This window comes from Diadema antillarum, unplaced genomic scaffold (assembly GCF_040938485.1).
Source record: "Diadema antillarum isolate AM-2024a unplaced genomic scaffold, OU_Dant_1.0 seq00000871_RagTag, whole genome shotgun sequence".
NCBI classification, from domain to species: domain Eukaryota; kingdom Metazoa; phylum Echinodermata; class Echinoidea; order Diadematoida; family Diadematidae; genus Diadema; species Diadema antillarum.
In genome coordinates this window covers 765,672-1,022,056 of record NW_027271737.1, presented here as the reverse complement: position 1 = coordinate 1,022,056, position 256,385 = coordinate 765,672, and the positions used below count along the sequence as shown (strand labels likewise).

Here is a 256,385-nt window from a genome sequence, read left to right as displayed (position 1 = left end):
AGTCATTGAGAGAGATATTAACATATGCATTTTAGTCATTCGTTTAGTTAAGCAAACTGGGTTGCTGGATACCATAAAGCAGAATGTAGATGAAGGAAGCGGTTATGCTAACATGAAAGAGTTGAGTGACCGCCTTCTAGTTTTACATGACATAATTCAGGTTTTAAGTCTTCGAACACGAGTTCTGCAAAAATGGAAGTGATAAGTTACCTGGCGTTGTAGATTCCTGTCCTACTGTTGTGGTCGATGTAACAGTTGTCTGAGTTGTAGTTGTTGCTTCAGGAGTTGCAGTAGTTTCCTCTACCACAGCTGTTGTTTGCTCGGTTCCTGGAGCAGTAGTAGTTGTCGCTCGCGTTCGCGACCTTGTTGTGACTTCTGTAAAAAAAAAAAAAAAAAAAAAACACGATACGCATGTATCTATCACTAAGTGATTATGAGAGTTGAGAGAAAGTTGTTTTTTTTTATTTAAGAGAAGAGTTAGAGCGAAGAAGAGTCGAAACCAGTTTGATACTAAAGCAATAATTTTTTCGTGATAACTCATTTTTGTGTGTGTAATTGTTAATTCAAAAATTGCAATTATAATAATGGAGACTTAGACCTACCTGACTGACCCAGAGTTGTCGTTTCTGTAAATGTTGAGATAAAAAAACAATAACATGAGAACATTGTCGTTATGGATCAATTATATTCGTATTAGACAGAGCTGAAATATCAAATAATCTATGGTCTTGAAAGACAAATTACGTATATAGCGCTTTCCATGACTTAGATGATGATTTATTGTTTTACATATCTTGATGTTCGGAAATTCCAGATGTAATTGAAAAACAGTCTCTTTTGATGATGATAAAAAAAATAAGGTTTTCTCATTAATACACTGGCATGACTAGGAATGGGATAGGGTGGTTAGGGTGACTTTACACGATGAATTTCTAAAGAAAGCCCATTGAACCAAAGAGAAAAAATAAACAACAAGGCTTTACCCATTGTTGTGGTCTTAGCAGGGGTAGCAGTAGTAACACTTGTGGTCTCCTCCGTTTTAGTAGTACCCATTGGAGTTGTTGTGGTAACAGCTGTGGTTGTAGCTTCAGTGACTGTTGTGGGTTTCGACGTGGTGGTAGGTACAGTTGTAGTTACAACGGTTGTAACTACTGTTGTTTCCATGCCCGTTGCTGATTAATGAAACAAAAATGAATCGTAGTGTAGTGTAGTGTGAAATTGTTGCTGATAAGTTGGGTGCACTGTTATAAAGTACCAGAATAATCAGCAAGAAATATATGGACATAAACCTACCAAAGCAATAACATGCCAATTATCTTTTTTTTTCTTTGTGATTACTTAAAATTCTGAAGTTGATGTGTTGTTGGAATATCAGCAGTTACCGGTTATATATGAATGGATCATTACACGATCAAAAGAGATGGATGAGGACTGATTAATTAGAAAAAAGAATTACAGTGCAGGAGTAATGGGTGAAAAATGTATAGACATAAATTTACCAAATCAATAACCTGCCAATCATCTTTTTGTGATCACACAAAATTCCAAAGTTGATATGCTGTTGCAATATCAGCAGGTAGTGGTTAAATTTAGTGGGAGAAATGTATAGATCATATACAAGAACAAAAGAGATGAATGAGGACTTCTTCAGCGCATAAAGAAATGAAATTACCTGTTTCAATACATCCTTTGAATGTCACCGTCAATTCCGAATCTGCCACGTTGTAGTCGTCAGGAAGAGTGATTTCGAAATAAACTTCATTCAAACCAGTCAAGTTTCGAAGCTCGTACATTCCTGGAGTCTGATCGTCTCCGGGTTGAGCTGTAAATTCGCCTTCAACAGGTCCATCGCTGGACGAGAGGACACCAATTGTAACGCTATCGGGAGGTGAACCATTGGTTGTGCTTATGCTGACAGCTGATATCTTAATCGTCAGGTCTGAGGTGTCATCGACTGATTTGACAGTGACCTTCACTGTCCTCTCTGAAGTAGGTTCGCTCCAAAGGTTGGTTTTATTGTTGTCAAGTAAAACTTCCAATTTAGTATCAAGATCCACGCCATCCAGTGGTTTTCTGCAAGCAGCTGGTAAATAAAAGAAATGTCTTGGATGTAGATGGGCGTGACGACGAATTTGTAGGGTACAATATTGTTAAGTGAACAGTAACACGTTAAAGTCATTGAGAGAGATATTAACATATGCATTTTAGTCATTCGTTTAGTTAAGCAAACTGGGTTGCTGGATACCATAAAGCAGAATGTAGATGAAGGAAGAGGTTATGCTAACATGAAAGAGTTGAGTGACCGCCTTCTAGTTTTACATGACATAATTCAGGTTTTAAGTCTTCGAACACGAGTTCTGCAAAAATGGAAGTGATAAGTTACCTGGCGTTGTAGATTCCTGTCCTACTGTTGTGGTCGATGTAACAGTTGTCTGAGTTGTAGTTGTTGCTTCAGGAGTTGCAGTAGTTTCCTCTACCACAGCTGTTGTTTGCTCGGTTCCTGGAGCAGTAGTAGTTGTCGCTCGCGTTCGCGACCTTGTTGTGACTTCTGTAAAAAAAAAAAAAAAAAAAAAAACACGATACGCATGTATCTATCACTAAGTGATTATGAGAGTTGAGAGAAAGTTGTTTTTTTTTATTTAAGAGAAGAGTTAGAGCGAAGAAGAGTCGAAACCAGTTTGATACTAAAGCAATAATTTTTTCGTGATAACTCATTTTTGTGTGTGTAATTGTTAATTCAAAAATTGCAATTATAATAATGGAGACTTAGACCTACCTGACTGACCCAGAGTTGTCGTTTCTGTAAATGTTGAGATAAAAAAACAATAACATGAGAACATTGTCGTTATGGATCAATTATATTCGTATTAGACAGAGCTGAAATATCAAATAATCTATGGTCTTGAAAGACAAATTACGTATATAGCGCTTTCCATGACTTAGATGATGATTTATTGTTTTACATATCTTGATGTTCGGAAATTCCAGATGTAATTGAAAAACAGTCTCTTTTGATGATGATAAAAAAAATAAGGTTTTCTCATTAATACACTGGCATGACTAGGAATGGGATAGGGTGGTTAGGGTGACTTTACACGATGAATTTCTAAAGAAAGCCCATTGAACCAAAGAGAAAAAATAAACAACAAGGCTTTACCCATTGTTGTGGTCTTAGCAGGGGTAGCAGTAGTAACACTTGTGGTCTCCTCCGTTTTAGTAGTACCCATTGGAGTTGTTGTGGTAACAGCTGTGGTTGTAGCTTCAGTGACTGTTGTGGGTTTCGACGTGGTGGTAGGTACAGTTGTAGTTACAACGGTTGTAACTACTGTTGTTTCCATGCCCGTTGCTGATTAATGAAACAAAAATGAATCGTAGTGTAGTGTAGTGTGAAATTGTTGCTGATAAGTTGAGTGCACTGTTATAAAGTACCAGAATAATCAGCAAGAAATATATGGACATAAACCTACCAAAGCAATAACATGCCAATTATCTTTTTTTTTTCTTTGTGATTACTTAAAATTCTGAAGTTGATGTGTTGTTGGAATATCAGCAGTTACCGGTTATATATGAATGGATCATTACACGATCAAAAGAGATGGATGAGGACTGATTAATTAGAAAAAAGAATTAAAGTGCAGGAGTAATGGGTGAAAAATGTATAGACATAAATTTACCAAATCAATAACCTGCCAATCATCTTTTTGTGATCACACAAAATTCCAAAGTTGATATGCTGTTGCAATATCAGCAGGTAGTGGTTAAATTTAGTGGGAGAAATGTATAGATCATATACAAGAACAAAAGAGATGAATGAGGACTTCTTCAGCGCATAAAGAAATGAAATTACCTGTTTCAATACATCCTCTGAATGTCACCGTCAATTCCGAATCTGCCACGTTGTAGTCGTCAGGAAGAGTGATTTCGAAATAAACTTCATTCAAACCAGTCAAGTTTCGAAGCTCGTACATTCCTTGAGTCTGATCGTCTCCGGGTTGAGCTGTAAATTCGCGTTCAACAGGTCCATCGCTGGACGAGAGGACACCAATTGTAACGCTATCGGGAGGTGAACCATTGGTTGTGCTTATGCTGACAGCTGATATCTTAATCGTCAGGTCTGAGGTGTCATCGACTGATTTGACAGTGACCTTCACTGTCCTCTCTGAAGTAGGTTCGCTCCAAAGGTTGGTTTTATTGTTGTCAAGTAAAACTTCCAATTTAGTATCAAGATCCACGCCATCCAGTGGTTTTCTGCAAGCAGCTGGTAAATAAAAGAAATGTCTTGGATGTAGATGGGCGTGACGACGAATTTGTAGGGTACAATATTGTTAAGTGAACAGTAACACGTTAAAGTCATTGAGAGAGATATTAACATATGCATTTTAGTCATTCGTTTAGTTAAGCAAACTGGGTTGCTGGATACCATAAAGCAGAATGTAGATGAAGGAAGAGGTTATGCTAACATGAAAGAGTTGAGTGACCGCCTTCTAGTTTTACATGACATAATTCAGGTTTTAAGTCTTCGAACACGAGTTCTGCAAAAATGGAAGTGATAAGTTACCTGGCGTTGTAGATTCCTGTCCTACTGTTGTGGTCGATGTAACAGTTGTCTGAGTTGTAGTTGTTGCTTCAGGAGTTGCAGTAGTTTCCTCTACCACAGCTGTTGTTTGCTCGGTTCCTGGAGCAGTAGTAGTTGTCGCTCGCGTTCGCGACCTTGTTGTGACTTCTGTAAAAAAAAAAAAAAAAAAAAAAACACGATACGCATGTATCTATCACTAAGTGATTATGAGAGTTGAGAGAAAGTTGTTTTTTTTTATTTAAGAGAAGAGTTAGAGCGAAGAAGAGTCGAAACCAGTTTGATACTAAAGCAATAATTTTTTCGTGATAACTCATTTTTGTGTGTGTAATTGTTAATTCAAAAATTGCAATTATAATAATGGAGACTTAGACCTACCTGACTGACCCAGAGTTGTCGTTTCTGTAAATGTTGAGATAAAAAAACAATAACATGAGAACATTGTCGTTATGGATCAATTATATTCGTATTAGACAGAGCTGAAATATCAAATAATCTATGGTCTTGAAAGACAAATTACGTATATAGCGCTTTCCATGACTTAGATGATGATTTATTGTTTTACATATCTTGATGTTCGGAAATTCCAGATGTAATTGAAAAACAGTCTCTTTTGATGATGATAAAAAAAATAAGGTTTTCTCATTAATACACTGGCATGACTAGGAATGGGATAGGGTGGTTAGGGTGACTTTACACGATGAATTTCTAAAGAAAGCCCATTGAACCAAAGAGAAAAAATAAACAACAAGGCTTTACCCATTGTTGTGGTCTTAGCAGGGGTAGCAGTAGTAACACTTGTGGTCTCCTCCGTTTTAGTAGTACCCATTGGAGTTGTTGTGGTAACAGCTGTGGTTGTAGCTTCAGTGACTGTTGTGGGTTTCGACGTGGTGGTAGGTACAGTTGTAGTTACAACGGTTGTAACTACTGTTGTTTCCATGCCCGTTGCTGATTAATGAAACAAAAATGAATCGTAGTGTAGTGTAGTGTGAAATTGTTGCTGATAAGTTGAGTGCACTGTTATAAAGTACCAGAATAATCAGCAAGAAATATATGGACATAAACCTACCAAAGCAATAACATGCCAATTATCTTTTTTTTTCTTTGTGATTACTTAAAATTCTGAAGTTGATGTGTTGTTGGAATATCAGCAGTTACCGGTTATATATGAATGGATCATTACACGATCAAAAGAGATGGATGAGGACTGATTAATTAGAAAAAAGAATTAAAGTGCAGGAGTAATGGGTGAAAAATGTATAAACATAAATTTACCAAATCAATAACCTGCCAATCATCTTTTTGTGATCACACAAAATTCCAAAGTTGATATGCTGTTGCAATATCAGCAGGTAGTGGTTAAATTTAGTGGGAGAAATGTATAGATCATATACAAGAACAAAAGAGATGAATGAGGACTTCTTCAGCGCATAAAGAAATGAAATTACCTGTTTCAATACATCCTCTGAATGTCACCGTCAATTCCGAATCTGCCACGTTGTAGTCGTCAGGAAGAGTGATTTCGAAATAAACTTCATTCAAACCAGTCAAGTTTCGAAGCTCGTACATTCCTTGAGTCTGATCGTCTCCGGGTTGAGCTGTAAATTCGCGTTCAACAGGTCCATCGCTGGACGAGAGGACACCAATTGTAACGCTATCGGGAGGTGAACCATTGGTTGTGCTTATGCTGACAGCTGATATCTTAATCGTCAGGTCTGAGGTGTCATCGACTGATTTGACAGTGACCTTCACTGTCCTCTCTGAAGTAGGTTCGCTCCAAAGGTTGGTTTTATTGTTGTCAAGTAAAACTTCCAATTTAGTATCAAGATCCACGCCATCCAGTGGTTTTCTGCAAGCAGCTGGTAAATAAAAGAAATGTCTTGGATGTAGATGGGCGTGACGACGAATTTGTAGGGTACAATATTGTTAAGTGAACAGTAACACGTTAAAGTCATTGAGAGAGATATTAACATATGCATTTTAGTCATTCGTTTAGTTAAGCAAACTGGGTTGCTGGATACCATAAAGCAGAATGTAGATGAAGGAAGAGGTTATGCTAACATGAAAGAGTTGAGTGACCGCCTTCTAGTTTTACATGACATAATTCAGGTTTTAAGTCTTCGAACACGAGTTCTGCAAAAATGGAAGTGATAAGTTACCTGGCGTTGTAGATTCCTGTCCTACTGTTGTGGTCGATGTAACAGTTGTCTGAGTTGTAGTTGTTGCTTCAGGAGTTGCAGTAGTTTCCTCTACCACAGCTGTTGTTTGCTCGGTTCCTGGAGCAGTAGTAGTTGTCGCTCGCGTTCGCGACCTTGTTGTGACTTCTGTAAAAAAAAAAAAAAAAAAAAAAAAAAACACGATACGCATGTATCTATCACTAAGTGATTATGAGAGTTGAGAGAAAGTTGTTTTTTTTTTATTTAAGAGAAGAGTTAGAGCGAAGAAGAGTCGAAACCAGTTTGATACCAAAGCAATAATTTTTTCGTGATAACTCATTTTTGTGTGTGTAATTGTTAATTCAAAAATTGCAATTATAATAATGGAGACTTAGACCTACCTGACTGACCCAGAGTTGTCGTTTCTGTAAATGTTGAGATAAAAAAACAATAACATGAGAACATTGTCGTTATGGATCAATTATATTCGTATTAGACAGAGCTGAAATATCAAATAATCTATGGTCTTGAAAGACAAATTACGTATATAGCGCTTTCCATGACTTAGATGATGATTTATTGTTTTACATATCTTGATGTTCGGAAATTCCAGATGTAATTGAAAAACAGTCTCTTTTGATGATGATAAAAAAAATAAGGTTTTCTCATTAATACACTGGCATGACTAGGAATGGGATAGGGTGGTTAGGGTGACTTTACACGATGAATTTCTAAAGAAAGCCCATTGAACCAAAGAGAAAAAATAAACAACAAGGCTTTACCCATTGTTGTGGTCTTAGCAGGGGTAGCAGTAGTAACACTTGTGGTCTCCTCCGTTTTAGTAGTACCCATTGGAGTTGTTGTGGTAACAGCTGTGGTTGTAGCTTCAGTGACTGTTGTGGGTTTCGACGTGGTGGTAGGTACAGTTGTAGTTACAACGGTTGTAACTACTGTTGTTTCCATGCCCGTTGCTGATTAATGAAACAAAAATGAATCGTAGTGTAGTGTAGTGTGAAATTGTTGCTGATAAGTTGAGTGCACTGTTATAAAGTACCAGAATAATCAGCAAGAAATATATGGACATAAACCTACCAAAGCAATAACATGCCAATTATCTTTTTTTTTCTTTGTGATTACTTAAAATTCTGAAGTTGATGTGTTGTTGGAATATCAGCAGTTACCGGTTATATATGAATGGATCATTACACGATCAAAAGAGATGGATGAGGACTGATTAATTAGAAAAAAGAATTAAAGTGCAGGAGTAATGGGTGAAAAATGTATAGACATAAATTTACCAAATCAATAACCTGCCAATCATCTTTTTGTGATCACACAAAATTCCAAAGTTGATATGCTGTTGCAATATCAGCAGGTAGTGGTTAAATTTAGTGGGAGAAATGTATAGATCATATACAAGAACAAAAGAGATGAATGAGGACTTCTTCAGCGCATAAAGAAATGAAATTACCTGTTTCAATACATCCTCTGAATGTCACCGTCAATTCCGAATCTGCCACGTTGTAGTCGTCAGGAAGAGTGATTTCGAAATAAACTTCATTCAAACCAGTCAAGTTTCGAAGCTCGTACATTCCTTGAGTCTGATCGTCTCCGGGTTGAGCTGTAAATTCGCGTTCAACAGGTCCATCGCTGGACGAGAGGACACCAATTGTAACGCTATCGGGAGGTGAACCATTGGTTGTGCTTATGCTGACAGCTGATATCTTAATCGTCAGGTCTGAGGTGTCATCGACTGATTTGACAGTGACCTTCACTGTCCTCTCTGAAGTAGGTTCGCTCCAAAGGTTGGTTTTATTGTTGTCAAGTAAAACTTCCAATTTAGTATCAAGATCCACGCCATCCAGTGGTTTTCTGCAAGCAGCTGGTAAATAAAAGAAATGTCTTGGATGTAGACGGGCGTGACGACGAATTTGTAGGGTACAATATTGTTAAGTGAACAGTAACACGTTAAAGTCATTGAAAGAGATATTAACATATGCATTTTAGTCATTCGTTTAGTTAAGCAAACTTGGTTGCTGGATACCATCAAGCAGAATGAAGATGAAGGAAGAGGTTACGCTAACACGAAAGAGTTGAGTGACCGCCTTCTAGTTTTACATGACATAATTCAGGTTTTACGTCTTCGGACACGAGTCTTGGAAAAATGGAAGTGAGAAGTTACCTGGCGTTGTAGATTCCTGTCGTGCTGTTGTGGTCGATGTAACAGTTGTCTGAGTTGTAGTTGTTGCTTCAGGAGTGGCAGTAGTTTCCTCTACTACTGCTGTTGTTTGCTCGGTTCCTGGAGCAGTAGTCGTTGTCGCTCGCGTTCGCGTCCTTGTTGTCACTTCTGTGAAAAAGGAGAAAACGACACACATGTATCTTTCACTCAGTGTTTTTGACAGTTGAGATACATTTGTTTTTAAAGAGAAGACTTATGGCGAAGAATAGTCGAAACCAGTTTGATCTTAAAGCAATTATCATTTAGTGATATCTGATTTTCTTTTTTTGGTACATGTTAATTCAAAAAGGTTAGAAATACAATGAAGACGTAGACCTACCTGACTGACCCAGAGTTGTCGTTTCTGTAAATGTTGAGAGAAAGAAACAAATGAGAACATTCTCCTTCTGGATCGAATACAGTCGTATTAGACGGAGGTGAAATATGAAATAATTATATCTTCAAAGACAATTTTCCTTCTTTCCTTGACTTAGATGATGATTTCAAGTGTATTTTGAAAAAAAAAAAACAGTGTCATCGCTTTAGATGTTGAGGAAAAAAAATGAGATTGCAGCGTTTGGCGCTTCGCTGTGGTATTGAGCTTTAAAAGAAATATTATTATTTTTTTTACTTATTCAATGTTTCATGGTATTTGACCAAACCGAGAAAACCTAATATTTTTATAAAAATGTAATGTATTACCTGGGGGAGAGGTACCTCTCGTGGTTGGAGCCAGAGTCGGTCCTGCGGTAATATACAAACAAAGGGGAAAATAAATCCATAGGAACCTTTTTAATGAAATTGATCTGGCCATAGCTAACAACTGAAAATGCTCTCAGTTTTAAGGGAATTGATATTGGAATAGCTAACAACTTTAATATATGCTGTAAGTTCACTGATTATACAGTTCATAGCGCACGGAGGGAATACAATGTGTCTTATAATCTATAAATGGAGAAAGAATCAAATGATTAGAAATAAATCTTAGCATATACCTTTTCTGCGTAATAAGAACATCTAAGGGGATCACGACAGACACGTTAGATAGAACTGCTTGAATTCTATTCGTGAACGAGATTTTTCGGTTTGAACTGAAAAGAACTTTTCCACACAAGAGTGCTGTTTGTGAATAAGTCGGTTTAAGTGCACCTACCCTGACAGCCGTAGACCTCGATTTCATTTCCCAGATTAAGTGCATCTCCAAAGCTTGCTTCGATAGCTCGCACAGGCCCCAATTCGGATGGAAGCCAGAGGTTAGTTGGAGCAGAGTCACTCAAAGAAAACGTCACTTCTCCCTATGAAGAATACAACGAAATTAATCAGTGCATTAGTACAACTTTTCTATTTGATATCTGGACCAAACAACGTTCAGAAAATGCAAATGCCAATCTGGAAAATCAAATATGTTTGAAATACGACTACAATAAAGGGGTCACATAATTATGCTTTTCTAAGAAAGATAAAAAGTATTAGTATGAGGAATCAGAGTAGATGAACTGTAGAAATTTTACATGTAGGACTGGTACACTGAAGATTGAAGATAGATGATATTGTTAAGCCTTTCTCTATCATCATCCACTGTTGTTGGATATCGTAAACAATGCTTTAGGGTTGTACGTGCAAATCAACACTCAAAGCACATAAAGGGTTAATAGAAGATACAGGCGAAATACCGCCCATTTTCCTTTTATAACGTATTAATACAAGAAGTGGTAATGTATGTTCTGTGTAGAACAAGGGAATACTTGTCTATTTAGGATTTACCTGACTCTCTGACTCTCCCGATCCTGAATCGGAGAAGTCACCAGATCCTGAGTCTGTGCTCTGTGCAGGAACAATAATCCATTCATCTCCTTCGGCGCGCCTGATCCTGAATACTACTGTAGTCATTGTAGGGAAGCTGTTAGCAGGTAGTTTGATTCCAGTGATAGTAGTAGGCTGACTGAAGCTGGCTTCGTATGTCAAGGCAGTGACTTCTTGCAATGGCTCTTGTGGCTCGTAGCATTCTGAAAAGAATGGTCAATCGTTCGTCTCAGTTATTGGGTAAAACATTTTGGCCATACCATAGCGTTCCACTACCGTTGATGTTTATACTAATGGGACATGAATCGTATTAGAATGGAATGGAAATTACCTGGTGCTGTTGTTGGTTGCTCAGTTGCTCAAGTGGTATATGTGATGGTCGACTGAGTAGCAGTTGTCTCCACTACTACCACTTTAGTTGTTGGTGCAAATGTTGTTTTGGAATACATAACAATGTATTGTATTGTAGCGATGACAATCTCCTAAGTCTTAAAATGCCACCAGTAGTCAATTTAGAACATTATTCTCAACTAAATTCCATGCCTTAAATTGGGATAGAAGGGAAGTGTTAACTTACGATATTAATTTATAAAGAAAGTTCATTTGCCAGAGAGAGAGAGAGAGAGAGAGAGAGAAAAAGAACAAGGCTTTACCCAATGCTGTAGTCTGAGCAGGAGTAGTAGTAGTAGAAAGAGTTGTGGTCTCCTCCATCCTAGTAGTACCCATCGGAGTTGTTGTGGTAACAGCTGTGGTGGTAGCTTCAGTGACTGTTGTGGGTTTCGACGTGGTGGTAGGTACAGTTGTAGTTACAACGGTTGTAACTACTGTTGTTTCCATGCCCGTTGCTGATTAATGAAACAATAATGAATCGTAGTGTAGTGTAGTGTGAAATTGTTGCTGATAAGTTGAGTGCACTGTTATAAAGTACCAGAATAATCAGCAAGAAATATATGGACATAAACCTACCAAAGCAATAACATGCCAATTATCTTTTTTTTTTCTTTGTGATTACTTAAAATTCTGAAGTTGATGTGTTGTTGGAATATCAGCAGTTACCGGTTATATATGAATGGATCATTACACGATCAAAAGAGATGGATGAGGACTGATTAATTAGAAAAAAGAATTAAAGTGCAGGAGTAATGGGTGAAAAATGTATAGACATAAATTTACCAAATCAATAACCTGCCAATCATCTTTTTGTGATCACACAAAATTCCAAAGTTGATATGCTGTTGCAATATCAGCAGGTAGTGGTTAAATTTAGTGGGAGAAATGTATAGATCATATACAAGAACAAAAGAGATGAATGAGGACTTCTTCAGCGCATAAAGAAATGAAATTACCTGTTTCAATACATCCTCTGAATGTCACCGTCAATTCCGAATCTGCCACGTTGTAGTCGTCAGGAAGAGTGATTTCGAAATAAACTTCATTCAAACCAGTCAAGTTTCGAAGCTCGTACATTCCTTGAGTCTGATCGTCTCCGGGTTGAGCTGTAAATTCGCGTTCAACAGGTCCATCGCTGGACGAGAGGACACCAATTGTAACGCTATCGGGAGGTGAACCATTGGTTGTGCTTATGCTGACAGCTGATATCTTAATCGTCAGGTCTGAGGTGTCATCGACTGATTTGACAGTGACCTTCACTGTCCTCTCTGAAGTAGGTTCGCTCCAAAGGTTGGTTTTATTGTTGTCAAGTAAAACTTCCAATTTAGTATCAAGATCCACGCCATCCAGTGGTTTTCTGCAAGCAGCTGGTAAATAAAAGAAATGTCTTGGATGTAGATGGGCGTGACGACGAATTTGTAGGGTACAATATTGTTAAGTGAACAGTAACACGTTAAAGTCATTGAGAGAGATATTAACATATGCATTTTAGTCATTCGTTTAGTTAAGCAAACTGGGTTGCTGGATACCATAAAGCAGAATGTAGATGAAGGAAGAGGTTATGCTAACATGAAAGAGTTGAGTGACCGCCTTCTAGTTTTACATGACATAATTCAGGTTTTAAGTCTTCGAACACGAGTTCTGCAAAAATGGAAGTGATAAGTTACCTGGCGTTGTAGATTCCTGTCCTACTGTTGTGGTCGATGTAACAGTTGTCTGAGTTGTAGTTGTTGCTTCAGGAGTTGCAGTAGTTTCCTCTACCACAGCTGTTGTTTGCTCGGTTCCTGGAGCAGTAGTAGTTGTCGCTCGCGTTCGCGACCTTGTTGTGACTTCTGTAAAAAAAAAAAAAAAAAAAAAAACACGATACGCATGTATCTATCACTAAGTGATTATGAGAGTTGAGAGAAAGTTGTTTTTTTTTATTTAAGAGAAGAGTTAGAGCGAAGAAGAGTCGAAACCAGTTTGATACTAAAGCAATAATTTTTTCGTGATAACTCATTTTTGTGTGTGTAATTGTTAATTCAAAAATTGCAATTATAATAATGGAGACTTAGACCTACCTGACTGACCCAGAGTTGTCGTTTCTGTAAATGTTGAGATAAAAAAACAATAACATGAGAACATTGTCGTTATGGATCAATTATATTCGTATTAGACAGAGCTGAAATATCAAATAATCTATGGTCTTGAAAGACAAATTACGTATATAGCGCTTTCCATGACTTAGATGATGATTTATTGTTTTACATATCTTGATGTTCGGAAATTCCAGATGTAATTGAAAAACAGTCTCTTTTGATGATGATAAAAAAAATAAGGTTTTCTCATTAATACACTGGCATGACTAGGAATGGGATAGGGTGGTTAGGGTGACTTTACACGATGAATTTCTAAAGAAAGCCCATTGAACCAAAGAGAAAAAATAAACAACAAGGCTTTACCCATTGTTGTGGTCTTAGCAGGGGTAGCAGTAGTAACACTTGTGGTCTCCTCCGTTTTAGTAGTACCCATTGGAGTTGTTGTGGTAACAGCTGTGGTTGTAGCTTCAGTGACTGTTGTGGGTTTCGACGTGGTGGTAGGTACAGTTGTAGTTACAACGGTTGTAACTACTGTTGTTTCCATGCCCGTTGCTGATTAATGAAACAAAAATGAATCGTAGTGTAGTGTAGTGTGAAATTGTTGCTGATAAGTTGAGTGCACTGTTATAAAGTACCAGAATAATCAGCAAGAAATATATGGACATAAACCTACCAAAGCAATAACATGCCAATTATCTTTTTTTTTCTTTGTGATTACTTAAAATTCTGAAGTTGATGTGTTGTTGGAATATCAGCAGTTACCGGTTATATATGAATGGATCATTACACGATCAAAAGAGATGGATGAGGACTGATTAATTAGAAAAAAGAATTAAAGTGCAGGAGTAATGGGTGAAAAATGTATAGACATAAATTTACCAAATCAATAACCTGCCAATCATCTTTTTGTGATCACACAAAATTCCAAAGTTGATATGCTGTTGCAATATCAGCAGGTAGTGGTTAAATTTAGTGGGAGAAATGTATAGATCATATACAAGAACAAAAGAGATGAATGAGGACTTCTTCAGCGCATAAAGAAATGAAATTACCTGTTTCAATACATCCTCTGAATGTCACCGTCAATTCCGAATCTGCCACGTTGTAGTCGTCAGGAAGAGTGATTTCGAAATAAACTTCATTCAAACCAGTCAAGTTTCGAAGCTCGTACATTCCTTGAGTCTGATCGTCTCCGGGTTGAGCTGTAAATTCGCGTTCAACAGGTCCATCGCTGGACGAGAGGACACCAATTGTAACGCTATCGGGAGGTGAACCATTGGTTGTGCTTATGCTGACAGCTGATATCTTAATCGTCAGGTCTGAGGTGTCATCGACTGATTTGACAGTGACCTTCACTGTCCTCTCTGAAGTAGGTTCGCTCCAAAGGTTGGTTTTATTGTTGTCAAGTAAAACTTCCAATTTAGTATCAAGATCCACGCCATCCAGTGGTTTTCTGCAAGCAGCTGGTAAATAAAAGAAATGTCTTGGATGTAGATGGGCGTGACGACGAATTTGTAGGGTACAATATTGTTAAGTGAACAGTAACACGTTAAAGTCATTGAGAGAGATATTAACATATGCATTTTAGTCATTCGTTTAGTTAAGCAAACTGGGTTGCTGGATACCATAAAGCAGAATGTAGATGAAGGAAGAGGTTATGCTAACATGAAAGAGTTGAGTGACCGCCTTCTAGTTTTACATGACATAATTCAGGTTTTAAGTCTTCGAACACGAGTTCTGCAAAAATGGAAGTGATAAGTTACCTGGCGTTGTAGATTCCTGTCCTACTGTTGTGGTCGATGTAACAGTTGTCTGAGTTGTAGTTGTTGCTTCAGGAGTTGCAGTAGTTTCCTCTACCACAGCTGTTGTTTGCTCGGTTCCTGGAGCAGTAGTAGTTGTCGCTCGCGTTCGCGACCTTGTTGTGACTTCTGTAAAAAAAAAAAAAAAAAAAAAAAAACACGATACGCATGTATCTATCACTAAGTGATTATGAGAGTTGAGAGAAAGTTGTTTTTTTTTATTTAAGAGAAGAGTTAGAGCGAAGAAGAGTCGAAACCAGTTTGATACTAAAGCAATAATTTTTTCGTGATAACTCATTTTTGTGTGTGTAATTGTTAATTCAAAAATTGCAATTATAATAATGGAGACTTAGACCTACCTGACTGACCCAGAGTTGTCGTTTCTGTAAATGTTGAGATAAAAAAACAATAACATGAGAACATTGTCGTTATGGATCAATTATATTCGTATTAGACAGAGCTGAAATATCAAATAATCTATGGTCTTGAAAGACAAATTACGTATATAGCGCTTTCCATGACTTAGATGATGATTTATTGTTTTACATATCTTGATGTTCGGAAATTCCAGATGTAATTGAAAAACAGTCTCTTTTGATGATGATAAAAAAAATAAGGTTTTCTCATTAATACACTGGCATGACTAGGAATGGGATAGGGTGGTTAGGGTGACTTTACACGATGAATTTCTAAAGAAAGCCCATTGAACCAAAGAGAAAAAATAAACAACAAGGCTTTACCCATTGTTGTGGTCTTAGCAGGGGTAGCAGTAGTAACACTTGTGGTCTCCTCCGTTTTAGTAGTACCCATTGGAGTTGTTGTGGTAACAGCTGTGGTTGTAGCTTCAGTGACTGTTGTGGGTTTCGACGTGGTGGTAGGTACAGTTGTAGTTACAACGGTTGTAACTACTGTTGTTTCCATGCCCGTTGCTGATTAATGAAACAAAAATGAATCGTAGTGTAGTGTAGTGTGAAATTGTTGCTGATAAGTTGAGTGCACTGTTATAAAGTACCAGAATAATCAGCAAGAAATATATGGACATAAACCTACCAAAGCAATAACATGCCAATTATCTTTTTTTTTTCTTTGTGATTACTTAAAATTCTGAAGTTGATGTGTTGTTGGAATATCAGCAGTTACCGGTTATATATGAATGGATCATTACACGATCAAAAGAGATGGATGAGGACTGATTAATTAGAAAAAAGAATTAAAGTGCAGGAGTAATGGGTGAAAAATGTATAGACATAAATTTACCAAATCAATAACCTGCCAATCATCTTTTTGTGATCACACAAAATTCCAAAGTTGATATGCTGTTGCAATATCAGCAGGTAGTGGTTAAATTTAGTGGGAGAAATGTATAGATCATATACAAGAACAAAAGAGATGAATGAGGACTTCTTCAGCGCATAAAGAAATGAAATTACCTGTTTCAATACATCCTCTGAATGTCACCGTCAATTCCGAATCTGCCACGTTGTAGTCGTCAGGAAGAGTGATTTCGAAATAAACTTCATTCAAACCAGTCAAGTTTCGAAGCTCGTACATTCCTTGAGTCTGATCGTCTCCGGGTTGAGCTGTAAATTCGCGTTCAACAGGTCCATCGCTGGACGAGAGGACACCAATTGTAACGCTATCGGGAGGTGAACCATTGGTTGTGCTTATGCTGACAGCTGATATCTTAATCGTCAGGTCTGAGGTGTCATCGACTGATTTGACAGTGACCTTCACTGTCCTCTCTGAAGTAGGTTCGCTCCAAAGGTTGGTTTTATTGTTGTCAAGTAAAACTTCCAATTTAGTATCAAGATCCACGCCATCCAGTGGTTTTCTGCAAGCAGCTGGTAAATAAAAGAAATGTCTTGGATGTAGATGGGCGTGACGACGAATTTGTAGGGTACAATATTGTTAAGTGAACAGTAACACGTTAAAGTCATTGAGAGAGATATTAACATATGCATTTTAGTCATTCGTTTAGTTAAGCAAACTGGGTTGCTGGATACCATAAAGCAGAATGTAGATGAAGGAAGAGGTTATGCTAACATGAAAGAGTTGAGTGACCGCCTTCTAGTTTTACATGACATAATTCAGGTTTTAAGTCTTCGAACACGAGTTCTGCAAAAATGGAAGTGATAAGTTACCTGGCGTTGTAGATTCCTGTCCTACTGTTGTGGTCGATGTAACAGTTGTCTGAGTTGTAGTTGTTGCTTCAGGAGTTGCAGTAGTTTCCTCTACCACAGCTGTTGTTTGCTCGGTTCCTGGAGCAGTAGTAGTTGTCGCTCGCGTTCGCGACCTTGTTGTGACTTCTGTAAAAAAAAAAAAAAAAAAAAAACACGATACGCATGTATCTATCACTAAGTGATTATGAGAGTTGAGAGAAAGTTGTTTTTTTTTATTTAAGAGAAGAGTTAGAGCGAAGAAGAGTCGAAACCAGTTTGATACTAAAGCAATAATTTTTTCGTGATAACTCATTTTTGTGTGTGTAATTGTTAATTCAAAAATTGCAATTATAATAATGGAGACTTAGACCTACCTGACTGACCCAGAGTTGTCGTTTCTGTAAATGTTGAGATAAAAAAACAATAACATGAGAACATTGTCGTTATGGATCAATTATATTCGTATTAGACAGAGCTGAAATATCAAATAATCTATGGTCTTGAAAGACAAATTACGTATATAGCGCTTTCCATGACTTAGATGATGATTTATTGTTTTACATATCTTGATGTTCGGAAATTCCAGATGTAATTGAAAAACAGTCTCTTTTGATGATGATAAAAAAAATAAGGTTTTCTCATTAATACACTGGCATGACTAGGAATGGGATAGGGTGGTTAGGGTGACTTTACACGATGAATTTCTAAAGAAAGCCCATTGAACCAAAGAGAAAAAATAAACAACAAGGCTTTACCCATTGTTGTGGTCTTAGCAGGGGTAGCAGTAGTAACACTTGTGGTCTCCTCCGTTTTAGTAGTACCCATTGGAGTTGTTGTGGTAACAGCTGTGGTTGTAGCTTCAGTGACTGTTGTGGGTTTCGACGTGGTGGTAGGTACAGTTGTAGTTACAACGGTTGTAACTACTGTTGTTTCCATGCCCGTTGCTGATTAATGAAACAAAAATGAATCGTAGTGTAGTGTAGTGTGAAATTGTTGCTGATAAGTTGAGTGCACTGTTATAAAGTACCAGAATAATCAGCAAGAAATATATGGACATAAACCTACCAAAGCAATAACATGCCAATTATCTTTTTTTTTCTTTGTGATTACTTAAAATTCTGAAGTTGATGTGTTGTTGGAATATCAGCAGTTACCGGTTATATATGAATGGATCATTACACGATCAAAAGAGATGGATGAGGACTGATTAATTAGAAAAAAGAATTAAAGTGCAGGAGTAATGGGTGAAAAATGTATAGACATAAATTTACCAAATCAATAACCTGCCAATCATCTTTTTGTGATCACACAAAATTCCAAAGTTGATATGCTGTTGCAATATCAGCAGGTAGTGGTTAAATTTAGTGGGAGAAATGTATAGATCATATACAAGAACAAAAGAGATGAATGAGGACTTCTTCAGCGCATAAAGAAATGAAATTACCTGTTTCAATACATCCTCTGAATGTCACCGTCAATTCCGAATCTGCCACGTTGTAGTCGTCAGGAAGAGTGATTTCGAAATAAACTTCATTCAAACCAGTCAAGTTTCGAAGCTCGTACATTCCTTGAGTCTGATCGTCTCCGGGTTGAGCTGTAAATTCGCGTTCAACAGGTCCATCGCTGGACGAGAGGACACCAATTGTAACGCTATCGGGAGGTGAACCATTGGTTGTGCTTATGCTGACAGCTGATATCTTAATCGTCAGGTCTGAGGTGTCATCGACTGATTTGACAGTGACCTTCACTGTCCTCTCTGAAGTAGGTTCGCTCCAAAGGTTGGTTTTATTGTTGTCAAGTAAAACTTCCAATTTAGTATCGAGATCCACGCCATCCAGTGGTTTTCTGCAAGCAGCTGGTAAATAAAAGAAATGTCTTGGATGTAGACGGGCGTGACGACGAATTTGTAGGGTACAATATTGTTAAGTGAACAGTAACACGTTAAAGTCATTGAAAGAGATATTAACGTATGCATTTTAGTCATTCGTTTAGTTAAGCAAACTTGGTTGCTGGATACCATCAAGCAGAATGAAGATGAAGGAAGAGGTTACGCTAACACGAAAGAGTTGAGTGACCGCCTTCTAGTTTTACATGACATAATTCAGGTTTTACGTCTTCGGACACGAGTCTTGGAAAAATGGAAGTGAGAAGTTACCTGGCGTTGTAGATTCCTGTCGTGCTGTTGTGGTCGATGTAACAGTTGTCTGAGTTGTAGTTGTTGCTTCAGGAGTGGCAGTAGTTTCCTCTACTACTGCTGTTGTTTGCTCGGTTCCTGGAGCAGTAGTCGTTGTCGCTCGCGTTCGCGTCCTTGTTGTCACTTCTGTGAAAAAGGAGAAAACGACACACATGTATCTTTCACTCAGTGTTTTTGACAGTTGAGATACATTTGTTTTTAAAGAGAAGACTTATGGCGAAGAATAGTCGAAACCAGTTTGATCTTAAAGCAATTATCATTTAGTGATATCTGATTTTCTTTTTTTGGTACATGTTAATTCAAAAAGGTTAGAAATACAATGAAGACGTAGACCTACCTGACTGACCCAGAGTTGTCGTTTCTGTAAATGTTGAGAGAAAGAAACAAATGAGAACATTCTCCTTCTGGATCGAATACAGTCGTATTAGACGGAGGTGAAATATGAAATAATTATATCTTCAAAGACAATTTTCCTTCTTTCCTTGACTTAGATGATGATTTCAAGTGTATTTTGAAAAAAAAAAACAGTGTCATCGCTTTAGATGTTGAGGAAAAAAAATGAGATTGCAGCGTTTGGCGCTTCGCTGTGGTATTGAGCTTTAAAAGAAATATTATTATTTTTTTTACTTATTCAATGTTTCATGGTATTTGACCAAACCGAGAAAACCTAATATTTTTATAAAAATGTAATGTATTACCTGGGGGAGAGGTACCTCTCGTGGTTGGAGCCAGAGTCGGTCCTGCGGTAATATACAAACAAAGGGGAAAATAAATCCATAGGAACCTTTTTAATGAAATTGATCTGGCCATAGCTAACAACTGAAAATGCTCTCAGTTTTAAGGGAATTGATATTGGAATAGCTAACAACTTTAATATAATGCTGTAAGTTCACTGATTATACAGTTCATAGAGCACGGAGGGAATACAATGTGTCTTATAATCTATAAATGGAGAAAGAATCAAATGATTAGAAATAAATCTTAGCACATACCTTTTCTGCGTAATAAGAACATCTAAGGGGATCACGACAGACACGTTAGATAGAACTGCTTGAATTCTATTCGTGAACGAGATTTTTCGGTTTGAACTGAAAAGAACTTTTCCACACAAGAGTGCTGTTTGTGAATAAGTCGGTTTAAGTGCACCTACCCTGACAGCCGTAGACCTCGATTTCATTTCCCAGATTAAGTGCATCTCCAAAGCTTGCTTCGATAGCTCGCACAGGCCCCAATTCGGATGGAAGCCAGAGGTTAGTTGGAGCAGAGTCACTCAAAGAAAACGTCACTTCTCCCTATGAAGAATACAACGAAATTAATCAGTGCATTAGTACAACTTTTCTATTTGATATCTGGACCAAACAACGTTCAGAAATGCAAATGCCAATCTGGAAAATCAAATATGTTTGAAATACGACTACAATAAAGGGGTCACATAATTATGCTTTTCTAAGAAAGATAAAAAGTATTAGTATGAGGAATCAGAGTAGATGAACTGTAGAAATTTTACATGTAGGACTGGTACACTGAAGATTGAAGATAGATGATATTGTTAAGCCTTTCTCTATCATCATCCACTGTTGTTGGATATCGTAAACAATGCTTTAGGGTTGTACGTGCAAATCAACACTCAAAGCACATAAAGGGTTAATAGAAGATACAGGCGAAATACCGCCCATTTTCCTTTTATAACGTATTAATACAAGAAGTGGTAATGTATGTTCTGTGTAGAACAAGGGAATACTTGTCTATTTAGGATTTACCTGATTCTCTGACTCTCCCGATCCTGAATCGGAGAAGTCACCAGATCCTGAGTCTGTGCTCTGTGCAGGAACAATAATCCATTCATCTCCTTCGGCGCGCCTGATCCGGAATACTACTGTAGTCATTGTAGGGAAGCTGTTAGCAGGTAGTTTGATTCCAGTGATAGTAGTAGGCTGACTGAAGCTGGCTTCGTATGTCAAGGCAGTGACTTCTTGCAATGGCTCTTGTGGCTCGTAGCATTCTGAAAAGAATGGTCAATCGTTCGTCTCAGTTATTGGGTAAAACATTTTGGCCATACCATAGCGTTCCACTACCGTTGATGTTTATACTAATGGGACATGAATCGTATTAGAATGGAATGGAAATTACCTGGTGCTGTTGTTGGTTGCTCAGTTGCTCAAGTGGTATATGTGATGGTCGACTGAGTAGCAGTTGTCTCCACTACTACCACTTTAGTTGTTGGTGCAAATGTTGTTTTGGAATACATAACAATGTATTGTATTGTAGCGATGACAATCTCCTAAGTCTTAAAATGCCACCAGTAGTCAATTTAGAACATTATTCTCAACTAAATTCCATGCCTTAAATTGGGATAGAAGGGAAGTGTTAACTTACGATATTAATTTATAAAGAAAGTTCATTTGCCAGAGAGAGAGAGAGAGAGAGAGAGAGAAAAGAACAAGGCTTTACCCAATGCTGTAGTCTGAGCAGGAGTAGTAGTAGTAGAAAGAGTTGTGGTCTCCTCCATCCTAGTAGTACCCATCGGAGTTGTTGTGGTAACAGCTGTGGTGGTAGCTTCAGTGACTGTTGTGGGTTTCGACGTGGTGGTAGGTACAGTTGTAGTTACAACGGTTGTAACTACTGTTGTTTCCATGCCCGTTGCTGATTAATGAAACAATAATGAATCGTAGTGTAGTGTAGTGTGAAATTGTTGCTGATAAGTTGAGTGCACTGTTATAAAGTACCAGAATAATCAGCAAGAAATATATGGACATAAACCTACCAAAGCAATAACATGCCAATTATCTTTTTTTTTTCTTTGTGATTACTTAAAATTCTGAAGTTGATGTGTTGTTGGAATATCAGCAGTTACCGGTTATATATGAATGGATCATTACACGATCAAAAGAGATGGATGAGGACTGATTAATTAGAAAAAAGAATTAAAGTGCAGGAGTAATGGGTGAAAAATGTATAGACATAAATTTACCAAATCAATAACCTGCCAATCATCTTTTTGTGATCACACAAAATTCCAAAGTTGATATGCTGTTGCAATATTAGCAGGTAGTGGTTAAATTTAGTGGGAGAAATGTATAGATCATATACAAGAACAAAAGAGATGAATGAGGACTTCTTCAGCGCATAAAGAAATGAAATTACCTGTTTCAATACATCCTCTGAATGTCACCGTCAATTCCGAATCTGCCACGTTGTAGTCGTCAGGAAGAGTGATTTCGAAATAAACTTCATTCAAACCAGTCAAGTTTCGAAGCTCGTACATTCCTGGAGTCTGATCGTCTCCGGGTTGAGCTGTAAATTCGCGTTCAACAGGTCCATCGCTGGACGAGAGGACACCAATTGTAACGCTATCGGGAGGTGAACCATTGGTTGTGCTTATGCTGACAGCTGATATCTTAATCGTCAGGTCTGAGGTGTCATCGACTGATTTGACAGTGACCTTCACTGTCCTCTCTGAAGTAGGTTCGCTCCAAAGGTTGGTTTTATTGTTGTCAAGTAAAACTTCCAATTTAGTATCAAGATCCACGCCATCCAGTGGTTTTCTGCAAGCAGCTGGTAAATAAAAGAAATGTCTTGGATGTAGATGGGCGTGACGACGAATTTGTAGGGTACAATATTGTTAAGTGAACAGTAACACGTTAAAGTCATTGAGAGAGATATTAACATATGCATTTTAGTCATTCGTTTAGTTAAGCAAACTGGGTTGCTGGATACCATAAAGCAGAATGTAGATGAAGGAAGAGGTTATGCTAACATGAAAGAGTTGAGTGACCGCCTTCTAGTTTTACATGACATAATTCAGGTTTTAAGTCTTCGAACACGAGTTCTGCAAAAATGGAAGTGATAAGTTACCTGGCGTTGTAGATTCCTGTCCTACTGTTGTGGTCGATGTAACAGTTGTCTGAGTTGTAGTTGTTGCTTCAGGAGTTGCAGTAGTTTCCTCTACCACAGCTGTTGTTTGCTCGGTTCCTGGAGCAGTAGTAGTTGTCGCTCGCGTTCGCGACCTTGTTGTGACTTCTGTAAAAAAAAAAAAAAAAAAAAAAACACGATACGCATGTATCTATCACTAAGTGATTATGAGAGTTGAGAGAAAGTTGTTTTTTTTTTATTTAAGAGAAGAGTTAGAGCGAAGAAGAGTCGAAACCAGTTTGATACTAAAGCAATAATTTTTTCGTGATAACTCATTTTTGTGTGTGTAATTGTTAATTAAAAATTGCAATTATAATAATGGAGACTTAGACCTACCTGACTGACCCAGAGTTGTCGTTTCTGTAAATGTTGAGATAAAAAAACAATAACATGAGAACATTGTCGTTATGGATCAATTATATTCGTATTAGACAGAGCTGAAATATCAAATAATCTATGGTCTTGAAAGACAAATTACGTATATAGCGCTTTCCATGACTTAGATGATGATTTATTGTTTTACATATCTTGATGTTCGGAAATTCCAGATGTAATTGAAAAACAGTCTCTTTTGATGATGATAAAAAAAATAAGGTTTTCTCATTAATACACTGGCATGACTAGGAATGGGATAGGGTGGTTAGGGTGACTTTACACGATGAATTTCTAAAGAAAGCCCATTGAACCAAAGAGAAAAAATAAACAACAAGGCTTTACCCATTGTTGTGGTCTTAGCAGGGGTAGCAGTAGTAACACTTGTGGTCTCCTCCGTTTTAGTAGTACCCATTGGAGTTGTTGTGGTAACAGCTGTGGTTGTAGCTTCAGTGACTGTTGTGGGTTTCGACGTGGTGGTAGGTACAGTTGTAGTTACAACGGTTGTAACTACTGTTGTTTCCATGCCCGTTGCTGATTAATGAAACAAAAATGAATCGTAGTGTAGTGTAGTGTGAAATTGTTGCTGATAAGTTGAGTGCACTGTTATAAAGTACCAGAATAATCAGCAAGAAATATATGGACATAAACCTACCAAAGCAATAACATGCCAATTATCTTTTTTTTTCTTTGTGATTACTTAAAATTCTGAAGTTGATGTGTTGTTGGAATATCAGCAGTTACCGGTTATATATGAATGGATCATTACACGATCAAAAGAGATGGATGAGGACTGATTAATTAGAAAAAAGAATTAAAGTGCAGGAGTAATGGGTGAAAAATGTATAGACATAAATTTACCAAATCAATAACCTGCCAATCATCTTTTTGTGATCACACAAAATTCCAAAGTTGATATGCTGTTGCAATATCAGCAGGTAGTGGTTAAATTTAGTGGGAGAAATGTATAGATCATATACAAGAACAAAAGAGATGAATGAGGACTTCTTCAGCGCATAAAGAAATGAAATTACCTGTTTCAATACATCCTCTGAATGTCACCGTCAATTCCGAATCTGCCACGTTGTAGTCGTCAGGAAGAGTGATTTCGAAATAAACTTCATTCAAACCAGTCAAGTTTCGAAGCTCGTACATTCCTTGAGTCTGATCGTCTCCGGGTTGAGCTGTAAATTCGCGTTCAACAGGTCCATCGCTGGACGAGAGGACACCAATTGTAACGCTATCGGGAGGTGAACCATTGGTTGTGCTTATGCTGACAGCTGATATCTTAATCGTCAGGTCTGAGGTGTCATCGACTGATTTGACAGTGACCTTCACTGTCCTCTCTGAAGTAGGTTCGCTCCAAAGGTTGGTTTTATTGTTGTCAAGTAAAACTTCCAATTTAGTATCAAGATCCACGCCATCCAGTGGTTTTCTGCAAGCAGCTGGTAAATAAAAGAAATGTCTTGGATGTAGACGGGCGTGACGACGAATTTGTAGGGTACAATATTGTTAAGTGAACAGTAACACGTTAAAGTCATTGAAAGAGATATTAACATATGCATTTTAGTCATTCGTTTAGTTAAGCAAACTTGGTTGCTGGATACCATCAAGCAGAATGAAGATGAAGGAAGAGGTTACGCTAACACGAAAGAGTTGAGTGACCGCCTTCTAGTTTTACATGACATAATTCAGGTTTTACGTCTTCGGACACGAGTCTTGGAAAAATGGAAGTGAGAAGTTACCTGGCGTTGTAGATTCCTGTCGTGCTGTTGTGGTCGATGTAACAGTTGTCTGAGTTGTAGTTGTTGCTTCAGGAGTGGCAGTAGTTTCCTCTACTACTGCTGTTGTTTGCTCGGTTCCTGGAGCAGTAGTCGTTGTCGCTCGCGTTCGCGTCCTTGTTGTCACTTCTGTGAAAAAGGAGAAAACGACACACATGTATCTTTCACTCAGTGTTTTTGACAGTTGAGATACATTTGTTTTTAAAGAGAAGACTTATGGCGAAGAATAGTCGAAACCAGTTTGATCTTAAAGCAATTATCATTTAGTGATATCTGATTTTCTTTTTTTGGTACATGTTAATTCAAAAAGGTTAGAAATACAATGAAGACGTAGACCTACCTGACTGACCCAGAGTTGTCGTTTCTGTAAATGTTGAGAGAAAGAAACAAATGAGAACATTCTCCTTCTGGATCGAATACAGTCGTATTAGACGGAGGTGAAATATGAAATAATTATATCTTCAAAGACAATTTTCCTTCTTTCCTTGACTTAGATGATGATTTCAAGTGTATTTTGAAAAAAAAAAACAGTGTCATCGCTTTAGATGTTGAGGAAAAAAAATGAGATTGCAGCGTTTGGCGCTTCGCTGTGGTATTGAGCTTTAAAAGAAATATTATTATTTTTTTTACTTATTCAATGTTTCATGGTATTTGACCAAACCGAGAAAACCTAATATTTTTATAAAAATGTAATGTATTACCTGGGGGAGAGGTACCTCTCGTGGTTGGAGCCAGAGTCGGTCCTGCGGTAATATACAAACAAAGGGGAAAATAAATCCATAGGAACCTTTTTAATGAAATTGATCTGGCCATAGCTAACAACTGAAAATGCTCTCAGTTTTAAGGGAATTGATATTGGAATAGCTAACAACTTTAATATAATGCTGTAAGTTCACTGATTATACAGTTCATAGAGCACGGAGGGAATACAATGTGTCTTATAATCTATAAATGGAGAAAGAATCAAATGATTAGAAATAAATCTTAGCACATACCTTTTCTGCGTAATAAGAACATCTAAGGGGATCACGACAGACACGTTAGATAGAACTGCTTGAATTCTATTCGTGAACGAGATTTTTCGGTTTGAACTGAAAAGAACTTTTCCACACAAGAGTGCTGTTTGTGAATAAGTCGGTTTAAGTGCACCTACCCTGACAGCCGTAGACCTCGATTTCATTTCCCAGATTAAGTGCATCTCCAAAGCTTGCTTCGATAGCTCGCACAGGCCCCAATTCGGATGGAAGCCAGAGGTTAGTTGGAGCAGAGTCACTCAAAGAAAACGTCACTTCTCCCTATGAAGAATACAACGAAATTAATCAGTGCATTAGTACAACTTTTCTATTTGATATCTGGACCAAACAACGTTCAGAAAATGCAAATGCCAATCTGGAAAATCAAATATGTTTGAAATACGACTACAATAAAGGGGTCACATAATTATGCTTTTCTAAGAAAGATAAAAAGTATTAGTATGAGGAATCAGAGTAGATGAACTGTAGAAATTTTACATGTAGGACTGGTACACTGAAGATTGAAGATAGATGATATTGTTAAGCCTTTCTCTATCATCATCCACTGTTGTTGGATATCGTAAACAATGCTTTAGGGTTGTACGTGCAAATCAACACTCAAAGCACATAAAGGGTTAATAGAAGATACAGGCGAAATACCGCCCATTTTCCTTTTATAACGTATTAATACAAGAAGTGGTAATGTATGTTCTGTGTAGAACAAGGGAATACTTGTCTATTTAGGATTTACCTGATTCTCTGACTCTCCCGATCCTGAATCGGAGAAGTCACCAGATCCTGAGTCTGTGCTCTGTGCAGGAACAATAATCCATTCATCTCCTTCGGCGCGCCTGATCCGGAATACTACTGTAGTCATTGTAGGGAAGCTGTTAGCAGGTAGTTTGATTCCAGTGATAGTAGTAGGCTGACTGAAGCTGGCTTCGTATGTCAAGGCAGTGACTTCTTGCAATGGCTCTTGTGGCTCGTAGCATTCTGAAAAGAATGGTCAATCGTTCGTCTCAGTTATTGGGTAAAACATTTTGGCCATACCATAGCGTTCCACTACCGTTGATGTTTATACTAATGGGACATGAATCGTATTAGAATGGAATGGAAATTACCTGGTGCTGTTGTTGGTTGCTCAGTTGCTCAAGTGGTATATGTGATGGTCGACTGAGTAGCAGTTGTCTCCACTACTACCACTTTAGTTGTTGGTGCAAATGTTGTTTTGGAATACATAACAATGTATTGTATTGTAGCGATGACAATCTCCTAAGTCTTAAAATGCCACCAGTAGTCAATTTAGAACATTATTCTCAACTAAATTCCATGCCTTAAATTGGGATAGAAGGGAAGTGTTAACTTACGATATTAATTTATAAAGAAAGTTCATTTGCCAGAGAGAGAGAGAGAGAGAGAGAGAGAAAAGAACAAGGCTTTACCCATTGCTGTAGTCTGAGCAGGAGTAGTAGTAGTAGAAAGAGTTGTGGTCTCCTCCATCCTAGTAGTACCCATCGGAGTTGTTGTGGTAACAGCTGTGGTGGTAGCTTCAGTGACTGTTGTGGGTTTCGACGTGGTGGTAGGTACAGTTGTAGTTACAACGGTTGTAACTACTGTTGTTTCCATGCCCGTTGCTGATTAATGAAACAAAAATGAATCGTAGTGTAGTGTAGTGTGAAATTGTTGCTGATAAGTTGAGTGCACTGTTATAAAGTACCAGAATAATCAGCAAGAAATATATGGACATAAACCTACCAAAGCAATAACATGCCAATTATCTTTTTTTTTTTCTTTGTGATTACTTAAAATTCTGAAGTTGATGTGTTGTTGGAATATCAGCAGTTACCGGTTATATATGAATGGATCATTACACGATCAAAAGAGATGGATGAGGACTGATTAATTAGAAAAAAGAATTAAAGTGCAGGAGTAATGGGTGAAAAATGTATAAACATAAATTTACCAAATCAATAACCTGCCAATCATCTTTTTGTGATCACACAAAATTCCAAAGTTGATATGCTGTTGCAATATCAGCAGGTAGTGGTTAAATTTAGTGGGAGAAATGTATAGATCATAATACAAGAACAAAAGAGATGAATGAGGACTTCTTCAGCGCATAAAGAAATGAAATTACCTGTTTCAATACATCCTCTGAATGTCACCGTCAATTCCGAATCTGCCACGTTGTAGTCGTCAGGAAGAGTGATTTCGAAATAAACTTCATTCAAACCAGTCAAGTTTCGAAGCTCGTACATTCCTTGAGTCTGATCGTCTCCGGGTTGAGCTGTAAATTCGCGTTCAACAGGTCCATCGCTGGACGAGAGGACACCAATTGTAACGCTATCGGGAGGTGAACCATTGGTTGTGCTTATGCTGACAGCTGATATCTTAATCGTCAGGTCTGAGGTGTCATCGACTGATTTGACAGTGACCTTCACTGTCCTCTCTGAAGTAGGTTCGCTCCAAAGGTTGGTTTTATTGTTGTCAAGTAAAACTTCCAATTTAGTATCAAGATCCACGCCATCCAGTGGTTTTCTGCAAGCAGCTGGTAAATAAAAGAAATGTCTTGGATGTAGACGGGCGTGACGACGAATTTGTAGGGTACAATATTGTTAAGTGAACAGTAACACGTTAAAGTCATTGAAAGAGATATTAACATATGCATTTTAGTCATTCGTTTAGTTAGGCAAACTTGGTTGCTGGATACCATCAAGCAGAATGAAGATGAAGGAAGAGGTTACGCTAACACGAAAGAGTTGAGTGACCGCCTTCTAGTTTTACATGACATAATTCAGGTTTTACGTCTTCGGACACGAGTCTTGGAAAAATGGAAGTGAGAAGTTACCTGGCGTTGTAGATTCCTGTCGTGCTGTTGTGGTCGATGTAACAGATGTCTGAGTTGTAGTTGTTGCTTCAGGAGTGGCAGTAGTTTCCTCTACTACTGCTGTTGTTTGCTCGGTTCCTGGAGCAGTAGTCGTTGTCGCTCGCGTTCGCGTCCTTGTTGTCACTTCTGTGAAAAAGGAGAAAACGACACACATGTATCTTTCACTCAGTGTTTTTGACAGTTGAGAGACATTTGTTTTTAAAGAGAAGACTTATGGCGAAGAATAGTTGAAACCAGTTTGATCTTAAAGCAATTATCATTTAGTGATATCTGATTTTCTTTTTTTGGTACATGTTAATTGAAAAAGGTTAGAAATACAATGGAGAGGTAGACCTACCTGACTGACCCAGAGTTGTCGTTTCTGTAAATGTTGAGAGAAAGAAACAAATGAGAACATTCTCCTTCTGGATCGAATACAGTCGTATTAGACAGAGGTGAAATATGAAATAATTATATCTTCAAAGACAATTTTCCTTCTTTCCTTGACTTAGATGATGATTTCAAGTGTATTTTGAAAAAAAAAAAACAGTGTCATCGCTTTAGATGTTGAGGAAAAAAATGAGATTGCAGCGTTTGGCGCTTCGCTGTGGTATTGAGCTTTAAAAGAAATATTATTATTTTTTTTACTTATTCAATGTTTCATGGTATTTGACCAAACCGAGAAAACCTAATATTTCTATAAAAATACAATGTATTACCTGGGGGAGAGGTACCTCTCGTGGTTGGAGCCGGAGTGGGTCCTGCGGTAATATACAAACAAAGGGGAAAATAAATCCATAGGAACCTTTTTAATGAAATTGATCTGGCCATAACTAACAACTTAAAATGCTGTAAGTTCACTTATTATACCGCTCATAGCGCACGGAGTGAATGCAATGTGTCTTATAATCTATACATGGATAAAGAATCAAATGATTAGAAATAAATCATAGTATATTCCTTTTCTGCGTAACTAGAACTTTTAAGGATTACGAGAGACACGTTAGATAGAACTGTTTGAATTTTAATCGTGAACGAGAATTTTCCGTTTGAACTCACAAGAACTTGTCCACATAAGAGTGTTGTTTTTGAATAAGTCGCTTAAAGTGCACCTACCCTGACAGCCGTAGACCTCGATTTCATTTCCTAGATTAAGTGCTTCTCCAAAGATTGCTTCGATAGCTCGCACAGGCCCCAATTCGGATGGAAGCCAGAGGTTCGTTGGAGCAGAGTCACTCAAAGAAAACGTCACTTCGCCCTATGAAGAATACAAAGAAATTAATCAATGCATTAGTACAACTTTCCAATTTGATGTCTGGACCAAACAATGTTCAGAAAATGCAAATGCAAATCCGGAAAATCAAATATGTTTGAAATACGACTGCAATAAAGGGGTGACATAATAATGTTTTTCCAAGAAAGATAACAAGTTTTAGTACTATGAATCAGAGAAGATGATAAGTAGAGATTTGACAGCTAGGACTGGTACACTGAAGATAAAGGATATTGTTAAGCATTTCTCTATCATTTATGGTCGTTGGATATCGATACAGTGCTTTAGGGTTGTACGTGCAAATCAACACTCAAAGCACATAAAGGGTTAATAGAAGATACAGGCGAAATACCGCCCATTTTCCTTTTATAACGTATTAATACAAGAAGTGGTAATGTATGTTCTGTGTAGAACAAGGGAATACTTGTCTATTTAGGATTTACCTGACTCTCTGACTCTCCCGATCCTGAACCGGAGAAGTCACCAGATCCTGATTCTGTGCTCTGTGCAGGAACAATAATCCATTCATCTCCTTCGGCGCGTTTGATCCTGAATACTACTGTAGTCATTGTAGGGAAGCTGCTGGCAGGTAGTTTGATTCCTCTGATAGTAGTAGGCTGACTGAAGCTGGCTTCGTATGTCAAGGCAGTGACTTCTTGCAATGGCTCTTGTGGCTCGTAGCATTCTGAAAAGAATGGTCAATCGTTCGTCTCAGTTATTTGGTAAAATATTTTGGCCATACCATAGCGTTCCACTACCGTTGATGTTTATACTAATGGGACATGAATCGTATTAGAATGGAATGGAAATTACCTGGTGCTGTTGTTGGTTGCTCAGTTGCTCAAGTGGTATATGTGATGGTCGACTGAGTAGCAGTTGTCTCCACTACTACCACTTTAGTTGTTGGTGCAAATGTTGTTTTGGAATACATAACAATGTATTGTATTGTAGCGATGACAATCTCCTAAGTCTTAAAATGCCACCAGTAGTCAATTTAGAACATTATTCTCAACTAAATTCCATGCCTTAAATTGGGATAGAAGGGAAGTGTTAACTTACGATATTAATTTATAAAGAAAGTTCATTTGCCAGAGAGAGAGAGAGAGAGAGAGAGAGAAAAGAACAAGGCTTTACCCATTGTTGTAGTCTGAGCAGGAGTAGTAGTAGTAGAAAGAGTTGTGGTCTCCTCCATCCTAGTAGTACCCATCGGAGTTGTTGTGGTAACAGCTGTGGTGGTAGCTTCAGTGACTGTTGTGGGTTTCGACGTGGTGGTAGGTACAGTTGTAGTTACAACGGTTGTAACTACTGTTGTTTCCATGCCCGTTGCTGATTAATGAAACAATAATGAATCGTAGTGTAGTGTAGTGTGAAATTGTTGCTGATAAGTTGAGTGCACTGTTATAAAGTACCAGAATAATCAGCAAGAAATATATGGACATAAACCTACCAAAGCAATAACATGCCAATTATCTTTTTTTTTCTTTGTGATTACTTAAAATTCTGAAGTTGATGTGTTGTTGGAATATCAGCAGTTACCGGTTATATATGAATGGATCATTACACGATCAAAAGAGATGGATGAGGACTGATTAATTAGAAAAAAGAATTAAAGTGCAGGAGTAATGGGTGAAAAATGTATAGACATAAATTTACCAAATCAATAACCTGCCAATCATCTTTTTGTGATCACACAAAATTCCAAAGTTGATATGCTGTTGCAATATCAGCAGGTAGTGGTTAAATTTAGTGGGAGAAATGTATAGATCATATACAAGAACAAAAGAGATGAATGAGGACTTCTTCAGCGCATAAAGAAATGAAATTACCTGTTTCAATACATCCTCTGAATGTCACCGTCAATTCCGAATCTGCCACGTTGTAGTCGTCAGGAAGAGTGATTTCGAAATAAACTTCATTCAAACCAGTCAAGTTTCGAAGCTCGTACATTCCTTGAGTCTGATCGTCTCCGGGTTGAGCTGTAAATTCGCGTTCAACAGGTCCATCGCTGGACGAGAGGACACCAATTGTAACGCTATCGGGAGGTGAACCATTGGTTGTGCTTATGCTGACAGCTGATATCTTAATCGTCAGGTCTGAGGTGTCATCGACTGATTTGACAGTGACCTTCACTGTCCTCTCTGAAGTAGGTTCGCTCCAAAGGTTGGTTTTATTGTTGTCAAGTAAAACTTCCAATTTAGTATCGAGATCCACGCCATCCAGTGGTTTTCTGCAAGCAGCTGGTAAATAAAAGAAATGTCTTGGATGTAGACGGGCGTGACGACGAATTTGTAGGGTACAATATTGTTAAGTGAACAGTAACACGTTAAAGTCATTGAAAGAGATATTAACGTATGCATTTTAGTCATTCGTTTAGTTAAGCAAACTTGGTTGCTGGATACCATCAAGCAGAATGAAGATGAAGGAAGAGGTTACGCTAACACGAAAGAGTTGAGTGACCGCCTTCTAGTTTTACATGACATAATTCAGGTTTTACGTCTTCGGACACGAGTCTTGGAAAAATGGAAGTGAGAAGTTACCTGGCGTTGTAGATTCCTGTCGTGCTGTTGTGGTCGATGTAACAGTTGTCTGAGTTGTAGTTGTTGCTTCAGGAGTGGCAGTAGTTTCCTCTACTACTGCTGTTGTTTGCTCGGTTCCTGGAGCAGTAGTCGTTGTCGCTCGCGTTCGCGTCCTTGTTGTCACTTCTGTGAAAAAGGAGAAAACGACACACATGTATCTTTCACTCAGTGTTTTTGACAGTTGAGATACATTTGTTTTTAAAGAGAAGACTTATGGCGAAGAATAGTCGAAACCAGTTTGATCTTAAAGCAATTATCATTTAGTGATATCTGATTTTCTTTTTTTGGTACATGTTAATTCAAAAAGGTTAGAAATACAATGAAGACGTAGACCTACCTGACTGACCCAGAGTTGTCGTTTCTGTAAATGTTGAGAGAAAGAAACAAATGAGAACATTCTCCTTCTGGATCGAATACAGTCGTATTAGACGGAGGTGAAATATGAAATAATTATATCTTCAAAGACAATTTTCCTTCTTTCCTTGACTTAGATGATGATTTCAAGTGTATTTTGAAAAAAAAAACAGTGACATCGCTTTAGATGTTGAGGAAAAAAATGAGATTGCAGCGTTGGCGCTTCGCTGTGGTATTGAGCTTTAAAAGAAATATTATTATTTTTTATACTTATTCAATGTTTCATGGTATTTGACCAAACCGAGAAAACCTAATATTTCTATAAAAATGTAATGTATTACCTGGGGGAGAGGTACCTCTCGTGGTTGGAGCCGGAGTGGGTCCTGCGGTAATATACAAACAAAGGGGAAAATAAATCCATAGGAACCTTTTTAATGAAATTGATCTGGCCATAACTAACAACTTAAAATGCTGTAAGTTCACTGATTATACCGCTCATAGCGCACGGAGTGAATGCAATGTGTCTTATAATCTATACATGGATAAAGAATCAAATGATTAGAAATAAATCATAGTATATTCCTTTTCTGCGTAACTAGAACTTTTAAGGATTACGAGAGACACGTTAGATAGAACTGTTTGAATTTTAATCGTGAACGAGAATTTTCCGTTTGAACTCACAAGAACTTGTCCACATAAGAGTGTTGTTTTTGAATAAGTCGCTTAAAGTGCACCTACCCTGACAGCCGTAGACCTCGATTTCATTTCCTAGATTAAGTGCTTCTCCAAAGGTTGCTTCGATAGCTCGCACAGGCCCCAATTCGGATGGAAGCCAGAGGTTCGTTGGAGCAGAGTCACTCAAAGAAAACGTCACTTCGCCCTATGAAGAATACAAAGAAATTAATCAATGCATTAGTACAACTTTCCTATTTGATGTCTGGACCAAACAATGTTCAAAAATGCAAATGCAAATCCGGAAAATCAAATATGTTTGAAATACGACTGCAATAAAGGGGTGACATAATAATGTTTTTCCAAGAAAGATAACAAGTTTTAGTACGAGGAATCAGAGAAGATGATAAGTAGAGATTTGACAGCTAGGACTGGTACACTGAAGATAAAGGATATTGTTAAGCATTTCTCTATCATTTATGGTCGTTGGATATCGATACAGTGCTTTAGGGTTGTACGTGCAAATCAACACTCAAAGCACATAAAGGGTTAATAGAAGATACAGGCGAAATACCGCCCATTTTCCTTTTATAACGTATTAATACAAGAAGTGGTAATGTATGTTCTGTGTAGAACAAGGGAATACTTGTCTATTTAGGATTTACCTGACTCTCTGACTCTCCCGATCCTGAACCGGAGAAGTCACCAGATCCTGATTCTGTGCTCTGTGCAGGAACGATAATCCATTCATCTCCTTCGGCGCGCCTGATCCTGAATACTACTGTAGTCATTGTAGGGAAGCTGCTGGCAGGTAGTTTGATTCCTCTGATAGTAGTAGGCTGACTGAAGCTGGCTTCGTATGTCAAGGCAGTGACTTCTTGCAATGGCTCTTGTGGCTCGTAGCATTCTGAAAAGAATGGTCAATCGTTCGTCTCAGTTATTTGGTAAAATATTTTGGCCATACCATAGCGTTCCACTACCGTTGATGTTTATACTAATGGGACATGAATCGTATTAGAATGGAATGGAAATTACCTGGTGCTGTTGTTGGTTGCTCAGTTGCTCAAGTGGTATATGTGATGGTCGACTGAGTAGCAGTTGTCTCCACTACTACCACTTTAGTTGTTGGTGCAAATGTTGTTTTGGAATACATAACAATGTATTGTATTGTAGCGATGACAATCTCCTAAGTCTTAAAATGCCACCAGTAGTCAATTTAGAACATTATTCTCAACTAAATTCCATGCCTTAAATTGGGATAGAAGGGAAGTGTTAACTTACGATATTAATTTATAAAGAAAGTTCATTTGCCAGAGAGAGAGAGAGAGAGAGAGAGAGAAAAGAACAAGGCTTTACCCGTTGCTGTAGTCTGAGCAGGAGTAGTAGTAGTAGAAAGAGTTGTGGTCTCCTCCATCCTAGTAGTACCCATCGGAGTTGTTGTGGTAACAGCTGTGGTGGTAGCTTCAGTGACTGTTGTGGGTTTCGACGTGGTGGTAGGTACAGTTGTAGTTACAACGGTTGTAACTACTGTTGTTTCCATGCCCGTTGCTGATTAATGAAACAATAATGAATCGTAGTGTAGTGTAGTGTGAAATTGTTGCTGATAAGTTGAGTGCACTGTTATAAAGTACCAGAATAATCAGCAAGAAATATATGGACATAAACCTACCAAAGCAATAACATGCCAATTATCTTTTTTTTTCTTTGTGATTACTTAAAATTCTGAAGTTGATGTGTTGTTGGAATATCAGCAGTTACCGGTTATATATGAATGGATCATTACACGATCAAAAGAGATGGATGAGGACTGATTAATTAGAAAAAAGAATTAAAGTGCAGGAGTAATGGGTGAAAAATGTATAGACATAAATTTACCAAATCAATAACCTGCCAATCATCTTTTTGTGATCACACAAAATTCCAAAGTTGATATGCTGTTGCAATATCAGCAGGTAGTGGTTAAATTTAGTGGGAGAAATGTATAGATCATATACAAGAACAAAAGAGATGAATGAGGACTTCTTCAGCGCATAAAGAAATGAAATTACCTGTTTCAATACATCCTCTGAATGTCACCGTCAATTCCGAATCTGCCACGTTGTAGTCGTCAGGAAGAGTGATTTCGAAATAAACTTCATTCAAACCAGTCAAGTTTCGAAGCTCGTACATTCCTTGAGTCTGATCGTCTCCGGGTTGAGCTGTAAATTCGCGTTCAACAGGTCCATCGCTGGACGAGAGGACACCAATTGTAACGCTATCGGGAGGTGAACCATTGGTTGTGCTTATGCTGACAGCTGATATCTTAATCGTCAGGTCTGAGGTGTCATCGACTGATTTGACAGTGACCTTCACTGTCCTCTCTGAAGTAGGTTCGCTCCAAAGGTTGGTTTTATTGTTGTCAAGTAAAACTTCCAATTTAGTATCAAGATCCACGCCATCCAGTGGTTTTCTGCAAGCAGCTGGTAAATAAAAGAAATGTCTTGGATGTAGATGGGCGTGACGACGAATTTGTAGGGTACAATATTGTTAAGTGAACAGTAACACGTTAAAGTCATTGAGAGAGATATTAACATATGCATTTTAGTCATTCGTTTAGTTAAGCAAACTGGGTTGCTGGATACCATAAAGCAGAATGTAGATGAAGGAAGAGGTTATGCTAACATGAAAGAGTTGAGTGACCGCCTTCTAGTTTTACATGACATAATTCAGGTTTTAAGTCTTCGAACACGAGTTCTGCAAAAATGAAAGTGATAAGTTACCTGGCGTTGTAGATTCCTGTCCTACTGTTGTGGTCGATGTAACAGTTGTCTGAGTTGTAGTTGTTGCTTCAGGAGTTGCAGTAGTTTCCTCTACCACAGCTGTTGTTTGCTCGGTTCCTGGAGCAGTAGTAGTTGTCGCTCGCGTTCGCGACCTTGTTGTGACTTCTGTAAAAAAAAAAAAAAAAAAAAAAACACGATACGCATGTATCTATCACTAAGTGATTATGAGAGTTGAGAGAAAGTTGTTTTTTTTTATTTAAGAGAAGAGTTAGAGCGAAGAAGAGTCGAAACCAGTTTGATACTAAAGCAATAATTTTTTCGTGATAACTCATTTGTGTGTGTGTAATTGTTAATTCAAAAATTGCAATTATAATAATGGAGACTTAGACCTACCTGACTGACCCAGAGTTGTCGTTTCTGTAAATGTTGAGATAAAAAAACAATAACATGAGAACATTGTCGTTATGGATCAATTATATTCGTATTAGACAGAGCTGAAATATCAAATAATCTATGGTCTTGAAAGACAAATTACGTATATAGCGCTTTCCATGACTTAGATGATGATTTATTGTTTTACATATCTTGATGTTCGGAAATTCCAGATGTAATTGAAAAACAGTCTCTTTTGATGATGATAAAAAAAATAAGGTTTTCTCATTAATACACTGGCATGACTAGGAATGGGATAGGGTGGTTAGGGTGACTTTACACGATGAATTTCTAAAGAAAGCCCATTGAACCAAAGAGAAAAAATAAACAACAAGGCTTTACCCATTGTTGTGGTCTTAGCAGGGGTAGCAGTAGTAACACTTGTGGTCTCCTCCGTTTTAGTAGTACCCATTGGAGTTGTTGTGGTAACAGCTGTGGTTGTAGCTTCAGTGACTGTTGTGGGTTTCGACGTGGTGGTAGGTACAGTTGTAGTTACAACGGTTGTAACTACTGTTGTTTCCATGCCCGTTGCTGATTAATGAAACAAAAATGAATCGTAGTGTAGTGTAGTGTGAAATTGTTGCTGATAAGTTGAGTGCACTGTTATAAAGTACCAGAATAATCAGCAAGAAATATATGGACATAAACCTACCAAAGCAATAACATGCCAATTATCTTTTTTTTTCTTTGTGATTACTTAAAATTCTGAAGTTGATGTGTTGTTGGAATATCAGCAGTTACCGGTTATATATGAATGGATCATTACACGATCAAAAGAGATGGATGAGGACTGATTAATTAGAAAAAAGAATTAAAGTGCAGGAGTAATGGGTGAAAAATGTATAAACATAAATTTACCAAATCAATAACCTGCCAATCATCTTTTTGTGATCACACAAAATTCCAAAGTTGATATGCTGTTGCAATATCAGCAGGTAGTGGTTAAATTTAGTGGGAGAAATGTATAGATCATATACAAGAACAAAAGAGATGAATGAGGACTTCTTCAGCGCATAAAGAAATGAAATTACCTGTTTCAATACATCCTCTGAATGTCACCGTCAATTCCGAATCTGCCACGTTGTAGTCGTCAGGAAGAGTGATTTCGAAATAAACTTCATTCAAACCAGTCAAGTTTCGAAGCTCGTACATTCCTTGAGTCTGATCGTCTCCGGGTTGAGCTGTAAATTCGCGTTCAACAGGTCCATCGCTGGACGAGAGGACACCAATTGTAACGCTATCGGGAGGTGAACCATTGGTTGTGCTTATGCTGACAGCTGATATCTTAATCGTCAGGTCTGAGGTGTCATCGACTGATTTGACAGTGACCTTCACTGTCCTCTCTGAAGTAGGTTCGCTCCAAAGGTTGGTTTTATTGTTGTCAAGTAAAACTTCCAATTTAGTATCAAGATCCACGCCATCCAGTGGTTTTCTGCAAGCAGCTGGTAAATAAAAGAAATGTCTTGGATGTAGATGGGCGTGACGACGAATTTGTAGGGTACAATATTGTTAAGTGAACAGTAACACGTTAAAGTCATTGAGAGAGATATTAACATATGCATTTTAGTCATTCGTTTAGTTAAGCAAACTGGGTTGCTGGATACCATAAAGCAGAATGTAGATGAAGGAAGAGGTTATGCTAACATGAAAGAGTTGAGTGACCGCCTTCTAGTTTTACATGACATAATTCAGGTTTTAAGTCTTCGAACACGAGTTCTGCAAAAATGAAAGTGATAAGTTACCTGGCGTTGTAGATTCCTGTCCTACTGTTGTGGTCGATGTAACAGTTGTCTGAGTTGTAGTTGTTGCTTCAGGAGTTGCAGTAGTTTCCTCTACCACAGCTGTTGTTTGCTCGGTTCCTGGAGCAGTAGTAGTTGTCGCTCGCGTTCGCGACCTTGTTGTGACTTCTGTAAAAAAAAAAAAAAAAAAAAAAACACGATACGCATGTATCTATCACTAAGTGATTATGAGAGTTGAGAGAAAGTTGTTTTTTTTTATTTAAGAGAAGAGTTAGAGCGAAGAAGAGTCGAAACCAGTTTGATACTAAAGCAATAATTTTTTCGTGATAACTCATTTGTGTGTGTGTAATTGTTAATTCAAAAATTGCAATTATAATAATGGAGACTTAGACCTACCTGACTGACCCAGAGTTGTCGTTTCTGTAAATGTTGAGATAAAAAAACAATAACATGAGAACATTGTCGTTATGGATCAATTATATTCGTATTAGACAGAGCTGAAATATCAAATAATCTATGGTCTTGAAAGACAAATTACGTATATAGCGCTTTCCATGACTTAGATGATGATTTATTGTTTTACATATCTTGATGTTCGGAAATTCCAGATGTAATTGAAAAACAGTCTCTTTTGATGATGATAAAAAAAAATAAGGTTTTCTCATTAATACACTGGCATGACTAGGAATGGGATAGGGTGGTTAGGGTGACTTTACACGATGAATTTCTAAAGAAAGCCCATTGAACCAAAGAGAAAAAATAAACAACAAGGCTTTACCCATTGTTGTGGTCTTAGCAGGGGTAGCAGTAGTAACACTTGTGGTCTCCTCCGTTTTAGTAGTACCCATTGGAGTTGTTGTGGTAACAGCTGTGGTTGTAGCTTCAGTGACTGTTGTGGGTTTCGACGTGGTGGTAGGTACAGTTGTAGTTACAACGGTTGTAACTACTGTTGTTTCCATGCCCGTTGCTGATTAATGAAACAAAAATGAATCGTAGTGTAGTGTAGTGTGAAATTGTTGCTGATAAGTTGAGTGCACTGTTATAAAGTACCAGAATAATCAGCAAGAAATATATGGACATAAACCTACCAAAGCAATAACATGCCAATTATCTTTTTTTTTCTTTGTGATTACTTAAAATTCTGAAGTTGATGTGTTGTTGGAATATCAGCAGTTACCGGTTATATATGAATGGATCATTACACGATCAAAAGAGATGGATGAGGACTGATTAATTAGAAAAAAGAATTAAAGTGCAGGAGTAATGGGTGAAAAATGTATAGACATAAATTTACCAAATCAATAACCTGCCAATCATCTTTTTGTGATCACACAAAATTCCAAAGTTGATATGCTGTTGCAATATCAGCAGGTAGTGGTTAAATTTAGTGGGAGAAATGTATAGATCATATACAAGAACAAAAGAGATGAATGAGGACTTCTTCAGCGCATAAAGAAATGAAATTACCTGTTTCAATACATCCTCTGAATGTCACCGTCAATTCCGAATCTGCCACGTTGTAGTCGTCAGGAAGAGTGATTTCGAAATAAACTTCATTCAAACCAGTCAAGTTTCGAAGCTCGTACATTCCTTGAGTCTGATCGTCTCCGGGTTGAGCTGTAAATTCGCGTTCAACAGGTCCATCGCTGGACGAGAGGACACCAATTGTAACGCTATCGGGAGGTGAACCATTGGTTGTGCTTATGCTGACAGCTGATATCTTAATCGTCAGGTCTGAGGTGTCATCGACTGATTTGACAGTGACCTTCACTGTCCTCTCTGAAGTAGGTTCGCTCCAAAGGTTGGTTTTATTGTTGTCAAGTAAAACTTCCAATTTAGTATCAAGATCCACGCCATCCAGTGGTTTTCTGCAAGCAGCTGGTAAATAAAAGAAATGTCTTGGATGTAGATGGGCGTGACGACGAATTTGTAGGGTACAATATTGTTAAGTGAACAGTAACACGTTAAAGTCATTGAGAGAGATATTAACATATGCATTTTAGTCATTCGTTTAGTTAAGCAAACTGGGTTGCTGGATACCATAAAGCAGAATGTAGATGAAGGAAGAGGTTATGCTAACATGAAAGAGTTGAGTGACCGCCTTCTAGTTTTACATGACATAATTCAGGTTTTAAGTCTTCGAACACGAGTTCTGCAAAAATGAAAGTGATAAGTTACCTGGCGTTGTAGATTCCTGTCCTACTGTTGTGGTCGATGTAACAGTTGTCTGAGTTGTAGTTGTTGCTTCAGGAGTTGCAGTAGTTTCCTCTACCACAGCTGTTGTTTGCTCGGTTCCTGGAGCAGTAGTAGTTGTCGCTCGCGTTCGCGACCTTGTTGTGACTTCTGTAAAAAAAAAAAAAAAAAAAAAAACACGATACGCATGTATCTATCACTAAGTGATTATGAGAGTTGAGAGAAAGTTGTTTTTTTTTATTTAAGAGAAGAGTTAGAGCGAAGAAGAGTCGAAACCAGTTTGATACTAAAGCAATAATTTTTTCGTGATAACTCATTTGTGTGTGTGTAATTGTTAATTCAAAAATTGCAATTATAATAATGGAGACTTAGACCTACCTGACTGACCCAGAGTTGTCGTTTCTGTAAATGTTGAGATAAAAAAACAATAACATGAGAACATTGTCGTTATGGATCAATTATATTCGTATTAGACAGAGCTGAAATATCAAATAATCTATGGTCTTGAAAGACAAATTACGTATATAGCGCTTTCCATGACTTAGATGATGATTTATTGTTTTACATATCTTGATGTTCGGAAATTCCAGATGTAATTGAAAAACAGTCTCTTTTGATGATGATAAAAAAAATAAGGTTTTCTCATTAATACACTGGCATGACTAGGAATGGGATAGGGTGGTTAGGGTGACTTTACACGATGAATTTCTAAAGAAAGCCCATTGAACCAAAGAGAAAAAATAAACAACAAGGCTTTACCCATTGTTGTGGTCTTAGCAGGGGTAGCAGTAGTAACACTTGTGGTCTCCTCCGTTTTAGTAGTACCCATTGGAGTTGTTGTGGTAACAGCTGTGGTTGTAGCTTCAGTGACTGTTGTGGGTTTCGACGTGGTGGTAGGTACAGTTGTAGTTACAACGGTTGTAACTACTGTTGTTTCCATGCCCGTTGCTGATTAATGAAACAAAAATGAATCGTAGTGTAGTGTAGTGTGAAATTGTTGCTGATAAGTTGAGTGCACTGTTATAAAGTACCAGAATAATCAGCAAGAAATATATGGACATAAACCTACCAAAGCAATAACATGCCAATTATCTTTTTTTTTCTTTGTGATTACTTAAAATTCTGAAGTTGATGTGTTGTTGGAATATCAGCAGTTACCGGTTATATATGAATGGATCATTACACGATCAAAAGAGATGGATGAGGACTGATTAATTAGAAAAAAGAATTAAAGTGCAGGAGTAATGGGTGAAAAATGTATAAACATAAATTTACCAAATCAATAACCTGCCAATCATCTTTTTGTGATCACACAAAATTCCAAAGTTGATATGCTGTTGCAATATCAGCAGGTAGTGGTTAAATTTAGTGGGAGAAATGTATAGATCATATACAAGAACAAAAGAGATGAATGAGGACTTCTTCAGCGCATAAAGAAATGAAATTACCTGTTTCAATACATCCTCTGAATGTCACCGTCAATTCCGAATCTGCCACGTTGTAGTCGTCAGGAAGAGTGATTTCGAAATAAACTTCATTCAAACCAGTCAAGTTTCGAAGCTCGTACATTCCTTGAGTCTGATCGTCTCCGGGTTGAGCTGTAAATTCGCGTTCAACAGGTCCATCGCTGGACGAGAGGACACCAATTGTAACGCTATCGGGAGGTGAACCATTGGTTGTGCTTATGCTGACAGCTGATATCTTAATCGTCAGGTCTGAGGTGTCATCGACTGATTTGACAGTGACCTTCACTGTCCTCTCTGAAGTAGGTTCGCTCCAAAGGTTGGTTTTATTGTTGTCAAGTAAAACTTCCAATTTAGTATCAAGATCCACGCCATCCAGTGGTTTTCTGCAAGCAGCTGGTAAATAAAAGAAATGTCTTGGATGTAGATGGGCGTGACGACGAATTTGTAGGGTACAATATTGTTAAGTGAACAGTAACACGTTAAAGTCATTGAGAGAGATATTAACATATGCATTTTAGTCATTCGTTTAGTTAAGCAAACTGGGTTGCTGGATACCATAAAGCAGAATGTAGATGAAGGAAGAGGTTATGCTAACATGAAAGAGTTGAGTGACCGCCTTCTAGTTTTACATGACATAATTCAGGTTTTAAGTCTTCGAACACGAGTTCTGCAAAAATGAAAGTGATAAGTTACCTGGCGTTGTAGATTCCTGTCCTACTGTTGTGGTCGATGTAACAGTTGTCTGAGTTGTAGTTGTTGCTTCAGGAGTTGCAGTAGTTTCCTCTACCACAGCTGTTGTTTGCTCGGTTCCTGGAGCAGTAGTAGTTGTCGCTCGCGTTCGCGACCTTGTTGTGACTTCTGTAAAAAAAAAAAAAAAAAAAAACACGATACGCATGTATCTATCACTAAGTGATTATGAGAGTTGAGAGAAAGTTGTTTTTTTTTATTTAAGAGAAGAGTTAGAGCGAAGAAGAGTCGAAACCAGTTTGATACTAAAGCAATAATTTTTTCGTGATAACTCATTTGTGTGTGTGTAATTGTTAATTCAAAAATTGCAATTATAATAATGGAGACTTAGACCTACCTGACTGACCCAGAGTTGTCGTTTCTGTAAATGTTGAGATAAAAAAACAATAACATGAGAACATTGTCGTTATGGATCAATTATATTCGTATTAGACAGAGCTGAAATATCAAATAATCTATGGTCTTGAAAGACAAATTACGTATATAGCGCTTTCCATGACTTAGATGATGATTTATTGTTTTACATATCTTGATGTTCGGAAATTCCAGATGTAATTGAAAAACAGTCTCTTTTGATGATGATAAAAAAAATAAGGTTTTCTCATTAATACACTGGCATGACTAGGAATGGGATAGGGTGGTTAGGGTGACTTTACACGATGAATTTCTAAAGAAAGCCCATTGAACCAAAGAGAAAAAATAAACAACAAGGCTTTACCCATTGTTGTGGTCTTAGCAGGGGTAGCAGTAGTAACACTTGTGGTCTCCTCCGTTTTAGTAGTACCCATTGGAGTTGTTGTGGTAACAGCTGTGGTTGTAGCTTCAGTGACTGTTGTGGGTTTCGACGTGGTGGTAGGGACAGTTGTAGTTACAACGGTTGTAACTACTGTTGTTTCCATGCCCGTTGCTGATTAATGAAACAAAAATGAATCGTAGTGTAGTGTAGTGTGAAATTGTTGCTGATAAGTTGAGTGCACTGTTATAAAGTACCAGAATAATCAGCAAGAAATATATGGACATAAACCTACCAAAGCAATAACATGCCAATTATCTTTTTTTTTCTTTGTGATTACTTAAAATTCTGAAGTTGATGTGTTGTTGGAATATCAGCAGTTACCGGTTATATATGAATGGATCATTACACGATCAAAAGAGATGGATGAGGACTGATTAATTAGAAAAAAGAATTAAAGTGCAGGAGTAATGGGTGAAAAATGTATAGACATAAATTTACCAAATCAATAACCTGCCAATCATCTTTTTGTGATCACACAAAATTCCAAAGTTGATATGCTGTTGCAATATCAGCAGGTAGTGGTTAAATTTAGTGGGAGAAATGTATAGATCATATACAAGAACAAAAGAGATGAATGAGGACTTCTTCAGCGCATAAAGAAATGAAATTACCTGTTTCAATACATCCTCTGAATGTCACCGTCAATTCCGAATCTGCCACGTTGTAGTCGTCAGGAAGAGTGATTTCGAAATAAACTTCATTCAAACCAGTCAAGTTTCGAAGCTCGTACATTCCTTGAGTCTGATCGTCTCCGGGTTGAGCTGTAAATTCGCGTTCAACAGGTCCATCGCTGGACGAGAGGACACCAATTGTAACGCTATCGGGAGGTGAACCATTGGTTGTGCTTATGCTGACAGCTGATATCTTAATCGTCAGGTCTGAGGTGTCATCGACTGATTTGACAGTGACCTTCACTGTCCTCTCTGAAGTAGGTTCGCTCCAAAGGTTGGTTTTATTGTTGTCAAGTAAAACTTCCAATTTAGTATCAAGATCCACGCCATCCAGTGGTTTTCTGCAAGCAGCTGGTAAATAAAAGAAATGTCTTGGATGTAGACGGGCGTGACGACGAATTTGTAGGGTACAATATTGTTAAGTGAACAGTAACACGTTAAAGTCATTGAAAGAGATATTAACATATGCATTTTAGTCATTCGTTTAGTTAAGCAAACTTGGTTGCTGGATACCATCAAGCAGAATGAAGATGAAGGAAGAGGTTACGCTAACACGAAAGAGTTGAGTGACCGCCTTCTAGTTTTACATGACATAATTCAGGTTTTACGTCTTCGGACACGAGTCTTGGAAAAATGGAAGTGAGAAGTTACCTGGCGTTGTAGATTCCTGTCGTGCTGTTGTGGTCGATGTAACAGTTGTCTGAGTTGTAGTTGTTGCTTCAGGAGTGGCAGTAGTTTCCTCTACTACTGCTGTTGTTTGCTCGGTTCCTGGAGCAGTAGTCGTTGTCGCTCGCGTTCGCGTCCTTGTTGTCACTTCTGTGAAAAAGGAGAAAACGACACACATGTATCTTTCACTCAGTGTTTTTGACAGTTGAGAGACTTTTGTTTTTAAAGAGAAGACTTATGGCGAAGAATAGTCGAAACCAGTTTGATCTTAAAGCAATTATCATTTAGTGATATCTGATTTTCTTTTTTTGGTACATGTTAATTCAAAAAGGTTAGAAATACAATGGAGACGTAGACCTACCTGACTGACCCAGAGTTGTCGTTTCTGTAAATGTTGAGATAAAAAAACAATAACATGAGAACATTGTCGTTATGGATCAATTATAGTCGTATTAGACAGAGCTGAAATATCAAATAATCTATGGTCTTGAAAGACAAATTACGTATATAGCGCTTTCCATGACTTAGATGATGATTTATTGTATTTTGAAAAAAAAAAAACAGTGTCATCGCTTTAGATGTTGAGGAAAAAAAATGAGATTGCAGCGTTTGGCGCTTCATTGTGGTATTGAGCTTTAAAAGAAATATTATTATTTTTTTTACTTATTCAATGTTTCATGGTATTTGACCAAACCGAGAAAACCTAATATTTTTATAAAAATGTAATGTATTACCTGGGGGAGAGGTACCTCTCGTGGTTGGAGCCGGAGTGGGTCCTGCGGTAATATACAAACAAAGGGGAAAATAAATCCATAGGAACCTTTTTAATGAAATTGATCTGGCCATAACTAACAACTTAAAATGCTGTAAGTTCACTTATTATACCGCTCATAGCGCACGGAGTGAATGCAATGTGTCTTATAATCTATACATGGATAAAGAATCAAATGATTAGAAATAAATCATAGTATATTCCTTTTCTGCGTAACTAGAACTTTTAAGGATTACGAGAGACACGTTAGATAGAACTGTTTGAATTTTAATCGTGAACGAGAATTTTCCGTTTGAACTCACAAGAACTTGTCCACATAAGAGTGTTGTTTTTTAATAAGTCGCTTAAAGTGCACCTACCCTGACAGCCGTAGACCTCGATTTCATTTCCTAGATTAAGTGCTTCTCCAAAGGTTGCTTCGATAGCTCGCACAGGCCCCAATTCGGATGGAAGCCAGAGGTTCGTTGGAGCAGAGTCACTCAAAGAAAACGTCACTTCGCCCTATGAAGAATACAAAGAAATTAATCAATGCATTAGTACAACTTTCCAATTTGATGTCTTGACCAAACAATGTTCAGAAATTCCAGATGTAAATCCGGAAAATCAAATCTGTTTGATGATGATAAAAAAAATAAGGTTTTTCAAGAAAGATAACAAGTTTTAGTACGATGAATCAGAGAAGATGATAAGTAGAGATTTGACAGCTAGGACTGGTACACTGAAGATAAAGGATATTGTTAAGCATTTCTCTATCATTCATGGTCGTTGGATATCGATACAGTGCTTTAGGGTTGTACGTGCAAATCAACACTCAAAGCACATAAAGGGTTAATAGAAGATACAGGCGAAATACCGCCCATTTTCCTTTTATAACGTATTAATACAAGAAGTGGTAATGTATGTTCTGTGTAGAACAAGGGAATACTTGTCTATTTAGGATTTACCTGACTCTCTGACTCTCCCGATCCTGAACCGGAGAAGTCACCAGATCCTGATTCTGTGCTCTGTGCAGGAACAATAATCCATTCATCTCCTTCGGCGCGTTTGATCCTGAATACTACTGTAGTCATTGTAGGGAAGCTGCTGGCAGGTAGTTTGATTCCTCTGATAGTAGTAGGCTGACTGAAGCTGGCTTCGTATGTCAAGGCAGTGACTTCTTGCAATGGCTCTTGTGGCTCGTAGCATTCTGAAAAGAATGGTCAATCGTTCGTCTCAGTTATTGGGTAAAATATTTTGGCCATACCATAGCGTTCCACTACCGTTGATGTTAATACTAATGGCATGAATCGTATTAGAATGGGATACCTGGTGCTGTTGTTGGTTGCTCAGTTGCTCAAGTGGTATATGTGATGGTCGACTGAGTAGCAGTTGTCTCCACTACTACCACTTTAGTTGTTGGTGCAAATGTTGTTTTGGAATACATAACAATGTATTGTATTGTAGCGATGACAATCTCCTAAGTCTTAAAATGCCACCAGTAGTCAATTTAGAACATTATTCTCAACTAAATTCCATGCCTTAAATTGGGATAGAAGGGTGACTGTTACACGATGAATTTATAAAGAAAGTTCATTGCCAACCAAAGAGAAAAAATAAACAACAAGGCTTTACCCATTGCTGTGGTCTTAGCAGGAGTAGCAGTAGTAACACTTGTGGTCTCCTCCGTCCTAGTAGTACCCATTGGAGTTGTTGTGGTAACAGCTGTGGTTGTAGCTTCAGTGACTGTTGTGGGTTTCGACGTGGTGGTAGGTACAGTTGTAGTTACAACGGTTGTAACTACTGTTGTTTCCATGCCCGTTGCTGATTAATGAAACAAAAATGAATCGTAGTGTAGTGTAGTGTGAAATTGTTGCTGATAAGTTGAGTGCACTGTTATAAAGTACCAGAATAATCAGCAAGAAATATATGGACATAAACCTACCAAAGCAATAACATGCCAATTATCTTTTTTTTTTTCTTTGTGATTACTTAAAATTCTGAAGTTGATGTGTTGTTGGAATATCAGCAGTTACCGGTTATATATGAATGGATCATTACACGATCAAAAGAGATGGATGAGGACTGATTAATTAGAAAAAAGAATTAAAGTGCAGGAGTAATGGGTGAAAAATGTATAGACATAAATTTACCAAATCAATAACCTGCCAATCATCTTTTTGTGATCACACAAAATTCCAAAGTTGATATGCTGTTGCAATATCAGCAGGTAGTGGTTAAATTTAGTGGGAGAAATGTATAGATCATATACAAGAACAAAAGAGATGAATGAGGACTTCTTCAGCGCATAAAGAAATGAAATTACCTGTTTCAATACATCCTCTGAATGTCACCGTCAATTCCGAATCTGCCACGTTGTAGTCGTCAGGAAGAGTGATTTCGAAATAAACTTCATTCAAACCAGTCAAGTTTCGAAGCTCGTACATTCCTTGAGTCTGATCGTCTCCGGGTTGAGCTGTAAATTCGCGTTCAACAGGTCCATCGCTGGACGAGAGGACACCAATTGTAACGCTATCGGGAGGTGAACCATTGGTTGTGCTTATGCTGACAGCTGATATCTTAATCGTCAGGTCTGAGGTGTCATCGACTGATTTGACAGTGACCTTCACTGTCCTCTCTGAAGTAGGTTCGCTCCAAAGGTTGGTTTTATTGTTGTCAAGTAAAACTTCCAATTTAGTATCAAGATCCACGCCATCCAGTGGTTTTCTGCAAGCAGCTGGTAAATAAAAGAAATGTCTTGGATGTAGACGGGCGTGACGACGAATTTGTAGGGTACAATATTGTTAAGTGAACAGTAACACGTTAAAGTCATTGAAAGAGATATTAACATATGCATTTTAGTCATTCGTTTAGTTAAGCAAACTTGGTTGCTGGATACCATCAAGCAGAATGAAGATGAAGGAAGAGGTTACGCTAACACGAAAGAGTTGAGTGACCGCCTTCTAGTTTTACATGACATAATTCAGGTTTTACGTCTTCGGACACGAGTCTTGGAAAAATGGAAGTGAGAAGTTACCTGGCGTTGTAGATTCCTGTCGTGCTGTTGTGGTCGATGTAACAGTTGTCTGAGTTGTAGTTGTTGCTTCAGGAGTGGCAGTAGTTTCCTCTACTACTGCTGTTGTTTGCTCGGTTCCTGGAGCAGTAGTCGTTGTCGCTCGCGTTCGCGTCCTTGTTGTCACTTCTGTGAAAAAGGAGAAAACGACACACATGTATCTTTCACTCAGTGTTTTTGACAGTTGAGAGACTTTTGTTTTTAAAGAGAAGACTTATGGCGAAGAATAGTCGAAACCAGTTTGATCTTAAAGCAATTATCATTTAGTGATATCTGATTTTCTTTTTTTGGTACATGTTAATTCAAAAAGGTTAGAAATACAATGGAGACGTAGACCTACCTGACTGACCCAGAGTTGTCGTTTCTGTAAATGTTGAGAGAAAGAAACAAATGAGAACATTCTCCTTCTGGATCGAATACAGTCGTATTAGACAGTGGTGAAATATGAAATAATTATATCTTCAAAGACAATTTTCCTTCTTTCCTTGACTTAGATGATGATTTCAAGTGTATTTTGAAAAAAAAAAAACAGTGTCATCGCTTTAGATGTTGAGGAAAAAAAATGAGATTGCAGCGTTTGGCGCTTCATTGTGGTATTGAGCTTTAAAAGAAATATTATTATTTTTTTTACTTATTCAATGTTTCATGGTATTTGACCAAACCGAGAAAACCTAATATTTTTATAAAAATGTAATGTATTACCTGGGGGAGAGGTACCTCTCGTGGTTGGAGCCGGAGTGGGTCCTGCGGTAATATACAAACAAAGGGGAAAATAAATCCATAGGAACCTTTTTAATGAAATTGATCTGGCCATAACTAACAACTTAAAATGCTGTAAGTTCACTTATTATACCGCTCATAGCGCACGGAGTGAATGCAATGTGTCTTATAATCTATACATGGATAAAGAATCAAATGATTAGAAATAAATCATAGTATATTCCTTTTCTGCGTAACTAGAACTTTTAAGGATTACGAGAGACACGTTAGATAGAACTGTTTGAATTTTAATCGTGAACGAGAATTTTCCGTTTGAACTCACAAGAACTTGTCCACATAAGAGTGTTGTTTTTTAATAAGTCGCTTAAAGTGCACCTACCCTGACAGCCGTAGACCTCGATTTCATTTCCTAGATTAAGTGCTTCTCCAAAGGTTGCTTCGATAGCTCGCACAGGCCCCAATTCGGATGGAAGCCAGAGGTTCGTTGGAGCAGAGTCACTCAAAGAAAACGTCACTTCGCCCTATGAAGAATACAAAGAAATTAATCAATGCATTAGTACAACTTTCCAATTTGATGTCTGGACCAAACAATGTTCAGAAAATGCAAATGCAAATCCGGAAAATCAAATATGTTTGAAATACGACTGCAATAAAGGGGTGACATAATAATGTTTTTCCAAGAAAGATAACAAGTTTTAGTACGATGAATCAGAGAAGATGATAAGTAGAGATTTGACAGCTAGGACTGGTACACTGAAGATAAAGGATGTTTTTAAGCATTTCTCTATCATTTATGGTCGTTGGATATCGATACAGTGCTTTAGGGTTGTACGTGCAAATCAACACTCAAAGCACATAAAGGGTTAATAGAAGATACAGGCGAAATACCGCCCATTTTCCTTTTATAACGTATTAATACAAGAAGTGGTAATGTATGTTCTGTGTAGAACAAGGGAATACTTGTCTATTTAGGATTTACCTGACTCTCTGACTCTCCCGATGGTAGTTTGATTCCTCTGATAGTAGTAGGCTGACTGAAGCTGGCTTCGTATGTCAAGGCAGTGACTTCTTGCAATGGCTCTTGTGGCTCGTAGCATTCTGAAAAGAATGGTCAATCGTTCGTCTCAGTTATTGGGTAAAATATTTTGGCCATACCGTAGCGTTCCACTACCGTTGATGTTTATACTAATGGGACATGAATCGTATTAGAATGGAATGGAAATTACCTGGTGCTGTTGTTGGTTGCTCAGTTGCTCAAGTGGTATATGTGATGGTCGACTGAGTAGCAGTTGTCTCCACTACTACCACTTTAGTTGTTGGTGCAAATGTTGTTTTGGAATACATAACAATGTATTGTATTGTAGCGATGACAATCTCCTAAGTCTTAAAATGCCACCAGTAGTCAATTTAGAACATTATTCTCAACTAAATTCCATGCCTTAAATTGGGATAGAAGGGAAGTGTTAACTTACGATATTAATTTATAAAGAAAGTTCATTTGCCAGAGAGAGAGAGAGAGAGAGAGAGAGAGAAAAGAACAAGGCTTTACCCATTGCTGTAGTCTGACCAGGAGTAGTAGTAGTAGAAAGAGTTGTGGTCTCCTCCATCCTAGTAGTACCCATCGGAGTTGTTGTGGTAACAGCTGTGGTGGTAGCTTCAGTGACTGTTGTGGGTTTCGACGTGGTGGTAGGTACAGTTGTAGTTACAACGGTTGTAACTACTGTTGTTTCCATGCCCGTTGCTGATTAATGAAACAATAATGAATCGTAGTGTAGTGTAGTGTGAAATTGTTGCTGATAAGTTGAGTGCACTGTTATAAAGTATCAGAATAATCAGCAAGAAATATATGGACATAAACCTACCAAAGCAATAACATGCCAATTATCTTTTTTTTTCTTTGTGATTACTTAAAATTCTGAAGTTGATGTGTTGTTGGAATATCAGCAGTTACCGGTTATATATGAATGGATCATTACACGATCAAAAGAGATGGATGAGGACTGATTAATTAGAAAAAAGAATTAAAGTGCAGGAGTAATGGGTGAAAAATGTATAGACATAAATTTACCAAATCAATAACCTGCCAATCATCTTTTTGTGATCACACAAAATTCCAAAGTTGATATGCTGTTGCAATATCAGCAGGTAGTGGTTAAATTTAGTGGGAGAAATGTATAGATCATATACAAGAACAAAAGAGATGAATGAGGACTTCTTCAGCGCATAAAGAAATGAAATTACCTGTTTCAATACATCCTCTGAATGTCACCGTCAATTCCGAATCTGCCACGTTGTAGTCGTCAGGAAGAGTGATTTCGAAATAAACTTCATTCAAACCTGTCAAGTTTCGAAGCTCGTACATTCCTTGAGTCTGATCGTCTCCGGGTTGAGCTGTAAATTCGCGTTCAACAGGTCCATCGCTGGACGAGAGGACACCAATTGTAACGCTATCGGGAGGTGAACCATTGGTTGTGCTTATGCTGACAGCTGATATCTTAATCGTCAGGTCTGAGGTGTCATCGACTGATTTGACAGTGACCTTCACTGTCCTCTCTGAAGTAGGTTCGCTCCAAAGGTTGGTTTTATTGTTGTCAAGTAAAACTTCCAATTTAGTATCAAGATCCACGCCATCCAGTGGTTTTCTGCAAGCAGCTGGTAAATAAAAGAAATGTCTTGGATGTAGACGGGCGTGACGACGAATTTGTAGGGTACAATATTAAGTGAACAGTAACACGTTAAAGTCATTGAAAGAGATATTAACATATGCATTTTAGTCATTCGTTTAGTTAAGCAAACTTGGTTGCTGGATACCATCAAGCAGAATGAAGATGAAGGAAGAGGTTACGCTAACACGAAAGAGTTGAGTGACCGCCTTCTAGTTTTACATGACATAATTCAGGTTTTACGTCTTCGGACACGAGTCTTGGAAAAATGGAAGTGAGAAGTTACCTGGCGTTGTAGATTCCTGTCGTGCTGTTGTGGTCGATGTAACAGTTGTCTGAGTTGTAGTTGTTGCTTCAGGAGTGGCAGTAGTTTCCTCTACTACTGCTGTTGTTTGCTCGGTTCCTGGAGCAGTAGTCGTTGTCGCTCGCGTTCGCGTCCTTGTTGTCACTTCTGTGAAAAAGGAGAAAACGACACACATGTATCTTTCACTCAGTGTTTTTGACAGTTGAGAGACTTTTGTTTTTAAAGAGAAGACTTATGGCGAAGAATAGTCGAAACCAGTTTGATCTTAAAGCAATTATCATTTAGTGATATCTGATTTTCTTTTTTTGGTACATGTTAATTCAAAAAGGTTAGAAATACAATGGAGACGTAGACCTACCTGACTGACCCAGAGTTGTCGTTTCTGTAAATGTTGAGAGAAAGAAACAAATGAGAACATTCTCCTTCTGGATCGAATACAGTCGTATTAGACAGTGGTGAAATATGAAATAATTATATCTTCAAAGACAATTTTCCTTCTTTCCTTGACTTAGATGATGATTTCAAGTGTATTTTGAAAAAAAAAAAACAGTGTCATCGCTTTAGATGTTGAGGAAAAAAAATGAGATTGCAGCGTTTGGCGCTTCGCTGTGGTATTGAGCTTTAAAAGAAATATTATTATTTTTTTTACTTATTCAATGTTTCATGGTATTTGACCAAACCGAGAAAACCTAATATTTTTATAAAAATGTAATGTATTACCTGGGGGAGAGGTACCTCTCGTGGTTGGAGCCGGAGTGGGTCCTGCGGTAATATACAAACAAAGGGGAAAATAAATCCATAGGAACCTTTTTAATGAAATTGATCTGGCCATAACTAACAACTTAAAATGCTGTAAGTTCACTTATTATACCGCTCATAGCGCACGGAGTGAATGCAATGTGTCTTATAATCTATACATGGATAAAGAATCAAATGATTAGAAATAAATCATAGTATATTCCTTTTCTGCGTAACTAGAACTTTTAAGGATTACGAGAGACACGTTAGATAGAACTGTTTGAATTTTAATCGTGAACGAGAATTTTCCGTTTGAACTCACAAGAACTTGTCCACATAAGAGTGTTGTTTTTGAATAAGTCGCTTAAAGTGCACCTACCCTGACAGCCGTAGACCTCGATTTCATTTCCTAGATTAAGTGCTTCTCCAAAGGTTGCTTCGATAGCTCGCACAGGCCCCAATTCGGATGGAAGCCAGAGGTTCGTTGGAGCAGAGTCACTCAAAGAAAACGTCACTTCGCCCTATGAAGAATACAAAGAAATTAATCAATGCATTAGTACAACTTTCCAATTTGATGTCTGGACCAAACAATGTTCAGAAAATGCAAATGCAAATTCGGAAAATCAAATATGTTTGAAATACGACTGCAATAAAGGGGTGACATAATAATGTTTTTCCAAGAAAGATAACAAGTTTTAGTACGATGAATCAGAGAAGATGATAAGTAGAGATTTGACAGCTAGGACTGGTACACTGAAGATAAAGGATATTGTTAAGCATTTCTCTATCATTCATGGTCGTTGGATATCGATACAGTGCTTGAGGGTTGTACGTGCAAATCAACACTCAAAGCACATAAAGGGTTAATAGAAGATACAGGCGAAATACCGCCCATTTTCCTTTTATAACGTATTAATACAAGAAGTGGTAATGTATGTTCTGTGTAGAACAAGGGAATACTTGTCTATTTAGGATTTACCTGACTCTCTGACTCTCCCGATCCTGAACCGGAGAAGTCACCAGATCCTGATTCTGTGCTCTGTGCAGGAACAATAATCCATTCATCTCCTTCGGCGCGTTTGATCCTGAATACTACTGTAGTCATTGTAGGGAAGCTGCTGGCAGGTAGTTTGATTCCTCTGATAGTAGTAGGCTGACTGAAGCTGGCTTCGTATGTCAAGGCAGTGACTTCTTGCAATGGCTCTTGTGGCTCGTAGCATTCTGAAAAGAATGGTCAATCGTTCGTCTCAGTTATTTGGTAAAATATTTTGGCCATACCATAGCGTTCCACTACCGTTGATGTTTATACTAATGGGACATGAATCGTATTAGAATGGAATGGAAATTACCTGGTGCTGTTGTTGGTTGCTCAGTTGCTCAAGTGGTATATGTGATGGTCGTCTGAGTAGCAGTTGTCTCCACTACTACCACTTTAGTTGTTGGTGCAAATGTTGTTTTGGAATACATAACAATGTATTGTATTGTAGCGATGACAATCTCCTAAGTCTTAAAATGCCACCAGTAGTCAATTTAGAACATTATTCTCAACTAAATTCCATGCCTTAAATTGGGATAGAAGGGAAGTGTTAACTTACGATATTAATTTATAAAGAAAGTTCATTTGCCAGAGAGAGAGAGAGAGAGAGAGAGAGAGAAAAGAACAAGGCTTTACCCATTGCTGTAGTCTGAGCAGGAGTAGTAGTAGTAGAAAGAGTTGTGGTCTCCTCCATCCTAGTAGTACCCATCGGAGTTGTTGTGGTAACAGCTGTGGTGGTAGCTTCAGTGACTGTTGTGGGTTTCGACGTGGTGGTAGGTACAGTTGTAGTTACAACGGTTGTAACTACTGTTGTTTCCATGCCCGTTGCTGATTAATGAAACAATAATGAATCGTAGTGTAGTGTAGTGTGAAATTGTTGCTGATAAGTTGAGTGCACTGTTATAAAGTACCAGAATAATCAGCAAGAAATATATGGACATAAACCTACCAAAGCAATAACATGCCAATTATCTTTTTTTTTCTTTGTGATGACTTAAAATTCTGAAGTTGATGTGTTGTTGGAATATCAGCAGTTACCGGTTATATATGAATGGATCATTACACGATCAAAAGAGATGGATGAGGACTGATTAATTAGAAAAAAGAATTAAAGTGCAGGAGTAATGGGTGAAAAATGTATAGACATAAATTTACCAAATCAATAACCTGCCAATCATCTTTTTGTGATCACACAAAATTCCAAAGTTGATATGCTGTTGCAATATCAGCAGGTAGTGGTTAAATTTAGTGGGAGAAATGTATAGATCATATACAAGAACAAAAGAGATGAATGAGGACTTCTTCAGCGCATAAAGAAATGAAATTACCTGTTTCAATACATCCTCTGAATGTCACCGTCAATTCCGAATCTGCCACGTTGTAGTCGTCAGGAAGAGTGATTTCGAAATAAACTTCATTCAAACCAGTCAAGTTTCGAAGCTCGTACATTCCTTGAGTCTGATCGTCTCCGGGTTGAGCTGTAAATTCGCGTTCAACAGGTCCATCGCTGGACGAGAGGACACCAATTGTAACGCTATCGGGAGGTGAACCATTGGTTGTGCTTATGCTGACAGCTGATATCTTAATCGTCAGGTCTGAGGTGTCATCGACTGATTTGACAGTGACCTTCACTGTCCTCTCTGAAGTAGGTTCGCTCCAAAGGTTGGTTTTATTGTTGTCAAGTAAAACTTCCAATTTAGTATCAAGATCCACGCCATCCAGTGGTTTTCTGCAAGCAGCTGGTAAATAAAAGAAATGTCTTGGATGTAGACGGGCGTGACGACGAATTTGTAGGGTACAATATTGTTAAGTGAACAGTAACACGTTAAAGTCATTGAAAGAGATATTAACATATGCATTTTAGTCATTCGTTTAGTTAAGCAAACTTGGTTGCTGGATACCATCAAGCAGAATGAAGATGAAGGAAGAGGTTACGCTAACACGAAAGAGTTGAGTGACCGCCTTCTAGTTTTACATGACATAATTCAGGTTTTACGTCTTCGGACACGAGTCTTGGAAAAATGGAAGTGAGAAGTTACCTGGCGTTGTAGATTCCTGTCGTGCTGTTGTGGTCGATGTAACAGTTGTCTGAGTTGTAGTTGTTGCTTCAGGAGTGGCAGTAGTTTCCTCTACTACTGCTGTTGTTTGCTCGGTTCCTGGAGCAGTAGTCGTTGTCGCTCGCGTTCGCGTCCTTGTTGTCACTTCTGTGAAAAAGGAGAAAACGACACACATGTATCTTTCACTCAGTGTTTTTGACAGTTGGGAGACTTTTGTTTTTAAAGAGAAGACTTATGGCGAAGAATAGTCGAAACCAGTTTGATCTTAAAGCAATTATCATTTAGTGATATCTGATTTTCTTTTTTTGGTACATGTTAATTCAAAAAGGTTAGAAATACAATGGAGACGTAGACCTACCTGACTGACCCAGAGTTGTCGTTTCTGTAAATGTTGAGAGAAAGAAACAAATGAGAACATTCTCCTTCTGGATCGAATACAGTCGTATTAGACAGTGGTGAAATATGAAATAATTATATCTTCAAAGACAATTTTCCTTCTTTCCTTGACTTAGATGATGATTTCAAGTGTATTTTGAAAAAAAAAAACAGTGTCATCGCTTTAGATGTTGAGGAAAAAAAATGAGATTGCAGCGTTTGGCGCTTCGCTGTGGTATTGAGCTTTAAAAGAAATATTATTATTTTTTTTACTTATTCAATGTTTCATGGTATTTGACCAAACCGAGAAAACCTAATATTTCTATAAAAATACAATGTATTACCTGGGGGAGAGGTACCTCTCGTGGTTGGAGCCGGAGTGGGTCCTGCGGTAATATACAAACAAAGGGGAAAATAAATCCATAGGAACCTTTTTAATGAAATTGATCTGGCCATAACTAACAACTTAAAATGCTGTAAGTTCACTTATTATACCGCTCATAGCGCACGGAGTGAATGCAATGTGTCTTATAATCTATACATGGATAAAGAATCAAATGATTAGAAATAAATCATAGTATATTCCTTTTCTGCGTAACTAGAACTTTTAAGGATTACGAGAGACACGTTAGATAGAACTGTTTGAATTTTAATCGTGAACGAGAATTTTCCGTTTGAACTCACAAGAACTTGTCCACATAAGAGTGTTGTTTTTGAATAAGTCGCTTAAAGTGCACCTACCCTGACAGCCGTAGACCTCGATTTCATTTCCTAGATTAAGTGCTTCTCCAAAGGTTGCTTCGATAGCTCGCACAGGCCCCAATTCGGATGGAAGCCAGAGGTTCGTTGGAGCAGAGTCACTCAAAGAAAACGTCACTTCGCCCTATGAAGAATACAAAGAAATTAATCAATGCATTAGTACAACTTTCCAATTTGATGTCTGGACCAAACAATGTTCAGAAAATGCAAATGCAAATTCGGAAAATCAAATATGTTTGAAATACGACTGCAATAAAGGGGTGACATAATAATGTTTTTCCAAGAAAGATAACAAGTTTTAGTACGATGAATCAGAGAAGATGATAAGTAGAGATTTGACAGCTAGGACTGGTACACTGAAGATAAAGGATATTGTTAAGCATTTCTCTATCATTCATGGTCGTTGGATATCGATACAGTGCTTGAGGGTTGTACGTGCAAATCAACACTCAAAGCACATAAAGGGTTAATAGAAGATACAGGCGAAATACCGCCCATTTTCCTTTTATAACGTATTAATACAAGAAGTGGTAATGTATGTTCTGTGTAGAACAAGGGAATACTTGTCTATTTAGGATTTACCTGACTCTCTGACTCTCCCGATCCTGAACCGGAGAAGTCACCAGATCCTGATTCTGTGCTCTGTGCAGGAACAATAATCCATTCATCTCCTTCGGCGCGTTTGATCCTGAATACTACTGTAGTCATTGTAGGGAAGCTGCTGGCAGGTAGTTTGATTCCTCTGATAGTAGTAGGCTGACTGAAGCTGGCTTCGTATGTCAAGGCAGTGACTTCTTGCAATGGCTCTTGTGGCTCGTAGCATTCTGAAAAGAATGGTCAATCGTTCGTCTCAGTTATTTGGTAAAATATTTTGGCCATACCATAGCGTTCCACTACCGTTGATGTTTATACTAATGGGACATGAATCGTATTAGAATGGAATGGAAATTACCTGGTGCTGTTGTTGGTTGCTCAGTTGCTCAAGTGGTATATGTGATGGTCGTCTGAGTAGCAGTTGTCTCCACTACTACCACTTTAGTTGTTGGTGCAAATGTTGTTTTGGAATACATAACAATGTATTGTATTGTAGCGATGACAATCTCCTAAGTCTTAAAATGCCACCAGTAGTCAATTTAGAACATTATTCTCAACTAAATTCCATGCCTTAAATTGGGATAGAAGGGAAGTGTTAACTTACGATATTAATTTATAAAGAAAGTTCATTTGCCAGAGAGAGAGAGAGAGAGAGAGAGAGAGAAAAGAACAAGGCTTTACCCATTGCTGTAGTCTGAGCAGGAGTAGTAGTAGTAGAAAGAGTTGTGGTCTCCTCCATCCTAGTAGTACCCATCGGAGTTGTTGTGGTAACAGCTGTGGTGGTAGCTTCAGTGACTGTTGTGGGTTTCGACGTGGTGGTAGGTACAGTTGTAGTTACAACGGTTGTAACTACTGTTGTTTCCATGCCCGTTGCTGATTAATGAAACAATAATGAATCGTAGTGTAGTGTAGTGTGAAATTGTTGCTGATAAGTTGAGTGCACTGTTATAAAGTACCAGAATAATCAGCAAGAAATATATGGACATAAACCTACCAAAGCAATAACATGCCAATTATCTTTTTTTTTCTTTGTGATGACTTAAAATTCTGAAGTTGATGTGTTGTTGGAATATCAGCAGTTACCGGTTATATATGAATGGATCATTACACGATCAAAAGAGATGGATGAGGACTGATTAATTAGAAAAAAGAATTAAAGTGCAGGAGTAATGGGTGAAAAATGTATAGACATAAATTTACCAAATCAATAACCTGCCAATCATCTTTTTGTGATCACACAAAATTCCAAAGTTGATATGCTGTTGCAATATCAGCAGGTAGTGGTTAAATTTAGTGGGAGAAATGTATAGATCATATACAAGAACAAAAGAGATGAATGAGGACTTCTTCAGCGCATAAAGAAATGAAATTACCTGTTTCAATACATCCTCTGAATGTCACCGTCAATTCCGAATCTGCCACGTTGTAGTCGTCAGGAAGAGTGATTTCGAAATAAACTTCATTCAAACCAGTCAAGTTTCGAAGCTCGTACATTCCTTGAGTCTGATCGTCTCCGGGTTGAGCTGTAAATTCGCGTTCAACAGGTCCATCGCTGGACGAGAGGACACCAATTGTAACGCTATCGGGAGGTGAACCATTGGTTGTGCTTATGCTGACAGCTGATATCTTAATCGTCAGGTCTGAGGTGTCATCGACTGATTTGACAGTGACCTTCACTGTCCTCTCTGAAGTAGGTTCGCTCCAAAGGTTGGTTTTATTGTTGTCAAGTAAAACTTCCAATTTAGTATCAAGATCCACGCCATCCAGTGGTTTTCTGCAAGCAGCTGGTAAATAAAAGAAATGTCTTGGATGTAGACGGGCGTGACGACGAATTTGTAGGGTACAATATTGTTAAGTGAACAGTAACACGTTAAAGTCATTGAAAGAGATATTAACATATGCATTTTAGTCATTCGTTTAGTTAAGCAAACTTGGTTGCTGGATACCATCAAGCAGAATGAAGATGAAGGAAGAGGTTACGCTAACACGAAAGAGTTGAGTGACCGCCTTCTAGTTTTACATGACATAATTCAGGTTTTACGTCTTCGGACACGAGTCTTGGAAAAATGGAAGTGAGAAGTTACCTGGCGTTGTAGATTCCTGTCGTGCTGTTGTGGTCGATGTAACAGTTGTCTGAGTTGTAGTTGTTGCTTCAGGAGTGGCAGTAGTTTCCTCTACTACTGCTGTTGTTTGCTCGGTTCCTGGAGCAGTAGTCGTTGTCGCTCGCGTTCGCGTCCTTGTTGTCACTTCTGTGAAAAAGGAGAAAACGACACACATGTATCTTTCACTCAGTGTTTTTGACAGTTGGGAGACTTTTGTTTTTAAAGAGAAGACTTATGGCGAAGAATAGTCGAAACCAGTTTGATCTTAAAGCAATTATCATTTAGTGATATCTGATTTTCTTTTTTTGGTACATGTTAATTCAAAAAGGTTAGAAATACAATGGAGACGTAGACCTACCTGACTGACCCAGAGTTGTCGTTTCTGTAAATGTTGAGAGAAAGAAACAAATGAGAACATTCTCCTTCTGGATCGAATACAGTCGTATTAGACAGTGGTGAAATATGAAATAATTATATCTTCAAAGACAATTTTCCTTCTTTCCTTGACTTAGATGATGATTTCAAGTGTATTTTGAAAAAAAAAAAACAGTGTCATCGCTTTAGATGTTGAGGAAAAAAAATGAGATTGCAGCGTTTGGCGCTTCGCTGTGGTATTGAGCTTTAAAAGAAATATTATTATTTTTTTTACTTATTCAATGTTTCATGGTATTTGACCAAACCGAGAAAACCTAATATTTCTATAAAAATACAATGTATTACCTGGGGGAGAGGTACCTCTCGTGGTTGGAGCCGGAGTGGGTTCTGCGGTAATATACAAACAAAGGGGAAAATAAATCCATAGGAAACTTTTTAATGAAATTGATCTGGCCATAACTAACAACTTAAAATGCTGTAAGTTCACTTATTATACCGCTCATAGCGCACGGAGTGAATGCAATGTGTCTTATAATCTATACATGGATAAAGAATCAAATGATTAGAAATAAATCATAGTATATTCCTTTTCTGCGTAACTAGAACTTTTAAGGATTACGAGAGACACGTTAGATAGAACTGTTTGAATTTTAATCGTGAACGAGAATTTTCCGTTTGAACTCACAAGAACTTGTCCACATAAGAGTGTTGTTTTTGAATAAGTCGCTTAAAGTGCACCTACCCTGACAGCCGTAGACCTCGATTTCATTTCCCAGATTAAGTGCTTCTCCAAAGGTTGCTTCGATAGCTCGCACAGGCCCCAATTCGGATGGAAGCCAGAGGTTCGTTGGAGCAGAGTCACTCAAAGAAAACGTCACTTCGCCCTATGAAGAATACAAAGAAATTAATCAATGCATTAGTACAACTTTCCAATTTGATGTCTGGACCAAACAATGTTCAGAAAATGCAAATGCAAATCCGGAAAATCAAATATGTTTGAAATACGACTGCAATAAAGGGGTGACATAATAATGTTTTTCCAAGAAAGATAACAAGTTTTAGTACGATGAATCAGAGAAGATGATAAGTAGAGATTTGACAGCTAGGACTGGTACACTGAAGATAAAGGATAGTGTTAAGCATTTCTCTATCATTCGTGGTCGTTGGATATCGATACAGTGCTTTAGGGTTGTACGTGCAAATCAACACTCAAAGCACATAAAGGGTTAATAGAAGATACAGGCGAAATACCGCCCATTTTCCTTTTATAACGTATTAATACAAGAAGTGGTAATGTATGTTCTGTGTAGAACAAGGGAATACTTGTCTATTTAGGATTTACCTGACTCTCTGACTCTCCCGATCCTGAACCGGAGAAGTCACCAGATCCTGATTCTGTGCTCTGTGCAGGAACAATAATCCATTCATCTCCTTCGGCGCGTTTGATCCTGAATACTACTGTAGTCATTGTAGGGAAGCTGCTGGCAGGTAGTTTGATTCCTCTGATAGTAGTAGGCTGACTGAAGCTGGCTTCGTATGTCAAGGCAGTGACTTCTTGCAATGGCTCTTGTGGCTCGTAGCATTCTGAAAAGAATGGTCAATCGTTCGTCTCAGTTATTGGGTAAAATATTTTGGCCATACCATAGCGTTCCACTACCGTTGATGATTATACTAATGGGACATGAATGGTATTAGAATGGAATGGAAATTACCTGGTGCTGTTGTTGGTTGCTCAGTTGCTCAAGTGGTATATGTGATGGTCGACTGAGTAGCAGTTGTCTCCACTACTACCACTTTAGTTGTTGGTGCAAATGTTGTTTTGGAATACATAACAATGTATTGTATTGTAGCGATGACAATCTCCCAAGTCTTAAAATGCCACCAGTAGTCAATTTAGAACATTATTCTCAACTAAATTCCATGCCTTAAATTGGGATAGAAGGGAAGTGTTAACTTACGATATTAATTTATAAAGAAAGTTCATTTGCCAGAGAGAGAGAGAGAGGGAGAGAGAGAAAAGAACAAGGCTTTACCCATTGCTGTAGTCTGAGCAGGAGTAGTAGTAGTAGAAAGAGTTGTGGTCTCCTCCATCCTAGTAGTACCCATCGGAGTTGTTGTGGTAACAGCTGTGGTGGTAGCTTCAGTGACTGTTGTGGGTTTCGACGTGGTGGTAGGTACAGTTGTAGTTACAACGGTTGTAACTACTGTTGTTTCCATGCCCGTTGCTGATTAATGAAACAATAATGAATCGTAGTGTAGTGTAGTGTGAAATTGTTGCTGATAAGTTGAGTGCACTGTCATAAAGTACCAGAATAATCAGCAAGAAATATATGGACATAAACCTACCAAAGCAATAACATGCCAATTATCTTTTTTTTTTCTTTGTGATTACTTAAAATTCTGAAGTTGATGTGTTGTTGGAATATCAGCAGTTACCGGTTATATATGAATGGATCATTACACGATCAAAAGAGATGGATGAGGACTGATTAATTAGAAAAAAGAATTAAAGTGCAGGAGTAATGGGTGAAAAATGTATAGACATAAATTTACCAAATCAATAACCTGCCAATCATCTTTTTGTGATCACACAAAATTCCAAAGTTGATATGCTGTTGCAATATCAGCAGGTAGTGGTTAAATTTAGTGGGAGAAATGTATAGATCATATACAAGAACAAAAGAGATGAATGAGGACTTCTTCAGCGCATAAAGAAATGAAATTACCTGTTTCAATACATCCTCTGAATGTCACCGTCAATTCCGAATCTGCCACGTTGTAGTCGTCAGGAAGAGTGATTTCGAAATAAACTTCATTCAAACCAGTCAAGTTTCGAAGCTCGTACATTCCTTGAGTCTGATCGTCTCCGGGTTGAGCTGTAAATTCGCGTTCAACAGGTCCATCGCTGGACGAGAGGACACCAATTGTAACGCTATCGGGAGGTGAACCATTGGTTGTGCTTATGCTGACAGCTGATATCTTAATCGTCAGGTCTGAGGTGTCATCGACTGATTTGACAGTGACCTTCACTGTCCTCTCTGAAGTAGGTTCGCTCCAAAGGTTGGTTTTATTGTTGTCAAGTAAAACTTCCAATTTAGTATCAAGATCCACGCCATCCAGTGGTTTTCTGCAAGCAGCTGGTAAGTAAAAGAAATGTCTTGGATGTAGACGGGCGTGACGACGAATTTGTAGGGTACAATATTGTTAAGTGAACAGTAACACGTTAAAGTCATTGAAAGAGATATTAACATATGCATTTTAGTCATTCGTTTAGTTAAGCAAACTTGGTTGCTGGATACCATCAAGCAGAATGAAGATGAAGGAAGAGGTTACGCTAACACGAAAGAGTTGAGTGACCGCCTTCTAGTTTTACATGACATAATTCAGGTTTTACGTCTTCGGACACGAGTCTTGGAAAAATGGAAGTGAGAAGTTACCTGGCGTTGTAGATTCCTGTCGTGCTGTTGTGGTCGATGTAACAGTTGTCTGAGTTGTAGTTGTTGCTTCAGGAGTGGCAGTAGTTTCCTCTACTACTGCTGTTGTTTGCTCGGTTCCTGGAGCAGTAGTCGTCGCTCGCGTTCGCGTCCTTGTTGTTGTAACTTCTGTAAAAAAGGAGAAAACGACACACATGTATCTTTCACTCAGTGTTTTTGACAGTTGAGAGACTTTTGTTTTTAAAGAGAAGACTTATAGCGAAGAATAGTCGAAACCAGTTTGATCTTAAAGCAATTATCATTTAGTGATATCTGATTTTCTTTTTTTACTACATGTTAATTCAAAAAGGTTAGAAATACAATGGAGACTTAGACCTACCTGACTGACCCAGAGTTGTCGTTTCTGTAAATGTTGAGAGAAAGAAACAAATGAGAACATTCTACTTTTGGATCGAATACAGTCGTATTAGACAGAGTTGAAGTATGAAATATATCTTAAAAGACAATTTTCCTTCTTTTCTTGACTAAAATGATGATTTCAAGTGTATTTAAAAAAAAAAAAACAGTGTCATCGCTTTAGATGTTGAGGGAGGAAAAAATGAGATTGCAGCGTTTGGCGCTTCGCTGTGGTCTTGAGCTTTAAAAGAGATATTTTTTTTTTTTTACTTATTTAATGTTTCAAGGTATTTGACCAAACCGAGGAAACCTAATATTTTTATAAAAATGGAATGTATTACCTGGGGGAGAGGTACCTCTCGTGGTTGGAGCCAGAGTGGGTCCTGCGGTAATATACAAACAAAGGGGAAAATAAATCCATAGGAACCTTTTTAATGAAATTGATCTGGCCATAGCTAACAACTGAAAATGCTCTCAGTTTTAAGGGAATTGATATTGGAATAGCTAACAACTTATAATGCTGTAAGTTCACTGATTATACAGTTCATAGAGCACGGAGGGAATACAATGTGTCTTATAATCTATAAATGGAGAAAGAATCAAATGATTAGAAATAAATCTTAGCATATACCTTTTCTGCGTAATAAGAACATCTAAGGGGATCACGACAGACACGTTAGATAGAACTGATTGAATTCTATTCGTGAACGAGATTTTTCGGTTTGAACTGAAAAGAACTTTTCCACACAAGAGTGCTGTTTGTGAATAAGTCGGTTTAAGTGCACCTACCCTGACAGCCGTAGACATCGATTTCATTTCCCAGATTAAGTGCATCTCCAAAGCTTGCTTCGATAGCTCGCACAGGCCCCAATTCGGATGGAAGCCAGAGGTTAGTTGGAGCAGAGTCACTCAAAGAAAACGTCACTTCTCCCTATGAAGAATACAACGAAATTAATCAGTGCATTAGTACAACTTTTCTATTTGATATCTGGACCAAACAACTTTCAGAAAATGCAAATGTCAATCTGGAAAATCAAATATGTTTGAAATACGACTACAATAAAGGGGTCACATAATTATGCTTTTCTAAGAAAGATAAAAAGTATTAGTATGAGGAATCAGAGTAGATGAACTGTAGAAATTTTACATGTAGGACTGGTACACTGAAGATTGAAGATAGATGATATTGTGAAGCCTTTCTCTATCATCATCCACTGTTGTTGGATATCGTAAACAATGCTTTAGTGTTGTACGTGGAAATCAACACTCAAAGCACATAAAGGGTTAATAGAAGATACAGGCGAAATACCGCCCATTTCATTTATAACGTATTAATACAAGAAGTGGTAATGTATGTTTTGTGTAGAACAAGGGAATACTTGTCTATTTAGGATTTACCTGATTCTCTGACTCTCCCGATCCTGAACCGGAGAAGTCACCAGATCCTGATTCTGTGCTCTGTGCAGGAACAATAATCCATTCATCTCCTTCGGCGCGTTTGATCCTGAATACTACTGTAGTCATTGTAGGGAAGCTGCTGGCAGGTAGTTTTATTCCTCTGATAGTAGTAGGCTGACTGAAACTGGCTTCGTATGTCAAGGTAGTGACTTCTTGCAATGGCTCTTGTGGCTCGTAGCATTCTGAAAAGAATGGTCAATCGTTCGTCTCAGTTATTGGGTAAAATATTTTGGCCATACCATAGCGTTCCACTACCGTTGATGTTTAATGGGACATGAATCATATTAGAATGGAATGGAAATTACCTGGTGCTGTTGTTGGTTGCTCAGTTGCTCAAGTGGTATATGTGATGGTCGACTGAGTAGCAGTTGTCTCCACTACTACCACTTTAGAATTGTTGGTGCAAATGTTGTTTTGGGGATACATAACAATGTATTGTATTGTAGCGATGACAATCTCCTAAGTCTTAAAGTGCCACCAGTAGTCAATTTAGAACATTATTCTCAACTAAATTCCATGCCTTAAATTGGGATAGAAGGGAAGTGTTAACTTACGATATTAATTTATAAAGAAAGTTCATTTGCCAGAGAGAGAGAGAAAAAAAAAAGAACAAGGCTTTACCCATTGCTGTAGTCTGAGCAGGAGTAGTAGTAGTAGAAAGAGTTGTGGTCTCCTCCATCCTAGTAGTACCCATCGGAGTTGTTGTGGTAACAGCTGTGGTGGTAGCTTCAGTGACTGTTGTGGGTTTCGACGTGGTGGTAGGTACTGTTGTAGTTACAACGGTTGTAACTACTGTTGTTTCCATGCCCGTTGCTGATTAATGAAACAAAAATGAATCGGAAATCCAAGGTGAGAAACGCACGTTGCAGAATGTGTACGCTATAGGTGATACGGTATCAGCGTATCACCTATTGTGATTGTCAAAATCTGTCTTTTTAGGTGATTCGCTATTAGCGTGAACAGTAACACGTTCGTTATCCAGTAAAACTTGCAAATTAGTATAAAGATCCACACCATCCAGTGGTTCCCTACAAGCACCTGGTAAAGTTGGAAAGTTGAATGTAGATAGGTATAACCTCGATGACGACGAGTATGAAGCGTACATTTGTTCAGCAAACATGACACGTGCAACTTATTCAGAGATAGTACCATTTGTATTCAGTCATTTGTTCAGTGTAGGAAACTGACTTGCTTCCTGAATACATTTAGGCAGAATGTAGAGGAAGATCAGGTTACGTTAACGCGAAAAATTGTCCAACTGTCCTCTAGTAATAAATGAAATCCTTCCGGTTTCGAATCTGGGGACAGGAGTCCTAGAAAAACGCAAGTAAAAAAGTACCTGGCGTTGTAGATTCCTGCCTTGCACTAGTGGTTGATGTAACAGTTGTCTGAGTTGTAGTTGTTGATTCAGGAGTTGCAGTAGTTTGTTCAATGACAGTTGTTGCTCTTTCGGTTCCCGGTCTGGTTGTTGCTTCTGTTCGTGTCTTGGTCGTGGTGAATTCTGTTTAATTATCAATGAGATAATGTGCAGTAAGTAACACGCCTCTCCAGCATATTAACCTAGGCCCCGTTTACAGTGAGTGAAAAGATCGGGCTCAGCCTGGCCTTCCTTTCGCTGGAAACCCTTAAAAATGGCCAAATGCGGTTCAACATATGGCCGCGCATTTGGCCAAGGTCTGGAAGCAGTCTGGCCTTTTCTCTCTGTAAAAGGAAACTGGGCATAATGCGGTACCAAATAATCGTTTGTGTACAAGCAGAGCGCCACTATGACAAATATTAAAAGTTTTATTAAAAGCCCGGGCTGAGCCCTCCACTGTAAATCAAACAGAATTGCGCGGCCGAGTACCGTGATAATTGAGGCCGTGCTCGCCCGGCCCGACTCGGTCCAGCCCCGCACTGTAAACGGGGTATAAGCAACCACAATGCACAGGTGGGGGGGGGGGGGGGGGGGGGGGGGGGGGGAGAGAGAAAAAAAAGTTCTGGCGAACGATCCTTATTAGTGGTAAAGCAGCGATTCTTTTCATATTACGACACATTAAGAAGGATATGAAGTCTTAGGGCAAGAACAAGAAAATGAAAGCTATGAAATTTACCTGGCAGTCCCGATGTTGTTTTTTCTGTAATATGTGGATAATATGAAGAGATATACACACATTTATAAATCGGTTAGAAAGTCATCTCCACATGGCAGAGGTAGAAAAGTGTCCTTATTCATTGACTCCATCTTTTCTTGAATGATAATAAACTATTTCTTCCTATTCTATTTTCTAGAAAGCATAGCCTCTATTGTATGTGATAAAAAGAAAGACACACAAAACGGTACATGAAAGAAATGTACCGAAAGCATAAGCTTGTTGTGCGTTTCGCTCTCAGTTCTTATAAAAACATGAACATGAACAATCGCTGTCGAATTCAATGTAGTGCATCCGAAGACTTGACAAATTTGGTATCCTCTCGGTCTGAGATTAAAATGACTCGTTATCTTGTCGGTTAGAACAATTAGTTAAGTAGAAAAGTCTCAATGGCAAAGGGAAATTCATACTCGAATTACGGCTACACACTTGAAAAAAAAACCCAACACCATTTGTAGCGAGGAAACGACTTACACAGAGAGTGATATTGAACAAAATGTATTTGTCAGCGAAACTGACATAGCTTTCTTACTTTTTTATCCGAATTTAATCAAATATTAATTGTCCTACTAAGAAACTTGTAAAGTATTCAAAACTAACTTTTAACTGCATGGGAATTCCCCTTTACAATTCTTTTGACAACAGCTGTCTAAGGCATCTCATGGTCTAATAGGCGCGTCGTAGCAGTAGCATCACAGATCTGAAGTTGCACAATATGAAAGCGACACGCTTATGGCTACATTTTCATATTCTGTACTTTTGCTTGACTTTTGAATCTTGCGGATACTGTTCACAACTTATCTTTACCTTTCATTTACTTAGCTATCATGACGGTATGTGTCGTCTAAAAGGTGCTAATCAAATATAATCGTGATAATATAGTCTTACCTTCGCTACTCTGTGTTGTTGCTACACCAGTGGTCGTGCTTACGGTTGTAGTTTCCTGGGTTTCTGTCGGATTAAAAAAAAAAAAATCATAACAACAACAACAAAAAAAAAGAACCCGATGTCGATGTCGCCTTCATTCACAGTTTCGAAACAAGCAGATCTGACAGATATGCACAAAGCTTTAACGAAACAAAGAGTTGATGCACCGACGTACTGGGCATTCTCTATGTCCTTGAAATAATCTTGCCCGTGATATACAGTGTAATTTCTCCTAATAGCAACCACAATTGGGTGACGGAGCCCTTGTCTGAAATATACAACACTTCCTTACTTAGATATACGTTACGCTTCAGCATTATCAATTGCTGTTGTTACTGTTCCTTGAATATTTAGCCAAAGTTTGATTAGCCCGGGGTAAAGGCTAAAACATGACACAATCAACTTCAGCTTTATTTGATGTCACATCTCTCTCATCGTGTGTACAATATATTTACTTGATGTACTCTGCTTTCTGATTACAATTGACAATTACTGCTTTTGCACACTCCACAGGAAGAGGGGAAGGAGGAGGATGGGGTTTGAACGGTACTCACTGCATTCGTCACAGCAGCCACTCGGGTAAGAAACGTCGTCCTACACATTGAACATAAGAAAGCATGAAGTGTATCATAGCTTAATGCTACTTTTGATATTTGAAACACTATCCCCATGTGATTGATGCAAGTGACTTCATCATGCTCCATTCAGGAACCATCTAATATAACGCTTATGACGCATAATTTTTTTTTTTCATTTTGTGGTTTGGAGTACTTATCAATGGTCCCATCATCTTGAATTTTGCTTTCATATCCATTATCTTCATTAATTCTTTATGGCCAAAAGTCGTAGGTAAAAAAAAAAAAACAGTTATCATATTTTTTTTTTTATTGGCATCATTATCCTCATGATCTTTATAATGAATATCATTATTATTGTTTAACACGTACAATAATATCCCGGTGATTGCATTGTTTGCAATAAGAATCAATGACTACACGTTGCTTGGTTTACAATACGAGTAGATGATGGTATCACAGAAAGAGGGGAATCGTTGGAAAGCATAGAACTTCTCTAAATTTCAGAAGAGACGCATTGAATTCAAAACGTGAAGCCAGCAAAAGAGGACATCAGAGAAAATAGCAAACAATTCGCGATGACTTGCTTCTGGTATCCCCTACGTAATAGGCAGTATCGTTTGTAGATTATTCAAATATTAGCACCACAAGCGAGTAGTTAAGGTTAACTCGTTAAGGTAACGAGAATAACAGGCAAGGACATGTGCGGGAAAGTAGGTAGAAGTCATTAAACCGTCACAGCCGGATGGGCGATAATAGTCTGCCTATAGACAACTAAATGCCTGTTGTAGTCTGAATATAAATATGTTTCTATCTGTTAACCTCCTCTCTCTATCTTTTATTTTGATAGGAATACAGTCAAACCTGCCTTCGCGACCACCTTTCTACAGCGGTCAACTGCAGGTATACGGCCACTAAAGAAATTCCCTCCGAGAGACAAGCCACGTGAAAGAACCTGTCATAGAGGGCACACTTTTCGTCTCACTCGGGTGGCCGCTATGAACAGGTTTCATTGTACATTGTGATTACAACGTACTTACTGTAACACATCATTATGAACGAATGATGTGTTACAGAGAGAGAGAGAGAGAGAGAGAGAGAATCCTGTACCCGGGGATGTTTTTACATTGGTACTCACATCACATTGCTCTGAGCAGTTGTAAACTTCGGGCACCCATTCTGGCCTTCCTGATTTTCCGCAGATCACGACGTAACAGGGAACTTGCTTTCGGATGTTATAGATCGTTGAGCCAACCTGACGCAGCACATACACACACGTACACATTATAATTGATATCCTAACCATGCATCACAAAACTAATAAAAAAAACCCCCGCATACCCAGTTTTTACATGAGGACTCAAAAAAGGTGATATTTGGTCAATCTAGTCAATCTTTGGTCTTTATATTATTTTCCTAAAAGAGCAAATTCTTCTCCTAGATAATTCCTAAGTTTGGGCTCAAACAGTGACTTGGAAATTGTGATTTCTGCAATTTGTCTCATTATCTTATAATGATTTACTGATAAAACGTGATAAATGTCAGTTTACTTTCATAGGCACAAGGGGATGCTAACGCAACTTTAAAAACGTAAATTTATCAATTCAAAACAGTAAATCAAACAAACGATGTCCACATCATCAGTGAGGCTTACCTGATATGTCACGCCTCCGTAAGTGCACCCTGAAAGAAGAAAGAGCCAGAAAATATAATTCTTATATTTGATTATAAAGAATACAACGTAGTTTAGGAATATCAATGTCCTGAAGTGTAAATGAAGCCACATCATTACAATTCCATGTAAAGTTCACATTTAACGATATCGAAGCAATTGCTTTAATTGGTTTATAAAGTATTGCGTTTTGATAAACCTGTGCAAATCGTTATACAGCAATGTCTTAGAATCACCAGACAAACACATTAATGAACTAAAGTCGACTTACACACTGTATAGTTAGCACGCGCAACACTATAAACTATAAAGCCAGGCAACGCGTATCTCACGCTCGAAAGTACATGCACAGTGTAGGTTGATACGACCACAGCAACAGATGCATTGTACAGATTTGATCCTGTCATTTGATCAACAAAAGCGAATTACAAAAGTAAATTCACTTGAAAATTTGCCTGATCATAAGCCCTGCAGGAAGAAACGTTGTAATAATGCTGGGAAAACGGATTATACAGCATAATACAATGGCGGATTGTGGATAGTATGAACGAAATTGTTATAGCGCAGATTAAAAAAAAAAAGTTGATCACAGTGTTTGTAGTAAAACACATTCCAAGTGCGTTTAGCCCAACAATTCACTCTGTATTTGTTGCGCGTTAAAGAAATACACTCACCATCTATTGATGGACCTTTGACTGTCGTAGCTGATAAAAAAAACAAACAAAAACAGAGAGAGACGTGAAGACTTATTCTCATGCTGTCCAAAAAGTCGGAAACAGAATGTTATTATATATATTTTTTTCTTTGACAATCTTTTATTTTTCTTCCTTTCTTTCTTACAAATTAGTTAATTACAAAATGATACAAATATCATTATGACAACATAAATTCTACATTATCAATGTTACGAATGGAACACAAAGAATTTTGTATGCAAAAAATGGATAAAGAAAAACTAAAGGGAAAGGAACAAACACATCATACAGAAGGGAAAAAGGCACCCATCCTCAACCAACCCCATGTACAGTGAACGCGCTCACATTCTCACTCAGTGAGTCATTCAAATATATAAATCCCAAAATGACAGTTCTGATACTACCAGGGAAGCATTAGTTATGGGTGTGTAGGAAGGTAGAAAAAAAGTAAACAACAACAAAAACCCAAACAATATTACATCTTACAAACTGCCTAACACAATGATAAAAAAGGTTCAATGAAATTAAAATACTACACTTACATTCCCTAAATATATAACTCTTTCCCATTCAATAAATGTAACCTTATTTTAGAAATTTTAATAACCAATTCCTTTTCCTGATCTTTATAATTTATAATCATTAGAATTTCATTCGCTCAAGGAAGCACTCCTTTTGATGCGGAAAAATATATGATTTATTTTATAATTAAAATAATGGTATCGCACATTTTGATTTTAGAGAGTTTCCTTGAATTCCCATACAAATCAAATTCTAGTCAATAATTTCTATCTCCCTCAAATCAAATCTATCATTTCTTGCCAAGTTCTTTGAACTTGTTTACAAAACAGAAATATATGTGGATACGTCTCCTCCTCTTTTTTTTTAACAAAAAGAACATGACTTTAGCTGCAAATCCAAATATATAAGGGAGTACGTAAGGTAACCTTGTAGTGACTTATATTGAAATTCCCTATACTTACCACAAATTACTCTACGTCTTATTCTTAAAAATATTTCTTTAATTTCTTCCCCACCAGAATTATATTGATTATGCCCATCTTGTATTTGTAAATAAGGAAGTTATTGTAATCTTCCTGAAATTTTCTAGAATAATCATATATTGTTTATGAATTAATCTATGAAAACACACACACACACACACACACACACACACACACACAAAGCTAACGTCTCACTCCCTACTCATTGAACAGCGGGGTCAAGGTTCGCATCATTTTCAACTGGACACTGCAGCTTCATAACTCTGGTTACTTTCACTAGATACAGGAGGAAATTTACCTGTGTCTCTTCTTTTCACCATCTACTTAAAGGATAAGTCACATTCATATACATGTGGATTTAGTGAATGCAACAATATTAGTGGAACACATCAGTGAAAGTTTGGGAAAAATCCGACAATCTGTTAAAAAGTTTTGAATTTTTAAAGTATCTGCGCAATCACTGCTGGATGAGAAGACTACTACAGTGTATGATGTCACATGCGTACAACGATATAAGGAAAATAAAAAGAGAATTTCACACAACTTTACTTTTTGAATAAAGTGCATATTATGTCTCCGTAATGTAATGTCATTCCCTCTGCCTTCTGAAAGAGAGAAGCTGAGTGTTCTTTTGTTATGAGAGAAAAATGAGAATATGTTGAATTTTCTTTATACTTTCTTTATATCGATGTACGCATGTGACATCACGCGCCATAGTAGTCTTCTCATCCTGTCGTGACTGAGCAGAAACTCCAAAAATTCATAGCTTCTGAACGGATTGTCGGATTTTCCCCAAACTTTCACTGATGTGTTCTACTAATATTGCTGCATTCACTCAACCCACTTGTCTCTGAAGGTTGACTTGTCCTTTCACTTTAAGAATTTCCTATGAGTTGCCAGAAATTGCAGTGTTCCTTCCGTTTTTTTTTTTTTAATTCTTCATGACCATTCTAAATCCACCCTGTTCACTTGTCCTGATATGTTAAACAGTAAATATGGGAGTTATAATGGACATGTATAATGGGGTGATGGGAGGAATCACGTAATTAAGAATAACTCGTAAAGCAATACAAAAAAGTACTTACTACTTGCTGTAAAAGCCGATGCATGACACAAGAAAAAGAGAAAAAACGGCATTTTGAAAATCAAAAAACAACATGTTATAAAGTGTATACACATGTACATGTACATATATATATATATATATATATATACATATTAATATATAAATATATATGTATTCGTTCAAATTTTTCTACATCCTGGGTGATTTTTTTTAATATCAATTACATACAGAGGTTCATTCACCTTTGTCTCTTCGTACAGGATACGTTATATGCAGCATATATTATATATATATGTATAGCTTGAAGATGTCAAATATAATTATGATTATACGATCATTACTGTTATTATCATCATATCCAGTTTCTGTTCCCTGGTAATACGTTGTTACCATCAGTATAAAGAGTATGAGCGAAAATACGATTCTGGGTGGAGGCTTTTGGATTACCCTAACACAAGCTTATATACACATATCATTCGCGTATGATAGGAATTTCCGAAGTCATTGGCATAGAAATGACTGTGTGCGAGAATGTGTTACATTGAACGCCAGACGTGCATGGGTCAACCAGTTTACAAATTATGGCCTATTTAAGTTTATGTGTAAGATTAATAATCACGTAATAATGAGATATAAAGAAATATGGATTGTGGCGCGCTTACAACATCCGTCACAGCATCCCGGAGGGTAGGTCGTCTGATGAGAGAAGAGAGAAAAGCTAAAGTTAAAGCTAAAGCTAAACTATCACACGCATCCTTGTTCAGTGACTCACAAACATGTAAGCTTTAAACACATCTAAAAACAGCAAGACCTCCAGTTAGGCTACAGTGCCATGACCTCATGATTTGATCGTATGCTGTCATGGCATTTTCAGACTGGTCAGTACATTAAAGATGCAACTATCAACCGTAGGTTGACACATGCTACCATCATCATTGTCAAATGTCCAATGTTTGCATTGTGTTCTGATACTTCAACCTTGATTGTTGTTTCAATTATGTCATGTTCAACATTGTTTAATTTTTATATGATTTACTTTTTTAAATGAACAAACAAACAAACAAACTTACCTTACACGGCATCTCACATACATAGTCTGTCCTGCTGAATAACCCATTGTCCAAGCATCGGAAAACTGTGCAGTTGTCATTAGGATCCTGCAGCGACTCGTTCGTCTGCATGAGTAGCCGATGAGAAACGTTTCAGACACGATCGAACGAGATACGAAAGAGGGGACGGTGCATTCACAGTATGGCGGCAATACAATGATTACGCATACTTGATTTTTGTCACGTTTTGCTGTATGAAGATCACGGGGAAAATAATGCATATCCGTGATTTTATGAGCTGATGTCTCCATTTCCAGAAAGTGATATATTTATGACCATACCTCGGAGTATTTCCTCCCGCTCCGTCCCTGTGCATGTCTTTATTGATACATACAGATTCTTATGATTTATTTTAAGATTTTAAGTGTAGCCTCATGTGATATAATTACGCGTAACACGTGTTTCTGACTCGCATTGTGGGCATGCGATATATTTGGATCGACGGGATCTTACGTACCTGAAGAACAGTGCCATCGATTTCACATTCTAGGAAGAAATGGACAAAAAAACTGGTTTAGATTGGTTCATCGTTAATGAAGAAAGCTATGAAGTCCAGACATTATGAAGCATTCGAGAAGTGTATGTGTCATGTATACACAAACAAATATACTCATAAATTCAACTAATGTTGACAAGCGTGATACATGTTATTGTAACATGTTATGAAATAATGCGTTCTGTTTCACTCAAGCAAAGCACGTCAAAGTGGAGAGAGTTTCCTTCTTAAATGCTTCGGCAAGTTAATTGATAAATGATTGAGCAACCAAGTAAGTAGTTAACTATGAAGAAGTCAGCTTTTCATAATAGGATTCATTTCATAAAACGGAATCATGACGCCAACACGCAGTTGGTCGTCACGAAACTAAGATGAAATTTACCCGTGATTGGCGTTGTCACTATGGTGGTCCTCTCGGTGTAAATTTCACTCGATGGCGCTGCAGTAGTAGTAGCTAACATCACAAATGAATATTAGAATGAAAGGAGAAAAGATTAATATTTTGTCCGAAGCGTCGTTCAGTGCCATATTGACTAGATGCACTGACTTTGTATGCATCTATGCGAAGCAGAGAAAATGGAAACACTAGAGAGACGTTATGAAAGCAGGAATGAAATTAGTTATTGCGAAAGCGAGTGAAGCCACAACTTCATTCGTCATGCGACTTTGACATCACGGGTATAGTACTTATCCTGTCGACATAGCCTAATGTAGCCTATAATAGCCTAACACAGACCTCCCAACGTTTCTGACTGAAAAACAGGGTTGCTTTTATGGTAGGAAAGAGAGAACCCAGTTACCATAAGAGTGTGTAGTGAAATGACCAAGAAGAAAAAGGAAAATGGTATGAAACAAGACCTAGAAATGGTCAAAATTTTGACTCTTTTCTCCAAATTTAGAATGGCTGGGATGTCTGCTAAAAACATTCAGGAAAAAAAGATGTGGATATTGAAAGATGGTAAGGCTGTATCAACCTGGAACAGTAGGTACTGTTGTTGTCTCCACGGTGCGGGTAGTGCCCGATGTGGTGATGGTCTTCGTAGTGGTCAACAACTCTGTCTTAGTTGTCTCAGGTGCTTGCGTTGTGGTAGGAACAGGGGTCCTCACTGCAGTCGTGGTTTCGACGACAGTTACTGATGTTCGGAAAATGTGAAGAATAAAACCAAAATAAAAGCTTACGGCGGACACAATTATTTCTGACTATATCCGAAACTCCAACGGGAGAGAGTTGGTTCCTGTTTCCACGTATGTTAATCAAGCTAAAGTTGTTAATTTAGTTGGATTGGCAATTAGTCAGTTGCAATAGACTGTGAGTGGTTCCACGCTATGATATCAGTTTGCAAATCAGATCAACTTTCATTATAGGAGTACGCTCCTACACTTTGGTCATTCCGATTTTCGAATAGGATGATTCTCGTAGGATGAGGTTCAAAGCCTTCAAACTGCAAAACTGAGACTTTTTTTTTTACTTTTCATCATTTGTAGTACCTTAAGCGTGTAAAAATTTTAACAACATGACTTACATAGCAGTTGTATAATTTGACCTTTTCTGTGATATCTAATTAATGCTTGAAAGACTAGTTTTGCAAGCAGATCATCATGTGGGATGATTTTGGAAAAATCGCACTTTCTTCCTGACGAACACACACACACACACACACACACACAACTGCATCGTATGAATTGTGCGATGTCTTTTGAAGCATTTCTGCATATAAGAGTAGCATAATACTCATTTTCCCTTGCATTGTTTCAACAGAGAACATTGTCAGTTTCTTTTAGAGAAAGTATGAACCGAAAGAATTGATTTCTCTGTATAATAAGACAATTTTACCTTCTTCTATACATCCGAAGAATTCCGCATTCAAGGACAATGCGGACTCGTCAGCCTGAGCAACAATCAACACGAGGTCTCTTAGCGCTGGTAAACTGGATGGAAGTTCCAGTCGATCACCCTCAAGGGATATCGGCTCTACAGCAACTTGGTTATTGTCGGCATCAACGAATGGATTGAAAGTCGTATCCCTCACAAGGAAACGGACGGCCGACAACGACTGTTGTGGCTCCGATGCGGATGTTATGACCACTCGTCGTACGATGACAAATTCAGAAAACTCGACGACCACGACGTTTGGACTCGCGAAAGAAAACGACGCTGTCGAGTCATATGTCTCAGGTACCTCGCTGACATCGAAGCTCGACCTTCTTGTACCTATATTTACTTCGACTCCGAGACTGGTCATTGGATCCTCACATTGACCTGAAATAGAATAGTAATGATAATGATATTAGTGACAACAATGGTAATGATTATAATAATGATAATGATTATAATAATTCAATTCAATTCAAAGTTTATTTCATTTTTCGACAAAACATCTAAATTACACTTCTTTTGACAACAGAGAATAAGGTAAACAGAACCTTATGTATCGAAAAGAATGTAAAACAATAATAATAATCATATCATAATCATAACAATAACAATCCTGATAAAGAATAACATAAGGACAATGCAAGTCCAAAATAACAGTAACGACAAGAAGATGGAACAAAATTATAATACAGAGATACAGAGATACAATAATTGATAACTGACATAAATATTATCATTTTCTAGAGTCAAAATACTTTCGTTAAGCCAGTATGAAATATATATGTGTGTGTGTGTGTGTGTGTGTGTGTGCATGTGTGTGTGTGTGTGTGTGAGTGTGAGTGTGTGTAAGCGTGTGAGAGAGAGAGAGAGAGAGCAAACTGAATAAATATGTGCAAACATGTCTTAGTGGTCGAATGTATCACGTCTGTCAAGAATTACTTCCATCCTGGTTTCTTGAAAATATGGAAGAATTTTGACTCTAAAAAGTGTATTATTGACCGATTCGGTCATAGTCATATTTGCGGCATCACAATCGGCAACATCAGCAAACACCTTTTTCATTTCTCGTTTTGTATCTCTAGATAACTGTCACCGTTTTCCCTATACTTTATCTTCCCCTACCAATTTTTTGGAACAGGCAATGGTAGGATTGGACTTCAAATTACAAATCCTTTAAACGTGAATATTGATGGAACCACAATAACTCATACGTTATTCCATTCGAGGGAAATCAATAATTCTTTAATCAAAATGACAAAACTTATGGAAAAAAAAATATGTTCGCGTGACAATTGGCCACGGTTCATGTGATCTTCGTCACAATTTCTTTCCCTTACCTTTTGTTGTAATTTCTGCAATTGTCGTTGTAGTAGGTTCTGCTGGCCTTGTAGTTACTGAAGGGGCGGATGTCGTTCTCGTCAAAATTGAAGACAACAGAGTTGTGGCGAGTTGAGAAGTCACAGCCGGCGTTCGTTCACTTGTCACCGGCTTAAATGTCGGAGTGGTGGTTGGTGCGGTTGGAAGAACAGTTTTTGTTGAGAAAAGGCTGGTCGTTTCCACAGGACTTGTTGTCTCGAGGATAGCGGTTGTAGACTTTAGGAGACTCGTGGTTTTGGGTAGAGCGGTGGTGGATTCCGGCAGAGATGTAGTTTTAAGGAGTTCAGTTGTGGATACTGGGAGAGTCGTTTTCTCGAGAATGTGAGATGTAGATACCCGGGGAATCGTTGCCGTACTGAGCGGGAGAGTGACGGTTGAATGGGGTATCTGTGTTGTTGTTTCGGGGACCGATGTCGTCACCTCAGGAAGTTTCGTGGTCGTGACCTCTGGATGTATGGAGGTCGTGATCTCAGGAAGTTTGGAGGTCGTGACCTCTGGAAGTTTGGAGGTCTGGTGCAGAGTCGTGATGACTGTTGATTTCGGCAAAGTTGTGGAAAGTGGTACGGTTGTGGTTGCCGAGACTGTTGTAGGTTGAGCCGCTGTTGTCGTTCTGGCAAAAGCAGTTGTCTCTTGTACAGGCACTGTTGTGGGGAGAGTAGTGGCAACTCTTGACGTTGGCAATTCTGTTGTGCGCACGGTTGAAATTTCTGGTATTTTCGTGGTGACGATTGGTAACGTTGGCGTCGAAGAAGGAATGTGGGTGGTAGGTGGAAGGCTGGTGGTTGTCTGCCGAGGTTCGGTTGGAAGAGTCGTGTGCTCTGTTATGTGGACGAATTAAAGCAACAGACCCATGGACTATACTGATGAGCAGAAGTGAACATAATATTTTAGTACGATCTGCTTTGATACATTGCCAGTATATTCGTATTATATATCGTAAATCTAAAGCCAGTGCAAATAAGCACCTTAATCCTTGTAGAAAATGATAACTGATAAAAACAAAAACAAAAACACTCTCTCTGCTGTTCTTTAAACCACGCCCCCCCCCCCCCACAAAATCAACTTAGATTTTCTCATGGTATTCACGAATGGGTGCAGGAAATAGTACAAACAATAAATGAACATGCGTAAAGTTAAAGTAATCACTAACGAATCAATTTCCAGTATCGTACGGCTCAGTCGGATGCATATGTTACAGAGATGGGCTATCGTAAAATGGGTGTGAACGGCGATAATATTACCTGGTATACAGCCAAGGAAACCGGCATTGACGTTAAACGTTGGCTGGTCTGACGCAACGACGATGACGAGGAGCCCCGTCACAGGTGGCAGCGTGTCAGGCAGGTTGAGCTCGCCGTTCACCAACGGAATCTGTTGCGAAGCCAGAGGCGTTCCGTTGACGTCAGTGAATGGCGTTCCGTCTTCCTCCCGCACGATGACGTCGAACTGTGGCACGCTTCCCGAGTCAGCTGCGACTGGCAGCACGTTGACGATTACCGGCCTGTTGAATATGACGGTGAAGGAGTTGGCGATGGACGGCACAAGTGGCTGAGTGTTGTCGTAGGATTCAGGAATACCACTAAATGTCAGGGTATCCACCTCCTCTCGTGGTACGTTATTGATCGAGCTCACGACATTCAAATCATCCATGTCGTCTCTGCATTCCCCTGCAAATAAGTCACACATAGCCATTCTTGAAGGGAAACTCAGACTTGAACATTGGAACAACTATAAATTGGTTATACTTGGTACAGAGTTTCAGATTTTATAGTGATTTGGTACGAAATAGGAAAGCTTTCGAAGTTATAACAAATCATTATGATGACATAGCAGCTTCACAATAAGAATGCTTGAAAGGGGGCTCATGGTAGCAGAACAAAATAAAATAAGAAAGCATGCATAAATTGTGCACAGGTGACCTCGTTAAAGCAAGCGGTATTGTAATGGAATTGCAGTGCTGCATTTCTGAAATATATGAGCCTCTATTCGTGCATTCCTATGTGAAACTGCTACCTTGTTCATTGCAATTTGTTTTGGGTTTCCGGAGTATTGTTTTCTCTGCTCAAGGACCACAACTGATATCACATTAATCATCAGTCTAACTTACACACTTCATCACGATTTTGTCCGACATGCACTCGGAGAAATTCATTGTTATTAAGCAGTGATATTGCTCAATGGCAGATACAAGGTATTATCAATCACAGCGACTTGAACATGTACACAAAGCACTACAATGTCAATCTAGAATTGGTACGTTTCACGCGGTACGCTAGGAGCAACTTCTTGCATACTCACCTTCAATGCTTGTGGTCGATGACGTCGTCACTTTTGTAACAGTGCCGGGACCGGTAGTTGTCTTGGTCGTTGTGACCACGATCCCTGTCCTCGTCGTTGGTTCTGTCTCGGACGTCGTCGCAGATGTCCTTGTCACAGTAGTCGTTTCGACGGTCGTTACTATACACAATAAAGAGGAAATCACCAAAGTGAGTGTTTTCAATTGTAATTGCTACCTCTCTCTCTCTCTCTCTGAAATACAGAAATCAACGCAATAACTTCTCGTACATCATCAAGTTTAACTCTTTTATATACAACTATCGTGAAAACTCCCTGTGCGTCATTATCTTTCTGAGACAGCATTGTCAGAGTCATGTTTTGGGGAAACATGTCTTTGAAATCTAGTATGTAACTTGACTGAAACTAAGAATTTACCTCTGAATTAAGTTGGGAACAACACCGCTTGATGGTCGGTCACCACATTAAAAAATTCAAGGTGTATGTAACAGGAATACAATCGCGAGAAACTCTTTCATTGTACTGTGGATTTTGTCGATTTATCAATCGGCTTGGGCAGGATTGTGCGTTTGAGTAGAATATACTTGGCACGCCGTCGACTGATTCGGGCGTGCGAACGTGGCAAAAAAAAAGAGTTAAAGGAGATGGTCAAGGTTATCTATCAGCATCAATTTTGACCATAAACAACGCCACCCCCTCTCTTTTAAGATCTATAAGAAGTCAGTGATTCCGATCCCCAAAACAAGAACCCAACTATTAAAATAGAAACAATAGAGGAGGCAGGTTGTCCTCTTCATTCTGCTCTGCGACTTCATCACTTGTATAAGTGAAGAGTGAAATTGCGTTTCAATAAAGTCACTTGGTGTTTAAAACCAGAACCAGAGGCGTGACAAGTGTACTCGTATGGAGAGATTTAAAACAAGATCCCGAGAGCCACACATTAATAAACATGATAGAGAGCTAACCTTCCTTTTCGCATCCAAGGAAGTCGGCTGTCAAGCTGAGTGGTGTCCGGCTTGCCTGGACGACTGCCAACGTCAGCGAACTGACAGGAAACAGAGTTTCGGGAAGTTCGATTGATCCTCCAACCACTGCTATGGGCTCTGCCGCGATGGGCGAGTTATTGGCATCGACGAAGAAAGAGTTCGTGGCGGGATTGAGCAATCGGATCAGGAGAGACTCCGGCGCGTCGCCCCCGTCCGCCTGACCAATAAGCACTCGCCGCACTGTGACGGGTTTGGTGAACTGAAAGTAGGCGGTGTTCAGGGAGCTGACAGCGGGTGGATTCGCGGGATCGTATGCTGCTGGTACGCCGGATACTTGGAAGATATTGCTCTCTTGATCGCCATTAGTCGACACAAGTACACCAAGCTCGAACATTGGCTCCTCGCATACACCTGTCATGGAGCGAGATTTGGCAGATACATAGCCTTTTAAAGGGAAGGTATATTTCTGAGATAGAAGATTCAGATTGCAACTTGTTTTGCGAGATAATGACCAACCTCTCAAGACATATGAAAAATATGCTTTTCTAAGAGGAATTCAAAATGTATCAATTTTTGGAGAAAATATTCAAGTACGAAGTAAAACAAAGTCCCAGTAAAATGTGGGATCCACCTTTCATTAGGACCTCTGTGGATATCTAAGACATTCAAAACCAATTTTCATCATATTGCGATAAACTTTAAATGTCTCGTAGAATTGTACGCTCTTTACTGTTTCATATCAGTAATCTATTATCTCGCAAGACATTTCCTTTTTGATTAGTCCATATTATTTTCGTTTGTGTGTGTGTCTGTGTGCGTTATCGAATCGTGTGTTTTTCGAGCAATTTGTTTAGCAAGGATTGAATCAGAAACAATTTAAACTTTATAACGCAATGATATCTAAGCTCTCTTACCTCGTGTTGTGGTAGATGAAATAGTTGTGGTTGTCCTAGCAGGTTCGGTAGTTTCTGGAAAGGCGATAACGCAAATCGGCATGAACGTGCACAAAACTGCATAATCTCTATTCACCTTTACTGGTATAGTTTTAGAAAGGAAATACTATGAGAATCTCATATCCCATTCTTATATTAATGGCGCTTCACTATGGCTTTATCCAACGAGAATAAATCCGGGGAGACTGGAAACATCCTCATCTTATCACACTGGACTACAAGATTTTCTCTTTCACGGTGCCGAGATAAAAAGGAAGTTATACACCACAAAGAACTTCTACTGCTAGCAAATCTTATCCACTGCACGAAGTATTCAAAATCCTTATCTTTGACTCCTTATCATCTCATATTCGATATCAAATATTAAGGAATGCGCACATCTACTAACACTGGAAAATCTTCGGAAGATAATTCGTGACTATTCGGCGGTACAACGTTAGAATATCTTGTCGATTGGCTCTAACACTAAAGGGCCGGCCAACGAGTAGGGTCTTTACCTTGGAAAGTTGTTGCTTCTGTTGCTGGAGGCGTGGTGGCAGGACGGGTGGTAACTTGTGGAGTGGAGGGAGGTCCTTTTTCACAATGGGAGGACAAGATTGATTCACTAGTTAATGCCCAATTGGCGTTGTATAACTATTCGAGACATATGAGTTTTGTTTGTTTGTTGTTTGTTTGTATGCTGTTGTTGTTTTGCAGCTCATGACTAGGGGAAACATCGGTCTCAAAAGGGGGTCATTCAAATATGACCATCACAATCGTTGTACATATCTTCATTTCTCCACCTCCTGATAGTTTTATTTTCCTATCTCTCAGAGGTGGATAAATGTAACTGGCATGGTACAAGATAAAGATGAAGTAATTAACTATTTCCCTAACTAATTCTTGTATCATTGACGTTCAATGTTACTTCAGTGATCTATATCGAAATGGGTCACACTTAGAAGAACAGAAAAACAGAAGATATCGCCATACAGCTTTCTTGCAATCATTGTGTGTGAGTTTGTGTGTGAGTTTGTGTTCTTGTGCGAGCGTTGCACGCGCTAATTTGTGTGGAAACACTTTGTGTGTCTTAATCTGTGGGTGTGTTCTGCCATAAAATATGCAAATAATGTCTCACCAGTGGTAGTAGGCACTGAGATGATTTCTGCAGGTGAAATGAAAAAAACAAAACAAAAAAAGAATACAAAAGCAGAGCTTGTGGTGACCTGCCTAACAAAATACATTACATCACAAACACAAGAAACAACAAACAGATAATAGTTCCCATGGCAATATTGAAATGAGATGTTCCTTAAAGAGAAGTATTGCAGTCTGACAGAGGGGCTACAGTCATGACAGTAAGTATGAAAAAAGTTGCATTATCAAAGGTAAACGTTACATATTTATAAATGCTAGTAATGTGAAACCTCTGCACAGATGTAAACAAGACAATGAATGAAATGTTTCCCCTCTTTTTCATATTTAGTTTACAATGGATTGAGATGTGATTGAGATGTGAGATGTGATTTCCAGCGAAAGAAAATATGCCCTCATTATCCAAATGTTTGCATCTACTCATATAAAAAATTTCACTTGGGCCTGCATTTGACGGTGATTATCTTAATCCTGATTCTTGACATTCTTGGCAGGACTGCATTGAGGAGGTCGTACATTCCGTGGAAAGCAAAGTGAATACAAAGAACCCCGTTTTCACTCCACCACTTACAAAAAGAATGGGTCTGAAAGTCCTAACCTTAGGTTGCGACCTCTAGTCTATTTAGCGTATACTTGCAAAAGAGCCATTGGAACAATATGAATAGAATCCTAGCCAAATTACAAGAAAGAACAGTCACGATCATTTTTTCTTCGGTGTGGACCTATACCATCCAACTCACTGATTCAAATCGCGTTCATTGTAAGATACCGTTATAAAGACCAGGGCCCCGTTGCTAGAAACTTTGCGTTTAAACGCAACTTGCAACTGATTGTCACTGGCCAATCAAAATCATTGTTGCATGCATGTCTTCTTAATAGGGCAGACCCTGAGCCAATCAGAATGGTTGTTTCAAAATTAGCAATTATTTGCAATTGATTGCAACTTTCTTGCAACGGGGCCCAGATCGAAGAACTGGAGCAGCTCCTACTGAGCAGCATGTTAGAAACACAGAAAGAATCCTAACATAAATAGTCACCTTGACATCCACGCAGTTCTATCCTCAGGGCTATCCAGTTTGTTTGCGCGTCGACGACGGGCAAGATTCTTATGGCGTCGACGTAAGGCATGTCTGGAATGACGTTGCTGACAATACTGTCCCCATCACTGTTGGCCTTGAAGAGCTGAAGACAGAAATTCGAGACGTTATCATTATGTATCACCAATGTCCATATTTATTGAAATCGTTATTCCTCTGAAATTAACATGAACACCTCAAAAATATTTCTACAGAAAAAAAAAAAAACATGAGACCGAATGGAATTCATCATTTGTATATATTATATACCGGAATGTTTACATATTGTTGTAATACATTGTTTTTGTTTTCCTTGAATTTGCATCAACAACAAAAATGTGATTTTGGAAATAGAATGTAATTGGAATTGAAATGAAAGAGAAATTTAAAAGCTGTCTCTTCTCTGATTTGTACTTACACCCATACGAAGAAGCAGTTACTGCTTATATACAACTATAAATAACTATTTTGAATATTAACACTTTTGTTTAATTATGTTTAAATTATGTTTAATAGTTTCTTCTTTAATCAAAGAATATCCCCTTCTGAACAAAGGCAATATCATTCTACAAAGTAAAAATTTCCATTGGTATGCCTATTGTATCCTTACATTTCGCACACATAGAACAAATGAAAGGGGGAATTATTATATTGAGGACATTATTTTGTTTTTTAATCTTCAACACAATCTTTTTCTTTGCTGTTGCATTTATTGCTTCATGTAATTGGATGGAGGAAAGCTGGCTTAAGTCTGTTGCTGCGCATGATTATGAACGGTTTTTCTTGGCAGTATTCTCAGAAAAAAAATGAAGAAAATACCAACGTACCATCGGCCTCCCGTGTGCGTTCAGGACGGCAGTACCGACGTCCCCATCCTCGTCCCTGAAGTATTCGAGGTGGAACCGGCTCACCCACTCGGTGTGGAAACCCTGGGTGTCTATCCCGGTCACTCGAGTGGGCACGGAGAAATCGACTTGCAACCAGACATTGGTGTCGTCTGAAGTGGGCACCCAGGCAGCGAAGGCGTTGTTGAGGCGAGCCATGGACGCCGGTCGCAGAGTCTGACTAGTCGATGCACTCAGGGTGATACCATGCACGTGATTTTCCAGGCCAAGAACCGAATAGCAGTCTTCTGCATTGTGTGTGGGGTTTTTTCCCGAATGATATCAAATAATACGCGTGAGTTCATATTCTAGCACTTGTCACTATCGGTCGACATTGCAATCTCCGATAATTTCGATACCAGTGAGTTTGTACTCACATAACACAAGTAAGTGTACAGTATACGGATATGGTATCGGTACTCAAAGTACTCTTTGTTGTCTCGGAAAGGAGGGTGGGGGCAGATAAAGACAAATATCGATGTGATATTCACATTTTTTTTTTTGGCACAATTTTGGTCTTAATGAGCGCGAACCTTTTTTTCTTTATTTCTTTTACGTATTTCTTTTATGGGACAGGGTACCCCATCACAAAATCGATGGATTTTTTAACCTTCTCCAGATATCACTTTGTGATAGAAATGAAACATACCTGGAGGCAGAAGTGGTGTTGTAGTCGGTGCGGCCGTGGTAATGACTGTGAGAAAGAAAACAAAAACAACATAACCATCATTATGCAGATGAAACAAAAACCCAGCCTTATTGCTTCAAAATAGTTCTAAAATTTGAGCTAGGGATAGATACAACTAATGTAAATATTTGAGTAAGTATAATCAATGTTAAGTATTGTTATATATGATAAATGTGAACGATAGTTATAATAAAAACGCCTGTAGACTAAACCGTCTACAGTTATGGTTTATTGATAGAAAAAGTGATATCTCCTTATATTCTAGGCTTTATTGCAAAATTTCAATGTGGTTGGATGTTTCGTGATACAACTGACCTACACATATGCATCAACTGTGATATCTCGAGCATCTTTTTTAAAACCACTGCTCCCGATGGTAAACAGTACCTTTGAAACAGTATTGTACAGTGTATATAAAGGCAATTAAAGACAAAAAAAAATGCTACCAGTTACGCCGAGGCAAATTTTCATTGGAAAATAAAGATCATGAAGATTATCATCAGCATAATCTAGTTTTACGATGTCAAAGTGATAAGTATAGGTAAGAAAAAGAGAAAAAAAAAAAAGGGGGGGGGGGGGAAGGGAGGGAAGAAAACAATACCCGGAGTGGTTGTTGACGTCGTACAGTTTGCTGTGGGATAACAGACGATGCTGTTCGATGAGCACCGACATGTTTCGCACTCTTTGAGTGGATTTGACCAGCGCTCGTGGGCCTGTGAATGAAATAATACCAATTCATAAAGAAGCTACAATTCCGAAGAACGTTCCACACAAGCGTTAAGACATTGGGAAAAATCACTTTGCCGTTCTACGTATCAATGAATTCAGCGCTATTCACAATTATCATCATTGCTGTAATAGCAAAATAAAAGTAAAAATAGTAATGATATTTTCCTTTTTTATGATACCATTCAAATTTTTCTGAGGATTGATAGAAGTATGTCTCCAGAAATTTGTACATGATATTGTGCTAATTTTAACACATTTGCTGAAATCTCATAGGAACAAGATGTTCAGTTACAAGTGTCAAAGATATGTTTGGTACAGACGTCATGTAGAAATATAAAACACAGAAACAATTAAATGATTATTTGTCATAATCCACTCTCTGGTCAACTACGACAGAAGCAGGCTAAAAATCTCCGACGCGAACGCTTCGACGACGGTTGAACAATGAAAACGGCTGTCTTGCGCGTGTGCAGAACACCTTTTATAGCCTAATAGTGTCGTCTCTAGCTTATCTTGCGCGTCGCAGATCCGAAGCTCGCTGGTATCTGTGCGCGTGGAAAGGTATTCCGCGGTTTACAAACATTCATAATTCTGTGCTTACCTCACGTCTTTCGCCACTGGCATCGAGGCAAGGACATTCCATTATGGGTACGCAGCGGGTGCCGTTATGCAGGGTTTCACCCTTTTTGCACTCGCAGCACGGAGAATCCTCGGAGAGGCTTTTAGGAATACACAAGCTCTGTTGCTTGATGTAATGACAGACGTGAGTTCTGCATCCTGATGTTGTCTCGCAGCTGGTGGCTTCCTCTGTAATATCACACGCTGGGGGGGGGGGGGGGGGGGGACAAAAATGCGAAAGGTCCAGTTGAAGTTGCTGACCAAATAAAAGAAAGTTTGTGATGCAAGAGGAGAATGTACCGTGAAGACTATGAACGAATGCTTGATCGTTAATGGCTAATGCAGATTTCATGTCAACCAAATGTGTGATCCGCTGAAAGCAAAAAGGTTGAACAGTATCTGTACATGCTTTCGTAATGCATAGGACTACATATTCTGACAAGTCCTGGGGCCCGTTGCATAAAAGTTACAATTATGGTAACTTTGCCATCCAATGGTAACTACCATGGCAACAGTACTCACCAACCAATCAAAATCAAGAATTCCATGGAAGTTACTATTGGATGGCAAAGTTACCATAATTGTAACTTTTTTTTTTTTTTTGCAACGGGCCCCTGGTGATGTGTATCGTCTAATTATTGGTAAAAATATGACGTTAAAGTATAGGTGATTTCGAAACTAGTGTTTAAAGTGAAGTCTTCATTCGTTGTCATCTGGCATATTGACATAATGATTATAAATAATGCCTTCGTGAAGTCTTCTTATTAAACGTTGGTACCTTACTTACTTTCCACTTACTAGGAGGTGGTGGAGGAGGCGTTGGGAGAGCCGTTGTTGGAGCTGTAAAAGGACACAAATAAAAAAAAAAATTGCACATTGTGCGAAATTGGCAAACAGTTCCAGCGTATCAACTAATTCGATGCGTTGAATCAAATGAGGACTACCAGCGACATTCGTTTTACAACGCGTTTATACGCAACAAGAAAAATGTACTTCATTCCAGTTAGGTCGATTTTTTTTTTTGGTTGGTTTTAAACTCTTTTCAGTAATAAATTACTAATTAAGAATATCTTAATCCTACCTAAACAATCACGGCGGTGTCTTAGAATGCAAAAATGGAAAGAACTCCTGTTTGATGTTTTTGTTAGTCATAGCATACACAATACCTTTTGAGATGAAGTAGCAAGCAAACAAACAAAAAACAAACAAACAAGACATCATCTAACCCATCGTATCCACCCTTCTGCTCTGCACGGGCACGTAATATCAATAACATTACATGCACATGTACATAATACATTGTTTGTACAAATGTGTATGAACGATGAATAGGAAAAACATGATAAGAAGTATCAATGACACTGCATTGTCCCCTTTCAATATTAGAAGCTTAGATGCATACCCCCAGATAAATTTGCGCAGATACGCGTATACTTACATGGAGCACAATAACAGCATTCGTTGGTGTCGGGGTATATCAGCTCTTCGCCCTGTGGTAAATGAGGGAAAGTTACTTGTGACACCTTCAAAACTTAGGCTAAATAACCCCCCCCCCCCCTCGAAAATAGAGATGATCAGCTCCCCGTTGCAAAAAAAAAAATCACAAAATGATCAGAGTAAGAATGCTAGGTTGGGCAAATACCTGAAATTGCATAGTAAATATGGTATAATACAAATTTTTTTTCGGTGGAGGGAAAGGGCTTGGAAATAATTTCTGTGAGACAGGCTTAATAGTTTTGAAATGTCCCGCATGCTGAAGCGTTATGTGACTCATGTATTTCTGCCTTCATAAAGAGAAAAATCACTAAAACATGAACAAAATCGAGACTCGTTTGTTGTTTTATTACTGTTGGAAGAACTTAAGATCGCTGAAAATGTGGCAAAAAAAGATGGTAATGACTGCACATCATGATCACATCAAACATAATTCTGTATTGGCAGTTTAAAGGTGTCCCAGTGATTTTTTATCAATTTATCAAGCTGCTACACCGAGCAATCGGTAATCTGCAATAGGGTAAGACGGCGTGCTATCATGCTGGTCTTCTGCACACATTTTCATGCGCCCATGCATATTTCTCAAAAGAGAAAGAGAGAAAGAATGAAAGAAAATAAAAAGCTTGGACGGAACTCATTTCGGCGCGTGTGTTTGACTGCATTCTTGAACATACTTTCTAACCAATCCTTGTATAGTAAAGAGGTAGTCGTACTTACACTGCCACATGTTAAGTCACACACGGGTGTGCACTGCACCTCTCTATCTGGCTCGCATATGCAGTCATAACAAGAATCCTTCCACGTCTCACCGAGCTAGAAGCGACAATAAAGAGAGGAAATAATGTGTTTAGGTTTCTTGTTGATCATCTTCATCTGTATATATTTTGGAAAATTGGTTATGTGACATTGTCAACAGCAATAAGGTTTCGTAACAATTTCAATGCTGCAAGCCTCCCTGAGGAGCCTTTAAGGAGTTTTCGTCATAGAGACACGTTTATCCAGACATTTTGCATTTCTTAGTGACAGATACATGAAGTACGATCTATAGTCACTTTGCATCAACAAACTCAAGAGAATTGATCAAAGATGCTAAACGTACATTCTATCACCTCCCTGCTTCGATCGACCTGAAATAAGTTAACGCAGTCACAACTCAGCTAAATTATAATGTATAATTATAAAAAAAAATATCAAAAACAGCTACTGCTGTACGTTCATGAATGTGCAAACATCTCGCCAGGGATCAATTTACTTTTGTAGATATTGTAAAATACATGTCCATACTCACTGTAAGAAGTATGTAGGACAAGCACAGAAAAAAAAAACCGAGTTACATTCATAATCATTGTCCTTTATACCTACACAATTGTGGATATTACAAAAGTACCAGACGATGATCTCCTTCATATCAAAAAGTGTTGTATTGCAATTAAATGGAAAAAGACTCGGACAGTGTCATACTGCCTTGAATCTATAGCCTTGTCTATTTGTATTAACCAGAATAATAATAATAATAAAAATGTGTGAAGAATATTTTTTAATGAATGAAATTGATTATCAATAGAGAACCATCTTGTTAGTTATGATGGTCTTTCAAGATTGTCTCCAACACTGGCAGCAAACAGAGGTAAAGTAAAGCAAAGGATACCTCGTAAACATTGCCATTGTACTCGCAGTCCGTCACGCAGCTCTCCTTTGTGACACAGTCGGTAGAATTGGCGTCAGCCAGAACCATGCCTTCCTGACAGAAACAACCCCTCTCGCATACTTGGACGCTAGAGGGCGACGCGCATGGTGTTTCGATATCATCGCACGTGCGATGGCAGTCGCAGTTTTCACGGTATACCATGGGGTAAAGACACGCTATATAGAAAAACATAAACAACAAGCAAAACACATAAGAAAGAGCTTTTGTAATTACGACAGGCTGGTCAGTTTCATTATAACTGCTAGTCAGTTTAATCCTCGAGCCAAACGAGATCTAACGAACACTATTTAGACATTCTCAGATATCACTATTTTCTCCCTCTAAACCTATTTGCAGGGTGACACGACTTTGCTCTTGCGACAATTGCTCCGGTCTTACTTTCTCCAGGGACTTAGGGTTAGGGCTGGGGTTGTGCTCGGATTTTCAGTTTGTTGTGAGGATTGAGATTTAAAGGATTAGGGCTATATTTGTGGGTGGGATTTATGTTTGGCTTAGCGTGCAGACATCTCATGGGAGCAATTGTCGCTGGAGCAAATGTCACGGAACCATTTGCAGGACTGTTGTTAATGAGTGTACGGAAACTCCACATAATGTTTCTGATGTATCTTTCCACTGATTCAGGTGAGTTTGTGCTCATAAGCATTACAACCATGCACTTTTGTATACGAAAACCCATTTATTCATGGGAGTCGTTCACTTGTAATGTATGCACCAACTCCCCCAGAGTCACGTCTCAACTTGACATCATCAGCCAGGTGTGCGTCCATTATGTCGCGCACAACGCCGTCACGTAATTGGCTGTCGCGTTCGGAAACACCTGTTTTTTAGTTCAGTATCGATTAATAGATTGGAAAGCGTGAGTTCCGTTAGCCAATAACATGCTCTAAACCTAAAACAAACCTAAAACCTAAAACAAACACTGTTAGTCGAGTTCGGAAACACACGTTTTATAGTTTCCCATCGACCAATCAACTGCCAAACGTCTTCTGTTAGCCAATCAGCTAACACCTAAATCCTCCCTATCATCTTGGGAAGAGAAGACACTTTTGTCCCTAGAGTTCTATACCCAAGGTACTCTGCATACGACAAGTTGCCTGACGTTGCACTATTACGCGATGTTGTGAAGTCCTGGCGGCGAGAGGTCCCAATTTCCGTTCTCTGGTTTTGGGTACTTTTTAAATACACTGGCAGTCCGATTCACCGAGTAAGTTGATTATCACTCGTCCGCTTTGTTCATTTCATCTTGTCCTGCTTTCCTAGAATTTCCACAGTGTGTCTATTTATTCGTTAGGCCCAGGCCACGGGATTATGATCCTTAGTTACTGCGATTTACTTCGCCAGTTCTTGGATCTTTTACTTTGTCCTTCCTTTCATGGCTATCGTGATCTCGCTTCCACGACATGCGCACAGACCCGGACCTCGCAGAATTTACATCTACCTTTCGATTTACTTGCAGTCACCTCTTCGGTTCCAGCCCTGCTGGCTTTCCTTCCAGTTCATCCTCCACAGTAAGTGGATATTTAGGAGCTTTTAGTTCCATTCGCTTTCATTTATATTTATTTCTTGCCCTTTATAATATCTAGTTAGGTACTCATATGTCTTAACATTTATAATACAATTATACATGTATTAGTGAAAACAAAATACTCGTCTTTTAGAAAGGATGACTTTTTTTCCAGTAACCAGTAAACGTGTTCACATTCCCATCAAGTTTCATTACTTCACGTTGTACTTTGATGCACTATAGTATAGTTGATTCTTAGGCATTGAGGAGATTTATAACTTTCCCTTTTCATTTCAGCGATGCGTATACGTGTTCACGTTGTTAGAGGTGTATTTGTAACTGCTAGTAATCGTAGCATTGTTTTAAAATAAAAAGCAAGACATAAATTCAGGACATTGAGATAAACTCGCAGCCCTAAGAAGAGCCTTTCAAATACAAAAGAGACTAAAAGTCATTTGCAACCATGATGTCTACTCGTCTTCCGTATAAACCAGCATCTGTTCGACTGCATTTGCTTTCCTTTCTCAGAGAAAATGGCTCTGTCTTCTTAAAGGTTGAGCAACGTTTGTTGTTCACTTACGCTGTGTAGTTGCAGATTGTGTCGTCGGGACAGTTGTGGGTATTGCGCGGCACTGGCAGCAACCGTCCGCCGTATGTACCACAGTCTCTCCCTGTAAAGGAACATGATGAATATTGTACATTTAATCCTTTGTGTGCTTTAAGGGCTTATCGGTATGGAAAACTATATGCGTTGTACACACTTTCCTATGTCCCCGCATGATACAGAAAAGGTTCAACACGATGTACTCTCTTTTGGTGTTGTATATCTCAAAGTGAATCTAAAAACAAAGCAATATTTGAATTGACTGGAATGGAAGCAAAAGAACAAAATTCTGACTAACAGCTCGACAGATTAAGTGATTAAATGTCATGAATAAATGTTTTATGGAGCCGAGTTACGGTGATGAAGTCATTCTTCTCCCAAAACAGTACACAGTAGAACATACTGTGCCTCATTGCAATATTTACAACGGGATGCGGGAGTGATGCTAACAACTATGTTCTCAGGTGATTGTGGAGCACCAGTCAAAATAACAACGGTATATTAAAACGCTTACATCTTTAATCCTGTAAGCTGTGTATTTTGTGATTAATATTTCGCATACTTACCGTGCTACAATCTTCTGGATCAAGATTGCACGAGTCTGGGAAGCATTCTATGCCTTGTCCTACCATGCAAATGCATGTCTCACAATTGCCATAGGGGAAGGATTCACCACCCTGATAAGGAAAATATTAACAACATTATTTAGAAATGACATGTCTCGAATTTTCTAACACCAATACACGATTCTAGAGAACAGAACTGCTTATAGATTTCAATTTATGTACTATTGTCATTTCTATGATTATCAAATTTCGTTCTTCCCTTAATTAGTAAATCTTTTTTAGCACACATTCCTAATGTACCATCATTATGCAAAGTGAAAGAACCCAACTGGAACGTAATTGCTTACATTGCTTACTGTTTTGTGTCACATATACAACATCTCAAAATAAAGTGGAAATCCACATCTATGTTTTTCCCTTTGAGGTGTCTAATGAAATCATATATGGATAGAGGCTTTGCGATAAAGGCGCCGGGAAGTAATTTTACTTCATTATACTAAAAATATATTTCTGAGAAGATGACAAACAAGTTTCAAAATACATGTACATGAAAACGAAGACACATGCTTTAATTCACGAAACACGGAAGTAATTAATACTTGACGATTCGAGTGTATACTAATAATGTTGATAAAATAAATGTCATACAAAAACGTAAAAATCACCACGTTGATATATAAAAAAAAAAAAAACAATTTTCCTTACTTGGTAACTTTCTCCCGTGGGGGCAAAGTAACATATTGCTTGTGTCGTTGATTCTGAATAAGTAATGTGTAATGAAAAGAGTCACAACTTCAATAGCCAACCAAGTTCTTAAGAATTCTCGCTGCAGACATTCTCATTTTGTATGCATTAGAATGACGACTGAATTTTGCTACATATTTCAGATCTGAAAAAGATTACACGAGAGTAGTTAAATATGTTCAAGATATCCTGAAAAATGCCAATCTGATAAAGAGAGAGATATTTTGTTGTTGCTATTCTTCAAAAAGGTGTTGTCAATTTAATGAATTTCTCACAAATGTAAATGCCAGGCGTTGTACATTGCAACGCCTACTGTTTACAGTTGTGAGTGATTCTTTAATTGACGATACCTTTAACAACATCAAATAAAGTTTCTGTTTCTTTTTCATATATATATATATATATATATATATATTTTAACCAATTTTGCAAACGGAATCAACAATCATATAAGAACAAAAAAAGCTTAATACATATATGTATATATTTTTACCGGTGTCTTGTGGTGATACTGTCAATAAATAATACAAATAGCTATAGTAATAATGCAGCATCAAACGACAGATTTTTTTTGACTTGATATGTTAAATTTCTACATAGCAACTTTCAAAGGTAATAATGCAAGAAGGGATTTAGATGTTTAAGAAAAGAAATAGCCACTTTGCTTTCTTTCATCTTGCTTTTCAATGGACAATCACGAAAGACCTAACAGACAATGTTTAGATTTCTGCAAAGGGATCAAACCTTAACAGTGGACAAGAAAATACCACAAAAATCAAATACCAGTACAGTGTATAACGTGGTATGTGTTGGGAGCGAGAAGAGGACACTACCTTGAATTCTTTGAACGTTACGGCCGTTTCCTTTCAGATTAATTTCAAATTCAGTATGTACAGAGAAGAACGGATGATTCTGAATATTTGTCAGACTGATCATCTTACACTTCAATTCTCTTTAATAATTAACTTGGGAGAAAGGGACATTTTTCCGTCGATTGCACCTTCACTGAATTGCATACGAAAAGGTTGTACAGGAGCATTTTACATATTATGATATGATAAAGAATGGAATAAGTTATTTTCCATTACTATCATTTTTTTTCTCAGTTCATGATAGCATGTAAGTGATTTTTTATCTTTTAGTAGTTTGTATTTTGAGAGAGAATAAATGGGTATATGGGAGTGATCATTACGAAAACTGTAAATCTTTCGCTTCCCGTCAAAATTTGTCCAATTGTGAAAATAGGATGAAAGAAATAAAAGTTTATGGTCATTACCAGGAGCTGTTGTAGATGGAGCAGTGGTTGTTACCGCTGTAATGTGTAGATACAAGGAACAATAAAGTATGAGTTTACTGGTCTACATTTTAACAACACAAATTAATGAATAAATAAATTTATAAGTGTATTAATCAATTTAAACAAAAATGCTATCTTTTTCATTTTACTCTCGTTTATTATGATAGTCATATTTTTTTTAAAGAGTCATTGAGGTTTCTATTAAACATATAGCACTGGTCCCGAACTTGTGGTTATTTTTGGTTTTTTTCTTTCTTTCTTTCTTTTTTGATTGGTGGATGTACATGGACGTAGTTGCTACATATGTTATACGTATGCATACTTCTATTTGTTTTAGCTAACGTATTATCTCAATACAGATTTACCTTACGATGAAGACTTAAAAGATTTGATTTAGAATACATGCAGTTTACACAATGTGTCATTCGAATTGCACTTACCCTCGCAGCCGTAGACCTTGATCTCATTTCCCAGATTAAGGGGAGCTCCAAATGTTGCTTGGATAGCTCGCACAGGCCCCAATGTGGATGGTAGCCAGATGTTTGTTGAAGCACTGTCACTCAAAGCGACTGTTACTTCGCCCTATGCATTGAATACCAAGGAAAATGAAATATCTAATGCCAAGAAAATGATATCAATATTTGTTTGTTTCATTTCCATGTGAGAAGATAGCTGGATAGCCCACAGTCAGCTGCAATAGCTGGTCTTGCATGGGGTTCAGTTGATGTACATGTAAGGTGAGACCACTTCACCTGATTAAATACCCTGCTCTTTGCGATGAATGAGTGAAGCGGGATCTTTTACGTGCATGAGTTGTGACTCTCTCACCCACGGGACCTCCATTTTATGTCCTATCTGAGAGACAGAGTGTTTTGCCTGTCACTAGAGGGGACTGCATGATTAAACACATGCTAAGTGGGACTCGGGAATGGAACCGGGGTCCTTAGGATCTGAGGCAGACGCGCTACCGGTTTAGCTAACTCACCGCCACGACATAACAAGCAAACATACACAACTAAGAATTCAATAGCTTCCAAATGCAACTTCATTTCAGGAATGGATAAAGAGAGAATCGAATACACTACAATAATGTGAGTAAAACTAGCAGACTTCTGATAATGCTTTGTCGGCGATGACATGACCAGATATTATTGAATGCTGTCAAACATAATGAAGGGTACGGACTGAACAGCATAGATCACTCTTCGTCATACATGTACACTAGAGGAGAGGAAGTCTGTTATTTATTTTTGGTCGTTAAAGCTTTGAAATACTTGTTTGTTGAAGATTCACCTGAGTCTCTGAATCTCCTGATCCTGAACCGGAGAAGTCCCCAGATCCCGATCCCGAGTCTGAGTTTTGGGCAAGAACTGTAATCCATTCATCGCCTTCGGCGCGCTTGATGCTGAATACCACTGTAGTCGTTGTACTAGCGCTGATGGCAGGTAGCTTGATTCCAGTGATAGTAGTAGGCTGACTGAAGCTGCCTTCGTATGTCAAGAGACCCACTGCTTGCAATGGCTCCTGTGGCTCGTAGCATTCTGAAAGCAAAGGTTAAATAATGTGCATATTCAAACCTACCCGTGAAATCTATTTCTACACATTAGAACTCGTTCTACCGCACAGAAATGGAGATATCTTTCTGCATGAAAATGATAAACCTCAGATACATATTCAAATTTAAACTTTTGTACTACCTGTAGGTTACTCTTTTTGTCATACAAATATGTCTCCTATGTGTCTGGAAGCATTTTGAAAGAGCAAGTCAACTTGAAGTCTCAGACATTAGTTGTTGTTTTTCCCCAGATTAAAGTGTTCCACTGAGGTATAGACTCATCTAATGGGTCGGAATCGGAATGTTGTTTTTTTTTAATTACCTGGCGCTGTTGTTGGTTGTTCAGTTGCTGACGTGGTATATGTGACGGTGGTCTGAGTTGTAGTTGTTGCTCTACGTGGAGCAGTTGTTTCTTCTATTACCACCGTGGTTTGTTCAGTTCCAGGGATAGAAGTGGTTGTTCCTCGTGTACTAACCTTGGGACTAGTAATTTCTGTAAGATCAGAGACAGCATGTCTATTAAGTCCCAAGGTTCTTCACTAAAAGTATTGGAACAGGATTTATACAGACAAATAGTGCGTAAAGGGATAAACGAAAGGTCTATATAGTTTTGGACCAATAACTCTACCTTTTTCTTGAACCTAAACACCTAAAGACTGAGTGACTGTCGTTATTTTTGTATAAAGTGCAATAAGGAAAGGAAATATTAAAACCAGTAACTGTTGAGTTGTCTTATATCTAAATACTTTGAAGACCATCAAATCAATGTTGTGATTGACATATTTGTCTAAATTGTGTTTTTTTTTCTATTTTGTATAAAATTGATAACTGCCTTTCATTTCAGTTTTTGAGCTGGATCTGTAAAGAAGCTGTCACATTGCATTCGGTATTTTACCGGAAATACGACATACTGTAGCCTATACCTTTTCATGAAGACAGCTTTTGGATTGAGAAACAAAATTCAATCGCAATGTGCATGGAACAAATTTGATTCTGAAATCGTATGTCTCGAAGTTTATTTTGGTTTATGTAGAGAAAGAACCATAGGAAGATGCGTGATACGTGTACTGTGCTCATGAGAGGAATTGATTTGAAATTGGCCTGTCCGACAGGAAAGCAAACATTATCATATTCTAAAAGGAGGATATAGTCTTGCGATGGACTCGAACACAACGATGATCATAGAATGGTTCAATGATGTTGGAGAAAAATCGTCTTCCATATTCAGATTGATGTATAGAAAAGTACAAAAGTAGAAAGTAGATGATACTGATTATTCTGGTTGTATTCGCCATCCTGCTATTTTTCAATCGTATCACCACAACCAAACAGTTAACTGGGAAGTCGGTCAATTCCATTTTCCAAGGAACAGCTTTTGTGTATAAGACACTAAATTCTGTAAGAAAATTATTTTGAACGCTTGCGTATGAATTGCATGGATAATTCTTTTATTAAATCTTTTGATATCACTTTCAAATCGTCACTTCAAGTGAGCAAAATGTTCATGAGGTTGGGAGGGAATCTACAATGCTGAATTTCGAAATTCTGGTTGTTTACACTAATCAACAGAAGAGCTTTGACCAAATTTGGAAAATGAGAAGAGTTCTTCTTTATTACCTGCAGTTGTTGCTTCCGTAGAGGATGCCATTGTGGTAGGTGGCGCAGTAGAGGATGCCCCTAGTGTGAGCAATCACATTTAATGGAAAAGTATAATTTTGCAGGTCAATTATGTTGACACCATTACCGTGCTAGATATCAAAGGAGTATGAAAAAGGCTTTCCTGTGATTCTTATAAAAGGTGATGATAGATATACATTTTTTTTGTATTTTCATAAATAAAGAGGTGCTGCATTATAGGGATTTTAGCGAATTGGTATTGCTGTAGTTTCAAATAGTATCACTTGTTGGCTTTTGGACGTACAGGCTTGTCTTTGGAGTCTTACTAGGTTCACGGTCTACGGAGAAATGGAATTCACAATGGAAAATGGAAAATGAAAACATTTTTACGTCTGTAAAGATACGTATCAATTTTTTGTAGCTTTGCAAACAGAATTTTTCCAACAAAATTATATTTTCTCGAATAGCAGGAAAAAGTAAGGAAGCAGTTATGAGAGTGTGGTTAACCAAATTATCTCTCATATTGCACCTACCCTGGCAACCGTAGACTTCGATTATATTCACGGAGCTAAGTGGAGCTCCAAATGTTGCTTGGATGGCCCGCACAGTTCCCAATTCGGATGGAAGCCAGAGGTTCGTTGAAGCAGTGTCACTCAAAATAAATGACACTTCACCCTATGTAGAGAATAAGACATAAGAGTGAACTTATGTGCCAGAAACGCAAGGTTAACAACAATATCAGCTTCCCAAAATGCGAAGTGTAATCATTATCAATATGTATAAGTTCTAATCATAGCAATAAAAAAAAAATGCTGAAATATATTTTCATGGTATTTGGGAGTCAAATCTTTATTTTTCTTTACATCTTAACCTACTCACCATCACTACAAAAATGCAAGGATAAAAAAATATGATAATGTGTGCATATAATCATATACACACATGAATATGTATTGTAGAGTATATAATATACATATATATTGTATATGTATATTATATTGTATATACATATACATATATATACATATACATATACATATAAATGTTTGAAGTAGACAAAAAAAAAAACCACACACACACACACACACACCAAAAAACCTGGTGGTAACACCCACGAAAAACAGTGTACTCTGAAACACTGGCACTGTATTTTATATGTAAGGTAAGTCTAATGGAAATAGACTTTATGATACACACATATGTATTATATATACATATATAATGTGTTATTACATATATATATATATATATATATATATATATATATGTATATATATGTGTGTGTGTGTGTGTGTATCAAGTGGTGTGAAAGAACATAAGAGTCATACTGCAAGAAATTATTCTCATTCGTATCTGTGCAAGTAGATGTACATCTCATCTCATTTATGAAACTGAAGGCACAGTTTGTCTGTTGAAAAATTCACCTGATTATCTGAATCTCCGGATCCTGATCCTGAGAGGTCACCGGATCCCGATCCCGAGTCTGCGTTTTCGGTAGGAACAATAATCCACGCATCTCCTTCGGCGCGCTTGATCCTAAATGTTACCGTTGTAATTCTACTCGCGCTGATGGCAGGTAGTTTGATTCCAGTGATAGTAGTAGGCTGACTGAAGCTGGCTTCGTATGTCAGAAGACTCACTGACTGCAATGGCTCCTGTGGCTCGTAGCATTCTGCAAGAACAAATTGAATCGAACACACAAGGATTGAACATACAGACTTTGTATCAATATAACAACTCGCTGTCAAACGAAGTACATAGGTTGTGCAGAACGAAACGGAACGTGTCGTCATTAATGGCCTATTAGGAAACACCCCCAGATTTTTATTTTTATTTTTTTATTTTTTGCGTTCAGAGGTGTAACAATCATTCAGCGCGAAAGGAAAACACTTTCTCGAGAGGATAATACGACTACCAAGTGACTGTCAAGTGTTACATGACAACGATAGACGAGGCAATATTGGCATAGAGCATGGTCTACGTAAATTGCTTCATGTGAAACAAGCCCCGTCAGCTATCAGTCAAATTGAGGAATATCAGAGAATAATGTAACCTGAAATGATGTCACTACTACCAAACTAGCATGATTTTGATTCTCGCTGCCTCAGTCAGGTGTTTTCATTTTGAACCATAACGGAATATTATAAACAGCATTTAATACCTAAAATCGAATATTCCTTCCACCGTATACATGGTATATGGCATAACCACATTTAGCGTACAGTAGTAAGACGTAGTAATGTTCATTACCCGGAATAACAGTCGGTTCTGTCGGAGCCGAAGTTGTGGTCACTCGAATAGTAGAGGTTGTCACCTCTGAAAGAGAGCAAGTTCAGAAGACAAGTGCGTTCGGGCAGGATATGATTATTTGGAATCTCTACGCAAGTGCATCTCGGAGAGATATGAATAACATGGAATTATGTTTTAAGTGACAACACTTATCAAAAACACCTCTCTCGTACGCATTGCAAGCTCATATTATCTTGATCTATCAGTCAAATCAAGGAAAACTAATTTGGAAGGGATCCTTTCTGACGAAATAAATGTGGTAGTAGAGGTGCGCGTTTTAACTGGCGTCTTGCTTGCATTGCGTGGTGTTTGATTAAGAACAAAAATGCTGCTAGTTTTGAGTTTGCGATGGGAAACTGAGATGATGTGCTTGCAGGGATGCAAACCTCGGAAACAACCGCTCAGAAGGCATATTTTCGGTGGAAAAATATTACTGTCACCTTTTCAGCAATGGACTTATGACCCCGTAGTAGTACAAACGTGGGAAAAACAGTATTTTGCCTGAAACCCGCAGTATGTTTTTCTTTAATGTAAAAATACAACAACTGCAAAACACATCCAAAAAAAGTAGAGGTGACATCTGTGTGTGTGTGTGTTTGTGTGAGTTCGTTGGTTTGTATCGTCTACTAGTAACCCTTGTTGAGAGTACTTCCTTTAAAGTTAGGGAATAGAACACGTAAACGTATGCTCTTGTTCGAAATACGATATCCCTGTGTGGATACATTCTTTAATGACGTCAAGACGTTATAGAAATGGTCTGCCCTTCACAGAATTAAACCATGAAAGACAAATCACATTCATTTGCTTGGGAATTACCTGGTGTTGTTGGTTGTTCTGTTGCTGCAGGGGTAGATTTGACTGTGACAGTTGTTGCTTCAGGAGTTACAGTTGTCTCCAAGATCTCCACCGTAGTTTGCTTCGTTGTCGGAGCAGCTGCGGTTGTTGTTGGTCGCGGCATTCGAGTCCTGGGAGTTGTGGTTTCTGCAAAATAAATGAACGCGAAACATGTGTAACTGGTTGACATTCTGGGAAGAATACGCTGCGTGATGACATTGAGGAAAAATCCACCTATTCGAATTCCATTATTTACTCAGGAAACTTAAAGGACATGCCACTGCGCCAGTAAATAAATGACAAGGTAGTTGAGACTTACCCGACAGACCAAGAGTGGTTGTTTCTGTATAAGGATGGAAAGATGAAAGAAATCGATGGGACAAAAAGTCAAGTTAATGAAGCCCAAATGACGGCCAAGTAGCTACTTTCTCTATCTTAGAAAAGAATATTGTTCATGTTGTTATTTTGGCGGTATATGTTCACAACAATGTAGGAAATTGTCAGCCTCACTATAAGTCAGTTTTGTACATGTATCATTTTAGAAGGCCTACCAGAGACATAGCAAGGGAAAAAATCATGCAGTGTTCACAGAAGGGAGTGTCAGGCGAAAAAAAATCACTGTTTCACAGGTAGATGAATATATTTACGGACACGATCGACGATTTAGACTTCCATGGGAGTAGATCACTACAATACTTGGTTCACCCAGGAAGAACAATTCGAGCATAGATGATGGGCTGCAAGATAACGATTGATGCAGACATTTTATAGAGTAAGGTTCTAGATATTCAAAAATGTTCACTATCCCACATTTCGTTTGAATGCTCTGCCTGAAAGCCAAATAAATGAAAGAGGAGAGAAAGAGAGAAGAGAAGAGAAGAGAGAGAGAGATAGAGAGAGAGAGAGACAGAGAGAGGGAGATTAATAAAAAATATGGGAGTAAGCCTGTCACGCTTCCATATGAGTTGAAGATTAAAAGGGTTAAAGACGAAGAATTTTGAAGATGTTGGTTATCTTTTCGCCTAATATTTGAACGAAATGTGGGGGACAAGAAACAAAAAGATCAACGTCATCCTTATTACCTGCAGTAGTTGTGCCTTCAGTTGAAGCAGCCGTTGTTGTTGATGGAGCAGTAGGGGATGTCCCTATTGTAAGCAAACACGTTTGAATGGAACGCTTTTACTTTACAGGTCAATGTTCCTGATACTCTGTCAGCTTGGATACAAAATACGGGGCGGGCGGGGGGTCCTTAGTGTAATTTCGATAATTATATAAGTTATTGTAACAAGAATCATGCTAACTTACTGAACAAAAAACAAATCGAACACAGGTTGGCGCCCTGCTGTGGTCTTAAGGCTGTAAGGAGTATTACTTTGTGAATGTTTCATGATTTTTAAACAAACCGAACAAACCCAAGATTCTATTTTTCCCCCTATTCGTAAAAAATATATTACATATTACCTGGCGGGGAGGTACCTCCCGTTGTTGGAGCCGGAGTGGGTCCTACATTTAATGACAAACAGAGGGGAAATGAATACGTAGGGACTTACATAAGGAAATCGATCTTGCCGCATCTAAGAGCTGGAAATGCTGCAAGTTCACTGATTACGGTGTACATAGCAGGCGGAGTAATGAATGTAATGTGCACTGTTTATTAGAACACGGATACACAATCAAATGTTCAAAAATAAATCTTAGTACATTCATTTTTTAGAAAAATTCATGATCACGACAGACAATTTCGACAGAACTGCTTGAATTCTAATCGTGAGCGAGAAGTCTGCATTCAAACTCGAAAGAACTCTTCCACAGTAGGCCTATTTAATATAAGAGTGCTGTTTGTGAATGCGTTTAAATTGCACCTACCCTGACAGCCGTACACCTGGATCTCATTTCCGAGATTAAGGGGAGCTCCAAACGTTGCTTCGATAGCTCGTACAGGCCCCAATGCGGAAGGTAGCCAGAGATTCGTTGAAGCCGAGTCACTCAAAGAAAACGTTACTTCGCCCTGCGTAAAGAATACAAGAAATTAATCAATGCATGAGTACCACTCTCCTGTTTGATAGCTGAAACAATCTTCATAAAATGCGAATACAAACATGTGAAATCAAACACACAAAGGGTTATAAAGTGGAAGGTACAAGTGGAAAAACCGTCCTCTTTCGTCCTATAACGTCTTGATACAAGTAGTAGTAAAGCATGTTCTGTGTAGAATAAAGAGATACTTGTCTGTTGAGGACTCACCTGATTCTCTGACTCTCCCGATCCAGAACCGGAGAGGTCACCAGATCCTGAGTCTGCGCTTTGGGCAGGAACTATAATCCATTCATCTCCATCGGTGCGCTTGATTCTGAACACCACTGTAGTCGTTGTACCAGCGCTGATAGCAGGTAGTTTGATTCCAGATATAGTAGTAGGCTGACTGAAGCTGGCTTCGTACGTCAAGGGACTCACTGCTTGCAAAGGCTCCTGTGGCTCGTAGCATTCTGAAAGCAAAGGTCAATTTTAAGTCTCAGTTTTGGGTAAAATATCTTTGCTACATGATAGTGTTCCACTGTTAATGTTTATACATGAATTATGTTGCAATGACATGGAAATTACCTGGTGTTGTTGTTGGTTGTTCAGTTGCTGAAGTGGTATATGTGACTGTCGTCTGAGTTGTTACTTTTGGTGTAGCCGTCGTAGCTGTTGTTTCTGTATAAGGTGTGAAAGATGAGAGAAACCCATGAGACAGAAAGTCAATGTTGGGAAGCTCAAATAACAATTAGATCCTGTAGACCAAGTAGGTACTTAGTAAAACGAAAAGGACAATGATATATTGGCAATGCATAACAATGTATTATACTGTGACGATGACCATCTTATCAAAGGATTGAACTGTTAATATTAGTCAGTACTGGACATTATTCTCAAATAGATTCCCTGTTTAATCCCATGTTAGAAAAATAACATGGGAAAGGTTCCATACTGCAATGTGTACACAGATGGGTAGAGAGTCATTCGAAAACGAAGAAAAGGAAAACTGTTTCACAGGCTGGTGAATATTGCTATGGACACGATGGAAGATTTAGTTTGGCATGGAATTAGATCACTACAATACATGGTGTAACCAGGAAGATAAATTCGAGCATAAAAAATGGGCGGCAAGATCCTGATTGATGCAAAGATTTGGGGTAAGAGGATTCTTGAACTGCAACAAATGTTGACTATCCCACATTTTATTTGAATGCTATGCCCGAATGTCAAATAATTGAAAGGAGAGAGAGAGAGAGGGAGAGAGGGACAGGGGGTGGGGGAGAAAAAAATAATCGTCATAGTAATAATCCTTTGCGCTTACGTTCATACAAATTCCTACCGGCAGACAGGAAAATTTAGTCAATGAGTTCTTTGATATGAATAAGATAGGGAACGTCATTAAGGATTACTATTTCAAGATATTTGCGGGACAGGGGGCATGGGTGGAGACAAACAATTTTTAAACTATGAGTAATTCTTAAATATATCTCGCCTCACTATCGAACGAAATGTGGAAAAAAAATAAGAAAAAGAAATTAGACGAGAACAATGCCTTTTTTATTACCTGCAGCAGTTGTTCCTTCGGTTGGAGCAGTTGTTGTGGACGGAGCAGTAGGGGATGTCCCTATTGTAAGCAGGTACATTTGCATAAAACACGTTTACTTTAAATGTCTATGTTCCTGATAATATTTCAGTTAGTATATAAAGTAAGGTGCGAGGGAGGAAGAAGGGTCCTTTAATGTAATTCAAATGATGTTAAAATAAACATGATTATCCATTGATAAGGTAAATGAGATTTCAGCGTTTGGCGCCTTACGGTGATCTTAAGATTGTAAAAAAAAGTATTACTTTGTGAATGTTTCATTGTATTTGAACAAACCGAACGAACCAAAGATTTTTGTGAAAAAATATGATATTTTACCTGGCGGGGAAGTACCCCTCGTGGTTGGAGCGGGAGTGGTTCCTACGTTTTAAGGAAAAACACAGAGGAAAAATAAATACTTAGAAACACACTTAAGAAAATCGATCTTGTCATAGCTAACAACTTCAAATGCTGCAAGTTCACTGATTATACAGTTCATAGCGTGAGGAGTGAATGTTATGTTTATTATAATCTATACATGGATAAAGAATCAAATGATAAAAAATAAATTTTAGTATATTCCTTTTCTGCGTATCCAGAAGATTTAATGATCACGACAGACACGTTCGACAGAACTGCTTAAATTCTAATCATGAACGAGAATTTTGTTTTCGTACTCGAAAGAACTCGTCGGCAGATTGTTTGTGAATGTGTTGCTTAAATTGCACGTACCCTGGCAGCCATAGACGTCGATTTCATTGCCAAGATTAAGTGGAGCTCCAAATGTTACTTCGATAGCTCTCACAGGCCCCAATTCGGATGGAAGCCAGAGGTTCGTTGGAGCAGAGTCACTCAAAGAAAACGTTACTTCGCCCTATGAAAAAAAAATAGATGAGTAATAATTCATATTTGATGGATGGACAAAGCAACAGTATTATTCACAAAATGCGAATGCAAATATGAAAATTCTATTATCTACCACTCGCAATTCCATGAACAGGGTTATGTATGTTTCCAAAACGAAAAAAAAAGTATCAATATGATGAATCAGAGTAGATGATCTCTAGAAAAGATATAATTAGGAGAAATACACCGAAAATCAGAATCAGAATCAAAATCAGAATATCTTATATTGTTAACCTTTTCTCTGTTGTGCATGGACATTGGATAGCGTATGAAACGCTTTAGGGTTGGCTGTGCAAATCAGCATATAAAACACACAAATGGTTAAGTATTAAGTACAGGTGGACTGCCTTTTTTTCCTTGCATAACGTGTTGATACAAATTAGAAGCAAAACATGTTCTATGTAGAAAAAGGAGATACTTGTGTGTCGAAGATCTACCTGATTCTCTGATTCTCCTGACCCTGAACCGGAGAGGTCACCAGATCCTGAGTCTGCGCTTTGGGCATTAAGAGTAATCCATTCATCTCCTTCGGCGCGCTTGATTCTGAATACTACTGTAGTCGTTGTAATAGCGCTAGTGGCAGGTAGTTTGATTCCGGTGATAGTAGTAGGCTGACTGAAGCTGGCTTCGTATGTCAAAGGACTCACTGACTGCAATGGCTCCTGTGGCTCGTAGCATTCTGAAAGATCAAGTAAATTTGAAATACCAATTATTGCTAGAGATGTTGTTTCAATGATAAACTCCCTACCGCAAAAAACCCCCAACATACAATGTACGTAATTACGGATGATACGAAACCTTTCATTCAGTTCAGTTCAGTTCAGTTTTTTCTATTTTAGCACGGAACCTGCTTTAGCCAATGATTCTTCATCATTATTTACATGGCTCAGATTATGATAAAGAGATTTGCCTTTTTACAGTTGTAATTCATCAGGCATTTAGTGAAAAATGAAAAGCATTGTCTATTGAAGGAATATTACAAATCCCGATCAACTTTGAAGTGCTATATTGTAACGACAGACAAGGCAATATGTTAAAGGGTATGATCGACATATAAAATGCACATCATTTCATTCAAGCCCCGTCAGCGGCCAGTCAAACTGTGGAATATCAGTGAGTGATATAACACGAAATGCCACTACTATAGCAAAATAATGATTATGTTCCTCGCCGCCTTAGTCAAGTAAAAGCATTATGCACCATCACCGACCAGCGGGCCTTTTTCATGAAGACCAATGACATATCTTTAAGCAAATATTTCTGCCGCCGTATATATCGATGAACACAATAATGCACATGACTATGGTAATAATGTTCATTACCCGGAACAATAGTCGGTTCAGTTGGAGCAGCAGTTGTGGTCACTCGAATCGTAGAGGTTGTCACCTCTGAAAGAGAGCAAGTTCAGTAGACAAGTGCGTTCGTGGAGGACATGATAGTAGGAATCTCTACACAAGTGCATCTACAATAATATTGTAGGAAAGATCTGGATTACATGGGGTTATGTTAAAGTCAGCCGCAACGCCCAAAACGCCCTCCCCATGTACTGCAAGCTCTATCTTAATCTTTCAATCAAAACATTGAAAATAATTTGGAAGAATAGCTAAAAATGATACTAGTTTTGAATTTGGCGACGGGTACCTGACTGAGATGACATCAGCGCAGGGATGCCAACCTTGCGAACAATTATAACCGTTCAGACGGCATATTTTGGTGGAAAGAATTTTTGGCTATTAACCTTCCTGCAATGGGCATGTATTGTAATATTTAGGTGAAACAGTATTTTATACGAATCCTGCATTGCATAAAAAAATACTACAAAATGTTGCTTAAAGTAATAGTTGGCACCTCTGTGTGTGTGTGCGCGCGCTTTCGTCGAATCTTTGCTGAGACTGCCTATAGAGTCAGGAATAAAACGTGTATATGTATATGCACCTCAAAACAAACAAAAAGTCGCCAGACATGAATTTTTAGTTAAGACCATATTCTGAAAGAGCAGACTTTAAGCTTTAAAATGATGTATAACTCAAATCAAATGGACTCTTCTAACCTATCTAAATATTGGAAAGAAAGCACAAACTCAGGAAAAGTGTGAACTGAGAAAAGAGGCTCTGAAGTACAGTGTCTATTCAAGCGCTTAATCTTTACCAAACCGTGCTGGCTGTGCGATGAATGGGACAAAAAACAGGAAAAAAAAAACCACCAGAGTAACAACAATGCAGGGATTATCAGATTAAACTAAAATTAAGCATGCCTCATTAACACATTCTGTCCATAGTTAATGCCAACTTTCCAAGCAGTAGCACTATCCTGTCAAAAGTTATTAGAGTTGAAAGTGAAGAGTGTGGACAATGTTTTTCAGAAATGGAAAAGGGATTCTAAAGACACACCTAATCACACTATTCTACCAAAAATGTTCGAGATAAACTGCTAAAAAACACACTTTCCTGCCCGTTTTATGATACAAAATTTTTGGATAATGTAAAAGAAGACCCGTTCTTTCAGAAAATATGAAAAAGTCGAGTTCGGCTAGGTTGACCCATTTCACTTATTTTCAGTCCTCACGCAAAATTAGTGTGTGCGACTTTATGTTCGTTTTGAGGTGCACGGTCACATGTAGTATAGAGTGTGGACATGGATCGGAGTACATGCGTGTGATCTTGGTACTATTGGGATAACCCTATGTGTGTACCTTCTTATGCAGATTCTTCTGACGTCAAGACGTTAGAATTTGCCCTTAACAGAATTAAACTACACGAATAACATCATATTGCTTTGGGAATTACAGTGTACCTGGTGTTGTTGGTTGCTCTGTTGCTTCTGTGGTATATTTGACTGTGGCAGTTGTTGCTTCAGGAGTTGCAGTTGTCTCCAAGATCTCCACCGTAGTTTGCTTCGTTGTCGGGGCAGCTGTGGTTGTTGTTGGTCGCGGTGGTCGAGTTCTGGGGCTTGTGATTTCTGCAAAATAAATGAAAGCGAAACTTGTATAGCTGGCTGACATTCTACGGAGAATACGCTGAGTGATGACATTGAGGAAATATTCAACTTTCCGAATTCCATCATTCATTCAGGAAACCTAACCCTATAAAGCCCAAGAGGGGGGGGCACATTGTGCCCCTACCAGATTTTCATTCGCCACTCCTTGCAATTTTAACCAAATTTGGTGACTTTTCCTAAAATCTTATTCCAAACATTTTGATATGTAATTTAGCTATATTGATATTGCTGGTTGCCACGGCAACCATAAACGGACAACCACGTCAGTCAGATTTTGTGTATTTTTCTGTTCCAATTCCAATTAACAATATTATTATGTATGAAATGGGCGTTTCTTGGCTGAAATTTGCTGAAGAAGCAAAATGTGAAGTAATTCTGGCCCTGAAATGTTTTTCCCTATTATTTCCTTTGTTTTTCTCTGACAACGGCATAAAACAATAGATATAATAGAGATACCTGAAAATACCAGTATTTTCCAAATATTGCCGTTCTATTTTGTGTCATTTTGATTCCTTCACCCAAGGTATACCTCTAATATTATTTGGCTATCACATTATCAATCTGCAAACTTAAAATTCCAATATTATGGAAATATGAAATGTGATAAATATGCATGTATCTATCCCAAACAATACACCGGAGGTCTCACAATGTATTTCTTTATTATGTTATGAATAGCGCCAAATGTGGTGACCTTGAGAAATTTCAACCATAACAAATAATGAGCTTTGACTTACACATCATTTGTGGCAAATATGAAAAATATTAATAAATGATCAGACATATATACTGGGGATACATAAATTGTACAGAAAAAAATCATGTTTTTAGCTTATTTCCTATGTATTTTGGTAAATAGCGTCCTCTATTGGTGGCCATGAAAAAAATTCAAGTACATGTATGTGGTTATGTAGAGTATGAGTTGCTCTACCCATGTGCCAAATATGACGATGAAACATCAAACAATAACAAAGTTATAAAGGACATGCCATTACCTCAGTATTAAAATAAAAGACAACGTAGTTGAGACTTACCCGACTGACCAAGAGTGGTTGTTTCTGTATAAGGTGGTAAAAATGAAAGAAATTGGTGAGACAAAAGGTCAAGTTTAGGAAGCTCAAATGGCAATTAGATCTATCCGGCCAAGTAGCTACTCTCTCTGTCTTAAAAAAAGAGTCTGGATATCCACCAAATATTGACTATCCCACATTTCGTTTGAATGCCATGCCCGAAAGTCAAATAACTGCAATGGGAGAGAAAATCTTGATGGTAAAAATCCACACTAACTCTTATGAAATTGGTCGAATGAATTATTGGATATCAGTGTACTAAGAAAAAACTGTAAGGATTACTGTGCAAAAGTATTTAGGGGAGGGGGGGAGGTTTTTTTTAAACAGTTGGTAATCTTAATAAATCATTTGAATGGAATTTGGGATACAAATAAGAACAAATAGAAGAAAACCGAGAAGAGTTTTATTACCTGCAGCTGTTGTTTTTTCGGTTGGAGCAGTTGTTGTGGATGGAGCAGTAGGGGATGTCCCTATTGTAAGCAGGCACATTTGAATGGAACACTATTACTTAACAGGTCAATGTTCCTGTTACTATTTCAGCTTACATATAAATTAAGGTGAGGTAGGTCCTTGATGTTATTTCAATATCTTACAAAAAACATGGTTATGATATAACTAAAACTCTGCAGTCTCATTTCCTTCTATTTCACTATATTATAGTGAAATAGAAGGAAATGAGGCTGCGGAGTTTTGCGCCTAGCTGTCGTCTTAAGATTGTTAATTATAACACTGTTAATTATAACACTCTTTGAATGTTTCATGGTATTTGAATAAACCGAACAGACATGATATTTCAAAGAAACCAAAGTATTTTGTAAAAACACAATACATTACCTGGCGGGGAAGTACCTCTTGTGGTTGGAGCCGGAGTTGGTCCTATGTTTTAGAGAAAAACAGTGGGGAAATCAAATACGTAGCTACCTACTTACAGCTAACAAACGGGAAATGCTGCAAGTTTACTGATTAAACAATACATAGCAGGCGGAGTAATGTAATGTGAACTGTATATTAGAATACGGATAAACAACCAAATGATCACAAATAAATCGTAGCACATTCGTTTTCTGCGTATCTACAAGATTTCAGGATCACGAAAGCACGTTGAAAGACAGAACTCATTGAATGCTAATCGTGTACAAGATTTCTGTTTTGTAGTAGAAAAAACCTCAATCAAAATATTTTACATAAGAGTCTTGTTTGTGAAAGTGTCGCTTAAATTGCACCTACCTTGACAGCCATAGACATCGATCTCATTTCCCAGATTAAGTGGAGCTCCAAATGTTACTTCGATAGCTCGGACAGGCCCCAATGTTGAAGGTAGCCAGAGATTTGTTGAAGCTGAGTCACTCAAAGCAAACGTTACTTCTCCCTATGTAAAGAATACAGTGAAATTAATCAGTGCACGACTACAAATTTTCTGTTTTATAGCTGGACCACACCATGTTCACAAAATGCAAATACACTCATGGAAAAAACAATTATCTACAAAATGCGATTGTATTAATGGAATCATGTTTGCCCAAGAAAAAGACAGGGTATCAATATGATTGATCAGTATAGATGATCTAAAGAAGATTGACAAGTAGAAATGGTACACTGAGCATCGGGGATATTGTTAACCCTTCTCTGTCATGCATGGACGGTGGACAGCGTGTACCTATTTGGGTTGCCTGTTCAAATCAGTAGTCAGAACACAAAAAGGGCGAAGTGGAAGGTACAGGTGGAATCACGTCCCCTTTTCTCTCATAACGCCTTGATACAAGGAGAAGCAAAACGTCCTCTGTGTAGAATAAGGGAGTACTTGTCTGTTCAGGATTTACCTGACTCTCTGACTCTCCCGATCCTGAACCGGAGAGGTCACCAGATCCTGATCCCGAGTCCGTACTTTCGGCAGGAACAATGATCCATTCATCTCCTTCGGTGCGCTTGATCCTAAATACCACTGTAGTCACTAAAGCAAAGCTGCTAGCAGGTAGTTTGATGCCAGTGATAGTAGTAGGCTGACTGAAGCTGGCTTCGTATGTCAAGGGACTCACTGACTGCAATGGCTCCTGTGGCTCGTAGCATTCTGAAAGCAAAGGTGAATTGTAGGTCTCAGTTTTGGGCAAAATATTTTTGCTATACGTTAGTGTTCTACTGTTGTTAATGTAGTAGGGCATGAATTATGTAGAAATGACATGAAAATTACCTGGTGTTGTTGTTGGTTGTTCAGTTGCTGAAGTGGTATATGTGACGGTCGTCTGAGTTGTTACTTTGGGTGTACCTGTTGTAGTTGTTGGCTCTGTATAAGGTGTGAAACATGAAAGAAGTCGATGTTACAGAAAGTCAATGTTAGGAAGCTCAATTAGCAATTATGTCTTGTAGGACAAATAGGTACTTTGTAAAACGAAGAGGATTATATATATATATATATATATATATATATATATATATGGGAAAAATAAGAAAAAGAAATTTGAAGAGAACAACGTCTTCTTTATTACCTGTAGCTGTTGTTCCTTCGGTTGGAGCAGCCGTTGTTGTTAAGGGAGCAGTAGGGGATGTCCCTATTGTAAACAGGCACATTTAAATGGAACACTATTACTTTACAGGTCAATGTTCCTGATACACTTTCAGCTCGTATATAAAGTAAGGTGCAGACCTTCTTAAATGAAAGTTCAATATGTCACAATAAACATATTATCTATCGAAGCAATTTAATGAAACTGCAACGTTTGGCGCCTTGCTGTAGTCTTGACATTTAAATTAAAAAAAAAAGACTTTTGTGAATATTGCATGGCATATGAACAAACTGAACAAACCGAAGACTTGTGTAAAAACACGATGTATTACCTGGGCGAGAGGTACCTCTTGTTGTTGGGGCCGGAGTGGGTCCTACGTTTCAAATGCACACAGAGGGGAAAACATGAGTACATAGGAACCTAGGAACCTAGTTATGGGAATCGACTTTGCCATAGCTAACAACTGGGAATGATGCAAGTTCACTGATTATAGATTTCACAATGCACGGGGTTAATTTCACTTGTCTTATAATGTATACAGGGGTAATCAATGATCAACAATAAATCTTAGTATATTCCTATCCTTGGTATCTAGAGGTTTACATGAACACGACAGACACGATCGATAGCGTGACCCTTCGACAGAACTGCTTGACTTCTGAAATCGTGAACGAGAATTGGGTGTTCGAACTCACAGGAACTCGTCACATGAGAGTGTTGTTTGTGAATGTGTCGCTTAAAGTGCACCTACCCTGACAGCCGTAGACATCGATCTCATTTCCAAGATTAAGTGGAGCTCCAAATGTTGCTTCGATAGCTCGCACAGGTCCAAGTGCTGAAGGTAGCCAGATAGTCGTTGAAGCAGAGTCGCTCAAAGAAAATGTTACTTCGCCCTATGTAATGAATAGAAAGAAATTAATCAGTGCATTAGTACAACCTTTCTATTTAATAGCTGGACCAAACAATGCTTATAAAATGCAAGTGCAAATCTGGAAAATCAAATATGTTTCAAATACGACTGCATTAAAGGGATCACACAATCATGTTCCAAGAAAGATAGAAAATATTAGTATGATGAATCAGAGTATATGATCTGTAGGAATTTGACAGGTAGGGTTGATACACTGAGCATCGAGAATAATTGTTAACCCTTTTTCTATCATACATTCACGTTGGACATCTTATATAATGCTTTAGGGTTCGTGTCTGTGCAAATCAACAATCAAATGACACAAAGGATTAAGTAGGGAGTATGAGTGAAATAACGCCCCTTTCCTCCTATAACGTCCTAATACATGTAGTAGTAATGCATGTTCTGTGTAAAGTAAGAGAATACTTGTCTGTTGATGATTTACCTGATTCTCTGACTCTCCCGATCCTGAACCAGAGAGGTCACCAGATCCCGAGTCTGCGTTTTCGGCAAGAACAGTGATCCATTCATCACCTTCGGCGCGCTTGATCCTGAATATCACTGTAGTCGTTGTACTAGCGCTGATGGCAGGTAATTTGATTCCAGTGATAGTAGTAGGCTGACTAAAGCTGGCTTCGTATGTCAAGGGACTGACTGACTGCAATGGCTCCTGTGGCTCGTAGCATTCTGAAAGCAAAGGTAAATCGTAAGTCTCAGTTATCAGTTAAGATATTTTTTTCATATTGTTCCACAGCTGTTGATGTTTATACTAATGGGAAATGAATCAAATTACAGTGACATTAAAATTACCTGGTGTTGTTGTTGGTTGTTCAGTTGCTTGAGTGGTATATATGACGGTCGTCTGAGTAGCAGTTGTTACTGTTGGCGTGGCACTTGTCTCCCCTACTACCACTGTAGTTCCCGGGGCAGGTGTTGTTGTTGGTCGTGGCGGTCGAGTCCTGGGAGTTTTGATTTCTGCAAAAGGTTTTGAATGAAAACATCACATGTATAGAGGAAAATATGGACAGAAAATATGGCTAGAGAGTTTTCATTCTTAACAAAAACAAGGGAACCTGAACAGCATGTCACTACGTCATTGTTGAAACTTACCCCCGTGACCAACAGTTGTTATTTCTGTATAAGGTGGGGGAAAATGAAAGAAATCGACGTGACAGGAAGTAAATGTTAGCAAGCTAAAATGGTAGTTAGGTCTCTTTGGTCATTAGGTAATTTCTTTACGAAGAGGGTATTATAATTTCATTTATGTTTTCCGGGATACATAGCAATGTATTATATTGTGGCAATGACAATCGTTTCAAAGTACTGAATTCTCAGTAGTAGTCAATGTTGGACATTGTTCTCAATTAAATTCCATGCTTAGTTGCATGCCAGTTCAGTTCTGTTCATTTTATTTATGCATTCCTTTTTCATTACAATGTATAACAAAATTTGAAGATATGTTATAAATCAAATTAATTGTTCTAACGCATTAATACCGATTGTAAGGACGATTGTATAAGAAGATGTATAGGGAAAAACATGCACCAACGTAAAATTGAATGTAAATTGTAAGGAACAGCACAAACCGGGTGTAAAGAATATATATATATATATATATATATATATATATATATATATACATATTACTCTCAAGGAAATGTATAATGTTAGAAAAAACATGATGACATACTGAAACAAAAGCAAATGAGACTGGAGCGTTTGACGACTAACTGTGGTCTTAAGAATCAAAAGTACACCTACATTACTTTTCAAATGTTTCATGGTATTTGAACAAACCGAACAAACATAAGATTTTTAAAATGATAGGATAATTACCTGGCGGAGATGTACCTCTCGTTGTTGGAGCAGGAGTTGGTCCTAGATTTTAAAGATCAACGAGGGGGGGGGGGGATATGAATATGTTGAAATCTTCATAAGGAAATCGATCTTGCTATTGCTAATAATTAAAATGCTGCAAGTTAACTGATTATACATGTACAACACAAAACGAACAGAGTGAATGCAATGGATCTTTTAATGTACTGGGGGAAAACGAAATGATCCAAAATATATGATTGCATACTAGTATTCCATGTTTGAATACCTCGAAGATTACATGATCAACACAGACATGTTCGACAGAACTGCATGAATTATGATACTGAACGAGAACTGTTCTTCTAGACTCAAACAACTCATCCAAATTATTTAACATGAAAGCACTGTTTGTGATGTGTGGCTTAAATTGCACGTACCCTGACAGCCGTAGACGTCGATCTCATTTCCCAGATTAAGTGGAGCTCCAAATGTTGCTTCGATAGCTCGCACAGGCCCCAATTCGGATGGAAGCCAGAGGTTCGTTGAAGCAATGTCACTCAAAGTAAATGTCACTTCACCCTAAGTAAAGAGTAAGGAAACAATGGTAAGCAATAATATTGTACATTTTTGTACAATTTTGCGATGTTGTACAGGAACAGGGCAATGTTCGTAAAAATGCAAACAAATACATGGGAGCACGAAAAAGCACACGAAGGGTTGAGGATTGTACACCAACCTATACTCTTTCCACTTAAAACATACTAGAAGCAAAACATGTTGAGGCTTTTATTACCTGATCCTCTGATTCTCCCGATCCTGAACCGGAGAGATCCCCGGATCCTGATCCCGAGTCTGTGCTTACGGCAGGAACAGTAATCCATTCATCTCCATCGGTGCGCTTGATCCTGAATACCACTGTAGTTGTTGTACTGGCGCTGATGGCAGGTAGTTTGATTCCAGTGATAGTGGTCGGTTGACTGAAGCTGGCTTCGTATGTCAAAAGACTCACTGACTGCAATGGCTCCTGTGGCTCGTAGCATTCTGAAAGCAAAGATCAATTGTAAGTCTCAACTTTTTATATGTTTTTGCTATACGATATTGAGTGTTCCACTGTCTTTAATGTTTATACCAATGGGACGTAAATCGCGTTGCAAGGACAAGGACATTACCTGGTGTTGTTGTTGGTTGCTCAGTTGTTGAAGTGGTATATGTGACGGTTGTCTGAGTTGCATATGTTGCTCTAGGTGTAGCAGTTGTTTCCTCTATTACTGCTGTAGTTTGCTCGGTTCCCGGAGCAGAAGTGGGTTGAACTTGTGTAGTAGTCCTGGCAGTGACTTCTGCAGTATGAAGGAACGCATGCATAATTATTGGGATGGAGAGAGTAGTTCGGTAAGAAGCGGCTGCAGAGTTCATTTAGATGTAGAGAAATATAAGTTAAATGGAAAGTTCTCGACTCTCCAACCTATCAGTTCCACGTTTGGCCCTCTCCTGGCTTTGCAAAAAGAAACGAAATTCTTTGTGTTTGATTAACTCCAATTTTCCACATCAATGTCGACATAACACAATGGGGTCTCTATACATATCCAACCACATTTAACTCAACAGTACAAAGTATATAAATGAGTGATTTGGTAACAGTTTCATATGATAGCTTGTTTTAAAGTAAAAACATGGAATTAGATATCTTCTGTTGGAGAGCAGGTGAAGGATCATTTTGAAGTTGTGTTTCATTTCACTTATTCGACTACCTAGAAAAGTGAAGTAAAATATGAAGTCCATTCAAATGAAAAGATAACAAAAATCATATTTTTATACCCGGAGATGTTGTTGCTTCCGTCGGCAAGGTCGGGGCAGCCGTGGTTGTCGATGGAACAGCAGGTGATGTCCCTGATGTAAACAGGCAAATGGAATGGATAGGAGTGCGATTCAATTACAATACATTAACTTTATACAGTACTGTGCACTTTCGTTTATCAAACGCGGTTAGAACGGAATTCTCGTTAAAACAAAGTGAATATTCAGGTCCCAGAATTATATATCATATCCTTATCTATGTTTATGCACTTTATACTATCCAGCTATAATTATATATATATATATATATATATATATATATATATATATATATAAAACACGCCGTTCCTGTGGACCACTTTAAAAGGGAGATCACTTTATGAATTTGGGGAAGAAAACCGGAAATATAGTAGTCATTTTCGTCTTATGCTTCTTACTTTTTGATAAGAATCTGTTTTGACAATGATAAGCAGGTTTAGAAAATGAGGATGATGCTTAAAGGGTCCATACGATCATTTCCATCTGAATGAAATATACACATTTTGGGGTAGAAGGTGGGACAGGTCGGAGAATGTTTCATTTTACTGGCATGATTGTAATCATATTTGAAGGGAAAATAGGAATAAAATGTTCGTGATAAAGAAAAAAAAATCATGTTCTTTACCTGCACTCGTGGCTTCCGTTGAAGCAGCCGTTGTTGAAGTTTGAGAAGTGGACGTTGTTTCTTCTATGAAAAGGTGCATTTAATGGAATAGAATTAATTTTGAAGTTAAAAGTTCTTGAAACCAATGAAGCACATGATAACGAGAAGGAAAGGACAACAATATGATTTTGCCAATTTGCTCTGTTTTCTTTAAAAAAAAAGACACCTTATTTGAGAGATTTGTAGAGGCTTTCGTAATTCAGGACGTAGATTGGCCCTCTAACAAAGTTATAACGTTCAAAATAATATCACTTTGTAGCTTTTAAAGCGCTGTAAATAATGTGATATGGGTGTTTGAAAAATTTCGTTTTGAATGAAGTAAACAGAGCAGCGATTTCCGGAAGGAGATCGAGGGATGTGGTGATATTCTAAACTATAAGATAAAACCTGTAGGAGAAGTACCATCTGTACCTTCTGTACCTTGTGTGGTAGAATCTGGAGTAGGTTCTACGAGTTCAGGCAATCAGAACTATTACTTGTAATAATTGCACACGGAATCATCCATCTCGGGAAAGCAAACGAATGAAGACAAGAGTATGATAAGTAAAATTCACAAAATAATCATATGTAGATATGAAAATGAATGAGGCCTTTTCCAGGATCGCATTGCTGAATGAAAATCATTCAAAAGTAAGGTGGTGCCAGCTATCTGATACGATGTTTGTTTGTTTGTTCAAATGTTTTTATCAATGCATTTGATATGGGTGGGAAGTTGAGAAAACACGCAGCTCTTAGTACACTCACCCTGACAACCGTAGACTTGGATGTTATTTCCCATATTAAGCGGAACCCCGAATGTTGCTTGGATAGCAAAGACAGGTCCCAATTCGGAAGGTAGCCAGAGGTTCGTAGACAGTGTCTCACTCAGAGTAAATGTTATCTCGCCCTATATTTGAAAGATGTACATATGAAACTTAATGGTACTCTAGTGCTGATTTCTCTTTTGCGATGAATGAGCAATACCTTCAATACGCGAGAATATTACATCGCAAACTTAGAGATATACAAAATGAAGATAGTTGAGGAAATGTAAATCAATCACAGTATTGACCACTTTTGAGAGTAATAGAAGGATGATCGTTGAATTGAATAATGATAACATTGAATAGATTAAGACAGTACAGGATAAATTGCACATCTGTACAGATAGGAGTATAAAATATTCTCTCAATCATTGGACTGAGTACACTAGCTTGTCTGTTGAGAATGCACCTGATTATCTGAATCTCCCGATCCTGATCCGGAGAGGTCACCTGATCCCGAGTCTGCGTTTTCGGCAGGAACAATGATCCATTCATCTCCGTCGGCGCGCTTGATCCGGAATACTACAGTGGTAGCTGAAGCAAAGCTGTTGGCAGGTAGTTTGATTCCAGTAATAGTAGTAGGCCGACTGAAGCTGGCTTCGTATGTCAAGAGACCCACTGATTGTAATGGCCCTTGAGGCTCGTAGCATTCTGAAAGCCAAAGTAAATTTGTAATTACAACCACTGAACTATACATACGACGGTACATTGTTTCAATATGTGAAAATGACTTCTTGCAAAATAGTGCCAAATGAAATAGGGCCCACATATCTCGTGAAGAACGAAACGGAATGTGTCGTTATCCAAATCTCATGGCGGAATTTGTAATCTATTAATCAAATCTTTCAACAGAAGTATATATCAATGAACAACGTTGCAAAATGTAGGACTTGTTTATTACCCGTACTAATTGTCGCTTCTGTTGGGGCAGTAGTTGTGGTCACTCTAATCGTAGGGATTGTCCCCTCTGAAAGAGAGAAAGTTTGGTAGACATGTGTTCATGCAAGACATGATATCAGCAGCCCAGCAGTTTCTAAACAAGTGCATCTAGGAGAGATCTGAGGGACATCTCATGAGGCGTTATGTTGTTGATTTTTTTTTCCTGACAAATTTCAGCAAATCAGATGCGGTGATTTTGGTAGCTGATAACAGTTTGTCGAAAAACATATCTGACATAGTGCTCCATGGGATGCCCCTCAGGAGAACACAATGCCCATAAAACGTTTGGTGTGTGTATTAAAAGCTATTTCGTTATTTATATTAATCGAATCAAATGAAATCAATGGAGTGGTCTGTAGTTCAGTATAGTTCATAGTAGTTCAGTAAGGTATAACATTAGATAGTCTAAAAAGAAAGAAAGAATATCTGACAATGAAATGTTCCCCTACCCAAAACACAACGCCCATAAATCCCTCCGTATTGCAAGCTCTTTCTTTATCTATCAACTCAAGTCAATGAAATAGTTTGGGAAGTATGTATTTTCAATTACTTCTGAAAATTTTCCATAAAGGATACAGTGAACAAATGAAAAAAGAAACAAAATGAAAATGATATTTTTTCGAAGTTTATTCTCTCCCCCTAAAAAAAAAAAGGGTTCAAAAACTTCAGTAATAGCTGAATCGAAAATTATGCAGTTTCCATTTTGCGATGTGAATTTCACGGCGGTAACATTTGAAAGCTTTTCGTCAAATCCTTCTGAGACTTGTAAGTGATTACTCTTACGCTAAGATGTCAAAATATTATCTGTTCCTTGAAACTACTCAGAGACGAATCACACGATTTCGCTTTGAGGCTACCTGGTGTTGTTTGTTTTTCTGTTGCCGCAGTGGTAAATTTGACTGTTGCAGTTGTTGCTTCAGGAGTTGCAGTTGTCTCCAAAATCTCCACTGTAGTTTGCTCGGTTCCCGGGGCAGAAGTGGTTGCTGGTCGCGTTCGAATCTTCCCGGTTGTGGTTTCTGCAAAATTAATGAACGCATAACAACAGTATACAATTGATTGACATTGGTTGAGTGATGGGATTAAGGGTATATCCATATACCTTTAAAGATTGCATTGCGTTATATGTGTATGAAAAATTGAAGGGCATGCCATTGAAGTACTGAATAATACAATTTAGTTGGAACTTACCGGACAGACCAAGAGTTGTTGTTTCTGTAGAAAAGATGAAAAAGAAAAGAATCGATTGGTCAGACTGTCGAGTAAAGGCAGTTTAAATGGTAATTGGATCTTGTAGGCCAAGTAGGGACTTTCTCTATTATACAAAATGATATCTTTAAATGTGTTGACATACATAAAAGCATAAAAACGACGGATACTCAAGAAAATTGTGTCGACGACAATTTCATCAAAGTTATCTATTCTCAGAAGTGTTATTGTTGGCTTAACATGTTATCATTAATTTTATTCTTTTGGGTATTTTTGTCAGAAAAATTGCGGAGGAAAAGATCTAAAATTTTGTTCAGCGTGGTATGACAAAAAAAAAAAAAAATGTTTCACGGTGTGTTAGTCCCGGATAGATTCTCTGAGGTCAAGGGGCGTCTGCTAAGTTAAAATCCCTTCATCCTACAACTGCCAGAACATTTCTACGAGGAACCACCGGAATGTAGTTAGAGTAGTAATACAACAACGACAAAATAGAGTACACGATTAGATTTGAAGTTGAAACAGTCGACATATACTGGAGAAGGTACATGATATGTTTCTATTATACGCTCATGCCAATCTAGACCAGACGTATGCTATCAAGCAAGAATCTCACCCGCACAATACTTCATATGAACATTTCTGCAGTACACCAATTGGCTTATTTTCCATCGCTTTTTTTTAAACGACATCTCTGACAATAATTCAAAATGTCCAAAGGAAAGAGAAGTGAGAATTTACGTGATGTGGTCGGTGCACTCGTCGTTGGAGCTGAAGTTGGAGCTGTTCAAAACAAAACAGATGAAGAAAACAAAATAAGAATCAAACAAGAAATACTGAAAGCCGGTGGAGGGGGGGGGGGGTGGTTGACAGGGAGCAGTTTGGCAGAGCACATTCCCAAAGCTGAGGTCCACTTCACATAATTATGAGGAGATTGTGCTTTCACATAAGAATGACACAAACAATGCTATCAGCGCATAAAGGTCTTTCATAAAGATGTGAGGAGTTCTATCCCTATTAAATCCGGATGCGATAAATACCTACGGATCGCAGCTAAATGTACGGCTTTTTAATTAAGACGGGCAAATCTTTACTGTTATTTTTTTCCTTTAATAATTCCAAGCCCTATAATGATGACTTGCTGAATGGGTTTCCACTTACCTTGGCAGCCGTAGGTTTCGATAGTTTCGATATTGATTGGTTCGCTGAAGATCGTACGAACACCCATGACCGGACCGATATCACTGGAAAGCCTGATTGCCTGCTCATGAACGGCACTCAGAGTAAAGGAAAATTCTCCCTACGTGGCAAGTGGGAAGGTGGAATAAATGAAATGATCAGATCTCATATTTATAAAGAAAGCAGCGATGACGAAAACAAACAGTCAACAGTAAAAATTACAAATGCACACAGTATATCGCACGAAAAACAAACAAACGAAATGAAACCGACAAAACACATTGTCATAAGCTTTTGTGGTTCATGTCTATGTATGTGTTCATGCAATGAACAAAGTCGCATTAGTGACCATGGCTTCTCTTCAAGTCCCCATATCTTTCCTGATAATTAAATGTGTGTGTGTGTGTGTGTGTGTGTGTGTGTGCACGCGCGTGCGTGTATGTCGTTATAGTCACCTGGTCTTGGGAGTCCCCGGATCCTGATCCTGATCCAGATATTTCTCCCGATCCATCGGCAGAAATGACGTCACGCCATACATCCTCGCCGACGCGTTTCACCTGGAATCTGAGAGTTCCACTCCTCCCGTCCAGATCATCTCGGGCGGGCAGCTTGACGGCAGTCAGAGTGGTGGGCTGGCTGAAGGTTGCTTCGTATGTCAGGTAGCTCTGCTTCACCAATGGATTCTGTGGCTCGTAGCATTCTAATGATGATAATCATAATGATAGTGATAATGATAATAGCTATAATAAGTATTAATGAAAGTGCTAGTAATGACGCTATATAACAGTAGTGAAGTAGTGATGATGATGTCGAAAATATTGATAATCGAATATGAATATATATATTCATAGTGATGATGACGAAAATAATATTGATAATCGAATATGAATATATAATCATAACTATTATTTGATACTTATGATACCACTATTCCAACCACTACAATTAAATTCCAGTAGAAATACCACTATGTAGCATTGCATTTGAATGTTCAAATGTAATGTGTAGCAATGAATGAATTCGATAAAAAAGCAACATTTGAAAGTGAAAAAAAAAACAATCTTGAAACAACGAGCTTGCCTCAGTAGTACGATTGAGAAGTGTAGTTTAAATGAAAACGAAGTGCAAATGAAGTTACAAAGGTCACCATAATTACCTGGAGCTGTTGTTGCTTCCGTGGGAGCAGCCGTTGTTGTAGTTGGAGCAGGAGAGGATGTTCCTTCTGCAAATAGACACATTGATTTATGTGACTGTCCGTTCATAAGTTAACGTTCTCGAAAATGTCTAAACACAAAATCATTACAGGGGAGAACGAAACGGACCTTTTTTTCTGTTCAAAGAAACATGGTTATTAAGTAAAGGTCAAGCACAACTGTTGGATAAATAGAGAATTTGATCAATGTGTTCATTGAGTTAATTATCTTACATGATCGACTGAAAAAAAAAACTTTCAAAGGAGAGAGAAAAAGTTGGTAGGGGCTGACTGGGACAACTTAGAGCCTTGGATTAATGTCGAGAGTTGACTTGCAATGAGCACTGAATATTTGAGGAAAACCAAAAGATTATTTTCTTCCTTACCCGCCGCTGTTGTTGCTTCCGTTGGTGCAGCCGTTGTTGTAGATGGAGGAGTAGAAGATGTCCTTTCTGTAAGTAGACGTATCGATAGAGAGAGAGAGTGTATTCGAGTTTGCTTGTTAATGGTTGGATACCGTTCAAACCAAAAATTATGTGAGGAAAAGAACAAACATAAGATACAAGAGCCTTTGTTCTTGTATATTTCTTACGGACACTTTTTTTTGTTTATTTATTTTGTATATATATATATATATATATATATATATATATATATATATATACTTTTTTTTTTTTGGGGGGGGGGGTGGTTACAAGCACATCTTACTAGGTTAATAAGGAACTTGCCCAACTGGTTCATACCTTTATCTCATTTAAAGAGATCCACAGTAAGAACAACTGGGGGGGGGGGGGGCAATCACGGCAGTTAGGGGTTGACTCAGTCAATTTCCAGCTGCGAATTAATATCAAGCGCTGACTAACTTTTGGGAAATATGGGGGAAAATAATAGGGGAAAAAATCAGTTCATTACCCGCTGATGTTGTTCCTTCAGTTGGAGCAGCTGTTGTTGTAGATCGAGGAGTGGGGGATGTTCCTAATGTGAACAAACAACCGACAAATGCATCAAATACACAAAAAGTGACTACAGTTCAATGTACTCTTTGTCATCTTAATCTATAGTCATTATAGAATATGTTTGGTTTGTTTATTTGTTATTTAAGACTGATTATATTATATATGGTTATCATTTAAGACTGATTATATTATATATGGTTATCATTTAAGACTGATTATATTATATATGGTTAGAGTTATATATTAACATGGTAAGACAGTTCTGTTTTCTGCTACATGAACGTAGATCTATGGTGTCAATCATTGTCAACTAACTGCTGTGTAATGTGGTAAGTTATACACGTATCTGGTCATTCTTTTGTTCTGAAGTGGAGTAGTGGCTGATGGACGAAGACAATGAAATAAAAGAGTTGAAAATTAAACGCATATATACCTGGAGGCGAGGTTCCTCTTGTCGTTGGAGCTGGAGTGGTTCCTAGGTTAAAAGACATTTAAAAGAACATTCAGATAAGTCCATTGCCAGTCTAAAGATCGGAAATGTGATTCATTGTTTATTATATTTGGTATGGGTGTAAAGCATTGTTATAAACTAGTTTAGACGATAGCAAAATGTCTCTTTGACACAACGAATGAGAAAGATATTTTTTCTCCGCTTAATTTCAACAGTATCACAAAGGCGATCACGTCTTAAGAAAAAAAAAATTGAACAGAAATGTGTCATTTAAATCAAAACGTACCCTGGCAGCCGTAGATATTGATGTCATCTCCCAAACTGAGTTCAGTTCCAAAAGTTGCTTGGATAGCCCGGACAGTACCCAATTCGGTTGGAAGCCAGAGGTTCGTTGAAGCAGTGTCACTTAAAGCAAATGTTACTTCGCCCTGTGAAAAAATAATAAGAAAGAAACGATAATAGGGTTGGAGTTAATATTATATTCTGTTTTCATGCTCACAAAGAATGACGTTTTGTTTGCGGACTCATAAGTTGCTGAAGGAAAGTAAAATAGGTCCGATATTCAGACCAGAACGATCGATTGTGGGTTTCTTTTTTTTCTGTCTGACAAAAGATTTTATCTTTGATAACTGTTTAAAAGAGCGTATTCAAAGAGTAGAACTGTACTCCATTTCTAGTTTATTCATCTACATGGATAAGACGGGCATCTCACCTGAGTGTCTGAATCTCCCGATCCCGAACCGGAGAAGTCACCAGATCCCGAGTCTGCACTTTGGGCAGGAACAGTGGTCCACTCATCTCCTTCGGCGCGCTTGATCCTGAATACTACCGTGGTCGTTGTAGGGAAGCTGTTGGCAGGTAGTTTGAGTCCAGTGATAGTCGTAGGCTGACTGAAGCTGGCTTCGTATGTCAAGGGACTTACAGCTTCCAATGGCCCTTGTGGCTCGTAGCATTCTGAGAGTACAGACAAAAGCGAGTTAGTTATTTCGTGTAACGCTATGTTCAATTGCGCATGAAACATTCTCTTTGTCCTATATAGGTATCTATACAATGTATACATTTCCCCTTTGGCCACACTTTTACTTACATGCAGAGCATACGACACAGCATCTCAAAAAGATGATAAATGATAAGATATTCCCACATGAGAAAAAAAGAAAATAAAGGAACGACTTATTACCGGTCCTAATTGTCGTTTCTATGGCAGCAGTAGTTGTCACACCGGCTGTAGATGTCAACTCTGTAAAATAGATAGATATGTAGACAGATATGATTGTGGGAGACAAGATTCTTGGTATTTACAAAATAAACAAACGAGGGACTCACAGTCTGTCAAGAAGGAAAGTTTTCATTTTATGTATACTTTGTTGAATCTATTTTGTAATCAATTGACTATACAGTGTTACCGATATACGTTGAGACAACGGGAATTATGCTAATGTAGTATTTGTTTTGGAAGTCAATATCATTCTCAACATATTGTTTGGATAACTGTAAAACTCAAATTATATTTTTTATCATGTGCTCACGTACAGAAACTCCTGACAATTTTTTTTGAGTGTGTGTGTGAATCAAGAGATATATACACACTGTACTTTAGATTTATGTGACATACACGTATTGTGTAAATTGCGTGTCAGCCCCATACAAGCCTAAAGTGCCCTTTTCTCATGTGCGAAATGCTATGTTATCGGCTAAAATAAGCACTCTTTAAAAACATTTTGAACACCAAGTATTTGTACATTCTGTTCCTCTTGGTCTAAAAATATTATATCAGCTATGTAAAGAAATGAAGAAAAAAATGCGATGTCATAGTCATCCAGTACCCATTTGGCGTACTTTGGCCCCTGACCCACTCTTCCCTGTTACAACATTCTCATTGAGGCTGAACCTCTAGGTCCAAGTAGTAGAAAGGCGAAGAGGTACCTACTCAATGTGCAAGTAATATTGACCGACCAATATTTCGGTTTCACCTCATGTCTTCAAATCAAAACAGACGCTAAAGGACAAACGATTAACAATTGTGATCAATTCTTAATGAGATGAATGTACAATATGCTTCTTATGTGTGTGTGCGTGTGTTTTTTGTTTCTGTTTGTTTGTTTGTTTGTTTGTTGTTTTTTTTTTGGGGGGGGGGGGAGTGGGTGACCCTGAAGGAACGTCTAAAATCCTGTGATTTGGATCACTGTAAAAGTTCGAACATTTAAGAAGTAAATGAAGTCATAAAGTGTATCATTATTACCAGGAGCTGTTGTTGCTTCCGTTGGAGCAGCTGTTGTTTTATGTGGAACCGTGGTGGTAGTCCCTACTGAAAGCAAGCACATTGATATTGAAAGTGTTAGTTTACGTATCAATGTTTCTTATACCGTACAAACCCACAATTTATCAAAAGGGAAAAAAAAATCCTTTCTTCCGCTTTTAGTTTAGAAACATCACCTTTTCAGGGTATGCAACTTGGTTAGAAAATGAACATCTTGATCAACATGGTTATGTAGTTAAAGGTATTGCTTACTTTTGGGAGCAGTCACATTTGGTGCATATTTGTCACAAAACATCCCACCATGTAAGAATTTTGCAATAAAATATAGAATATAAGGAGATATTAATATTTTTCTTACTGAACCATAACTGTAGACAGCTTAGTCTTGAAACAATCTTAACATAACTATTGTTCACATTTTGTATATTTAAGAACACTTAACATTGCTTATGATGATTAAATATGTTTTACTGGTTGTTCTTATCACTAACTCAAATTTCAGAACTATTTTGAAATTCTAAAGCTGGTTTTTGTTTCAGTTGCAAATGGTAAATAATGCCTTTCGTTTACAAGGAAATCGACAAGAACACCTAAATGGGGTAAATGGGGCTGACGTGGAGAAGGAGAAGCCTCCGACAACTTCGAAGCTACGACAAATATCGAGAGTCGACCAACTTTTTAGCACGCGCGGATACACACTCACACACACACACAAACACACACACACACACACACACACACACACACACAAGCAAACAAAGAAAATAAATGATAGGGAAAGAAACGATCTGATTATTACCCGCCGTTGTTTCTTCTGTGGGAGCAACCGTTGTTGTGGATGGAGCGGTAGAGGATGTTCCTAATGAAAAAGCACACATATTGAATACACAAAAGTGTGATTATAAAGGTCAACATTCTACTATGATATCGAAAAAGTACCCCGTGTCATACTTATATACAGTTCATCTATTTCCTTAAGGGTAATTTACTTTTAGGAAAATCGATCATCTGATTACAGCGGGTAACATGTATATCATTGGCATTTAAGTTTCATCTGTCATCACCTTGCCATCGTTTGATATGGAACACGCATCTGGGCCCCGTTTTATCAAAAGATATAATCGATTATAAATTTCCTTGATACCACACAGGCTGCCATAGACCTCTGACAGACATCATAAAACAGGGCCCTGTTCACTCATTTGTTTCATGTGGTCATCGGAGTAGCAGTTTTGATATGGACGAAGAAAGTGAATCAATAAGAGATTGGACAATTTTGACATAATTATTACCTGACGGAGATGTACCTCTTGTCGTTGGAGCTGGAGTAGGTCCTGCATTTGAAGACAACAATAAGGGCATATGAGCATAAACCCCCTTCATCTTTGAACAGCCGATGATTCGAACAAATGTGATGTACTGATCGTTATTTATGTATATAGGTAATACACGCTTATCATTCACTATTTTCAGTGACCATGCAAACATGAAATATTACATTGGTTTTTTCTTAAAGTGGAAATTGCATGAGATTTCATTTTCTTTGTTTTTGTGAGAAAATGAGGAAACTCTAATGAAATGTGAAGGAGAGTGTAACTCCATTCCAATTTTTATCAAATAAACTTTGTTTTCCTCTTCGAATGGCGATGCTCTGTACTATTTCATAATTGTTTTCTTGGTATCTCACAAAAATTTAAAAGCCCAGTCCTCATTTCCACCAATACTATACAATCCCTTTAAGTGTGGTAGGTAATGTTTAAGTTACACCTACCTTGGCAGCCGTAGATTTGGATAGCGTCTCCCAGACTTAGTTCAGTTCCAAATGTTGCTTGGATGGCCCGAACAGGACCCATTTCGGATGAAAGCCAGAGGTTAGTTGAAGTGGTGTCACTCAAAGTAAATGTTACTTCGCCCTATAAATAAAACGACAGAAAAATAAACATCGTACACTTTGTTGTAAATATAATAATTTTGCTCTATTAATTTTTTACAAGCAAACAAAGTCAGCCTTACAAAAAGAGGAATACATAAATCGTAAACACGAACATTTCAATAGTCTTTGCACAAAGCGTTAATACTCTGAGATCGTGTCTCGTGGAGGGAAGTAAAAGCAAGGCATATAAAATCTTGTGTTGCAATTGTAAGGATCGACAGGAACTCTAAACAATGAACTTTGTTGACTAAAGGGGTCTGAGGGAATAGACCACTCTAAATTTTTTTCTTACTTTAGACATCCAGATGGGTAGTAGCAATGCATCTCTGCTTAACCTGAAATCTCAGAATACTTGTTTGTTTAATATTCACCTGAGTCTCTGAATCTCCCGACCCTGAACCGGAGAGGTCACCAGATCCCGAGTCTGTGCTTTCAGCAAGAACAGTGATCCATTCGTCTTCTTCGGCACGCTTGATCCTAAATGTTACTGTGGTCGTTGTAGGGAAGCTGTTGGCAGGTAGTTTGATTCCAGTGATAGTAGTAGGCTGACTGAAACTGGCTTCGTATGTCAAGGGACTCACTGCTTCCAATGGCCCTTGCGGCTCGTAGCATTCTGAAATCAAATGTCAGTTATAGTCTCAACATTAGAGTAAATTGTCTTTATGTATCTTAACGATTATTTACGTATAAGCCTTTATGGACATTATACTTTTCACATCTGGATACCCAATACCGTTATACATCCATTTAGGCAAGTATAATAGGACATAACATCGAACTCATAAAAAGATGAATATAATAATTGAGAATATATCTTCCTCATTCATCCCTCTCAACAAAATAACATGAAAAGTGTATGAAAAGATAACCTGGTGTTGTTGTTATCTCTATTGCTGATGTGGTAGCAGATGTGGTTGTTGGTCGCGTCCGAATCCTGGGTGTCGTGGTTTCTGTAAAAGCAAGAAACGCATGTTTCACTACGCAGTCAAACAGTTGCAACTAAACATTAGAGTAAAAAAAAATGAAGAAGAATGCGTTGAGCTGGGATATAAGGGACAACGCGTCATGTATAGGGGCTTCAGTTTTTCCAGAATTTCAAAATGAGCAATAGTTTTAAAAACAGTGTTTGAAACTTACCTGACAGACCGAGAGTTGTTGTTCCTGAAGAAAGAAAAAATGAATAACAATATAAGGAAGAGAAACACAAATACTCTAATCGGTCAGACAATTATCTTTTGGAAAGAATTATTATGTGAATAAATTCATTGGCATTGAACTATGGTAGTGTTGCATAATTGAAATAAGTGATTAGATTTGTGTGTGTGAGTGTATTAGGTTAAATATATGTTTAAAAAGTTTATTTCATTTTATCTACCAAGAAACAGCATATCAAATGTATTTTGTTTGTTTGTATCAAAATGTATGTTTATTTTTGTGCCCTTGTCAATTGTGCTGTAATGGTGCATTGCATTTGTTGGTGTTTTTTTTGTACTCACCTGCTTGTGGGCAAGTAGTAACCTAGGAATGTTTACTACATGTTTTGATTTGTGAAGAATTAAAGTATGTTTTATATATATATATATATATATATATATATATATATATATATATATATTTGTATATATATATATATAGAGAGAGAGAGATAGATACAGCTGTAGATATTAAATTCAAGCATACATACATTACATTCCATCCATTTTGGTATTGACATCTTCTTCGACTCTCTCTCTCTCTCTCTAAAATAAAAAAAAAACGGTGTTGCTTTGATATTAGTTTTTATTTCTCGACTGCATAGTTTATTTCTCCTTGTTATTACTTCATATCCGCTCGATGAATAGAAGTTGCAAATCAAACTGGGAAACAGGTGAATTGTCACCGTTTTTGCCACAAACGTAGAGAAGCTATGAACGCATGGTGATGTGGAATAATTCTCAATGGGTGGGCTTTATAATAGTGATTCAAATTATTAAATGAAAATTTCCCTGAATTATTTTGAAGACCAAGGGAGAATATCGTGATCTAGTTCATTTGAAAATTTCAACCAACATTCGCATACTTTAGAACAAAAGATGGAACCAACAAAACTCCTCTTTATTAGCCGGCATTGTTCCCTCCGTTGGAGCAGCAGAGACGGTCGAGCCGGATCACTTCGAGCTCCGCTTTACTGTAACAATTCCACTAACTTCTAAAGATTAATAGTGAGCGAAATGTGCATATACAATACCTGCAGTCGTTGTTGCTTGTGTTGGAGCAGCCGTTGTTGTGGATGGAGCCGCAGACGATGTTCCCTCTGTAAATAGGGGCATTGAACAGAAAAATGTGATTTCCTTAATCACCATTGGAACTACAGTCAGACCATTATGTTATGTTACTCCCGCACGCAGTGCGCACGGGGCTGCTTCGTGCGGTTTCGCACGGGTGCGTGCGGCTCCGTGCCATTTCGTACGGCCTCGTGCGGGTGCGTGCGCTTCTGTACGCCCCCGTGCGACCCCGTGCGACCTCGTGCGCCTTCGTGCGCCCTCGTGCGCCTCCGTGCGGCTGCGTGCCAGTCAGTGCGCCTCCGTGCAGCTGCGTGCCACCGTCGAGTGCGTGGCACGGTACCGTGCGTGGTGTTGGCACGCTACCGTGCGTGGTGTTGGCACGCTACCGTGCGAATCCGTGCGAATCCAGCATCCTGCTAGTCCCGATGCGGGACTCTTTTCTTTTTTCTCATTCTCTCATACGCCATCATTGGCGGTAGCGCGAGGTCTTCTCGATCGCGACAGTCCTCGCATCGCGCGAGTCCACTAAGGCCCCCCCCCCAAAAAAAAAAAGAGAGAGAGAGAGAGAGAGAGAGAGAGAGAGAGAGAAAAGTTGTATTGGCGTAACATGAGATTTTCAAATAGGGTCGGGCGGGCTGATTTTTTTTTTACGTGCATTTTACGTGTACAACTCGTGCTCAGTAAACAGTCACAACTGCCGCACCGAATGTGCTGCGTTCCTCTATTCTACAAATCATTTATGGGGCCGATTTTACTGGAATTATACCCCTTCACAGAATTAAAAGATGTTGAAATCCCTATCCTGAATGTTATCACTTCATATTTTACTATTTTGAATGAGATAAGATAGGTGCAAATTGACCTCATGTGTACGATCTTTTCATCGCACACGGCGATCTCTATACAGTCCCACATATAGAGATGCGCGTAAGTTCTCCACAGAAGAACCTATGGCGAAACGCTGCACAATACTAGTACATTGCAGTCTGAATGCAAAGTATACACTGTATAAATCTTGATAGAACTAGCAGCACCCGTGGAAAACCACGGGTCTTAGGGGTTTTATTATTTTTTCCCCTCATAATAAGGATTATATACGATTTTGGACATTTCTATTGATGAAATAAAAGAAAAGTTTTCTCATCCTTTCGTTGGTAAAGTGTGCTCTCTTCTACCCATGACCACCACCCCCACACACACATTTCCACCCCCCCCCCGAACAAAATACAAAAACAAATATTCAGAGAAAAATAACCAAAACGACAAAAGCAAAACGGTATAGCTGAGCTGAGCAGGACCTCATATATAGACCCCTAGTGTTTTTGTTGCTATTGTACTGAGAGAAATAAAATATATTCGTCTTCATTTGCTCTCTTCTTTTTGTTTTTATCACCAAACCTTGGTTTAATAGATCATAGAACACCCCCCTTTTTTCCCCACGTCCGCACATGTCTTATGAATATGTATGTCTACATATTCTAACCCGTTTATCTCCTTCACCCTGTACATTATCATTACTGTAATTATTATTATTATTGTTACGATTTATATTATTATTATTGTTGTTATTATTATCATTATTGTTATTATTATTATTATTGTTATTATTATTATTATTATTATTATTATTATTATTATTATTATTATTATAGCAGCACCCGTGGAAATCCTCGGGTCTGAGTGGTTTTATTCTTTTTTCTCATGATACGATTTTGTACATTTTTATTGAAGAAATTGAAAAAGGAAAGTTTTCTCATTTCGTTAATTGTGACGCGCTGTCCTCTAAATGACCACCCTTCCCAAAAATTTAATATTACATTTGTAGTACGTGCCCTGCGATCCAGTCCATTGGTTGGGATCGTTCCCGCCATCATTATCATAGTTATCATTATTATTATTATTGTTCTTGTTATTGCTATTGTTATTTTGTGGGAGGGGAGATCATAGTCATTCGGTTTTATCATTTTATATTATTCATTGACATGGGGATGAATCAAGGGAATTAAGGAAAAAAGTTTATCGGTCAAGGATAGTGAATATCTTTTTTTCCGTCATGTCAAGGTTACTCTACGACTGATATACATTTCAAATAGCTTCATTATCATTGCAAATTCATTTTAAACATCAAAACAATCCTGTACCTGTTTGTGTCTCTTCCGCCCACTCTTAAGTTATAGATCATAGCATCCCCTCCCCATTCATTTGCATTGGCCTATTGTTTTATCATCATTATTTCAGTGTATTATTGTCATTGTTATTATCATTATTATTACTAAAATTATTAATATTATTTAGGGGAGAGGAGAGAGTAGACAGATGGTAGAGTCATAACATAGGAATGATCAACCAAAGGAGGCGGAAATGTTAATTTGTTAAGAATTGTAAAAATCTGTATCCCCCATTTTTCTGCTCTTGATAAAAAGCTTTTCTGAAGACAGTCCTGCGCAAACTGTCCAAAACTGCTCACTGCACTAACATACGTAATCTTGTGCTGAGGACTACTTCATATATAGACCCCTAGTGTTTTTGTTACTATTGTGCTGAGAGAAATGAAATATTTTCGTCTTCGTTTGCTCTCTTCTTTTTGTTTTTATCACCAAACCTTTGTTTGATGGATCATAGAACCACCCGCGTATCTGCTTCAGACTGTACATTTTTGTTATCATTATTATCATAATCATGAATGTCCTTCTTCTTCTGCTTCAGACTGTACATTATCATCATTATTATCATCATTATTGTTATTATTAGTATTATAACTATCACTATTATCATTTTTTTTTATTATTATGATAATTATCATCATTATAATCATCATTGTTATATTTGAGGAGGGAGAGATCATTGTCATTGGAATCCGTGGGTCTCAGGGCCTCATATTTTTTCTTTAATATTTCTTTTCCCACGTTATGGGAGAAAGAAGAATATTTTTGTCGTCATTTGCTCCCTCTTTTTTATTTTTGTCACCAAAACTTGGTTTGATGCACCATAGAACCACACATTTGATGTCCACTTGTAACTTCAAAAATTGGCGGTCAGCAAAGCGAGGGTTTCCCCCGCGTCCGCTTGTCTCATGAATATTCATGTTTACAGCAGCCATGCATGCATGCAGTAAACGAAAGAACAGCGGCGCGTGTACTCTGATATGGAAGGGTACGATCGGCAAGGACAAAATTTAAGTGGATATTTAGCCGTCCTGAACAGTCTGAGTACAATGATACCCGACTTGAGAGTGAACAAAATGACATACCTGAGCTGCATAGTATCCTGCAGTTGTGCAAAATACAATAAAATAACAGCGTTCGTTGTTTTCATTTGGGCACGCCAATAATGGCGAACGTCGCTGTACGTAAATGCCCTTGTACTTGTATGACCGCGCCGTGTATTATACCATAATGAGTGTACATATCACGCGCACCCAGATAGTGTTTCGTGTGACCATCGTCAATACATACACAGGCGCAGGCCACACACTGGCATACCGTACCCACCCGAGAGTACATTGTGTGCATGCCTGCGTGTCCGCCGGAAGATGTCAGAAATTTCGCTGCACCCATTATCTTTAGTATCCCACTGTCTCTGCAAGCTAAAAGATGCACTACTGTGTATCGAGAAAGTAGGAGTCCAGCGCAGGATTGGTGAATATTAAAACATTCGGCTCTTTCGTCACGCACAAAAATGCATTATGCATCTATCTGATTAATTTTTCTTTTTCATCCTCGACGTCGACACGGAGGCTGAGAGGGGACGAAACCCGCGCCATTCGATGCAGGATACTCTCCTGCGGCCGACGGCACCGGTCGCAGCTGCCCGGAGCCGACGGCTCGGGAGGAGATAGACAAACCAGCAACGCCGGAATAAAACAGGAAATACAATGTACATAAGGTCGCGACAACAACAACAACTTCGCGTATTATATATATAGATACGCGTTGGATCCGTGTGGGAAACAGATGACATACTAGTACTTAGTACTGATCAAGCGAGGCTATGCGAGTCGAGTCGCAAGCTAGATCTCTTCCTCGTACATCCGATGTCCCCAGAGCCTTTTCCACTTCCGGGTTTTTGCGATCGTGATCGCAATCAACAAGATACTTGATATCGATAGCAAAAAAAAATAATAATAAAGAAAGTAGGGTCGGGTGTGTTACGCCAATACAACAATTTTTTTTTTTTTTTTTTTTTTTGGGGGGGGGGGGTGGTGGGCCTAATTGCTGCCCTCGAAAAAAAAAAGATCTGCACGGGGTCTCTCCTTATACTACACGCCCTCAACGACGGTATTTCCGTGTGCGATATTGCTCATACCATACACACCATACTAGTACACACCGTATACGAAGGCAGTCCAGGTACTGGTAGTGGACTAGCATCCTGCGTGCGAATCCATTGGGGGCCGTGCGTGCATGCATTGTACATAAATATCCCCTTTGTAAGTGTGTGCTCATGATCATGACTACTACTAATAATAATAATAATAATAGTGGCTACTTGTATAGCGCACAGGTCCACTTTTCAGTGCTCATGGCGCTTCAAAAATGAAAAGATATCATATATTTACATGCATATACATATTCAAACATTTCAACAAATAAGAAAATGGTAAACAAAAACAATCCCATATATACCAAATAAAGAATACAACATATACCAATTAAAAATACAATATTGATCCAATATTAATGACATACAGCAATTACAGTCCTCAGTATGAAAGGAACAGATAAGTTTTAAGTTTGGATTTGAATGACTCTGTCGATGACAGTTCCCTTAACTGAAGAGGTAACTGATTCCACAATTTTGGTCCCATAACGGAAAAAGCACGATCACCATACCCATGTTTTACTCTGGGTGTTTGGAGTAAGAATGCATCTGCATCTGCATCTGCATTACTAGTATGTGTGCGCCTGCGTGTGGCTCCGTGCCCATGCCTGTTTGCCTGCAAGCGATCGCGAGAAGACGATACTGCAAATATATATATATATATATATATATATATATATATATATATATATAGATGTGTGTATATATATATATATATATATATATACGTATGCAACAATATGTGTACATGTATGCATATATGTATATATATGTATACATACATATATATATACAATATATATATATATATATATATATATATATATATATACTATATATACTCCACGTGTTGGCAAAATTTTTAAATTTGTTTATATGAAATTGTCATATAATATGCTTTGGCCGGAAATGAAATAAAAATGAAATGAAATGAAATGAAGATGAAAAGATAATTAATAAAATTGCAACAGAGTTCATGCTGTATTCACCGATGGTTTATTTTTTGACACAAATTTTGACCTTTCTAGCACTCAAGTATCAACACTTGAGAAAGGGCGGCGAGACGCTCGAAAATTTGTGTCAAGAAATAAACCGTAGGGGAATATAGCATGAACTTTGTTGCAATTTTGTTACTCATCTTTATATATATATATATATATATATATATATATATATATATATATATATTTGGGTGAGAATTTTGTATGTAAATACCTATAGTGTATTCATATATGACTGTGTATGCGTATACTCTGCTTTATATATATATGTATCGATATATATATGTATATATATATATATTCATATATATATATATATATATATATATATATATATAACGTTCAGCGGTATGTTAACCTTCATTGTTAACCATAGATGAAGCATTCCCCCATCTTGCCTCAACACACACACACACACACACACACAACACATCAGACATTCAGTGCATGCGACCTTACACCCAACAGACTCAGAGATGTATACTCGTAATTATTAAACCTTCTTCTTGGCTCCACCAATTTAGTTGATTGGTATTTATTTTTCTCATATCATTTCATAATGAATTCGAAATGTGCCTGAAATCTCAAATGCACATATTATCATTTCGACTTGTACATGTAGGCTACATACATGTATGTACTTGCATGTTAATTTTCTGTTCATGTTTTCTTCATAAAACGTCCATTAAACAACTACAGTGTAATAAAGAAAAGTATATAGAACATGTTTTCAAAGGACTTCTGTCTAAGTCACCCACTAGTAAGAATTGTGAGTATCTACATGTACACAAACATTAACTCAGGAACAACCATTGCGATTCACAGGTTACTTTATACGAAAGAGGTTTCGAATTATATCTCAAATTTATATCGATATTGTTAAAGAAAGGTTTGCTTCATTTTCAAAGTGAGGATACATAATTATATACAATATGCAGCACAGGTCTCTCATCCAAAGTAAGAAAAAGTTTCGTAATGAAGGATATGATTTAAGTGACATAGGCAATACCAATACTTATCACAAGTAAATACAAGTACGGGCAACATCCCAACCTCGTCTCTCAAACCCGCACGTGCTACTTTATCTAATAATACATGTGAATTTCAGTGTCATAGCGAACAGATATCCACGATAAATGTACAGTAGTTTTGTTATATACATGTCATGTGTAGCCTCAGTGCTCGTGCGCAGATGAACAGTGTACAATGTAGAAACACACAAGACTAATGCTAAATAACTTGATTTCGTGAAAGCAATTTCGTTGGCTTTTCCATGTACACAAAGGTACTTCTTCTTAACTCATGTGCACCTTTACTATTGTGAATGTACTTGTGTATAATGCGATGAGTCTTTGCAGTAGTTTGTGCATTGATGTTTACCTTAGCAATTTCTTGTCATTCATTGCATGTATACGTAAACATAACAGTTTGCAGTTGTGAAACTTCTACATGTACAGTACTTCCGCCTGTCAATGGCTAAAGTCTTGTAACATGCCGACAGAAATGTTCTGTATTTTGATGGACTAAACGTTGGGTACTCATGCAAACACAGCTACCCTGGTCAGCCTGATACTGAGTTTCCCGGGCATGAACGTACAGAAATGTAAACAATCCACACATTCATCAATCGCATGCGAAATAAATTGTATCAAAGTTTCATTATGTTTCACTGAAAATTACGTTCATAACAGATTCGAAAGTGCAAAAGCAGCATTGTAAAATTCAACAGACAATTATGCCAAATTTTCGAGGAGTGATGGAAGAATGCTACATAAATGATAACACGTTCATGTACACAGTATACTACATTTTACTCATCGTAAGCTGTATAAAGTCAACAATCCACAATGAACATCTTATTGTACACTATAGTACAGGCTTACACTGCACGTCATACGTCGTAGTTTAGTTTACAACTCAACAAAACGCTTTTCCTGGTCAGTCAACAGGTTCGAAAGCAGAAGTATATCGTAGGCCTACATGTACATTGTAAAGTACACTTGAAATTCATATTGCACTACACGTGTACATGAATTTCCTAATCAGGTTCAAGACATACAGCTACATGTGTATCTGTCTATACATTATGTCTTTCTATCTATCCATCTATGGAGCCACCTCCCTACAACAACAAATATGTTTCATTACACTGTATAACAATATACGTCTACAAACACTGTTGGACGCACCCTTCGTTGCTGGTATCGTACATGTAATGCATACTGCGAATGAAGTTTGAATCACGTCATAAAAGTATATTACAGTTCATTAAAAGTACAGGAGAACAGTAATGAAAACTCGTAAGATACACATCGTCTTTCAATGGCAATAATAAGAATAATAAAGATTAGAATCAAAATTACCATAAACGTGATAAGAATACTAATAATTTGATGATAAAAATTGCATAAAATCACAATGTCATAACTACTGACATCAATTTCAACAATAACAATTATAATAAAGAAAAAAACTAGAAGATTCCTTGCAACTCGACGGAGTTTTCTCACATCAGCCTTTTGACTGCGTACAAAGTTACAATGCGGTAACACGTCATGACAAAGTGTATGCAAAAAATCATACATTCCACAAGAAAAATTCACGAAAAGTATAAATGATTCACGTCAGTTAATGTGTGCAAAGTACAATTGTGTAGATGCGTTTAACTACGCGAATTGTCCCTTAGAATTGAAAATGAGGACACCCCCTCCCCCGTCAATATTCTCAAGGAACAATGAAGGAAAAAACACTCCTAGTAGTGGGTGGAATCCCCACCACATCGTATTACCTCGGGAATTACATGACGTAAATTTCCGATCTGCCGATCGATGAGTTCTTGGGTGAGTACCTGCTGCCAGTACCTCTCCAGGCCAACTTTCAGTTCCTCCTCTGTTGTCGCCTTGACGTGTCTCCGCACAAACCACTTCATGTGGGCCCAAACATGCTCAATTGGATTGAGGTCAGGAGATTCGGGTGGGGTAGGGAACCATGAAATGTGGTTTGTGCGGAGAAATTCGACGGACTTTTTGCTCCGATGTTTCGGATCGTTGTCCTGGACGAGACGGAAATTCCCGTCAGGGAATGTTGCCTCGGTGAATGGCAGCAGGTACTCACTATATAACTTCTCGATGAGAAATTCCTTCCTCATTATCCCTGTGAAGATTGCCAGTCGCGTCGCCCCATGGTACGATATTCCTGCCCATATGTTCACCTTGCCCATGTGCTTTGGACGATCAAATTTCCTTGGGGCCTCTGTACCCCTGCGCCAGTAAAATCCCGACCCGGGGCGATTCCTCTCAATGTACACAGTACATTCGTCTGTAAACACAACGTTGCTGAAAGTTTCCTGCGTCTCCACCATTCTCAGGCAGTATGACAATCTCGCAGCCTTGTTCTTCTGGCGGATCAATTGACCATAACATGGGCGGGTCCTCTTCCAGCCAAGTTTCTTTCTGGCCTCGTTAATTGTCTGTTCAGCGACACGAACCCCGAAATCAACTTCCAACTTACGCTGAATTTCCTTAGCGGAAGTTTCGTGATCTTTTCCCATCATTTCGTCGATGAGCATCCTGTGCACCTCCGTCAACTTTGAGGGTGCACCGGATTTTGGACGGTCACCAGTTGACCCGGTCGCGAGGTACCTCTTGATGGTTCTCCGCACTGTCATTGAGCTCACTTCGACCAGGGATTCTCTTAGTTTTTGAAAAATCTCTTTGGCCGTCAATCCTTCGTGCCACCAGTGTATGACCTTCTCACGGTCGGCATTGTTCAGACGTGGCATGGCGGTGCCACGTATAAAAGTAGAGTATGTTTATAACATAGAAACGACAGAGTACACGTCACTCGCCCTGCGTTTTTCGATGAGCAAGGAAAAATAATCCACGAGGCACGCTGACTTCCAGATAATAAAAAAGAGTCACGCCGGCTTTTTCTTTACAAGTTGAGAAAATTATACACGAGTCGCGTTAGCTTTTACAAGCTGAGAAAATGAAACACGTGTCACGCTGGCTGAAACAAGCTGAGAAAATGATACACGAGTCACGTTGGCTTAAACAAGCTGAGAAAATAATACACGAGTCACGCTGGCTTAAACAAGCTGAGCCAATAATAAAAGAGTCACGATGGTTTTTACAAGCTGAGCAAATGATACACGTGTTACGCTGGCTTAAACAAGATACACGAGTCACTTTGGGCGACAAGCTGAGAAAATGATACACGAGTCACTTTGGGCGACAAGCTGAGAAAATGATACACGAGTCACTCTGGCTTAAGCAAGCTGAGTAAATAATAAACGAGTCACGATGGCTTTTACAAGCTGAGCAAAATCCCGGTAATTATACACTTGTCACGCTGGCTTAAACAAGCTGAGAAAATGACACATATTATAGTCACACTGGCTTTTACAAGCTGGCCAATTAGCGCTGTCCCTCGAATACAGTAAAAGGGCAATTGACTTTGAAAACGCTGTTTATAAGGTGTGCGAGATCACGAGAAAAATCCATTGTTAAAAGGTGGATAAAGCAGAGATGAAGAATCAATAGCGTCTTACGTGTAAGACGGCCAACAATTAGCTGGACAATGAGCGCTTTGAAGCTCCACTTTTTATACTCCGTCATACTAATACACTGAATGGGCCATTGATTTTGAATACGCTCTTAGGTGTCCGACATCACTATAAAAGTTCATTGGTGAGTGGTTGGTGAAACAAAGCAAAAAAAAAAAAAGTCAAAAGCGTCTTAGTTTAAGTCGGTCCCAAAGCTGGTCAATTAGCGCTGTACTTAAGATGCTGCACCTTTATTTCTCCCTTTAATACACTGAAATGGTAAGTGATTCGGAATACGTTCTTCGGTGTCCGACATCAGTATAAGAGCCTAAGCGAGTAAAACAAAAATAAATCAATTATCGCGTCTTACGTGTACTCGCGAGAAGGTAGCACGCTTTACCGTCCTCACAATGGAGGTGAACGTACACGTGTATCTACAGCGTCCGGCAATTCAACTGCTTATTTATATAATCGGTACTTATGTCCGGACGCCAAAAGCAAAAGAAAAACAAACAAACGAACAAACAAAATAGAACAAAACAAACAAACAAACATAGAGGACTGAATCTTGGGAACATGTACCATTTAATAATTGAATGATTCGAACTACAAATTTTGTTCGCTAATGTACGTTCATACTGCCTAATGAACACTTTTGATATACTATTATAAAGAGAAACAAAATGTTCGTTAACGTTTATCAAAGTCATGAATGGATAAGTGTTAAAGTTACACGTGATGAGAATTTCCACTCGAAATACTAATTCTATTCAGGGGCGGATCCAGGAATTTCATACAGGGGATCACGCCTTTGCAAAATTAAAGGGGCGCGGTCGCATCGGTCCTTCGTGTTTATTTCTTTTGTTTAAACCAAAAATAAGAGGAGTGTCCGCCCGGTGCACCCACAGCACTGAGTTCTGTGTGCGCACTTACTCTAGATCCACCACTGCTATGAGTAATGCAGGGCTGCCAACACTGGAAACTAGTTGAGAGTGAGACTCCCATAGGCCAATGCTATAATCTAGGAGTCAAAATGAGTGAGATCAATAGAAATGCATGCAAATGGTTTTAGAGTGAGAAAGGACCAAAATGCGTGAGTCTCACGCTCAATGCGTGAGAGTTGGCAGCCCTGGTAATGGAACAATAACACTGGACTACTCAGCCCGTCTGTCTTTTTCTTCTCATTTGTCCTTTTTTTATATTTGTGTATGCCTGTTCTTTGTTCTTCATTTTTTCTCCTTGATGTTCCCAATCTTCTTGTGGGTTGCTTATCCACTTATCCAACTTACCTGCCGGCGATGTATGCACTGCAGTCATGATTAGGGTGACTACAGGCTATCCGCAAAAATAAAATTCTTTCATGATTGAATGATATCAATAGCCACTATAACCCACTCGGCTGGGCTCGCTACACCATACAGCGAGAGGGCCTTGACAAAAGGCTACCGTGCGTGGTGCTGGCTAGCCTTTTGGCAAGGCCTCGTGGCTGTGAAAGAGACTAGTTGCGAGAGAACCGGTGAATGCGAGACTTTTTGGCAAGGCCTTGTGGCTGTGAATAACAGCGAGACAACGGATGAACGTGAGACCAGGGAGGTGGAACCCACCTCCCTGGTGAGACCGAGCGCTACTCTCTCTTGCGTTCATCCGTTTTCTCGCAGTTCTCGGTGTGCCGAATTAGACTCGATCTTCAGCCACGAGACCTTGTCAACACGCTAGGTGCTGGCCAAAGAGGTTCTAGCTGGCACGCTACTGTGCGGGTCGCGATTTTTGTTTTCCCCAGTATGGGAAAAGAATTTATTAGTCTTGGTGACTTGGATAGAGAATAACTATCAAGTCTTTGACTTTATTACTCTCTCTAAGCCTGACGGAATACAGCGTTACAAACTTAGCAAAAACGAAAACAAGATGTTGTGCAAAACCCAAACTGGGGTTCGAACCACCGTCCATCTTTTATTCAGTGGTAACTCCATGATCAGAGCCCTAACACAGGGCTCCACACTAACTTTTTTTTTATTTGGTGGCCCGATGGGGCCACCAAAATCATCAATGTCAAATTTTTGGTGGACAGAGAGAAAATTTGGTAGCCCCCAAAAAACAATGAAAAACATTAAAATTCCTGCCCCCCCCCCCTTTTTTTTTTTTTTTTTTGATGTGTAGAATATTGAGTTTTATCATAGTAAGAATTGGAAGCTGGACATATCTACTCATAAATAAACCTTAACAAACTCGCAACACTCACTCTCACCTCCCTGCTCTCAGGCACTCATTCAGTCCTTTTCATCCATCCTTCTGCTGAATGAATCTAGTATACGTAACTTTTTTTTTTTTCCTCGGGCAGGTCATCTTTTCAGGGAAGAATAACTGGAACCTGGTAAGGCAGGTTCCCGAGGGAGCAACTGATACCAGGTTCCCAAAATGAAGACAAGGGTGCCTGCTTTAGTGGCCTAAAGTCATGTTTCTTTGTGTTTTAATGCTCAGAAAAGTGGGTTTAATAAAAAAAATTAGAGTTAATTCTATTAGCATTTGTTCTCTTTCTGTTTGAAAATTGCGTGTTTCACAGTATTATGTGCCTTTTCCTGATTTAGTTTTTTGCTTGTTCTGATGTGAACTCGTACGAACATGCACATAGCGATCAAGGCTGAGATCAGTTAGATATGTGGGTTCGCTTTTAGTTCCCCAGTCACCTCTTTCAGGTACCTGGTTTTGTGTAGAACAAAAGATTCTGTGGGCTCATCAGCGCACGCTCTATTCATACCTCGCACCCGGTCGATATTTCCATCGTTCATTGGCACATGTTATAGTTGACCGTGGATAGGGGGATGCCATGTACCGCTTGACTACCTTCACAGCTGGATTACCAACCTGTCTGCCTCTTATCGACGGGCAAAAAGGTCTCGTTTCATGCAGGGAGGTGAGAGGAAATCGCCTCCCTGTTTCATGTAAGCACCCAGAGAATTGCGGAAGGAATGACGGCCCTCTGCATAACCGCTTCCTAGCTACATTGTTATTGTAATCACCGCTACATAGGATTGCATACTGTATAGTAAATCAAATCATTAATTTTCTTTTATTACCATTGTTTATGCAAGTCAAACGACTCTGTATTAAATTTACTTTGTATAATCATTTATTTCCAATATGTTACTGCTTATGTAAGTTAGGTATGCTGATTTGCAGAAAATAAATAGTATTATATCAAACAATCAAACAAAGATCACCTTACAAGCCTACATCCTTATCCTACAGACGTACGTATGTAGGTTATTAGCACTTTCATCATTATACAGATTGATTCAAACTTGAAGTTTTTAAAATGTCAGCAAAATACTTGCAAATGGGCCCATCAAGGAGCTTAGACACATGATCAACTATAACCTGCAAGGGTCGATGAATTCAATTAAAAATTAGCTTACGCAAGATTTAGATTTCAGTCGTTCTGGAAAATGTGCACTTTTATTCAAAATGTTTAATAGCTCAATGAATCAATAAACATTCATGCCTATTATCATGTTTACCGTGCATTGTATCTTATCTCTTTCTTGTTGGGAGCGGCTGCAGTGCAGTGGAGCGTGTAATAGTCTTGGCGCACACAGACTTTACTACACACAAGGGTTTCTGCCTAGTGCGCCTGTCGTGCCTGTAATACATTGGAAACTTGTACTAGGTGTTTCAGAAAACATCTTCCACTCGTGATTCTTAATAATTCATAAACTATATATCAGATAACACTAGGCGTTTTCACATCAGCCCGATGTTTCGAGATAGCGCGCTATTTTCTGACTTGGGAAATTTTCCCGCTAGCGGTATAGCGCACCAGTTGATACTGTTTAGCGTTCTAAAATCATTGAGAATGATTTTCAAGCTTTAAAAGTATGACGAATAATTGTGTAGGACCTGTATTTCCAGTCGAAAAAACACACATACACACACACACACATACACATACACACACACACACACACACATACACACACACACACACACAAGCACATTCACAAATTTTAAAATGAAAGAGCAAGCTTTATGGCACACTACAAAACGATGTAATCCTGTACAGTGGAACGCGGAACGGCAAACCCAAAAGTGTCAAAATTGGTAAAACAAGAATAAGAAAACACCAACACAACAACAACGCAACACATGCATTTGCCATTATATGCGGAGATGACGCTGTTCACGTCTGTCAGTGTTCCACACTCTTTCATAAGCTCATTCAATAAGGTAATGGCATACAAATATTAACTGCAGTTTTAGTTTTTAGTTTTGGATACATGACACTTCAGCTAGGAACCGAGTTTTTCAGTTTCTTATGCATATCATAATCACACACAGAACAAGCGTTCTCATTTCGGAATTGCGCGTAGACATCCCTATCTGCCTATAGTCTATACGTCACCCACATTGTTCATTGTAATTTGTTAGGGTTTGTTTTGTTTTTGTTTTTCCAAGTATAGGCTCATCTGCTCAAGGATCACATTGATCTGTTCATTTATGTACATACATGATGTGAAATTGAAAAAATTGTCAGGATTGCCCCTCTAAAAAATGAGAGGAAACAAGAATCTCTCTTATACACTCCGTTCCGTCGAGAAGTTACATGTACAGTCCAATGTATACGTGCGCTTTGTCCAAGACAATACTTCCATTTGAACATGAATCCTTCTTGAAATACAATATGCCTAGCCAGCACAAGTATTCATCAATGATTTCGACAGATATGACAATGTTCAGTGTGCACAAATGAAAAAAAGGGGGGCATACATTATATACGCAAATTATTTTTCTTTGAAACCTTCTTTACTTTGTTCGCTTTTCGTGAGACTGGATCTCATCTTATTCTCTTGACTTGACTCTGCCACTAATCTTGATATTTTTATACCTTTTTTGCCAATTACATATACCCAAACTTAATCATGAATATGAATAAAGAAATGTTCTATCACGTGCTGCAAGTAACAATTATTCAATGAGTTACCCATTTGTATTCAAAAAGCCTCCTCATTGCAAACATTTATGAATCGTGTACGCCAACATCAATCTCTCAAGTCTCATTTGATATGAACCCTTTGCACTAGCAAAGTGTATGAACTTTGAATACATCTTTTTCCTCTGCTCGTTTTATGTTCTTTCCTATGTGTTTTATGTTCTTACAAACCGATTGCTATTTAGCCGTATCCCATTTACTATAGTGTGTTCGTTTTGTTAAATTTACCCACGTGTGTGCACATGTAATGTTGCGATGTACAGCGACACAGGACTCCCTTGTAAAGCAGGCCTTTGTGGCACTGAATGGGACTACTTGACCTGCTTTTAAAGAAGACTTAATAAATGAATAAATAAATAAATAAATGACACAATCTTAATGATATTACCTAACCCTCACTAAAAGAACGCCCTGTGCGATACATTGTATGAAGGCGGGTTTACGCCTCTGAAAGCCGTCATTCGCGTCCAGCCTTCTAGAAAGTTTTGTTATTGGAAACTTTTCTGGAACTACAAAATTAATGCCTTACTCGAGATTTCCTCTTCTTATAAAGCTATTCCAAGTCCAACACAATGGACGATGTACACATACATGTATAGTAATACATATGCATATACGAGTACATACACATACATTATTTCAAGTGCTTTATAGTAAGTGTGAGCCAAATCGGCTTTGGGTGAAAACCAGCGTTGATTTTTAATAGTGCATACACTTATTGCTGGTGCGAACACTGCCTATGGCCTTATTCTGATACTTAGCCTCTAGCGAAATAACTAGGCCTACAATCTTCAACTCTCTATACTAATGCCATAATATTATGTTACCCTGATCGATTACATGTCTAAATGACTTCAGTTATTCTTCGAACTTAGGAGACGAACACTGACGACAACAACACACGAACACACAGCTGGGGAATATACATTGTGCGTGTGGTACCACCTCACTGGCGGCATAGTTCAAGGGTCCTTTTCTGCTCTGTTCAATGTACGCGTGGCACGCATAGACAAGAACAAAACGTTTTCTTCTTTTGTGTTATAGCATCGGGGACGATTAGTGAAATTCATCAAGATGAAAAAGCATAAAAGACTTGACCACCAGAAGAAAGCTGACCCTCTCGCTTCGAGGAACAAAAGCAGCTCCCATTATAGCAGGTACAAAAGTTAAAGGACAAGTTCACCTTCATAGGCATGTGGATTGAGTGAACAATGCAGCAATAATAGTAGAACACATCAGTGAGAGTTTGAGCAAAATCAGATAATCCGTTCAAAAGTTATGCATTTTTTAAGTTTCTGCTCAGTCACGGCTGGATGAAAAGACAACTATAGCTTGTGATGTCACATGAGCACAACGATACAAAGATGATCCGTTCAAAAGTTATGAATTTTTGAAGTTTCTGCTCAGTCACAGCTGCATGAAAAGACAACTATAGCTTGTGATGTCACATGAGTACAACGATACAAAGATAATCCGTTCAAAAGTTATGAATTTTTGAAGTTTCTGCTCAGTCACGGCTGGATGAAAAGACAACTATAGCTTGCGATGTCACATGAGTGCAACAATATAAAGAAAGAATAAAGAAAATTCAACATATTTCCATTTTTCTCGCATAACAAAACAACACTCAACTTCTCTCTTTCAGAAGGCAGGGGGAATAAGCCATTTCGGAGTTAGCTTATGGGCACATTGGTCCGAATGACCTTTCTTTTTTCTCAGTCGGTTAAGGGGCTCTTCACTCGTTTTCAGAGCGACATAATGCATAAGCTTTACGCAACGATTTATGGTATTCATCAATCCTGTTTAAACAGAGAATGAACTCGCATAGACCAGATGGCCAGAATGATCCGTCATTTAACACTTGGGAAAGCATCCGTTTCATTATCTTACATTGAATGTAAGAACAACCTCTTTCTATCGATATTGCCAAATACCACTTTTGCTGTCAGGTGGATGTGCTGGCAAGCAGCATTTATGGGGATTACATGAATAATCATTATACATAATAATACATCACAGACGCTTATCCCAGTGACTTTAAAAACCAACGTGCCTGTTGGTCCGAATGACCTTTTTTTTCTGCTCATGCGCAGAGTGGAATTCCGAACTAGCTTGTAATATTACCCTTAACATACGTCAGTAGCATGTTGAAGAAATGTGAACTTTACTCAAAAAGTTTTGTGAAATTTTCTTTTTATTTTCCTCATGGATAGTTAATACGCATGTCACATCATACACTGTAGTAGTCTCCTAGCTCTTTCAGCAGTGACTGCGCAAATGCTTTAAAACATTCATAACTTTTGAACAGATTGTCCAATTTTCCTCAAACTTCCACTGATGTGTTCTACTAATATTGCTGCATTCTCTCAATCCTTATGAATATGAAGGTGGACTTGTCTGTTAATAATAGCGAAAACTCGCAGAAAACTCTGGCACATTCAGTAGCAAATATATACCCGAGTGGTTTCGCTGTTATTGTGTGTATTGACGATTGTATGTGCATGTGTATTTCTGTCAACACCTACATGTATTAGATAATTGTTGTTATTAATGAAAAAAGAAGGTAACGGTATGGAAGTTACTAATTTATGAGAATATGGCATGTGTAGTAATGTATCTAGAGTTCTTGCCTGTAGTAGAAAAGAGAAAGTGTAAAGGGGTGCTGTTCGTTATTCCGAAGGTTCGTTATTCTGAAGATTAGTTAATCCGAAAATGAAATTCGGAACAATGAACCTTTGGAATAACGAATTTTAGGAATAAAGAGCCTTTGGAATAACAAGCTGTAACCTTGTAAAGGAGTCCTTCGGATCATGGACCTGTAGGTCCATGTTGGGATCAACAGTTTTCTGTTCTTACATCAACTGCTCTAAGCCGAGTGAGGGCGCATAGCTAGCCAGTGATTGCGACAAGGACAAAAAAAAAAAGAGAAAAAAAAAAGAAAAAAACGGTTCACTGGGTACCACTGTTGTGTGTACAGTAGTAGTCTTATAATGCGCAGACCTTTTTTTCGAACAATAAGATCTTGATCTTGTCGCTTCTAAGTGGACTGTAAAATTTCATGAACACCATAATTTGGAATCACATACTGCCTACGGGTGTTCCAGAGGGTCCAACCGACCACCCCATGCAGTCAAACCATTTCTGCGGGTACCGGGTTGGATCGAACGAAGGCATTTTTTCTGTGTCCCGCCTGCTTTTTTTTTTTTTTTTTTTTTTTCCCCTAGACGGCACAGATTGGGGCATGGCGCATATTAGACCTATGGGAAATACGTTGGGTTATGGTTAGCGTTTAGGGTTAAGGGTTAGGGCCTAAGAGTCTGAGTGTTAGGGTTAGGGTTATGGCCAGGGTTAGGATAAGGGTTAGGGTTAGGGTTTGATGGTTAGGGTTAGGTTTAGAGTTAGGGTCCCCAATCTGTACCGTCTAAAACAAAAGGCGGGTCGACTTTAGGACTGACCGCAAATGCACCGTTAGCAAACCATACGGGACTCTGGATCAGATCTGCCCTTTGCTATGATACATCAATGCCATCCACAGATAAATTCAAAGCCGCTTAAAATAAGTTGTAAGTCAAATCTCCACCTGACCACAGCGTAATGGAACTTTCGTTCTGTTGCTGTGTATTGTAGTTATCCGTGCTGCTGCTGATGATGACGATTTGTGCGGAGGTAGTCCCATACATTGAAATTAGCGTTGCTAATTCGTCAAATGAAACTCCGTGGCCGGCGATGGCCGTGGCCCGTGGTGCCATGCCCGTGATCATTTACCTACTAAACCTTTACCGAAGATACTGGAAGATTGCTGTATAGCAGCAGTCGAGCTTCCAGGTCTATCCTCATCTACACTGTATCGTCAGTTCAAAAAAAAAAAAAAAAAAAAAGGCAAGGCAGACAGGCTGGTACGCCTAATTACTGCTCATCCCACATCCAGACATCAGAATTGACTATTGCCAGTATTGGGAATAGGGGGAGAGGATGTGGGAATAGGGGGACAGGGGACATCATGTGTGATATTTGCATACATGTGTAATCTATGTGGCGATGGCATGACCGAACATCTAATTTACAATTACTTTAGCGCTGCTCATTAGCCGTACAGTGTGCAAAGATGTACTAGAATCTAGTACTAGTAGTAGTAGGTTAGATTTCATGCCAACTGCAACTCTCACTCACATTGAGAGTGAGACTCGCTCAACTCTGCTCATTTTGGTCCTTTCTCACAGCTCACTCACCTCATCATCCTCAGACTGACTGCTCAGTTTACACGTCTAAAGCTTCATTTCATTTGCATGCATTTCTATTGATCTCACTCATTTTGACACCCAAATTATAGCATGGGAGTCTAACACTGAACTACAACTAGATCTACTACTAGTTTCCAATGTTGGCGGCCCTGAGATTATGGATTGGATTTTACGGCTCATCGGGATCACCTATACTAAGAAAGAATGATCAGAATTACGCTGCCGCTGTATACTAGTATACAGCTAGGGTGCCAGTTTTCGTAACTGCAACCGGCAGCCCATTCTATCATGCACAGCGTAGATGCGTATGGGGCTGCTTGTCGTAGTTACAGTCCCGCTCGCGGTAACCTGTGGGGGTCCGTGTCACTCCCGCGATTACCGCGTATGCCCGCGTCCTCCCGCGTACTCCCGCGCTCTGTCATGCAGAATTTTCGCAAGCCCGTGGACGATGTGTGCGGCGCCAAAAATCGCGACAATACCGCACACAGTACATGGAACTCCCGCCCACACGAGCGAGTGCGAGTTGTACGATCGCGATTGCAGCATGCATGCACACTGTGCACAGCACAGCTAGCAGCGCGCGATTCAACGTTGTGCTTGTCGTGCTGTTCCTGACGACGCAATGTGCACTGTATGTGTTACGAGTGGCGTAATCACAGTACAAAACTTGTACATTGAAAAACAAATGTGGAATTAATCTCAGCAAAACCCAAGTAAAATTTATGCTACATATCATTAGAGACTAGAAGACATTCGCATTGGACCACGAACGCAACGGTATAATATCGTTACCTTCTCATTTCGAGCGAGTCCCGAGGAGGCATCGAACGGCAAGAATCAATGCAACATGACAGTTTATGCAGAACGTTGAATTTATTTCCAGTCCCATGAAAACAGCACGATGTGTTTTTTGCTATTATATATGTAGTACAGTATTCCTGTAGGTACGTAAAGTACAGTTTGTAGGCCCACTGGTAACTGACGCACCTGTGTCTCACATCTAGTTCTCCGACCGTGCTGTATGACCGCTGAGTCGATTGGTTGGCAGTACCAAAAATAATAATAACAATGATAATAATAATGATAATAAATAAATAAATAAATAATATTGCCTTCCATGTGTTTCTGGTACCGCATGAGCTAATAAGCCTGTGCTAGTTCGTATCAGCTGTTCCCTGTCACAGCTTAAGGCAACGTACCGTACGAGAAAGATTTTTTTTTTAAAATTTCCATTTGTTTGCTTTACTTATGGCCTATATATTTGCCGTAACTTTATGCCACGAACGTCAGAGAATTAAGTTTAGCAGAGAACCATGAAAACACGTGTAGCCCCTAAAGAACGTGTATTCCCCGATATGTCATTGATACTCACAACCTGTCGAGAAAAATGCGATCACAACAGCTGGCACGCGCGATCTACAATTTGTTGAGCGCCCCGCGGCCCGTTGCACTGTTTGTTTATTAAATTTGCGTAAGTTATATGAAAAGCTAGGAACCATACCGTGCTCATACGAAAAATAGAGCTAGAAAACAACTGTCGTATCGCTTAGAAATATCCGTAAGGAAATTATAGAGCTAAAAGAAAATTATGATGTCATGATAATAATGACATACCGGTAAATGATTATTGGAATTAGCTTTTGTGAAGTGAGTAAATGGACGGCACAGACCCCTTGCAAAATGAGAGGAGACAATAAAAATTATGATTACAAGAGGAGGCAAAGAGTAGACACAGACGATGTAATACGATTCGAAAAATAAACGCATTTGTGAACTCTCATCTTCATAATGATTATTGACAAGTTTCGATTTTACCTCCTGACTAGTGTATTCGCTCAGAACTTCCCGTGAACACGCAGGGGAGTTGAAATTTGTAGCTCCCGCGATTCCCGCGTTCGCTCCAATGAACACGGAAGGCATGCAAGCTTTTGTACCTCCCGCGTATTCCCTCAACTTCCTCTGAACATCACGAAGGGGTGAGAGATTAGTGCTCCCGCGTTTACCAGTTTACCGCAGAAGCGCTTTCCACTGAAAAGAGAGCGCAAACTTAATTACCCCGTAATCCCTCCTCTGGTATAGAGTAAGGGAAGGATGCGAGATTATTGTAACTCGATAAATAATAGAAAATAGGCCTACTTTGATGCTGATATGCATGTCTAGTATACAGTCGTTGCTATAGTATACTTAAGTTTCTCAACCATACCCATAGATTATATAGTGCGTTAATTCAAGCAATTCCGCCTCCCTGCTTCAAGTCTAAGATCTCTAGCTGGTGTATGCGGATTTGAAGAAAATGGTTCCAAGTTCATTACTACCTATATAGTGATGGCCCTGAGCAAAATTGGCCATAACAAATACTTTGTCAAGAAAGTAGAGGGCAACGCTTGTGATTTTGATATTTGTTTCTTTAAATAATGAAAACACTTGGTGCTCATGCAGAGGACAGATACCAGTTTGTTGCTTGTCTAAAAGAAAATTATAGAGGTTATAGTACAGAGTTATTATGATAGTAGTAATAATGACAGTAATAAGTAGAAGACGAAGAACAGAAAAAAGATTGGTAAGATGATGGGTGTATTTATATGTGAGTACAGTACGAAAGGTGAACGCATTTGTTTGTTTTTAAGGTGAATGCAGAATACTCTAATGATTTGATAAATTTCCCTCTTACCATGGATTTTTGTTACTGCTGTTATCAAAATGAATAATACAAGGACTTGTAATGTTTTTAGGGATTTATTTGCCATCTGATATTACTAGAAGAAAAAACGTGTACGGAAAAAAAAAAATTGTATAATATTTGATTATGAACCAGAGCTGGTGGATTTGAAGAAGTACGGTATAAAATTTCCGATACGACAATCCTGAAAATTGTGGTCAAGCAGGACCAGTGTTAAAAAAATGAATAAATAAATAATATTTCTGGAATGGATTTGTGTAAGGTTGTATTCACGCTGAACCTGCTGTGAACGCGGGAGGAGTCGAGATTTGTAGCTCCCGCGATTCCCGCGTACGCTCCAATGAACACGGAAGGGGTGCAAGCTTTTGTACCTCCCGCGTATTCCCTCAACTTCCTCTGAGCATCACGAGAGGGATGAGAGATTAGTGCTCCCGCGTTTACCGCAGAAGCGCACTCCACTGAATAGAGAGTGCGAACTTTGAAATTACCCCGTAATCCCTCCTCTGGTATAGAGTTTACAAGTGAAGGATGCGAGACTATTGTACTCAACTATAGAAAATAGGCCTACTTTGATGCTGATATGCATGTCTATATAGTATATGCAGTCGTTGCTATACTTACCAGTAAGTTTCTCAAATAATTTATAACCGTACCCATAGATTGATAGTGCGTTAATTCAAGCAATTCCGCCTCCCTGCTTCAAGTCTAAGATCTCTAGCTGGTGCGGGTTTGAAGAAAATGGTTCCAAGTTCATTACTACCTAGTGATGGCCCTGAGCAAAATTGGCCATAACAAATACTTTGTCAAGAAAGTAGAGGGCAACGCTTGTGATTTTGATATTTGTTTCTTTAAATAATGAAAACACTTGGTGCTCATGCAGAGGACAGATACCAGTTTGTTGCTTGTCTAAAAGAAAATTATAGAGGTTATAGTAACAAAGTTATTATGATAGTAGTAATAATGACAGTAATAAGTAGAAGACGAAGAACAGAAAAAAGATTGGTAAGATGATGGGTGTATTTGTGAGTACAGTACGAAAGGTGAACGCATTTGTTTGTTTTTAAGGTGAATGCAGAATACTCTAATGATTTGATAAATTTCCCTCTTACCATGGATTTTTGTTACTGCTGTTATCAAAATGAATAATACAAGGACTTGTAATGTTTTTAGGGATTTATTTGCCATCTGATATTACTAGAAGAAAAAACGTGTACGGAAAAAAAAAAATTGTATAATATTTGATTATGAACCAGAGCTGGTGGATTTGAAGAAGTACAGTATAAAATTTCCGGTACGACAATCCTGAAAATTGTGGTCAAGCAGGACCAGTGTTAAAAAAATAAATAAATAAATAATATTCTGGAATGGATTTGTGTAAGTTTGTATTCACGCTGAACCTGCTGTGAACGCGGGAGGAGTCGAGATTTGTAGCTCCCGCGATTCCCGCGTACGCTCCAATGAACACGGAAGGGATGCAATCTTTGTACCTCCCGTACGTGCATTCCTTAAACTTCCTTTGAGCGTCACGAGAGGGGTGAGAGATAAGTGCTCCCGCGTTTACCGCAGAAGCGCTTTCCACTGAATAGAGAGCGCGAACTTTGAAATTACCCCGTAATCCCTCCTCTTCTGTATAATAGTCTTCACAAGTAAAAGATGCGAGATTATTAAGTTTAACTCCAGAAATAAAAGAAAATAGGCCTATACTGGCTACTTTGCTGCTGATTATGCAAGACTGGTATTCAGTCGTTGCTATAATATACTGAAGTTTCTCAAATAAATATGCGTTAATTCTAATTGTTCCGCCTCCCAATACTTCATGTCTGTAAGATCTCAAGCTGGTGAGTTTGAAGAAAATGGTTCCCATGTTCATTATACTGATGACCCGGTCCAAAATCGGCCATAACAAATCTCTGTCAAGACAGACTAGTATTGGTTAAGTGCAACGCTTGTGATTATTTTTCTCTTGAATAATGAAAACACGTGGTGCTCATGCAGAGGAAAGATAGAGAAAGACAGTTAGTTTGTTGCTTGTCCAAAAGAAAATTATAGAGGTTAATAGTAACAAAGTTGTTATGATAATACTAATAATGACAGTAACAAGTAGAAGAAGAGAACAGAGAAAGATTTGATTAGATAACGGGTGTAAATATGTGAGTATATACAGTTCAAAAGGTGAACGCATGCTATTTTGTTTGTTTATTGGGTGAACGCTGAATAATATTGCTGAGTGATTTGATAAGTTTCCCTCTAACCATGGATTTTTGTTACTACTGTTATCAAACTACAAGATAAAAACAAAGACTTGTGATGTTTCGAGGGATTAATTTGCCATCTTTTATTACTATATACAACGTTTCCGAAAAATGTATATATACATTGTATAAAATTTCATATTTGATTATTTATTATTTTATTAAGAACCGGAGCTTGTGGATTTGAAAAAGTACAGTATAACATTTCTGGTACGACAATCCCGAAAAATGTGGCCATGCAGGACCTATGTAACAAAAAAAAAAAAAAAAAAAAGTATGTTCTGGAATGGATTTGTGTAAGCTTGCATTCACGCTGAACCTCCTGTGAACACGGGAGGAGTCGAGATTAAACTTTGTAGCTCCCGCGATTCCCGCGTACGCTCCAGTGAACACGGAAGGCATGCAAGCTTTTGTACCTCCCGCGTATTCCCTCAGCTTCCTCTGAGCATCACGAGAGGGATAAGAGATTAGTGCTCCCGCGTTTACCGCACTTCACTGAATAGAGAGCGCGAACTTTGAAATTACCCCGTAATCCCTCCTCTTCTGTATAATATAATAGTCTTAACAAGTATACAAGATGCGAGATTATTTAACTCCAGAAATAATAGAAAATAGACCTACTTTGATGCTGATATGCATGTCTACAGTCGTTGCTATATTATACTAAAGTTTCTCAAGTAAATATAACCGTATATACCCATAGTTTATAGTTCATTAATTCAAGCAGTTCCGCCTCTCTGCTTCATGTCTATAGATCTTAAGTTGGTGAGTTTGAAAAATGGTTCCCATGTTCATTACTGATGACCCGGACCAAAATCGGCCATAACAAATACTCTGTCAAGAAAGTATTGATTAAGAGTGCAACGCTTGTGATTTTTTCTCTTGAATAATGAAAACACGTGGTGCTCATGCAGAGGAAAGATAGCGAAAGACAGTTTGCTGCTTGTCTAAAAGAAAATTACAGAGGTTATCAACAAGGTTGTTGTGATGATACGAATGACAGTATAGAAGAAGAAGAAGAAGAAGAAGAAGAAGAAGAAGAAGAAGAACAGAAAAAGACTGACCAGTTGTAAAGATGTGAGTATAAGGTTCGAAAGATGAACGCATTTGTTTGTTTAAGGTGAATGCTGAATACTATATGCATTTGACAAGTTTCCTTCTTCCCGTGGATTTTTGTAACTACTGTATATCAAAATGCAGAACAAATCAAAAACTACTTGTAATCTGTTGATGGATTTACAGGTTTGCCATATTACATGTATACTATTAAAAAAAAAAAAAAAGTTTCCGGAAAAAAAAAATGATTAGTAGAACCAAAGCTTGTGGATGGGAAGAAGTACAATATAAAATTCCCGGTACCACAATCCCGAAAAAATGTGGCCATGGATAGTACTAAATGTAACAGAAAATACAATTCTGGAATGGATTTGTGTATGCTTGTATTTGCTCAGAACCTCCTGTGAACGCGGGAGGAGTCGAGATTTGTAGCTCCCGCGATTCCCGCGTTCGCTCCAAGGAATATGGAAGGGGTACGTGCAAGCTTTTGTGTCTTCCGCGTAATCCTCAGCACCCAAAGTATTGTGGAGCTGGTAGCACTTTCCGCGTATTCCTTCAACATCCTCTGAACATCATGAAAGGAGTCTGAGATCAGTGTTGTGCTCCCGCGTTTACCGCAGAAGAGCACTCCATTGAATAGAGAGTGCGAACTTTGAAATTGCCCCTCTGTATCCTGTCTTAACAAGGGGAGGATGCGACATTACTGTTACTGTTACTGTTACTCCAGTAAAGAAAATGAGTTTGATAACTGGTGAGTTTGAAGAAAAGAATGCACAGTTCATAAATACATGAAATAGACATTATAGTGATTGCCAGGACCAATATCCTGCCAAAACATGAATATTCTACGAAGAATGTATATAAATTGCATATCGAGCTCCTCGCTGTTTGTCTTCCTCTTTTTCTTTTCTTTTGACTGATGAAACCATTTGGTGCTCAGAGGAAATATAGAGAAGACAGTTGCCTTATCGCCTATCGGAAAGGACATTAAAGAGGTAAAAGAAACGAAGTTACGATGATACTAGAAGACGCAGAGAAGAGCAGCAAGATTGATCAGATTAAGGATAGTACAGAATAGATTATTAATTTGAATACAATTCAAAAAGTGAACGCATAGTGAAACCATAGGTTTGCCTTGACAAATTTTTCTTCGTCTGCGTGTGATGAACAGTCTTAGTAAGGTTATGAAACTATGTGACAAGTTTTCCCTTTTCACTTCATTGGATGTCAATGAAATCTACAATTTATACACTTGATATTGCAACAACGTCGAGGATTTTGCTTGCCACGTTACGACTCAAGTTTCCGGGTGTACAACCATCATTTGGATATTCACCGTATTATGTAATATTTTGCCGCCAGATGAAGAAATGCATGATCACTCCGTGTCGTGGCAGAGAGGTAAGCTTTCGTTAATAGCGTTCATCAGATATTAAATTTTAACATATAAATTTAAGATCCGGAGCTTGTCGATGGACATGTGAACAAAGACCTTATGGGAAGGGCAAGCATTCTGTCAAGGAAGTGAGGATAATGATATACCGACAAACTCTTCGTGAAAGTGAGGAGAAAGGTAAGTGAAAATAAAGCATGCCTATTATATAATTTCAATAATTGCCTGTGGTCTGTGAAGGCATTAACACTGAAAGTGGTCATGTAAATGAGAAGAAAGGTAGTAGCTCCCGTGTAGTCCCGCTCTCCCTGTTTAACTCTCAATAAGGGAGGGAACGGGTAATGACCCTTGAAGCTCCCGCGTGCTCCCGCATTTTGTAATCACAATACAGGCAAGTTGATTACGACCTTTGTTGCTCCCGCGTTTCCCGCGCCCCTTCTCTCGATACAGGAGGGGTAATCAGCTTTGAAGTTCCCGCGTAATCCTGCACACCCTACTTTCAATACGGGCGGGATACGAACCTCGTCACTCGTGTAGTCACGCACTCTGGATATCACTTATGAAGTATCAGTTGGGGGAGGGGCACTCTCTACTCAATACAGGAGGGGGATACGAGCTATGTCACTCATGCGAAAATGAGAAAGGGATATACCCCGTGCCAGAAAATAATTTTCTATCACACCATGATGCGTTAACTATAGTATATACCATTATCGCTAAGTGATTTAGGCCACTAAAAAAGAGTGGAAAAAAAAGGAAAAAAATGTAGGCACTTTGTATTATGGTACTGTTAGATCAAAGATTCAGAGCTTGTGAAATTGAAGAAATGCAATTATATCTAATTGAAAAAAGGGATATAGTAAACAAAAATTATCTATCACATTTTACTGTATCTATTTGATGATCATGATTTTAAAAATGTTCAGGATATCACTTTTGGTGCAAATGTGTATGTCAGTTGTATCACAAAACATCCAACCATACTCTTTTTTTTTTCAATAAAGCCTAAACTATAAGGAAATATCGCTATTTTTCTCATTAAACCATAACTGTAGAGAAGAAAATGTGAGCAAGAATATTTCATTGCTTATTGTGCAACACAATCTTTTTTTTTTCGAGAAAAGTATGAATGTGAAATTATTGCCAAAGATTGACGAACTTTCCCCAGAAAATGTGTCTCGGAGCAAGTGCATAAATTATAAAAGAAATAGAAAGGCTTTTTGTTATTTCTCTGTTGGTCTACGATGTTTCATCACCTGATTAAAAAAAAAAGGAAATGTAAACGGGCACAAAATAATACGGCAGGGGTACGAGCTTTATAGTAACTCCCGCGTTTCCCGCACAACACGCTCTCAGTACGGGAGGGGTACGAGCTTTGTAACTCCCGCGTTTCCCTCACACCCTGGGGTGGGGTACGATCTTTGTTATCCGAGCTTTGTAACTCCCGCGTATTCCCTCAACTTCTATTGTGCAACACAATTTTTTTTCGAGAAAAGTATGAGTGTGAATTTATTGCCAAAGATTGAAGAACTTTACCCAGAAAATGTGTCACAGAGTAAGTGCACAAATTAGAAAAGAAATAGAAAGGCTTTTTGTTATTTTTCTGTTGGTCTACGATGTTTCATCACCAGATTAAAAAAAAGAGAAGAAACGTAAAACGGGCACAAAATAATACGGCAGGGGTACGAGCTTTATAGTAACCCCCGCGTTTCCCTCACACCCTGCTCTTAATCCGGGAGGGGTACGATCATTGTTATCCGAGCTTTGTAACTCCCGCGTATTCCCTCAACTTCCTCTGAGCATCACGAGAGGGATGAGAGATTAGTGCTCCCGCGTTTACCGCAGAAGCGCACTCCACTGATGAACCTCCTGTGAACACGGGAGGAGTCGAGATTAAACTTTGTAGCTCCCGCGATTCCCGCGTACGCTCCAGTGAACACGGAAGGCATGCAAGCTTTTGTACCTCCCGCGTATTCCCTCAACTTCCTCTGAGCATCACGAGAGGGATAAAAGATTAGTGCTCCCGTGTTTACCGCACTCCACTGAATAGAGAGCGCAAACTTTGAAATTACCCCGTAATCCCTCCTGTGGTATAGAGTTAACAAGGGAAGGCTGCGAGATTATTGTAACTCAAGGAATAATAGAAAATGGGCTTACTTTGATGCTGATATGCATTTCTCGTACAATCGTTGCTATAGTATATTTAAGTTTCTCAATAATAACCGTAAGGAAGTAGATTGAGCGCAACGCTTGTGATTTTTTTTTCTTTTTTCTCTTGAATAAAGAAAACACTTGGTGCCCATGCAGACGAAAGATAGAGAAAGATAGTTAGTTTGTTGCTTGCACAAAAGAAAATTACAGAGGTTATAGTAAAAAAGTTGTTGTGATGATACTAATAGGTCTACTGTAATGACAGTAATTAGAAGAAGAAGAACAGAAAAAGATTAGATCAGTAGAGAAAGTGCATAAATTAGAAAAGAAATAGAAAGGCTTTTCGTTATTTTTCTGTTGGTCTACGATGTTTCATCACCTGATTAAAAAAAAAAAGGAAATGTAAACGGGCACAAAATAATACGGCAGGGGTACGAGCTTTAGTAACTACCGCGTTTCCCACACAACACGCTGTCAGTATGGGAGGGGTGCGAGCTTTGTAACTCCCGCGTTTCCCTCACACCCTGCTCGTAATACGGGTGGGGTACGCTCTTTGTTATCCGAGCTTTGTAACTCCCGCGTTTCCCGCACAACACGCTCTCACTATGGGAGGGGTGCGAGCTTTGTAACTCCTGCGTTTCCCTCACAACCTGCTCTCAGTACGGGAGGGGTGCGAGTTTTGTAACCCCCGCGTTTCCCTCACACTCCTCCACTTACGGGAGAGATGTGCAACTTCCCCGAGAATGAGTAGCGATTTACGGATACCGTACATGTAGTATAAATTTCTTCACAAGGTTTTCCCCGTACAGGAATATTTGATTGTTTAAAGATGAATCTTTTTTTTTCTTTTTTTTTTTCTGGAAAATTACTGCATGGTTCGATGTGAATTTATTGACAAAGATAGAAGAACTCTTCTCAGGAAATGTGTCACGAGGTGAGTGCACGGATTAGAAAAGAAAGGGTTTTTTTTGTAATTTCTCTGTGAGTCTACGACGTTTCATCACCTAAACTTCGGGAAATCACGTGCTTGTAACATCGCTTCATTCGTGTTACTGTTGCTTGCTGCTTTGCAGTTTTGTGCAGTGGACTGACAGGAAGGTAGTTAAAGGACAAGTTCACCTTCATAAACATAACGATTGAGAGAATGCAACAATATTAGTAGAACACATCAGTGAAAGTTTGAGGAAAATTGGACAATCGATGCAAAAGTTATGAATTTTTGAAATTTTTGTTTTGGAACCGCTGGATGAGGAGACTACTACAGCTTGTGAGTCATATGCGTACAACAGTATAAAGAAAATATAAAGAAAATTCAACATATTTTCACTTTTTTCGCATAATAAAAGAGTACTTGACTTGCCTCTTTCTAAATGCAGGGGGAATAATATTACCCATAACATTTGTCGGTAACGAGTCGGGGGAATGTGTACTTTTTTCAAAAGATGAAACTTTGTGAAATTCTCTTTATATTTTCCTTATATTGTTGTACGCATGTGACATCTAAGTTTTTCACACACTGCAGTAGTCTTTTCATCCAGCGGTTACTGCACAAAAAATTCATAACTTTTGAACGGATTGTCTGATTTTCCTCAAACTTTCACTGACGTGTTCTACTGATATTGTTACATTCTCTCAATCCTTATGTTTATGAAGGTGAACTTGTCCTTTAATCGAGTCCCTCCAACCTCGCTACTTACAGGGCCCTCCGTGCGAGGTACTAGTACGATGTGCTGGCACGTGAAATTAAATTACAATTAGGCAGCTTTCTTCGCGTGCTTTTCTTCTTACTCTGCAAATTGCAACTGTGACTGAGCTGGTTACGTTTGTCTGCAAGAACACGCGCGCTGCAACTTAGTGCAAGGATGTACGGTCTGTAGGCCACCAACACAGCGCAAATCGCACACTCAGCCATGCGAAGCATAGCATTGTTCATACATTGCGTTGATCGTACATGGGGCTTGCGTTGATCGTACATCGGGCTGTTTTGGCGTGTTTCCCACACGATAAATCGCACGCGGTCTCGCTGCGTTGTACTCCCGCTGTATTCCCGCGTATCCCCGCAGGTATGTCGGAAGTGAACACCGATTTATCCACTCGAAGAAGCACGCGGGAATACGCGGGAGTGACACAGGTTACCGTGAGCGCTACTGTAGTTTTCGACACTTTAGCACATTTCCTTGTTTACCATCAAAACTGCACCGTTTTACCTGAGAATTTCGATATGAAATTGAGCTATTTAAAAGGCCAATAATGATATGCCTTAAACAAATTCCCATTTGAATGCGCTCCTGTTCAATTTTAAGCGATTTTTCGCACAATCATGCAGCACGCATCACACATAAAACACATGGTGCATACAGTACGCATACACTACATTGTAAACGCAAACCAGCAATCACACCAGCGCAAGAACTTGTTGTTTCATTGTCGAAATCTGGTGCCACATTCTCAAAGCCAACGCCTTCTACAAGTTTGCTCATTAATTACGAATTTCAGTCATGCAATTGCTTAAGGCGATTACAGAAATCAAACATCAGGATATGGCAAACAAATTGATACTAAAGTAAAATAATGGTCATGAGTGAATTTCATTTTACGGCGTTGTCATACAAAATGCATCATATTGTTTTGAACCCCTAAAAATGGCTGATATCAGCATTTCTGCTGACACTGTGTTGCTTTTCCCTAAATATTCCACCATCAGATTAGGATGACAAGTGACAAACAGGGTTTATAAAAACTAGAAATGTGATTGATAACTTTGTTGATTGTTGAAGTCAGACGTTTGTATTGAGTATAAAATTTAATAAGAATTATCTGCTGGGCGTCGAAACCTGGGTCCTACCTGTAGATGTGGCAAGCTGGTGCCCTGACTAACGGTATAGATAATTTTCAGGAAATCATCGAGTGCTGTCCCTGTTGCAATGGACGTATAGTGACTGAGAACTGGGTGGGCTTTTTTAATTTTTCATATTTTAATTTTTAAGTACCCGGTATATTTGCAGTAAATCATAGAGATGTAGAGTCTTCCACACTTGTGACAATTAGGTTTAAGAGAGTGTAGTCTGAATTATTCTGGTAGAGGTTTCAATTACAAGGCGTGTGAGCTGAGTTATCAATTATTACTTTTGTTTGTTTGATTGTTTTTTTGCTGTCAATGACACTGAGATAAAAAAAAAAAAATATGTTATGATTGATAATTCTCAGATCACACTCCTTGTAGGTAAATGTGTGTATAGTACGTGTACATGTTTAGTACATGTACATTGTACAATGTCTGTCTGTAGTTGCCTCTGCTTGAATTGGGGTTTACTCCAACATAATGTTAGGGACATGTTATTATGAATAATGGTTTAGAATATCATCTAATTATGATTAATTTTGAGTAATGGTTGGAAAAATTGTTATGCATTTTCTAATCCTTTCTCTATTTGTGTCGCATTGTACACTTGCATGTAGGTATCCCCAGTACTAACCCCGGCGCGGGGCGTCGTAACCAGTAGCGTTGGGGTCGCTGCTGCGGTTACCACAGTACAGTACCGGTACCTGACCGTGCATATTTATGATGATTCTCCTCTTTATGGCCTCCAGGATAACCTGCAGGACATAAACGAGAAGATCTACTTATCATATTGCACACTGCTATATTTTGTTTCCCTGGATGAACACCATTCAATCTCTGACAGATTTTATCAAGTACCGTAGAGCACTGTTGTTGCAAGCGCTTAATGACTTTCTAACAAGAACAGAAACATTGATTAAGAGACTTTGTCAGTTCATTGAAAAACCTAGAACAGCATGGCCGGCACAGCATTTTCAAAAAAGTGTGGGGGCCCACTTCCGGGTTTCATGAGCTAGCAAGCAGGAAAAAAAAAAAAACAACCAACAACAAGATGACAAAAAAAACACACAATATCTTTTCTTACCATCCACTTCCGGTTTTTTCGGCTGACAAGCGAAAAAAAAAAAAAAGGTCCTCGGCTCACCTCTACCAGTCCACTTCCAGGTGTTTTCGCCTGACAAGCAAGAAAAAGCTATTCAGAGAAAGAACATAACCTTACCACCACCATACTTCAAGGTGTATCTATATTTTTCTTAGTGCCACTTACCGGTACCTATTTCCGGGTTGAAAAAAGTGTGGGGCCCAAAGTGCTGACACCTTCTGTATGGTGCACAAAAACTGAGCCCCCACGGCCCCCATGGCTGCACCGGCCATGAACAGTATGTGATCACGATAATCTACCTCACAAAGGTGCTAAATATGTGGTATGATACAACAAGAAGAATGAAATTGATAAAACATATATGTTCTATCAACTTAATTCTTCATTCATCTTTACAAGAACATTTATTTTACTTTTTTTTTCAAATTTTTAGTAAAGACGATGGTACATTTATGTCCTTTGAAAAGCAAAAGGGTGTTGTAGTAAATGTGAAGTTCGACCATTACAGATATTCAATGCATGGAACTATGATATCCTTGATAAACGTTATGAAAGCGAGTACATTACTGTATATGAAGTAGTAGCTGCACTTCCAGCCAATACTCAACAGGGGGCATGTCTTAATTGCCGCTGAAGGTATGTTTGTACATCACCAATGAAGCACTATAAGAGGTTTAGTGAGTATTCATCTTGTATTGTTGATATCTGGGTTCTGACCCATTTCAGAAGAGGTTTCAAAGATGTAAGAATTCTGTTTTTTAACAGGTAAATACACAAGGTCTGTCACCAAAAGGAATTGAACGGTCAAGAAGGGATAAGGAAAATGAAGATTCTGACACAGCAGTTAGACAGATGATAATACATTACATGTGCAAATGTGTACAAAAAGTTTCCACCAAATCTGCCTGTATGTTCGCATGAACGAACTTGTTCTTATCAGTTATGTAGGCCAATTAATACTCCACAAGTCGAGTGTTGTTACTGGTAACGGGGTCAAATATCATTCACTTATTCATAAGGTCCATGAAAAAATGACACACATTCATTGTGTACATGTATACATGTATTTTAAATGTGTCTGATACTGCTTGTCCACATGTACTGATACTGTAAAAGTGGATATATATTTTTTAGCGACATATTGTTCGCATTTGGCCGGATAAGAAGAGCTTCACGTGTTTTTAAATCTGTGGAATCAGGACATCAGGCACAGAAACATATGGCAAGCAAAAATATTTGCATGCTTTTATTTTCGCGCTAGTTTCTGGTTGCGCGGAAAGCGTGTACATTTCGAACCACAAAATTTTCACTTTAACAGTACATGTGTATTCAGTTAATACAGATGTTTGGACGATTAGATTGCCTATGGACATTTCAGATAAGATTGTGTACAGTATAATGTTGGGATGAAAGATCTCTTCACATAAATATTTTGCCAGGTGCTACACGTATAAGGGTCACTTGTACTGAAATTTTTCTCCTTTGATTTCTAGTAATTATCGATGTTTTGAAGTGTATTCAAAGTTATATCCGTTTTGTTTCCAATAAGCATGCTTCATATTACAGACAACACCTTCAAAAATTCTTTGCTGTTTGGACTGTTGATGAAGTTCATATTTTTTGAACATGTTTTATTTTTTTTACAGTAAATACACTTCATATGTAGTCATGCACATCTTCAAATTTCTTTTGCAGCTGTTGGTTTATGTGACCCTCTATTTGATGTATATGTGTAACCTTGGGGGTGTGAATACACTGTACTAGTAGATACACATACCTGCCTTCAGAGTACTCAAGGGCATTTTTACCCCCTCAAACCTTTATGCAGTTTGGACTGTTATTGAAGTTATCTCTGTCTCAATTAAGTAAAACCTTGCCAAAAGTGCAGATGGCATGTACAATGTTGTAATTTACATGGTATTGCCTCAAAAGCATTTGTGATATTCTAGCTTTATTTTTCACTTACAAATATTCAAGCAATATTCAGAATCCTGTTTGTGTAACATGATATAGTGTAGTTTATTGCCAGTGTGAAAACTTGATGGCAAATTATTTGCATAGATCTGCTTGACACAGTGTAGCTCTGCAATTGTTCAAACTAGCTGGTACATGCCTTTGCCTTTTACATGAGCTGCACCAGACGAATATATACACGGTGTATATATATATATATATATATATATATATTTTTTTTTTTTTTTTTTTTTTTTTTATGTTCACTGTACATCACTGTCGTAGTCGAGACAGACTGTTCCTACTCGCATTCCTACTCACAAGATCGCCGACAGTTGTACCTTAATTGCATAAGGGTCTTACATGTGACTTAGCTGGAGACTGAGACCAAGGCCACCACCAAAAAATTAATCAACAAAAATAAATGAATGAATAAATACATAGATGAGTAAATCAATTAATGAATAAAATAGTATAAACCACATTTGACTATGCTGCTAAAGAGTAAGAAAAACTGCTTATACAGCTCTTACTTTTGGTAACATACTATACATATTTTTGTTATGTGTACTGGTATGATACATTGCCATGAAGATTGATGGATACCTTGAAACTTTACTACAATGTAGTTCTTTCAACACCTACATGTAATAAATATATGGATACACGTGTATGTATATACATTTATAAAGGAAAACAACTCGTCGATTGTGCTCCTTTCTCTGTTATTAATAATAATAATGAAAAAGAATGTACTGGTATTTTACTAAATAATGATAAAGGTATGTGTAATGATGTATCAAAGGTTCTTTGCCTAGTTTCATATGTAGGCCTACTAATGTAGTGAGAATAGATACAATGGCCTCCCATAGTACCAGCCCTTGGGATCAGCAGTTTTCTTTTGCTACGTCAAAATGTTGTTTTCACCGAGAAAAAACAAACAAAACAAAAAACAATAACAGAGTGGATAATGTAAGCGGAATTTCGATATACGGGTAATGTAACTGTGTTCACGGAAGTGAACGGTATAACTAGTAGTTATAGTATACTGGTAATTGAGTGTATGCCTAGGATGCTTTGAATTGAGAGAGGGTGGACTGAATGATTGGTGGCATTATTTTCAGTGGGAATTCAATTGGATTTTCACCGTGGAGAAAGAAACTGAGAATCAGACAGCACTTCCAGTCGAAGAAATCATCAGGATTGACAAAAACAAACCAAATAAACATACAATGTATTATGAATTACAAGATCAAGGGAAGACAAACAATCGAAGAAAGAGAGAGAGAGAGAAAGAGAGAGAGAGAGGCCAAGAAAGAGGCAGTAGGCTACTTGTACATAATGCCCAACCACAGACACAAGTACAGTATATCACAGCTAGTAGACGCTTATAACTGACCATGTCAGTTACGCTGGGGTCGCTCATAACACACAAACAAGGGCATCCAGAAAACGTCAATTTCTATATGTGGGACAGTACGATATTTTCGCGATTTCGTGCAGAGTAAAGGCATGATATCCCGATATCCCTATGATTTCAGCTGGCTGTTGACCCATCTAATCATCACGCACGTCACACCTTGTAGGTATCATCTTACATAATCTTCCGTTTACATGTTACTATATACGTTCGTTGGTGCCCTACGATGAAAAAGAAGACTTGTGGGAGAATTTTAGACGAGTACGAGAACCCATAATTTCCGGTGCCGTACATCGGTAATGAATACAATGTAATTGCCATGCTCGAAGTTGATGGTCTTTCATGTCGTTCGTGGAAAATTTGAACAGTATTGCATTCAGGTTCTAACCGTAACCTGTCAAATCAAAAAAAAAAAAAAAAAATCATGTGAAAACGTAATTCACTGATCATCTTCTGCGGGGTCAACTCGTGGTCACGCGTGCGAGAACTTGGATATTCTAGACGGGGTTTTCGGCTTGCCAACTGACTGGCAATGCGCAAATAACAACCCTTGTACGCACATATTGTCGGGAATCGTCTCATTTCATAATTATGCCGACCGAGGGGAATGGCGCATGGACTCGCACGCGGTACACGCCTGATAACACACACGTACTGTACATGTACCATGTAAGCACTGCGCGGGAACCAGGGAGGTTGGGATGGGATCATGCGGGAACCAAGCACTGGCGGCACGGGGCCGTGCGAAATCGCACCCCAAAGCCGCACGGGTCCGTGCGGCAGAGCTGCACGGGTCCGTGCGCCACACTCGCACGGGCCCGTGCGAGGGAGTATGGATCCGCACGCGGGCGTACAGATTCGCACGCAGGCGTGCGGATCTGCACGGGGGCGTGCAGATCCGCACGGAGGTGCACGACTACGCACGGGCGCGTACAGGGGCGCACGGAGCCATACGCTCCCGTGCGAGATCGCACGAACCTGCACGCAGCCGCACGAAGCAGCCCCGTGCGCACTGCGTGCGGGAGTAACATAACATAATGGTCTGACTATAAGAATCCGTAACGTGATTACAAGAAGGAGGCCGGACTACTTTTTTTCACCTTGTTGTATTATTTCTGTTTTAAGAGGCATCGCAACAGATTTGGAAAAGCAGTTACTTCGTCTGAGTTCAATGCATGGCACTGGCACTTATATTGCAATTATTTCAAATGGTGCCACTGCGTAGATATCGTGTGTGTTATATATGGGTATATCATCAATCCCTTGTTGGATGAAAATCGAGGAAGCAGCGATTTCTAGTGGATAAGATGAAATGAGAAAGATGATTATAATTCGAGATCTGGCATAATACGAGAAAAAAAGTAAGATCTTATAAAAAGGTAAAAAGATAACAAAAAGTTAGTGAAATGTGTTTGTCCATTACCTGTAGTTGTTGTTGCTTCTGTTGGAACAGCCGTTGTTGTCGCTGGACCGGTTGGCGATGTCCCTTCTGTGAACAAAAGATAATCAATGGGAATATATTTTTCAGGTCAAAATTAAAAATATCTATTGGGCGCGTAATTACTCAAAGGGTAAAAAGCTTCTAGTGCCACATCATGTTATCAATACATTAATGAAACATTTTTTTTTCGTTTTTGACAAGTTCAGGCAAATTTCAGTACCAAGTGCAAACGTATGGTGTGTTGTTTCATTTTAGTTTCATGGTATCACTTTTACAATGTAGAAAACAAAATTTATTAGAGATGTCTGATAAGTTGTGACGTCAATGGAATAGTGACTTATAGACCGAGATAACGAAATTTGACTTGAAAATATGAAACCTTACCGGTAGGGGATGTACCTCTTGTCGTTGGAGCTTCAGTAGGTCCTGCATTGAAAGGGAAATGTGAAAAAAAAAACAAACATCATTTACCCAGGGCAATTAATTTTGTACAAATTATTGAATCGAATGAGATGTATTCACATGGCAATAATGTATTTAATGAGATGTTATAAACTGAACCATTTTAATGATCATAAGAAGTAAGACATACAGATGGCTTTATTAGACAAAAGATGTATACATTTCAATACGCTTTGCGTGACCAGGGTCACTCGGCAGAATTACGTTTAGTCGAATAATGAACATCTTCTTGTTCACATGAACCGCACGTTCAATAGATATTTTCATAATCCTGATAATGAAGTATGGTCTTAAAATCATGACAGCAGACTACACGTACCCTGGCAGCCATATACTTGGATAGTGTCTCCCAGTTCAACGTCAGTTCCAAAAGTTGCTTGGATAGCCCGGACAGTTCCCAATTCAGATGGAAGCCAGAGGTTCGTTGAAGCACTGTCCCTCAAAGTAATTGTTACTTCGCCCTATGCACAAAGATGACAAAAAGTGAATAGTGTACCAGTAAATTTCGTGTTTCCCCAATCCATGCAAACAAAATAAAACGTTTAAACAATAACAAGTGAAATGTTGCCCATCCAAACGAGGCTCTATAATGGTAGTCTTCTGTACAATCTATTCAAGTAATGATTGTCATAGTACGCAACATTGTTACTTTCCTAGTTACGTTATTGGGGAAAGTGTCGTTAATTTCTGTTATATTTGCTATTTTAATTTTCTATTTGGTGTACATACTTCGTATTCAATTTATATTGTGCATATGGACAAAAATAATAGGAATAAAACCAAACGAAAGCACACGAAAAAATTCAACATTTGCAAATCCGATTAATCTGTATTGTGATTAAGCTTTTTCCCCGCGTCCTAACTTTTGTCTGAAAATGGAGTTGACAGCGCTTGTCTCCTGGAGTTTCACCTGAGTTTCTGAATCTCCAGACCCTGACCCGGAGAGGTCACCAGATCCCGAGTCTGCGTTTTCGGCAAGAACAGTGATCCACTCGTCTCCTTGGACCCGTTTGATCCTGAATACTACTGTAGTAGCTGTAGGGAAGCTGCTGGCAGGTAGTTTGATTCCAGTGATAGTAGTAGGCTGACTGAAGCTGGCTTCGTATGTCAAGAGACTTACTGACTGCAATGGCTCCTGTGGCTCGTAGCATTCTGAAAGCAGAAATAAGTTTCGTTTAATCTACTGGTGTAACAATCATTCATAATAGAAAATAACGTTAATGTGCGTATAATACAGCCACTCTCTTTGCAACCTTGTTTGTCTCTGTCATACTTTGGTACCTAGGAGATAATAGTGTTAATAGTAACACGCACGCGGTTAAAACAAGCATACAGGGGAAAGCGGCGAACTTTCCAAATGAGTATATCCGTCAAGACGAAGAAAGTCCAACACTTATCTATCCAAATATGCATTGCTGAAGTACCGCAAATTCAAATATTTTCCTGAGGAAATGAATATATACTGTATATAATATAATGACATGTTCATTACCCGTTCTAATTGTCGTTTCAACAGCTTCAGTGGTTGTAGTCAGTCGAATCGTAGTGAACGTTCCCTCTGCAAAGACGGCAAATTATGTAAGCGAACATAATTTTAGAACAATAGTTATTAGAAACTATAACACAACAACATGGAACCTCTGAAACTCGTGATTATGGGGAGGTAAACAACATTATGTATGTTATGTCTTATACATTCTGAACCCTGTTGTTGAAGTAACATGTACTTAAAACTCTGAAGCCAGATTGTATTTCTTGAGTGTAAAGGAGATACATGTATAACTTTTTTTGACACCACTAAATAATCGTCATAACAGGGAGGGAATAAGTTGCAGACATATATCGCAATCTCTGCATGGCTTATGCTTGAAAATAGGTGTATAATGCTCTGCGTTTGTACTATTCTGTGGGTCAGTGATATAGTTTAAAGGGATGGTATAGCTTTGGTTGAGACTTGGCCTAAGGTTTCAAGCGTTTTTGATGACATAGTGAGAAATTTCTTATGACTATGTAAGATATGTGAAAATGTAAGAGTTCATGTAATTCGAAGAGGACTTGAACGTTTATAATGATGAAAGTTGGTTTTGAAATAGCTGCACTTTAACTAACTCTATATGACTAAAATTTGTAGATTGTACAAGAAATAAGAAGGTAGCGAAATTTATCTTTTAATACCCGTAGTTCTTGATACTTCCGTTGGAGCAGTCGTTGTTGTAGCTGGAACAGTTGGGGATGTCCCTTCTGTAAGTAGACAAAGGTGAAAGAAAACGAAATTTTACTCACCGTTTGATTTATTCATTATCATTTTAAGAGAGGAAACCAAAGGTATACCTTTCTGATTGTATTGTGTTTTACTTTAACAAGCATCCACCTTTGACATAGATTTAACAGGCTTGCGTTTTCTAGTAAGTTATAAATAAGATAATTGTACGTTTACATAGAATTTATTTCGAGTGAGCGACATTAAACTTTCCTCTTTTTAATGGGTGAGTGGAGAAGAAGGGGCTGCCGAGTCAGAGAATTTCCATCTTTGGTTTTACTGCAATGACTCAACTAAGTTCTAAGCATTTTAATAGAGAGCGAAATGTGCATGTAGGGCCGATACATTACCTGCAGTTGTTGTTGCTTGTGTCGGAGCAGCCGTTGTTGTGGATGGAGCAGCGGACGATGTTTCTTCTGTAAGAAGATTTATTAAAGGAGACCTCCGGATGATTTTCAGATTTCTACATTAATTGAACAACTATAGATTAGTTAAACTCAGGACAGAGTTTCAGAATTTGTGATAATTGGGATGAAGAATAAGATTTTTTATTCAAAATTTAGAGCAAATTGCAACGAACAAGGATGATGACATGGCAGAGTCACAATAAGAATGCATGAGTTGGGGCTCAAGGAAGCAGAACAAAAGAAGAAGGCATGCATAGATTATACACAGGTGAACTCGCAAGCAAGTGGTATTGTAATGGAATTACACTGCTACATTTGTGAAATATGTGAACCTCCTATGTCATCATCCTTGTTCAGTGTAATTTGTTCAAGGTTTTTCAAAGTATTGTTTCTCTGCTCAAGAACCACAATAAATTCCACAAATCTTTACATGGAGTTGTCAATTTATGTACTACATGATGTGAAATTATGAAAATCGTCTAGAATATCCCTTTAAACAGAAAAATATGATTTAAACAGTCAACCTAGAGACTATTAAAATCATTTGAGTACATGGAGAGGGCCTTTTCTTTCCCATCGTATATTTTGTTTCAAAATAAAATCATAATATTTTGACAATCAATTCTCTCATCTGTTAGTCATCTGAAAATTTCATATGGTATATCTTTGGCATGTAAAAAAAAATAGTACAGATGTCTGGCAAGCTGTGACGTCAAACGAGTAGCGACTTTCTGACAAATATAACGAAATGAGAATTAAGAATGTGAAACTTTACCTGTCGGGGTGATACCTCTTGTTGTTGGGGATTCAGTGGGTCCTACGTCGAAAGGCAAATGTGGGATGAAAAAAATAAAACATTGAATCATTTTCCCAGAACAATCAATTTTGTGCAAGCAGATGAATTGAATGAGATATATTCAATGGCAATTATACATACAATTCATAATCCAGTTTTAACGATCATTAACCAACCCATATGCACAGAGCTTTGTTGGACAAAGGAATAAAACACTTTACCTGTAGGGGTGGTACCTCTTGTTGTTGGGGCTTCAGTAGGTCCTGCGTTGAAAGTGGAATGATGATATAAAAAAAATTCCGGGAATGAATCTCTTTTCCAAAGCAATTGTCTTTTTTTATAAGCAAGCCGATGAATTGAATGACATGTGTTCATAATATTAAAAACTGATAAATGAACCAATTGTAAAGATCATTAGCCAACCCTTATATACATAATATGATATATGATATAATATAATATGTATATAATTATATATACATATATATATATATATCATATTGTATTATATGTATGTGTATGATATGTATATATATATATAATATATATATAATTATATACTTATATATATATATACATATATATATATCGAGAGAGAGAGAGAGAAAGAGAGCTTTGTCGGAGAAAAGAATAAAACCTTTATATGCTCTATGTCGAACTTTTGTTTTGAGGATCACTTGGTAGAATTACGTTTCGTTCAAGAATGAATACTATTCCTTTAACATGATGTAACATGAGCGTTGGGTCTTTACAATATGACATCAGACTACACATACCCTGGCAGCCATAGACTTGGATCGTATCTCCCAGTTCAACGTCAGTTCCAAAAGTCACTTGGATAGCCCGAACAGGTCCCAATTCAGATGGTAGCCAGAGGTTCGTTGAAGCACTGTCACTCAAAGTAATTGTTACTTCACCCTTTGCATGAAATAATGAAAAAAAAGTGAACAGTGTATCAGTGTGTTTTTTGTTCCCATGCGAACAAAGTCCGTCCAAGAAAAGAGTAGCAATGTAAGATGGGACCCAATCCAAGCAAAGCTCTATTTGTGATGGCGGTTTCCCGTGAAGTTTTCTCTCTCGTTGACATAATTGTCGTTTTATGGTTGTTCGGTTGTCAGGTAAAGTGTAGTGGCCTATTTCATGTGTGACAATTTTTACAATGATTTGTATCTTCCACCTCCTGTGCTTACTGGGGTTTTTTTTTTCGTTTGTAACCGTACATAATGAAAATAAATAGCACCAGAAATGAAACCAATTCTCTTTAAAGAAAAAAAGTGAGCACAATCGCAAAATTTGAAATATACAAAATCGATTATCTATTTAGATTCATTCCCGCGTCCTGCCGCGTATCCACACAGGTATTACAAGAGACAAAGTTATCAAATCACGGAATTCAGAATATTTGTGTGTTCGAGTTTTACCTGAGTCTCTGCTAGTAATTTTATTCAAGCTTTTTAACTGCAGTAAATCCGAAAGTTTTTAATGTTCTACGTTTGGGTTCAGGTTAGAGCTTTTTTGACTTTGCTTATTGCTTACGGGCTTTTTATTGAGTACATTGTATTCTTCTTTTGATTAGAAGGAAAATTAAGTAGAAACCAATTTTGAGTTTGAATGCTTTGAAATGTGTGTGTGTTTGTTTGTATTGTTTTTAACTCGACGTCCACATTGTGCAGACGTCGTTTCATTGCAGTGAAATAACATGAAAATTGTTTTGAAAGGATTACCTGGTGTTGTTGTTTGCTCTATTGCTGAAGTGGTAACAGACGTGGTTGTTGGTCGAGTCGGCCGAGTCCTGGGGGTTGTGATTTCTGTAACAAGAAGAAATGCATGTCTAACTTGACGGTCGAACAGTTAAACCAAGCAATCAAAAAGAAAAATCCACCATTTCAAAATGAACAAGAGTAAAAAAAAAAAGAATACCAACAACAACAAAACAACAGTGGTGAAAACCTACCTGATTGACCAAGAGTTGTTGATTCTGAAATAAAAACAAAACAAAACATACCAAGAAAAAGAAACATGGACTTTTAGTGATCGGACGATCTCATCTTTCTTTAAAGAATAATTTTGTGAGTTATCAAGATAATTCATAAAATTTGAATGCATGCACAATTTATAATACATTGCCGTATTAATGCTTTCCTTCACTCTCTAAGAAAATGGCATTGCTTTGATAGGTTTTGAGTTCATGACTGCGGTTTCTTTCCCCTTTGACTATCTTTTTTTTTCCGCTAGATGTTCGGGATATAACTAGTCGAACAAAAATTGCAAATCAAATTGTGAAACGAGACTCAATTATTTGTAAATGAAACATTCCCTTAAATTCGAGGAGCAGAGGAGAATATAATAATTGCAGTTTACTTTAACATTTTAACTAATATTAGTAGATATTAGTAGACATTAGAACAACAGATGAAACCAACAAATACAAAAATCAAATTCTTGTCGAAAGAAAAAAAACATTTTTTTCTTTTAACATTCTAATTCATTTTTACACTGAGAAGGAAAACCGAAGATCTCTTCTTGTTGTATGGTATTTCCTTTTAAGCAGGGTTCTTTTGACATACAATTAAACAAGGTTTGTGTTCCAGCTAGTGTGGGAGCTGATTTACGTTTAAATATAGTTTTTTTTTCTTCAAATAATGGCATCAAGATTTCTTTTTGTACATGGAATGGAGAAAGGGTGTTGGTTGGGATAATTTCGCTTTTTAGATTTACTGTAACGATTCCACTAATCATTAAGCATTATAGCAAGAGAAATGTGCATACCTGCAGTCGTTGTTGCTTGTGTAGGAGCACCCGTTGTTGTGGATGGAGCAGCAGACGATGTTCCTTCTGTAAGCAGGGATATTGATAAAACGGCATTTCCATTGTCAACGCCTGAAACTGTAGGATCACAGAGTACATGGAGGGGAACTACTTTTTGACCTTATTATATTTTCTCTCAAGAGGCATCACAATAGACACAATAGATTTGGCAAAGTGATTACTTCGTCTGTATTCAATGCACGGCAGTGGTCCATATATATTTCAAATGCTGTCACTGTGTAGATTTCGTGTATGTTATATGAGTATCTCATCAATCCCCTGATGGATAAAAATCAAGGGAGCAGAGATCTCCAAGAGGAAAAGAGTAAATAAGAAAGAGAGCTTATAATTTGCTGTCTTCCACAATAGGACAAAAATGAGATTTTATGCAAAAAGATAAAAAAAGAAATAATAAAAAGTGGGCGATATGAGCATGTCCATTACCTGTAGTTGTTGTTGCTTCTGTTGGAGCAGCCGTTGTTGTCGCTGGACCAGTAGACGAAGTCCCTTCTGTGCGCAAAGGCAATGAATGGGAATGTATGATTTTACAGGTCATATGTGAAGGTATCAACAGGGCGCGTATTTACCGAAAGGGAGAAAGGCTTCTTAAGCCACTACTTTTTTTTTCTCTTTTTGCATTTTGACAATTTCAGACATGTTTCAGTATCGAGAAAGAAATGCAACTTGAAATTATATGAAACTTCGTACCTTCAGCAGTTCCTGCTTTGAAAGGCAAATGTTTCAAAAAAGAAATAAGTCATCTACCCAGGGCAACTGATTTTGTGCAAACCGGTGAATCGAATGAGTTGCATTCACATGATGGCATTAATGCACTTAAATGTTGATCATTGATGATGATGTTATAAACTGATCCAGTTTTAATGATCAAAAGAAACAAGACATAATGAGGGCTTTGTTGGACGAAAGAAGAATACATTCAAATGCGCTTTGCGTCGATACTTTGTATTTGATTTCCAGGATCACTCAGCAGAATTACGTTTAGTCGAATACTAAACATCTTCTCGTTCACATGAATGGCAACGTCAAAAGATATGTTCATGCTGGAGTGCGGTCTAAAAATTATGACAGCAGACTACACGTACCCTGGCAGCCGTAGACTTGGATCGTGTTTCCTAGATCAAGGTCAGTTCCAAATGTTGTTTGGATAGCCCGGACAGGCCCCAGTTCGGATGGTAGCCAAAGGTTCGTTGAAGAACTATCGCTCAAAGTAATTGTTACTTCGCCCTATGCATAAAAATGATAAAAAAGGAAACAGCGTAGCAGTGATTTTCGTGTTTCCCATGCAAACGAAATTAATCGTTATAACAATAACAGCTTCAAATATGTATTATCTCTGTAAAATAATTGGGCCTCATCCAAACCAAAGTTCTGCTTATAATAGTCTCCTGTATAGTTTTGTCCGGCGTTTATATATTTATCAACGTAAGCAATATTATAAATTTCTTTATGGTAGGGAAAGTGTAATTCTCTATTTATTTTTATCTTCTATTTTCTGTACATGCTTTATATCCAGTTACTGTACATGATTATGGAAAAAAATTATAGACATAAGAACCAAACGAAAAAACAAGACAAATGAAGACATATATAGTATAGCAAACTGCAACATTTACACAATCGATAAATCAATTGTAAATCAGCTTTCCACTGTGTCCTCCGTTTCAACATAAGCACGATAAGTAGTATTAAAAACAAATTTGTCTGATCATGGTGTTGGGAATACTTGTCTCCTGGAGTTTCACCTGAGTCTCTGAATCTCCCGACCCTGAACCGGAGAGGTCACCAGATCCCGAGTCTGAGTTTTGGGCAAGAACTGTAATCCATTCGTCTCCTTGGGCGCGTTTGATCCTGAATACTACTGTCGTAGCTGTAGGGAAGCTGTTGGCAGGTAGTTTGATTCCAGTGATAGTAGTAGGCTGACTGAAGCTGGCTTCGTATGTCAAAGGACTCACTGACTGCAACGGCTCCTGTGGTTCGTAGCATTCTGAAAGCAGAAATAAGTTCCATGCTTTAACCTACCAGTGAAACAATCATTCAAAATAGATATAAAATGCTTCTTCGCCCGTGATAGAACCAATCGGTCTCTCGTTAAGTCACTCGTTCCCTCACAGCTAGCATTATCCAAGCCTCAGCCAAGAGCCCTTGTCAAAAGGGAAATAATACGCATGAAGTTAGAGTAAGCATACGGGGGAATTCGGCGAGCTTTCTTTCCAAAAGAGTAAAGTATATCCATCAAAATATGCACTGCTGAAGTATCTCAGATACAGATATTTTCCGGAGGAAATTAATTGACATAACATGTACATTACCGGTTCTTATTGTCGTTTCAACAGCTCCAGTGGTTGCAGTCACTCTAACCGTAGTAAACGTTCCCTCTGCAAAACGTCAAATTATGTAGACGAAGATGGTTTTGAAAGAAAAGTCATTATAAACAACAACACAAAACATTGAACCTCTTAAACTCGTGATTATGGGCAGGTGAAACAACATAAATGATTTTATACCATATATTCTGAACCCTGTCATTAAAATGACGTCATTTGCATATCATTCTGAAGGCAGATAAACCAGCAAAATTTTCTGGAGTGTGAAGGAAACTATAACTTTCTATGATAAGACAGAATAATCGTCATGACAGGCAGGGTATAAGTTGCAGGTATATATCGTAATGTCTGCAAGGTTTATGCTTGAAATCTTAGTGTACTGCTCTGCATTTGTACTATTTTGTGAGTTACTAATACAACTTAAACAGACTTTACCATCCTGGTGGTTGGATAATGGTTAACGAACTTTTATACTCATTGCACGAGTGATTACTGGGCTTCCGGTTAATTCCATTTACACGCTAATCTGGTTGTCAGACAATGAATTCTTTCTAGAAAGTATGTATGTACACTTAAATATGATTTCAAACTATTTAATTGTTGGATTTAACATATATCGAGGAATATAAATGAAATGATATATTGGTACAGATATAAAATGATGGGTAATATTAATGTGAAAAACAAAACTTTTTTTTTCGAGGGGTGGGATAAAACATTTAATTCGCCTTAATACGATAAGAAGGTAGCAAAAGTTATCTTTTGATACCCGTAGTTCTTGGTGCTTCCGTTGGAGCAGTCGTTGTTGTAGCTGGGGCACTTGGGGCTGTCCCTTCTGTAAGTAGACACAGTGGAAAAAAAATGATCTTTTACTGATCAACATTCTTTATTCATTGTTACTTTAAGAGAGAAAACCAAAGATACATTTTTGATTGTATTGTATTTCACTTGATCAAACATCCCTTTTGAAATAAATTTCAACAGGCTTGGGTACGTGTTAGGTTTTCTGGTAAGTTATGAAGAAGATTAATTTTAAGTTTACATACGGTGCACTCCCGTTGGAGACCAGCAGTTTTCTTTCGTTGCATGTATATCGAAATTTCGATATAACCGAACAAATAAACAATTAAAAAACAAAGAGGGGATAATGTTGCGGCCTGAATTTTTACTTCGGTGTGACTGGAATTTTGTTGTAACTGTTTTGTTTTTAATGGGCGGGGTGGAAAAGAAGGAACTGCCGAGTCGGACAATTCCGATCTTTGGTTTTGATACTGTAATGATTCCACTAAGTTTTAAATATTTTAATAGTTAGCGAAATGTGCATATACATTACCTGCGGTTGTTGTTGCTTGTGTCGGAGCAGCCGTTGTCGTGGGTGGAGCAGCAGACGATGTTCCTTCTGTAAGCAGATTCATTAAACAGAAAAATATAATTTAAACAGTCAACCTAGAAACTATTTAAAAATCTATTGAGCACATGGAGAAAGACTTTCTTTCCTAACGTCTATTTTGTTTCAATAGGCATCAGAATATCTTGGCAAAAGTTTGGTAATGTAAACAAAAATAGTACAGATGTCTGGCAAGCTGCGACGTCAACAGAGTGGCGACTTTTTGACAAAGATAAAAAAATGAGAATTAAGAATATGAAACTTTACCTGTAGGGGTGGTACCTCTTGTTGTTGGGGCTTCAGTAGGTCCTGCGTTGAACGGCAAATGTGGAATTAAAAAAAAGTTAATGAATCCCTTTCCCGAACAATCGATTTTGAATAAGCTAAAGAATAAAAATGAGATGTATTCACGGTATGTATACAATCCATAATCTAGTTTTAAAGAAAGTTAATTAACCCGTTTATTGCACTGAACTTTGTCGGACAAAACAATAAAACACCTATACCGTTCACGTCGAACTTTTCTTTTCCGGATCACTTGGTAAAATTACATTTCGTTTAATAGTGACCACTACTTCTTTCATAGTTTCTCGTTTAAAGGGGATGGCTAGCAACTGATCATTCGGAATCAGTGGGAATGCTGGGGAATGATTGTTCCAATCCTTGTGGGATTCATTTAAGAGTACATTATATATCTATTGCTGTGTGAAAATGATTTGTTTCAGAATGGTCTCATATTCAAGTAATGTGCAGTTTTATGTTTCCAGGTTAGCATGCCTGTACAGTGACGGGGCATTGAAGTGCACATTATTTGAATATGAGACCGTTGTGAAGCAAATAATTTGCACACAACAATAGACATATAATGTACTCTTAAATGAATCCCACAAGAATTGGAACAATAATTCCCCAGCATTCCCACTGATTTCCCACTGATCAGTTACTAGCCATATCCCCTTTAACATTAAAAGACGCTCACGTTCAAAAGACACTCGTAACATGAGAGTTGGGTTTTTACAATATGACAGCAGACTACACGTACCCTGGCAACCATAGACTTGGATCGTGTCTCCCAGTTCAACGTCAGTTCCAAAAGTCACTTGGATAGCCCGGACAGGTCCCAATTCAGGTGGTAGCCAGAGGTTCGTTGAAGCACTGTCACTCAAAGTAATTGTTACTTCGCCCTGTGCATGACATAATGACAAGAGGATCAGTGTATCCGTGTTTGCTCCCCATGCGAATAAAATCCGTCTAAGACAAGAGATGCAATATAAAAGATGGGACCCAATCCTAGTAAAGCTATGTCCGTGGTTGCGCTTTTCCGTTAAGTTTTCTTTCTCGTTGACATACTTATCATTTTAATGTTGGCAACGTTACTCCTTTCCCGTTTGTTAGGTTATCAGGGAAAGTGTCGTGACCTATATGTCATATGTGACACTTGGTGCAATGATTTGTATCTTCTACATCCTGTGCATACTTCTTATTCGTTTGTAACCGTACATATGAAAAGAAAGAAAAACAGAAATGAAACCCTACCACTCCAAAAATGTGAACACAATCGAAAATTCGAATTGTACAAAATCGATTATCTATTTCGACTCGCCCCACCCCACCCCCCCCCCCCCCCCACCTCCTGCGTGTCTGCGCAGGTAGTATCATAGACAAAGTTACCGAAAAATGGAGTTAAGAATATTTGTGTATTAGAGTTTCACCTGAGTCTCTGAATCTCCCGAACCTGAACCGGAGAGGTCACCAGATCCAGAGTCTGCGTTTTCGGCAAGAACTGTAATCCATTCATCTCCTTCGGCGCGCTTGATCCTAAATACTACTGTAGTAGCTGTAGGGAAGCTGTTGGCAGGTAGTTTGATTCCAGTGACAGTAGTAGGCCGACTGAAGCTGGCTTCGTATTTCAAGAGACTCACTGACTGCAACGGCTCTTGTGGCTCGTAGCATTCTGAAAGCAGAAATAAGTTCCATGCCTTAACCTACCAGTGAAACAAACATTCATTATAGTGAAATAATGTTAATGTGTGTATAATACAGCCACTCTCTTTGCATTTTCCTGTGGCTCGTAGCATTCTGAAGGCAAAAAAAGAAATGCTCTCCGTAACCTTCATAGTAAATTTCTTTATTTGAACTTTTATCTGCAGTGATTCCGAAGGTTTTCAATTTTATGTTTGGGTATTGTTGAGCGCTTTGAGTTTCAATATTTAAAGGGCTTTCTATAGTATAATTCTACTTTAATTACAAGAAAAATTGGGTAGAAACCAATTTGAGTTTAGTATTGTTAAATAATGATTATAATGCAGACGTCGTTTTATTGCAGTAAAATAACATGAAAAGTGTTTGAAAAGGTAACCTGGTGTTGTTGTTATCTCTATTGCTGATGTCGTAGCAGACGTGGTTGTTGGTCGCGTTCGAATCCTGCCGGTCGTGGTTTCTGTAAAAGCGAGAAACGCATGTTTCACTAGGCAGTCGAACAGTTGCAACCAAACATTAAAGTAAAAAACAGAATGCATTGATCTGGGATGTGAGAAAGGGAGAAAGCGTCATGTACAGGGGCTTCATTTTTTTCCCATAATTTCAAAATAAGCAATAGTTTTGTAAAAAACAGTGATTGAATCTGACAGACCGAGAGTTGTTGTTCCTGAAAACTTGCCTGACTGACCAAGAATTGTTGTTTTTGTAATGAAAAAAAAAAACAGTCGAAAAAAAAAACCATATGATTTTTTTTTTTTTTTTTTTTTTTTGGGGGGGGGGGGGAGTTGCTGTAACGACTTCACTCACTTCTCAGCATCAAATAGCGAGAGAAATGTGCATACCTTCAGTTGTTGTTGCTTGTGTCGGAGCAGCCGTTGTTGTGGGTGGCGCAGCAGACGATGTTCCTTCTGGGAAAAGATATATCGAAGAGAAAACGATATTTCCATAGTCGACGCCTGAAACTTTATGAGGATCACGTAAGTACATGAGGGAGGGACTACTTTTCTGACCTTCTTGTATTTTTTTAAGTGGCATCACAATATCTCTGCGAACCAGTTACATGGCACTGGTCCTGATATGTAATGTATATTCAAATGTTAAAACCTTTTAGATACTGAGATATATGTTTGGTTTATCACATGGGTATCTTATTGGTCCCTTGTTGGATGAAAATCAAGGTTGTAACAATTTTTAGTTGACCTAAATATGTAAGAAAATCAATTGACAATTTGAAATACACCATAAGATCTAAAAAAATACCCACGAAGATAAGAAAGTGAAATGTCCATGTCCATTACCTGTAGTTGTTGTTGCTTCTGTTGGAGCAGCCGTTGTTGCTGGACCAGTAGACGAAGTCCCTTCCGTGCGCAAAGATAATGAATGGGAATGTGTCATTTTACAGCTTGTCCTTGTACATGTCATCACTTAAAGGAGATATGCTTCAAGAGTCATTTTATACCACTTTCAATATGAAGGAAACATTTGTCTTACAGAGATCGTATAGTTTTGGTTGAGACCTAATTTCAGGTTTCTAACATTTTTTTTTTTTGTGTGAGATAATGAGAAACCTCTTATGAAATATGAAAGAGCAGATTATTCCATTACGAATTCAACGTTTATTTGATGAAAATTGGCTTTGAAATGGCTGAGATATCCAAGACAGAGCGATTCTAATAAAGTGTGGGACCCACTTTTATTACGATCGCTTTGTTTTACTTTCGTTTTGGATGTTTCAGTCATTCCAAACCCAATTTCCATCAAATAAATTTTGAATTCCTCTTAAAATGGTATGCTCTGTACTATTTCAAAACTGGTTTCTTGGTATCTTGCCAAATGTTAAAAAGCCCACTTCTCATCTTTACCAATACTGTAACACCCCTTTAATTGACAAATTCAGTGGTGAGCGCCTTGAATTGTTCGGCTTGTTGCCTTGAGTTTCAAATGGTATTACTTTGCGCATGAACAAATTATAAAAATAGATGCATGACAAAGCTCTGATCTCAGCAATTTATCGACATTTTGACGGAGACAGCAAAATCAGACTTGAAAGTATGAAACTTTACCTGCAGGGGAGGTACCTCTTGTGGTTGGAGCTTCGGTAGGTCCTGGGTTGAGGGACAAGTGTGAAAACAATAAGTATAACTTCTGCACCTGTGGTAATTGCTTTTTCATTACCCGATGAATCGAATGAGATGCAACAACCTATTTTGATTAGTGACATCACAAACTGAACCAGAACCGGATGTGATATCAATAAAGACCGACAGATACACTGTTTTATTCGACAAAGGAAGAATGCATTTCAATGCTCTTTGCGTCGACTTTTTGTTTCCAGAATCACTCGGCATAATTACGTTTTGCTGAATACTGAACACCTTTAACTGAACCCACGTTCAAAAGATATTTTCTAATTGAAGAAGAATCTTAACATAATGTAAGCACACCGCACGTACCCTGGCAGCCGTAGACTTGGATCGTATCTCCAAGACTCAGTTCAGTTCCAAATGTTGCTTGGATAGCCCGAACAGGTCCCAACTCAGACGGGAGCCAGAGGTTTGTTGAAGCAGTGTCACTCAAAGTAAATGTTACTTCGCCCTGTGGAGGAAATATGACAAAAGTGGACCGTGTATCGCACACGTTTTTGTGTTCTCCACATAAACACAATAATCCGTATAACGAGACAAGTGATAGAAATGTTTATCACGGGACCCAGTGAAAGTCAACATCTATCTCTGATGACAGTCTCTTGTATAATTATTTTTCTCTCATAATCATTATTGTACTAGGTAACGTTCTACATTCTCGTTTGTTATGTCATTAGGGAAAGCACTGTTGACGCATAGTGACAATTGCTACATTAATATATATTATCTTTTACTTTCTGTGCATACTATGTATCCATTTGATATTGTACATGTGGAAAAAATAACAAGAGAAATAAAACCGAACCAGGAAAAACACGTACATCGCAAAATAAAACATTTACGAAATAGATTATCTATTGAGAGTTAGTTTTTGCCTCGCCTCCTGCATTTCTACACTGGCAGAATTATCAAAAAGGCAAATTCGTTCTATCATGAAATTGAAAATGATGATCTGCTTATAGAGTTTTACCTCGGTCTCTGATTCTCCCGATCCAGAGCCAGAGAGGTCACCAGATCCCGAGTCTGCGTTTTCGGCAAGAAGAGTTATCCATTCATCTCCTTCTGCGCGCTTGATCCTGAACACTACTGTGGTCATTGTAGGGAAGCTGTTGGCAGGTATTTTGATTCCAGTGACAGTAGTAGGCTGACTGAAGCTGGCTTCATAAGTCAAAGGACTTACAGCTTCCAGTGGCTCCTGTGGCTCGTAGCATTCTGAAAGCAACATTAATATACTTGCGGTAACCTATACTTGCTTGTGAATTTCTTCTATATCAAAACGTTAAAGTGCAATTGATACGGACATTTTCCTTTCGTTCTTTTTTTAATTCAAGTTCTTGTTGTCTACTTTTTTTTGTGCCATGCAGGGAGTGAAGAAGATACTTGTATTGCTGTAATGATTTAAGGAAATCCATAATGGATAAGTCAAAGAGCAAAATATGGAATTGAACGGGCATATAAAATCCCTTTCTTTTGTTGCGAAAGTGTAGCACGGTAACTGAAGAAATCAATTATCTGACATACAAAAGAAACAAATAATTCAACAATCACAACCAATCAGACTGTTGGATTCGTTTTGATGTTATAGTGTCGAAATTATAGAAATTGGTAATGGTAATCCCTGTCTTATTAAGAACACTGTTTTTTTTTCAATTTCTTGATATTAGATTCTTTATATCATGACATAAAACAAATATTTTGTGAAGGAACATCCAGAGTATTTTGACAATAGCTAATGGTCTTCTGATATTTTGATTTTGACTGCAAGGGAAATTAGGTTGAAACCAAATACGCTTGAATATATTGACATTGTCTTTCTTCGAATAGAGTCTACAATGTCCATAATTCGGTTAAATGCACCAAAGTGATGAGAAAATTGTTTGAAAGAATTACCTGGTGCTGTTGTTTGCTCTATTGCTGAAGTGGTAACAGACGTGGTTGTTGGTTGAGTCGGCCGAGTCGGTCGAGTCCTGGGGGTTGTGATGTCTGTAACAAGAAGAAATGCATGTTTAACTAGACGGTCGAAGAGTTAAACCAAGCAATCTAAGAAGAATACGCCGAAGTAAGATATGAAGGAGAGACCTAGCTTTTACGGCTTCATTCTTCCAAAATTTTAAGTTCAGCGATAGTTTTAAAAAAAAACTGTAAATGAAACTTACCTGACTGACCAATAGTTGTTGTTCCTGCAAAAAAAAAGAACGACAAAGAAGAGGAAAATGACCACTTAATCACTCAGACCAACATCATTTGGACAGGACACGTGAGTTATCATAGTATTTACACTCAAATGCATGCACTACATTCAATCAACTTCGGTGTTGACATCTTGCATTGTTTTGATATCAGTCTCGATCTCCTTAATACAGTTTGTTTGGTCGTTTGACTACTTTTACTTTAGCTGCATGTTTGGAATGTTGCCAGTTGTAGTTCCACAAAAACTGAAAATTAAACGCAAAACAGGTGAGGTGTCACCATTTCTGCGGCTAATGTTGAGAAGCTAGAAACTCACTGCGTTGACGAGAACAAATTTCAAGTGTAAAATTCCTCACGCATGCTATTTGTAAAAGCTTGGACTGACTCGTAATGCATCAAATCACCGAATGACACACTTCCTTTAAACGCTATTTAACCTGTAACAGACAAAGAAGAGGTGTAATGTGATAAAATCTTCATTCGTGATATAGGACCTGTTCAATTACTGCAATGAAATATTTGGATCAACAAATAAAAAATGTAGATCCTTGAGCTGTTCCTAGGCACTTTTCTTCACAGACAAAATTAAGCGGCTCAAAGGTCAATGTTGACATTTCAGGGCGGATCCAGGTATCCGTAAAGTAAAGAGGAAGAGCCTTTACAAAATTAAAGGTGGGGGCGCAAGCATTTTTTCATTTTCATTTTTTTTTTCAAAAAAAAAAATGAAGGGGGGTGGCGCGCGCCCGGTGCACCCCTGCCTGGACCCGCCACTGCATTTGGTATCCTAAACTCTTGTGAAGTTTATCGCATTTGTTCCTCGTTTTTGTAGTGTCAATCATTTTCCAGAAATATACTTCATAAACAGCCACCAGTACATAATGTGTCATCTATTGGACCAATGGGTAGTATACAACTCATGTCCTCTTTACCTGCGTTGTGATTAGCCCATTTTGGTATTTCACGCGAATATAGCTCACCTTCTTCTTCACAGCCTATAGCCCAAACGTCCGTTGCGCCACTAATGACGAAGTTAGCTCGAATCCCCAGGACCAGTGGGCCATCTGGGATCGGAATCTCTTCGGTTTCACCAGACCTGAAGTTTATGTGTTGTCCCTATTCAGACAAAAATCATACAGGGGGAGATAAAAAATAAAAAATAAAAGGGATTTCCACAATATTTCGTTCTCTTTTTTTTTTTAATGAAAAGGATAGGCCTACATTCCTCAGACTCGTTTGTAATAACATAATATGTAAGGATTCCCCTTATTTCTGAAAGAGGTATTAACGTCATCGCACTTTCATTGTGCTAGAAAATGGAAATAGGCTGAATTCTCTCTGTGTTTTCTATATCGTTGTTTCTTACCCAGCGATGGCAGAACCAAAAGTTAACAAAGAAAAAAGAAATGGAAAACTTTGTCAGATTTTCTTCAAACTTCACTGATGTGATCTTTACATAATTGCTGCTGCGTTCATTCAATTCTCGTGGATATTTGAGATGAGTACCCCTCAAATGAATCAACGCATGCGGCAACGGTAACATGACACATTATACACAATACAACTGAAAGAGAAGGACTATACCGTGACGATATTTGACCACGTCTGCCCATCAGTTGTGATGTCGACGTCTACGTATGTTCCGGAAAAGAGAGGCGATTGCTCTGACGTGAACGCCATTGCTGTCAGACGGAACTTTACATTGTGAACCAGTTCGTACACATAAAATGCACTATTTCTGGTCATTGTCCCCACCCTGTCTCGGCAAGCTGTTAGCGTAAGAGCAAGACAGAGAAAGTGTTACTAGTAATCATCAAGACTCAATTCATTAACAAGACACGATGAGTGACTCTCTGAAAAAAAAAAATCCCAACAACAACTTATCGAGGATAGTGAACAACTGAACGAAGATGAATGAATATTCACAATGAAAGAGAGAGGGGGTATCAAAGACAGTGATACAAGAATTACACACAGACACACACGTGTATACTCTATACTCTATAATATAAATATGTTTATACATAAAGTGTGTAAATATATACTAGTATACATATCCATACACATACACTTATACAGTTAAAAGAAGTTGTCAGAAGAGGACAGTGAAAAGTAAGAGTGGAATGTTATAAGCACAACAGCTACAATTTTAACAAAATATGATGAAATTCAAGGCATTTTTTGAAATTTGACAAATCACAATTCCTAAGTTGTGCTTAAAATATTGAAGGTTTTTTTTTGTTCAAATGTTGCAATTCAAAATCCAAACTTATTTGACGGATCACTATCCTGCAGTTATTCAGCAATTGTAGAATATTTGTTTGACACTTTTATAGCAGAAAATTTGAATTTTTGTCATTTCATTTTGTACGCGATCAATGAAAAATTATGAGATGGCAGCTCTCTTATTTGAATATCTCTATTTGACGTCCCATTAAACAGGTGATTGAATCTTAATTAGAATATCGTGAGTTTCCGCTTAATCCCAATGTAATCAGATATCCAGTGTTTTGTAATTCGTTTGATATCGAAATTCATTTTAAAAGGGGTTTGTTCAATCAGCGGTTTCTGCTAGCAAGACTATGACTAATTCCATCACAGATGTGTTACTGCTAATTACCTGGAGATGTTGTTGGTTCCGTTGGAGCAGCTGTGGTCGGTGCGGCAGTAGAGGATATTACCTCTGAAATAAGACACATTTCATTCCAAGAAAAATGTAAATTCCCAGTCTTGAATCTTATCCACTATATTAGATTTTCGTAAACGAAGGCGAGGAAAATTAGATTTTGCATTTTTGAATTTAGGCTGCTTGACAACAGTATATGAATTAACATCACAAGAGGCAAAGGTGATTCATGACGTTGTGTTATACAGTACAGTTATGTAAATATTAATTGGTTACAAGATGCATTTCAATTACAGTTATTAAAGAAGTACTGACAAGAATTGGCATGATGATCCTCAGGAAAATAGCCGATGTGTAATATATTGGATTTTTAAAGAAAATTCTTGAGGTTGAACCTTACTTGACTGAGTTGACTCAGCTATATGATATCGAAAACATAATGATTAAGATGTAGTAGCTATCGACCATGTGTTCCTGGTCGTTATGTGAATGTACTTAGATCTGAATTATGAATTATGCAACCTTTTAAATTTGAATTTCACTGGAAACGAATTTCACTTTTAAGTGGATGATTAAATACATTCCTCCTTTATACTTTAAAATCGTCATACACTATTATCTACCTTTCCGTATATGTTAAGGATGCATAACTTTATCAAAACTTTTTCTATCCAAATTTCCTCTTCCAAACGACTGCCGTCATGTGAATGATATTCCTACGAAAAGATTGGAAACTATACATGATCATATAGATAAGGTTATAATTAATAACGTTATTGAGGATGATTTATCAAATTTGATCGTTGTTTTCCCAATGTCCGTAAGATGATATTGATATTGTTGCATCATGTGGCATTTCTTGGTTTTGTTTAGTAACATGTATTTGATATTTTTTTATAATCAGTGCCCCCCCCCCCCAATCATAGTATGATTTAAATAGATATCTGTATTTCATAATTCCCCTGATTCATCCCGAGATCAGGGGCTGAACAAGCTTGGTTTTACCTAGGCCCCATCATATTCAGGTGATATGATCATAACCCTAACGTAAACAGGCCTTTGTGTTTATACTGAGACAAACTGTTGCACATTCCGGTGACTTTTCCTTTGTTTGTTTGTTTGGTTGGTTGGTTTATTTCTGCATTTTCTTTCTCCGAATACAATTGCAAATGAAAACAGAATGATACAGATAACATAAAAATCAATACAAAAAAAAATATATTATTTGCGTAACAACATCAGTCTGAAGTGACATATGAATCAAAATAACATATTAAGTCATACTGTATCTATTAACAACGGAGAAATCAGTACAGGGGACCGTCATCATAAGCAAAGCTTGACGTGGATGAGGCCCTGTCTGAATATGTGATACCAATATACAACAGCAATTATATATGTACTCATAAAACTCTTAATCTTAATACATGAAACACATTTTGCTAGAGAAAAAAAAACAGAAAAGAAAAATAGTGACTTGGCGCTTTAAAACAAGATGGAAAAAAAAACCAGCAGCACCATTGACTACTGCATGGTATAGTAGACAATAAAAGTGTAGGTGTGTGCGAGTGACAGTGCGTCGTGTGTGCAGGTGACAGTGCAAGAGAGAATAAAGGCTGTAGCATGCCTATTTTGGGGGTAAGGTATGCGCTTTACTTCATGTATGCAATATCATTATCAAAGAAAGGAACGGGAGGGAATGGAAAAAAAATCGAAAAGAAAACACTTTGCATGGTTCAGGGCTGACTGAGACTTAGGAAAAAAAAGAAAGAAAAAATACATTGATCAAAGACTATACTGTAAAAACATCGGTGTTAGATCTAACACCACGGGTGTTAAATCTAACACCGATCAAACTTCAATAGAGGACCACACAGGTGTAGAAAATGCACTGTGATGGTGTTGAAAAGTGTTCACCTGACACTTCGTGGTGTTAATTTGACACTGTACCTGGTGTTATTTTGACACTGTACTTGTGTTAATTAAAAAATGACACCACATGGTGTTGATTTGATATTTGTTGGTGTTAATATCAATGGTTTAACACCCGTCCAGCTTCAATAAGAGACCAAACCAGCTGGTGTTACTGTGGTGTAAATTTATTTTCACATTTTTTCAAAAATCTAGTATTTTAATGTAAAATTCTTGATCGTCTTGTTTAAATAAAAAATCAACAAGAAGTGCAGTTACTAAGAAACTCTTCAAAAAACAGTTTAAAATTTGGAAATGACACCCGGAGGTGTTAATTTAACACCATAAATGAGCACCGAAAATTTAACACCAGCTCGGTGTTCACTATCTAACACCGGACTTTTTGCAGTGTACTAACTGGAAACATATTTAAATAATAAATACTTTTTAATAATACTTTAATAATGTCTCGTGTTAATTTAGTATTGTATAATTGTATGATTTTTGTTTGTTTGGACTATTTCAATGAAAAATTTTAAAATAGATTAAATCTAAAATTGAAATTGAAATTAAAAAGATAGAACACCTGTTGTCGGAGCGGCTGTCGTTGGTGAAATTGTTGATACTATCAGTGGTGTGGTAGTGAAAACAGGAGTTTGTTCAGGTGTCGTCCCCGGCTCCTCTGTTGGGGATTACCACACACGGAAAATTAGAAACTGGTGTATGCCTCAACATAGTCACGATAACCTTTGATGCATCATGTATTGCTGAGGCGGCCCACCAAAATTGTGGTGTCGGAAAAAAACATTTTTTTTTTTCAGTTATGCACATGTGACTCAAAACGAGATCTTGACAACGACTGATAGTTGATATTGTTTTTTTTTTTCCTTTTGTTCATAAACGGAGACGGGTCATCGGTGTCCAGGTTTACCATTTTACCAGGGACATGAGATCAGAATAGATCGTGATTACTAAGGTGTTACTTAATTATCGTCCATCCGAAATCTAAGCGTACAGAGAATTCAAGAGGCCTAGACCAGCATTTTATATCCATGCATCTGAAACATTTTGTACTAAGTTATAGGTCTTTCCCTCGACAGTAAAATTGTCGTCTTTATGAATTTAGAATCGTGTTTGAACGGAAACGATAATCACCAAAAGCATTGATGAAGTTAAAAAAAAACTAACAGCCCTAAACTGTTTGAAATTCTGTATTGAAAGAATGTCAAGAAGTGTCTTAGGCCTGAAACACACGTAATTACAGCTTTCTTTATTTCATGGTCAAGAAGTACTGTACTTAGACGGTGCAATTCCACAACTTCGCACAAACTGTAATAATTATTGCAAAGGGAATACACAGTAATACGAGTGGATACTATAAGAAATTACTCCCGAGGAGATCAATGACATTACTCGCATGCATCCAAAACATGGTTTCACTTGAATGCAGTCATACTTTGTAATATTCAACCGATTCAAATGCTCACGTGTATTGATAATACTATTGATCAAGAATTTCTAAGAAAATAATTGTGGGGGAGAGGGTTCTGACAAGTATGACTCTCATCAAATCATAATACTCTTCACATCAAAATAAAAGAGTGGGTAAGCGTTACCTATCTCAATGCATCCTCTGAAGGAGATAGTGAAATCTGAGGGGGAGGGCACACCACCAAAGCTCACGGTAACGACAAATGACTTCACTGGTTTCAGCTGTAACCTATCCAAGGGGAACATTCCAAGTTGACTCTCTGATGGAGTCACTGTACTCGGCGATGGTTCGCTTGAACCGTCGTAATACGTGATGTCACTTATTTGGATGCTGCTTGGAATCTCTCCACTGGGTGAAGATGGCGTTATGCTCAAAGATGATACCTTGACTCGCACGTTACTGTTTCTTCCACTGAAAGTAATCTGTACGAGCTTGTCCTCATCTAGCTGAGAATCGACGGTCACGCTGTCACTTTCCACCGGACCAGCTCCGCTGAAGTCATTAAGTGTTATCTTCACTGAGCTGGTTGCATCGACAGGTAGCGGTTCATTACATTCACCTGCAGAAAGCATGGCATAAGTTACACAATACACCCTTTAATGTGAAAAAGAAATCGAATGTCATGCTGGTATCCCCGTATGAATACGGGTGACAAACATCAGAAGAATCTTTCCTTATCATTTATAGTTCATACAGGAAAGTATGACTGTATAAAGGTTTTGACGTTAGATTATAAAAATAGTAATGTTGTGTAGCTGCAAAAAGTAGGATGGCGCTGTACCTGGAGGAAGAGTTGTTGGGATGGCTGTCGATGGAACAGCAGTGGATGGTATCACTGTGGTAGTGAAAGACGTTGTGGGTTGAGTTCCTGTAGTTGTCCCCACTATTTAGAGCGTAATAATTAAGGCACTGATAAAAATATGCATCAAAGTAGACTCTGATCATAATATTCGATACATCAATTGTATACTTTATCACAGGATATCGTATGCAAAGGTACATTTAGAATGGCACTTGGCACATTGTACAATATATTATGTGGCATGCGAAGCTGCATTACACCCACCAGACACAAAAAGAAGCAAAGAGACTATAAAACTAGCAGTACCGCCACAAAACATTAAGGCTTTGATAAATCATCACCGTTCAATTTTCATACAAATTGTCAACATAACTTCATAAAACCGGTGGGATCTCATTACGGTTATACAATGATGCGTCTAGCGTGTGTCGACAATAAATTGTCATTTGTATACAATCACAAGACGAATTTTACAGAGGACTGGCTGTAAAATATTTCGTTACTTACGGGGCGGGGGAATGGTCCTATAATAACTGCCAATAATACGCATTTGTCCCCCAAGAAAATTACGATCGGATTTCCGCATTGATAATTTCAGTATGATTAGACTGTCTGAATGCTATGCAATCAGGGTCTAAAAATATAACATCATACCTATATTTTGCAGAAAGTCCCATTCAATTTGGTTAAGTATTTAAAGGGAAATGTGGATCGTCGTATTGCGTGTCATGGGTCTGTTCTTCCGAGTTTATGACATGGATGCTCTTCTTTTTTTAGGAATGAGATTTATAACACCTCTTCTTTGATCAACTGTTAATTTCTTATTAACAAAGGAATAATGAAAATTTTGATTCAAACAAAGACCAAGGTCTTGAATAAAAAAAACTTATAAAATTCAGAAGGAAAACCATCAGTTCAAGGGGTCTTATTATTGGGCATAGTTGTAAGTGCATCAATACATTCTTGCAAAGAAAGTGGGCCTTTGCACTTTAATTTCAAATCATCTGACAATTTGGGGGTTAAATTATCTTGATTTAATAATGCAAACCCCTTTAGATCAACAATGGGAGGGTTTTCAGTTGCATATAAATTTTCAAAAAATACTTTTTTTAGCGTTAAGTATATCTTTTATAGAGTTCAAAATTACACCATCCTCAGTGGATAAAACTGTTATAGTTTTTAAACATTGATTTCTTTTTTCTAAATTAATAAAATATTTTGAATTTCGTTCTCCACATTCAACCCAATTAGCCCTTGAACGTATAATATAACCTTCTGTTTTAAATTCATGAAAATGTTCCAACTCTTGTTTACATTCATCAATTTGTCTTTGAACATCAAAATCTGGATCAATTGAAATATGTTCTTCCAAATTCTTCAGTGTATTTAATAAATATTTTTCGTGATTACGTCTTTCCCTAGATTTTGGAACAGAATACTCAATACTTATTGATCTTAAATGACATTTAAGATACTCCCAAAATATATTTGGATTCATTTCTTGCAAATAGTTATTTTTTATCATCTGTATATTTTCTCGAATCAGAGAAGTGTATGTTTCATCTTGCAATAAAGACACATTAAACTTCCAAAACCCCCGACCCCTTGTTACATTATTCACTCTGATATAACAAATGACAGCAGAATGATCACTTTTATAGCCTGGATCACAACGTTTCACTTGAGAAACTAAATGGTGTGAAATAAAAATAAAATAGTCTAATCGGCATTGCACATGTTTTGACCGCCATGTATATCTAAATTTCAGAGGATTCTTGAATCTCCATACGTCAATCAATGATAATTCTTGCATAACACTTTGTATGACATTAACAGCATGAAAATGAGTGACTGAACGCCCACCTTTCTTATCAGTATTAACATCCAATACACAGTTAAAATCCCCTCCCCATATTATTGATTGACATTCATAACGTTCCATATGCATAACAATATTATAAAAAAAATCCGGATCATCTGAATTGGGCGCATAAATACTAATTAAAGTGATGATGGTATCTGATAAAGATATATCCAATAAAACAAATCTACCGTCCTTATCATACTATTCTTGTTTCACTTCTTTTTGCTCGAAATTGCGAAACAAAATACACGTACCCCGACTATTCAAATTTCCATGTGAAAAAAATATCCCGGGCGATCCCCACTGATCTTTCCAATTTTGTTCTGTTTCTAGGGTGGAGTGTGTTTCTTGTAAAAATATATATATTGGCATCTTGATCTTTCAACCACATGGGGGACATGGATGCTCTTGGACTTGCATATGAGCAGAACTTGAAGGGAAGGGATTCCTGACATACTCTTCAAGATCCTCATTTCTCTTTGACCACTGAAGCAAATCTGGTGGGGTTTTCTGTAAGAGTGGGTAATTAAGTTGTTACATAGCTTCGTACCCTGAAATTGTATTTGAATTGATTAACTATTTTTAAAGTTATCATTGTGGAGAGACCCGTTGTATTTTTTTTTTTTTGGGGGGGGGACATTCGGTTTATATACGGTTTATGTTCAGTTTATATAATAGCTCTCATAAGAGACGGTTTATTCAAATGTATGATAGTCACCTTGTGTGGTCGGTTGTTTCGTTGTGCGCGGAGCAGAGGTGGTTTCCTCTGCAATAAGGAGATAATAAATAAAGATATAATAAAAAGATATTGTCGGCTTATAGCCATATGACTGGTCCTTTCAAATCAATGAAAACATGGCAAGATGGTAATAACAATATGGCTTAATAAACCAGTTCAGGATGAAAATAGTTTATGAGAAGCTCCGTACAGTACTCCTCACTGGTAGCTTGTTAGTATTTTGTAGGCGAGATCATTTACAGCTAAAAGGCTTTATACTGATATTTTGAAATATCTGACAGGGCATCATCCAGGAATCTGAAAAAGAAAAAGAACCCAATACAAACCAGCAAACATATTTGAAAGACTGGGAGCCAAGATATATATATATATATATATATATATATATATATATATAGAGAGAGAGAGAGAGAGAGAGAGAGAGAGAGAGAGAAAGATGTTTTGGAAGTTGGTCATTATTTCTACCTTATCAATCAATTTTGACCATGTGCTTGACGTATACAGTAATAATCCCTTTGGCGAATTATATGCAGTGCCGTGGAGTGCAAATCCTCCAGTGCAGAGAAATGATGTATTCTACAGATATTGTGAAATAAGTTCCAGCGGGTGTCAGTAAATGTTTTGTCACAATAATTCTGCAAATCGTCAATTTCTGTATGTGTTCTGTTATCTCATCTCTTGTGCTTTCAACTGAAAATCAGGGCAAAGAAGAAAGAAGAGTAATATTACCTATCTCAATGCATCCTCTGAAGGAGATAGTGAAATCTGAGGGGGAGGATAGACCACCAAAGCTCACGGTAACGACAAATGACTTCACTGGTTTCAGCTGTAACCTATCCAAGGGGAACATTCCAAGTTGACTCTCTGATGGAGTCACTGTACTCGGCGATGGTTCGCTTGAACCGTCGTAATACGTGATGTCACTTATTTGGATGCTGCTTGGAATCTCTCCACTGGGTGAAGATGGCGTTATGGTCAAAGATGATACCTTGACTCGCACGTTACTGTTTCTTCCACTGAAAGTAATCTGTACGGGCTTGTCCTCATCTAGCTGAGAATCGACGGTCACGCTGTCACTTTCCACCGGACCAGCTCCGCTGAAGTCATTAAGTGTTATCTTCACCGAGCTGGTTGCATCGACAGGTAGCGGTTCATTACATTCACCTGCAGAAAGCATGGCATAAGTTACACAATGCACCCTTCAATGTGAAAAAGAAATCGAATGTCATGCTAGTATCCCCGTATGAATAAGGGTGACAAACATCAGAAGAATCTTTCCTTATCATTTATAGTTCATACAGGAAAGTATGACTGTATAAAGGTTTTGACATTAGATTATAAAAATAGTAATGTTGTGTAGATGCAAAAAGTAGGATGGCGCTGTACCTGGAGGAAGAGTTGTCGGGATGGCTGTCGATGGAACAGCAGTGGATGGTATTACTGTGGTAGTGAAAGACGTTGTGGGTTGAGTTCCTGTAGTTGTTCCCACTATTTAGAGCGTAATAATTAAGGCACTGATAAAAATATGCGTCAAAGTAGACTCTGATCATAATATTCGATACATCAATTGTATACTTTATCACAGGATATCGTATGCAAAGGTACATTTAGAATGGCACTTAGCACATTGTACAATGTATTATGTGGCATTCGAAGCTGCATTACACCCACCAGAGACAAAAAAAAAAAAAGCAAAGAGACTATGAAACTAGCAGTACCGCCACAAAACATTAAAGCTTTGATAAATCATCACCGTTCAATTTTCACATAAATTGTCAACATAACTTTATAAAACCGGTGGTATCTCATTACGGTTATACAATGATGCGTCTAGCGTGTGTCGACAATAAATTGTCATTTGTATACAATCACAAGACGAAATCTACAGAGGACTGGCTGTATATTTCGTTGCTTACGGGGCGGGGAAAAAAAAAGTCCTATAATAACTGCCAATAATACGCATTTGTCCTCCCAGAAAATTACGATCGGATTTCCCCATTGATAACTTTCAATAATAATAGAATGTCTGAATGCTATACAATCAGGGTCTAAAAATATAACATCATACCTATATTTTGCAGAAAGTCCCATTCAATTTGGTTAAGTATTTAAAGGGAAATGTGGATCGTCGTATTGCGCGTCATGGGTCTGTTCTTCCGAGTTTATTACATGGATGCTCTTGGACTTGCATATGAGCAGAACTTGAAGGGAAGGGATTCCTGACATACTCTTCAAAGATCCTCATTTCTCCTTGACCACTGAAGCAAATCTGGTGGGGTTTTCTGTAAGATGTGGGTAATGAAGTTGTAGTTTCATACCCTGAAATTGTATTTGAATTGATTCATTATTTTTAAAGTTATCATTGTGGAGAGACCCGTTGTATTTTTTTTATTTATTTATTTATTTTTATTTTTTTCGGGGGGGGGGGCATTCGCTTTATATACGGTTTATGTTCAGTTTATATAATAGCTCTCATAAGAGACGGTTTATTTAAATGCATGATAGTCACCTTGTGTGGTCGGTTGTTTCGTTGTCCGCGGAGCAGAGGTGGTTTCCTCTGCAATAAGGAGATAATGAATAAAGATATAATAAAAAGATATTGTCGGCTTGTAGCCATATGACTGGTTCTTTCAAATTAATGAAAACATGGCAAGATGGTAATAACAATATGACTTAAACTACAGTTCAGGATGAAAAGAGTTTAGGAGAAGCTCCGTACAGTACTCCTCACTGGTACGTTGTTAGTATTTTGTAGGCGAGATCATTTACAGCTAAAGGACTTTATACTGATATTTTGAAATATCTGACAGGGCATCCTTCAGGAATCTGAAAAAGAAAGAGAACCCAATACGAACCAGCAAACATATTTGAAAGACTGGGAGCCAAGATATATATAAATATATAAATATATGTATATATATATATATATATATATATATATAGAGAGAGAGAGAGAGAGAGAGAGAGATAGAGAGAGAGAGAGAGAGAGAGAGAGAGAGAAAGATGTTTTGGAAGTTGGTCATTATTTCTACCTTATCAATCAATTTTGACCATGTGCTTGACGTATACAGTAATAATCCCTTTGGCGAATTATATGCAGTGCCGTGGAGTGCAAATCCTCCAGTGAAGAGAAATGATGTATTCTACAGATATTGTGAAATAAGTTCCAGCGGGTGTCAGTAGATGTTTTGTCACAATAATTCTGCAAATCGTCAATTTCTGTATGTGTTCTGTTATCTCATCTCTTGTGCTTTCAACTGAAAATCAGGGCAAAGAAGAAAGAAGAGTAAGATTACCTATCTCAATGCATCCTCTGAAGGAGATAGTGAAATCTGAGGGGGAGGGTAGACCACCACTGCTCACGGTAACGACAAATGACTTCACTGGTTTCAGCTGTAACCTATCCAAGGGGAACATTCCAAGTTGACTCTCTGATGGAGTCACTGTACTCGGCGATGGTTCGCTTGAACCGTCGTAATACGTGATGTCACTTATTTGGATGCTGCTTGGAATCTCTCCACTGGGTGAAGATGGCGTTATGCTCAAAGATGATACCTTGACTCGCACGTTACTGTCTCTTCCACTGAAAGTAATCTGTACGGGCTTGTCCTCATCTAGCTGAGAATCGACGGTCACGCTGTCACTTTCCACCGGACCAGCTCCGCTGAAGTCATTAAGTGTTATCTTCACCGAGCTGGTTGCATCGACAGGTAGCGGTTCATTACATTCACCTGCAGAAAGCATGGCATAAGTTACACGATACACCCTTTAATGTGAAAAAGAAATCGAATGTCATGCTGGTACCCCCGTATGAATAAGGGTGACAAACATCAGAAGAATCTAATCTTATCATTATAGTTCATACAGGAAAGTATGACTGTATAAAGGTTTTGACATTAGATTATAAAAATAGTAATGCTGTGTAGATGCAAAAAGTAGGATGGCGCTGTACCTGGAGGAAGAGTTGTCGGGATGGCTGTCGATGGAACAGCAGTGGATGGTATTACTGTGGTAGTGAAAGACGTTGTGGGTTGAGTTCCTGTAGTTGTTCCCACTATTTAGAGCGTAATAATTAAGGAACTGATAAAAATATGCATCAAAGTAGACTCTGATCATAATATTCGATTATTGTATACTTTATCACAGGATATCGTATGCAAAGGTACATTTAGAATGGCACTTGGCACATTGTACAATATACGTGGCATGCGAAGCTGCATTACACCCACCAGACACAAAAAGAAGCAAAGAGACTATAAAACTAGCAGTACCGCCACAAAACATTAAGGCTTTGATAAATCATCACCGTTCAATTTTCACACAAATTGTCAAAATAACTTCATAAAACCAGTGGTATCTCATTACGGTTATACAATGATGCGTCTAGCGTGTGTCGACAATAAATTGTCATTTGTATACTATCACAAGACGAATAATACAGAAGACTGGCTGTAAAAAATTTCGTTACTTACGGGGAGGGGGAAAAAAGTCCTATAATAACTGCCAATAGTACGCATTTGTCCCCCCAGAAAATTACGATCGGATTTCCTCATTGATAACTTTCAATATGAATAGACTGTCTGAATGCTATACAATTAGGGTCTAAAAATGTAACATCATACCTGTATTTTGCAGAGAAACCCATTCAATTTGGTTAAGTATTTAAAGGGAAATGTGGATCGTCCTATTGCGTGTCATGGGTCTGTTCTTCCGAGTTTATTACATGGATGCTTTTGGACTTGCATATGAGCAGAACTTGAAGGGAAGGGATTCCTGACATACTCTTCAAAGATCCTCATTTCTATTTGACCACTGAAGCAAATCTGGTGGGGTTTTCTGTAAGATGTGGGTAATGAAGTTGTAGTTTCATGCCCTGAAATTGTATTTGAATTGATTCACTATTTTTAGAGTTATCACTGTGGAGAGACCGTGGTATTTTTTTTTTTGGACATTCGGTTTATATATACGGTTTATGTTCGGTTTATATAATACCTCTCATAAGAGACGGTTTATTCAAATGTATGATAGTCACCTTGTGTGGTCGGTTGTTTCGTCGTGCGCGGAGCAGAGGTTGTTTCCTCTGCAATAAGGAGATAATGAATAAAGATACTATAACAAAGATATTGTCGGCTTGTAGCCATATGACTGGTCCTTTCAAATTAATGAAAACATGGCAAGATGGTAATAACAATATGGCTAAAATTACAGTTCAGGATGAAAAGAGTTTAGGAGAAGCTCCGTACAGTACTCCTCACTGGTACCTTGGTAATATTTTGTAGGCGAGATCATTTACAGCTAAAAGGCTTTATACTGATATTTTGAAATATCTGACTGGGCATCCTCAAGGAATCTAAAAAAGAAAAAGAACCCAATACAAACCAGCAAACATATTTGAAAGACTGGGAGCCAAGATATATATGTATATATATATATATATATATATATATATATATATAATATATATATATATATATATATATATATAATATATATATATATATATATATATATATAGAGAGAGAGAGAGAGAGAGAGAGAGAGAGAGAGAGAAGTATGTTTTGGAAGTTGGTCATTGTTCCTATCTTATCAATCAATTTTGACCATGACTGTGCTTGACATATACAGTAATAAACCCTTTGACGAATTATATACAGTGCCGTGCAGTGCAAATCCTCCAGTGTAGAGAAATGATGTATTCTACAGATATTGTGAAATAAGTTCCAGCGGGTGTCAGTAAATGTTTTATCACAATAATTCTGCAAATCTTCAATTTCTGTATGTGTTCTGTTATCTCATTTCGTGTGCTTTCAACTGAAAATCAGGGCAAAGAAGAAAGAAGAGTAATATTACCTATCTCAATGCACCCTCTGAAGGAGATAGTGAAATCTGAGGGGGAGGGTAGACCACCACTGCTCACGGTAACGACAAATGACTTCACTGGTTTCAGCTGTAATCTATCCAAGGGGAACATTCCAATTTGGCTCTCTGATGGAGTCACTGTACTCGACGATGGTTCGAATGAACCGTCGTAATACGTGATGTCACTTATTTGGATGCTGCTTGGAATCTCTCCACTGGGTGAAGATGGCGTTATGCTCAAAGATGATACCTTGACTCGCACGTTACTGTCTCTTCCACTGAAAGTAATTTGAAAGTATTCGTCTTGATCCAACTGAGTCACGCTGTCAGTTTCCACAGGACCAGCTCCGCTGAAGTCATCAAGTGTTATCTTCACCGAGCTGGTTGCATCGACAGGTAGTAGTTCATTACATTCACCTGCAGAATTCATGGCATTGAGCAACACGTTATAATCGTATGCAAGAGGGCAATGAAATGCCATCTGGGCATCCTGGTATGCAAGAGACTCTTATCCGAAAGCTCAAATGTTTACAATTCATACTTTATTTACGTTCAGTTTATTTCCATTCATCTTTATTTTTGCAACAATTTTAACACAATGTATCAAGTTTTAACTACAGTTTTGGCTTAACTTTAAGACTTATTTCTTTAGGCAGCAAAACACCTCAATATGCGATTGATTTGAACTTACGCCATATCGGAGGAAACTCAACAAATAAAATCTTGCAAAAAAAAAGATAAGAAAGTAATGCAGGGGACCAACTTCATTGGAACAGGTTGACTAGGAAGATGACCTCAGGTAAAATTTGCAACATGAAGTAAGTTAACGTAAGGTACAACTGGCTGTACTAGGGTATCCCATCGGATATTTGTAAATGATAATGTGGTGGCAATACAAAAATAGAAAAAAACTGACGTAGTACCTTGTGCAAGAGTGGTTGGGGCGGCTGTCGATGGCGCAGCAGTAGATGGTATTGTGGTTGTAGTGAAAACAGTTGGTCCTTGGGTTCCTGTAGTTGTTACTGTTTAGAGCATATCACAAGGTACTCATAGCAGTTTATTTCCAGAGTGATCGATCATGATCAAATTCTCTACATCAGTGTGTATGCCTGACCATTGGATATCGTAGGCATACGCACTTTCAGAGTAGCCTACAGTACTCAAAATATGTGATATTATTACTTGTAATTGCAAAAAACGTAACAAAACAACACGAAAAAAAAAAAACTAGCATGTGTGTGATTTAACTTGAACAAAACACGGATGCGATAGCAATATTGGAGAAATTGAAACAACCTGCTTACACATTTACGACCCAAAAAGTATTAAAAGTAATTTACACAAAACCGTGATGTTTCTTCAAGGTTACACAAGAAGGTGTCTTGCTTGTGTCAATAATGAATGGCCTAGTTTTGTAGAGTCACTCAATGAATTGTGCAGAGTAAGACTGAATGTGAAATCAGTTACTGACATAAAGGAATAGAAAGAGGTCGCACATCAACCGTATAAACCAATAATTTCAGTGAGGGACGGTTTGAATGAAGTTTAGGGTCGTCACCTTCCGCAGTCGTTCGTTCGGTTGTTTGGGTGGTTTCTTTTGTAATGTGCAAGTAATGACAAAAATAAAGGAGAAAAAGATGATGGTGAAAATATCGTCGGCTCGTAGCCAGACGACTCGACTATTTTTATGAATATTTTAATGAATTTAAACATTGCAAGGTTATTATGAACAAAATGCCTTTAACGCAAGTGACTATGATTAAATATGGCAGAGAAGATTTTTTTTTTTTTTTAATGATGGCAAGACTGTGGTATAATTATGAAACGTGAACTATTTGTAGGTTTAAACGTGTGTATAGGAGGAGCTCCGCTTTCTACTCAAAACATTGTAACTGTTTAGTGGGCAGAACTCCTTATGATTCAAAAAGAGGGTTTGAACTGATGTTTTGAAATAAGCAAACTCTGTGAATATGGGGAAGAAATTAATAACTACATAACATATTTAATAGATTGATGTACCAAGAGAAATTGACTTGCAGAGAGAGAGAGAGAGAGAGATCGTCAAATTTATATAATGATATATAATATGATATGATAATAATAATATAAATAAAACGGAATATGCACAGCAACATGACATTCACACGAATTTGCATACATTATTTATTATTATTATTATTATTATTATTATCATTATTAATTTTTATTTTTATTTTGCCTTATTCTGTTCAAATGCATGCAAATTGGTTGTTTTTCTGCTTTTATGTTTATGTCTCATCAAGCCCTTGAAAAAGACACAGTTACACAGTCGAAAGCTTGGGAGAATAAAAGGCCATAGTGAACATTGCTGCAACGTCTGCGAGTCATTCCTCCGTCACACATATACCTAAATATAATTCAGCTCCCACGACGTACGAGGCCCGCTTCACCTTGTATAAATATATATATATATATATATATATATATATATATATATATATATATATATATTTATACACCTATAATTGCTGTTGATGTGCGACTCCTCCCCCCCACCCACCTCCCATATTATTGACATATTTCACAGTCCACCTTACCTTGTACGAATTTGTCACGTGATTCGTTTCAAAACAGGGAATAATTATTGCTGACACAAGATACACACATTTTGTGCACCTTAGTTTATATCGAGAAAATACTAATAAATGAACAACTTAAGCAGTTATTATGCAATAGTAAGCCAGTGCCGTTGATAGTACTAGTAATATGTTGTAAAATGAGGGAGAAAATAATCCCATAAATAACACGAAGTATATTTGGGAGACTGAGGTGCATCATTTTGCAAACAATCCTGCGACAAATTTGTACAGAGTGAGACAGACTGTAAAATACATTATTATCGGACCGGAAAAAGGAGAAATCGCACGTCAGCCACAGGAAAAAAGAAATGATTAAAACAAGGGACAATCTGTTTATAGAAAGGATAGTCACCTTCCTTCGTCGTTCGTGAGGTTGTTGGAAGAGCAGTGGTAGTTTGTGCTGTAAATGGTAAATAATACATGAAAATCAATCAGAATGTGCGCAGGTTGTAGCCATTAAACTGCATTTTCGGATGGTGATAACTTTGTACATTCAGCTAAGTGGTTGTGATTGTACTCTGCACAATGTTCTTTCGGCTTCACCTAAGGTTGTGACAGATGATTCTTTTTGTTTTTCAATAACACAGTTGGCCGTGATATTTGGCGTTATCAAAAAAAAAAAAAAAAACTCGCATGATTTTAAACGAGCTGTATAGTAATCATGTTTGAAAGTGTACAAGCGGGGATCCGTTTTCTACTATTACATTGCACCTACTTTGTAGGCGAGATTATTTCTAGTTGGAAAGAAAGGGCTTTACGTGATGTTTAGAAATAGCTGACTGGCATACTCTAGGAACCCAGGGATGAAAATAATTATATAATATTGACTGGCCCTGAGGGAGGTACCAGAAAATATTGCCCAAACTGAAAGCATATTGCCCGAGTCGAAGACGAGGGCAATATGTTTTCAGTGCGGGCAATATTTATCTGGTATCTCCCGAAAGAAAGGCCAGTCAATATCATAATTATTACCTATCCCCTAGGTAACTTAAGGAAATATGTAAATACGGCTATACACTATATATGATACAGATCAAGCCACATTTGACTACCTGTAGACCATCAACATGTTGAATAATTGCAAAATTGTTCATCAATGTATATCATTCAACTCCAACTTCAAAGATACATGTAGTTGTAACAGGCAAACTTCAAACTTCTGAACGTTCTTACACTTTATTTTTACTTCTCTGTTTAAAGTTTGAGAGTTGTAAAACTGATGGTCACTGTGCAATTACTGATCACAAATGGACTAGTCATTGCCTAGTGCTGCTGTAAGTGGTCGACCATGTATGAGTTGATTTATCAGCGTTCTTCTGCGGTGCGTGTAACTGACACCATGGACGTCCTGGAATGTTTTCTTTTCGTGGTCGATCGGAGGTGGGGAGAGAGATTCCACTCTTTCTCTTCCCACCTCCCCAAACCGGAAGATTGCACTGCTTGCTCATACTGTTACTGTTACGCAGCGACGTGGCGAAAAGCATATTGACTGCTGACCTTTAACCCTGCAAAATAACAACTCCTGACCTTTAACCCTGCAAAATAACAACCGGAATTGCCTCCCAAAACTCCCTCGTATAGGTAATAATCCCATTTATAGCACCAAGCATGTTTGATAAAAGACAGGGGGTAATAGACACAGTGTGTGGTCTTGCGTCAAGGATAAACTGCCTTGTGTTGTATAAGCAATTACGCGACGAATTTGAACAGAGCATAGTGGACTGCGAAAAAAAAACAAAAAGAAAAAAACATCATTTAAACCATCGAAGACGATTTGCTCTTGCCAGAATACAAATTTCCATAGACACCTGCCAGAGTATACTCGGGAATAGTCTTCAATGGGTCAATACTGAGAGGGCAAATATGAATCTGCCTATCAACCGCAGAAAAAAAAGGCAATTTCAATAATAATGATAATAAGTAGTTATTTATATAAGGGCCAGTCCGTTTTGAGGTAAGATAGTCACCTTCCGTTGTCGTTTGTTCGGTTGTTCGAGGAGCAGGGGTGGTTTCTTGAGCTATACGTAAATGATAAAAGAATTGAATAATAAATAAGTAACAATATATATATATATATATATATATATATATATATATGAAGAGTTTGTGCGCAAAAACCGACAAGTCCATATATGCCAAATGGAGATATTTGCGATTAAAGGTCAAGAAAAATAAAGAGATTAATAAGAAAATTTTTGCTTCTTTTGACCATAAGTTCAAAAATGTACCTTTATATGTAATGACCAATATATCATTTAAAAGGTATTATTTTGTACTTTATGACAAAAACTATAATTCAAAATCTTCAAAAAATGGACTTATCGGTCTTTGCAAACAAACTCTTTATCATCAGCTTGTAGGCAAAAGACTGGTTATTTAAATGACTTAAAATATTATATATATATATATATATATATATATATATATATTTAGTCGAGACAATGTAGCTGACAAAAGATGTCGCATGAAGCCGGCTGTTACGAAGCTTTCGACGTTGGTCTTCCTCACCTTTATTATCTGTTTATGAAATGAAATATATGTTTTAAGTATAACAGATCTGGAGTCATGAACATAATACACTAAATACATCATCGGACTAAATTTATCATCGGACCCTACTCCTACCTGACATGCACTACCGCACCCACACCTTCCCTCCCAATACATCACATGATCACTCTCATCCCGCCACAAGACAGCCACAAGACACCCAAGTAACTAATACGTCTGCTTAGCAGGTAACTATATTATTAAGCTTATTTATGATATGTGTTTGATATTTTTTATTGTATGATATGTCTGCGTGCTACATATATATACTCATTATATATTTATTTACAGTTATACATTGTTGCATGCTTCACAATTGCCAAAAATGTTGCCAAGTATATGGTATGAAGCTGTTAACCCATGCTGAACTTGTATTTAGCACGAGATTTGTAAATGTCATACATATTGCACGATACAACTTAGAATATTGATGCTATTGTGACACTTATGCCGAGCTGTACAGGAGCAAGGTTAAAGTGTAAAGGAGGAACTAACTTTTTATTCATTATGTATCGTTCGTATTTTGTAGGCGATATTATCAATTGCTGAAACAAAATATAAAGGGTTTATGGTATAGTATTGGTTGAGGTGAGGATTCAGCTTTAACTTTTTGCAAGATACTGAAAGTGAAAACATAGTTCCGGTAAGGGTTTTTGAGAACCCGTCTTGCACCATACATTTCGTATTTGTTTGCAATATCTCGAAAGAGTCTACCAAGAAACTTAACTGGCTGACACGATTTGCCGGGATGATGAGTTGTTTCGGAGTATTTTGATATCAAAAATAAAAGTCGGCATAACGACTTGACATATTCTAACCGATATATTCTAAAGATTATGTCGAATAATTTTGCAGATAAAAGCAACAATAAGAATTGATCTCCATGGATTTTCGCAGAAAGGAAACGATAAATCGATAATAATGAGTAACCCCCAGGTTTCAACGGTATGAGTAATGTTTTACGATAATAATTCCGGCACCTCATGCATGCCTATTACCTGTAACTTGAATAAGTTCCATGCTATCTAAACTTATGTTTGAATAGATTCCATTTCAACGGAAAAATCAGGGCAAGACGCTTGGGAAGAACAAAGAATGATATGTGTTAGGGAATTACCTATTTCAATGCATCCTCTGAAGGAGATAGTGAAATCTGAGGGTGGTAGATCACCACGACTGCTCACGGTAACGACAAATGACCTCACTGGTTTCAGCTGTAATCTATCCAAGGGGAACATTCCAATTTGGCTCTCTGATGGAATCACTGTACTCGACGATGATTCGAATGAACCGTCGTAATACGTGATGTCACTTATTTGGATGCTGCTTGGAATCTCTCCACTGGGTGAAGATGGCGTTAAGGTCAAAGATGATACCTTGACTCGCACGTTACTGTCTCTTCCACTAAAAGCAATTTGAAAGTATTCGTCTTGATCCAACTGAGTCACGCTGTCAGTTTCCACAGGACCAGCTCCGCTGAAGTCATCAAGTGTTATCTTCACCGAGCTGGTTGCATCGACAGGTAGTAGTTCATTACATTCACCTGCTGAATTGATCGATTTGTAGCGTTAGGAAAATATTGACAATAGACTAGACTTAGAAGTTTGTTAGGATGACAAATTAGGTGATTGTGATTCGTACAAAGTGGGGTCGCTGCATGTGGTTGAGGTTCCAACATAGGCCTATCGAAAACTGGTTAAAAATCGTCCAAGGATTAGTGAGCGGTTTCTAAATGAATAATGATATGTAAAATGGCCCAAGAACCGAATGTTAAAGAGATACATCGGAAAGTAGTAGATTTTAATTGATTATATAAACGTGATGACGTCATTACAAAAAAAATGTCATTGACTTTAAGAATAGAATTTCAGAAACTGTGATATACTGAGATTGACCTTTGGCCCTAATTCGCATAGACAAGGGTCATGGAGGTGTTGTCTTACAATATTAGCTGTCATTGTCCAAACACAGTGTAGGTGCAAAGACATGAGAGCAATAGACCATGTCGTACATGAAATGTCGTTAAATGAGAATATCTGCCGTTGCTCCGTGATTTGAATAATCAAAACGTCGTCTGATAAGAACTATGTCATGATAGAATAATCTAATTGTTTGCGGATATACGGATTAGATCACATAATTTTCTAAGAAACAAAGACAAAGACTTCGGACTTTTGGCCCTAATTTGCATTGCATAGCAAATGAAAATATCGATTTGCAAAACTTTATATGTCTGAAAAAATATGGGGGTGACAGTGTGTTCATTTGTTAAGTCTTTTGACCCCTTACCCTAATTTGAATAGCCAAGATGACATCTGATATTATTTTACTAAAAATGATCCGTTTGACTGTATTTGTGTACTTTGGTAGCTCATATTAAACAACAAGGTGTTTTGTTGCTGTCGACAACAACTTGACTAACATTTTCAACAATTATGCATTGTAATCTTGGCAGAATAAGACTGTCTATGGGATCATTATTATTATTAGGGTGTTTATTCCCCGCCGGACGCTCATCGAACTAAACATTAAAAAAATCGTTTAAATTAGGGATAGTTACCTTCCGTTGTTGTTCGTTCGGTTGTTCGAGGAGCAGGGGTGGTTTCTTCTGCAGTACGTAAACAATGATTAAAAAAAAGCATGACAAATTTGGTCGGGGTTTACCAGCCCATTAAAGATGAGTCAAAGCATGACATGGATACATTGGACTTGATGACAATAACTATAGTTTTCTTTTTCTTTCACATTGAACATTTTGTCATTAATTTTAATATCGTTATGAGAGAAGAACGTATCACACCATAATAGAGATCAGAATTCATCGTTCTCCGTCGTGACAAGACAATTCTTTAAAAATACACGCAGACATATGATAAAAACCTAGGTCGCCTACTCACACAACATGGAAACACACATGAGTACACTCACCTGCACAAACCGCACAACATGACCCTTCCTCCTTTATCTGCTTCTCCTGTTCAGTAGAAATGAGGAAAACGGAAAGATTTTAAAAAGACGATGAAAGTATCACGTGATCACATTGGTCCACACTTTCATTTCCTGCCCAAAGCTGCATGCATGTTTTCTACACTCGGCGGAAAGTTTAAAGCCTTCTGATTAAAAATCAGACCATGCTTAGGAGCTGTTTGTGTTATCATTACATTTATGGAGCGAAATCACGGAAATAAAGACTATAGAGCCTCTGAAAAAAAGGCCTATATGTAAGTGAAATTCCTCTGTTCCTCGAAGGCAGTCACTAACATCTATATCATTATTTATAAAATGGGTTCAAGAATGTAGCCAATTGGAAGCGCTGAAATGAGTCACGTGTGCGTGCATTAATTTCTCACTAACATTCACGGCCTGACGTCACAATGTTTACACTAGCAGTGCGCACTCAATCAGTTGTTACAAGTGCGTCGCGCGCTACTATACGCGCTGTCAATCCTGTAAACAACGTGCGTAAATGTTTGGGACGAACATCTTCGGACATCTTGACTCTTGAGCGAGTGCTACATGTTATCTAGCTGACTGGTATTGACCCACAAAGGTACGTGAAAAATGCTGTTAGTTTTCGACCCATTTTATAAAACAAATGATGCACAGGATTATTTCGTGGCGTTAGTGGAGATGTAGCGCACTCAAGGGTACTTACAATTGTGAAACATGCACGAGGCGAAGCCGAGTGCATGTTGCACTACATTGTAAATACCCGTGCATCATTTGTTTACTATTGAATGGAACGTATACGTCTCTACCACATCAACGGGGGAAAAGTGCAACTGTTACACGTATACAATGTTCAAATTTATTGTCATGATTGTAATGAACGGAGCAAAAGGAGACGAATGCAATGGCAGAATTTTCATCAGGATCGGACATTTAGATTTAAAGAAAGAAACGAGATCAAGTCTTCACACGTTTTCACCAAAAAGAAAACACAAAACAAAAACGGGGCCTATTGTTTGCAACAACATTTGCAAAATAGCGGAGGTGATCTCATTTTGAATAATTATTTTTACAAATAAACATTATGTTCTTGGGAGACAGTGATTCAGCAACTATAAAACCCTTCCCCTAGGAGTCATGATTTGCTAAAGTTATCTATTAGTTACGTTTGAGGACAAAAATGATAAATTCTCAACATACTACAGCACATGTCAGTGGTTCACAAGTGGGACTGGAGCATCTGATCTCATCCGAAATACAGTAGCACACAGCGCAGTCGTCACCGGGCTTCTTCCATGATGAAAACGGCTATTCAAAGGAAAGAGAAACACACATACAAAATTAAATTCATTTAATCATTGTAGTGATTGTGACTCTTTCTCTTGAGATATCTATTTCGAATTTAATGCCACAAGTTTATTGATTTAGTAAATGTAAGGAATGTAACGCTAAAAATATTTCAAAATTAATCATAATCAATTTGATTTCAATTTAGCGGGAAGATACTCATGGTGAAAAAGACAATAAGGGGAATTATTTTGGCTGTAATCAAATTGATATACCACTACCACTTTAAGTCAGAAATACTAGATGAATTATAATAATGATAATGAAAATATCGGTTAACACTTCTACAGCGCTCTCGTCCATCAAAGAGATGTTTATGGCGTTGTAAGGAGAAGCAGAAAAATAAAAGGAAAGTATGTGTACATTCATATTTTTATGGCACAGTAAAAAGGTATGTTTACAGGGACCTTTTAAAAGGACTTGACCGAGAATGACTGAAGTACAGTGACACGAAAATCATACCGGACTTCTGGTCCCATGTGCAATAAAAAGCGGAAATACAGCGGACTCCCGTTATAATGAAGTCCTGCGGACGGCAGTTTTCTTTCGTTATATCGAAATTTCGTTATAACCAAACAAATAAACAATCAAAAAGCATAGAGAAGACAATGTTGCGTCCTGATTTTTTATACGTTGTAACCGGAATCTCGTTATCACCGTGTTCGCTATAACGGTAGTGTACAATGTATATTTCATTATAAAGAGAGGGAGGGGATGTGAATGAAAGGTACGTATAATATACTTGGTAGTTGGTATATGTAAACACACTCACCTCGCGTAGGACCATGTTTTCATCTAGACAGGGACAGGATGACTTGAGTACGCAGTCACTCCCATTGAAGACCTTGTTGTTGGCGCAAGCTCCGCACACCTCCGACCCGGTCAACTCCGCTGGTATACTGCAGCCACTGATGTACGAGCAGCAAACAGGATCACCATGTGTGAACGTGTCGACGCAAGCTGAAAAAAAAAAACACGTTTCCAACACAAATAGTAAGTACAAAAACCACACTAAGATTTCGACGTAAGCCAATATACTATACTTTGAGCATGTATGTACAAAAATGCATCACGAAAAGTCACATAAAACGTTTTCCATTTTATATTTCTATCTTTTATGACAGCTTCAATGTCAGAAGTGCACTGGAGATGCTCTTATGAATGAATAGGAATCACATTGACCATTATCATTTTGGATGACTTATTTAGATTGAGGGGAATGTGTCTCTCAAAAACAGCTGAAAAGGAAAGAGCCAAAACGGTATCATTACTTTGATGTTACCCTTCATTCTTAGGACGAGATGTATTATACCGTGATTAATAGGCAAAATTGTCAACTCGCTTCAAGCAAAAATTGATCTTACCTTCCGTCGTGAAAATAATGGTAGGTTCTTGAGTGCCTAAAGATCAAGATAGGGGAAAAAGAAAGAAATGCAGTAAATATATACATACGATTTTCGAAAAAGATGTGAAATACATTCTTCGTATTTGTTGTAAACGATGTGAGTATAGGAAATGTCTTTTCACTTTACATGGACTGAAAGGATTTGTTACTCACATTCCCAATACTGGGTCTGTCAAGTGTCCTGAATGAGCAGATCCTCTCACCAAACGTGGCCAAAGATTTTAGTTTGGTGCTGTCTACTTTCCTGCTATTGTTCCTACATTTTGACTCAATAGCACGTACTGTTGATAATTATTATATCATTTATTTCGTGTCTCTTGCAGCTAATGTATAACCCATCTCCATAATATTATTCATTATTCAAGATTTTTCCTTTTTTTCCCCTTCTTTTCAAAAGAAACTCTACTTCATTTTCTGGTAATGTGTGTATGTGTGTGTCATAAAATACGACAGTCGAAAGGATGTTTCACGTATTTTTCTGTTACGAAGTGAACGAATGTCAGTTAAACTCACTTGAGATTGGCTCGCACTGACAGCAGTGGTCTTCGCTGAATACAAGCACTTCATCCTGGCAAAGAGCACAACGTGAAAGATGAACTGATACATTCAACCATTTTGACCACTTGTGACCAACGTTCACTAACTCTATCTCCGGACTAAGATCCTACCATTAATGTCTGTTTTGTTTGCTTCTTCTTGTTGCTTTTCCTCTTCTTAATCTTAGTCTTCTGCTTCTTCTTCTTCTTCTTCTTCATTTTTTTTTCACTTTCGCCTCGTCTAAATGGTAGAGATATTATTTCAGGTTTGCGCGTACCTCGTTCAGTTCTTTTCTTAAAGTTAGCCAAAAATAAAAGCAGCGAACCAATTAAAACAACAACAAACAAACAAACAAAAGAGAGGGATGTCAGTGAACACACTTCTAACGAAACTACAAACGGGGATCAAAGGAATTGTTTAACTATGATTTGTTTTAGATATAAGCGTTTTACTCTTAAAAGTATTCCCTCAGCATGTTTAAAAAGACCATACTTACTTATACGTATACATACATACATTATATATATATATATATATATATATATATATTCACATTTGCCGGGAATAAATGTCATTGTACTTGAATTTGGGTTAGTTTGCTTCCTCTACTTATCATGGTATGTGGGAAAGTATAGGATTATCAGATAGTTGTCGGCTTTTAAGGTTTTTCAAGGAAGACTGTACAGCATGTGGTAGTACAATAACCACACGTTACTTTATAACAAATGGCCACTTTCAAGATGTCAACCAGATTATCCATTGCAAATGAAAGGAACATTGAGTCAGAGAAAACCACGTGTAGTATATCAGCTACATAGCAGCTTTTAGAACACGAAAGAGAGAGAGAGAGAGAGGGGGGGGGGTGAGAAATAAGAAAATACAGCGATTAATGTGTCGTGTCAAATACATGTTATTGACTTACATCATTACAATCAGCGACATTTCGTGCGCATGTCTTGAACAGATACCCATCACTGTCATAAAAGCAGTTGTCACAGTCCTCGTACACCTGGATCCTCGAAAGCTGAAGGAAGAAAGGTGAAGCGACTTAGGCTGTTATGCTCCTCATGGCACAATGAAATTGCCACGATGACATGGCATTCAAATTCACTAACTACGCAAATTAATCAGCATCAACATAAAAATGATATGGGTCTCTCATTTTCTCGTTGTTTTCGTTATCATTAATGCATTAATTCCATCTACACCTATCACGTATTTTTATTTTGTTTATTTTCAAATTACTTGATTTTGTTTACTTTTAAATTACTTACATTCAAGATTCAACTTACCCTGCATGGCTTTTCCGTAGGAACAGGCCTGCCGGTTGATGTTACTATAAAATGAACACACATCAATGATACGATTAATTGTGTATTACGAAAAAAAAAATAATGCAACTTTTTTTTTTTATTCTGTCCCCTTTCAACGTGCAAGCAAATTATGTGTTCATTACCTGAATCACTGTATCCAGCTTCGTCTTTGTTGATACACAGAAACAGATTATTCCTGATTTTTTTTTTTTTGCAAACGTCTTTTCACACAGAGGAAATCTAACCATCAACATTTCTGCACATACGATCATGAAAATAAATCAACACTCTATATAACTATTTATAGTGTATAACATACAAGCACATAATTGAAGGTACTGTTTACCGTTGTGAGCAGTGATTTAAAAAAATCGAGCTATTAGATTTGATGCATATAATGTTTTAATCAGGTGTATCACAAACATCCTACCATATAAAAATTTTGCAATAAAGCCTAAAATAACATCATAAGGAAAATGTAATTATCTTTTTTTTTTCACTTTTAATAACCGTAACTGTAGACGGTTTAGTCTAGAACCAAAACAATTTTATTGTAACTATGGTTCACGATATGTATATTTAATAATATTTAACATCGATTACATTGCTCAACTTTTTTACACTGGTTGTTTCTATCACTAACTCACATTTTAGAACTATTTTGAAACACTAAAGCTAGGTATTTGTTCTCTCTACAAATGGTAAATAATGCCTTCAGTACACGCAATCATTTCAGATGTTTATGAGAGAAATGCTTACCACAAACGGACATTGAAATATCTATGATACTTACTGTTCTCCGGGACGCATTCACAACAACGGTCATGTTTGTCATCATGTTTGTGCAAGATTCCCTATGTAAAAATGATAATGAAAACATTTAATACCTTGGGAAATCTTTGATTGGTGTAAAATCCAATATGTAAAGATTTAAAACTGATATTCCTTCTTTCCTTAACAGATATAAGTATTGCAATGATTTGAAATCTAAAGCACACGCAAATACAATAAGAATTACATTATTTCTGCTGAAACAAATCTAAAAGTCGGTGACTGAGAGTTCTGTTAAATTGAAATGGCAAGATGATTTTGATAAAGCATACGCGTATATGATATAATAAACGGCTGAAGTGGTTATGGAATTTGCATGCTATATACGATATCAATCTAAAAAAAATAATACATTAATTACTTTAAAATGTGACCTTACGTCAAAGCATACGCAAAACACGTTGAATAAACATAATATCTGCCTTAAAATACTCATAAAATGTTTCTGACATGTTTTTACCTATAAATAAATATATCTATGCCACTTCAGAGTCATGGCATGCTTTGCCTATTCATCTAATAACGTAACGACTGAAATTCATAAGAGTTATTGTTTTTCCTGCAAGATGCATTCAAGGTGTCGTCGCACATTTATCATCCCTTTCTTCTTACAGACTTACATTGTAACATTCGATGTTGCATTCCTTCCTACATGTGGCCTCTCCCTTCTCACACGTACAGTTTGTGCATGGTAAGGCTCCTTGCCAGGTGTCGCCATCCTAACAGAGAGAGAGAGAGAGAGAGGGGGGGGGGGAGGAGAGGGGTGTAAAGAGAGGAGACGTGTGCGTGATACAAGTATCATTGTCGTTTAGGCAAAGTCTGGTTCAAATGGCAACATAAACTGTGATACAATTTTGGGTCGGAATCATGTATACTGAATAATAAGTTTTATAGAAGTCTCACGAAGAGGAATAATCTCCTGCTCATGACCTAAAGATGTGTATTCACACCGACTGGACACTTCTCAAGGTAGGACATTATAATCTTTTCTTTTTACGGTATCGCGTTCACATTATTCATCAAAGCCAACTTGAACAAGGAGTGGGGTTTCATACAATATCGAAAGTTTTATTGCCATTGACTAATCACGAACATTTGATGATATATCTCTTGTGGGAATAGCTAACACCAGCTGAACACAATTTCAGATACAAAGCATGGTCGTTGTTATCTCTCTCTCTCTCAAAGGAGCTTGAAACCCAAATATAATAGTCATGTGGGTTGAGTGATTGCAGCAATATTAGCAGAACACATGAGTGAAAGTTTGAAGAAAATCGGACAATCCGTTGAAAGATAAACATTTTCAAAACTTTCGGTGCAGCCATTGCTGGATGAGAGGACTGCCGTATAGTTGGTGACGTCACGTATTGAAAACGGTTATACAGAAAACATAAAGAGTATCCCACAAAATTATTATTTTTTTCAGTAAAAAGTGCATTTTCCCTCGTTTTGTCACTGCCATGTGTTAGAAGAAATATCGATCATTCCACCTTGCTTTCTTAAAGAGGTAAGACAAGTGATAATTCACTGTGCTAGAATAGAGTGAAAATATGTAGAATTTCTGAATATCTTCTTTATATCGTTTTCCATACGTGGATTACAGTGTTGTAGTGAAGTTTTGTAGTCTTTTCATCAAGCGATGGCTTCACCGACTCTTTGATAATGCCTTTCTTTTCTGACGGATTTCCCTCAGACTTTAACTAATCTGTTCTCCTAATATTAGGGAGCTTTAGATTTTAGACGCGCGGACGTTCAAAGGGGAAAAAAAAACATGGTCTGAGCGTGCGCAGTAGCGCACATCAAGCTACTGCGCACGCTCAGACCATGTTTTTTCCCTTTGAACGTCCGCGCGTCTAAAATCTAAAGCTCCCTATTTAATTCACTCCACACGTCCTCACTCTATTTCAAAGGGAAGGAATTGCAAACACGCCTCTACATCTGTCTTGCCGAATAAAGAGCATGCTTACTTACTCCTCTATGGGACTTTAGACAATGTTGTATACAACACTATAGGTTTTCCGTAATGCCAATTGGCCCTCAAAGCTCGCAAGCAGTTAGAGTATAATGCATGCGCCTGTCTACTCCATTGTTGAGTTTGTTTTATCGTACGGTTCACATACTTTGATGAGAAGCACATAATAAAGCATCGACTGAAAGCTTACATTGCTAATCTCTGTCTTTGTTACAAGAATGTGGTAAATCGATGCTAGAAAATTTGCTTGCTGTTTTGGAACTCATGCACAACTGAGCCACTGGGTATTAACAAGTCAGTCTATCTAAACGGTGCCCCTATAAATTCGCTTGATCGGAGTGAACCTATCCCGGGTTAGAACATGGATCTACTAAAACAGCGCGCAACAGACGAACAGGTTTGGTCGTAAAATATAAAGACACTCATTTCGGAAGTTTTTGGAAAGAAATATGAACGAGAAAGAGAGAGGGAAATACAGCGAGAGATGGAAAAAAAGTTGAGTCCAACGCGTGGAAGAGGTTCGATTTATTGCTCACCACATATTTTTCGCCGGCGTACTCGCACGCACAGAATTCTTCGTCCGAGTGGTCGGGGCAGTCGGTGACCCCATTGCAGTTGGCACCAATGGGGATACACATGCTGCAATCTCGGCATGGCGTGTGGTCCTCAATACACGTGCATGTACCCGGAGTTATATCTGTATGCACAGATTGTGGGGTTGAAAATCTACGCATTAGATCAACCATTGCACTGGTCGATTACATGTGTATTTTGATCAGATTGTTTATTTTCTTTTCTTTTTAATTTTTGCTATAAAAAGGGAAATCTTATCTTCTCTTCATTCCTTAGCCAAAATAACCACCACCACAACAACAACAGCGACAACAACGAAACAGTGCGAAACAGAGCTTACGAAAACGGGGGCTAAGAAGTTGTTAACTTTAAACAAACGACTATATCATAGAACCAAATATAACTTTGTACAAAGAAGGTCAAAAACCTTCGGGTTGGTTTTATTCTATTCTCGAAACTGTTCTTTTGAGTTCTCTCTCCACAAAATGGACTTGACGGATTAATTTCTGATAAAGAGTTTGTATGTCATCTCATAACATACTTGCATAAAGTATGGAAAGTGAAATTGGATGTATGCAAGTTCATAACTGTGGAGTCAAAATCGCAAAGACCGCCAAAAATAAATGGATGTTTTGGATATCATATTTACTCCTTTGTTTATTCTTATAACTAGTTTGTTTAGTTGCCATTGCACAGAGAATACCTAATCTACATTCATATGATTATAGATTGACACATATTTTTATAAATAAATTTGTTGTTCCGGCTATCATGAAACTGTGATCGTCGATCATTTACATATTCCTATACTGTGCACACATCTTGTATTCTCTATAGAACAAAAACAAACCAACAACCAAAAACGTAAACAGGGGTATCTTATCATACTTTTTATGTTATTTATTCATTTGTTTTCTTTCACGATTAAAAAAAAAATGCCATGACCCATCGCTGTTGTAGTTTTACATAAACTTTCTGCTGACGGAAGAACTCACCTGGTGTGCCTGTGCAGATATCTCCCGAACACAAGAAATATCCTCCCATGTCGCAAGTACTGAAACCGAACACATACCAAATTGATAATGATGACAGTGATGTAGTAATTATGGTAATGACGGTGATACCAATGATAATCGTAGCAGTGCTAAAGTAAATAATAATAACGATGGCTTTTGTTATAAGTTTTATAATCATTATCTATATCTATATCACCATCACGCACACTGCCGTAACAGTTGGTTGACTATATAGTTTGTTCAAACCACATAGAAAGCAATGATGACATGGTTTATCAAAATTTTCAAGAAACGGGACAGAGTTATCAACATCGATTTTTTTAAACCTTTTTCACTGTAACAACAATAGTGATTTTACTTCCCATTCATTATCTGCTTGTGCTGTAACTTTTATGTTAAGATGTTCCTTTGGCTCAGATATAAGACATTTCCCTCTCCAATGCAGAGGTGGATGCAATGTATAAACAACATAACACCTCTCGTTCTCTGTTTATATGTATATATATATATATATATATATATATATATATATATATATATATAAAGACAGAATAAACTGACCAGAAAGAACATAAATTATTAGTGGAAAAGTGAGCAAAGAAAATGGGATTCCATCGGGATTCGAACCCGAGACCTCCAGATTGCTAGACCGGTGCTCTACCGACTGAGCTATAGAAAGCCCTAGTATATATATATATATATATATGTGACAGTGCACCTCAAAACGAACATAAAGTCGCACACACTGATTTTGCGTGAGGACTGAAAACTAGTGAAATGGGTCAACCTAGCCGAACTTGACTTTTTCATATTTTCTGAAAGAGCTGGTCTTCTTTTACATTATGCTAAAATTTGGTATCATAAAACGGGGAGGAAAGTGTGTTTTTTTAGCAGTTTATCTCGAACATTTTTGGTAGAATAGTGTGATTAGGTGTGTCTTTAGAATCCCTTTTTCGTTTCTGAAAAAACCTTGTCCACACTCTTCACTTTCAACTCTAATAACTTTTGAAAGAATAGTGCTACTGCTTTGAAAGTTGGGATTGATTATAGACAGAATGTGTTAATGAGGCATTTTTAATTTCAGTTTAATCTGATAATCCCTTCGTTGTTGTTACTCTCGTGGTTTACTGCCTGTTTTTTGTCCCATTCATCGCACAGCCAGCACGGTTTGGTAAAGATTAAGCGCTTGAATAGACACTGTACTTCAGAGCCTCTTTTCTCAGTTCACACTTTTCCTGAGTTTGTGCTTTCTTTCCAATATTTAGATAGGTTAGGAGAGTCCATTTGATTTGAGTTATACATCATTTTAAAGCTTAAAGTCTGCTCTTTCATAATATGGTCTTAACTAAAAATTCATGTCTGGCGACTTTTTGTTTGTTTTGAGGTGCAGGGTCACATATATATATATATATATATATATATTGCAACAAGTTCACTCGGTTGACAGCAGGTTCATCCGTATTTATTGCTACTCGGAGTTTCATGCCACCTCCATGAGGCGCAATCATCAGGCAGTCAAAACTCTGAAGTCACACATGGATGACTATATACTTTGTTCAAACCACATAGAAAGCAATAATGATGATATGGTTTATCAAAATTAATTTATCAAAATTGGTTGATCAGAATTGGTTTATCAAAATTGTTTGCCTGATGATTGGGCCTCATGGAGGTTGCATGAAACTCCAAGTAGCAATAAATACGGATGAACCTGCTGTCAACCGAGTGAACTTGTTCCAATACTTCTGTCTAAAGCTCTTCCTTTGAGGATATCGAGCACTCTTCATAGAAGGATAGAATCACCAAATGTATATACACACATACATATCAGACAGACATTTTGATTATTATGATTTATCAATTTATTTATGTAAACATACAAAGCACGAATATACATAATGTCGTACATAACAATCTGTGTGAAGAACTCCTATAAATTTACATTTCATGTGACTTATGAGTTTTGATTTTAATTAATGTAGTTGTAATTTTATTACATATCCTTCAACCAATCTCTTTATGCATTATCTACCGCCACCACTGAAGAAGTTGAAAACCAAAAAGCATTACCACAGCTGGCATCCACGCATGAACGTCTGGCCCGGCTCGAAAACCATGTTGTTGACAATGCACTGGCAGTCCTTCTCCAGTACGCATTCTCCCCGGCGCTCGTCCAGGACCGTTCCCGCGGGGCAGGCGCAGCCTTCCACGCATGTGTTGGGGCAAAAGTATGGATCCACAACGGTCTGTCCTTCCACGTAGCACCGTTGCGGGCATTGCGGCCCGCAAGACATGTACACCTGTCCGCCCTCACATTGCAAACCTGTAAAATTCGATTTCAACAGCATTCAAAGATGGTTTCTTAATCAAGGCGCTATCATCCGGTATTGTCTTAGTAAAGTGGTTGTGTGTTGCGAAGAAATAGTCTAAGACAATTAAGAATAACACACTTACTTACACACACACAAGAACACACACACACACACACAACACACACACACACACAGAATAAGGAAGCATAAAGTCCGAACATTACCGCAAACATCCGAAGTTCTCCATGGGATAGAAACCCCCTGCTCGTTACATTCCTTGGCATAGGCCGTGATAGCAGTGCAGAGACATTCGCAGTCGCCTCCTCGGTTACACGCACACGTGTCAAACACGCAGTTCTCGTAGTACTTTTGTGGGTCCACCTGTTGTGGGTGACATGGCAGGGACATGGTAGTATTCGAAAGGCAAACGATTACATCACAAAAACAATGTATTATATACATACTTCCATATGTATATATGTATATGTATGCATGTATCTGTCTATCTATACGTATATATATATATATATATATATATATATATATATACATATTATACATAAAGAAATGAAATTAAACCCACTGACCAAATTGCAGAAGGTGAATATCACTGCGTCATTTAAACGTTATTGAGAAGACGTGAAAGTGAAGGTGAAGAAATAAAACGACAATATTCATCTTTCATTTGTATTCATCATTTAGTATTTACTGATTTGATAGCATTTTTTAAAAAAATATGGATTCCATTAAAACTCTGGGTTTTTTGAAGGCCTTATTACATTTCCAAATAATTTTCAAAATGTAATAATCGTGTTTATAATCTTGTTCGGTTTGCAATTTATTTATTTTGCTTTTATTTGCAAATTGTGTCATACTCCATACACCATGAGGGCCGTTGAGTTTAACAGGCCTAAACTTAAAATTTCAAATTTCAAACTTCAAATGAACTATCAGATCTACAAATCAATGCAAAAAAAAAAAAACATGTAACTGTAACTATACGTACTTTATTGTGGCAAGGTTCGAACAGCGACTGTTTTATGAGTGCACAAGAGTACTCGGACCACAGCTTTCGCGTCGGGTTTATCACGCACGGGTCCGTGGGCTCTGTCGTCGTGGGACACGACCCCAGTTTCTTCCAGCCATCGGCGAACGCCACCGCGCTCGTTTCAACCATGTTCCCGCGAGGCATGACGAAATCGTCCTCGCTGTTGTCGTTGAAGTCTCCGCACAGACCGCAGACTTTCCCCCTGTAGCTCGCCGGGAGAATGATGTAAAGACTTGTCTGTCTATCCCACTGAAGAGCGATCTGATAAGCTGCAAAGGTGTGACAAGACAGATGCAAAATAACATCAATATTTTGGTCTCTCAACATCAAGGGCGCTTTGTCAATCTTTTTTTTCGGATCTAGACTTTGAATTAGTTTTACAAAAGCATTTGCCAATGATGACCTTCCAACATGTCCAATCTAGTCTGCTCCAACCAAAGTTAATAATATATGAAAGAGAAATTATCAACGAAACTTTTGTATTTCATCTCCAGCTTGGTTTTTCATTATTTTGTATCTCAATCCTTTCTATAAAAGTGACTCGAACATGAGTGGAAAAGCACCACTTTCCCCTAAATAATTTGTCGAGCATGTTGTCGAAATAACATTATGCACCATACTCTTGTAAAGAGAAAGAATAATGACTGAAACAAAGAAATGAAGGAATAAAATATCCTCCCCTGATAACGTGTATTTCCTGACTCCGAATAGATGAGCTCAATGAAATTAAAAAGTATGCAAAGGATTTCAAGAAATAAAAAGGGCCTCTGAGACATACATGATCATTCTACTCTCCTCCAAAAATGGGTTGTAGAAAAACTACTCAAAGCACACTTTCCAATTCATGTTATGATCCCAAACTAAAGGATATCGTAGAAGAAGGATAGCTCTTTCAGAAAATATAGAAAACTCAAGATGGACTTAGTTGACCCATTTCGCCTTTTTGAGTCTCCACGTAAAAACAAGGAGTGCGACTTTTTGTTGGTTTTGTGATGCACGGTCACATAGGGAGTTCAGTCCGTTTAGATAGGGTACGAGTATTTAAACGTCTGTCTCTAGATTAACTCAGACATTGCTCCTATAATAGGCCCCGGGACTGGGGCAAAATACACACATGCGCAAACGCACACAGGAACGCACACAGGAACCCTCCCCCAAACACACACAAAGCGGGTACAATTCAATTTTATTAGGGACTTTGGATAGTGTGTACAATGCTTTTGTTTTTATGGGTGTTTTTTTTTCACTTTCCACTTTTGTGCCAGGCGGCATTCGCGAAGCACACAAAAGGTTAAGTAAGTCGTAAGAAAAAATAAGTAAAAAATTGAATATTTAGCAATACATACATGTATATAATAATATAAAAATGTCAATCAAGTCACCTTTCCACGTGATGTACATGTAAAGTCCCGCATTTGTGAACACGAACTTTTTCACTCTGTGGGGCGGGGTAACTATAGGATCGACGCCGCGGATAAGAGTCAACGTAACGTCCCCCTTGACTGTCATGTTAATAAGCCTTGTACAAGTGAATCCCTCGTCTCCACAGGGTTCGTTCTCCACTGTAACTTTGAAGGTCCCCTTGTTGCCGTTACACCAATCAGTCGCAAACGTGTAGCTGCATTCCCCTATCGGATGAGAAGCGTATCGTTCACAGTAAGCATTGTCCCCTCACGTTTTGGTATCAGTTGCATTGTCTACTTAATTGTAACGGATTAGACTTGATTTTTTTTTTATCAACACCTGGTTCCCAGACGTTCAAGAAAACGACGACAAACTTTGAAAGATGTATAATACATCGTATAGGACCAATAACACTTATGTAAAGTCTTTTATGTGGGCCTCTTTTTGTTACAAGGTTAAGATGTATAAACATATATGTTACTAAAATATGAATATTAGAAGAGTCTGACTGCAAAACCAGTGAACTCCGTTCTTGTTAGCAATTATGAGACTTCGACCATAGTATAGTATAGTATATGATATGATATGATTCTTTTAATAAGACATTGTTATTATGATGGCAATAATGATGTTATGCAATTAAAGCTGCTAGAGACAACGATATTGAAATATGGGATATTTCTAATAATAACTTTAAGCATATTCCCCATGTAAATATCGATGTAAAAAAAAGTAAGACATCTTTGATAAAGTTTTCCCTTTTTTTCTCTACCTAATGAAACACTGTTTAAGTGTTTGAAAATGACGCTTTACCGGTATTGCGATGAAACTCTATTTGCTCTGAACAGGAAAACCACACGTGTAACGAAAAACTCACCCATAAACTCAAAGTCCCGACCGTCAAATGTCGTGTAGTGAGGGTCTCCATATGCTTTACACACTCCTGTTTGTGAAACACATTGACATCGCATCGAGGGTTAAGAGCGCGTTTTCACACGACAACATTGTACTTACAATGAATACATTGTACGTGGACATGGTTTTTAATACCGTTTTTAATGCCGCTGGCTTGTGCACCATACGATCAAAGTATTTCTTATCGTTCGTATATACGCTGTCAGATTTCCTATTCACATTTCACTTTTTTCATTGGGACATGATGCTCTATCGATATGAACAGATTGGAATACTATATCTCTATGTTAGAGTGTCATGGCTTCTAAAAAATGAGCAAAATGTAGTTAACGATGTTTTAAACACAATCATAGCCCGCCTCCAGATGATTTTCAGACTTCTGCATTTGAACATCTATAAATTGACAATACTGTGTACAGAGTTTCAGAATTTAGAGTGATCAGAACGAGGAATACGAAATAAATGTTTTCAAAATTCGTAACATATTGCAATGAAGGATGATGGCATAGCAGCCTCGCATAAGAATCCATATTTGATTGCTCAAGGAAACAGAGCAAAAAGAGAAAGCTTGCATAATACATCTATACAGTTGAACTTTGTAAGCAAGTGGCATTGTAATGGAAAGACATCGCTACATTACTGGAATATGCGAGTCCCCAATGTCATTATCCTTTGTCATTATATCATGCTTTGGGGTTTTCAGAGTATTGCGCCATGGGTCTCGAAATCATGAATAAACATGATCCGTCGCAGATTTTTTTTTTTTTTTTTTTTTTTTTTTGGGGGGGGGGGATTTCACTCGATTGTCTACAGTGAGTGACTCAACAGTCGTTTTATAGGAAGGCGAGACCCGAGCTCATGTTGCACGTGTTTTCTGTAATTTGTATGCTGCATAGTAATGATGGGGAAGCAAATAAATGGTGTCAACAATCATTCTTACCCCAAGCGTGTTGTATTATTAACTTTATTTTTCGCCTTTAAACGAATAATTCGCCGGGCGTTAACGAAACTCACCTGGACATGACTTGTTTTCACACTGCCAACCAGCGTCAGTGCAGACACTAAGGAGAGGGACAGGTATAAACACATATGCATTACACGACTTTAAAGGACAAGTTCACCTTCATAAACATAAGGATTGAGAGAATGTAGCAATATTAGTAGAACACATCATTGAAAGTTTGAGGAAAATCAGACAATCCGTTCAAAAGTTATGAATTTTTGAAGTTTTTGTGCATTACCCGCTGGATGAGAAGACTACTGCAGTGTATGAATAACTTAGATGTCACATGCGTACAACAATATAAGGAAAATATAAAGAGAATTTCACAAAATTCCATCTTTTGAAAAAAGTACACATTCCCCTGACTCGTTACCGACAAAATGTTATGGGTAATATTATTCCCCCTGCCTTTAGAAAGAGGCAAGTCAAGTGCACTTTTATTATGCCCAAAAAAGTGAAAATATGTTGAATTTTCTTTTACATTTCCTTCATACTGTTGTACGCATATGACTCACAAGCTGTAGTAGTCTCCTCATCCAGCGGTTCCAACACAAAAATTTAAAAAATTCATAACTTTTGCATCGATTGTGCAATTTTCCTCAAACTTTCACTGATGTGTTCTACTAATATTGTTGCATTTTCTCAATCCTTATGTTTATGAAGGTGAACTTGTCCTTTAAGCAAAAGCTTAGTCTGTGAGATTTACGTAGATACTTGTTAAAAAAAACACATGTCAGTGTGGTCATTAATAAAGTATTGTCGTTGTTTCTCGTTAGTCTTTTTAAGAGGAATGACTTCATTTTCAGATCATCTTGACAGTGTTGTCAAAGCGGCACTTTTGGATTGAATTTAAAAAAAATGGAAAAAAAATACGAATGCTACGTTCCCTGCGAATTCATTATTGGACTAATCCGATAATGTACACACAAATAGCACGAGCCTTGCACGACAAAGATCTGACTGAAGTTGTCGGACAGAATTGCATGAATCATTTTGATTACACAGCCGTTTGGGTTAAGCACGCTTTAGAATGGGAAAGTCTATTCCTTACACTGTATTCCCACACTTCTAAATGATTATATCGCACAACATTACAACAAGACTAGCCGCCGTCCTCACTGTTAACCCTCCTGAAGGGAAAAGAAACGTGCCAACAATTCTACTACATTCTGCATGCGCACGCTCACCACTCGTTGCAGTCCATGTACGTCGTTTCTTTCTTTTGATACTGGCGGCCTTGGTGGTAGCATGGGCATTCGCTCTCGTCGATACAACTGTCGTTGTAGGATGCCATGTCGTTTGGACACAGACAACCTCCGTCACAGATCTCCTCGCTGCACACGGGGTTGCGATGTTCGCACGTCTTCTCACAGGCGCAGTCTGACCACACCTTGTGGGACGGACACGCAGGTACTGAATACACACACACGCACAAAACAAAACAAAATAACAAGATGCCATTTGGGATTGTATTCCAGCGTACAGAGGAAACAACAGCAATAGGAATAATATTTGAAAGCAACAACATAAACAAAAAACATAATCCAATTTATAAAAAAAAATGCATGTTATATTGGTGATGAAAACGATTGCAAATCTATATAAAAAAAAGAATTACAATATTGTTATATTTCGTATGAAAGATATTGCTGCATTTATCACAACGAAAATGTTTTTCATCAGTAAATTCGATGATTGGATAATATCGGCAAATATTCCCCTTTATTTTTTGTTACTTGTTATTACTTTACGTTATTTGTTGTTACTTTATTTCTTGCTCTTGTTAAATCTAATGATTTTAAAGTTAAACCACACACACACACACACACACATACACACACACACACACACACACACACACACACACACACTAACACACAAAGACCCCACAAAAACAAAAATCTGTTTTGCGCAACTCTCTTACAGTTTCATCTTTTCTCAGCTCTTTGGGTCACTGTCTGCATTGAAATGTAGACATCAGTTTGGATAGTCATAATTCAAAATGATTAAAGACTTACTTGAACAGTTTTGCTGACTGGTGTCCCATACTCCGGAATCACAGACCCTACGGTGAAAGTTTGGATTGTGATCAAATAACGTTACAATAAGGATACCGTAACAACTAATTATTTCTTCTTCTTTTTTAGTTTGACTCGAGCCGCATTTTAGAGCGAAATAAGAACAATTCTCCAAAGGATTTTTCAACCTCACTTCATGATACAGTCAAAAATATCGTTATCATTTTGCAACTTGCTGACATTTAGCATTTCCATTTTCATAGAATGGGTCACTCTTCTAAAGCCACTTGCCCGCGATATTCTGAGTTTATCCTCATGCATAAGAGTAACATTGCGGGCCATAATTATGTGCAAACGCTTTACGAATTTCCGAATCTCCCAGAGAATGGGTTTAATACGTGTCGAAACAACGTTATGCGTGACGTTTGTCTCTTGAACATACAGACAATCATGTTCATTGGTACTTTTTTCAGTGTGGAAACCTTGAGATAGCATATAATATGTGACAAAAATGAAAAAGGAGAAAAAACAAAAAGCTGAACAAGAAAGCATTTGACATCTTTTCTTCTTTTAGGGAGATATTGTATATAATTCAAAATACAACAAATTGATCTACATAAAACCAAACAATCAGTACAGAAGTGAAAAAAAATATGTATGTATATATGCACTTTGTTCCATTTTGAATTGCTAGAAGCCCAAATTCTATTTTAAGTACAGTAATTCAAATGTTTTCATTGTAAACTGAATGTATTTCGGCCAGTGGGCTGTATGGATCTTCAGTCAGCCAACCACATCAATTCAATGCATATTATTCAATTCAATTCAATCAATTCAATTCAATTCAATCCAATTCAATTCAATTCAATTCAATTCAATTCAATCAATTCAATTCAATTCAATTCAATTCAATTCAATCAATTCAATCAATTCAATCAATTCAATTCAATTCAATTCAATTCAATTCAATTCAATTCAATTCAACCATAATATGTTCAGAGACAACTCCGTCAGATAGAACATCCTGCATGTTACCTCCCCTGTTGGTCAATATTCCCGACAAAATAATACCGGCTACTTACACTGTGCCGCATCTGGTTAGGCGCTCGGCGCCAGGCTGGTAGTATCGCTCCTTGTACTGACAGGGGCACAGCGTCGAGTCAACGCATTTTTGACTTTGGTCATCGAAAACCTGTTTAAAAAGATCATACGAAAGCGACCTCATGAATACAGTCACGCATGCAAAGCCAAGTTGCGTCAAGTCCGACCAAAACAAAGAAAGAAAGAAACGAAGAAAGAAAGATACAAGCATGACAAGAGCAACACAAAGCGAATAATATTGAAATCATGATTACAAGTCATGGGCGTATATATTTGGGCTGGATTCGACCCAAAGACTTCCTGATCACCGGACAATTGTCTTATCCACTGGACCACTGAGCTTCCGCCTAACAGGCAGTGCCGGTTCTAATCCTTATCACACATTCAGCGGGTACTGCGCATTCGTTTAAATCAATACGACTCTTGCATGACTTTTATATTAGGGCCTATAGGTAGGTCAATTACTTGCGAAAAATGGAGGCCTACATACCGAATCTTCTTTGGTGTGTTCAAAGTTTAAACATGTATCTGTTTGCCTGGATTTTTTTTATTGTGCGGTAGAAGGCCTTGAATAGATCAATATAATTGGATGGAGAAATGAACAAACATAAATGGATGGTTATGTGAGGGACAGCGGTTTTCGTCAGTTAATAATTTGTCAATTATTGGGGGTTATTGGGGAGTTGGGGAGTTCTTTATATTTTTCACTTATATTTCACTTTCTTTGGCAATAGAGTGTTCACGTAACCGACAAAATACCACGCAGTCATAATGAGTGAGGTTGCAATTTCTTCATCTTTGTTATTTTCACTTTAACAAGAGTCCGGGAAACAAACAAACAAACAAACAAACAAAAAACACACAAGTAAGCAAACAAGAAATAGATGAAAAATTACTATATGCTCACCAATCCGTCTTGGCAGTAGCATCCGGGCAACTTTGGCCGCGCGCAGGTGTCCTTTGTGGTGAGATCCGAACAGGTCATTAGACAACTGTTTCCGTACTCATTGAATATCATTCCCGGTATTGGGCAGTTAGTTACTGTAGAGGGGGAAAGGGAAGGAAGAGAAATACAAGATATCACATAATATTAAATGATGTACCAAACCATGCAACCAAAATATCACTAGATGATACAAAATGTAGAATCAGAATTCTTTTGAAACCTCGCAGTTAACATAATCATTATGTAGTCCTATAATTATTGTGTCATACCATGGTCTGTGAAAAAACAACAACTAATAAGCAGAAAAGCATTTGTTTCACAGAAAGCCAGTGCTTGTTGTCTGTGAAACCCTTACATTAATTGCAAAGTAGAAACTAAATGATTGTAAACATATCACATTTGCGATATTATAAGAAAACGTCCCTGTACAAAAGGATGTAGATTGGCTGACGAGGAATCCTACGAAGAGTTAAAAAACAGAACAAGACAAAACAAAACAAAATACAGCCCACGTTCAGTAAAATATCAAATTATAGAAGAGGCACTGAAAAATATCAGGTTGGAAAGTGATTGAAAATGCAATTTCTACAGGTCGACCACATAAAACGCATACAGACACCACACACACACACACACACACACACACATACATACATATACATGTACACACGAAAATGCATTTTCCCAAGTATAACATGAGTACAAAACATACAAAGCAACAAAAGAGTGGAAAAGAAATGTAAACTACGCCTACCTTCAAGACACATCTCAATATCGGCACGCCACGAGGGCATCGCGATGTCGAACAGGGAGCATGCCCCTGCGTATCTCATGTAGCTGGGGCACGCGCACTCTTCCGTGGTGTAGCCCTCACCATAGCAGGTGCACACGTCTTCCTTGCATTTCTTGAAGTAGGTGTCTACTTCTACTTCGTTTTGGCAGTTGCTGAACGGGTACTGCTTGACGCGCTGGCAGATGTCATCGGCCTTCTGGGCGTACTGACTGTAGGTGGTGCAACTGTCGGAGGTTGACATCGTGTCCGTGCAAGTTGTACTAAGCCCGCAAGCATACGCAAATCTGGCTGCCACCGTCTCCACAACACCATTGAACCACGTGAAATCATCTTTCGGAGAGTCGTTGTATGTGCCGCACAATCCTTTTGTCTGCACGAAGATACAAACAATATAAAAGAAAAGAATATGTTTGATGTTTGATTTATTTCTGCTTAATTCCGTTACATCAGATATGTATGTGTACTAGTTACTCATGACAATCATGTGTACTAGTAATTTATGACAAACATTATATTGACACATATTTTTTGTACAAAACAAAACAAATACAAACAGCTTAGGGAACTTAGATATAAAGAGATATAGACTGACAAACGGAGCATCGGAGACAAAATCTTAGTCACTCCCACCGGTAATGTTATAGAGCTTTATAATTATCCACTAACTCAGGTGATCCTTTCTTCCTGGAAGGGGGGGGGGGTGGGTGTAAAACCCTCTTTTTCTATTGACTCCGATTGATATCGCATTTTTAAAATGATTATGTCAATTGACGATTAAAAAAGATACATTCTAAGAATGCACTTTCTTTCTTATATTTTCTTGTGTTAGCTGATTACATTTCTCGTTAGAATTGTTGACATTGCTTATAGAATTAGTGATATGTCTGACACCTCACTCCCTTCACTGCCGTTTATTGGGCAACTGCTGATGAGCGCTATGTACACTTAGCACTCACTGGAGACACAAGGACAGAAGGTGACGTGACAGACTCCACGATTCAGCAATTTTGATTTTTTTTCCTGCATGTTTATTTTTCTCACTTATTCTATTGCCAGTCGTCTCAAGTATTCCTTCCGAACTGTCCTCCTAATGATTTTCTGAAAATGCAAAAGTCTCATCCGTAAGGGAAGATTTTTTTTTTTTCTCGCCACGACAGTATGATTATAATCGGATACGCGGAACCAGAGGTGGCAGATACCAGAATTAAGGCATACACATTTTCTCGCTATTCATGCAGTCGATTCCCGTTGTAACAATGTCCTCGGGACCGGGATTTTTCTTTCATTATATCGAAATTTTATTATAACCTAACCAGCAATAGAGAATACAGAGCCAGGCCCGTGAGTAGAATTTTTATGAGGTGGGGGTTAAGAATTACAAAAAAGTGGAACACTTCATCAGCTGACAAGCAAAAAAAAAAAAGAAAAAAAAAGAAAAACCAACCAACCAACCAAACAAACAAACAAGCAAACAAACAAAAAGGCTCCATGTACATTTTTTCTTGCGTTTCTAGTGCCACTTACGGGTACGAGACACTTTTCCCCTCCTTTCCATTTCTTTCATTTTGGGGAGCTGCTGCCAAACGCTAGTTACGGGCCTGCAGAGCGGATAATGTTGGAGCCTGAATTGTTGCTTCATTGTAACCGAGTATATTTTGTTACAACCGAATGCGGTATAACGGGAGTGCCCAGCAGCCATTTTTCTTGGACTACACCATAATGAATTGTAAATGCGAAAAGTTTCACCTTGTGGGAGGGGGAGGATATCCCAACTCCCTGCTTGATCGCTCTGCTTAGTTCCTCCAAAAAATCCCCCCCCCCCCCGCACAAAAAAAAAAAAAAATCCTGCTCACGGCCATGCACAAAACGAAACTCACTTTAATCTTTGCTTTCTAAAACTCTGCGAATTTTACTTACCTAATCTACCAACAAATCGATCTGACCTGTCAATACATAGATCTATACTATCGACATTTATGAATGTTATCCTATTCCCGTTTTTTCATCTCCACTACCCAAACAATCATGTTTGTGTTGACTAAAAAAGTATCTGTATCACTAATTGTGAATCTTATCACTGTGAATTGTGAATCTAATTGGAATCTTATTACCATCATTTCTCGTGGTATAGTTATCTTCGCTTCGTATGCATGTACCTGATTTGATGAGTTGTATATTTTTCGTGTCCGTTTGATCATTGTTTTGCAAGAAATGGTTAAAAAATATTTGAATTTACTTGAATTGAAGTGAAGTAGATTGAATTGAACTGAATTTAATTTAATTGACTTGAGGTGAATTAAATTAAATTGAATAGAATTGAATTGGAACGAATTAGTTTGGATTGAATTGAATTGAATTGAATTGAATTGGATCGGATTGAACTGAATTGGAGTGAGATGAATTACCTTTCCTTTCAGCGAAGGATTGAGGAAGACATAAGCCGATGCTGACTTCACGCTCCAAAGGATTTGCATGCCAAAGTCGGTATCCATAATGAAGTAATACTCCGACAGTTTTCGTACCAGTATTCCTCCTTTGCTGGACGGGGAACTGACGACCTCTCCGTGGCGCAGAATGGTGCTGTCCTGTGTGATTCTGCACGGGGACAAGAGTGTACAAGTGGGGACAATTTTTGTAAACACGAGATATCTGCATAATGTTATACATTGCGGCATGAGAAAAGCACATGACAGTGAACTGAACCGCCCGAAACCGCCTGTTGCATTACTCCCTAAAACGCCCGAAACCGCCCGACCGTTTGTGTAAAATAGTTTTATGCTTTATCATTTTTATCGTTTTCATAAAGAATATAATTACGTAATTTGCAAGAGGTCAAATTTCAACAAAAGTATATCAAAATTATTTCTGTGACACACCAGTCTCGTGATAAAGTCTTAATAGGGTTTCAAATAAACAAAACTTATAACAGGCAAAAATAAACATGCAGTGAGCTTTTTAAAATAATTTAGAAAGTTGTTGAAATGAGAGTAATATTGCTGTACCTTCTAGGGAACAATAGGCCATTATGTACGGAATCTTCAGTTGCTAAAGGGTTAAGCCCACACGTAGACACAGCTCACGCAACACTTCCGCGCTCAATACGTAAGTATTCAGCTATCGAGATTATCAAACGGCAGTGAAGTTTAAACTATTCGAAGAGAGTTACAGCCGAAATTATTTTGTTTTAGTGTTATTAACGGCAAAGATTACTTAACAGAAAATACGAAAGGTGAAAATATTTAGACATCAAGCAAATCAGGCATGCTGTTTATGATACTAGTGAAGACTGCAAAATACAAGCTTGGTTCTTCAACATGTCTCCTCTATTTTCTGCACTTTAATTCAAATTTCGATATCATCAGAAAGTGATGGGTGGTATTGTTAATTTCACAGTTTTTTGTTTTCTTCGTTACTACATTGTGTCCTGTATTGATATTGCCATTGTGTTATGTGTTTGTAGTGATATGGTGTTACTATGTGTATGTAGGCCTTACATTTTGTATCGTTAGAAATGAAATGAAATGAATTTCATATGCAACACACTAATACAACGTATCTTGTTTGAACTTGTTTGAACGGTCTCCTGTATTTCTGTTATTATAATAACCAAAAATGTTTGATTTTAAAAATCAATTTATTCAAATCCCCCTCTGTTATATTTTTTCCCCTGAAATTCGTTTACTCGAACGACATGATATACTCTGAATGAAAAATCAATTATTATCTACATAATCTACAACTGTTGGTTCAACGATTCGCCTCTGAATATTTTTTGTTGTTGAATGATATGCTACACGTCTTATACATCGAATACTGTCATGTTCGTAGCGTGTGTATGTATTTTATAATATATGTACTATGAATTAATTTGCAAGACAGAATATGCTTGCTTATGTGTCGTGTAATGTTGATTTCTAAATATGTGTATTCTTTTGTTATGTGTGATTTGGAAAAAGGCAGAAATAAAATAAAATCAATCAATCAATCAATCAATCAAACTTGGAACAAGCAGACACACAAACAAACAAAGGATAATCAAACATGCCACAGGATCTTAACCCTAACTAGGCCGGGCTATTTAGGTAGTTGATAGAGCCGGAGGGGGGGGGGGGGGGGGGGGGGGGGGGCTCCCAGGCCCCCCGGGCCGCGATTTTTTTTTCCGTAACCCTAACGCGTCGAAATTGCCCATTGTGTCACTTGAGCAAAGACTATCAGTGTACAAGTTGGTTTTTTGTACGCATGTGCGTGGACTTCTCTTACGCGTTGAGTTCGTACTGTTAGGTACACGGTATACAGAGTACCATTGGCATGGTCGTCTCCTAACCACCACAGAATCAAATTATACAATGTGAGAATGGACGCTGTCCTTCAACCAGAAACATAACAACGGGTTTGTGTGTATGGGTATGTGTATGCGCGTGTGTGAGTATGTTTGGGTGTGTGTGTGTGTGTGTGTGTGTGTGTGTGTGTGTGTGTGTGTGTGTGTTTTCCACTTCACATGTCATCGCCATCGCGTTCGGCTTTGCCTTAGGTGGTATTTCTGTAGTTTTGTTCGCCGTCTGCTGACACTTTTCCTGTGTCTCGTAAGACTTGCGTTACTAGGATGCATGCAAACTCGACGTCGTCATCAATATCTTGCAAAAAGTAAATTGGAAATCTAATTGAAGCTTGGAATAAATCAAAATCAAAGTATTACATATACGTAGCGACACGTAGCGGTAGGTTAGTGAAGCAACCTTCTTTGTCAAATTTGTAATCTGCTATTTACATGTAGATTAACGTCTGTATATCTTTTCATTTTACTCATGTTTGTATTCCCATATATACACTCTAATATTGTATATCTTTTGTGTCATGTTTATGTGTAATCTCTGAGTATTGTATTCACTGGTTTGTTATATTGTTATTTATACTCTTTGTTTGTACTCTCATACCCCGAGGAGGGGGTCGAAAGAGTCAATAAAATTCACAAATATTTAGGTCTACAGCTGCAGCGATTGCTATTGTTAACATCGATCATGTTTATTGAGCCCCACAAAACCAGATTCGAAAAGGACATTTGGTCTTGGGTAACACGGATGAACTCCTAAATTAATTATGGGTTTATCCTCCAACTTCATGATGATTCAGAAAGGCGTAGTATAGGCTCCTTTTTAGTTCAGGTTCATGTATATCGAGGTATATGATTATATATTCTCATGCAATAACATCCATGATGAAGATGGGGGAGCGAAGAGAAACTGCGGGAGGGGAGAGCTATAGTAATCATCGATTTTGATCGATGAAATCTCTCTATAAATATTTTAATTTAATCAGCTTTAAAAAGGCATTTTGGATCGGCATTAAAAATCAAAAGATGTGCTATTTCCATCAAAATCAATTCATTTTCCCAGTCCATACATGTACAAAATTGCTCTAGTATCACGGTTTGAATTGCTCTATCAATAATTTTTTGGGTGTTCACTTTGTCATTGCCAACTCTATAGTCCTTCTCATCACTTACCATCGTCACCTCTGCCACCACGACCATCACTGAAGGAAACCAAAAACCCAAAAGGAAATGCGGATTGAGTGAAAGCAGCCACATTAGTAGAACACATCAGTGAAAGTTAGGAAAATCGGGCAATCGATGCAAAAGTTATGAATTTTTAACGTTTGGATGTTGGAACCAATGGATGCATGACATCATGTGTGGGCAACAACATAAAGAAAATATAAAGAAAACAAACATGCTTTCACTTTTCTTGAGTAATGGAAGAGCATTTGATTAACCACTTTCAGAAAGTATAGGGGGAATGATACCCTTAACATAATTCAGTATCAATTAAGTTGATGGAATGTATGATTTTATTGATTTTTTGTGTGGAATTCTCTCCATATTGCCCATCATGGTCTCTAGTAGTCTCTTTATTCAGTGATTACAACACAAAAAATATAAAAATGAAACACTTTTCATCGATTGTCCGATTTTTCCTCAAACTTTCACTGATGTATAATGCTAATGTTGCTGCGTTCACTCAATCCATATTGGTCTTTGGGTTTTGGTTTCCTTTATCATCAACCAATCATCACTACCATCATTGCTTTTATTAGATTACCATGCACGACCATAAACATCATTACTATCATTTCACAACTGGATATTATCATCTTATCATCATCACTGCGATTATCTCTCGTATTACCATCGTATACATATCACCACAAGCAATATATCTTCCACCACTATCAATACTTTTTTCCATGTCATCAATCCATCAACAACAACTTCACGATATCTCTTTCAAAGTTTTCAGCATCATCATCATTATCATAAGTCTAAATAAGCATTGCGACTGGCAATATATTCATACTCGATCCCTCCCTCCAATGCTCACATGGCCTAGCACCCGTATTTGAAATGATGAAGAGAAACGATTGAATATTAAAACACTGATTTGTTGGTTTGTTTGTTTGTTTGTTTGTAATAACACTATAGCCGCATTCACACGTACAAAATAGCTGGTTACCGAGCGCGCTCCAAAACTCGAGAGTTCTTGTTATACTCGCAACTTTTTATAAACTTCATGATCGATATATACAAACAAACACCAGGCTTTAACTGGTATCAGATTCCCAGGTGGGTTCATTACTTTAAATGTGTATAAACCATTTGTTGTCGACTGACACCCAAAAAGGGAAGCCATGCGTGATTTGTTGTCTCGAAGTCGTGCAGTATCGTACACATAAAAAGTGATGAGATATTAGAGCTGTGTAGAAGTTTACCAGTATATGAAGTTTATCAATATCAGCATAGCCATATGTTTACTATGTGAGAGAGAGAGAAAAAAAAAATCAAACCCACAGCTCCGATTCTCAAGTAAAACACATTTGTATAAGAGATTTGAAATGATCGTTTTATAATGTGTTATTTGGCACAAAATAATTTCACTTATTTTTGATAATATTAATCGATAACCAAATGAAAATTAATTTGCCCGATATTAGACAAATCTAAGATCTTTTCATTAAGTTGGAGCAACGAGCATTAGTTCAGAGTCACAGAGGCTACTTTCGAGTTTTTATGAAATACATTCATAGGAAACTGATAACTATAAGTTTGAACGATGATAGCACCCAAAATATAATTGTTACAGTTCGTTATTGAGAAGGTTCGTTATTCAGAAGGTTCTTTATTCCGAAGGTTCGTTATTCCAAGGATTCGTTATTCCGAAGGTTCGTTATTCCGAAGTTTCGTTTTCCAAAGGTTCGTTAATCCTAGAATGAAACAAAGCTCGTTATTCCGAAGGTTCGTTGCAGACCCTATTTCATTGTCGGAGCAATGAAACTTCGGAATAACGAACCCTATTTTATTTTCGGATTAGCGAACCTTCGGAATAACGAACCTTATTTCATTTTCGAATAAACGAGCCTTCAGAAAGCGAACCCTATTTTTTTCGGATAAATGAACCTTCAGAATAACTAACCTGCGAAATAACGTCACAAATGTTCGGAATAACATACCCTACTTGATTTTCGGATTAACAAACCTTCGGAATAACGAATATCCGAAACACACAAATTCCCTATATACTAAGAGGTTTGTTAACCCTAAATTCAAGAAAGGTTCGTTAATCCGAACATTTGTGACGTTATTCCGAAGGTTCTTTAGTCCGAAAATAAAATAGGGTTCGCTATTCCAAAAGATCGTTTATTCGAAAATGAAATAGGGTTCGTAATTCCGAGATTCGTTAATCCAAAAATCAAACAGGGTTCTGAAACGGGTCATAAGACTTTTTTCGAACGTTCTTAAAACTGCAAGTAGCACCTGCAAGTAGCACCTGCGTTTGACGCATGTTAAACGGGTTGCTATTAACACCCTGATTTCCATTCAGTATTTGTACTGTTTTTTTTCTCTGATACGTGTGTTAATGGGTGCATGGTTAAAAGTCCCACATTCAATAGCCAATACAGATGTTGCAAGAAATGTACCTTTACTGTTTACTCCCCTTTACTCCCCTCCCCCCCCCCCCCCCCCCCCCTGTATACGGGAAAGTCTCCCTGAACTTTAACTGGGCAAGTGTCACGGTCCTTGAATTCTCTGTCTGTACGTGTTTTAAAACACAACACCTTTATACTGAGTGGTCCGGCTATCCCCTGGTGATCTGTTGTAATTGCGTACTAGTAATTATTGTAACTGTGACCAAGATGGGTCTAATTGTAACAAATTTTGTATTGTATATTGAAACCCCACACACATTTGCACTTTGTACACACACCTGCACAGTAGTATGCACTTACAAAATGCACATTAGCACCTATGCAGTTGTTGTCTCTCAAATCTCCAGTAATTTACATTTCTGTATTACAGAATGGCGTCACATGTGAATACCCCCGATATTCCTGCTGACGTTATGCCTATGCGCGACAGTAAATATTACACACCCCTTGAATTCAATGATATTGTATCGTATATAGTTCAGATAATATTTCACTTCTTCATATAAACTCTAGGAGTTTGAATAAAAATTTTGAATATTTGGAAAATCTTTTGCACTCTTTAAACAATTTTGAATTTTCTGTTATTGGAATAAGTGAAACTTGGTTACATCAAAACTCCCCAGATATCTTTAATTTACCCAATCATAAATTAGTTAGGGCTGATCGTCAAGGAAAAAGGGGTGGCGGTGTTGCGTTTTATATTGCGAAAAATTTACAGTTCAAAATCCGTTCTGAAATCACGTTAAGATATGCAGAAACGTTATTTATTGAAATTGAGAACCCAATCTCTAAAAACGTTATTATAGGTTTAATTTATCGACCCCCTGATCTGAATTGTGAATTATTTTGTGATGAATTGGATTTATATCTCCATAAGATAGGTAATGAAAGTAAACATGTTTTTATTTTTGGTGATTTCAACATTAACTTTTCCCCCACATCCGATAACAATAATTCCCTTAATTTTATGCATTTAATGTATTCATATGGTTTTATGTCGATTATCAATAAACCCACCAGGATAAATCCACACTCATCAACTCAGATTGATAATATATTTTCGAATGTATATAATAATACAATTATGGGGGGTATATTATGTTCTGAAGTTTCTGATCATTTACCAGTATTTTCAATTTGTGAATGTAAAGTGGGTCGTAATAAATTACATGATAAAATATGGTATTATAAAGAGTCAAAACGTAATGTGGAATTATTGAAACAGAATTTATTTTTAGAGGAATGGACAGATATTTATAGTATTAACAATGTTAATTTGGCATATAAATGTTTTAATGATAAATTATTGTATTATTATGAAAATAATATTCCTTTATGCAGACTAAAAAGTAACCGAAATAAACCAAGAAATCCTTGGATTACAAAAGGTATTTTGAAATCCATAAACACTCGTAATTTTTTGTATAAGTTACATATTCGTAACCCAACTGAACTTAATTTGAATATGTATAAAGTTTATCGAAATAAATTGACAAAATTGATTCGTTTATCCCGCAGATTATATTTTTCTGATAGAATGAAAAAGGTTTCTTCGAATATCAATGCAACATGGAAAATTATTAAAGAGGTCCTAGGTAAAAAAGCCTGATTCTCCGCCAACGGATGATATCACATTAAACGGTATTAAAATAAATGATCCCAATATGTATGCTAATTCATTTAACTCATTTTTCGTTAATATCGGTCCGGAACTTGCTACTAAAATTAGCAATACTTCTGCTCATTTTACAGATTATCTTTTTGACCAAAATCAAGAGTCTATTTTAATCCAACAAGTCCCAATGAAATCATTAGTATCACTAAATCTTTAAATAGTTCTAAATCTTGTGGTTCTGATAAAATAAGTATGATGTTATTGAAAGAAATAGTTTATCCACTCGCAGAACCGTTAAGTGATATATTTAATCTTTCTTTATCACAAGGTATTTTCCCTGATCTGCTGAAAATAGCGAAAGTTAATCCTGTACATAAAAAAGATGATCCTCATGAAATTAGCAATTATCGTCCTATTTCTTTATTGCCTAGTATATCCAAAACCTTAGAAAAAATTGTTTATAATAGACTTCTTAAATTTATTAATAAGTATGGTTTACTTATTCCCAATCAATATGGTTTCAGAAAAAAATTATTCAACTGATTTAGCACTAATACAAATTTATGACAAAATTACGAGTGCTTTTGCAAACAAAGAACATGTTGCAGGTATATTTTGTGATTTGAGTAAAGCATTCGATACTCTTGATCATTCTATTTTACTCACCAAACTTAGTCATTATGGTATTCGAGGACAAGCACTTTTATGGCTTAAAGAATATCTAACTAATAGAAGACAATATGTTATTTTTAATGGTTGTGAATCTGACCCCCTTTTAATTAAATGTGGTGTTCCTCAAGGCTCAATTCTAGGCCCATTATTATTCCTTCTTTATGTTAATGATATCATAAATACATCCTCTCTTCTCTCTTTTGTTCTATTTGCTGATGATACGAATATATTTTATTCTCATAAAGATCTTAAGATTTTAAATGACACTTTAAATATTGAAATTAGTAAAGTATCAAATTGGTTTAAGTCTAATAAACTTTCTTTGAATATAAAAAAGACTCATTTTATTCATTTCAAACTTCATTCTCATAATGAAGATACGTTGATACATATTAACATTGATGATATCCCATTAGAAAAGAAAATTAATTCAAAATTTCTAGGAGTATATATAGATGAAAGTTTGACTTGGAATGAGCATTTACATCATGTTACAACGTGTATTTCTAGAAATATAGGGATAATTTCCAAGCTGAAGTTCTTTCTTCCTCGTTCAACTTTATTTCTATTATATAATTCCATACAATGTTGTATGGGGTACTTGCGGCTCTACCACAATAAATTCTATATTTAAATTACAAAAGAAAGTTATACGTATTTGTACAGGATCGCATTTTCTGGCTCATACTGATTCTTTATTTCATGAGCTTAAAACATTGAAGGTTTTTGATTTGAATATTATTCAAGTAGCAGTAATTATGTTCAAATATATACATCATCAACTTCCATCATCGTTTGATAACATGTTAAGGGTCAATACTTCTGTCCATTCATAACCTACTCGTATATGTAGAAATTTCCACCTTTTGAATCCCAAATTATTAGTGACACATAAATCTATAAGACATTCGGGTCCGGATATTTGGAATAATCTCCCGGATAATATAAAGTCTTGTTCAAGTATTTATTCTTTGAAAGCTTCACTTAAACGATATTTGATAGAATTATATTCTCCAAACCAATTGAGCTAACAAATATTTATAGTATAGATTGTCATCTTATTGTCAATCTCTATTTTCTTCCTTCAACTGCATCCTGCACTCTCACCTGCAACTGCACTGCACTCACCTGATCACCTTCCTCCAAGAGAGTTATGTCGTTGGATAGTCATTTTATGAGGCCTCCATCCATTTCAAGCGTAATCGCTTATGATGGTGGTCTCCTGCATTCAATTATCTCTGTTGTTTACTGAAAAATACTGTATATTTTATTTTGTGTTTCTGTGTATCTACATTGCTCAATGCAATCACCTATGTGAATCAATCTATGTACTGTTATCGATTTATTTCACTGCACTTGTTATTCTTTGTCTTTGTACTTTTTGAAGTTTGCATTCAAATTGCATCTGATTGAATGCAGAAATAAAAGCAAACAAACAAACAAACAAAACGTTTTTAAACGTTCTAGAGGGTTTTCAAAAGTTATCTGGATGTCTATAACGTCCAAACGTTTTTTCTGTCGGTCCTTGAAACTTTAGAAAGTTTTTTTTAGTGTTATCTTACCGTTAAAAAAAAAAAAACGTTTTTATAACGTCCAATTAAAACATTTTAATACGTCGAAAACCTTCCACCAGAAGACGTTCTGAAAAAGTTTTGACAATACGTTCAAATAACGAACTTGGAATGTTTCAAGAACGTTGAGAAAACGTCTTTGTGTTAGCTGGGTTAAGACGTAAAATTCAAGTCAGTTTTGAGACGTATTATTCACTTCATATTTACGACGTATTAGTGAAATAAAATTTATTTTGCTTTGCAACCTAATTACCACGTCATATTAATGACGTGACGTGAAATTTACGTCAGTTTTGCGACGTCTTTGTGACTTCATAATAAGGCCTACGAATTATAATTTTATAGAGTTATATCACTTTGCGACATATACTGTCGTCAGAACGACGACAATTTCACGTCAGTCAACTGTCAAAAATAAGATTTTTCTTTTTGCTCAAATGGAAGACATAGAGAGACGTCATTATCTAGACTTTAGAAAGGCGTAATAACTGTCGTTTGTTTGCGGTAAATAAGCAGAGAAAATAGACGCTATTTAGACGTCTCAAACTGACGCCAATAAGTCGTGTTGTTGTTTGAAGATATCTAAAAGACGTCATATTTGTGACGTCTTTCTGACGCCTGGTTGGTTATACGAAGACGTTGTAAAGACGTGTAGATTACTAATCTAAAGTCTTATAGACGAAAATAAACACAGATACTTGACATCATATAAACGTTTCAAACTGACGTGAATATGTCGTATTTTTCAAACTGACGTCAATAAACAATGTCGTATTTTTGCTCAAATAAAAGTTGTCACAAAGATGTCATTGGTGGTCATTAGATTCGTTTAAATGACGTGTAAATCACAATTCTAAAGACAAGATTTACGTCAGAATAACGTCATGAGCACGTCATCTACACGTTAATTCATGCCTTTTTGATGTATATTGGAAAAGAAAAAAGGAAGACGTCTGAAAGACGCCTTTTTCACGAAAACTATGTAAACAAGGAAAATGGACGTGATTTTGACGTCTTTTTTTAGATCGTGGGCGGTTAAGGTCTAATAAAGCGCATGTGAGTACCTCAAAGTACAATCATGATATAAATCTGGGTCCTAGCTGACATTTGGACCTTTCTAAACGTTCTTGAAACGTTCCAAGTTCGTTATTTGGACGTTTTGTCAAACATTTTCAGAACATCATTTGTCAGGAAGGTTTTTGACGTATTCAAAAAGTTTCAATTGGACGTTATAAAAACGTTTTTTAATCGTTAAAATAACAAGATACCTTTCTAATTTTTAAAGGACATTAGTAGAACACATCATTGAAAGTTTGAGGAAAATCAGACAATCCGTTCAAAAGTTATGAATTTTTGAAGTTTTTGTGCAGTACCCGCTGGATGAGAAGACTACTGCTGTGTATGAATAACTTAGATGTCACATGCGTACAACAATATAAGGAAAATATAAAGAGAATTTCACAAAATTCCATCTTTTGAAAAAAGTACACATTCCCCTGACTCCTTACCGACACATGTTATGGGTAATATTATTCCCCCTGCCTTTAGAAAGAGGCAAGTCAAGTGCTCTTTTATTATTCGAAAAAAGTGAAAATATGTTGAATTTTCTTATACATTTTCTTTATACTGTTGTACGCATATGACGCACAAGCTGTCGTAGTCTCCTCATCCAGCGGTTCCAACACAAAAATTTAAAAAATTCATAACTTTTGCATCGATTGTCCAATTTTCCTCAAACTTTCACTGATGTGTTCTACTAATATTGTTGCATTTTCTCAATCCTTATGTCGACAGAAAAACGTTTGGACGTTATAGACATCCAGATAACTTTTGAACTGAAAAAGCCTTATGACCCGCATTCCAGAACCCTGTTTGATTTTTGGATTAACGAACCTTCGGAATAACGAACCCTATTTCATTTTCGAATAAACGAGCCTTTGGAATAGAAATCCTATTTTATTTTCGGACTAACGAACCTTCGGAATATGTCACAAATGTTTGGATAAACGAACCTTTCTTGAATTTAGGGTTAACAAACCTCTAAGTATTGGGAATTTGTGTGTTTCGGATATTCGTTATTCCGAAGGTTCGTTAATCCGAAAATCAAAAAGGGTATGTTGATCCGAACATATGTGGCGTTATTCCGCAGGTGAGTTATTCCGAAGGTTCGTTTATCCGAAAAAATAGGGTTCGCTTTCTGAAGGCTCGTTTATTCGAAAATGAAATAGGGTTCGTTATTCCGAAGGTTCGCTAATCCGAAAATAAAATAGGGTTCGTTATTCAGAAGGTTCATTGATCCGACAATGATAATAGGGTCCATAACGAACCTTCGGAATAACGAACCTTTGGAAAACGAAACTTCGGAATAACGAACCTTCGGAATAACGAATCCTTGGAATAACGAACCTTCGGAATAAAGAACCTTCTGAATAACGAACCTTCTCAATAATGAACTGTAACCATGATATTTTGGGTGCTATCATCGTTCAAACTTATAGTTATCAGTTTCCTATGAATGTATTTCATAAAAACTCGAAAGTAGCCTCTGTGACTCTGAACTAATGCTCGTTGCTCCAACTTAATGAAAAGATCTTAGATTTGTCTAATATCGGGCAAATTAATTTTCATTTGGTTATCGATTAATATTATCAAAAATAAGTGAAATTATTTTGTGCCAAATAACACATTATAAAACGATCATTTCAAATCTCTTATACAAATGTGTTTTACTTGAGAATCGGAGCTGTGGGTTTGATTTTTTTTTCTCTCTCTCTCTCACATAGTAAACATATGGCTATGCTGATATTGATAAACTTCATATACTGGTAAACTTCTACACAGCTCTAATATCTCATCACTTTTTATGTGTACGATACTGCACGACTTCGAGACAACAAATCACGCATGGCTTCCCTTTTTGGGTGTCAGTCGACAACAAATGGTTTATACACATTTAAAGTAATGAACCCACCTGGGAATCTGATACCAGTTAAAGCCTGGTGTTTGTTTATATATATCGATCATGAAGTTTATAAAAAGTTGCGAGTATAACAAGAACTCTCGAGTTTTGGAGCGCGCTCGGTAACCAGCTATTTTGTACGTGTGAATGCGGCTATAGTGTTATTACAAACAAACAAACAAACAAACCAACAAATCAGTGTTTTAATATTCAATCGTTTCTCTTCATCATTTCAATTACGGGTGCTAGGCCATGTGGGCATTGGAGGGAGGGATCGAGTATGAATATATTGCCAGTCGCAATGCTTATTTAGACTTATGATAATGATGATGATGCTGAAAACTTTGAAAGAGATATCGTGAAGTTGTTGTTGATGGATTGATGACATGGAAAAAAGTATTGATAGTGGTGGAAGATATATTGCTTGTGGTGATATGTATACGATGGTAATACGAGTGATAATCGTAGTGATGATGATAAGATGATAATATCCAGTTGTGAAATGATAGTAATGATGTTTATGGTCGTGCATGGTAATCTAATAAAAGCAATGATGGTAGTGATGATTGGTTGATATTAAAGGAAACCAAAACCCAAAGACTAATATGGATTTAGTGAACGCAGCAACATTAGCATTATACATCAGTGAAAGTTTGAGGAAAGATCGGACAATCGATGAAAAGTTTTTCGTTTTTATATTTTTTGTGTTGTAATCACTGAATAAAGAGACTACTAGAGACCATGATGGGCAACAATTTTTAATGTAAAGGAAATATGAAGAGAATTCCACACAAAAAATCAATAAAATTATACATTCCATCAACTTAATTGATACTGAATTATGTTAAGGTTATCATTCCCCCTATACTTTCTGAAAGTGGTTAATCAAATGCTCTTCCATTACTCAAGAAAAGTGAAAGCATGTTTGTTTTCTTTATATTTTCTTTATGTTGTTGCCCACACATGATGTCATGCATCCAGTGGTTCCAACATCCAAACGTTAAAAATTCATAACTTTTGCATCGATTGCCCGATTTTCCTAATTTTCACTGATGTGTTCTACTAATGTTGCTGCTTTCACTCAATCCGCATTTCCTTTTGAGTTTTTGGTTTCCTTCAGTGATGGTCGTGGTGGCAGAGGTGACGATGGTAAGTGATGAGAAGGACTATAGAGTTGGCAATGATAAAGTGAACACCAAAAAATTATTGATAGAGCAATTCAAACCGTGATACTAGAGCAATTTTGTACATGTATGGACTGGGAAAATGAATTGATTTTGATGGAAATAGCACATCTTTTGATTTTTAATGCCGATCCAAAATGCCTTTTTAAAGCTGATTAGAGAGATTTCATCGATCAAAATCGATGATTACTATAGCTCTCCCCTCCCGCAGTTTCTCTTCGCTCCCCCATCTTCATCATGGATGTTATTGCATGAGAATATATAATCATATACCTCGATATACATGAACCTGAACTAAAAAGGAGCCTATACTACGCCTTTCTGAATCATCATGAAGTTGGAGGATAAACCCAAATTAATTTAGGAGTTCATCCGTGTTACCCAAGACCAAATGTCCTTTTCGAATCTGGTTTTGTGGGGCTCAATAAACATGATCGATGTTAACAATAGCAATCGCTGCAGCTGTAGACCTAAATATTTGTGAATTTTGTGAATTTTATTGACTCTTTCGACCCCCTCCTCGGGGTATGAGAGTACAAACAAAGAGTATAAATAACAATATAACAAACCAGTGAATACAATACTCAGAGATTACACATAAACATGACACAAAAGATATACAATATTAGAGTGTATATGGGAATACAAACATGAGTAAAATGAAAAGATATACAGACGTTAATCTACATGTAAATAGCAGATTACAAATTTGACAAAGAAGGTTGCTTCACTAACCTACCGCTACGTGTCGCTACGTATATGTAATACTTTGATTTTGATTTATTCCAAGCTTCAATTAGATTTCCAATTTACTTTTTGCAAGATATTGATGACGACGTCGAGTTTGCATGCATCCTAGTAACGCAAGTCTTACGAGACACAGGAAAAGTGTCAGCAGACGGCGAACAAAACTACAGAAATACCACCTAAGGCAAAGCCGAACGCGATGGCGATGACATGTGAAGTGGAAACACACACACACACACACACACACACACACACACACACACACACACCCAAACATACTCACACACGCGCATACACATACCCATACACACAAACCCGTTGTTATGTTTCTGGTTGAAGGACAGCGTCCATTCTCACATTGTATAATTTGATTCTGTGGTGGTTAGGAGACGACCATGCCAATGGTACTCTGTATACCGTGTACCTAACAGTACGAACTCAACGCGTAAGAGAAGTCCACGCACATGCGTACAAAAAAACCAACTTGTACACTGATAGTCTTTGCTCAAGTGACACAATGGGCAATTTCGACGCGTTAGGGTTACGGAAAAAAAAATCGCCCCCGGGCCCCCTCCAGATCTCGGCCGTCGACAGCACGATCGTGACGAAAATTGGCACACACATTGCCTATGATGTAATCTAAAATACCATGAAGTTGATTTTTGAAAAAAAAATTCATTTATGCTAAATTATGCTAATTTATGCAAAATGATGCATGAAATCAGACTATTTGGTGTAAATCACAAAATAAAGCTCAAAACAGACATTTTTTTGTGTAAATATTCTTTTTAGTGTCCTTAGCAAATGTAATAAAAAAATTGTGATATCACAAAGAATTCTTAAGTATTTTATTGTTTTTTTAATTTCTTATGTATTTCTGTGTTTTTTCGACTTTATGTTTTTCATTGTTTTTTCGATGAAATTTGTCCGTGACATCGCTCCGAACAAGAAAATATTTCATTCATTGATTTTAATCAATAAAACACCAAAATAATCATGCTTTTATGAAATTTGCCTGTAAGCACAGTTTGCATTGAAATCGTACACGAATTCACGTTTTTGAGCAATTTTTGGTCTGACATGCATGTACATATTTATGTGTAACTTCGGAACCACACGCCCGGGCGTCGCAAATTTGGTGTCAAAAGATGCGGGAGACTCGAAAGAAAAAAGTTATGAAAAGTCGCGGCAATAGCTTTTTGCGATTGCGATACATCGCGCGGAACGTCGAGGGGGGGGGGGTGGTGGGGTTGGGGGCTCGGAGCCCCCCCCCCCCCCCCCCCCCCCCCCTCCCCCCGGCCTAGTTAGGGTTAATACTTACGCATATGATGTTTTATTAGCACCCTCTCCTACGTCCAAACTGATTGCATTCAGGCAATTTGCTGGATTGTCTTGCGAGCACTTGGTGGTGTCTATGGATACGTGGAAGGAGGGCACATCTTCGTCGCCTTCAACGCGGAGCAAAGTGTACTGGCACTTCGTGTAGACGTCGAACTTGAGGCCATCGAATGTCTTGAAGTTGGACCCACCGTAGATGGCGCACATTCCGTCGCACGGCACGTCTCTACAATCCCAGTCCCCGCTAACGCAAGTGCTATAGAAGGGTTGAAAATAACACATGCAGTTGGAGTTCAATAGGTTCAGGAAAAGCGGCAAATAACCACCACACTAACAAGGGTAATTCATGCGTGAATTTAGACCTCTGAAAGTGATGCGTTTATATCACTTTAGTTTGTACTCGAGAAAGTGTATTGTGCCTTTGCAAAGGACGTAGAGGAAAGTGAAAGACAGGCGAGAGAGATCAAAGCGCCGTTTCATAAAACTTACTATCAATAGCAAGTTACGATAGTTGTTATATGCTACTGAAATCCTTGCATCTGATTGGCTGAGAGCAACTTTGTCACAGAAATGTGGCAATTGTTACTGACAACAGGTTTTATGAAACGGGACCCAGATCACGCCATAAAATGTCCCATAATTGTTCAATTGTTGCTACCACCAAAATGTGCATTAGATTATCTACATGATATTTGGCGGAGCAGACTACGAAATTAAAAGGAAGACCATGAATGAAAAAACTATTTTCATCCAACAATATTCACTAGATTCTTGAAAAAAAAAACACCAAAGAAGCAAAAAAAAAAAAAAATCTAATTTTTAAGATCTCCCGTGGGAAGGTAGACCCTATACAATTTGTTTTACTTCGCAAGCTAAGTGCAGTCTGACCTTCGACGCTATCGATTGTGTTAGATTTGTGCATTCTGAGAGCAAACACATGGTGGCGGACTCTATTGTTCTCCAGCGGAAACATAGAACTGGAAAGTGTCAAATACTAAAAAGAAAATATGTCTGAAACTCAGCAAAGGTTTGTTGTTGTTGTTGTTGTTGTTGAGGTTGTTTACGTACTTCATTTTTGGGGTAAGATTTGTGTACAGAAATGGCATTGCGCTGTCAGCTGGTATCCTGAAATACACGTTAGACTGAAATAGTTATCAGACGCTTTTAAAATAAGCAGGCCTACAATGTAGCTGAATGGAAAGCTACAAATCGCTATATCCATCACTATGCACCCCCTGTGTGGTGTACAAGTACAAGTATGTGCATGGAACAATACATAGTTATAATAGGTATACATAAACGCGTGAGTGTCACTGATGTGTTGTATGAGATTGTGTGTATGTATGTGCGTGTGGGTGTTTGGGTTGAAAGAATAATGGAATAGGGATGTCTAGCATTTTTTTTCTTACCCCGGAAGTGATACCAGAAAAATGTGTTTAAGGTTATCTTTTTTTTCTTTCTTTCATTCTTATTTTTTTATTTATTTATTTATTTATTATTATTATTATTATTTATTTATTTATGTTTTTTTTTTTTTTTGGGGGGGGGGGGTTGGGGGTTTGGTGGCTGATGAAACCAGGAAGAGACACCAGAGATATGAATAAGTCCCCAGCTCCTATTAAAAACGCGCAGCCGGCCTTGCTCATGAGATGCAGAGACCTATGGATGGAAAGATGTAAAACACGTACCATGTCTTGCAGGGAACATGGAACATGGCACCAACTGGCATTGCTAAATCTCTCCGCATACACGGACACTCTGTCTCCTTTTTACACGATTCGCCGTCCCAGTATGTACCTAAAAAAATAATTCAACACACATTCAACAATATGCGTTGCAAAGTTGAAGTCTTGCAGAAGCAAAGATTGGTAGAGGGATTTTGATGACCGTACAACAACAGGTCAGATCACACGAACATTTCTCTAGCTAGACCTTTTCAAATCTGATTCAATATTCCGAAAAAGTCAACAATCACTCTTTTAGACGCCTGTCCAGGCAAATCATTCATAGATGTCAATTACTGTTATTATCCTAAGGGTCATTATACAAAAATCAACTTTAGATAACGATAACTACGATAAAAGTGACAATGATGACAATGACGATGATAAAAGAAATGATAACAATAATGGTAATAGTAACAACAATGGTATTCATGATAATCATTGTTATGATAAAGATAACAAGAGAAATGGTAATATTGATTAACATAATCAATAATGAATGTTGAATGATATAATAGCGACGATAACAGTATGAACATAGCGGCGCTACTCCTTAATAAAGAGTAACATGCGTATTAGTAGAGGCTACTATGTAATCCCGTGAGATTTTTGTGCCAAAATTGATTTTTTTGGCTAACTTAGTCAGTTTGGGGGTGCTGAATCCAAAAAACTTTGGTTCCATTTTTTCCGACCACGTCTTCAGCCGCCATTTTGAATTTCAAAATGGCCGCCATAGCAAACTGTATTTTTATCCATATCTCATTAAGTGAGCATTGTAGAAGCTTTAAATTTGGTGCAAAATGCATGGTTGAGATGTCAAACACACTGGTATATCTTTTTCTGATATTGTAGATTGTTTTGATACATTATGTAGGCTGCCATCTTGAATTTCAAAATGGCCGCCATAGCAAACAATATTTTGAACCATATCTCATACAGTGAGCATTGTAGAAGCTACAAATTTGGTGCAAAATGCATGGTTGTGATGTCAAACACTCTGATATATCATTTTCTGATATTGTGGATTGTTTTGATACAATTCATAGGCTGCCATCTTGAAATTCAAAATGGCCGCCATAGCGTTTTTACCCATACCTCATGTTGCAATTATTGAAGGAGCATCAAATTTTCAGTAATGTACATGCTTGTGGTGTCCAACGTTCCAGTACAGCTGTTTCCTATTGTGGATCATTAGATACGCCACCATCTTGAGATTCAAGATGGTGGCCATATAAAAACATATAAGACTGTGGTAAGCGCCTTAGATAAATTTGCCAAAATTGTCCTAGTTTTCATTTTTCATGAAAACATTCATTTTCATTCGAATTCATTTTCAGGTCACACAGAACGACAGCCAGCTCTTAATTCAAAATGGCCACCATAAATTCAGACTGTAAGGACGAGGTTCCAATGACGTCATCAAGCCATCCTGAGGGGCAAAAACTGCATATGGTGGGGGGGGGGGGGGTAGGGGAGGGGTCCTATACCACTTCCCATAGGTGTGGGCAAGCGTGTAAGCATTACATCCCACGTCCCATAATAGCCAGGTATATGTGGTTTGCGTACTGTGTGCTACAGCTATGCACTTAATACACACGTGATTTGTTTTTGCCTCTCAGGCAATACACTATTTGGTGTCGTGGAACCTCGTTAAAAGTTACATTCAATCCCAGTTATTAAATATCTGTACAAAAGCAAGCATTGATACGATTAAAGGTGATCTTCAAAAACTTGATGCTGCCTCGAGAGAATGAAGACAAACAAGGAAAAGTCTCGCAATGGCAAGAAATGCCATGGTCACCCTACCAGGCATCCCATTCACAAGCTTGTTTGTTGACCACAAAATGAAACAACTCATCAGGAAGCTCATAATTGCTGGATGTGTTTCTGGAATAACATAGAATGAATAAGGAATGTCAATGAGTAGGTTTTTTCCTGATTGCCCTGTGTGGGTCATCCTCAATTATCAAGACTTCCAAGATGCTTACTGCTTTACCGCCAATGATTCTAAAACTACAAAGGAGCAATAATAGCTCAGTTCTGTGGCACTTTCGATGCATCAAAATTCCTCAATGATTTAGAACACCATCACACAAGGGTAATCTCAAAAATTGTCACTGCATTGAAACTGATGAATATGGTGTTTGGCAATCAGGTTCAAGGAGGATATTCTAGAAAGAGATGAAAAAGGAAGTTTTCATGTTCTGTACGAAGAATTTGTATCTGAAAGAATAAAAAAAAAAATCTGTCTGGGCTAATATGAGAAAGGCCAGACATTCAGCTCTTGCAATTGAAATACACCATTTAAGATTGGATCAAAAGTTATTAAGCTTAAGAGGACCAATACCTTCTTATAACAATACGATACAATTATCGGAAGTTATAAGTTCTACTGTTCTAAGTAATTCCACAATCACTCTTCATCTCATAATGTTATGGCCTTCTCCTCATTCTCACTAACAAAGGTTTTTCATACCCATGCCTTAGAAACCCACAAAACTGAGCCAAATAATCAGCCTGAAAGTTGAAATACTGAGCAGTCAATTCCATCTGACACAGATACCACATCACGGGGAAAAAAAAGAAACAAAGGGTTCATCGAAGATGCTATGGGAGCTGTCACCCGTCACAACGAGGAATCAGATATCCTCATTCCATTGCATGTATTAGATGCTACTTCAAGAGCAACAGGGAATTTCAGAGATATTGATGATTATTACGTATAGACACTGACATTTTCATTCTCCTAATTGATCTTTGCTTCTCTTTTAATACTGCATCGCATGTTGTCTACTCCATCACTGGAAAAGGAGATAAAAGTACAATTGACATTGTTGAGAGATTATGTTCTGCAAATTGTTGCGAAAAACAAAGGTCTGCTTGGTCATGCCTTTCATGGTGCAGGCTGAAGTTGAAAATTTGAGGATGTCTCAAAGAGCAGATGGATCAAGAATTCTCTAAGCCTTGAATCATGCAGAATGTGCAATGACACAGTCCATGCTTTCCAGAAGTTGGGCGTGGATGACTTCAACCTGAACAATCTCCCGCTTTGCTCTTGTATAGAGTCTTGATACAACACATCCAGAGAACAAACCTCGTAAACTTTCACAACCTAATTTGTGCCTCTACTTACAGGGGAATATAATATGGTACATTGTAGTTATTTTCAGCGGATAGGCCTATGCATAAACTGTGCAATTAAGTGCTTTGAGCTTCCTACACCAACGGTAGCCACAGAATTCATTATCATGTTCATGTGGCACGAAATGCAAATGCAATTGTTTCTGGAAGAATTTAGAACCAATTCTCCCCATTGTACAGCCCTATACAAGTGCTGTGACTTCAAAAACACATGCAGGGAATGAGCCTAGAAGACATAAACTAAGTAAATATCCCATGAATTTTTAGTACACGGTTAATATTGTTTATTTAAACTCTACAACCAAATCGTCTTAATGGGGGCATTTAGTCACTCAGACAGTTATTGAGGCACTTTTTCCAATTCACAAGTTTTACTCAAATGCAAGCTCTTAAAGGAATGTTTCCCATGGCAGCCATTTTGCATTTCAACATGGCAGTGTACCGACTGGAAGCAGTCCCGCTTTTATACGCAATAATAATACTATTTACTAAAGTGATTGACTTACACATAGGTCCTACATGAAAGTGCTCCAGCATGCTTGAGTTTGCAGGGTAAAGATCTTACAGCACCAAATATGGGTCGAAATCCATCTTGAATTTCAAGAGTGGCAGCCAATGCGAATAATCCATTATTACAGAATGTATAATTATGTGTGTGTGTGTGTTTGTAAAAGAATGTACAATGTACACCACCATAAACATTGATATGCCAAAAAGTTGCTTGCCATTAGCTGAAAAGCAGTCATTTTGAATGATAAAATGGCAGCCTCAAAAATGATCTGCAATTTTAGGGAGGGGATCAAAGTGCATCTGAATGTTCAACATCATGAGCCCAGTTTATGCCCGAAATGTGAACTTTCTGTATTGGTTACAACATGAAATATGGGTCAAAATATACATTCTGGTATGGCGGCCATTTTGAATTTCAAGATGGCCACCTATAATATCAAAATGGACCATCATTTCAGATAAAGATGTTTCAGAAAGTTTGATAGCATATGCATGCTGTTTTCCCCAAATTAGAACCTATACACAATGCATATGATATGAGATATAGGCCCAATTACACTTGCTATGGTGGCCATTTTGAATTTCAAGATGGCCGCCAACCAAAATGATCCATCATTTAAAACAAAAATGTATATATTAACATGTCTGACATCTATCATAAGTATGCTTTTTGCCCCAAATTTATACTTTTCATGGTGCTTACAACCTGAGACACAGGTAAAAATACATTTAGCTACGGTGGCCATTTTGAATTTCAAGATGGCAGCCCTCAAATTGTATTAAAACAATATACAACATCAGGAAATGGTGTATCAGAATGTCTGACATCATAAACATGATTTTTGCATCAAATTTGAACCTTCTATGGTGCTCACATTATGAGAATTGGGTCAAAATACAGTTTGCTATGGCGGCCATTTTGAAATCCAAAATGGCGGCTGAAGACGAGGTCGAAAAAAATGGAACCAAAGTTTTTTGGATTCAGCACCCCCAAATTGACAAAGTTAGCTAAAAAAATCAATTTTGGCACGAAAATCTCACGGGGTCCAATATTTCGACATAGCAGACCGTACTAAAGGTAAAAAAAAAAAAGACTTAATCCTAAGAAATCTTGTGCTTATTTCTGAATTAGTTTGAGTCTGCCCCATGGAGAAAGTGTGAACGCTGGATCAATACCACGTAAATCTCAAGATTTAATATCACATCATTCAAACTGCACACTACACCAGTGTGCTCACCACACCACTGTGAGGTGCACAAACAATAGATTTATCGATTGGTAATCAGTTGGCTATTTCTGGCCAACTGGACACTTGCAAAACAAGAGACCCGGGGGTCTCACGCTCACCTGAGTATCACAAGTTCACCTTTCACGCAGTCACTAATCTAAATTACACACAGGTCTACTAAAATTTGATCAGGCATTCTCAAGTAGAAGATGAAAATGTGCAATCAGGGCCCAAATTTGCGACCCCTCCCCCCCCACTCATAGTATCAGTTTTAGCTCTATCACTTCTGGTTCTAGAGAAGAAGATTTTTAAAGATTCCTCATTTTGGGGGGCTGGGGGCTCCCTGGGTGGGGCACGGTACCCATTTTAACAAACTGAGATCCTACCCCCTAGGGATGATACCTTACAAGTTTTGTGAAAATCCATCATGAGGTTTTCAAGAAGAAGATGAAAATGTACAATTTAGGCAACCAATTGGACCTCCACCCCACCCTAAAGGGGGGGGGGGCACCCCTAGATCTGCCATAAACAAACTTGGAACTACAGTTATTAATGTACTAACTCATAGTTCTAACTTGGCTCCATCACTTCTGATTCTAGAGAAGATGTTTACAGATTCCTTAATTTTGAGAGGTTTGCCCCCCCCCCCCCCCCCCCCCCCCCCCCCAGGTGGGACACGGTGCCCATTTGAACAAATTGAGATCCTATCCCCCTAGGGATGCTACCTGCCAAGTTTGGTGAAAATTGGTCATGGGGTTCTCAGAAGAAAATGAAAATGTACAATTTAGGTTTCATTAGGACCCCTACCCACCCCCTGTCCCTGGGTCGCAAAGGGGGAAATGTGTTTGAAAGGTTTTGTATTGAAAATAAATTACGATATAAAGACAGTCATGTGCTCTAGAGCCTGTGTCATGACAGTGGAGAGATTCATGAAAGTGATTGCCAGATAACCGAGATCTGACTGTTATCCATGTGTGGTCAATAGATCAATAACCCCCTCCCCCAACAACAACAACGACAACAACAACAACAACAACAACAACAACGACAACAACGACAACGACAACAACGACAACAACGACAACAACGACAACAACGACAACAACAACAACAACAACAACAACAACAACAACCACCAACAGTTT

At 37.9% G+C, this 256,385-nt stretch overlaps 10 protein-coding genes and 1 long non-coding RNA gene across 11 annotated transcripts; all 11 read right to left on the bottom strand.

Annotated features, from left to right (window-relative positions):
• Positions 1-19,958: 19,958 nt before the first annotated feature.
• LOC139740660 (uncharacterized) lies at positions 19,959-22,032 on the bottom strand. Its single transcript, XM_071651235.1, has 4 exons — positions 21,822-22,032; positions 21,131-21,372; positions 20,521-20,662; positions 19,959-20,110 (listed from the first exon to the last, which is right to left on the bottom strand). Exons 1-4 carry the CDS (start codon positions 22,003-22,005, stop codon positions 20,010-20,012), a joined length of 669 nt encoding a protein of 222 aa, XP_071507336.1. The 5' UTR covers positions 22,006-22,032; the 3' UTR covers positions 19,959-20,009.
• Positions 22,033-26,041: 4,009 nt separating this feature from the next.
• On the bottom strand, positions 26,042-28,082 carry LOC139740640 (uncharacterized). The gene is made up of 4 exons (XM_071651223.1): positions 27,891-28,082; positions 27,200-27,441; positions 26,589-26,730; positions 26,042-26,178 (listed from the first exon to the last, which is right to left on the bottom strand). The coding sequence occupies exons 1-4, from the start codon at positions 28,072-28,074 to the stop codon at positions 26,078-26,080; spliced, it is 669 nt and encodes a 222-aa protein (XP_071507324.1). The 5' UTR covers positions 28,075-28,082; the 3' UTR covers positions 26,042-26,077.
• Positions 28,083-33,799: 5,717 nt separating this feature from the next.
• On the bottom strand, positions 33,800-35,121 carry LOC139740677 (uncharacterized). The gene is made up of 3 exons (XM_071651248.1): positions 34,855-35,121; positions 34,256-34,397; positions 33,800-33,900 (listed from the first exon to the last, which is right to left on the bottom strand). The coding sequence occupies exons 1-3, from the start codon at positions 34,978-34,980 to the stop codon at positions 33,800-33,802; spliced, it is 369 nt and encodes a 122-aa protein (XP_071507349.1). The 5' UTR covers positions 34,981-35,121.
• An 11,212-nt stretch (positions 35,122-46,333) lies between these two features.
• Positions 46,334-47,652, bottom strand: LOC139740675 (uncharacterized). The gene is made up of 3 exons (XM_071651247.1): positions 47,375-47,652; positions 46,790-46,931; positions 46,334-46,434 (listed from the first exon to the last, which is right to left on the bottom strand). The coding sequence occupies exons 1-3, from the start codon at positions 47,498-47,500 to the stop codon at positions 46,334-46,336; spliced, it is 369 nt and encodes a 122-aa protein (XP_071507348.1). The 5' UTR covers positions 47,501-47,652.
• A 2,529-nt stretch (positions 47,653-50,181) lies between these two features.
• On the bottom strand, positions 50,182-51,200 carry LOC139740659 (uncharacterized). Its single transcript, XR_011711579.1, has 3 exons — positions 51,179-51,200; positions 50,579-50,720; positions 50,182-50,223 (listed from the first exon to the last, which is right to left on the bottom strand). It is a non-coding gene; the product is annotated as an uncharacterized lncRNA (long non-coding RNA).
• Positions 51,201-53,812: 2,612 nt separating this feature from the next.
• On the bottom strand, positions 53,813-55,791 carry LOC139740658 (uncharacterized). The gene is made up of 4 exons (XM_071651234.1): positions 55,577-55,791; positions 54,884-55,125; positions 54,284-54,425; positions 53,813-53,928 (listed from the first exon to the last, which is right to left on the bottom strand). The coding sequence occupies exons 1-4, from the start codon at positions 55,758-55,760 to the stop codon at positions 53,828-53,830; spliced, it is 669 nt and encodes a 222-aa protein (XP_071507335.1). The 5' UTR covers positions 55,761-55,791; the 3' UTR covers positions 53,813-53,827.
• A 1,840-nt stretch (positions 55,792-57,631) lies between these two features.
• LOC139740657 (uncharacterized) lies at positions 57,632-59,621 on the bottom strand. Its single transcript, XM_071651233.1, has 4 exons — positions 59,407-59,621; positions 58,714-58,955; positions 58,114-58,255; positions 57,632-57,758 (listed from the first exon to the last, which is right to left on the bottom strand). Exons 1-4 carry the CDS (start codon positions 59,588-59,590, stop codon positions 57,658-57,660), a joined length of 669 nt encoding a protein of 222 aa, XP_071507334.1. The 5' UTR covers positions 59,591-59,621; the 3' UTR covers positions 57,632-57,657.
• Positions 59,622-61,473: 1,852 nt separating this feature from the next.
• Positions 61,474-63,450, bottom strand: LOC139740656 (uncharacterized). The gene is made up of 4 exons (XM_071651232.1): positions 63,236-63,450; positions 62,545-62,786; positions 61,945-62,086; positions 61,474-61,589 (listed from the first exon to the last, which is right to left on the bottom strand). Exons 1-4 carry the CDS (start codon positions 63,417-63,419, stop codon positions 61,489-61,491), a joined length of 669 nt encoding a protein of 222 aa, XP_071507333.1. The 5' UTR covers positions 63,420-63,450; the 3' UTR covers positions 61,474-61,488.
• Positions 63,451-65,314: 1,864 nt separating this feature from the next.
• LOC139740674 (uncharacterized) lies at positions 65,315-72,590 on the bottom strand. Its single transcript, XM_071651246.1, has 11 exons — positions 72,471-72,590; positions 71,779-71,807; positions 71,263-71,379; positions 70,104-70,143; positions 69,511-69,573; positions 68,584-68,607; positions 67,830-67,991; positions 67,112-67,303; positions 66,431-66,672; positions 65,822-65,963; positions 65,315-65,415 (listed from the first exon to the last, which is right to left on the bottom strand). The coding sequence occupies exons 1-11, from the start codon at positions 72,550-72,552 to the stop codon at positions 65,315-65,317; spliced, it is 1,194 nt and encodes a 397-aa protein (XP_071507347.1). The 5' UTR covers positions 72,553-72,590.
• A 2,244-nt stretch (positions 72,591-74,834) lies between these two features.
• LOC139740639 (uncharacterized) lies at positions 74,835-88,999 on the bottom strand. The gene is made up of 18 exons (XM_071651222.1): positions 88,766-88,999; positions 88,037-88,148; positions 87,397-87,441; positions 86,691-86,995; positions 85,825-85,969; positions 84,771-84,797; positions 84,151-84,225; positions 83,615-83,668; positions 82,680-83,111; positions 81,718-81,876; positions 80,661-81,086; positions 79,380-80,237; positions 78,001-78,426; positions 77,141-77,299; positions 76,549-76,620; positions 76,128-76,156; positions 75,632-75,736; positions 74,835-75,257 (listed from the first exon to the last, which is right to left on the bottom strand). The coding sequence occupies exons 1-18, from the start codon at positions 88,805-88,807 to the stop codon at positions 75,177-75,179; spliced, it is 3,552 nt and encodes a 1,183-aa protein (XP_071507323.1). The 5' UTR covers positions 88,808-88,999; the 3' UTR covers positions 74,835-75,176.
• LOC139740673 (uncharacterized) lies at positions 88,842-250,453 on the bottom strand. The gene is made up of 109 exons (XM_071651245.1): positions 250,325-250,453; positions 248,620-248,892; positions 232,976-233,165; positions 230,532-230,940; positions 229,739-229,872; positions 228,813-228,922; positions 227,731-227,777; positions 226,900-227,125; positions 225,724-225,770; positions 224,672-224,737; positions 223,773-224,018; positions 222,349-222,659; positions 221,567-221,723; positions 221,101-221,353; positions 219,010-219,068; positions 217,978-218,138; positions 216,090-216,188; positions 215,432-215,492; positions 214,618-214,661; positions 214,248-214,349; positions 213,302-213,356; positions 212,748-212,783; positions 212,156-212,343; positions 211,237-211,344; positions 210,016-210,061; positions 209,648-209,695; positions 208,205-208,633; positions 206,505-206,555; positions 204,890-204,937; positions 202,843-202,941; positions 201,911-202,336; positions 201,093-201,140; positions 200,013-200,114; positions 199,357-199,791; positions 191,750-191,845; positions 189,247-189,309; positions 188,211-188,395; positions 187,607-187,742; positions 186,596-186,619; positions 186,330-186,422; positions 171,223-171,464; positions 170,632-170,773; positions 170,235-170,276; positions 169,833-169,898; positions 132,435-132,500; positions 131,345-131,368; positions 131,077-131,157; positions 130,579-130,820; positions 130,046-130,187; positions 129,567-129,608; positions 129,074-129,133; positions 128,257-128,319; positions 127,195-127,254; positions 126,727-126,968; positions 126,301-126,442; positions 125,997-126,038; positions 125,520-125,582; positions 124,994-125,059; positions 124,572-124,637; positions 123,871-124,115; positions 123,398-123,536; positions 122,978-123,019; positions 122,222-122,245; positions 121,891-122,049; positions 120,996-121,061; positions 120,504-120,745; positions 120,036-120,177; positions 119,253-119,315; positions 118,610-118,681; positions 117,964-118,131; positions 117,588-117,835; positions 117,232-117,373; positions 116,813-116,854; positions 116,087-116,110; positions 115,787-115,951; positions 113,386-113,633; positions 112,793-112,934; positions 112,400-112,441; positions 111,976-112,035; positions 111,530-111,553; positions 110,292-110,456; positions 108,821-108,886; positions 107,936-108,177; positions 107,325-107,466; positions 106,932-106,973; positions 106,575-106,634; positions 105,596-105,688; positions 105,239-105,480; positions 104,861-105,002; positions 104,456-104,497; positions 104,077-104,139; positions 103,314-103,337; positions 102,977-103,141; positions 102,122-102,187; positions 101,296-101,543; positions 100,405-100,546; positions 99,872-99,931; positions 98,577-98,747; positions 97,993-98,240; positions 97,140-97,281; positions 96,679-96,714; positions 95,364-95,416; positions 94,659-94,769; positions 94,069-94,159; positions 91,925-92,139; positions 90,994-91,089; positions 90,221-90,272; positions 89,570-89,622; positions 88,842-88,883 (listed from the first exon to the last, which is right to left on the bottom strand). Exons 1-109 carry the CDS (start codon positions 250,381-250,383, stop codon positions 88,842-88,844), a joined length of 13,476 nt encoding a protein of 4,491 aa, XP_071507346.1. The 5' UTR covers positions 250,384-250,453.
• Between the last annotated feature and the right edge of the window lie 5,932 nt (positions 250,454-256,385).

Bases quoted from the DNA above. Each gene is read 5' to 3' on its own strand.
- LOC139740640 (XM_071651223.1), bottom strand. From the start codon at position 28,074: ATGGAAACAACAGTAGTTACAACCGTTGTAACTACAACTGTACCTACC. The intron at 27,442-27,890 runs GTAAAGCCTTGT...CATTCTTTTCAG, and splicing joins TGCTCAGACTACAGCAATGG to AATGCTACGAGCCACAAGAG. The intron at 26,731-27,199 runs GTAAATCCTAAA...TATTCTTCATAG, and splicing joins CGGGAGAGTCAGAGAATCAG to GGAGAAGTGACGTTTTCTTT.
- LOC139740657 (XM_071651233.1), bottom strand. From the start codon at position 59,590: ATGGAAACAACAGTAGTTACAACCGTTGTAACTACAACTGTACCTACC. The intron at 58,256-58,713 runs GTAAATCCTAAA...TATTCTTCATAG, and splicing joins CGGGAGAGTCAGAGAGTCAG to GGCGAAGTGACGTTTTCTTT. The intron at 57,759-58,113 runs GTAGGTGCACTT...ATATTACCGCAG, and splicing joins CGAGGTCTACGGCTGTCAGG to GACCCACTCCGGCTCCAACC.
- LOC139740677 (XM_071651248.1), bottom strand. From the start codon at position 34,980: ATGACTACAGTAGTATTCAGGATCAGGCGCGCCGAAGGAGATGAATGG. The intron at 34,398-34,854 runs GTAAATCCTAAA...TATTCTTCATAG, and splicing joins CGGGAGAGTCAGAGAGTCAG to GGCGAAGTGACGTTTTCTTT. The intron at 33,901-34,255 runs GTAGGTGCACTT...ATATTACCGCAG, and splicing joins CGAGGTCTACGGCTGTCAGG to GACCCACTCCGGCTCCAACC.
- LOC139740675 (XM_071651247.1), bottom strand. From the start codon at position 47,500: ATGACTACAGTAGTATTCAGGATCAAACGCGCCGAAGGAGATGAATGG. The intron at 46,932-47,374 runs GTAAATCCTAAA...TATTCTTCATAG, and splicing joins CGGGAGAGTCAGAGAGTCAG to GGCGAAGTGACGTTTTCTTT. The intron at 46,435-46,789 runs GTAGGTGCACTT...ATATTACCGCAG, and splicing joins CGAGGTCTACGGCTGTCAGG to GACCCACTCCGGCTCCAACC.
- LOC139740656 (XM_071651232.1), bottom strand. From the start codon at position 63,419: ATGGAAACAACAGTAGTTACAACCGTTGTAACTACAACTGTACCTACC. The intron at 62,087-62,544 runs GTAAATCCTAAA...TATTCTTCATAG, and splicing joins CGGGAGAGTCAGAGAGTCAG to GGCGAAGTGACGTTTTCTTT. The intron at 61,590-61,944 runs GTAGGTGCACTT...ATATTACCGCAG, and splicing joins CGAGGTCTACGGCTGTCAGG to AACCCACTCCGGCTCCAACC.
- LOC139740658 (XM_071651234.1), bottom strand. From the start codon at position 55,760: ATGGAAACAACAGTAGTTACAACCGTTGTAACTACAACTGTACCTACC. The intron at 55,126-55,576 runs GTAAAGCCTTGT...CATTCTTTTCAG, and splicing joins TGCTCAGACTACAGCAATGG to AATGCTACGAGCCACAAGAG. The intron at 53,929-54,283 runs GTAGGTGCACTT...ATATTACCGCAG, and splicing joins CGAGGTCTACGGCTGTCAGG to GACCCACTCCGGCTCCAACC.
- LOC139740660 (XM_071651235.1), bottom strand. From the start codon at position 22,005: ATGGAAACAACAGTAGTTACAACCGTTGTAACTACAACTGTACCTACC. The intron at 21,373-21,821 runs GTAAAGCCTTGT...CATTCTTTTCAG, and splicing joins TGCTCAGACTACAGCATTGG to AATGCTACGAGCCACAAGAG. The intron at 20,663-21,130 runs GTAAATCCTAAA...TATTCTTCATAG, and splicing joins CGGGAGAGTCAGAGAATCAG to GGAGAAGTGACGTTTTCTTT.
- LOC139740639 (XM_071651222.1), bottom strand. From the start codon at position 88,807: ATGGAATGTCCTTGCCTCGATGCCAGTGGCGAAAGACGTGAG. The intron at 87,442-88,036 runs GTATTGTTTTCT...TCTTTCTCACAG, and splicing joins GACGTCAACAACCACTCCGG to TCATTACCACGGCCGCACCG. The intron at 86,996-87,396 runs GTATGTTTCATT...CACACAATGCAG, and splicing joins AACACCACTTCTGCCTCCAG to AAGACTGCTATTCGGTTCTT.
- LOC139740673 (XM_071651245.1), bottom strand. From the start codon at position 250,383: ATGCGGAGAGATTTAGCAATGCCAGTTGGTGCCATGTTCCATGTTCCC. The intron at 191,846-199,356 runs GTAATCTTACTC...AATCCCCAACAG, and splicing joins CAGAGGATGCATTGAGATAG to AGGAGCCGGGGACGACACCT. The intron at 105,689-106,574 runs GTAATAAAAAAG...CACCTTATACAG, and splicing joins CGAAGGAACAACTGCTGCAG to AAACAACAGCTACGACGGCT.
- LOC139740674 (XM_071651246.1), bottom strand. From the start codon at position 72,552: ATGAGAATAAGTCTTCACGTCTCTCTCTGTTTTTGTTTGTTTTTTTTA. The intron at 71,808-72,470 runs GTGAGTGTATTT...TTCTTCTTTCAG, and splicing joins CAAAGGTCCATCAATAGATG to GGTGCACTTACGGAGGCGTG. The intron at 67,304-67,829 runs GTACTTTTTTAC...TTCATTAATCAG, and splicing joins GCAGGAATCTACAACGCCAG to CAACGGGCATGGAAACAACA.